The sequence below is a fragment of the Rhinatrema bivittatum genome, chromosome 19 (genome assembly GCF_901001135.1).
Source record: "Rhinatrema bivittatum chromosome 19, aRhiBiv1.1, whole genome shotgun sequence".
NCBI lineage: Eukaryota > Metazoa > Chordata > Amphibia > Gymnophiona > Rhinatrematidae > Rhinatrema > Rhinatrema bivittatum.
Window position 1 is genome coordinate 27,644,318 of NC_042633.1, and position 202,725 is coordinate 27,847,042.

General features: G+C 45.8%; 5 protein-coding genes across 16 annotated transcripts; 1 reads left to right on the plus strand and 4 right to left on the minus strand.

Moving 5' to 3' along the window:
• Window positions 1-10,006: 10,006 nt before the first annotated feature.
• LOC115080628 (zinc finger protein 282-like) lies at window positions 10,007-48,268 on the minus strand. Of its 4 annotated transcripts, XM_029584918.1 has the most exons (15): window positions 48,034-48,268; window positions 46,491-46,617; window positions 43,331-43,444; window positions 40,656-40,784; window positions 39,788-39,895; window positions 39,415-39,494; window positions 37,582-37,708; window positions 32,931-33,044; window positions 32,698-32,799; window positions 31,568-31,681; window positions 29,588-29,701; window positions 23,830-23,931; window positions 21,956-22,057; window positions 21,337-21,444; window positions 10,007-11,318 (listed from the first exon to the last, which is right to left on the minus strand). In XM_029584918.1, the coding sequence occupies exons 1-15, from the start codon at window positions 48,055-48,057 to the stop codon at window positions 10,744-10,746; spliced, it is 2,040 nt and encodes a 679-aa protein (XP_029440778.1). In that variant the 5' UTR covers window positions 48,058-48,268; the 3' UTR covers window positions 10,007-10,743. The 4 variants fall into 4 exon arrangements, with proteins under 4 accessions (XP_029440778.1, XP_029440780.1, XP_029440781.1 ...); XM_029584920.1 differs by lacking the exon at window positions 21,956-22,057; XM_029584921.1 differs by lacking the exons at window positions 21,956-22,057; window positions 23,830-23,931.
• A 3,084-nt stretch (window positions 48,269-51,352) lies between these two features.
• LOC115080627 (oocyte zinc finger protein XlCOF6-like) lies at window positions 51,353-71,167 on the minus strand. Of its 3 annotated transcripts, none has more exons than XM_029584915.1 (8): window positions 70,750-71,167; window positions 67,191-67,317; window positions 66,206-66,319; window positions 65,972-66,073; window positions 63,585-63,713; window positions 60,767-60,868; window positions 60,456-60,563; window positions 51,353-57,289 (listed from the first exon to the last, which is right to left on the minus strand). In XM_029584915.1, the coding sequence occupies exons 1-8, from the start codon at window positions 70,771-70,773 to the stop codon at window positions 55,875-55,877; spliced, it is 2,121 nt and encodes a 706-aa protein (XP_029440775.1). In that variant the 5' UTR covers window positions 70,774-71,167; the 3' UTR covers window positions 51,353-55,874. The 3 variants fall into 3 exon arrangements, with proteins under 3 accessions (XP_029440775.1, XP_029440776.1, XP_029440777.1); XM_029584916.1 differs by lacking the exon at window positions 70,750-71,167 and adding an exon at window positions 70,440-70,573; XM_029584917.1 differs by lacking the exon at window positions 60,767-60,868.
• LOC115080630 (zinc finger protein OZF-like) lies at window positions 60,560-93,425 on the plus strand. 5 transcript variants are annotated; one of them, XM_029584928.1, is made up of 8 exons: window positions 60,560-60,677; window positions 61,042-61,192; window positions 76,310-76,436; window positions 77,785-77,898; window positions 78,031-78,132; window positions 81,016-81,144; window positions 82,260-82,346; window positions 87,904-93,425. In XM_029584928.1, exons 4-8 carry the CDS (start codon window positions 77,880-77,882, stop codon window positions 89,088-89,090), a joined length of 1,524 nt encoding a protein of 507 aa, XP_029440788.1. In that variant the 5' UTR covers window positions 60,560-60,677; window positions 61,042-61,192; window positions 76,310-76,436; window positions 77,785-77,879; the 3' UTR covers window positions 89,091-93,425. The 5 variants fall into 5 exon arrangements, with proteins under 5 accessions (XP_029440788.1, XP_029440789.1, XP_029440790.1 ...); XM_029584929.1 differs by lacking the exon at window positions 76,310-76,436; XM_029584930.1 differs by lacking the exons at window positions 60,560-60,677; window positions 61,042-61,192; window positions 87,904-93,425 and adding exons at window positions 75,261-75,635; window positions 83,329-83,421 and having other exon boundaries at window positions 76,229-76,436.
• A 5,922-nt stretch (window positions 93,426-99,347) lies between these two features.
• LOC115080655 (oocyte zinc finger protein XlCOF6-like) lies at window positions 99,348-117,975 on the minus strand. Of its 2 annotated transcripts, none has more exons than XM_029584985.1 (7): window positions 117,880-117,975; window positions 116,116-116,317; window positions 109,944-110,070; window positions 108,921-109,034; window positions 108,687-108,788; window positions 107,399-107,527; window positions 99,348-101,872 (listed from the first exon to the last, which is right to left on the minus strand). In XM_029584985.1, the coding sequence occupies exons 2-7, from the start codon at window positions 116,137-116,139 to the stop codon at window positions 100,116-100,118; spliced, it is 2,253 nt and encodes a 750-aa protein (XP_029440845.1). In that variant the 5' UTR covers window positions 116,140-116,317; window positions 117,880-117,975; the 3' UTR covers window positions 99,348-100,115. The 2 variants fall into 2 exon arrangements, with proteins under 2 accessions (XP_029440845.1, XP_029440844.1); XM_029584984.1 differs by having other exon boundaries at window positions 116,116-116,373; window positions 117,880-117,965.
• An 8,661-nt stretch (window positions 117,976-126,636) lies between these two features.
• Window positions 126,637-193,166, minus strand: LOC115080656. 2 transcript variants are annotated; one of them, XM_029584987.1, is made up of 10 exons: window positions 193,038-193,166; window positions 163,657-165,712; window positions 149,856-149,955; window positions 142,276-142,359; window positions 133,707-133,811; window positions 131,483-131,624; window positions 130,531-130,645; window positions 130,050-130,174; window positions 128,435-128,521; window positions 126,637-127,373 (listed from the first exon to the last, which is right to left on the minus strand). In XM_029584987.1, exons 2-10 carry the CDS (start codon window positions 165,666-165,668, stop codon window positions 127,273-127,275), a joined length of 2,871 nt encoding a protein of 956 aa, XP_029440847.1. In that variant the 5' UTR covers window positions 165,669-165,712; window positions 193,038-193,166; the 3' UTR covers window positions 126,637-127,272. The 2 variants fall into 2 exon arrangements, with proteins under 2 accessions (XP_029440847.1, XP_029440846.1); XM_029584986.1 differs by lacking the exon at window positions 193,038-193,166 and adding an exon at window positions 170,870-170,990.
• Between the last annotated feature and the right edge of the window lie 9,559 nt (window positions 193,167-202,725).

Sequence of the window (202,725 nt, forward strand, 5' to 3'; positions counted from 1 at the left end):
TCCAAGAACATGCTGTCCTGTTCTCTCTACCCTAGCCTCCCCAAATGGAAAAAAAAGATGAGCTGCTCAAGAAAAGTTGTTTAGGCCCAGTGCAGGGATTAACTGCCTTTTGCAGTAAATGTGAGCTCCAGCTGCGATATGTGTGGAGGGAGATGGCCATGACTCTGGCATGAAACATGATGTCCGTCAGTACTGCAGAAAGGCTTCCGTACCCATGAGGCAGGTGGCCACATTGCGCAGGGCAGGGTGCTGGGCCGGGACCCATCGAGCAGAGACCGTATTTAGCAGCGACTGAGCTGCACAACACACGTCTCTCTAGAGGGCTCCAAGGCTCCAGTTGGACTTGTGAAAAGCAGCTTTGCCTCAGACCGTGAGGGCAGGCCCAAGTCATGTTTTCTGCTATGTACTTGCATCTTTATTCATAAACAGCTTTTGATGGAGGAAGCGGGGAAGGGTTTGTCTGTTGTGTTGGTGTCAAATATTATGAAGTGACTTGAGCTGCTACCCTGTGAGGTATTTTTCATGCTGGAAGGATGCTTAATAATTATCATTTTTATAGCACTACTGGATGGATGCAGTGCTAGGTAGTCGGGTACAATAAGTCCCTCCTCAGAAGAGCTAACAATCTAAGTGGGTATCTGAGGCAGTGGGCAATAAACGAGTTTCTTCCTGGTTCTCCGGCCAGCGTTCTAACCGCTAACCCCCTTTTTTTTTTCTCCCATGAGCCATTTTAGAAGTGTAACTCTTTGGCTTTTGCTGGAATGGTGTCCTGGATTATCTCCCCCCCCCCCGCACACACAGATTCTAGCACCGTGCCTGTTCCCCCTTTGCACGTTCAAGCCTCCTCGGCAACGCCCAGGCCGAAATGGTGGTTCTTTTAATCCTGTATGCAAAAACCTGCAAGCTCTTTGCCTCATGGTTGTGTTACTAAGCACAACAGCGAGTGGGCGTGGCAGCTAAGCATAAGGATGGTGGCAAGAAAGCATTGGCCAGGAGGAGCCAGCCGCAACTTCCTCCGCTCTCCAGCTCCTCCTGCGTTACAGGACTCGCCCGTCGTTTTTCCTCTTCCGCCCCAATCCCCTCTTTTGCAATTTTATTAAGTTTAAACAAAAACAAAAAAAAAAGCCAAGAGAGTATCATCATATAGAAATATTCCAGAATCAAAGGTAGCCCCATACGAAGAGGCGAAAATCCCAACCTTATCAAGCAGCATTTCTCAGGATGCCTTATTATCAAGGGCACCATCCACGGAGGGGGAGGGGAGCAAGAAAGTAGCCCCATCGTTAAGCCAGGCCCCATCCAATCACTGCTGCATTCACAAATCCTCCCCAGAGCAGTCATCCAACTTCATTGAAGGGGTCTCGGACGCACGCACCGGAGGTTTCCCTTACCTGCTCCAGCAAAAAGTGCCAAAGAACACGTATCAAGGACTTGTTTACATGCAGGCACAGTGCCTGGTGGGAAAACATTGATGGGCGCTGAAAACCCCAAGAGTAAGAACAGAGACTCTGTCAGGCAGGCCCTGGCCACCCATGGATGGTCCCAGACCCTGGCTTCAGTTCAGACTGCGGGAGAAGGTAGCATATCTATCCCCCTTTCTCCTGCAGCCGCCAAATGGAGCCCAGGTGTAGAATGCACTCTCAGGCGAAATTTTCAGAGTAGTCAAAAACCAATCTCGAGATGTCATTTGGTTCCACAGTAAGTTCAAAAATCTTAAATTGCAATAGCGAAGCAGGCTTTCTAGCTTCATCCCACTGATTCCTCCTGTTGGTATTTATCTTTAATCAAAACAGATGAGACTTGCTTCAGTTTTGACGCTCTGTGGGAACAGTCAGCTAACTAGATATGACAGTCCCAAATTGCTGGACTGGCTCCTTGGAAAAGTTGCAAAGCTGAGATAAACAGTCCGTCAGGCTTACCTCCATCTTCTGCATTTGATGCCACAACTCCCAAGTTTGAAACCTCCTTGGGCAATCTCACCCCAGCATCAGAGGGTCTAACATGTGAGAAAGAAGTTCATCTAGTTTCAGCAGATCTCCAAAACCTCCCACCGCTTCCGCGCCAGCCGTGCCTGCCTTCAATGGCAACTCCTTCCCCACTCCAGCAGGCTGCTGCTCTCACCATGGCTCCTCTAGCTCCATCTGCCTGCCTTCCCTACTTCAGTGACCCCCGCCCCCCCCCCCCCCCCCTCACCCCAGATGCATTCACAATGGGCGGCTAGCGGCAGCCAGGACTGCTGCTTCCATAAGGCAACCTAGGCGGTTGCCTAGAAGAGCACCAAAGTTTTTGGGACAGCAAACTCCTGCCAGCACGAGGTCCAGAGGGGCACTGTGCCAGAACTAGTACTGCCAAAGAAGGGAGCACAGTTCTGGAGCCACTGCTACCGGTAGGAGGGAGTGCTGTGCATGACTGGAAGGTTCACCTAGATACTTCTTGCGCTTGCCCTAGCGGCGGTGTCATCATCGAAGTCTCTGGCATCTCTGAAGACCCCCCCCCAGGGGGGGAATTTGTACGAAGGCTCAGCATCACGAGGAGCTGCCGACAGCAAATCCGCAACCCCTCATCCCATTTTATTAGCAGAACGTTTCTTTGGATGCTGTTTAAACGTTTCTGTTAATAAGCGTGTCTTGCTTCTCTGGTCGGTCTGGCCTTCTTGAAGCTGGAGCTTAAGACCACTTAAGCCTGACACCAGCGAGGGAAGCAAAGAGCTTTAAGAAATGCCGGAAGGAAGTGGTGAAAATAAATCCCTGGATGTTTATTTCCACTCGTTTCTTTGAGCATTTTCGTTCATTTCTTGGGTCTTTGTGATGAGGTGCCTTCCTGCCACAGGCTTGAATTCAGCTCTACCATTTTCACATGGTTTAGTTTGCACTTTGCAGTCAATGGACCTTTTAAACCTCATCGATGCTGGGTGTACGATAACGAGCACCTTCTGCGGCAACGTAGCTGTCAAAAGCTTGAAACACGTAGCGTGCACGATGGCAGGGGGCCAAAGGGCCCACACGCTTACAAATCCTAACACACATGGGTTATCTCCTTCTGAGGTGGTTTATTATGACCTGGGACAAGAGATTGGAAGTTAATATTTTTGGTGACGAGAGAAGCTAGGGTGTAACTGGGAGAAGTTGAGTTAGCTGGCTAACTTAACCGGCTAATTCTGGTCAGCCCATACACCTGTCCTAAAGTTAGCTGGCTGCATTCGAACTTAAGATCGCCAGCTATATTCCGTAATACGGCTGCACTATTAAATCTACTTCCAAAGTTAGTTGGATAAGTTTATCTGGCTAACTTTGCTATCTGGACAGTGACTGTAGAGAGACATCAATGTTTACGCAGGTTCCAATGAATAAGCTGTGCCACCTTGTTGTGCCTTTCTGGATACAGGCCTCCTGACATCAGCATGTCCCATCCAGCGAGGTTTGGTTGGGTCTAGGCCAAATCACCATGGGAGAGCGGAGACTGGGTCCAATCAGGAGGAGAAGCAAAATTGGTGGCAGTGGCGGTGATGGTAATGGTGGTGCATCTCTTCTCTGACCCTCAATCCCTTTACTCACCATCCTACTCGTGAATACAAGGAGGTGTTAGGGTGCTTTGAAAAGGTTTTCCTATAGATCTATTACTGCACTGTGAAATTCCACTGATTAGACTTGTAGAATTATTGAATGTTGCTGACCGGCCAATATAGGCCAAATGCTACAATGTAGGTCGAGTTTAGTCTTAAATTTCATTCCTGCCTTCTGGGTTCCATTTCCAAGAAATCCCAGCTTCATTAGTATGTATGAGATAGCATTATAATACCATCCTATTAAGAGAACGTTGTGTTAATGTCAGCCAATTGGGAACATGTTATGAAAACTTATGATGTAAATAAGGCTCTCTGAGACTGCTTCTGAATTGCCTTGCTAGTAACCTCACGCCCTCCTGGAATATTCCATATTATATCTAAAACAAAAATCTTTCATAAGCTGCTGGTATGAATTGTTTGTTTTGGTTAAACCACAACAAAAGGACAGCAGCATTGCGGCACCTCAGGCCGCATTTTCCTCCTCTGCTGCTAGGGCTGGCGCGTCGCTCTTTGAACTGTATAGGTCAAAGCTTGGCATTTTGCCCAGATGACTGAGGGAGGATATGGCCTAAAGCCTTGAAATGCTGATTTGTCATGTAACCATCTTGTACTATCCCTATCACCCACCAGGAGTTAAACCCTTACAGGTAGATTTTAAAAGTGTCGCTAGCACAAAAACATAGGGGCTGCACGTGAGCAACGTGAATTGTAAGAAGCCGAGAAGTATGCGCGTACATACTTGTACGCACGTGAAGAATAGGGAGGCAGAAAAGGGGTGGGGAATGGGCATTCCAGGGTGGGGCCAAGACATACATGCGTAACCCCTGAATTTTGCAAGGCTGACCATGGCATGTAACTTTACTACTGGTCTTGCTGAGGTTCAAGTCTGGGGGGAGAGAGCGAGCGACTCTTTTTAAAGGGCCAATCTGACACTATGGGGCAGATTTTTAAAGTTACGTGCGCGGGGTACATTTGTGCACGCTACCCGGCGCGCACAAATGTACACCCGATTTTATAACATGCGTGCGCTGCCACGCGCATGTTATAAAATCCGGGGTCGGCGCGCGCAAGGGGGTGCACACATGTGCACCTTGCGCGCGCCGAGCCCGAGGGGAGCCCCGGTGGCTTTCCCCGTTCCCTCCAAGGCCGCTCTGAAATCAGAGCGGCCTTGGAGGGAACTTTTTTTCCGGCCCCACCCCCCCAGCCTTAACTAAATCCCCCCCCTACCTTTGTTCCAAAACTTACGCCTGCCCATGCTGGCCAGCTGCCGGCGCGCCATGCCCCAGCACAGGCCACTGTGCCGGAGCCCCCGGTCCACCCCTTTTTCGAAGCCCCGGGGCTTGCACGCGCAGGGGTAGCTTTTCTGGGATTACGCGCGTAACCCTTTGAAAATCTACCCCTATATGTATTTCCCACTGTAAGGAAGGCACTTTCAATTCAGAGTAGGTTAAAAAGCCCTTGACGCAGACAACTATTGTGCCAAAACATTGCGATGTTGGGCGTTTATAGAAGCTAGCAAGATCTTCAATATGCTGGCAGAGCTTCTGGATCCAGTAACAGCCGGCGTTAAAGAACCCAGCGTATGCCGAAATGGGCAGATACGCGCGTGGCTGCGGGTGTTTGAAAATCCTCGCGGCGCACGTGTGGCCCAGCCACGTGCGTATCTGCCCGTACGCTCAGAACAGGTTTTGGAAAAGGAGGCAGGGTCTGGGTGGGGCGTGGGCGGGAACCACACGCACATGGATGCCCACATGCGGATTTAAAAATCTACCTTTATATGAACGTTTTGATGCATCCACATCCTGTGCTCTGTAATCTTGATACCTTGAATAATTCTCAGCAATTGAAACATTTTTTAAGTGGTTTTATTTGCATAAAAACTTAAAAAAATATATTTTCAGATGCAGAAATAGTTACACTACCTAGATTCAAATTGGTGGTAGTGGAGGGGCTGGTAGATGATTATATCATGTGGCTAATACGTCAATTTATTGACCAATAGCACTTTTGCTACCAGCTCATATAAGACCTCTTGGTGATCATACTGTTTTTGCTGTTTCTCTGCGTTTAGTATATGCCCTACAGTGTTGCCAACTCCTAGGTGAAGAAAGTCACTAGATTCAAGGTCAAAGTCTCCAGATTGGATAAAAGTAGCTAAAACTATGGTGTTGTGTAGTGGCATCAGCATAGTTGGTGAGCCCAAGATTGGTGGGGAAAGGGGTGGCTCACACATTTTCATGCTCTCAGAAACTGACACACATATATCACCTTCTGTCAGTCACAGACGCTTTCTTAGACATGCTCAGACACTGATGCACTTTCTCAGACACAGGTGCACACACCTTCTCAGATACACAGGTATGCACACATTCTGTCTCAGAATGCTCACTGCAAGTGTCCCCTCCCCGGCGCTGACTAACCAAGGGCACTACAGCATCATCGTGAACATTTCTGTATTTGCTGCCATCTCTTGCCCAGCCTGCAGCAGCCACCTTTACACTTCCTCCTTGCTCTTGCTCTTCAGGACACTCACTGTGCCCATAGCCCACTGCATTGCCCTTCTCTGACATCAGCTTGGACAGCTCCCACAGAGGTCTTACTTGCATGGTAGAGATCTTCCGCTCACTACCAGCAGCACAGCAAAAAAAAAAAAAATTACTGAAGATAAAACGTACCCTCTCCTTGTCTTCTGCTGCTGTCAGTCTGTCATACAGTGATAATAAAGTTTCTACAACTCGCTTTTTTTTTTGCTGCTTTCTCTTAGCAGAGAGAGCTTGGCAGTGATGTAATCAGACTCTCTGGAGGTGGAGATAGGGGAGAGACTGAACCAGCAAAGCCTGTTCTAAGGGGGCAGGACCAGGCAGCCTGACACTCTAACCAACGCAGGTTTCACTCTCTTGTACTTTCCGACCCCATTCTAGCCAGAAGCTCTCACTCTCCTGTGGCACTCTAGCAAGAGGAGGTCTCACTCTCTTGCAAATGCCTGCATCACTCTAACCAGAGGAGGTCTCACGCTCTTGCAACACTCTAGCCAGAGGAGGTCTCACTCTCTTGTAAGTGCCTGCATCACTCTAACCAGAGGAGGTCTCACGCTCTTGCAACACTCTAGCCAGAGGAGGTCTCACTCTCTTGTAAGTGCCTGCATCACTCTAACCAGAGGAGGTCTCACGCTCTTGCAACACTCTAGCCAGAGGAGGTCTCACTCTCTTGTAAGTGCCTGCATCACTCTAGCCAGAGGAGGTCTCACTCTCTTGCACTTTTCATGTGGCACTCTAGCCAGAGGAGGTCTCACTCTCTTGCACTTTTCGTGTGGCACTCTAGCCAGAGGAGGTCTCACTCTCTTGCACTTTTCTGTTTCCAGATGAAGCTCTGTGTGTGGGGAGCCCGATGGAAATTTTAGAACCTAGGAAGCTGCTAGGTTTGTAGCTAAATTTCCAAAAATAACTAAATTAGCGGTCAGTTTTAAAACTGGTTCAAAACATCACCAGATCTAGCGACAGGATCTGTAAACTGGCAACACTTCTGCTCTACAGCGCATGCTGGGGTGGGAAGAAACTGCCTGCTTAAGGTGGAACTGCAGAGATAGCAGATTGTATCAGAGAATCAGGGACCAAAGGAACAAGTTAGGGACCTGCTTTATTCCTGTTGCAACTATGGACTTTGAGTTCTGCTGGTTTTAGGGAAACCATTAAGAATAACAAGTCAACAGCAGTAATTGGGGGGTGCTGCTGTGGCAGATTCACCCCAAGCCCTGCATCTCCCTTGGGTCAGTCCTAATTATTAGAAGATACCACGAGCACTGTGAAGGCTCAGCCTACAGTCTCTATTTTTCCCTGGGTTCCTGCTGCAGCCAGTGTATTCAGTAACTCTATAGGTGCACCACACACCCAGTTCTCGTGCCATTCTGGGGTCCAGAGCCTGGGGCCCATGGTGCCATCTTTCACCATATCTTGGAGGCAGCACAGCACTGGGAATGATGGTGAGAATGTCTTGCATGTAGAACCCATGGTTTCTAAGAGTATGGTACTCCAGTGGCCTCTAGAGAGAAGTTTGGGATGCTATCAAAGGACTTTCTCCAGTTTGTGCTAGGCTACTCCATGAATGTAGGAAGGCAAGCAACAGCAGTTCTTTCAGCATGCTGCTCTAGGAGAACCCAGCTCTCTGTAGAGCAACCCGGGGCTTCAGGAAGGATAATGCCAGCTATTTTTCTGGGACTTCTCCTGCAAGGCTTGGACAGCCCCTCAGACAGTGAGTACCATGGGCTTACATTAGTTCCACTGTTAGTGAATTCTCTAAAATATGAACAGTATTGTCTGATGCGGGACTGAACAAATTGCATCAGGCAGTAATGTCATCTACTGATGTGCTGGCAGTTTTAGGATTCCTTTCAATGTATTCAATTACCTTACGTCTGGAACCTGCATTCTCTTAACTGTGCCAGGAAAGAAACGAGATAGTTGGACTCAAAGCAAGTGAATCCCATAGCTTTATTTGTGGTTGCGTGGAGGGATTAGACGAAGAGTACACCTGTAGCCTACCCCCCTGAAACCCTGGCAGGTTACACATGCATGCAGGTCCGATAGCCAGAAACCCAGTTTAAAATTAAATGGGCCATAGGAGGATCTCAGGAGAGGGAAGGATGCACCACTGATAAAGTTTCTCCCGCTGCCCCAGCATCCAAAGAGTTCCCGTCCCCTTGGGAAAATAGCTGCTCCCTCTTCAGTGCTGTGTCATCAGCACATCAAATGTGTGTGAGGTGGGTGCTAAGGTTTTATATGCTTGGTATATGCAAGATTTGACCAATTGTGTTGTTATGAATTGACATTTGCTGTTTACTAGTTTCTGTATACATCGCTTTGAGCATGCAGAATAATGCAAATGTAAATCTCTGAGAATATTAGGGACTCCAGGCAATCATTTCAGCACAACTGCGCATGCACATGTTGCAATGCATACACGGACTGGCAAATAGTGTGGTAGGGTGGACCCCAGCAGGAGAAACAAATGTTGAGTGGGAAAGACCACTGAGACTGCTGGATGGGTGGTAAGTGCATGCTTCAGCAGTTTTCAACAGGCATCGAGTCAGGAATGGGGCTAGCAGAAACAGCAGATGAGATGCAGGCAAGCAAAACATTTAAACTCCAACTAGGGCTCTACAATATTCCCAGTCATTGATGGTATGGGTGGGGACAGCAGGCAGCGAAGGAGCAGGCCAGCAAATACTGTGAAACTTGAGCCACCAGCAAACAGCTGCTCATGTGATCAAGGGAGTGGAGGGGAGGAGAGGTGGGATGAGTGCAGAGTGTGCAGGAGGGAGGCAGAGAGGGTGAGGAAACAGACACAGTAGAGGAGGAAAAAGTGGAGAGTGAAAGAAGTGTCCACACACTTACACTCTCTCCCACATCCTTCCATGCCCCCATGACACCCCTATCACAAACACACCTCTGCCCCCACTCTACATTATTCACCACCTCACGCTTCCTACTCACCCCCTTTTTGCCATCACACAGCACAGAAACATTTCTTCTGGCGCCTCACTGCACACTCCTGCCCGTACTCAACTCCCGACGCCACTCATACCACACATTTCTTAGCATTCAGACAGGTTAATCCACACCAGTGGGTTATGCACCTCTACCAGCGATGGGGACGGAGCAAAGGTGACATTACAGTATATACACCCCTGCACTGACAGCCCGCCAGTATTGTCTGTCTCCAGCAGATGGTGAACGTGTTTCTCCCTACTGGGGATTGCTTTTTAAAAAATAGAAAATAAAAGGAGAAAAGAAGAAGGAAATTAATTAGCCCCGCTCTCCTGCGGTGATACCTTATGGTCCCTCCCTCAGTCGAGTTTTCCTGAGGTGATGTCTGCGGATTCCTCCCTCAGTCCGGCAGCTGGTTTTCTGACATGGACTTAGCTGTAGAAAGAGAAACAGCTGAGAGGCTAGCAGGTGCAGGAAGCTGAGCGTGGCGGTGAAGGCCTTTGCCCTCTTCCCCCTGCAGCCGGAGACCGACTCTGTATGCGGCCGGGACGGGCTGAGCTCAAGTAAAGAGTAAAAAAAAAAAAAAGAAGTGAGAGTTTCCTTTGAAGCGGACGACTCGTCCTTGGCACAGTTGCACTCTTCGTTTGCTTGGATATTTGCTTCCCTAGGCGCTTTCCTGTGTTGCCTCTGTCTAAATCCGGGCCTGCTCAGGGGCACCGTCTCCAAATGAGTTCGTTTTGTGCCTTACCTAGCTCTAGGGTATGCTGGAAATGATCGCAATCTCTTAATTTTTCTGCTTATGCCTTTTCTAATATTTGCATTGTGACAAAGAGAGCCTCCTTGTGGATCAGCCTGTCCTGAAAATCTGGAGCCAGTTGGCACCCCTACCTGATGGGATTGGAGGAGCTTTTATATCCAATTCAGTCTACTATTCCAAAACTGTATGACAGGGCAGGAATTGCAAGCTGATCAGTAGCTTGTATCCCTTTATTTTGATTGATTTATTTATTTAAAACATTTCTATACCAGCTATACTCCTATCAGCATTTCTAAGCAGTTAACAATTAAACATCCATTAAAGCGTAGTAAAAAAAATCATTATCAACTAATAAAATATCATAAAATACAACTGGAACTCACTAAAACATAAAACATGAACCATAAACACCATAGGATCATTAGAATATTATCTAAAACTTAACTCTGCAAAAAAATGTAATGAAGTACCATCATGTGACCTAATAACAGAATATAAAACTAAAATAAAACACCATGAACAGCTCACGCTCTCATTTGAACAATTGGTCGAATGCCTGCTGAAATAAATACGCCTTTGTTAATTTCCTAAATTTTAGGAGATTAATTTCAACTTAAATGTTTCCTGGCAAAGCATTCCAACTTTCTGGTCCTTGAACATAATTTGTAATTCAGGTGGAGTGCAGTTTGCCACATTTTTACAATGAACTTGATGTACTCAATGCAGGGTTCATTTTATACATTTCAAGTCAATTTATTATCCAAGAGTATGGGATGCTATCAAAGGCTCTGTCTTGGGGCAGTTTCTCAAAATGGGTTTGTTTTGTGCATACCTTGACAGGAATGAACCTCATTAATAAGACAGGATTTGCTGGGAATGATCTAAATCATTTAAATTTATTTCTAATGCCCTTCTCAAAGGCAGCCTCCTTCTGGAGTTCATTTGTTGTAATTCTCTCCAGTGTGAAACTTTTCATGATTTCTTAAGCGAGATTTTTTAACAAAGCTTTTATCACATTGAGAACATTTAAATGGTTTTTGTCCTGTGTGGATCATTTCATGTTGTTTCAGATAGTCTTTCCGACTGAAGCATTTATCACATTCAAAACATTTAAATGTTTTTCTTCCATGGGTCATTTCATGCCGTTGCAGGTTGCCAATCTGACTGAAACATTTATCACATTCAGAACATTTAAATGGTTTCTGTCTCATGTGGGTCATTTCATGCAGTCGTAGGTGTCCTTTCTGACTGCAGGTCTTGCCGCATTTAGAACATTTATATGGTTTCTTGCCCATGTGGATCATTTCATGCTGTTGAAGGTGGCCTATCCGATCAAAAGATTTATCACACGCAGAACATTTAAATGGTTTCTGTCGTGTGTGGATTACTCTATGCTGTTGCAGGCAGGGCTTAATTTGTTGTGGAATGGTATGCAACAGAGTCCCACCACTTCTTTTCAGACTTATCAGGCAGAGCAGCATGGGTGTTCTGCAATTCCTCTCATCCAGGCAGCCTGCAGGGAAGAGGAGAGAAGAGGGTGAACCTGAAGTAGAGAGAAGAGAGAACAGCCACTTTGCTTCCTAATCCTGGAGGGGAGGTGGTGATCCTTAAACACACTGCGGAGCAAAGAAAAGACACAAAAAGAGTTTGAAATTTGTGCTAAATTGATTCAACCCCTTTTTGTGTCTGTTACCTGGGGCTTTTTTTTTTTTTTGGTGGAATGACCCAGAACGATGTTCTGCCACCTTTTTTTCCAGGACCCAAGGAAGCAGAGCAGAACTGGCAGTATAAATCAGTTCTGGTTCCACCTCAGAAACAGAGCAAAGCCAGTAGCAACTGAAATAATTTCTAGCCCCCCCCCCCCCCCCCCCCCCCCGCAGAATCTGTGGAGGAAGCGAAGCAGAGCAGAGAGCTGCATACCCTGGAATAGGTAGAAAATAAGATGATCGTATGTATTTTGAACTGGGGAAACCTCATAAAGTGCCAATAATGGGCTATATGAAGATGCCTCTATGGCTACTTAATCCAACTCCGATATAGTGGTTGTTGGAGAAAGGTTGTAATCATTGGAAAACCCCAGCAGTCCAGTGTAACTTTGGCGGTATACAACACAACTGATGTTATACCACTCACAACTTACAGTTCTGACGCACAGATGCTGTATTCAAAGCTTCATGCAATAAGTCTTTTAATCCCGACACTGCAATGTTTTCGAGGGTCAGTGCCATAGCAGCGAGATGAATGTATCACAATCGCGCATTCCGAGAGAGGAAGAAGCACTTTGACCCAGAAAATCAGCATAGCTACAATTTCAGCGTAAGCACAACATTCAGTTGGTGTTTTTCACAGCCAAGACATATGGATACCATCCATGCTTAAAAGTCATTCCCTGATGAAGAGAATTCACTCGAAACATTGCAGTGTCGGGATTAAAAGACTTATTGCATGAAGCTTTGAATACAGCATCTGTGCGTCAGAACTGTGAGTTGTGAGTGGTATAACATCAGTTGTGTTGTATACCACCAAAGTTACACTGGACTGCTGGGGTTTTCCAATGATTACAACCTTTCTCCAACAACCACTATATCGGAGTTGGATTAAGTAGCCATAGAGGCATCTTCATATAGCCCATTATTGGCACTTTATGAGGTTTCCCCAGTTCAAAATACATACGATCATCTTATTTTCTAGCTAGACTTTTTTATAATTTAGTACTGATCATATGAGTGTCTGGCATCATCTGGATTCATTATTTTGAGTATTGATACCCTGGAATAGGGGCAGGCACACTGCCTTGAATTTTTGTGCAATTTCCCAGCACCATTGAGGAGGCTGAGAGGGAGAATGGCCAAGATTGAAAACACATGGGGTGAGTGCCTCTGAGCCCCACTACTTCGGACACAATTGGAGGGTTGGTTTAGTAGCCCCACTGCTGAATATCATGCTGGCTTCCTGGACTCCACTGTCCCTTGCCCTGGTGACTACATTGAGGAAGGGGATGCAGAAGAGAGCGATCAAAGGAAGGAAAAGAAGGATTAGAGTGGGATGGGGGAAGAGCATGAGTGAGGGATAGGAGGGAGAGAAAAGTGAGTGAGGGGAGGTGGGAGGATGAAAGTGAATGAACATATAAAGAATGTGAGTCGGGAGATCAGAGAGACTGAGGTGTGAGTGAGATGATTAGAGTGGGGGGCAGTTTGTGAGTGAGGTGATGGGATGAGTGAGGACAGCAGGTGGTATTGCTCCTTTTTACTACTAAGGAGGCAAAGAGCAGGCCAGACTGAAGAGAGCCCCCCAAGGCAGAGGAGAGCCAGAGGCGGCCTGTGCTTTATTGGCTAAGGAAGGAAAGGAAGAGAGTTGATGGAAAGGGTGATTTTCCAGTGGGGGGAGCTCAAAGGATTACCAGGAATTAGGTATAAAACTTGGAGACCCTAGGATCACTGTGAGGTAACCAGGATGATTGGGAGATTCATGGGGGGGGCGGGATTGGGTGACCAGGATCCTAAGCAGATAGAGAGGGCCCCATTCTCTGCTCCTCCTCCTGGTCCCAGTGATCCTCCTTCCCCAGTCTCCAGCAGGGCTTAACTCCCAGTTGTCTTCACCCACCAGTGCTCAGCAAGTGAAGAGTGGTTGGAGGTCATGGCTGGCTCTAGGGCAATAATTGTTGATAGTTCCCTCCCTCCATTCTCTCCTCTATCCCAGAATTCCCTCTCCTCCAGGCATTCTCTCCCCCTTTTCCCCTCCCTCCAGGCACTCATTCCCACTTTCGCCACATCCCCTCCCTCTTCCAGACATTCTCGCCCCACTCTCCCCCTTCCAAGTACCCTCCCTACTTTCCCTCCAGGTATTCTCTCCTCCTTCTCCATCCAGGCATTCTCTCACTGTACTCACTGCCTTCAGATCTGTCAAAATCTTTAAAATGCAGTTCCAACTTATTCTTCTCAGCTGCTCTGCAGCTCAGGGGGAAAACATCTACAGTTCTTTTCCGTCCGGTCCCCTGTTCAGAGTTCCAATACACTACTATGAACTTTCAAACGGAAAGGTGGTTCTGCTGTATTGACTTCAGTAACTCTTGCGGGACGAGCCCAATGGCCTTTCAACACAGTCCTGGGCCTCGTATTTCTGTACTCCATTGTTTATATCAAACTTAATTCAGTTTTGTGAAAGTTTCTCCACTGTGCCTGCCCAGTCTGGGTAGCACTGCCCCACCATCCATGTGGCAGCATTACATTACTTCACAGTTGCCAATTTCTTTTACATAGGAGACTTATTTAGTGATTTGCAGTGTTCTTCCACATACTACAGCTCACGTAGCTACTTTGGCCAGTTGACGATTCCGTGGTTCTTGTAGCTATTAACTTGGAGTTCTTTGTAACTCCGCTACTTCAGCTGAAGAAGGACATTTCTGTCAAACAAATCTTTCTCCACAGGCTTACCTCTACATCTGAAAGCTTTTCAAGCTCAAGCTGGTTGAAGGCCCCGCGTTAGCTTTCCTATTGTGGAAGCTCTAAGGGAGGAAATCAGACTCTCTTCCTTCATTTTATTACCCAACCTGTGCTTTTGGAGTTGTGACCCAGACCACCAATCTCCCTGGAGATCCTGCTCCCAGAGCTCCTTTCATCTTCCCAGTCACTAAGCATGATAGGAGTTGTAGTTTTCCCCTCCTTCATTTGTCCTGCACCTTTTGTGACGGTTCCTTCCATGAGTTGCCCCAGGAGCAAGTGTCAGGGGAGTCCTGTCCAGGTCAGCACTGATAGAGAGATTTCTGCCTAGGCCAGCCCTTCAGTGCTAGTTGCCAATGAGGCATGAACAGTAGGGTTAGACCCTGACACGAACAGGGAACGAGAGGTCTGGAACAGAGTAAGGAGCAGGAATGAACCAGAAATCCAGGAGCCCAGATATGAGAACAAATAGGATGATGAGCATTCAGTGTTCTGGAGCCCGTATCTCAAAAAGGATAGAGGCAGGATGGAGGCGCTCCAGAGAAGGGCGACCAAAATGGTGCTATGTCTCTATCGTAAGACTTCTGAGGAGAGGCTGAAAGATCTCAATACGTAGACCCTGGAGGAGAGGAGGTGCAGGGGAGACCTTCAGATACCTGACAGGTATTAATGATGCACAAACTTCAAACCTTTTCTGCTAGAAAGGAAACACTAGAACTAGGAGTCACGAAATGAAACTCCAGGGAGGAAGACTCAGAACCAACGTCAGGAAATATTTCTTCACAGAGAGTGGTGGATGCCTGGAATGCCCTTCCAGAAGAGGTGGTGAAGAAGAAAACAGTCAACGAATTTCAAAGGGACATGGGATAAACACTGTGGATCCCTAAAGGCTAGAGGTTGAAAATAATGAAAAGAGTGCATGGGGGTAACATGCACAGGGTGGCAGTTACCGCCCTTAACAGAAGGCATGGGATTACGAGCCTCAATCAATAGCTTTGATGCAACTGCAACATCATTCCCTGCTTGGGAAGGGGGGAGGGAAGGGGAGCTGGATGTAGACAACAACCAGCATGCGTCCTGACTTTTATGCTCTGGGGTGCTGACACGCAGACATAAGGGAAAAAGCACGGGACGGCTTCTACAGCCAAGTCCCAAAGCAAAGAACGTCAAGCACCACTATTTTAATTATCAAGAAGGCTCCTTACCCAGTAAAAATGTTGCTAGCATTCCTTTTTTGAGATTTGACAGTTGCTTGGGGGTATTCTGCACGGAGCGGCAGATATTACCATAAGCAGCTTGCTGGGCAGACTGGGGGGCCCATCTGGTCCTTTTCTGCCGTCATTACTATATTAGTGTTGGCACGGGAACCATTTTGGTTTTAGGAAAACCCGCAGATCGGAGACCCTCTTGCTATTTCTGCTAGACATGGTTTCCTGAGCATTAGATCCTGGTTGTTCTGGAATTTTGGTGCAATTGGATATTGTGGCTGCTTTTGGTACCTTAAACCTTGGGAAACTGATAGATAGCGTGTCTAACAGAAATAGGAATAATAGGGGGGGCGGGGTGTCATTCGTCAGTGGTTTAAGTCTTTCTTGCTGGATAGGAGACAATGTGTTGAAATTGAGAGGAACCATTCTGACTGGAGGTCCCCAGTATTATTACAGTAGCTATCTGCAGCCATTGTGTACATGTTTAATTCTTTGGGTTTGACATTCTTGATGAATGTACGGTAGATGATATACAGTTTTTTGTATTCCGTGTGAAAAGAATTAATGATTCTCACTAGCACGATTCCAGTCTTACATGAGAGCTATTAATGACTGGTTATCGTCAAATGATTTGATGTTAAATGTGGGGAAGCAACTCACTGCAGGGGGGCATTACAATGTTTAGATTACGCTGGGGTATGTACTCTGGAAGCAAGAAATGTGGGCATTATACTGGATTCAAGTTTAGCATTAAAGCCACAGTTGACAAGAGTGGATTTTATAAATTGAGGCTACTTAAGCAGAGCCTTCTTCCAGAGCTTGCAGGCTGTGTTATTTGGGCAGCTTGATTATTGTAATGGGCTCTACGTTGAACTACCACAGACCCTTGGGGCCCTGCAGGTTTTCCAACATGCGGCGGCAAGGGTTCTGGTGGGAATAGGGAACAGAGAGCAGATTATCCCTGCCGTGAAAGAATTGTATTGCCTTCCGATTAAGCTGAGATGTCAGTTTAACATTCTAGCAATAGTCCACAGACTTGTGTTTGTGGATAAACCTTGTTCGTTAAGGAAGGTAGTAGAAGAGTATGTGCCGACTAGGGCGTTGAGATCAATGGAGAAAGGTCAGCTGGTAGTTCCCTCAATAAGGAATTATAGGCTGCAAATAACTCATTCGCAGGTATTCTCCTATGTGGCTCCCATGTTGTTGATTGCCTTGCCAATAGAATTACCCAGGAAATCAGATGTTAAGGTCTTTAGAAGGAAATTTAAAGGCACTGTATTGTAAGGCACTGCATTTTTGTAACTGGGTTGACTGTTAAAATGTTAGTTTTATACTGTGTTTTAACTGTTGTAAGCATACTTTTGTGATATTATGAATGTTTGTTTTCGTGTACCTCATGCTGGACATGAGGTGAAGTTGCAGATTATTAAACACTTTTAAATAAATCTTTTAAAAAACAGTTAAAAGACAAGGTGCATGGACGTCCACTCAAGATCTTTCTTCAGGGCCATATCCCTTCCAATGGACCAAGTACTATACTTTGTTACAGGATACTTTAGACTCCACCTTGAATTCAGGTTGGCCACCGACCAGAACTGGATCCGGAGGTGTTCCTTGCCTGTTGAAAGGATCTGGCATGGCTGGCTTTAAAAATGAGACGTGAAATGAGGGTGGTATCTTAAGAATGTTGGGAAACTGAAGAGGCAGGATTACTGGATTGATTTTCTCAAAAATAACACATAGCCTTATGTACCTAGAGCTGAGCCTAGCTTAAGGGTGCTTCAGACGTCAATTTCTTGTGGACAGCCAGAATTTGTCACCAGCTTGAAACTGGGTTGCAAGTCTATGATGTCGGTCAGCGAATTTCTTTTGCTGGATCTCAGTTTTCTTCAAATTATTGCGCACCTGTTCCCAGGTCTTCTGTTAATATCGAACCAGGTCATTGGCTGCAGGAATTTCCATGGCTGGAGTGGCAGGGGTGTTGGCCATAAACTGTGAAGAATGGTGAGACCCCTGTAGATTTGCTAACTTGATTGTTGTGAGCAAACTCATTCCATGGGAGCAATCTGACCCAATTATTCTGATGAACAGAGATGAAACATCTAAGGAACTGCTCAAGGTCTTGGTTGGTCTTCTCCGTAAGACCATTTGTCTGAGGATGTTATCATGATGAAAATGACAAATTGATACCCATATCTTTACAAAAGGTGCTCCAGAATCTGGCAATGAATTGGGGACCTCGGTCTGATACAATAGTACTCGGGGCACCATGTAGACGGACCACCTCCCTGATAAAGATGATAGCCAGTTGAGGGGCTGAAGGCAGCTTGGAAATGAGAATGAAATGCATCATTCGGGAAAAGTAGTCCACTACTATCAAGATGGCAGTAAGTTAGTAGAAATCGGAAGGTTTGTGATGAAGTCTGTGGCGAGGTGAGTCCACAATACAGAAGGAATTGGAAGTCGGTGAAATTCACCCAGAGGTTTATTTCAAGGAACTCTGGATCTAGCACATACTGGACAGGCCAAGACAATCCTTGCACAGGAAAGGCCACCAAAAATCCCTGGAAATCATTTCAAAAGTTTTCTTGATCCCTGGTTGTCTGGCGAGTTTTTGGAATCATGCCCCCATTTAAAAACATCTGAGCAGCAAGCGTCTGGAACAAAAGTACGTCCCCTAGGGACCCCTACAGGAGGTTCCTGGACCGATGATTCCAGGTTAACTTTCTCCATCAGATCACTCTTCATTGCAACGATCCTGGAGGTTGGTATGATGGGACCTTTATCATGACAGACCTTTATCTTCAGAGGAAAACTGTCATGACAGTATATTCGACTTAAAATTCTTTGAGCCAAGGTGTTAAGGAGATAATGAATTGAAAATCAAAGAACATGGGGGTTCAACATTTCGCAGCTAAATTATAAAGTAAATTTTTGTGATCTGTGAGAATTGTGATCAGAAAGGTGGCTCCTTCCAACAAGTGTCTCCACACTGCCAAGACCCGCCTATTAACAAGGAGTTCTTGGTTTCCCACATCATAGTTGCATTCTGCAGGAGAAAACTGTAAAAGAGTGTACAGGAAACTCCTTCAAACCACCTTCAGGACCGGCCACAACTATCTAACCTGGTCCTCCTTAAGGATCAGCCCCACAAGGTATTCTGGGTGAAAGGAGGCTCCCCTCACCATACCATAAGGAATCAGGGTCCAGAAGGGTTAGTCAGACCCTGGGAAGCTGGCAGAAAGCCAGCATATGCGAAGATCAGCTACGTTTGAGTTTGTTTGTACTCAGCACTGCAAGGTGAGCGGTTTTCTTTCTGTTTTGTTTTGCACTGTAAATAAATTTGCACCTAAGGAAACAGCCAAAGTCTGCCTCCTTATTCCTCTTGGCTGTGTCCTAAGCCACAACTGGCCATGTTACCACATTTGGTGGCAGCAGTGGGATCTCTTGCCTAAGCGGGATGCACAGGCAGAAGCTCACAGCCATAGCGGGAAAAAAAAAACCTACAGAATTTTTTCTTTTTCCTGGGCCCTCATGCTTCCACTTACCCAGCCCAAGTTACAACAGGCCAAGGGGGCTAGCCCCACCTGTGCAGTTGGGGTTCAAGAAGTAAGGGCCGGACAGGCCAACAGGATTTCTTTGTTTCTCTTCCCCTCTCCTTCCCTCAGAGATACATAGTTTGGAGGCAGCTGGGAAAGCAGGGAAGATGGAACAAGTGATTCAGATCCTCGCTACAGGGCAGCAGCAACTGGAGAACACCCTACAAACTCAAACTGACCAGCAGCAGGTGCTGTGAGAGCATGTTTTTCAGCAAAACACAGTGCTAACTAAGGTAGCACAAGCCGTATAGACCGCTGTAATCCGGCCACCTCCCTTGTCACCGGTATTAAGATGACTCAGGGAGAGGATCCCGATTGATTCCTAAAAACCTTTGAACGCACAGCTCAACTGACAGGCTGGCCAGAAGACAGCTGGGAATCTACTCACCAGGAGTAATCAAGATGCCTTCCAAAAACTGCCAGGCGAGAAGGGAGGGCTTCATATCAGGAAGTCAAGGCTGCTATCTTAGAGAGAGTGGGACTCAACCCAGAAGCCTACTGACAGCGATTTCGGCAGGGAGTTCTTCAACCTAAGGAAAACCCAAGGAACCTATTCCACAAGGATGTCGCTTGGAAGTGGCTGCACCCAGAAGTGAAGACCGGAGTGGAGGTGGCCAAAACAGTTCTGCTGGAACAGTTCCTCGACAGCCTAGAATGGCCTATGAGGCAGTATGTCTGCCAACACCAAACCTTATGCTGGAAAAAGCGTTGAAAGTAGCCGAGACCTATTACCAGGCCATGCTTGAGCTTCCACAATCCCCAGAGTAGATGGAGTAATAAGACCCAGAGGCCCCGACATCCAGTAGCACAGATCTGGCAGGAATTTTCACCTCGACTGCAACCCTCACCCAGGCCGCCATGTTTCAGCTGTGGAGAAAGGGGCCATTTTGCCAGAGACTGTCCCTACAGGGAAGAGCAGCCAACAGATGTTAACTTCATGGCCTCACATTATTATAATTTTGTGGATGTTCCCAACCAGGAAGTCTCTACGTCTGTGATTTCTGTGGAGTGAGAGGGCTCTGCAACCCAGGCATTAGTGGACTTCTGGGAGTGTGAAAGCGAAGAGACTTAGTGAAGCGGATCCAGATAGACTACAGGAAAACCGTGACCCTAGCGTGAACAGAGTCTCTGTAACAGCAAGAATGTCTAAGTCCACCTTCACCATCAGGGCCTGCAGGTCTGGGATTCTATTGCCCAGACTACGAGTATTTACGATCTTAGCTTTCCTTGGTTTGCTGCTCTTCCTCGTCAACGTTTTTGCTTGTTTGAGCTGACTGATGATGTTATTTTTCTCCTCCCATTTCCTGAATTGCTTGGGGGTGACATCTTTATAAATGGCATAGGTAACAGTCAACGTGTGGTCTCTCTCCTTTTTCAGTTTTAGCTTTCACCCTGGGTAAAAATCTCCTAATGTCTCCTTCAGCTAGCTGAAGGACCTGGGCTGTCTCTTTCCAATTCGTCCATCTGCTCTCAATTCTACATTCTCTGCCTCTGAGTATTATTTCTGAATCCATGGATAAAATTGAGACTATGATCATGAATTTAAAAGCTATAGAGAAAACGACAAGTTCCTCTTAGATCAAAGGAACATGAGCTCCTTATTCAGAGAGCCTGAGTGTCCTGGAAGAAGGGGGTTCAAGGCTGTAATAAACTGAACCAGTCCTTTGATGGACTATGTCTCTCCCTGGCAGTAGATCTTGGGTCTTCATGGTTTGGGTTGCCCCATCACTATTGTTAAATCAAAGTAGATCACTTGCTTCAAGCACATTAATATCAATGTATTTATTTTAAATATTGTATTTATATTCCATCTTTCAGACACTTCAAAGCAGGTAGTTCCCTGTTCCCAGAGGGCTCACAATCTAAGTTTGTACCTGAGGCATTGGGAGTTGATATGACTTGCCCAAGGTCACAAGGACATAGCCAAAGACAATTGCTTGGCTAAGGCTGCACGTGTCTGCTAACAGGAAGTAGTGCTGCTTGTAGACAGGTAAAGCTGGGGAAAGGACCATGTCTGATCTCCTCCTGCTGCTTCTACATCTCATCCTCACGCCCAGTCAATTCCCTTTATTCTGATTACAGTCGCTAACCAGGGATTCTTTGGGACCTGGGTCTCTGAACCTCAGACTTGTCAGCTTAAAAAAAACTGAATTCTAATGGCTTAGAAATTAAAAAAAAAAAAAATGTACTGACCACAATTAACAGGCTTGCCTCTCTATGTCTACATTTTGACAAGGTGCACAGCATGCAGCGATTCGTTTATTATAAAGGAATGGTTTGCTCACCGCCGTTGGTAGCAGTAGCTTCCTCTCCTCCCTCCAGCTGGACACCGACAGCTGGCTCTTCTGTTTTAGAGCTTTCTGTTGTGGGGTCAGGGTTGTAACACTGAATGCCTGTTAGGAAAATATATTCAGCTTTTAAATAATGTGGAGTACTGACTTAAGAATAGCCGCACTTGGCTACAGATGAGATACTAGGAATGCTGTGAGCTCTGCCAATGTAAGTCAACGGGTGGAAGGCGTTAAGGACTCTCTGTAGCTTTGAAATGTAACCATGACAGGGAGCGTCGGCAGGTTCCCGCAGAGCCTTAGGAATGAAAACTGCTGCAGAGTATGCAGTTAGCCGTGGCATCCCACTCCCTGCCTCCTGCTCCCAGGTCTTTGCTACCTTTCCTTCATCCTCACCTCCTGGTCTCTGCAGTGAGTCCCTTCTCTCTGATGGCAGTCACTCACCAAAACCTCTGGAGCGCCCTGCTGGAGACCTGCCACTCATTCTGGAGCTGGGTCCCTGATTACGCACTACTTTAGCTTAAAGCCAGTATTAAGCTTTATCCTCTGTGTGTAAGGTTTAAAATTCTCTATAGCACACGGCAATTAGTGGATGACAAGGGAACATTTTGCTCACTGCTTTCCGTATCCTCATCTCCTCCTTGCAGCTGATCACCCGTAGGAAACTCTTCCGTTTTCAGGATTTCAACTGGGGAATCAGACTTGTAACATCTGCTGCCTGTTAGAAAAAAATGGGAAAATATCTTCAGCTCTTAAGAAGTCTGGGACATTGACCCAAGAAAAGAAACATTTGGCTCCCAGTGAGATGACAATCCTGTGAGTTCTGAAAAGTTAAGGATCCCAGTGGAAGGAGTTGTTAACCCTCTGTACCTATGAAGGAGCCACGCACAGGTTCCCACAATACCACAGCAAAGAAACGTCTGCAGACTATGCCATTTGTTGGGGAATCCCACGTCCCTCCAGCCTGCTGCTGCCGCCTGCATGGATCATCCTGCCTTCTTTCCTCCATCCGATTCCTATTGGAGCCATCCTGCCTTCCTCCCTCCAGCTCCCAGCAAACAAAAACCATGCACTGCTGGGAGAGAGGGATGGAGGAAGGCCGAGCACGGAGCAGCAGCAGAACTAGCGAGGGATGGAAGGATGGACGAAAAACTCAGTAGGCTATGGGCGACAGGAGCTGGCGAAAAGATTGCGATAAAGGAGAGAGGCACACGGGCGAAAGCTACAAGAGACTGCAGATGGAAGAAAAGTACAGGACCGGACTGAGGGAGGAGTAAGTGAAATGGTGGGGATGGGTATTTCTTAAAACGTATTGATCGCTTGTACCAAGGCCCTAAGCGATATGCATGAAAAGGGAGCAGGAATGAAAGGCAAAATGAAAAAGAAAAGCAAAAAAATGTAACTAGAAGAACCAGATTATCCCCACAAAGGTTATAGGTCAAGGCCATTGATTTTAATGCCTCATTCTTGCTGTGACTGGTCCAGAGGAGGCATCTTGTCTAAGCAATACTTGGCTCAATCAATACTGGCTTTAATCCAAGCCACGTCACCTGCTTCATGCAGTTCTTCAAATGTGCCTGTGATAGTTAGGTTTCTTCTGTCCTCAGATGTTTAGGCTTAATCCTGAGTCCTTCTTGCTTAAATTGGATTAAACTGTCATGTGTGACATTTAGATTGCCTGTTACAGGAAAAAATGTTGTTCATTCGCTTTCTTGAGCACTGCCAGGCCAGTCCAGACAAGTAGGTTATACTGCCCTACAAGCAGATGGAGACAGAGAGCAACTGATTTGCTGAGGTCACCCTCCACAGGGTCCCATGTTTACCTCAGCCTGCCAATATTTCTGTAATAAGCACATAACTTCTCCCCACAACCTCATCCACCAGGGAGTTTCACAGGGAGAGACAGAATAGCGATCCTCCAGATCCTTAAGAGACTAGACAACAAGAAGCCTAGCATTACAAGCTGGATACATAAGCAAAGGAAGATGCAGCCTTTGGATTGAATGTGCCTAGAGCAGCATCCTCTTCCTCCAGCCCAAGAGAGTAGCAGTATGTGTACTTCCCATAAGTAAGGCCTAGTCTGGCAGGAAGATAAGGAAGGTGAAATTTAATCTCACCTGATAATTTCCTTTCCTTGACTCCAAGGCCCACCCAGAAATTGGTGCTGCCAGTTTTTAATACAGTGCAGAAGTGTCAGGTATTCCCTTCTGTCTCTCTCTCTCTCCCTGCCTCCTGCTCCCAGGTCTTTGCTACCTTTCCTTCATCCTCACCTCCTGGTCTCTGCAGTGAGTCCCTTCTCTCTGATGGCAGTCACTCACCAAAACCTCTGGAGCGCCCTGCTGGAGACCTGCCACTCATTCTGGAGCTGGGTCCCTGATTACGCACTACTTTAGCTTAAAGCCAGTATTAAGCTTCATCCTCTGTGTGTAAGGTTTAAAATTCTCTATAGCACACGGCAATTAGTGGATGACAAGGGAACATTTTGCTCACTGCTTTCCGTATCCTCATCTCCTCCTTGCAGCTGATCGCCCGTAGGAAACTCTTCCGTTTTCAGGATTTCAACTGGGGAATCAGACTTGTAACATCTGCTGCCTGTTAGAAAAAAATGGGAAAATATCTTCAGCTCTTAAGAAGTCTGGGACATTGACCCAAGAAAAGAAACATTTGGCTCCCAGTGAGATGACAATCCTGTGAGTTCTGAAAAGTTAAGGATCCCAGTGGAAGGAGTTGTTAACCCTCTGTACCTATGAAGGAGCCACGCACAGCTTCCCACAATACCACAGCAAAGAAACGTCTGCAGGCTGTGCCATTTGTTGGGGAATCCCACGTCCCTCCAGCCTGCTGCTGCCGCCTGCATGGGTCATCCTGCCTTCTTTCCTCCATCCGATTCCTATTGGAGCCATCCTGCCTTCCTCCCTCCAGCTCCCAGCAAACAAAAACCATGCACTGCTGGGAGAGAGGGATGGAGGAAGGCCGAGCACGGAGCAGCAGCAGCAGCAGAACTAGCGAGGGATGGAAGGATGGACGAAAAACTCAGTAGGCTATGGGCGACAGGAGCTGGCGAAAAGATTGCGATAAAGGAGAGAGGCACACGGGCGAAAGCTACAAGAGACTGCAGATGGAAGAAAAGTCCTAGGATTCATCCCTTGTTCAGATAAAAAAAAAAAAAAATAAAGAAGGAAATGCATCAATTCAACAAGGCGATGACGGAGAATGAGTCACGGGTTCTCTCAGGTGCATGATTTTCTTATTTACCCCTTTTTTTTTGCTGAGTAAGGTAGTTGTCCATTTCTTGTTCTCACAGATGGGCACTGGCAACTGCCTCAGGCCACACCTCCCTTATAGGTGTGATGTCACAAGGGAAAAAAGACAAGGCGTGTCCTAGATGTGTCCTTTGTCTCTGGCAGCTGTGGAGGAGGGGAATTCCCACAAGGACGGGTCTAGCAGGCCTCAAGGAAAGGAAACTATCAGGTAAGATGAAATTTCACCAGTCATCCCTCAGACTGGGAGGACTACTGCTCGATCTGGCTTGAGCATTCACATGGTAATGCTTCATAGAAGAATGCAAAGACGACCCAAAGGAGAAACTAGGTGCAGCCCCACCCACAAAGAGACCCGAGCCCTGGTCAAATGAGCCCTCGGGCCTCTGGGAAGGGGCAAACATTTAGTGATGCATGCAGGCCCGATGGCCTCCTTGATCTACTGAGCAAGCAAAGCTTCAGAAGCAGCTTCTTCCTTTTATTCACTAAACAGGACATTCCTGAGGCAAACCATCGCCTTCACATCACGCCCTGCAAACATTCAGCTGGAGAAAACAGTCACCGCCTTCTGCCGCGCAATCCTTCCTGAAGGATGGGAGAAACACCTCCTAAGGTGAAGACATGAAAAAGGAAGAAACCGTATGTACTGGAGAAGTTTAGAAAGGGCTCCATGCAGGAAGGAACGAGAAGCTGTAAACGCCACCTCACTAAACGTAGCATTACCAGACATGGTTAGATATTTCAGAGCTGCCCTGTTAAGGGGCTCAATGGGAGCACCTACTGAAGTACTCAAAACCAAATTTAGATTCCATGAGGGAACCACTTTCCCTCTGTGGATGCCAAATATGCTTTACCACTTTCAGGAAATGCAAAACATCCGGATGTACTGCCAGTTTACCTCTGTAGCAGGTAATAATTACCTAACTACCACATGCACCTTGAAAGAACAGAGCACCAGCTCTTTTCCCAAACCTTCCTGCAAGAAAATTAAGGCCACAGCCACTGACGCCTTCCATGGCGAAATAGCCCACTCTGAGCACCAGGACTCAAACATTCTCTACATCCTCACATAAGCTAGAGAGGCGAATTCTTGCAGGCCTGTAAAACAAAGGCATTGCTATGTGGTGGCAAGTGGCACTCCAAAAAAAATGGCTTGCCACCCTAGAGGAATGGATCAGGCCCCAGGGTAACCCTTTTCCTGCCCAATGCAATCTGATGCAACATAGTATTTAGGGCTACCAACCAGCTGGCAAAACAGAAAAGAAGCCTGTTTAAAATCCAGTTTTCTGCCGACTGCCGGCCCAAGCGTGGCCAGGATGGGGATTCCCATTTTGATTGCTAGTTCTGGAGCCCACACAATCATGAGTAGAAGGAAACAGCTGGGTCTGCTTCTGGCTCATGGCAGCTGGAAGAACAGGAGAGGAGGAAAAACTTGGCCTGAGCGAATGAGAAAGGGAGGGCAGGCATGTGTGTGCGAGAGAGCATGTGAGTGTGGTTTGCGAGAGTGACAGAGCGCGTGTATGTGTGTGTGCGAGAGAGCATGTGAGTGTGGTTTGCGAGAGAGTGGCAGAGCGTGTGTATGTGTGTGTGCGAGAGAGCATGTGAGTGTGGTTTGCGAGAGAGCGGCAGAGCGCGTGTGTGTGTGTGTGTGTGAGAGAGAGAGTATGGATGTGGGTGAATGTATTTGAGAGAAATCATGAGTATTAGTGTGTGTGCGTGTGAGAGAGAGCATATGTATGTGTGAGCTTGAGAAGCTTAGAAATAAACTTTAGCTTGATCCTCCAGAAATCTGGGCAACTTGGACTCTCCCAGGTCCTTAAAAAAACTTCTCCAAAAAGAAGCTTACCTTTACATGGAAGACTGGCGAGCTAAGCCCAGCTGCTCAGCCAGAATAGACAGTGAGCAGCCACCAGAATGGCCATGTTTCTCACTAATATCTGGACCAGGTCATAAGATGCATCCACCAAGATCACCGTGCCAACTTCAAGGTGTGCTGTTTCCTCTAGCATTGTTCCAACCTCCTAAGCAGCCAAATCCAGTGCAGATGTGCTCTAGCCACATAAAAACCGCAGACCTGGGACTCCTTTAGAGCTGCACCCCCTTGTACTGAGATCGTGGTTATTCAAGTGCCTGCACAAACTAGCACATCCACCAGGGGCACCTTTAGCATCTCTCCTTCTTTCCATTTCCATTCCTTTGGGAGCGATCATCTGCCTTCCTGAAGCAGGAGTAACTTGATCTCAAAATCCTGGGACTGAGGACCCCAGCGCGGGAGAAAAGCTTTCTGCAATGGTCTCATATGAGCAGACACCCAAGGAATCAGGTCCAGCGTAGACACCATGGAACCCAGTACCTGGCGATATTCCCAAATTCTGGGAACCTTCATATACAACAACTGACAGATTTGCTCCTGAAATTTCATTCTTCTGTCCATTGTAAGAAACACTTTGCCTACAGTTGTCTCAAAGCGAGCCCCCAGGTATTCCAAGTACTGCAATAGCACGAGCTTGCTGCTGGCAAAATTTACCACCAGCCTAAGGTCTGCAGCAGAAGAACCTGAGAACAGAATGATGGCAATCGTCCCTCGACTTTACTTGAATTAGCTCATTGTCCAAATAAGGATGCACCAGGATACTCTCCCTGTACCACCATCACCTTGGAGAATGTGTGAGGAGCCATCACCACCCGTGCTTGAAACTGAAAATGCTCCCCACAGAACCACCAACATGAGGAGCCTCTGATGGTCTCTCCAAATAGGAATGTGAAGATAAGTCTCGAACAGCTCCAAGGACGCAAGGAACTTCTCTTTCCTGACTGCACAATTACCGAGCGAAGAGTTTCCATATGAAAGTGGAGCCACCCGCAAGGATGCATGCAACCTCTTTAAAATCAGCTGTGACGTGCCTTCCTTTTCAGGCACCACAAAGTACATGGAGGATCTTCCCAGACCTCGCTCCTTCTCTGGAACTGGAACCACCGCAACCAAAAGGAGAAGTTGCCACAACGTGGATTGCACTGCATCCTTTATCATCCTTGAAGCACACAGAAAGGCCGTAAGAGCCTCCACCACTGGGCGAGAAAATTCTAAGCTGCAGCCGTCTCTTAGAATGGAAAGAACCCATTGGTCTGTGGTTATTTTAGTTAATTCCTCAGAAAGCTGGGCCAACTGCCCTCCTATGAGCTTGTACAGAGAGGATAACTTTCAAAACTGCTCACATGTGCCCGTTTACGTGTGCACCACCATCCCCCCTCCTATCCCCCCCATTCCCCCCTTCAACCCTCCCTGCCAACCTAACCTTAATATATCCTCATCAACAAGTCATTTATGTACATATGTTATATACTACATCAAATGTTCAACGTAATCCTGTTATTCCTGTTATAATTTGTATAATTTGTTATATTTATTACAATGTTACAATTTATTATTTTTATTACAATGTTATAATGTAAAATAGGGCTGTTACTACCCTATTCTTTGAGTTATCTGGAAACCGATGTGATATCTCGATCGAACGTCGGTATATAAAAGAAATAAATAAATAAATAAATAAATAAATATGAGCGCACCCAAAGCTGCTACTATATTTTATAACCTTGATCTGCCTAGCTTTAGACCAGCTGAATAGCAGGGCTAACGTAGCCAGATAAGGCTGAATATTGGCACTTATCTGGCTAAGGGGGTCATTTATCAAGCCCCAATATTTTACCACGAGAGGGGCAAAATATCATGGGGAGGGGGCATTCCTTGGGATATTTTGCCCCTCTGAAAAGCCCCATAGTAAAAAAAACCAAATACAAATACATCCTTTTAATGGTGCGTGATGATGCCTTGCTCCTTCCCAAAACACCTTCACTTTGAATAAAATAACCCCCTCCCCAAGTATCCAACCCCTCCCTTCCTTCCATAGAATAGAATTGCTGGTGTCTAGTGACCTCCCAACCACTTCCCATCCTGCCCCTGTTAGTCTAAGGGCCTCCCTGAATGTCCCCCATGTCCAGTGGTGGCCTGAAGCACCTCCTAGACACCATTTTCCAAAATGGCACCAACTTGGCCTTTGTGTTATTGTATTTGTCTGAACGTATCCAGCTAAGTGGTGATACTTATCAGCTTATCCCTGGAGAGGGTGAGGAGTAAGGGGAAGGAAGTTCTACAGTAATAACGCATAAAATAATCTAATGACCCAACCTGAGTCTAGTGGAAGAGACATTAAAGTCAGTATAAGTCTCCTCCACAGGGAGACATTTAAAATAAGTTTGTATGTCGTTTCCCCCCCCCCCCCCCAGATTTCAAAGCCTGAATCCTGGACAGGAACAGCTCTCCACACATCGCCTAGCGAGATCTTGAGGCTCCAGACTCGCATCTCCGAGAGTGATGAGCAACAGAAAATTACGTAATTAATATTTCCATGCCTTAACGTGGGTGGTCTCAAAAACCCAATTAAAAGTTGGGATCAACACACAAAATCTTGCTCTGTGAAGAAGATACCACAGCATTTATACAAAATGCAGAATCCTTGACATTATTAATGTGTTACCATTAAAGCTTACCAGTTTGTGCTAGTTCTCATTAACATTATCATAAAATGAACGTAGACTAATGCAAAACAAGAGCTAGTGAGCTGTGTCACCCCAAAACCTAACTTACATCTCCCATATGTCTCTGTGGCTAAATAGTAAATGAACGAAATGAGGGTAGATAAAGACCCAAGTGGTCCATCCAGTCTGCCCAGCAATTTACTTGGCTAGTAAGTGCCGCTGTGTGCCAGTTACCTCCCCTGCATGCCTTCTATCCTCACTGGACATGCTCTCCCTGGCAGCACCAACACCTCCCACTCCTGCATCAGGTCAACTTAACCCACCCAAACTTGGGAAACAGACAATGGAGGAAAGAGAGGGGTTGAGAGCCTCGTGCCCTCCCTATGCTGAATCCCTAAACAGCACCGGCTGACTTTAATAAATACAGCCAGGAGGAATCTGATACTCGCCTGTCACAGGAGGGGGAATCTCTTCAGTCCTCTCTGATTCAGGAGGGTCCATGAAGGGCAGATCTTCCTCTTGTTTAACGCTCAGTGAGAACACAGACGTTACGATGGGAAGGCCTGGGATGAGAAAATAGACCTGTGTGATACACTCACCCAGGACCTGCTAATGTTATATTAGGAACGGGATTTTAGGTCTCCAAAGGTTTGAGGTTAGTGCCCCATCTCCTATGATCTGAAAATGCAGAAGATGGCCGGAGATCAACAGCTAAACTGATAGCAGACGCCAGCTGAGCCACTGGACTACTAAAGATGTAATAGTCGGGACTTCCTTATATACTGCAGCTGATTAGGGCCACACCTACTGCTGGATCTCCCTGACTTTACTTCTCCTGAACTTTACCAGGTGGTCTTAGCAGTTTCAGGGTCTCTGTGGCTCTGTTGTCAAATCCTCTCGCTCCTGACAATGTGGGTTCAAATCCCACTGCCCCCCTGACAGACACTAGAATTCCAGAAGTGGCTCGCGGGGCCATAGCCAACAAACTCCTTGAATAGCAAAAAAAAAAAAAATGTTCTGGAGCAGATCTTGGGAACAAACCTCTAATCCAAAGTTAAAGCAATGTGCATGTACCTTATAAATGCTTAAATATGAAGGCCATGCCAAAGAAGAGACTTTCTAACATCAAGGCTGACCCACCCAAGTCCTGCTGCACAGGACAACACAGAGGAAACCCTGACTCCTATCAGGAAGCAGAATCCTATAGGAATGGGTCTGATCTTGGCCCTTTTCCCTCTGCTGTACCGCTGAACACAAAATGTTCAACGGGAGTGAAAGATGGAGGATCCAACTCTCTCTCACTCCCCTGCTATCCCAAAATGGCCGTTACAGCTCCTGCGGTAAACACTTCATCACTTCACAAGTTGGAAAAAAATACTTCTGCCGGCCCTGCTGAAGGAAGCCCCTCCGACCTTGGAACAGCTGTTCCAAAATAGCCCTCCATTCATCTGCACAGACACGGCAAGCCTTTTCTGCATTTCTAAGAACATAAGAAATTGCCATGCTGGGTCAGACCAAGGGTCCATCAAGCCCAGCATCCTGTGCCCAACAGAGGCCAAACCTGGCAATTACCCAAACACTAAGAAGAACCCATGCTACTGATGCAATTAATAGCAGTGGCTGTTCCCTATTTTTATTATTTATTTTATTACCCAGTGCAGACTAAACACAATTTTAACTCCGCTCTTTCTCGAAGAGATAAGATCCCTTCAAGAACTAAAATGTAAATTTAGGAAGGAGGATAGGTGTATCAAGCAGGGTCAAGCGGGGGGGGGAGAAAGAACTGGGTAAAAAAACAAAGTGCAACCCAAGTTCTACCAGCCACGCTGGAAGCCCCCTGGAGGAAGGAGACTATGTCTGTCACTGTGGTAGCTGCCTAAATCTGATTCAAACTGTCCAGGACCACGGTCAACCGAGGGAGTATTTGACTTTCACTTCGGTAGCAGCTCCCCAACATCATCTGTTCAGATTTCATTCCACTGTACAGGATGCTTGTCTACTATCAGCTGGAGACAGAGAATACTGGCTGGCTGAGGTCAGCACAGATACCTAAAGCGACCCTGTTGCTCTCTGTCTCCATCTGCTGGTCGGTGAGCACAACCCATCCATCTGGACTGGTCTGACTAGATGAAGAGGAAAGTTGCACTGACCCACTCAAAAACTTGACTACATCTCCCATATGTCTCTGTGGCTAAATAGTAAATTAATGAAATGAGGGTAGATAAAGACCCAAGTAGTCCATCCAGTCTGCCCAGCAGACTGCTCTCCCTGTTAGCCCTAACACCTCCCACTCCTGCATCAGGTGCCCGCTCCCCAGACAACTTAACCCACCCAAACTTGGAAAACAGACAACAGAGGAAAGAGAGAGGATGATAGCCTCTTGGCCCATGATCTTAATAAATACGTTCAGGTGGAACTTTAATACTCGCCTGTCACAGGAGCGGGAATCTCTTGAGCTGTTTCCAATTCAGGAGGGTCCATGAAGGGCAGATCTTCCTTTTGTTTAACGCTCAGTGAGAACACAGACGTTACGATGGGAAGGCCTGGGATGAGAAAACAAACCTGGCTAGAAGGATTCACCTAGCATCTGCTAATATTATATTCGGAAATAGATAATAAGTCTCCAAATGTTTGATGTTCTCCTGTGAACTGAAATGCAAAGCCAAAACATTTCTCATCTTCCTTTTTAATCTTGAATTTTGCACCAGGATTAATAATTGAATATCCTGCCAATAATATCGCAGCAGATTTAAGTTCTTTTGCTGATGTGGAGGAGATGATTACTAAGTATATAAACTCCACGATTCCCAAGGACAGGAAAAACCGAGGGCGCCCACGGGTGCGTGGCTGCCGGTGCGCGCACATGGATGCGGCAATTTTGTAACCTTTCGTCCAGCAGGAGTCAGTGTGAGTCCTCTGAGTCCATGTAATGGAATTGCTTAGGATGTCGAGGTGAACGCGGAGCTCTCACACAGACGCACATCACGTGATTGTAACTACCGGAGGAATAAGTGGTAAACACGAGGTGCGCAGAATCTCTTGTGAGGGGGTCAGTATTACTAGAAAGGGCTGTGGGCACACTGCATGCATTTCTCATAGTATAGTTTCAGATATACTGCTAGAAAGGGCAGCAAGTGCTGAACGGAAGAGTGAGACGAGCTAGAGCGGGAGAAAGCTCGCTTCCAGGATGTAACAGAGCAGACTGAGCCTTTTCCAATGGAAGACCTTACAGATCCTGTCCCATTATGTCTCTGTGGCTAAATAGTAAATTAATGAAATGACAGTTAAGGACCCAAACGGTTTGTCCTGTCTCTCCAGGAAATTGTTTGGGTAGTAACTGCCACTTCATGCAGGTTACCTCCCCAGTGCCTTCTGGTAAAGATATTAACAGCCGCACCATGCAGGTTACCCCCCCCCCCCCAACTGGACATGCTCCCCCTGGCAGCCCCAACACTTCCCACTCCTGCATCAGGTGCCCGCCCCCCAGCTAGGGAAACAGACGATGGAGTTTTTGACAGCCTCTTCTAGTGAAGGTGTCCAGGAGGAATCTGATACTCGCCTGTTACAGGAGGGGGAATCTCTGATTCAGGAGGGTCCATGAAGGGCAGATCTTCCTCTTGTTTAACGCTCAGTGAGAACACAGACGTTACGATGGGAAGGCCTGGGATGAGAAAATAGACATGTGTGATACACTCACCCAGGACCTGCTAATGTTATATTAGGAAAGGGATTTTAGGTCTCCAAATGTGATGTGAAAATGCAGAGCCCTTTAAATCCAGAACATTTACTTACTAATGGGGGGGTCCTTCATGGTTTCTTTTCCCTCCCGCTCACAGGGTTGAGTGAAATATTTCTCATTTTCCTTTTTAATCTTGAATATTGCACCAGGATTAAGAATTGAATAACCTGCCAATATAAAATAACAAAATCATATTTCAGATTTGTACTTGTTTCATCTGTTTTCTCTTCTGATGGAAAAGTGAGAACGTGTGAGTGTGTGTGTGTGTGAGAGAGTGAGTGTGTGTGTGAGCGTGCTTGTGCGTGTGTGTTAGTGTCACTAATCTTGGTGAGAAGAGATGGCTGCAGCTTGCCACTTGATTAAGATTAAACCTTGGAAACATTCTGGTATAGTCATTTCTAGGTGGCGGCTTTGCAGGTGCCAATCTTCTTTACCTGGGAAGGAGTCCTCCCTGCCTCTTATTAATACAATAAAACATGTAACATAGTAATGATGGCAGAAAAAGACCAAAACGGTCCATCTAGTCTGCCCAGCAAGCTTCCCAAGGTAGTAACTGCTGCTCCGTGCAGGTGACCCCCAAGCTTTTTTATTTATTCCCATCCTCTAGCCTTTTAGGGATCCACAGTGTTTATCCCAGGCCCCTTTGAAATCCTTCACAGTTTTAGTCTTCACCACTTCCTCCAGAAGAGCATTCCAGGCATCCACCACCCTCTCAGTGAAGAAATATTTTCTGACATTGGTTCTAAGTCTTCCTTCCTGGAGTTTCAAATCGTTCTAAATTGTTCTACTAAATTGTTTCCAATGGAAAAGGTTTGTTGACAACCATGGATCATTAAAACCTTTCAAGAATCTGAAGGTCTGTATCATATCACCCCTGCTCCTTCTCTCCTCCAGGGTATACATATTCAGGTTTTTCAACCTCTCCTCATAAGTCATTCAATGGAGAACACCCACCATTTTGGTCACCCTTCTCTGGACCGTCTCCATCCTGTCTCCTTTGAGATACGATCTCCAGAACTGAACACAGTACTCCAGGTGAGGCCTCACCAAGGACCTGTACAAGGGGATTATCACGTCCCTTTTCTTACTAGATAGTCCTCTCTCTATGCAGCTCAGCATTCTTCTGGCTTTAGCTATCGCCTTGTCACACTACTTCGTCGACTTCAGATCATTAGACACTATCACCCCAAGGTCTCTCTCCTGCTCCGTGCACATCAGCCTTTCATCCCTCATCGAATACAGTTCTTTTGGATTACTACACCCCAGATGCATGACTCTGCATTTCTCGGCATTGAATCCCAGCTGCCATATCTTCGACAACTCTTCCAGCTTCCTTAAATCCCGTCTCATTCTCTCCACTCCTTGCGGCGTGTCCACTCTGTTGTAGATCTTAGAGTCATCTGCAAATAGACAAACTTTACTTTCTATCTCTTCCGCAATGTCGCTCATGAAGATATTGAACAGAACCAGTCCCAACACCGATCCCTGTTGCACTCCACTTAACACCATTCTCTCTTCAGAGTAGGTTCCATTTACCATCACCCATTGTCTTCTATCCGTCAACCAGTTTGTAATCCACACCATCACCTTGGAGCTGACTCCCAAGCTTCTCATTTTGTTGATGAGTCTTCTGTGTGGGACCATATCAAAAGCTTTACTAAAATCCAAGTAAATTACATCAAGCATTCTTCCATGATCCATTTCTCTAGTCACCCCATCAAAGAAATCAATTAGATTCGTCTGACAGGACCTTCCCCTGGTGAATCCATGCTGCTTCTGATCGAGCAACTTTCTTGTACTTCTGCCTGGATAACATAATGAAATGAAAACCCAAGTCCTGGGATATAAGTAGAACTATCAAGAGACCAGTGAGACCACTGGAAACTGTTGGTGACCTCCAAACATCACAACAGCACCTGACGCCCATCCAACAAATAAAGCTCCCATACATGCATCGCTGAAGCATCCAAATCTCCACACCCAACCATAAGCCAAAGAAGTTGAAGGGTTCCTAGCCTGCAAAAGGTTATAATGACCTCCTCAGAGCAGCCCTTCAGTCGTAGGTGAGGCCTTACAAAAGCCAAACCGCAAAACAAGAGCGAGCTGCCGGATCCAAAACGTTTGGACCCCGACTGGGCACAGTGAAGTGGAAGGTCTTCTATCCTGTACCAATGGCATAGCAGCTTCTTCCAGCCAGCCTTTCAATCGCAAGCGATGCCTTACAAAAACCAAGCCACAAGACAAAAGCAAGCTGCCCATTCCAAGAAAATTGGTACTTGATGAAGAAACCTGGGCAGAGTCCACTGTCCACTGACAGAGTCGTTAAATCTGCAAGCTACTAGGATCACCTTTCCCAGATGTTCCTAGAGTCGGCTTATAACACTTCCTCTTAGAGGCCATGGGAAAACCCATACGAGAGGAATCTGGGCAGACAAGGAAGGTCTAGAGCAACAAGGTGACCTGCTCCGACCTCCCACCTGTGACTGAAACAGCACTGCACCTTGGTACTCTGTCTTCATACCATCAAGCCCATCTGGGAAACACCCCACCTAGCATGAGTAACAGCCATCACCCGCTCCAACTGTTCCCACGCCTTGGGAGTCCAGAACCTGCATGCTGAGAAAATCTACTTGAACATTGTTCCCTCTGGCCACATGTGAAGCCATCAGCACCGCTAGGTATTGCTACGCCCAGAAAAAAGCTCCTGTGCCTCACGAGACACCATGTGACTCCTTGTCCCACCTTGACAGTTGAAGTAAACCTCTGCTGTTTGCTTGTCCGGTAGGGCCTTTACCACCTGATCACGTAATAGAGAAAGACAACAAAGCCATGCCTTGCGAGCTGCTTGGGTTTCCCCATGAATGACGGATCACAAATTTTCCTTCGTTGAACTGCCCTGCGCCATCTGCCACTGACAGATGGCTCCCCATTCTGTCAGGGTGGCATCTGGGAGCTCCAAGTTCACAGCCAGTTCCAGGTTGGCCCGAGAGAGCCCCCCGAAGGGACCGGACTCTGATTCCCCCTACAGAGACAAATGGAGCTGAGAATCCTCCGACTGAGGGCTCCAGTGGCACAGCAGCGCCTCCTGGAGAGGCTGCATATGTGCAAACGCCCAAGGAACTAAACTGAGCGAAGATGTCATAGAACCCAGGACCTGCTAAGAATTCCAGCCTGTCGGCATAGAAAGCTTGTAACAGTCTCCGACCTGTGCTTCCAACTTGAATATTCTCTGGTCTGTGAGAAACACCTTGCCCAGAATGGTGTCCAATCGGGCCCCAGGTTCTCTAAGGACTGGGCAGGAACCAAATTGCTCTCTGACAGATTCACTACCCAGCCAAGAGACTGCAACTGACGCAGCAACTTGCCCAAGTGAGCCAGCCATCTAGATATGGATATACGAGGATGTCCTCGCTCTGAAGAATGAAGGCCACCACAGCTTTGGTGACTGTACGAGGGGCTGCCCCTAGGAGAAATGCACGGAATTGAAAATGCTCTCCCAACACTGCGAACGGCAGGACCTAGTTTAAACGCCATTTTGAAACAGCAAGAACGGTTTTCAATTTAAAAAAAAAAGGCTTTTTCAGTTGAATTTTCAAAAGGTTTTCGTGTGTAAAACCAGCATATATGCGTGAAAGTAACGTGTACCCGTGTATGTGCTATTTTAGGAGCATCGCCAGCACTCATGTACTTGTGGTTTTGCACGTAAATGTTAAGAGGAGAAAACAAAAGAGGTGGTTTAGGAATGTTCTGAGATAGGGTTCAGAAGGACGATATACCTTGCTGTTTTGTTAAGCGGCATTCCTGCCTACACTCCTGAGCTTGTCTGTAGGCTTTTTGTACCTCCTAATTCAGTCCCACAAGTGAAACTGGACTTGTCTTTTGTCTGCACTTTCTGGGTGGCAGGTCTGTATCAAGTGCTGGGGTGAACGCAAGTATTTTTTCATAAGGCGATTCCATGCATACTTTATAAAATGCCAACCTCCATGTTTAGCTCTGGGCTATTATGTGCACCTGGCAATTATTACATGCATAAAATATCTGCACGTCATTTTACCAAAAAGGGTAGGAAACGTCTGCATTGTCCTGCTTTACAAATATATGCACACACTTCTGGGACAGAAATAGGATCTTTTATAAACTATGCATGCTCGTGCCAGACAGCTTATAAAACACTAGCATAATCTCCATGGGCCCACTAACATGCGTCTTTAATGACGTAGACCTATCGAAAGTTGCCCTCTTTATGCGTAATATGAGATCTGGAACATTATGCACATTTGCCACATAATTTCTGCAGAATTTTGAATAATTTGCCACAGAATTTAACTCTTGCCACAAAAACTTGCCAGAGGAGACCCGAGCTTGTGAGTATAGTCCTTTAGTGCAGAGCTAACATATCAGGCCCCTACACAGAGGCTGTGGTCCTTGGAGGGAATTAGAGAGGTAAATCCTCCCTCCAGTTCTCCCCTGTGCCAGTTTTTGTTGTAGAGGAAAGAGACAGGTTTCAGCTGTTCTTGTATGACGCGTCTAGATTCACATGTAAAAGTTTTACCTTTCAACATAGAGCAGTTGGGTTGCAGCAGTGCTGCCTTTCACTGAACCCTGGAGATCTACAGCAGCTCCTGTTGGATTTGCCCTGATAAAATGGTAGCACCCATCTTGCAACGAGCCTACGGCTGGTAGATTATAGAAAGGCATATTTACCCCGTGACATTAGGACGCCATGAATCTCCTTGATGACCTTCTTGTACAGCTCCTTCTGCCGTTCTCCCAGAAGGTCCCACTCCGCTTCCCAGAAATAAGCAGCGACGTCCCTGAATGTGACCGATGCCTGGAACAGCAAACAGGACACCCTCAGCCCCTCTCCCTCCAGCTTCATTATAATACGTGTGTACTAGATTGTGTTATTATGACCTCTGTCAGCTACATTATTTCTCCAGTAGATCACAGAATGAAAAAAGCTCTTTTCTCTTAAATCTCCAGTATTTTGTAGAGCTTGCCTGGTCTCCAGAGAAACATTGGAAACCTTGCATGCTGGTTGATTCAGCAGTTAAAAGAGAGGAGAAGTTATTGGCACATGTGGGATGTGTTGCGACGGTCGCTCGCAGGACTCGCGACCGGCCCGTCTTACTTCCCCTTCTGCGCCGTTCCGGAGCTAGCCCTGCTCCGGGGTAGGACAGGGGAGGCGTTCCGGAGAGCCTCCAGGCGCGTCCGGCCGGCCCTCCCACTGCAGGCCCTTGCTTCGCGGCAGAGACGCCGCCGATTCTCCAGGGGCAGGACCTTAGGCGCGTACACGCGCTCCTGCCCTCCTTTTAAAGGGCCCGCGGCGCGACAGGACTGCCGGCCCCTCCACATGACTCAGGAGTCGCCTTAGCAACTTCTCCCTTCCTCCGTGGGTGAGTTGCCCCTCGGCTCTATTGTTCGCTGTCCCCAGCTGACCTTCGGTTGGTATCTACCTCTGCCTGTCGTGACCTTATTGTGTACTGTCTGGAACTGACCTCCGCCTGCTTCTTCGACCACGTCTGATTGCTGCCTGCCCTGACCTCAGCCTGTCCACTGACCACGTCTGCACGCTGCCTGGAACTGACCTCTGCCTGTCCACTGACCACGTCTGACCGCCGCCTGGAACCTGAACTTGCCTGATTGACTATCCTCGGACTGACCACTGGTATTGACCCCTGCTTTGGCTGACTACGCTATCCTTGACTCTGGCCTTGATCCTCGCTCTTCATTCAGAGACTCTGTTCTGGCCTTCTCTGGCTCCTGGACTCTTTGACCTGAACATCGACCGCGCACCCTTGTTTGTGGTGGGCACACCCCTGAACTTTATCTCTCGGAGATCCTGCGAGGCCCACCTAAGACCAGGCGGCCCGGGTAACCAAGGGCTCAACCTGAGGGAACCCCGGGTTGCTATTGGTGAAGCTCCAGCCTAGCCTCGGTCTCCTCTTGTGCTCCGCCTCCTGGTGGCAGGCGCTCTCTGGGTCCGACCAGGGAGCCTACCAATCCTGCACCAGGCCAAGGGTCCACCTCCCGGCGCAACAGGCTGGATGAAGGAGAATGCAGCAGCAATTTGCAAAGATGAGAGGGAGAGAGTACAATGAGTGGTTGACTGGTGGAAGGAACGTGGAAAATGCTGGCATCAGGCCTGGGGCAAGGAGAGAGAGGAGTTGGGTCTCTGAGTGAGAGAGAGAACGTGTGCACATCTGTGAGTTGGTGCATGTGTGAGAGAATGTGTGTGTGTGTAGGCAAGGGAAAGTGGGCATCTTTATGTGCGAGATGATGTGTGTGTATGCACAGTGAGTGCGAGTGTGTTTGTGTGTGTGTGCATGTGAGCCAGTCTGCTGAGACAGAGGGACAGTCTGCACGCCCCCCTCCACCCTGCTGATCTCAGGAGGGAGCAGAACTCAAACCTCCTCAGGCATGGAAAGAGCTTTGCACTGTGCCATCAGGAGGGGAGGGTGGAAGAGCTGCACAGGGAAAAGTTTCCCTTTAAGTGCGGCTGCCCTGTACACAGGAGGACAGAGAAGGATCTCTTACCTGATCACAAGCCGGGGCAGACATTTCCCTCTGAGTTCTGCAGCTCTGGGGATGGATAGAAGTTGGAGATCTCCCTTTGCCTGGGCAGATGACAAAAATGAAATAGAGAGAAAGAGGAGGAGGATGGGGTTGATTCCTGAGGGTCTCAAATAAAGCCTTTTTTGTGCAAAGTGGAAGGGCTAGATCTGGCACCAGAGCTTGCAGAGAAGAATTAGCCACAGAAATGGGCAACGTCATCTAACACAATGTTTCCCAACCCGGCTCCTTGTGACTTGGATTGGCCACGGTTGGAAACAGGATCTATATGTAAAGGCTGGAATACTCCAAAGCACCTCGCAAACAAGTCTATTTGAAAGGGATTTTTTTTGCTCACTGTTCTTGGTATCGGTATCCTCCTCTCCTCCCTCCAGCTGGTTGTTGTCGTGAGGCTCTTCCATTTTCAGGACCTCTGCTGTGCATTGAGAACGGTGACCTTGGCTGCCTGCGAGCAAAATATATTCAACTCTGAAATGGATATGGACTGAAGAACAGCAACACTTCAGGAAACGTGAGGTGATGGGAAGCCTGTGAGCTCTGAAAGTGTAAGTATCCTCCGTAGCTATGAGAGAGGAACCCTGATGAAATGTACACAGATTCCCACAATGCCATGGTAATGAAAAGAGCTGCAGAATATGGAATCCCACCTCCCGTTCTCCTGCAGCTGCCAGGATGGCCGCCTTGCTTCCATGCGATACCAATGAGAGCCATCTCTCATCTGCCCAGCACAGCAAGGCTCGCGGAGAACAAAAACCAATGACACAGTGCTAGGAGAGAGGAAGGCAGCCTGACGGGGCCAGAAATAGTGAGGGATGGAGGGAAGGATGACAACCTCACAGGGGATGGGAGACAGGAGTGAGTGAAAAGATGGCAGTAGAAGGAGGGAGGGACATGAGAAGGGAGGGAGAAAGAGAGGAGAAGACTGCAGACAGAAGGAGAATAAGACTGGCGCGGGGAGAAGAGACCTGCTTCAGTGAAATGGCAGTGGAGTATGAGAGATGGAAAAGGCAAAAGCAGAGAACTGAATATGAAAGGAGAAAAGCATAAATAAGGGAAATAGAACAAATTATCCATACAAGAGTGGTTGCCAGTGAAAGGCCTTGATTTAATGCCTCAGTCTTACTCTGCCTGGTCCAGAGGAAGTATCTCAATGCTATGAAATGTTTGGATCAGTCCATTACTATCTTTAATCCAAGCTATCTCACCTGCTCCGTGCAGCTCCTCACGTGCGCCTGGGATCATCGGTTTTCCTCCTTCCTCAGATTCCTGGAGCTCAGTCTTGAGCCCATCTTCCTTAAATCGGATTAAAATATCAGGTTTAACAATGGAGGAGCCTGTTATGGGAAAATATGGGTACAATTCAGTCAATATTGAGAGGCATTTAGCTAGATAAAGCAAGTTTGCTACCAGAAAACAGTGTTTTTCGTAGATAGCAGGATGAATTAGCCATTACATGTGGGATGATGTCATCTGGCAGCACCGAATGGACTCGTCCCTCCAAGCTAGTAGTGCTTTAAGTTCTACTGAGCATGTGCAGGAGTTCACGAGTGTTGCCTTGTGAGCCTCCTCGGTCTATACCAGAGCTTATTTAACTATGTAGTCGAGTCGTCCGGGAAGTGGGTGGTTATTCCATGGCTAATTTATCCTGCTACCTACGGAAAACACTTTTATGGTAAGCAAACTTGCTTTTTCCATCCATTACAATGAGGGGTAATGGGATAAGGGTGAAAGGGGGTTAAACTCAGGAGTAACCGCAGCCTGCAAGGGGACTGGACATAGGCCTCTGAAATAAAGCGGTGGCCAATATGAGGGACTAACCCTGATGAATAATTTCCAGGACCCATTTCTCTGTGGTAATGTGGGTCCATTCTCTATAGAACTGTGCCAAATGGCTACTGACTGGAGGTGAGAAGTGCACCTTCATAGCCTTATTTTGAACTTCTAGTCCCCAAGGCACCCCGAGCTCCTCGTCGGCTCCCTTTTTGGCTCCACCAAATGTAGTAGGCAGAGATCAGTAGCCTAGCTTTCTGAGGGGTGACATATCTCCTGGGTCTGTGCTGTCTGACCTCCCAGTAATGAGCATGAGAGCCTCATACCCGCTCCCCTGCCCTTGTCCTCTAGCAGGCCTTGACTCCCTTTACCAGTTTTTCTAGTTCTTCCCCAGACATTCTCCCTTTGAAGTATAACCTACACAGATAGGCTTTGGAGACCATATCTGTCACCCAGTTCCTCAGCCATAGCAACATCCTAGTGGATACCACCATTGCTACCAGTTTGGCTGATGTCCTGATTAAGCCATACCAAGTGTCCACTAAGAAGGCTACCACTGATTCCAGCTTGGCCATCTCTCTATTCCGGGCATTCTGGGCTTCCTTCATGTCCATTTGCAGTTGCTGGGCCCACCAAATCAATGATCTAACCATCTTCCCTCCCCCCCCCCCCCCCCCCCCCCGTAGGGACAAATTGGCAATTTCAAATGATCTTTTCCGAACCCCTTCAATCTTCCTATCTTGGGGATCCTTCAGGGCCATGTGCCCTTCTCCCAGGCTTGTCTTTCATGTGACTGCAGCCACTGGTGCAGCCACCTTTGGCATATGCAACAGGTGTTCCACTTCTGCCTGTTGGATTGGGGAAAGTGATTCAAATGGAGAGGAGTCTGGGGTCTCCCATCCCACCATAATCATCTCCTCTATGGCTGGGTGAAAAGGGAAAGCTTTAGGAGGTTTCTTAATCCCTTCTTAAATTGGATCTCCTTGTGGGGCTGCTTCCCTTTCCTCTTTATCTGAAAGCATCAGAATTGGATTACTTGGGATAAAAGTCTCCTTAAAGGGTCTCCTGCCATTACGTCACCTCCAAGGGATTTTATCTCTGCTTCTTTGGAGCTTTTCCCTGACTCCTGGGTCTCTCCACGTCCCTCCCATGGGGGTCACTCTGAATGGTGCAAGAGGTCCAGCACTGAGCTGGAGAAGAGCCTTCATCCAGTTCCAGTTCTTTAAACCTGAAGACTCTTCCTCTCCAGGCTCAGGGGTAATCAGCTCTCTGCTGGCCCCCTAATTCCCCTCTCTTCATTGCACAATAAGCCGTGTGCATAACCAGGATAAATTTCATGGAAAGCCCCTGTTCCACCATGGAGTCCTGCTGAGATACCCCTGGGGGAACCCTCCGTGCAGCCCAGTCTGCTGCTGCTGCTTGGCTGCCGGGGGGGGGGCCATGGTGTTCTCTGCCCCCACTGATTCTTGGGCATGCAGATGCTCCTCGCCTCCTCTTACCTCCTCCTGAAGTGCCTGACCAAACGCTGACCCCTGTGGGTCTCGCAGTTGTGATTGTACTTTACTGATGGCTGTGACATAGTAGACACCTCCTCCCCCTCTACATCAGCCATCTGCAGTTGGGGAAAGCATGGGAGAAACTGAGCATTCCACGGGCCCACTGCAGGAATCGGTGGCTGGACCCCTTCTCATTTTTTTCTAGGCTCCCACTACTGGGTGCGGGCCAAAATGGGGAACTGGATATTTTTTTTTTCTTCCAGGGAAGAAAGAGCAGCAAATCCTGGCCATGATTCCCCTATTTCAGCTCGATTTAGGCTGTCCCAGGAAGATCAGTTCACCGGACCATCATCCTAGGAAAGAAAAATCCTTCCTCCTGCACAATTCTTCCTCTGCTGGAAGCAGAGAACAACCGACAGCCTTCCCTGCTAAATAGGAGAACATAGCATCAGAAAAGGCTCGTGTTCTCTGTCTCCACCTGCTGGTGAGCGAGGATAACCCATTTCTCCAGACTGGTCTGGTAAGATGACTTAGTCTCCAATTATTTGATTTTAATGACACATCTTCTGTGATCCGGATTTAAAGGGTTTTGTATTTTCAGAACATTTACTTACTAATGGTGGCATCATTCGAGTTTTCTTTTTCCTCCCACTCACAGTGTTCAGTGAAATATTTTGTATCTTCCTTTTTAATCTTGAATATTACATCAGGATTAACAATTGAATAGCCTGTCAATAAAAATAGCAAAATTAAAATTTCAATTTGTATTGGTTGAACCCCTGGGGGGGGGGGGGGGTATCTGTTTCTTCTTTTTTTAATAACATATTTAATAATCTGATCAGGTAAGTAATTTCTCCATTTTCTAGCGTGTAGCTAGATGGACTCAGGACCAATGGGATGCACAAAAGCTACTCCCGAACAGGGCAGGAGGCTTCCGTGGTCCGGTTAGCAACACCCTAGCAAAGGCTGTGTCCTCTCGGGCCTGGATGTCCAGGCGATAGAACCTGGAGAAGGTGTGTAAAGCGGACCACGTTGCCGCTCAGCAGATATCGACAGGAGACAACAGTCTTAACTTCCGCCCATGAGACCGCCTAAGCCCTAGTGAAATGAGCTTTAACCTGAGAAGGTAATGGCTTTCCTGCCTTCACATACGCTCCTGTGACCACCTTCTTAATCCAGCGAGCTATGGTAGCTCGCGAAGCTGGTTCGCCCTGCTTCCTTCCACCGTGAAGGACAAACAGGCAGTCCGTCTATCAGACCGGTTCTGAAACTTCCAGATAACGCACCAAAAGTCTACCGACATTCAACTGATGGAGGAGGCAGTATTCCCTGTGCTTATCTAGGGAAGGCAAAAAAATGGACTGATTCAAATGAAACTCCAAGACTACCTTGGGCAAGAAGGACGGAATGGTATGAAGCTGTGTAACGCTCCTGGAGTCATCTGGAGGGACGGTTCCTGACCCAACAATGCCTGCAGTTCAGAGATGCGACATGCCGAGCATATAGCCACCAGGAACACCGTTTTCAAGGTAATAAACACAAGGAAAGACCGCACAGCGGCCGAAAGGAGGGCCCTGTCAATAATTCCAATACTAGATTAAGATTCCACAAGGGAACCGGCCACTGTAGGGGTGGCCGAAGGTGCTTCACTCCTTTCAGAAAATGGGCCGCATCGGGATGAGCAGACAGGGAGATTCCGTTCATCTCGCCCCTGAAACAGGAGAGAGACACTACCTGCTCCTTCAAGGAGTTAAAGGCCAAACCTTTATTCAAGCCGTCCTCCAAAAATTCCAGAATAAGTAGGATTTTGACCGCCCAAGGGGGGACACCGCTTTCATTGCACCAGGCCTCAAATACTCTCCAGACCCACACGTACGCTAGGGACATGGAGAATTTCTGTGAGCGGAGTAAGGTAGTAATTACCGCCACAGAATATTCTTGTTTCATCAAGCGAGCCTTCTCAAGGGCCAGACCGTAAGACAGAATCGAGTTGGATCCTCTTGAAGGACCTGTCCCTGCCGTAGCAGGTTCCTGTGTGGTGGGAGGCACAGGGGGGTCTCCGCATGTCCGCATACCACGGACGCCTGGGCCAATCTAGAGCTTCTAGTAGGACTAATCCCCTGTGATGCTCGATTCTGCAAATGATCTCAGAAATCACCTCAGGAATTCTCAACTGGGGGAGGGACCTTTAGGTATCACCGCAGGCGCGTGGGGCTCAATCTTTTCTCCAATTTAAAAGTAGAATTTCTTCTTCCAAAAGGTAAAGCGATCCCCAGCGGGAAAGCATGTGCACAAAAGGCAGAAAAGGGATGTTTCACCTGTGACCTCTGCTTACCACCTGGAGAAGTGTTGTGTCCGGTTCCCGACGCTCTCTCTCCGCCCTCCTTACCTCTTTGGTGACTCCCTCTTTGCCCGCGGGAAGATTGGTTGCCGCGGCGTCCTGCCGAAGTCCTCCGGCGTCCCCGGACCGGCTAGACGCTGCAACCCGCCATGTTTCCTGGAGGCCTAGGGGCGCGCGCGGCGTGGCCCCGACTGAAGTACCAGCGATGGCGCAAACCTCGGGGGCATCCCCCTGAGATGACGTCACCCGTGATGGATATATAAGGTCTTAGAATTTGCTAACAGATTGAGTTAGCAAGAGTTTCACTACCTAAGCTACTCTGCCTCCTCGGACTTACCAGGGGTACCCGCTCCTCGGGGGCCTCGCTCTCTCCTTTGTTTTTCAGGTGACAGTCTGGAACCGGTACTCGCTCCTCGAGGGCCCTCGTTCCCAGACTTGCTCTGTATTCTCTTCTGCCTGGAAGTCATCACTGCCAACTACATCAATGAGTTACCATCGCTCTCTCAGAGCTTTCCCTGGGACCAGGTACTCGCTCCTCGAGGGCCCTCGTTCCCAGACTTGCTCTGTATTCTCTTCTGCCTGGAAGTCATCACTGCTAACTACATCAGTGAGTTACCATCGCTCTCTCAGAGCTTTCCCTGGAACCAGGTACTCGCTCCTCGAGGACCTATACATTCCAGCTCCTGGGCTTCTATGAGACATTGTGTGAGTGTTACCATCTGGTTCAGTACATGAACTCTGCATACCCTGCCTACTCACTATATCTCAGTCTCTCTCCAGCTCAGCCTCCAGGAACCGCTTTTCCAGTATCTGAGGGACTACAGCCCAGCCGGGCATTCCAGCTCACTACTGCCACCTCTGGTGGTTCAGTATACTGTCTAATAAAAGAACTAGTGTGTGTCTGTCTCCATACTCTGAGCCTGACCGGTGGTCCCTCTCGGGATCATCCCCCGGGGGCGTGGTCATCTGCCACTGGTCCAAGGATCCACCCACAACTCTCCTAAATAACAACAGCTTGCTAACTCCCTTGCAGACTGCTAACTCCTACATGTACAGTATAGTTACCAGTGAAGAGTTAACATATCATGCATTTACACAGAGATTGTAGTTCTCAGCTGGAAATCAGAGGTAAATCCTTCCCTGTGCCATCTTCCGACAGGCTCTAGCTGGTTTTATATGAACTATCTAGTTTAACATGTAAGTTTTATCTTACAGCATAGAGCAATAGCTTTTGCTTGGCATGCAGCAGTGGTTTCTCTCACTGGGCCCTGGACCACAACAGCAGCTCCTGTTGGATTTGGGATGATTTCAGGAAGCCAGGAACTAAAGTTTAGGTGTTCTTGGGACCTGGCTTTTTTCCAGCCCTGATGAAATGTCAGCTCCCATCCTGCAATGTGTCTATGGTTGACAGATGATAGAAAAGCCGTATTTACCCTGTGACATGAGGATGCCGTGAATCTCGTTGATGACCTTCTTGTACAGCTCCTTCTGCCATTCTCCCAGAATGTCCCACTCCGCTTCCCAGAAATAAGCAGCGACGTCGCTGAATGTGACCGATGCCTGAAACAGCAAACAGGACACCCTCAGCCCCTCTCCCTCCAGCTTCATTACAATGTGAGTGTAATAAACTGTGTTACATGGCCTCTGTCAGTGAGATAAGCTCTGCAGTAGATCATAGCATGAAGAGAGCTCTGTTCTCTTAAATCTTGGATGCTTGTTGATTCAACAGTTAGGAGGGGAGAGACAGCCTATTGTGCCAGGGCTGGATTTCTATTGCCGGCACCCATTCACACTGGGGGGGGGGGGGAGAGGGCGGGATTAGAGGATGCCCTTCCCATCCCCTCTCCTGAGATGCAGGTGAGGGTTAACTTCTAGCCGCTTACCAAAAGTGGTGCTGTTCTGATCCCACAGCGGCGGCAGCAGCAGCTTAGAAGAAATTAATTGCGGGGCCTGCAGCCCGCGGTCGCATGCTCAAGATCCTGCCCCCTCTTCCCACACGGATTTCCTGTTACTATGGCAACCTGTGCAAGAGACAGGCCCCGCAATGAATTTCTTCTTGGTTGCTGCTGCCGCCGCTGTGGGATCAGAACAGAGACATTTTAGGCAAGAGGCTGGGAGACAGGCAGGCCCCAATGGATGCACAGCAACAGCGGCAACACTCCAGTGTCTTATCAAAATTTGGCACCAGAGGCAGTTGCCTATGCCTAAATCCGGGCCTGGTCAGTGCATGTGCATGAGAGAGCGAGTGTTGATGTGTGTGCGGATATGCATGTGAGAGAGCCTTTTGGGACAAAGAGACAGTCTGCATGCCTCCCTCCACCCTGCTAATTTCTGCTGATTTCAGGGTGACCAGAAAAACCTTCCCAGGGATGGAAAGACTGTGGCACTGTGCTGTGAGGAGGGAAGACTGAAAGAGCTGCATAGGGAAAACTTTTCCTTTATGGGATGGGTGTCCAGGCCCAGATTTAGGCATAGGCAACTGCCTAGGGTGCCAGATTTGGAAGGTGCCAAGTATCCAGGCCAAAGAGGAGCCTGCTTCTGCTTGCGTTAGGGCCAGGTGCCAGCAGAGTTTCAAAGGAGCAATGCTGTGGCACTCTGCCTATGGGCACCAAATTCTCAAATCTGGCCCTGCTGGGGTCCTGCACACAAGAGGACAGAGAGGAATTTCCTACCTGAGCAGGGCAGACATTTCCCTCTGAATTCTGCAGCTGCGGGGAGGGATTCAGGCTGGAGATTTCCCTGTTCCAGCTCAGAGGCTGAGAAAGATGAATAGGAGAGGAGGGGGTGCGGCTGATTCCTGGGGGTCTCAGATAAAGTCTGCTGATCTCAGGGGGGAGCAGAACTCAAACCTTCCCTTGTAGGTAAAGATCTTTGCCCTGAGCTATGAGGAGGGGAGGCTGCAGGAGCTGCACAGGGAAAAGTTTCCCTTTAAGTGCGGGTGTCCTGTATACAGAGGGAGAGAGAAGAATCTCTTACCGGATCAGAGAGCAGGGCAGACATTTCCCTCTGAATTCTGCAGCTGCGGGGAGGGATTCAGGCTGGAGATTTCCCTGTTCCTGCTCAGAGGCTGAGAAAGATGAACAGGAGAGGAGGGGGCGCGGCTGATTCCTGGGGGTCTCAGATAAAGTCCCTCCTCTCCCCCTCTGCAGATCTGGGGCTTGCAGGGATTTCCAGTCCTGGGGAGACAGAAAGTTTCTGCTTTTATTGGGAGTCTAGGAAGAGAAAGCAGAGGAGCATGCGCAGATCTCTAGGTGAGGTCATGCTGGGGGGGGGGGAATGCATCATCTTTAAGGTGGATCTGCAGAGATAGCTTATAGTTCCAGTGAGTATGAGCCAGGAAGATCAAGTCAGGGGGCCTGCTGTAGTACAAACTTGTAATTTTGCTGCTTTGTGGAAATCATCCGAATAACAAATCAGAGTGGGGAAACCAGGACTGGATCAGGTGTCCATGTTGATCTGAATGTGTCCGATACCCTGGGAGCTCTCAGTATGGGATATTCTGTTTATTTCTTCTTAGTGTATTATTTGAGCAGTTGATTGGAATATTTTTATATAAATTGCCTCATGAAGTTACAAATCGCTAAAAAATGTATATGGTAAAGCAATGACAAAAAAAATACAAACCAGTAACCTGATGGCTTCCAGATTAATTGGAACCAGTCCCCGCTGGGTGTTGGCACTGCCCTTCCCATTTTATATTCCCCGCCAGCTCAGGCCAGTCATCACAGTGACCAACCAGGGCTTCCTGCAGAACATGGACTCCGAGTCTGGGCCCCTGCGATAGCTGGGACTCCCTTCCCACAGGGCCTGTCAGAAGGGTCCCCCCAGCATCCCCAGTCAGCCGAGACTGCTAGTCCAGGAGCGGGACCAAGAGCCTGTCCAAGGCAGTGCTAGGGTGGCCACCTCGGAATACCCCGAAGGTTGGACACACCTCCAAACAGGACAAAAATTTGCATTGATTTTTCCTATATAATTGCTAAAAAAACCCCTTCCTTTTTCAGGAAGCGTATTTTAAATAATAGAGCTTTGCTGTGTTGTTTTTTTTTTTTTTTTTAAACATCCTTAAGTTTTTATTAGGAACATTTACATGAGTTAAGGAATCTTGTCATGTTTTTATGAGTTTACTTTAGCAATGGTTTTATATACTGACTTTTTATTATGAATGTCCTTTACGTGAGCCGCTTAGGGATTTTAAGCGGGTTATAAATAAAGAAACCATAACCACAATATGCAAATACCTCTACACAGATCTGATATTACAAATTATTACTCTAATTTGAAATAGAATTACAACACATCTCCTTCTCCCACTACCCCTCTCTCTCTCTCTTCCCCCCCCCTGCACCCAAACTCCTCTCCCCTGCCCAGCACCAGGTCATTCTCCCTCATTTGTACTCCCTATGGTTGCCCTAACATTAGGGTAGGTTGGCAGGGGGTGTTTATCGCGCACTCTCGCTCACTCTCGGACACACACTCACTCTCTAACATGCACACCCATCTAGACGCACACTCATGCAGCTGGGCTCCTGTGCTTGCTTGGTGAATGTCCCCTCCCCCCAGCAGCACCAGGGCCCTCTTCATCTATCTTGCTTTCCCCGCCACTTCTCCACCTCCTTTGAGTTTTCTGGTGTGGATTGATGGGGGTGTCTCCCACACACCTTGGCTTTCTGGCCCATTCCCTCGCAGCCACACACTCTCTCCATGACACACGCATCCACTCCAGCGCTCTCTCTTTGACCAATACCCACACCGTCTGGTTCTCTCTCTGGCCCAGAACCAGGCTGCTCTGCTCTGTGCAGTCTTGTGCTTACTGTCAGCCCTTCCCCAGCCTATAGCAGCCACGATCTCCCTTGGCTCAGCTCCTGCTCACACCAGGACGCATGCCGCTGTCAGTCTGTCCTACTAGTAGGGTCATAACAGCTTTTTTGTGTTTTTGCTGGCTATGTTTGATTCTCCTTCCAGCAGCTCCTGCTATTTTTTTCTTTTGCTGGCAGTAATTGGTTGTCTCCCCTTTTTATTCGTTTTTATTTATTTAAAATCACTTATATCCCGCTCCCCCCTCCAAAGTTTGGGGTGGTAAAAATTGGGTTTTACACGTGTAAATGTACTTTACCCCTGTAAATGGGCTTTTGAAAATTGCTACAATACATGTTATTTAATTGTCCATAGGTTATACAGGGGTAAGCACACTTTACATGCGTAAATGGCTTTTTAAAATTGCTATGATGATGTGGTACGTTTACACGTGTAGACCCTTTTAAATTGACCTCCACTGAAACTCTGAGGTAGGTGTCTTGGTCAATCTCAGAATACATAAATGGTGCACATATAGGGATACATGTTAAAAAGGATGCGCCAATTTCATAACATGCGCACAGTGACACGTGCATGTTATAAAATCGGCAACCCACACACGCATGTGCCTTTGGGTGCTGGCTCATATGTGCAAGGGGGGGGGGATTTTGTAATCAACACGCAGCGACGCGATCGGGCCTTTCCCCAGTTCCCTTACCCCCTAAGTAACCTTCCTTTTCCCCTCTCCACCCCGACCCCTAAACCCACCCTATCCTCATTTTTTTTTTGTTTCTGAATGTACCTGCTCTCCTGAGCAGAAGTAAGTTCAGCGCACCAGCCAGCTGCCGGCACGCGCTGTCCCGGCCGGCCCCCGCCCAGACCCCGCACCCAGCCCGCCCCTTTTCAAGAACTCGGCACTTCCACGCGTACCGGCAGATATGGCCGGGCCACTCTGAAAATATGCGCGTATCTGCCAGTGTTGGCGTGCACTGGGGATTTTAAAATCCCCCGATGATGGTAACGTAATGGAATAATTAAAGAATAAATATATCTAAAAGCAAATTGCAAAAGTCACAGCCAAATATTTATTATACAAAAATGCAGAACATAAAATGCAGTAATTAAAAACAAAAAACCAACATGATCATGTTTTGACGGATTGCCTGCCTCAGAGGACTATACAGTCAACATAAATGGTGCTGATTCACCGAGAATGTGCCTATAAAAGCATGCGAGGCAGCAACCATAAAAAGTGAGGAACTAAAACCAACACAAAAATTACACAAGAGAAAAGACAGATTAAGGAAGAAACATACCCCAAAATAATTTAAAACATTTTTTCAATATTAATATTTTTAATAATATTTTTTATTTTTTTATTTGTGTGTGCCTCTGTATGTATTTTACTTTTATTTTTTACTTTTTATCTATTTTACATATTTAATATTACTTTTAAAATATTTCTTTTATTTTTATTATTTTTTTTAATGTTATTTCTCATATACAGTTTCTTTTCTCCTTCCTCCAGACCTTTAGGTTCTTTACCTGTGTGGTACAGCTGTCCCCTTTGGGAGAGTTCTAGCTGTTGTCACTTGGGCCTCATTTGTTCTGGTAAAGTAGGTCAGTGTTGCCCATGGGTTTTTCTTTTTTATGCATTTATTTTTCTATTTTGTGGTTATTATTTTGGTTTGATTTTGGAACAGCAGGGAACTCCGTACCATTTTCTCAAGGATAAGATACTCCTCTTCATTTGTTTTGAGGTATGTTTCTTCTTTAATCCATTTTGTCGTTTCTCTTGTGTAATTTCTCTTGGGATGCTCCTTTTCTGGTTCATGATTTTTTGATGCTTTGAACCTCTGCTTGCTTTTTTAGGCACATTCACAGTGAATCTGCACCATTTATGAATTGACTGTATATGCACCTGTGGCAGACAGTATGATGGTAACTTTCAAACCGGCACACAGGCGCACATTGCCATGTATATGCACGCATGTTATAAAATAGCCTGGCCATATGCATGTGCACCAAATTTTAAGTGGGCACGCGCATAAGTGCACCATCCTGCTTCTACCACGTAAGTTGGGGAATTTTGCCAGTTTACCAGTATGTCTACCAGTTCATCCAGCTAATAGCTAGGTCCTCCCAACCGCCCTGGTTTAATAGCGTACACGTCCCCTCAGTTACCCCAGACCCTTTAAACCCTTCAGAAATGGCTCGCTCCTTTTATTTTATGGCTTACACATCATCTGTAGCAAACGTAATATTCCGCGGCGCGCACCACGGCGTGTAAGTAGTTCCACGCGCATCTCGTGAGCAGGCCCCGAAACGCCCAGACCATGCCCGCGCCCTACCCTCTTTTGGAAACTTTTCATATCTGCGCACAGCGGGTTGTGCGCGCGTGTCTGGCAGCTTTTTAAAATACGGTCGGCACGCGCGGGCCCGACTTCTTCGCGCATCCCCTAGTTGATGCACGTGTCAGGCTTTTAAAATTCATCTTTATGCAGAAACATGATGTTGGGTTTTGGTTTTTAATTATTGTATATTTACTTGACATTGTTTCTTGTGCCTTTTCTAATTTGCTTTTAGATGTAGTCGTTGTGTTATTCCATTACTTTACCATTATATGTGCACCAACTCTTGTATTCTGTTCCTTGTTTATGGTTACCTACCTCTCTTTGTTTTGTCTTGGTTAATCTCATCGAATTCTATTTCTTTACTCACTATAAGGCGAAAAAAGAGTTGCACACATAAATATGAGCACATGCGTGTTCAAGTAGCGCATATTCACGAGCTGTTTTATAAATCTCAAAGATATACGGCAAAGTAATGGTACGCAAATAAATGTGTTTATATAAAAAGCAGGTGGGCCAGGGACGTTGCAGGTCAGAGCCAACATTTACGCGTATAAATTGCTATTTTAAAACCTGCGAATGCAACGTACAATGTGACTGTTACCTGCGCATATTTACACCTGATAATTAAGTGTGAATCAGAATAAACTTCTTTATAGGCAAATACTGACTGGGTGAAGGAACTGGGTAAACTGGGGGGAAATGCAGGCTGAAGAACCAGGGAGGGTCTTGATGACCTAGAGATAGACTGGGCAAACTGGTGGACTAATTGGTCAGACTGGTAATTTCTTTCACGTGCGCACGTTATAGCATTTGATAATTTACAAACGTAAAAGCCGACAAGTGCTAAAAGGAAAATATGCAAGTTACATTTCCTCATGTAAATGATTAAAATTAGGAGAACAAATACACACACATAGCAGATGTCCACCACTTATCCGGATACATTTTGACTTAGGATAGGTCTTAAAAAGCGCTACATAGGTGGATAAGTAAGATAGCCAGATAAGTCTTCAATTGCTAGTTGCCTCAACATAAGGTAGTGAGCCCTAATATCAGTGTTAAGTTTGTGCAGCCTATCTTGTACAAGCACAAGATGGGCCTTCGGTGGTGGCTGACACACCACGGGAGTAGGCCTTCTGCCTAGCCAACAACCTCCCCCTTGGGTTGAGCCCGCAGGCTCTCGCAGCCTGGTAGGACTTTCCTGGTCGGACACGAAGGTGATGCCAAAAGGCTGAGTTGGTGGCCGAGCTGAGGTCAAGGCAAGGTGAAGTCCAGGTCCAGTCCAAGGTCATGACAGGGTTGAGAGTCGAGCCAGAGGGAAGACACCGACAAGGAGGAAGGCAGGAACAAGGCAGAGCACATGAGGCAAGAGAAGGAACCCAGGAGTAAGACAACGAAGAGGCAAACTAGGACCAGGCAGGGATACGCAGGAAGGAAGCGAGAACAAGGTAGGAATGCCGAAGCAACTACTGCTGGAGCGCAGGAGACCTGTTGTGGAGGTGCCGGCAAGCAGGAATGTAGAGGTTTAAATGGCAGTGATGTAATCGTTTGACGCCACGGTGCAGTGTCAATAAGAGATGAGGAGAGGTGCATGCGCTTAAGAGGCTGCTGCACAGCATCGGCATTGTGGAAATGGCTGCGTCCTGCCACGATGGCCTGGGTAAGTGAGGCCGGCTGCGAGATGGCCCCCATCGTCGCAGTGCTGGTGGAAGTGTGTCCAGCTGCCCTAGGTGGTGACGTTGTCACGTGATCTCTCTCACTCAAATCGCACAGGACAAACGACCTCAGCTCCTCAAAGAAATACAGGCCCAAAACCGGAACACGCCCTCCAGCTCTGTGCCTCACCCACGCCACTTCTCATCTCGCCTGTCCTTTCAAGCCAGCCACCCTTCCCAGATACTACGCCGCCCCACCCACTTCTGGTGCCCTAGGCCACCGCCTACCTCACCTAATGCTTCCACTGGCCCTGCGCGGTTGGCCCAACACAACATATTTATTCACCTATGGAGCACTTTTCTGGCTTATCTTACTTAGCTGGAAAAGTCGCCACTTAGCCAGAGAAGTCAAAACGTATGCGGCTATATTTAACATACATGCATATTTGCTACACAAACATGTTGTTTGGTATACTTTGGCATATTTTCTATATAAAATATGTGTGCATGCACGCAGCGTCCGTATAACTGCGCATATGGGCATGCTCATGAATGCTTTAAAGTTACCCTTTCTATATATATAAAATAGTCTCCATTCAGTTTTCCACTTCTTCTTTGTTAGCAAAGACCTTTTTCTCCCCAATTGGAAAGAACTTTGCAGACAATTGTAGAGAGAATTTAATACCTTTGTGAAATAACTGTGCACTGTGGAGGTTGGCTGTCTGTGGGCCTGATTTTCAAAAGCATTTACAGGCTTAAAAATGGGTTATACACAAGTAAATGCACTTTACCCATGTAAGTGAGCTTTTGAAAAGTGCTACAATATGTGCCATTGAATTGTCCATAGGATTTACCTGTGTAAGTGCACTTTACGTGGCTTTTGAAAATTGCTACAATAGTTGTTACATTTGCACGTGTAAATCCTTTTGAAAATGACCCCCTATGAGTTAGCTAAGACTTTGGCTGAAAAATCCAGAAATAGTAAAAGTTTGCTATTTTCATAGTGCAACTCCTTTTTCATTCAGTAAGCTCAAAATATCTTAGGCTCTTCCACAGAATTGAGTATTTTAGTGATTTTGTTCTTCGGGTTTGCCATTGCCTTCTTGCAATGTCCCCAGTCCCTGTGCTCTCTCAATTACAACTTTCGCACCACACTTGACTATTCCAAGGACCTCCAGCAGCTTAGCTCTCCTTTCACACTCAGGGCATCCAACAATATGATGAATATTATTCCTTTTACTGCCATTTTTCCAGATCTTCTCTTCTGTCTTTCAATTGATTTTTCCTCCGTATTTCTAGCACACTTTCATTTAGAGCTGCCACTCTGTCTTCTTGTGCATCATTCTCTGTTCTATTTCAGTAATGGCATCATTGTTGTTTCCATTTTTCCATTAAGTTTATCCTGCGACGACTGAGGTTTTTGTAGTTTATCCTTCACAGCTGCTGAAACTGCTTTTGTGAGCTCATGCAGCAAAGTTTCTGACATCCCCTCCAGTGCAGTGCTAGACTCTGGCATCATTCTGTCTTCCTGTGTCTTCACTTTTTCACGCACAAGTCTCTTCAAATGTAATCAACATTTCATGATTCTTGTGAATAACAAAGTTGTCCCCAGAAAGTCAGCTCTGCCATGTCCATAAAATTGAATCAAGGAATTCACTTTTATTTAAAAATTTAAATGATTCCACTGGCTCATATGGAGCTCCACCGAAGACATCTACTCACCACTCAGTTATCCCAGGACATCCTACATACATTTCTTCTTATAGATTAGCTGATGGGCATGGAGGAAATTTCTTATTTTTACATCCAACTTTTCAAAATCATTATGGGACTAGTATAGTATTTCAAAGCTGAGTGAGAGTGCCAGGAATGCAAGCTGATTAATAATTTGCATTTTAGTCTGTGCTAAGAAAGCACTTTTCAATATCAGTTTCAGTCTCCTGCAGTATTCTGTACTGATCTTTTTTTTTTCAATGATATATGTATTTATATATAACTTCCTGTTCCAGTTCCTTTATGTTGCAATCCTCAGTCTGGGAGATGTTTTCAGTTTTTCTCTCTTTCCAGTGTGGATTTTTTCATGTCTTCTTAGACCAGATCTCTGACTGAAACACTTATCACATTCAGAACATTTAAATGGCTTCTCCCCAGAGTGGATTCTTACATGTGTTCCTAAGCCAGATTTATGGGTGAAACATTTATCACATTCAGAACATTTAAATGGCCTCTCGTTCCTGTGGGTCATTTCATGCAGTTGTAGTTGACTTTTCCAAATGAAACATTTATTACATTCAGAACATTCAAATGGTCTCTCACCACTATGAATTCTTTCATGTTTCTTTAGAACAGATTTCTGCCTGAAACATTTATGACATTCAGAACATGTATATGGTTTTTCATCCCCATGGGTCATTTCATGCTGTCGCAGATGGCTTTTCCGCTTGAAACATTTATTACACTCTAAACATTTAAATGGTTTCTCACCAGTGTGGATTCTTTTATGCTCACTTAGAACAAATTTCTCTCTGAAACATTTATCGCATTCAGAACATTTAAATGGTTTCTTACCAGTGTGGATTCGTTTATGTTTTCTTAGAACATATTTCTGGCTGAAACATTTATTACATTCAGAACATTTAAATGGTTTCTCTGACATGTGAGTCGTTCCATGCAGCTGCAGGTGGCTTTTCCAATGGAAACATTTATCACATACAGAACATTTAAAAGGCTTCTTCCCTTTGTGACATTTCTGATGGATTATAAGCCATGATTTATATCTAAAACATTTCTCACATTCAGTACATTTAAAAGGTTTGTCTTGTGTGCAAATTATTTTACGTTCTTTCTCTTTTGTCTTCATATCAAACCTTTCTTCATATTCAGTACTTTGAAATGGTCTCCCTCCTGAATGAATTCTTTTATGCTGTCCCAGCTCACCTCTGCAGGAAAAGTATTTTCCACACTCAGTACATTTCAAAGATTTATTTTTCATGGATTCTTTTCTGTGTGCTATACATTTTGTTTTCTTAGTTCTTTCATCACCTTCGGTACCCTTAAATATTTTCTCCCTTTGATATAGTTGGATATATGTGTGACTTGATATGACTGTGTCTCCACATTCAGTATTTGCTTGGTGCTTAACAGAATGTGAGTTTGTGGTGAGGTTTTGCCAAGTATCAGCACTTCGAAATAGTTTCTCTTCTTTGAGTCTCTGAGTTTGTACAGGATTTGGGCAGTGGCTGGAATTTCTCCTTTGTTCCATACACATCTTCAGTCTCTCTTCTTTTGGGGCTTTTTCTTTCACTCTGGGTGGTGTTTCTGTATTCATACCTCCTTCACAGACTCTGGAGGGGTCTCTCTCTTTCCATTCCTCCCCCTGTTGCCCATCATACATTCTCTGCCATATATTATTACGCCTGTAACCATCAGCTGTTGGATAAAAAGGAGCATATGATCATTAATTTTACAGCTATGGAGAACATACATATGCAAACACCTCCATATTATTATTTAAAGACAATTGTTTGGCTAAGGCTCCATCTGATACATGAGAAAATAACTAACTACATAAATCAATATAGGCTGCAAGAAAATAATAATTTAATCTCTGGAATCAATAAATAATGCTGTGACTGTAATGTATTATTTAAAACAAGATTGTTAATGTAGAGATAAGACCTCAGTATTGGCAAGAGATCTGAATTAACAGAAACTTCTAATGGCCAATTGGTCCAATCATCGGTCTTGTAATCTCTAATTGTGATTTGGTGAATTCTAATAAAAATCTTTTAATTATTAACTGTAGTAACGTACTTACATATTAATTTATTAATTTTTGCTTTTTTATAAAATTGGAACAAATGTCTATTGGCACTAGTTAAACAACACTGTGACTTGTGTTCAATTTTGATGTTCTGAATTTGCTTGAAATCAAGCTTAATTCATATTATATTTCTTGAAAAAATTCTTGAACTTGATTTCCTAAGTGATAAGAGTAGAAAATATATTTGTCACTCTTAATTAATGTCCTTCAACTTTTTTTGACTTTTTAATTGATGTCCTATATACTTTGTTGTAATTGATTTTAATGAAGTGACAAATCGTTCACTCAGCTAAATCAACGGCTGTGCTGTGCTGTGCTGTTTGAAGGACTCAAACGTCTCAAAAAAGTAACGTTTTGTTACTATTCAGCAACTTTGTAGCGCTTTGCTGAATCGACGGCTGTGCTGTGCTGTTTGAAAGGACTCAGACGTCTCAAAAAAGTAACGTTTTGTTACTATTCAGCAACTTTGTAGCGCTTTGCTGAATCGACGGCTGTGCTGTGCTGTGCTGTTTGAAAGGACTCAGACGTCTCAAAAAAGTAACAATTGTTACTGTTCAACGACTTTGTAACAATTTGTAGAACTCAAAAGTCTCTGTATAAATAGAACACAGTGTTGACTGATAAAATTATTTAGAACTGGTCCAATGTCATTGTGTCTCAAAGATCAATATAAGCTTCTCTGCAGCCAATTGTGTAATGCAACCAATTGTGTAATGTAGATTAAAGCAATCAAATTTCAGTCTTGCAGTTAAATATAGGACGGGCGGTATAATTCACTCCGTCTCTCATACAATCTTGTGTCCCGACAATATTTGTAAACGGCAGAACACTTATCTTAAATTTTGATGATCACATGCGTTGCAGATTATTTGATGATCACATGCGTTATTTGATGATCACATGCGTTGCAGATTATTCTTTCACTCTGCTCTGCCGTAACTGAGACCCAGAGGGTCTAATAACCGTCTGAAACCCGACTGCAGTAGAAGAAGTTTCTCTCCAAAAATTAGTCTGCCCTGAAGCAGCGTGTTTTGCGAAACGCCGGCTGCGTTTCGCAAAACACGCTGATTGTATGAGAGATGGAGTGAATTATACCGCCCGTCCTATATTTAACTGCAAGACTGAAATTTGATTGCTTTAATCTGCATTACACAATTGGTTGCATTACACAATTGGCTGCAGAGAAGCTTATATTGATCTTTGAGACACAATGACATTGGACCAGTTCTAAATAATTTTATCAGTCAACACTGTGTTCTATTTATACAGAGACTTTTGAGTTCTACAAATTGTTACAAAGTCATTGAACAGTAACAATTGTTACTTTTTTGAGATGTCTGAGTCCTTTCAAACAGCACAGCCGTCGATTCAGCAAAGCGCTACAAAGTTGCTGAATAGTAACAAAACGTTACTTTTTTGAGACGTTTGAGTCCTTCAAACAGCACAGCACAGCACAGCCGTTGATTTAGCTGAGTGAACGATTTGTCACTTCATTAAAATCAATTACAACAAAGTATATAGGACATCAATTAAAAGTCAAAAAAAGTTGAAGGACATTAATTAAGAGTGACAAATATATTTTCTACTCTTATCACTTGGGAAATCAAGTTCAAGAATTTTTTCAAGAAATATAATATGAATTAAGCTTGATTTCAAGCAAATTCAGAACATCAAAATTGAACACAAGTCACAGTGTTGTTTAACTAGTGCCAATAGACATTTGTTCCAATTTTATAAAAAAGCAAAAATTAATAAATTAATATGTAAGTACGTTACTACAGTTAATAATTAAAAGATTTTTATTAAAATTCACCAAATCACAATTAGAGATTACAAGACCGATGATTGGACCAATTGGCCATTAGAAGTTTCTGTTAATTCAGATCTCTTGCCAATACTTAGGTCTTATCTCTACATTAACAATCTTGTTTTAAATAATACATTACAGTCACAGCATTATTTATTGATTCCAGAGATTAAATTATTATTTTCTTGCAGCCTATATTGATTTATGTAGCTAGTTATTTTCTCTTGTTTTGATTGCATACTATATATATCCCTTATATTTTGTTGGTAATTCCATCTGATACATAACAGGAAGTGGGCAACTGCATATGAATAAAGAGTAACAGCCCATCTGGGAGATGCATCAAGCCGAGGTAGTGCTCTAATGCATGTTAAACAATGTATATCGAGCAATATGGACAGTAGGAGATATACGCGATATTATGCATGGCCCCACCCAGGTTGCCTTCCCTATTACAATGACTTGCTTTGCATGCGATTTGCATGCATGAATAATGCACATGCATGCGAAGAAAAAGTCATTCATAGGCAATTTCATGTTGATAATTTATCGCCGCCAACCGAGAACGTGGTCAGCCGTGATAAAATAGCAACACCTCCTGGAAAGTGGAAACTGTGACGCTGGGGCCCCCGGGACCCTACTGCGGATCCCGAGGGTCCCGTATTACAGTTAAAGGGCCCGTAAAAAAAAAAAAAAAAAATAGCTGTGGCAAAAAAAAGGTTGAGCGGGGGTCAGGGCCACCGCTTGAGTTAGCCCCGACTCCTCAAAGTTTAAAAAACGTATAAATGTCACGCATGGTGGAAACAGCACCGCAAAGGGGGGCATTGCTGTGCATGAACGCTACACTTTCTTTTCATTTGGGGACCTGACTGGCCGTTTAAGGCGATGGCGGTGCTTTGAGGTTGAGGCCGCCATCGCCCCTAAAGGGCCGAAATGAGTTTATTAGAAAGAAATTGTTTGCTCACCGTTCTTGGAATCCGTATCCTCCTGTCCTCCCTCTGGCTGGTCGCTGACATGAGGCTCTTCCATCTTCAGGATCTCTGCTGTGGGGTCAGGATTGGAACCGTGGCCGCCTGTTAGCAACATGGGAAGAGACCGTCAGCTTTGAAACGGCCTTGGATAGTGGCTTGAGAAAAGCAACCCTTGGGTGAAAGTGAGATGATGGCAATGCTGGGAGCCCTGAAAATGTAAGTATCCCGGTGGAAGGAGTTAAGGACCCACCATAACGATGAAAAAGGACCAAGACAGGGAGCACACACACAGTTTCCCACAATACCTGGGCCACGAAAACTGCAGCTTGAGGACCCAGGGCTTTCTATCGTGCAATCAAAGGCTGGGGCACGCCAATGGCAGATGGTGACAAATTTGCATCTAATTTCTGGATTGCAGCGGCAAATTAAAAAAAAAAAGAAAAAAAGTTGTGATTTTGAAATGGGATCTTGTACAAACAACTCGGGCATTCCAGAAGGTTTGGACCCTATTGAGTATTTACAATCTTTTCTTACAAAGCTTCTGGACTTAACATTTTCAATGATTTCCCGTTTGTTTCAGACCCAAGGGGCTTCCGTTTTCGATATCTGCATGCACTCAAGATCTTACAGAAAGGCTCGGCGAAGGGCACCGTTTCAATGTTTTCCTTTTACCTGATGGGACTGAAGGGACCATGCAGCATCGGCAGCAGCTTTCGGCTATGTGATCTCAGGTAAGGCTCCAAATGCTCATTACAAATTGTCTTATCCAACCAGTAATGATGTAACAATTCAACAACAAATTTGAATGACCTGAAGAACATAAGACTTGCCATACTGGGCCAGACCGAGTGTCCATGAAGGCCAAGCTTGGAGAAGAGACGGCTGAGGGGGGGATATGATAGAGGTCTCTAAAATCATGAGTGGCATAGAACGGGTAAATGTGAATTGCTTATTTACTCTCTCAGATAATAGAAGGACTAGGGGGCATTCCATGAAGTTAGCAAGTAGCACATTTAAGACTAATCGGAGAAAATTCTTTTTCACTCAACACACAATTAAGCTCTGAAAGTGGTTAAGGCAGTTAGTGTAGCTGGGTTTAAAAAATGTGTGGACAAGTTTCTGGAGGAAAAGTCCATAAACTGCTATTAATGAAGTAGACTTGAGGGAAGCCAATGCTTATCCCTGGGAGTAAGTAGCATGGGATCTATCTACTATTTGGGATCCTGCCAGGAACTTGTGGCCTGGATTGGCCGCTGCTGGAAACAGGATGCTGGGCTTGATGAGCCCATGGTCTGACCCAGTATGGCAGTTCTTATGTCTAGATGGGTGTGGATTGATTAGATGATTATGGATATGCCCTTTTGTTTTCTCACCCGTTTGTGGTTGGGGTATTGTGTGTGCAGAATCGTTCTAATGAAAGTTGAGTCCTCGCAGCACTTCAGTATGTAAAATTGTTGACTGATGGGTTTTTGTTGTGGTACGGGAGTGGAAGAAGGTGGTGACTGGGTCTCCTGTTTTTTGCTGTGTGGCTCTCACTGGGCCCGTGGTGTCCGTTCTTGGGTTCTGTTGTGCGCAGGTTCAGAATGTGGACTGCGGTTGCCAGTTAGATTGCGCACCAGGCGCAAACAAAAGTATGCTGGATTTTATAAGACACGCGCATAGCCTGCTACTTAGCTGGCTAAGTCTTCAAACGCCACTGATCGGGCTGAGGCAGATAGCCGGATAAGTAGTGCTTTTTAGACTTATCTGGCTATCTGACTTAGCCGGATCAGTGGCGTTTGAAGACTTAGCCAGATAAGTTGCAACTATGCTGCTACGTAGCCGGATAAATCAGAACTTGCCCGGATAAGTGCTGCTTTCAAGATCTAGCCGGATAAATAGGAATTTTCCCAGATGAGTAGTGCGCAACTGCTCTACTTGCATACTTTTACGTCTAATGTTAAAAATATATGCATGGAGATTTTTACACACATTTATCCCCCCCCCCCCCCATAAGTCAGTTCTTATGAGCATAAGTCGGGAGATTTTCTAACATGCCAGCTCTCCGAATTAGTCTACCAGTTCCTGCAATTGATCTGCAGGCGCAAATGTACTCCCATACCCTTCCTGCATGTGCATTTTGAGGTGCAAGTAGAGGCTATTTACATGTGTATGTTCTGATTTGTATGCACACGGTTCTGTGAAAATTCACCTTAAAATGTTTAATATATTTTATGGGGGCGGGATTTTCAAATGTAAATGTAGTTTTACCGGTGTCGGGGGGCTTTTGAAAATTGCTCGTTGGCTATCTGCTCCCGTAACTCCAGTTTTGCACACTCTCTGCACTGGCTCCCTGTAAAAGGGAGAGTCCAGTGATTGCGAGTTTGGTAATGCCGAGCACGTCAGCCACGAGGCGCCCCGATGTGTCCGTGCACCGCTCAGATCAGCGGATCGCATTCTACCGGACATTCCCTCGCTGCGCCTTGCTTGTTTCCATGACACTCGGGAGAGATCATCCTCTGTAGCGGGACCGGCTTACCCGATGGACTTCAGATTTCCTGTTCCTGCACTTTTAGAGGGCAGCTGACAGCGTTTTATTTTTCACAGGCATTTCGCTGTTCTCCCGCTTGCCATTTCCAATGTTGACCTCTCTGTCTCCTCCCCTCCTGCTGCTCCCAGTGGGGGACCACCCTATCTCCCTTCCTCCGCCTCTCCCAGCAGGGCCACCCTGCCCGCCTCTCTCTGGCTGCCAGCACCGCCCGGCCCACACAAGCTGCAGGGAGGGAGGGAGGAAGGAAAGGTGGGCACTGAGAGAGGTCAGAATGAGGGAAGGAAGAATGAAAGGGGGCGAGAAGAAAACGCAGATTTCAGAGGGGAGAGGAGTTGCCACCTATGGGAAGAGAGACAGGCTCTGGGAAAATGGTGAAGGGAGAATGAAGGGAACAAAACAAGGTGAGTCCCGAAAATGAAAGGAAAAAATATCTGAAATAATGGAAACAGAACACATCGTCCAGCCAGCAAAGGTTAGAAGGCCAAGTTCTTGATTCTAACACCGCCTCACTGTGTCTCGTCCAGAGAATGCATCTTTCTTGTAATAAGTATTTGGGTCAGCCCATCACTCGCTTTTATTCCAGGCTGCATCACCTGCTTCGTGCAGTTCCTCACGTGCGCACGTGATCACTAGGTTGTCTTTTTCCTCACATCCCCGGGGCTCCGTCCTGAAGCCCTCTTCCTTAAATCGGATTAAAATGTCTGGTTTGACATTGGGGGAATCTGTTATGGGGGAAAAAAGGGTTACAATATATTTAGAAAAATAACCCCACAGCCTTTATTATCGGTGCAAGTGAGCTCAGAATTATGCTGTGTTCCCAGGTGCTGCCACAAGTATAGAGCTAAGGACAGAGGGGTACTGCTGTGCTGATCATCAGCAGAAATCAAGCCTGGTGGTAAGCCATAGAAGGGGGGCTGGGTGCTGGATTAAGTATGAGATAACTAATGGCCATACTGGGACAGACCGAGGGTCCATCAAGCCCTGCATCCTGTCTCCAACAGTGGCCAATCCAGGATACAAGTATCTGGCAAATACCCAAACAATAAATAAATCCCATGGTACTAATGCTGGTAATAAGCAGTGGCTATTCCCTAGGTCAACTTGATTAATAGCAGTTTATGGACAGGAACTTATCCAAACCTTTTATAAACCCACCTACACTAACTGCCTTAACCACATCCTCTGGCAATGAATTCCAGAGCTTAATTGTGCGTTGAATGAAAAATAATTTTCTCTGATTAGTTTTAAATGTGCTACTTTCTAACTTCATGGAGTGCCACCTAGTCCTTCTGTTATCTGAAAGAGTAAATAAAGAGGGTGCCCAGGAGAGGTGGTTCGGCGCGCATTAAGGGAAGGAGTGCTCAGTTATGATCGCCTGTTTAACCCACGCCGATATTACATCGGCCTGTTAAACTTTGCTTCTGCACCTTTCAGGTTTTTTTTTCTAATTATTTTCCTCATTTCATCAGTTTCCCTTTTGAACTTTTAGTGCTAGAACTGTAGATTTACTTATCATCCCTTTTCCAGTTATTAACTCAAATTTGATCATGTTGTGATCACTGTTGCCAAGTGGCCCCACCACCGTTACCTCTCTCACCAAATCCTGTGCTCCACCAAGAATTAAATCTAAAATAGCTCCCTCTCTCGTCAGTTACTGAACAAATAGCTCCATAAAGCGGTCATTTATTCCAGCCAGGAACTTTGTCTCTACCATGTCCTGATGTAACATTTACCCAGTCAATATTGGGGTAATTGAAGTCTCTCCTTATTACTGCACTACCAGTTTGGTTAGCTTTCCTAGTTTCTCTTAGCATTTCACTGTCCATCTCACTATTTTGGCCAGGTGGATGGTAGTATACTCCTAGCACTATACTCTTCCCCAACACACAAGGGATTTCTACCCATAAAGATTCAATTGTACATTTAGTCTCATGCAGGATGTTTATCCTGTTGGACTCTATGCCATCCCAGACATAAAGCGCCACCCCGCCTCCAAAATGCTCCTCTCTGTCATTGCGATATAATTTGTACCCCGGTATAGCACTGTCCCATCGGTTGTCCTCCTTCCACCATGTCTCTGAGCTGCCAATTATATCTACCTCTTTATTCAGTGCTGTACACTCTACATCTTCCTTCTTAGACTTCTGGCATTGGCATACAGACATTTCAAAGGGTGGTTTTTGTTTGTATTAACAGCCTGCTTTTCAGTTGTCAGGGATAATTTGGATGCCCAAGGCCACTCCAAGGGCCACTGCTTGCTCATTCCTAAGATGAAGCCTGACATCCCTAGGTTGTCTCTTCTTCAGCCCAAATGCAGGGTTTGCACTTCTACCGATTCCTGCTGGAGACAGAGAATACAGAGGACTGCATCCAGCATATACCGTACAGCAAAAGCTTTACTTCTCTGTCTCCATCTGCTGGTAGGGGTGGGGGAAACACCCATGCAGCTGGACTGCTCTAGGGCATGATAAGGAACCCCTCTTCTCACCTCACTATGAGGTCTCCCTATCCATTTCCACAGGCAGCTCAGCCTCCTCTCTTATCTCTTCCCCTCCTGAACGCTGATCATCAGGCAGGTCACTCCTCTGCATGCCAACTCCCAACTCCAAGCTTTCCACTGTATACTAGGGCTTCCTGAGTGGGTGCGTCACACTCTCTCTCTTGTCTTATTCAATTCCAGTCTAAAACCCCACCTTTTTGAGGCTGCGTTTAAATCTTAACCCCTGATTATCTCCCTTACAGCCCTTATTGATTTTAACCATTTTCTTATTAAATGACATTCCCCAAATCTCTTTTGCCATGTATGTTTGTAAGTGCTACTGACCAGGGACTGTCTCTTATACGGTTTGGTACAGCACTGCACATGTTGAGTAGCGCTGTTTAAGTGATAGGATGATGGACTCTTACCCTCCCTGTGCTGAATTCCTAAATGGCACCGGCTGACCTTAGTGAAGGCGTCCAGGAGGAATCGGATACTCGCCTGTTACAGGAGGGGGAATCTCTGATTCAGGAGGGTCCATGAAGGGCAGATCTTCCTCTTGTTTAACGCTCAGTGAGAACACAGACGTTACGATGGGAAGGCCTGGGATGAGAAAACAAACCTGGCTAGAAGGAGTCACACAGGACCTGCTAATGTTATATTAGGAAAGGGATTTTAGGTCTCCAAATGTGATCTGAAAATGCAGAGCCCTTTAAATGCAGAACATTTACTTACTAATGGGGGGGTCCTTCATGGGTTCTTTTCCCTCCCGCTCACAGCGTTGAGTGAAATATTTCTCCTCTTCCTTTTTAATCTTGAATATTACATCAGGATTAAGAATTGAATAACCTGTCAACAAAAATAGCAAATGTACGTTTTAAACTATACTTGTAGAGCTCCTGGGGGGGGGTTCATCTGTTTCCACTTCTGATGGAGGTTTGTGTGTGTCGTTAGCTATGTCTGTGTGTGCGTCATTGGCTATGAATCTTCATGTGTGTATTTGCCCACCAAAGCTTGTTGAAAAGAGACAGTCACCGGCTGCCACTTGTTTAAGATTAAATTCTGGAGGACTTTTGTTGTAGTCACTTCTCTTTGTGACTCTCCTAGGTGGAGATATTGCAGGTGTCAGGTCTTCGCTGCAAGCATGTGCCCTCCTGGAGAGGAGGCGGCCAGGTTTCACATTAGGAGCATTTGAGAAGGAAAATCCAAGCCCTGGGTCATAAAGATTCCTCAAGCTAGGGACCAGTGAGAAGGAGAGAAGGGATGTTTGACCTTTGCCACCTGGTTACCATCTGGAGGGGTTACAAGCTGTACAGTATAGCTGTCTATCGTAGAGCTAACATATCAGGCCCTTTCGCAGAAGTTGTGGTTCTCAGGTGGGAGACAGAGAGGTAAATCCTCCTTTCTGTTCTCCTGGGCCAGCTTTGGTTATAGAGACAAATGCAAGCTAGAGGCTTCATTCAAGCCCAGCTGAACATAGAGGTTTTATCACACAGCCCAGAGCAGCATCTTTTGTCAGGCTTGCGGTAGTGGTGTTTGTCACTGGACCCTGGAGAGCGACAGCAGCTCCTGTTGGACTTCAGATGAGATCAGAAGCCAGGTCCTAAATTTTAGGTGCTCATAGGACCTAGGACCTGGCATTTTCCCAACCCTGATAAAATGGCAGCAGCCATCCTGCAATGTGTCTGTGGGAAGTAGATGATAGAAAAGACAGATTTACCCCGTGACGTGAGGATGCCGTGAATCTCCTTGATGACCTTCTTGTACAGCTCCTTCTGCCATTCTCCCAGAATGCCCCACTCCACTTCCCAGAAATAAGCAGCGACGTCACTGAATGTGACAGATGCCTGGAACAGCAAACAGGACACGCTCAGTTTCTCTCCCTCCAAATTCATTATAATGTGCATATAATAATCTTTGATACATGGCCTCTGTCAGTGAGATCAGCTCGCCAGGAGATTATAGCAAAGGTTCTTAACCTTTCATGATTACTGTACCTCCTATTAAGCATTTGAGATGGATTGGGTATTCCTTGGGACATAAAACTACATAATATATAGCAAATACTTTATGGTCCTCTACCAGCAGATGGAGACAGAAAACAGATTTGCTATTTAGGATCCTATGCCGTCTCAGCTTGCCTGTATTCTCTGTCTCCAGCAGACGGTTCAGATGTATCCCATGCTGTGAGTTCAAATAGGCCTGGTCAGGTGATTTGGAAGAGGAGAGGCTGCTCCTGAGGCAGCAGGTCAGTTTGGTCTGAGCCTCCCTTGGTTGGAACTACTCTTATAGCTGAGGGGCTTCCAGGGGGCTGTGAAATGTTCCTGCTTAGGGGGATTACCAGTGCGTCAGCCCTTCTGACTCTCTCTTACTCTCCTAATTAGGATGGCTGTCTTTTCCTCCTCCATGCCAGCTAAGAAAGTTGAGAGATTTTGAAGCGACCGGAGGGAGCACTGAGCAGAGCAGTCTCTCAGCAGTCAGCCATCTTGAGGAGAGGAGTGAATGCTGTTTCATTTGGGGGACATGGCAGGGTCTGCTGAGTGTGCTAAGCGGGGCGGGTCCTGTGCTTCCTGAGTGCCAGCATTGGCACTTTCTCTGGACAGTGACAAGAGGTATGATGCACTGCAAGGGAACTGATTGTGAGGAAAACGTCTGTGCTACCCATCTTGGCCTTTTTGCAGGATGGCTTTGATGGTTAATTCCCCAAAGACATAGGTAGTGGCTATCACCTGTTCTACACGTAACCTAATCTGGCACAATACTACGAGAGATATCCCAGATCCCCCCAATAATTACAGCATCACCACACAATGGGAATCAATAATTGTCGCTGTCATAAATTTCTAAAACAAATTCATTGCATACAACAACATATGTATAATTCCATACAAAAAACATAATTTATTTAATTTGTATTATGTTTTATATTGCACTTATTCCTCTTAACACAATATATATATAATATACAATTTAATCAAACATAATGAACATCCTCATCCTTCTTATGTTTGTGGAAATATCATATTCAAATTACACAGTTCATATATGTTATAATACAAACATCTCCTAACCCTATCCCTTTAATATCCCATATCCACATTCACACTTACTCATAAAAACCTAATTACCCCCCCCCATAAAATACAAAATGTATTTCAATACTCACTCGCTGTTTAGACATTTAATACACTAACCATTTCACTATTGCCAAAATATTTTTCAACATTCACCCCGTTCCAATGATGTTCACCCCAACAAGGTGCCTTGTTTCACCCTACCAGGGCTTCTTCAGGGGAAACCTTTAACACACTTAATCTCCTCGGGGGAAGATATTCCTATTCACGACTGAGTACCTAAAATATACACATATATTAATAACTTCCTTACTCATTTCCAAAACCACCCCTCTCCCAATATACCCTTTAGGATCATACTTACTAACTTCAAAACATCCCGTCTATATCCACAAATCCCCGTCAAATCAGTCTCTCGTAATTTCACAAATAACAAATCCACATTACATCTTAATATATACCTAATACTTCTTAACTTTTCAAACCACTACTCGCAGATATAATAAAGGGGCATGCTACCCACCTATTCAAACCACTTCACCCAGCTCCATTCCAGCTTTACCACCAATTTTTTGAAATACTTCTGTATCCTTATCCTAAAACATAGAGCCATAGTATTCTTAAATATACTCTCAAATTCCCAACAGTCCAACACTTCCAAAGATTCTCTACTCACAACACGCAGACAAAGCTTGAACCCGATGTTTCCCAGACCTCAAAATCTTCACCAGATAACCATGTACGAACAGCTTCACTTGTAGGGAGTTTCTCCAATCCGTCTCTCCTCACGAGCTAATCCAACCAGGAGCACTCTAACCATACTCCAGCTGCCTTCTCAAAAGATCTCAACACCAATCACCACTCACCATTCATACCACGCCCAGACACGCATCCATACAACTCACCTGATATTAATCATTCACCACTCTACACGCAGCACCATTGCCTGTGCATCCCCACGCTCTCAGCGCATAAAGGGCTACCCAGCAATGTACGACGTACGTCATCACGGCCCCCTACTTAGTACCTCTGATGCATCATAACCACTTCATCTATTGTCCGTATGTTTTTCCCTTTCTTGAATACAAAAACTGGTTTCTCAATGCAACCAGGGACCCCCTTCAACATAGGCCAATACTTCAAAATGATATCTCTAATATTCATACTCCTGGATGAGTAGGGAATGCAACATACTGTTCTGTCAAGTCTTGAACGCTCAGATTTAATCAACAAATTTTCCCGATCAGCATATAGACCTCGTTTAAAGGCTTTACAAATACATCCTTTAGGATATCCACGATGTCTAAATTTTACCATAAGTTCCTGGGCTTTATGTCTATATTCCGACATCGTGGAACATACTCTTCGATAACGTAAAAACTGGCTGATGGGGATACTTTCACGTAATCTTTTAGGATGGAAACTATCAAAATGCAATATCGAATTTCTGTTTCCAAACCATTCCCCACCCATCCCTATGGGGTTCCCGGTTGCCCCCTCTGTCGCCTGTCTTTATATGGTGGCTTTTGAAGAGTCTTATATTTATCCTGCCCTGACTTTCCAGTATGTGATTTTGTGGAAGAGGTTCATCGATGACCTTTTTTTGGATTTGGTGTGGGAATGAGCAGCAACTTACTGTATTTAGTCATTGGATAAATTTATTGGATGGGAATTTGAAGTTTACAATACATAGTAGTAGACGTATAACATTTCTGGACATGGTTGTCCAATGGGTGGGGAATGGTTTGGAAACATCTGTTTTTGTCAAGCCTACAGGGGTGGAAAGATCTTTGCCCTGTGCTGTGAGGAGGGGAGGCTGCAGGAGCTGCACAGGGAAAGGTTTCCCTTTAAGTGCGGGTGTCCTGTATACAAGGGGAGAGAGAAGAATCTCTTACCGGATCAGAGAGCAGGGCAGACATTTCCCTCTGAATTCTGCAGCTGCGGGAGGGATTCAGGCTGGAGATTTCCCTGTTCCAGCTCAGAGGCTGAGAAAGATGAATAGGAGAGGAGGGGGTGCGGCTGATTCCTGGGGGTCTCAGATAAAGTCTGCTGATCTCAGGGGGGAGCAGAACTCAAACCTTCCCTTGTAGGTAAAGATCTTTGCCCTGTGCTGTGAGGAAGGGAGGCTGCAGGAGCTGCACAGGGAAAAGTTTCCCTTTAAGTGCGTGTGTCCTGTATACAGAGGGAGAGAGAAGAATCTCTTACCGGATCAGAGAGCAGGGCAGACATTTCCCTCTGAATTCTGCAGCTGCGGGGAGGGATTCAGGCTGGAGAGTTCCCCGTTCCTGCTCAGAGGCTGAGAATGGTGAACAGGAGAGGAGGATGCGCAGCTGATTCCTGGGGATCTCAGATAATCTCCCTCCTCTCCCCCTCTGCAGATCTGAGGCTTGCAGGAATTTCCAGTCCTAGGCAGGCAAAAAGTTTCCCTTTGATTCAGAGACTTTCCTGCTCCTTCCAGTCCTGCAAGCATAAGAGAAAGAGCCCTTGGGTTCTTTTGGTCGCGCTTAAGTTTTCTCTAATTACTTGGAGCTGGAGTGCTTGGTGCACCCCCTGTTTCCCCTCTGAATTCTGCAGCGGGAAATTCCCCTGTTCCTGGTCAGATAAGGCATCTCCAGTCCTCTCTGACACAGAAACACAAGCCCCCCCCCCCCCCCCGTACTGCGCATGTGCACAGCCCACCAGCTGAGGTCAGGCTGGGGAAAAGGGGGAGAATCCCTCCGCCTTAAGGTGGATCTCTAGAGATAGTGCAATGAGAGGGAAGTAAAGTTAGCAGCCCTGAGGATGTCCTGCAATGCCAGAAAGAAATCTGGTTTTCAGGACATCCACAATGCATATGCATTTGGTATAGTGTGTGTGGGTATATATATATATATATATATATATATTTATATAAAATATTTTTTATTTTTTTTGGATATCCTGAAAACCAGACAGACATGTTTGTACTGTGAGAGGAAGATTTTCTGGGGAAGAGGACTTGTGTCATTGTTTTCTGAGGGGAGCTGAGCTGCAGGGATGATATTCTATTAGGGGAGGGGGTTGTGTGTACATTTTCTAGGGGGAATTGAGTTGTGGGGATGAGGTTTTGAGGGGAGGATGTTTGGGGGAGTAGAGAGCTGGAAATTAGAAATATAAATAAAATAACCACTCTCTGACATGTCTGGGGTAGATATTTAAAGGCAAGCTGGCTAAGTAACTTAGCCAGATATAGCTTATCCATTGTACGGAAACTCCACCCTCCTTATATCCAGAGGCCATGCCCCCGGAGCTCCATTGGATGTTCCAATCCTGATCTGTAATGGGAGTTGTAGTTCCTATGCTCTGTTTTCTTGCTCTGGGGAATTCTTGGTGCTCTCCAACAGATCCGCATCTGCCTATGGGCTGAAGCGTCCGGTTCCCTAGTGTCCAGGCAATCTTGATACGGTAAGCAAGGGGCCCCCCTCCTCACACTGTACACTTCCACACTACAGCACTCATTGAGTATTTAGGTCTGTTGATGCTGTTAAGTAAGCATTTGATCCATGCCCGTTTCTTGTGGCAGATTTTCCAAGATTCTGTGATAATTTTGTGACAAACTTGCATAATTTAGCATAAAAATTCACACCTCTGATTATGCAAAAAAAAAAAAGTCAATTTTTAACTGAAAACCATTCACATTGTTTATTTTTAATCAATATTTAAACTATATTCAAATAAAAATGTACCAAGCACAAAAGTCAACAGTTTATCAAGTTACGACATATACGTTACAAACTTTTAACTGTGAAATCTCACTTTTGTTTTGAATTTGTTGCATTTCCCGGCCGCGGCAGGCCCGCGGCCGGCTCCACTCACCCCTAATGCCCAGGTCCCGGACCTGGTCCTTCCTCCTTGGCAGCAGTAGGCAGTCGCCTACGTGCCCGCACTCCTGCTACGCTCCCAGGCTCCTCCAGCAGCTCCGCGACCTCCTCCGGTCCCAGTCGGGTCTTCCCACGTGTGTCGAGGGGAGACGCCAACATCTCCTAGTTCCTGCCTGCTCGCCTTAGGTGCGCGCGCACCTTTGCTGACTTTAAAGGGGCCGTGGCGGGATTATCTTAAAGACAAAGCTGACAATCTTCTAACTAATCATTGTTCCTCGAACTCTGTCAGTAATATATCTTGTGTATATCTCATATAGACCAAAATAATTTAGAACAACTTATACAACAGCTGATGACAATATCATCAATGATTGCCTCAAGATATCTCTCTGCAGCCTCTCGCCACTCAATGGGCCGCAAGCCGTAATCGGTCAATGAAGCAATAAGTTATTTGTAATCATTTACTGTCATCATGCTGTAAAAACTATACAAAAAAATTTTTATAAAGAAAATTATAAAAAAAAATTTGTATAATTTTTTGTATAGTTTTTTGTATAGTTTTTACAGCATGATGACAGTAAATGATTACAAATAACTTATTGCTTCATTGACCGATTACGGCTTGCGGCCCATTGAGTGGCGAGAGGCTGCAGAGAGATATCTTGAGGCAATCATTGATGATATTGTCATCAGCTGTTGTATAAGTTGTTCTAAATTATTTTGGTCTATATGAGATATACATTGGATTTATATCCTTTTTCCTCTTCTTTTTCGTATTGAGTATTAATTGGAGAGGGTTTTTGCTTCTTTATTGTTGATTAGTAATATATCTTGTTCCAGATCTTACAACACCATGGAATATCTTTGAGTACGTCTCTAGCACAGAAATGAAAGACATGTTATCACAGCAAAAGAAATTCCTGTTGTGCTCTAAATCCATGTCCAACTAGACTCTTTGATAAGCTAAAAAATGAGCTTGTAGCCCTATTAACCACATTGCTCAACTTATCCCTATCTGAAAGGATCATGCCACAAGTTTTGAAACAATCCGTAATTCACCCAGTTGAAAAGAAAGGCAAACTGTCTATTGACAAACCAACCAGCTTTAGACCAATCTCCAATTTACTTTCTCTGGGGAAACTATTAGAAAAAGCAGTTTACTCACAACTAAGCAGCTTTCTTCAAACCGAGAATATATATTATACGGTAAGCAATGTGGTTTCAGACACTACCATAGTACTGAGGCCCTTCTAGTCTCAATAAACAACCTTTTATTACATATTATGGACTTTGGCAATGCTTCCATCGCAATCTATTTGGATGTATCATCTGCCTTTGATTCAGTTAATCATTCCAGTCTCATTACCAGATTGAAAGAATTAAATATCGGTGGTGTTGTATTGTAGCGGTTTCAATTCTACGTATGCTTGTGTTAACAAGTCAAAATTGGTCTCTCTCGTTCAGCATGGTTTTCCCTGAAGGCTGGAGTGCCCCAGGGTCCTCTGCTCTGTTTAATATTTATCTTTTGCCTTTGTGTGATTTGTTAGATTCATTTCATGTTAACTTTCAATGCTATGCAGATGATATTCAATTGTATTTCCCTGTCTCATCTGATGTAGCAACAACTATTTCTCAAATGAATTCATGCTTAGACGCAATAGTCAAATAGACGGCTGCCAATGGTTTGACTTGACTATAATCAAATCTGAAGCCCTTTTGATATCCAGAAGAATAGACCAAACAATTTAATTAATTTAAATCTTAATGGCGAGCACATTAAATTTTCAGAATATGTTTGCAATCTTGGTTTTCTGTTTGATTCTAAATTAACTTACTCCCAGCAATTACGTCTGGTCCTATCGACAGGGTACTTTAAGGTAAAATTAATTCAGCACTTAAAGTCTTTCTTGGATATTGTCGACTTCCGAAATCGTATACAAGGTTTCATCCTTGTGTAACCCCTGGGTGAGACGGATCCTTTACTCGGCATCCAGGGGCACATAGGAAGAAGATAGTAGAGACGGATCCTTTCTGCACAACTCCTCTCGGTCTGTATTCAACGCCTTCTCCCTACTGGATAGCTTTCATCTGAGTCCAAGAGTTCCAGTATGTGGGGATGAACAATAGCTCTTATACCCTGCTTCTTTGCATCCCTATCTGTGAAGAAATATTTCCTGATGTTGGTTCTGGGTCGTCCCATCCGAAGTTTCATATCGTGACCCCTAGTTCTAGTCTTTGCTTTCCAACGGAAAAGGTTCGACGTTCACGCATCATTCAAACCTTTCAGGTATCTGAAGGGCTGTATCCTATCTCCCCTGCACCTCCTCTTCTCCAGGCTGTCCATATTCAGATTCTTCAGCCTCTCCTTCTAGGTCTTTCCAGTCAAATTCTTTTCCGCCTTCACTGCATGTCTGGGCAAAAACCAGGAATAGCATGCAAATAATTAAAATAACATGCACAAAATTTACTTAACGTATTTTAAAAGACAATAAAGCTTACACGGGCAAAATAGTGCATGTTAAAGGCAAACAACATCTGTGTGAGTGAGCCAGGGAGAAACAATGTGTGCCACAGAGAGAGAGAGAGAGACTGGGTGTGTGTAGGAGAGAGTGTAGAAAACAGAGCGAGACAGAAACTGAGTGCATGACTTTGTGATCCTATCCATAAGCGTCTCCATGACAGACAGGAAGTGCACCTGGCAGAGACTGAGGCAGACTCTCTCCCACTGCTCTTTGTTAGCCTCATTTTGGAGTAGGTCTCTCTGCTACTTCAAAATGATTTCCCTAAATCCAGGAAAATTAGAGGTTCCTGATACAATCAAATTAAACCGGGTCCCTGACTTGTTGCTCCTGTCTCGGACACTCTGCAGCTATTTGTCATCTCCCCACATCCACCTTAAGGAGGCAGGATCCCTCAGCAGGGCAGCTTTGCGCATGCTTAGTTGTGTCTCTTCCTCTAGAGGCCTGCGAGGACAGCCCCTGCCCCCACGTCCCCACCGGCTTATTTATATCTGAAGGGCCGGAATAGAAAATATTCAGGAAAAAAAAGCAGAAACCTGAAAATCCCTGCAAGCCCCAGATCTGCAGACGGGCAGAGGAGGGAGTTTATCTGAGACCCTCAGGAATCAGCCCCGCCCCCTCCTCTCCTATTCATCTTTCTCAGCCTCTGAGCAGGAACAGGGAAATCTCCAGCCTGAATCCCACCCGCAGCTGCAGAATTCAGTGGGAAATGTCTGCCCTGGCTTGTGATCAGGTAAGAGATTCTTCTCTCTCCCCCTGTATACAGGACACCCGCACTTAAAGGGAAACTTTTCCCTGTGCAGCTCTTCCACCCTCCCCTCCTGACGACACAGGGCAGAGATCTTTCCATCCCTGGGGAGGTTTGAGTTCTGCTCCCCCTGAGATCAGCAGGACAGAGACGGACCTGCAGACTGCCTTTCTGTCCCAGCAGACTCTGATATGCACACTCTCTCTCACAAGCATACACGCACTCTCACAGTCTGTGTATGTTCTTCTCACATAGACTTACACACATAAGCCCACTCTCTCTTTCTCTCCAAACCCCAGCACTCTCTCTTTTCTTGCCTTCAGCCACCAACCCATCAGTCTCTGTCCTTACTATCTCTGCCCAAATGCTGCTGCTTTTTCCTCCTCTCTCCACTAGTTTGAGCTGAAGCTTCCTTCTCCTGCTGAACCAGTCAGCACCCAGTCAGAGACTTCCAGTTTTGTTCTGGTGATTGGTAATCTATGCAAAATACCGGCTATGTAAGAGAACAGGCTATAATCAGCTGATTTCACTGACAGAAGCCATATACCAAGGTGTATTATTTATCTATTCATTTATAGACATTTGATATTCTGTCTTCTAACAAGAATGGCCTCATGCTGGAGGGAGAGGGGCTGAGGGTGTCCTGTTTGCTGTTCCAGGCATCGATCACATTCAGTGACGTCGCTGCTTATTTCTGGGAAGCGGAGTGGGGCATTCTGGGAGAACGGCAGAAGGAGCTGTACAAGAAGGTCATCAAGGAGATTCACGGCTTCCTCATATCATGGGGTAAATCTTCCTGTTCTGTTATCACCCGCACATAAGCCCGTTGAGTTCTGTTTTGAGAGTCACCATCCAAGAAAAGGACCTTGGAGTCCTTGTGGACAATACGTTAAAATCCTCAGCTCGGTGCACAGCGACGATCGTAAAAGCAAATAGAATGTTAGGACTGATACGAAAGGGGATGGAGAATAAAACGGAAAATATCATATTCCCTCTGGATCGAGCCAAGGTGTGACCACACCTTGAGTATGGTGGGCAGTTCTGGTCGCCCCATCTCAAGAAAGGCAGAGCGGCACTAGAAATGGTGCAGAGGAGGGAGCTAAAAATGATACAGGGGATGGAACATCTCTCCTATGATGAGAGGCTACACAGCCAGGGCTCTTCAGCCTGGAAAAGCGACGGCTGAGAGGGGACGTGATAGAAGTTTATAAAACCATGAGTGGGGTGCAACGGGTAAATAAAAGACTGTCTTAGTATTTCAGAGGGTAAATAAGAGGACACTCCATGAATCTAACAACCAGCAGATTAAAAACTCATCGTAGACACTACTTGTTCACTCGGCGCATTCTCAAGCTGTGGAATCCGTAGCCGGAGGACGTGATCAAGGCTAAAGAAAGCTAATGTGATCCTGGGGGAGAGTAAGAGGAATTAGATTTATTTTTTGGAATCGGTGGGAAACGTGCAGGGACAAAGCCCTGCTGGAGGTGAGGAAGGGGTGAGAGTTTTGGAGGGGTCAAGTAGGGAGAGGAGTGGCTGAGACGGGATAAGGGTTGGAAAGGAGGAGCTGGGGAGGAAGTGGAGTTAATGTAGGAGGGGCAGGGGTGAATTGTTGGAAGGGGTGAGAGAGAAAGCGTGGGGTGGGGGAGGGGGTGAGTGATCTAATGCCTTAGAGTGAGGTCGTCTGGATTTGAGGGATTTTCATTTGGCTATCAGCGCAGGTAGGATCACTGCTTTCACCGAAGGCACCGCCAGTGCTGTTTGGTTTGCTAAAGTTAAGATCCCCCAGACCCCTAGGTCTGGAGCCCTATTGCTGTCCTCTCGGGAGACTTCTGCACCAAAAGCCTTCAGAAGTTTACATCTTTGACTAAGAACCTTTTTCTGCTTTGAAGGTTACATTAAGTACTACTCAAAGGCAGTGATTCTTTTGAGAAGTATAGTATTCAGATTTTTGAAATGTGATGCAGAAAATGTTTCTTCTTTTGCACAGACTTGTAAACTGTTGTGTTCAGAATTCCCCCCGGAGTAAGGACGTTCACGCACTCGCACTGCTCCTTCATAACAGCCAAGAGATGGAACACCTTGAAGGGTTTCTACACGTGCAAGTTTAATGTAATTCTTCTGTCCTTATTGACAGGTTATTCAATTCTGAATCCTGATGTAATATTCAAGATTAAAAAGGAAGAGGAGAAATATTTCCCTCAACGCTGTGAGCGGGAGGGAAAAGAAACCATGAAGGACCCCCCCATTAGTAAGTAAATGTTCTGCATTTAAAGGGCTCTGCATTTTCACATCACATTTGGAGACCTAAAATCCCTTTCCTAATATAACATTAGCAGGTCCTGGGTGACTCCTTCTAGCCAGGTTTGTTTTCTCATCCCAGGCCTTCCCATCGTAACGTCTGTGTTTTCACTGAGCGTTAAACAAGAGGAAGATCTGCCCTTCATGGACCCTCCTGAATCAGAGATTCCCCCTCCTGTGACAGGTGAGTATCCGATTCCTTCTGGACGCCTTCACTATGGTCAGCCATTGTCATATAGGCGTTCGTTCAGCTTCCACACCATGGGACTGAGAGATGGCCTTCCAGCTCCTTCTCAGCCCCGGCACATCCAAAATGGCCACTGTCCCCAAACCAGAGCCTTTCCCAGTGGGGAACCGCAGACCACAGGGCCCCACATCGCTGGATCCTCCCCCCCAGAACCCACTACACCGGTTCTGAATAGTTTTCAAGCAAGCTATTCCTTCAGTGGGCCTCAGCCCTGCAGAGCACATTCCTTTATCCATACTTTGCTGTGGTAGATAGAGAAATCCCTGGTTATTTCATATCCACCCGGAATTAGATCAGAGCAGGAGGAGGGGCGGGAGCAATCCCTCAAAAAATAGGCAAGACTGGAATCCCTGGCCCAGGCCATGCTCAGGCTGAGGGAGGGAGAAAATTCTGTCACTTATAGCCAAGCCTGTCCCCCAGCGACACTCAACTGGGTGAGGGAGCACTGGTCTTTGACCACAGGAGCTGCCCCAGCAATCGCGCCACTTCGTTCAGCCTTCTTCAACAGCACGGGGTGCTCGTTTATCGCCTGTTGGAGACAGAGGATACTGGCAGGCTGAGGTCAGCACAAATGCATATAAGGGGGTGACGACAGCGAACCTGTTGATTTATCTCCATTTGCTGGTCGGTGTGCATAACACATTCATCTGGATTGGTCTGACTGGATGAAGAGTAATAAAAATGTTTTTGAATATATCGAAAGCAGGAAGCCTGTGAGGGAGTCGGTTGAATCATTAGATGATCAAGGGCTTAAAAGGGAAGATAAGGCCATCGCAGAAAGTCTAAATGAATTCTTTGCTTTGGTGTTTAGTGAAGAGGATGTTGGGGAGATACCCATGTCGGAAATGTATTTAATGGTGATGATTCGGAAGAATTCAGACAAATCATGATGAAGCTGGATGATGTTATAGGACAGATTGACAAACTAAAGAGTAACAAATTGCCTGGACCAGATGGTTTACAAGCCAAAGTTCTGAAAGAACACAAAAATGAAATAGCAGATTTTTTTTTTACTAGTAATTTGTAACCTATTGTTAAGATCATCTGTTGTACCTGAAGTTTGGAAAGTGGCAAATGTGATGCTGATTTTTAAAAAGGGCTCCAGTGGTGATCCGGGAAACTATAGACTGATGAGCCTGACTTCAGTGCTGGGAAAAATCTTAGAAACTATTCTCAAGAACAAAATCATAGAAGTAGAAAGGCATGGCTTAATGGGACACAGCCAGTATGGATTTACACAAGGGAAGTCTTGCCTTACAAATCTGCTACATTTTTTTGAAGGGGCTAATAAACATGTATAATAGTGAGCTGGGGGGGGGGGAATGATAGAGGTCTATAAAGTCATGAGTGGAATAGAGTGGGTAAATGTGAATCGGTTATTTACTCTTTCATAAAAATACAAAAACTAGGGGACACCATGAAGCTGGCAAGTAGCACATTTAAAACAAATCAGAGAAAATTATTTTTCACTCAACACATAATTAGCTGTGGAATTCATTGCCGGATGATGTTGTAAAGGCAGCTAGCGTAGCTGGCTTTAAAAAAAGGTATTTGTGACCTGGACTGGAAACAGGTTACTGGATTTGATGAACCCTTAGACTGACCCAGTATGGTAGTTCTTATTTCTGCAGTTCCTTTTTCCTCACTCACTTCAGTCATTATTCATGTATGATGTGTTTATTAGTATTTCATGTATCTTAATCTAGGGGATGTGATGGTGTTTAATTCATTGTGTGTGTGAGCAGCTAATAACGACCAGCTCCACAATGGAGGGGTGGACCTTATTGAGTTCCTTATTACTTAGGTCTAAGGGGTATTAGGTGTAGCTGATTTGTTATTGGCCCCCATCTTCCAACTGGTTATTAACACTCGGGATGTCTGTTACTGCGTTAACTTTCTCTTGAGATCGGGAGCCATTGTAGGCCATTGTAGGCCTCTCCTGTTTCTGTGGATCATAGTCTGGGGACGTTTTAGGAGGTCCACAAAACAATATCTCCAATGGAAGGGGAGAGTTACAGGTCTTAAGCTCACTGGTGTAGCTTTCTTTCCATGAAGACTGGGTCTAAATCAGAGACGGGCAGAACCCTTGGAGCTTTTCGAAGGAAAGGCAGGTTAAAAATACATTTTAATTTGATGGATTTGTTGGGTCTGTCCAAGGTGCCTAGGAGACTGTCTTTACTCCCGCTAAGTGGGTGGTTTCCTTATTGCTTTTCATTTGCAGTTTGGTGCCTCCTCCTTGTCCTTTGTTACCTATGCATTGTTTGGGCCACTGATTGTTTTTTTCCCCCCAATTCTGGGCTGGGCATGGGATTGGCTAAGGAGCTCTGGCAGAGTACATCTTCCCTTCTCAGCTTCATGATTAAAAGTTCTCTTCCCTCCCAAGAAAACTGAAAAGTAAAACCACATGCCCTGTGGCGATTGGGGCTGGTTATAACCAGAGCCATTCCTTGTAGTTTATGCCAGTTTTCTTGGAAGTCTGATGCAGCCACACTGCTGATATTCAGGTTGTAGCTACAGTCATTCCTAAAACGCCATATGAGAGAGCAAACATGTGGGTCCCCTCTCTCATTTCCTGTAGCTCATCAGAATACCTGTTTGTGGCTCTCGGGGGGAATGGAGTAGTCCTCCTCAGTGTTAAAATGGTCAGGATATGGCTACAAGGGATTTCTGATGACGATCAGCAAAGCAGCACCAATTTATTATTCGCTCTGAACTGGTGGCAGTGCCTATGAAAACGGCATAAATCTGATCTCCCATGCATTAATAAAGGCCGTGTGGTAACTTTTCTAAACATACTGTAATCATCTTTTCCCATAACAGGCTCCCCGGAAATCAAACCTGATATTTTAATCCGATTTAAGCAAGAAGGACTCGGGATTGAGCCCCAAGAGTGTGAAGAAAGAGGAAACAGGACCATCACGGGCACATGCAAGGCACTGCGTGAAGCAGGTGACGTAGCTTGGATTAAAGAAAGACACCTCCTCGGGAGCAGGCACAGGGAGAGTGAGGCGTTAGAATCCAGGCCCCTGACGTCTTTACCTTGGTGTGGAGAATGTTTGTGTTCTCTTGTTTCATTTTCAGCTTTCCTTGTTTTTGCTTTACTGTTCATTCCTTTCTTCCCTCTTCTGTCCTCCCCCCACCATTTCACTACTGCCTGTCTCTTTTCCCAGTCACACCTCCATATCGCCAGCGTTTTTACTCTCATCTCTTTCTTCCCCTTTTGTCTCTGTCCCTTTTACCTCTGCCTTTTCATCCACTCTCATCTCTCCTCCTCTGAGGTTTTCATCCCTCGCTATTTCTGACCTCCCTGGCTGCTACCCCACCATATTCTCCCTTCCTCCCTCCCAGTGGGTTGGTTTTGATTTTCTGGGAGCCCTGCGGTGCCGGCAGCTGGAGGCAGGAAGACAGGAGGCGGCTGACCACTGATATCAGAAGGAGCTGGGCTGAACTCGGGTACCTTTCCTGTCATGGTGCCTTAACTCCTTGCGTAGTGACACGGTAATTGACGGCAGCAAGTTGTTTAGGGTTGTCGCTCCGTGCAGGTTCCCAGGTTCCCCCGTTTCTTCATGTCCATCCTCTTGCCAATAGGGCTTCTCTGTATTTATCCCATGTCTTCTTGAATGCCATCACATGCCATGCGTCCACCACCCTTTGCATGAAGAGAGATTTCCTGACTTTGTTCCTGAGTCTTCCCCCTTGGAGTTTCCTATCATGACCCCTAGTTTTACATCTTTCTTCCCATCAGAAAAGATTCAATTCTTGTGCATCATTAATTCCTTTCAGGTATTTAAAAGTCTGTATCCTACCTCTCCTGTCTCTGAGCTGCTCCATGGTCTACATATTTAGGTCCTTCAGTCTCATATGGCTTTCGATGCAGACCCCCCACACCATTTTGGTTGCCTTCTCTCTGGATCGCTTCCATCCTGTCTCTATCTAGGATATTTAAGTATCCACTAGGATACTTACATTTTCAGAGCTCACATCTCGTTTATAGCCAAATGTGCTTTGCTTGTGTCCATATCTAGGGCTATTTCAATGCTGAAGGTATTTTCCTCTTTTTCTAGGCAGCCAACATGACAGTCCTGATCCCACAGTAGAGATCCTGAAAGTGGAAGGGCTGGAAGGAAAAGAGGACACTGATACCAAGCATGGTGAGCACCCAATTCCTTTAGAATAAACTCATTGCTGTGATTGTGGAGCATTTACAGATAAGAGAGTGAATCTTATTACTGACTTCCTGTTCAATTTTAGTACTAAAGTCATTAGTTGCTTTAAGCTGACCAGTCTGAGGTTCAGCGACCCAGACTCCGAATGAATCCCAGAGTTTCTGGTCAGCGACTGGAGTCAGAGGGAAGGGAAACACACGGGAGGTGAGGATGAGATCAGCTATAGTAACATAGTAAATGACAGCATTGTGGGAAAGAAGCTGGGCATTTACAGAACTGTGTGATGCCCACTTGGAAACAGGACAAAGGTCAGTGTGTACCTACCACCGGGCAGGGCACACACTCTGGCACATATTTGAAGACACTGATATTGCTCAAGATAAATGGATTAGTGATTTATAATCTTCTCAGACTATTCAGTGTTCCCCATGCTTTTATATGAATACACTTTAAGCCTGTCTAATGCCCTTAGGAGTTAACTCCACTGTAGCCAGGGATGGTGTACCTCAGAGATGCCTCTCTTCTGGGCTTCACGTTGGGGCTGGACTGCCAAAGCTTGCTGTGAAATCTCTCTTTTTTTTATGAAGGTTTTACTCCATAGGCTTGACTGTCTCTCCATTCATTGGTGGCTCTTTGGGTAGCCTATGAGCAGTGCTTCCTCCTTTCCTTTGCCGTTGGTTGGATCTAGGTTTGGTCTTTCATCTTTCTGTCATTGGCTACAGGACGTGGGGGTCCCCATGTCAATTGGCAGAATGGCTTTGGGCATGCGTCAAGGCCTTGACTGCTTGGTGTGCCCAATGTATCGTGCCTCGCTAGGCCAGCCCTTTCTGAAATTCCCTGCAATGCAGGTGCGTCTGTTATACAGCTGAAGTTCAGAGTCTTTTGGCTCCACTATTGATGCAAACCTTTGTAGTTTTGTAAGGTGCTGGCTTATTCTACTGACGTCCATATTGGTCCTTATCAAAAGGTCCCAGCTTCCTGAATCGTGTTCACTGCTTCCTATGAAAAGTCTGAGCGCGGCCTACCCCTTTTAGGCCTTACCTGCAAGGGACGCAACCCAGGTACTTTGGCCTAGCTTATCCTATTCCTAATCTAAATCTCTTATCATAACAGCAGATAAAGACAAAAATGGTCCATCAAGTCTGAGTTTGTCCACTTTGGGTGGATGCAAGCGGCTTAAAAATTCCCACATGGAACCTGACCTTCACCCCCACACCCATCCCCTCATGCCTATTCTAGGGTTGTAGCTTTGTCTCCGTTGCAGGTTACCTCATGCCCACCCCCCTACCCAAATCTCTCCCCTTCAGAAAAGATTTCCCCCCAAACCCCCAGGATCTGCCCGCCACCCCTCTGGTCCCCCCCGTCCCCCTTAACATTAATTCAAATCCAAAGATGGGTCCCGGCCCTAGGGGGCGCACCAGGCCCATCCTGGACCACCAATGATTCTTTGTAAGGACTGGGGGGTGTCGGGGGGGGGGGGGGAGTGGTCCCAGATCACTAGGCTCTATTTTCAGGTAAGGAGGGGGGGAGCACCCTAGACTTACCAGGGATTTGATTTAATGTCAGGTGGAATGGGGGGGCGGATAACCTACTGTTGGGGGCTTGTGTTGGGCCAGGGGGAATCTTTTCTAAAGGGGGGAAGGGTTTGAGTAGGGGGCAGGGCATTGCCATATGATTTCAAATTTTTTTTTTTTTTAACATTTTTATTGCGGGGCTGCCCAGTGATTTTGGGTTCCTACCTGCTTTGTCCCCAGGGGACATTTAGGCACTTGGGGGGAGGGGAGATAATGACTTTAACAGACCTCCCGGGGACATTGGATTGCGTGGTAGCAGCCTGATGTGCCTGGGAGAAAATAACACCACCTCCCTGAAAGGTGCTACAATAATGAGGCTGACGTATTTCTAAGACATCCAGGTTGTTTTATTTTCATCGAATTGCCTATGCATTTGCTGTTTTGCATGCATTAGGCAATTGTATTCATGCAGAGCAGCTAATTTCCACAGAGGGTGCAATTTTGTTTAGAAAACGCTGTTTATTGCATGTTTTCTAAACACGCATTAAATGCTATGTATTTTGTCTTATCGCGGCTCAGGAAATCGAGACCTAAGTTAGTATCCGAGGCAATGGAGGGTGTCGTGACCTGCCCAAGGTCACGAGGCGCAGTGAAAAACTTTCTGAAATTGTATTACCTCTCCCAAGAAGCAGTCCAGTGTTTATTTGAAGTAGACACTTCCCAGCAGTACCAGGGAGTGGCACTTTGAGATAGGAAGGTCGAGCTGCCCTTAAAGCAGGTGATTACTTTCCCAGCCCGTTCTGCTCCAGCTTCTATTAGCGGCAGTTTGGGAGCATGGGTGCTCCTACCATAGATTCGGCAGCTTCCGGAAAGCAAAGAAGAGATGCCAATGGAATCGGCTGCTGCCTTTTCAGCTGATGCCGCTTGCATTCTTCTCAGAATTTCTTCTAGATTGGTGGCTTCATCATAGCAGCTGGACAACTGCTCTGGCTCCGCGACTGGGCAGTGGACTTATGGTCTAAGTCTTGGTGGGGCAAACTTCCCTTTAAGAGAAAATTATTTGGAGGAGATTTGGAGCATTTTGTTATGCGTCCATTGTCATCCCTTTTGTTCACCTTCACTATGGAACCTTACGCTGAACGAATTAGAAGTAACCCAGATGTTAGGGGTTTAAAGAATGTCGAGCAGCGTTTAAGATTTCCCTTTTTGCCGACAGTATTACGTTTGCTGTAGATTATCCCAGGTTAACCCTGCCTGTGTTGCTAAGGGAATTTATTAGGGTTTGGGGTTTAAAATGAATTTGAATACATCGGAAATGTTGATGTTAATGTAATAACCCTTTGGGATTCGTTATGAATAAGGCCCTAGTTCTAAGTCCCTTTGAGCAGGGAGAGTAGAGCTTAGCTAGCAGAGGGGAGCGTGCACCATTATGGAGGTTGCTGTAATGTCGCCTCCTATGGGTGCACCCCATAGGAGACGACAGGAGCAGGGAGCAGGTGGTACTGGGTGGCGTCAATATCTCCACTGGGATAGAGCCTCAGCTGTATAAAGAGAGAGGCGTTGGACAGCTGAGCTGAGAGCCTTCTGGCTATGGAAGAGGACTCTGAGGAAGACCCAGAGGCAGGATTGTTCAAACACCCAAGAGACTAAGCTAAGTGAACTCGTCGGCGTAATTACCAGAGAGAGTAGAAAGGAGATTGCTGAGCTCCGAATGGGTTTTTATTTTCCTCTTCTGCCTTCTTTTGGTGTTGGTAGCTTTGGGGGAAAAACCAGACAACGTTTGCACCAGTGGCAGCCCCATTTCACAAGCAAGTGGAGGAATTGCCTGGGACCTGTGCAGGAGAACAGTTTTGGTTTCTCCTTGATTGACAAGTAATACCTTTTTAGGTTTCAGAGACATCGGATCCTTACCAACTGGCAAATGGAGCAAGTCGTTTGCCCAGGAGTAAGACTCTCATGAACCAGTAAAGCCTCGACTTAAACTGCAGGAGAATGAATCTGTAATTGATTGACAAATTCTGCAAGTGTTGCAGTGTTGAAACTGCCTGAGAGGGAGGGAGGAATCTCGAAGCTCACAAGGAATAGGCTGCACGGTGCGGAAGGGGAAATTAACCCTTATTGAAGACTAGCTGGCAAGCCGCATCGGCATTGTTATAGCTGGCTTGGAAGACATGTTCTACATACCGAAGCCCTTAATTGGGACACTGCACTTGTGAGGAGATGCTAAGAGGAGTTAGAGCTGCCGAACGGAGCTCTTGTACAGGTAGCTGGAGGCTGCACCATGATTTGTTCCTGAAAAGATGGTTTCTGCCTGAAGAATGCAGTGGTTCTGTAAATAAATAGAAAATATACATTTGAAAGTTTCAATTAAAATAAGTCCTCTGGTTGGACTGTTAAGGAAATGCGGCTTAATGCGGATGATTTCAAAGCAGTAATCGAGAGCCTAAATTCAAACCACCTAGTCGTTCTTGAAATCTCAGTGAATTCAATCCCCTACGCGCATCCAGGCAGGTTTTGGTATCTAGCATCTGGGTAATGTCCGTGGGGAGGAAGAATAAAGGGGAGGCAATGTCGAACCCGCTTTGCAGCTTGTGCAGGCCGCCTCCTGCAGCTTTCCACTCACCATCCTTGAATGGGCTACAGGCAGGAAGGTTTCCCAGTCTAAGAACCTTGAAAAGAGCATCAAGGAAGCCCCAAGCAGTTCTAGAAATGCTGAGCCAGAGGCCTGAACAGGAGAATGACTCCTTGCAAGAGTATAGTTGGATCACAGGGGTGCTGACACCCCAAAGCGACATGTGTCCTATTCCCAAGAGTGGAGAGCGTGAAGGGGGCTGGACTTCCCTCTTTGTATTGGAATAGGGGTGACCTCCATCCATGTTGAAAGAAGCCCGCTAGTGGACCAGAAAGCATGATGAGGCGCCTGCCCGGTTGCAGAAACCCCCATGGGCAGCATAAGGAAAAACATAGGGTGGCTCCCTGGCAGGAAACGGAGGTGGGATGGCATGTACTGGCAGTAGCAGGAAGAAGGGAGCAGGAAGAGGGTTATGATTCATACTGGCAGCCGCAGAAAGGAGGGCGCCAGGAAGCTCCCACTGGCAACAACAGGCAAAAGAGAGAGTCGGTTTCCACAGGAAAGGGCTTGTTCTGCAGCCGTTTTCAGGGCCGCTGTCATTCTCGAAGTCCGTGATACTTGTTTCACAGTCAAAGGGCTGCAAACAGGGTTTCAGGATCTCCCCCATGAATAGGCATGGGATAGATTTGCATCGAGTTGAAGCAGTTTGCAGCCTTCGAGGATGGGAAGTGTCCTTCCACCAGCATATTTACATTCTTTGGGCTGACAGAATTCCCATCATCTTGATTTATGTAAAGGAACATGTAGATAAAATGAACATCCCAAACTGTTTAAAAGCTGAAGATGTTTGCATTTTTTAAGACAGGCAGCGAAGGTTACAGTTCTGACCCCATTGTAGAAATCCTGAAAATGGAAGAGCTTTATGTCAGTGACTGGCTGGATGGAGGAGAGGGGTTTATTGAGACCAACAGAGGTGAAAAATAATTTCTATGTGCTATGGGGTATTCCAAATTCTACAAATGATGGTGACCCCTAGGATTTGCATTCAGTTAAATTTGTATTACTGAGTAATTAGGATTCTGTTTCTTTAAGCTGGCAAGACTGAGGTTCAAGGACCAGGTCCAGAATTAATCGCAGATCTCCAGCAGGGCTCTCTAGATGTTTTTGATCTGTGACTGCAATCAGAGTTAAACTATGAATGAGAAAACACTGCAGAGATGGGAGGTTAGGATGAGATGCACAGAACCAACAGGATGGGATCAGACATGGACTGTGTTTCTTTGTTCATGAGCTATTGCCCACCTGTATCTGTCTGCAAGCAATACCTCTATATGTTAAATGCAGCCTTAACCAAGCAAAAACCTTTCTGGAATTATATGAGATATTTCCGTATCTATATCTATATCTCCTACATAGTTATAAAATTAATAAGCGTACTCTAATTTTTATCCAACAGATGCTGGATTGAGCAGCAGTAGTGAGGGGCAGAGAATGTGTGATGGACAGCAGAGAGAAGGATGGAAACAGAGACACCCCTCCAGAGGCAGCCCAGATTATTCAGCTGATTGTGAAGAAGGTGTCAGTAGAGTAACACCACCCAGCGAGAAAGAGAGAGCCCAAAAAGAAAAGAGACCAAACACATGTACTGAATATGTGAAAAATTCCAAACATTGCCCCAATTTTGTACAAACTCAGAGACTCAAGGAAGAACAGAATCCATCTACAATTGTTGATGCATGGGATAACTTCTTCCCAAACTCTCATTCTATTAAGCACCAAGAAGAGACTGAATGTGGAAAAAGGTTCACTGAGAAGTCAAGTCAAATACATATCCAACAATATTATAGGAGAGAGAAGAAATTTACATACAGTGAAGGAGCGAAAAGAGCCCCTAAAAATGCAAAACCTATAGCACATGGAAAAGTTCATGTACAGAAGAAACCATTCAAATGTACTCAGTGTGAAAAATGCTTTGCACACAGAACTGACTTGCAAGGTCATGAAATAATTCACTTAGAAGGAAGACCATGCCAAAATACTAACTGTGATAAAAGGCTTATTTGCCAATCAAACATGAGAGAACAAAAAACAATTAATGAAAAAGGCAGGCGCTTTAAGTGTACTGAATGTGAAAAATGTTTTTCATACTTATCACAGCTTATAATTCATCAGCAATTACACACAGGACAGAAACCATTTAAATGTTCAGAATGTGATAAAAGCTTCAGCCAAAAAGCTAACCTGAGTCGACATGAAAGAAGTCACACAGGAGAGAAACCATTTCAATGTTCTGAGTGTGGTAGACGTTTCAGGCAAAACTCAGACTTAAAGAACCATCAAAGAATTCACAGTGGAGAAAAACAATTTAAATGTTTGGAATGTGATAAAAGGTTTACTCACAGGTTTTCCCTGAGACGACATAAAATGACCCATACAGAAAATAAACCATTTAAATGTTCAGAGTGTAATAAAGGTTTCATTCAGAGAAGCCGCCTGCAAGTACACGAAATGATTCACACAGGAGAGCAACCATTTCAATGTTCTGAGTGTAGTAAATGTTTCAGGCAAAAATCCAACTTAAGAAAACATGAAATAATCCACACTAGAGAGAGAGACAAACATCAGAACTATGGAATGGCCTGAAATTGCAATGATTGAGCTGGAAGCCAGGTTAAATTGAGTCCTAAATTGAAAGTGCCCTGGCGCTGATGAGGGTGTCCAACATTTGTCTCAGATATTTGACCTCTCTTCATCAATATCTTGCTAACTGCAAAAACCTATTGATCAGAAAGCCAGAATTAATCCACAATGGCTAATAACAGAATACTTCTCCTGCCCAAGGAAGAAGCAAATGTTGCCAAAAACTATCGACCAATAACCTGCTTGCCTACAATCTATAAGCTGTTCACTTCAATCAGTACAGATAGAATATATGACCACATCGAGTCTAATAAAATCTTGGCAATAGAACAGCAAGGCAGAAAAAGAAGAGTCTATGATGATGAATAAAGCCATTGGTCAAAACCTTAATATAAGCATGGATTGACTATGAGGAAGCCTTTGATAGCATCCTACACTCTCGAACAATAAATTGCCATGAAATATACAAAGTGAATTCTGTATTTACAGAGTACATCAAGTTCATCATGAAAATGTGGCAGACTACACTCCACTAGAATTATGAGGATGGACTATATGTCCTCTCTAATATTAAGGTCCAGCGAGGAATATTTCAGGGAGATTCCCTGTCACCACTTTTGTTTTGTCTGGCATTAAACTGGCGATCTCAGCTCCTCAGGTTATGGAAATAGCCTTAATCCAAGAGCGACAAGTTCCCTCCCAAAGATATCTCACTTACTATTTGTTGGTGATTTGAAACTCTACAATTCTTGTGATGCTCATTTAGCAGAACAATTTTGTGTGGTGAAGAGTTTCTCAGATGACATCAGGGTGACATTTGGCTTAGGACCAATATGCTAAATCAACTTTCCTTAAAGGAAAATTAAGTAAAACTGAAAACATCTCCTTGGCTGGAGATTGCAATACAAAGGAACTGGAGCAGGAAGGTGAATTTAAATTTCTAGGAGCAGAGGTTGGTGGAAACATTCAGCATAATACTATAGGAGAGTAAAGTTGATATTGAAGAGTACCTTAACAGTGCCAGCTTGCAATCCCCGCATTATCATACAGTTTTGGATTAGTAGACTAACCTAATATATATCTTGAAGAATTGGATGTAAAAGCGAGAAAGCTCCTCCATGCCCATCAGGAAACTTATAAGAACCAGTGTATGCTGAGATTGTTCATATCTAGGGCTGAAGGTGTTATGGGTCTTATTGAAATTGATTACACCTATAGAGCTACATAATATCATCCATGGACCCAAATACTAAAATAGTTCAGAAGTACAAAAACTAGCAACCATCCTCAGTCTCAGTCTTTAAGCTAGGACAATCATTCTGGGGTATAGAGGGAATGACTAAAGATCCACAGTACACAAAGGTAAAGAAGCTACAGAATTGGCAAGACAAGAAACTCTTTTTAAAGAATTGGACCAGCAAACAAGAAAGGATAGTTGGCAGAAGCATAAGTACAGTGGGAAGTACAGAGACCTACTTCAGTAATCCCATGTGAATCAAGATTTGACACAGCAATGGTCGAGAAGAGGTGAATTGAAACCTATGGATGAGAGACTGGTAACTATAGCACAGGATAGTAGACTGCAGATGAGATGGTTTAGCCAGCATCGAAAAGAATGATAAAATGGACAAATGCAGATTCTGCAGAGCAGACTACACATCTCGTTGCCGGATGTGATGTCAGAAGGCCTGTATACAGAGAGGCACAACAAAGTAGCATGGCTTATTCATTGGAAGCTGTGTAAACTTAAGACTTGGCTTTTCCTTCAAGCCTCCCCCTAATTTTTCTAAACCGTCAATATACCTCCGAATCAGACTATGCTTACCTGACTAGACGCCCCGCCTAGTCTCAGCGTTACGTTTTTCACACTTAGTTATGCTGTCCTTTGTTTTCCGGCTTCCCTAGCCCCCCAAGTTCTTTCTCCTTGTTATATGTAATTTTTGCTTCTTGTTAAATGGTTTACCCCATGTTCCATGTAAACCGATTTGATATGAATCTATTCATGAATGTCGGTATAGAAAAGTGTTAAATAAATAAACAAACAAATAAACAAACATAACATTAATGTACCAAACAAACAATGGCAGCACAGCCCTAATAGAATAGAATAGAAGAGAACAAAGAATTGGTGATCACCTGGGACATTCCTATTCCCACCAACAGGAAGATCAATGCATGCAAACTAGATATTCTGGTGAAGGAGAAGAACATAAGAACAGCATTGCTGAAAGAGGTGTCAGTACCCAGTGACTATGCTATAGATTATATGGAGAATGCAAAGATCCTTAAGTACCAAGAGATGCAATCAGAGACCAAGAAAATGTGGCAGAAAGATACTGAAATAGTCCCATTTATATTGGGTGCCACTGATCTGAAGAAGAATTTTCAAGCGCACCTTGATATGTTGCCTGTTAAGATTACACCTTATAAACTCCGGAAGGAGGCTTTCATTGGTACAATGCAAGTAGTAAGAAGGGCATTAGTAAAGCCTAAGACATTGAGATCAATCCCAACATGCCCTGACTTATGAATAAGGCTCATTCCTGTCAAAGTATGCTCAAAACAAATCCATTCAGAGAAACTGCCTTAAGAGAATACATCTCATTGTTGTATGTGACATGCTGATGTCAGAAAGACACAATAAGGTGGCATGGCTTATACATTGGAAACTATGTAAATATTATAACACTGATGTACCAAACAAATACAGGGCGCACGACCCTAAAAGAATAGAAGAGAATAAAGAAGTTGTGATCACCTGGGACATTCCCATTCCCACTGACAGGCAGATTGAAGCTAGAAACCTAGATATTGTGGTGAAGGAGAAAAACACAAGAATGGCATTGCTGATAGAGGTGTGCTGCAGATTAATGTCTGCTCTCAGTGTGGGTGGCCTGCCACCTATGATGCCCACACCACACTCATTAACTCTGGCAGTTTGTATGAAAGTGCCCCATTGATGCACCTCAGGCCTCATTGCCTGCCAGTGTCAGCACCGACTGTTGTACCTCATGCTTGGTTACATGCCAGTGTTACATCACAGTCTCAGACACTACTCCAGAGATCACAGCTAATTCCTGATAATAGCTATCATTACTGAACATAGCTATCATTACTGAACATTCAGCACACTGTAAATGATTATTATGATCATTGAGTTACTTTCTGCTTTGTCTTCTTCTTCCCCCAGTTCCATTACCCCTGTTTCATTGTAACTTTTTTTTTTTTTGCCTCTCCTCATTATGTTAATGTTTAAGGTTTTTGTGCCCCGGTTCCTTGTAAACCGACATGATATGATTGTATCATGAATGCCGGTATAAAAAAGCACTAAATAAATAAATAGCAGCTGGTTTATTTTGAGCTTAGATATACTTCAGACTGCAGTGCAATAATACAAACAAAATAATATAATAATAGGCAATGATTACAATAATTCATGTAGTGAAATAAACAAAAGATTGCTTTCCTTAGTGATGAAGAGGGATCCAATCTGCATAGTTATTCTCACTTCTGAAAGTTCAAATGAAAATGACCTGATCTGAATTACAGGACCTCTGACATGACATATACTGTTTCCCCTGCACATTTGAAAATATGAGTTGGGAGGGTCTCTCAGATGAAAAACAATTTACTTATCATTGTGGCTTTGAACTGCCCAGGATGCTTCAGTTGGTTATCCTCTCCAAAGTTCTGCTTTATGTCTTTTGCAGGTAACAGCAGTTAACCTTGTGATCTAGGTTTACTTTGAGGGCTTTGATGCCTGCTTCTACTTAGCATATTCAATTGGCCTAAATTCATCAGGCTTTGGTCAAGCAATCCCATTTCATTCCACCCCTAGGGCTCAGAGGACTCTGAGACTCAGTGAAATCCATAGATAAAGGGTTCCTGATGAATACTTACATGAGTTGAGATAGTATTTAAAGCCTTATGAGTAATATGACTAACACATGTAAGTTCACCACATTCCTTGCTCATCCTGTGCAACTGCTCAGATAACTGTACAGGAAAATCCAACCTCCATCTAAGATCTAGGATCGCCTGAAGTTTTGTTGCTTCAGAAGTCTGGCCAAACTGAAGTCTTTAGCAGGGCATGTCTCCATGCATCCAGAGTGCTGTGTATTTTGGCTCAGCATTTCCTGTCATCCGTTATGATATTCCTGGTTTGAGCTGCTGTGCTAGTGGTTCTCATTGTGGGTGGAGCTTAGCCTTTCCCTTTGTTGTTGCTAAGCAGCGTTGACATTTATTTATTTATTGTTTTTGTTATACCGAGTTTCATGACATGCATCACATCAACCCGGTTTACAATTAACAGAGTGTGTAAAGCATAACGTAACGTAAACAATGTTCTCAATAAACGTAAACAATGTTCTAAATAAGAACCTTGAACTTTAGATATAGTGGATCAGATAGAGGATGTGAGAAAGTTACAATAAAATAGGGAAATTAACTTGGAGCTGGAAGAGGGGAGAGATAGAACCGAGCAATATTTACATTTCAGCCTATTAATGTAATAGAGTAGCAGAGTGAGTAAATAAAATATGTGAGTAACTGAGGCAGTACATCACTATGAAACGGTACTTAAATAATCAAATGTATAAATACATTTCAGCCTATTAATGTAATAGAGTAGCAGAGTGAGTAAATAAAATATGTGAGTAACTGAGGCAGTACATCACTATGAAGTGGTACATAAATAATCAAATGCATAAATACGACAATGGTATGATAAAAGCACCGCAGGTATTGATGAGTGTCAATTTAAAGTTGGTTAATTCGTATTTAGGTCCAGTTATTGGATAATGGTTTGTGCTATTGAGTGGAGGTTTTATTCAAAGCTTGGAAATGCTTTTCTGAAAAGCCAAGTTTTTAGTCTTTTCCTAAATGTTAGAGAGCATGGCTCCTGTCTCAAATCTGGTGGGATAGAATTCCAGAGAGTTGGACCTGCTGAAGAGAAGGCTCTGAGACTCAATGATTTATGTTGGTAGGTTTTGGCCTTTGGAATTTGGAGTGACTCTTTGTAGTATTCCCTGATGGGCCTGGCGGAAGTGTGTTTTTTAAGCGGTATTTGTAGGTCGAGGTGCGTGTGTTGGTTAATAGTTTTGTATATGATGTTGATGGTTTTGTACATGATTCTGTAGTGGATCGGTAGCCAATGGAGGTTTTTGAGGATAGGTGAAATGTGGTCCATTTTCCTGGAGTTTGTAAGGACTCTGGCTGCAGAGTTCTGAACCATTTGTAGAGGTTTGGTGTAAGAAGCTGGGAGGCCTAGTAGTAATGAGTTGCAATAATCTAATTTGGAAAAGATTATTGCTTGCAGTATTGTTCTAAAGTCCTGGGCATGGAAAAGTGGTTTAATTCTTTTCAGAATATGTAATTTGTAGAAGCAGTCCCTGGTGGTTTGGTTAATGAATGGTTTGAGGTTGAGTCGATTGTCCAGTATGGCTCCTAAATCTCTTACGTGGGCTGTTTGAAGGAGTGTGGGTGGTTTTGGGAGTGTGTTATTGTTTTCCGGTGATATGATCAGGAATTCTGTTTTAGAAGCATTAAGTACAAGGTTTAGACTGTTAAGGAGAAGTTTAATTTCTAATAAGCAACTGTCCCAGAATTCCATTGTTTTTGATATTGATTCTTCTATGGGGATCACGATCTGTACGTCGTCTGCGAATAGGAAGTGTTTCAGGCTTAATTTTGTGAGAAGTTGACATAGTGGTAGGAGGTAGACATTGAATAACGTGGGTGAAAGTGATGAACCCTGCGGCACCCCTCTATTGGAATGGTGGTATTGGGATTCTTTATTGTGAACTTTGACTCTATATCCTCTATTTTCTAGAAATGTTTTGAACCAGTTTAGTGTGGCACCTGTTAAACCAATGTTTGCCAGCTGTTGTAGAAGTAGGGCGTGGTTGACGGTGTCGAAGGCCGCCAAAAAGTCAAGGAGGATTAGTAAATATGCTTGACCTTTATCAATTCCAGAGAGGAGGAAGTCCGTGAGTGAGAGTAGTAGCGTTTCAGTGCTTGCGGATTTGCGAAAACCATATTGGTTTGGGGACAGAATACTGTGGTCCTCCAGGTAGTTGGATAGTTGGGTGTTTACCAATTTTTCCATGATTTTCGCTATGAATGGGAGGTTGGAAATAGGGCGGAAGTTGTTGGGATCACATGCATTTAGATTTGGTTTTTTTAACAGTGGCTTGATTGAGGCAGTTTTTAGGTCATCAGGGTAGATACCATGTGATAGAGAGCAGTTTATGATATCTGCTAGGGTTTTTGCTATTGTGTCCGGGATGAGAAGGAGCATTTTGGATGGGATTTGATCAAATGGGTGAGATGATGGTTTCATTCTTTTTAACACCGTTAGTATCTCTGTGATTGTGATGGGTTTGAAGGCAATAAGCTGGATCTCTTTGTTTTGGGGGAAGTATGTGTTATCTGGAGAAGTAGTGTTTGGAGACAACTGATTAAGGAGATCCGATATTTTTTTGTTGAAATGAAGAGCCAGTTCGTCTGCTTTAGTCTGGGCTTGTTCTGGTGGGATATCTGGAGTGATCGGTTTAGTGAGGCTGGAAACGAAAGCGAATAGAGCTTTTGAGTCAAAGCTGAGATGATGAACCTTCCGGGCATAATAGTCTCTTTTGGTTTTCAAAGTGGTACTTTTGTATAGATGAAGTGATCGTTTGTAGTCAGAGAGTGAGGCCGGTGAAGGGGCTTTGCGCCATTTTCTTTCTTTTTGGCGAAGTATTTGTTTGAGCTTTCGTAGTTCATCGTTAAACCAGGGTTGTCGTTTGGATGCATTGGAAGACCTTATTTTGGTTGTCAGTGGGCAGAGAGTGTTTGCAATAGATTTTGTTAATTTGGACCAGGATTGGAGGGCAGAGTTAGGTGTAGAGACATCAATGAGTGGTAGATCAGAGGTTAGAAGTTTGCTGAGGTGTTCTGAGGAGCAAGGTTTTCTGTATTGGAAAGAGGGTCTTGAGTTGAGGTTGGAGTCTGATCGAGGTATAGAAAAGCTGGTGGAGATTAGAGAGTGATCTGACCATGGGACTTTTTTACAATTTGGTTGTTTTGTAAGAGAAATACTGGCATTTGTAAAGAGGAGATCGAGCGTGTGACCTGCTTTGTGAGTAGGTTTGTTGATTTGTTGATTAAAACCCATTGCTGACAGTGCGGTGAGGAAAGCTTCACAGTTTGTTGAGAGACATGTTATGTTATAGCTATACCTTCCAGATACTTGCATCATCTAACTTTCAGGGGACGCCCTAGCACAGTGGTTCTCAATCCTGTCCTTTATTATTCTATGTTTTGTTGCAAATTTTAATATTAGGTTTTATATATGTTTTATTTTTAATTTTATGTATGTTTTATGTAAACTGCACTGAACATGAAATTGTATGGTATTTTTGCAGTATACAAGTTTTTAAATAAATAAATAAGCTTCTTATGTTCTTAACTTAAATATCTGCATTACTACATTACAAGCACAAAAGATATCTCTTTTTTAGGACTAACTAAGACAACAGACCAATGCAAGCAAAGACTAAATTAAAAAAGAGTCTAGAAGTATTAATTTCTGTTTTCTTATCTGAATTTTTCATTCATAAATACAATTTTACCTTTGCTACTACATATTCTCTGATGTCTTCTCCAAAAAATTATAGGATTTAGCAAAGTTGCCAGGTAAGACATTAACAGTATGCACACAGACCATAAATTGTACTTTAAAAGAAACTAGACCAAATAAACAAAACATTTACATGTTGTCCAGCAGTAGGTACTTATCTTATGAATAACTTTTTCCTATTTATCCACATCTCTAGCTCTTTTCCTGTTTAACTACTCCAGGCAACCTCACTGAAGACAGTCTAAAACATTATTCCTTATTTTTCACTGAGAAAAAGTCACAAGCCATAATGTCCTCCATGTTCTCTTCCAGTACACTTACCAATTAAAAGGTGAATTTTCAAAAGTTGTGCATGTAAAATAAATTGCACTTATGCATGTAAAATAGCAGATATGCAAGTATTAGCTATTTTAGAAACCTCAACCTACACACACAAATCAGGGTTCATGAGTAAATTTGCATATGTAAAAAAGGGGCAGGCCAACATTTACGCAAGTAAGTTGCTATTTTATAAGCAATTTATGCATGTAAATTTGGCAGCTTACGCGCGTAAATTTATTCCTCGATATCTGGAGTAAGTGTTTAACATCTTTAAAGTGAAGAAATGACCGGGTGAGGAGTCTGGGTGAAATGGGAAGACTTCAGGCTACAGTGCCAGGAGGATTTTCAGGAACTGCAGATGGACTGGGGGAACTGGTAGACTAATTGATAAAACAGGTTACATCATTGCCACGTCCATGTTAGAAAATTCACTGACTTATGCATGTAAAAGCATCTAAATAACACGTGTAAAATCTACTTGTGCATCTCTTTAAAATGTGAAGTTAAAATATGTGGGTCTATCATTTCAGCACATTTATCCGGCCAAATTCTGACTTATCGGGCTAAGTAGCACCTTTGCCACTGCTTAGATGGACAAATTCGAACTTATCCGGATAAGTAGCGACACTTCCCCGGACAGGTTCTGACTTATCCAGCTAAGTAGCAGCAGGCTACATCAAGCATCAAGACGGCATCAAGCTAGGTAGAGAGAACCTTGCACAAATCAACTCTTCTTTTACCTTTCATCACTCCAAATGACATCAAATCTTTCACCCCGAGGTAAGAGTGCCCCCTCTTTGCACTATTACATCTTCTAGGGTCCCTGAGATTTTGGCTTTTTGAGGCTAGATAATTTGGGAACGAGATCTCATTTCTTATCCCTTTTTCTCATGATTACATCACAGAACCACCTCATACTGCTAAAAGAGACAGTCACATATGGACACACAGACTCCCTGATCACACCTCCTCCCCCCCCCCCCCCTCTCTTTTAATATCACAGCTGCAAGTTCTTTGCAGTTTAAAATTGTAACAAGCTTATGTAAAATAATCTTATTACATGAATACCTGCCTTTGTATATCTTATTCTACTACCCATTGCCCCTGGAACAGAGAACTTGGGACCTGCATTTCTGTTAATAATATAACAATAATTTTGGTACTTATGTGCTATTATTTATGTTGTGCTTTTGTGGGCACTTCAAAGGAGATTACATTCAGAGGGCTTACAATCTAATAGGGAGATTTTCTAACGTGTGATAGTTTATCACGGGGGACCATCCCTGTGATATTGGACCCCTCCCCACCAAGCTGTCATAGTAGTACCGTGGCGCAATTTTGTTTTTTATCACGGCACAAATGTGTGACAAAAAAATCACGTGGCGGTATGGGGCCTTTCCACGCAATAGTAGCCCACCTCGGCCAGGTTGCCATTGCTTAAAGGGCCTGAGGGCCCCCAAAATTAGTACAAAAAATGACCCTGGGGGTCTTTGGAGACCTCCGCCAGCTACCAAGGTACTCTGGCCCCCAAAAGACCAAAAACAATTAAGGGAAAATGCGCTGTAATGGCAAGTTCAGTCCCCCTCCCCCTAAGGCCACAAGAGCCCCCTTTAGTTTTGGCCCCCTTCTTAATTTCCATCCCTTCCCCCCCCCCCCCCATCCAAATATTGTTATATCCCTGTGGGGCTAGTGATTCCTCCAGCACTCAAAAAGTGACCCTCTGGTCTGGGGGGGACAGGCAGACCCCCACCCCTGAGCCACCCCATACCTCTAAAAGATATCATTGGTGCCCGAAGCACCCCCTAGCTCCAGGCCCATCGAGCCGTTTTGCAAAATGGCGTTGACCTGATCTTACCCCATCACATGATATGGCAAGGGCCGGGGATAGGACCAAGGTCACCAGGGTCATTTTCTTTAGGGGGGGGGGGGGAAACCACTATACCCCAGGGATGTAACTATTTGGATGGAGAGGTGGAGAACGGATAAGGGGGGGAGGGGGTGTCTATGCCAAAGGGATTTTTTTGTGGCTTTAATGGGAGGGCAAGGGGGCAAGCGGTTGCTGTGCATTTTCCCTTAGTCTTTTGGAGGCCAGAGCCGCCTTGGTAGGCAGAGTCACCAAAGACCCCTGGGGTGATTTTGTACTAATTTGGGGGTGGGGCTGATTTTCAGGCACACTGGCCCTTTAATTTTCCTGCGGGCCCATCCGGGACCCACGTTAGAATCACAAAGCTCCCTTGGGAAAATATCTACAATTCCCTCAAACGCGCTAAAATAAAGGCGCTGACTTTTTTCCACATTATTTTATTGTCTGTGCATAAACTGTGTAGGCAAATTTTATGCATGCAGAGCACCTTATTTCCATAGGGGGAGGAAATCTTCAAGTCTGTTGGGTGATAGTGCCATGACATGGCGATCTTGTGCAGTAAACAGCTTGCTGTTTAACACCTGATATTGCAACGTAGTAAATCTAGGCCTAAATTTGTACCTGGAGCAGTGGATTGTGAAGTGAAATGACGAGGAGTGGCAGCAAAATTTGAACTCTGGTTTCCCTGATTCCAGAGCTCTGTGCTCTAACCACTAGGCTACTCCTTTATTTAAAGCACTTCAATTTCCATCAATGGTCTTTGAAACTTTTTCTTTATTTTCCCTCTTTCACTTTTGAAAGGCATTCTGTGCATCTCTTACAATTTTAATACATGGTTTTTGGCATAAAAATAGCAGTACATTATTTCCTTTTTATCTTCAGGGTTCTACTTAACTGTATGCAATCTCCTTAATATTTTCATTAGCTTCTGTGGTCTGCAGTGGGTCCATGAGCAGTTTCACCATGGCCAATAGCTGCACCAGAGTTCTTATCTTCAACTGAAGATTCAGCACTTTCACAACCACCATCAGTAGCCTTAGTGCAAAGGCTAAGCGTGGGCACTTTTTATCAAGGATTCCGTGGCCAATATGACTTTTTCTGTTTGATTCCTATCACACTTCAGTAATAATAGACGTCTAGGTATTAAGCAATACGATCATCATGTGAAAGTACTCAGCAAGACTTGGTAAGACATATTTTATGCCATACAATTATTTTCTCACCCCTAGACCCCCTTCTCTCTGGTGTGGATGTTTTCATGTTTTCTTAGGACAGATTGTCGAAAAAAGCTTTTCTCACATTCTGAACATTTAAATTGTTTCCCGTGTGTGTGTAATATTTCATGCTGTTGCAGGCTGCCTTTCCGACTGAAGAATTTATCACATTCAGAGCATTTAAATGGTTTATTTCCCATGTGGGTCATTTCATGTCGTCTCAGGGAAGACTTGTGACTGAAGGCTTTATCACATTCTGAACATTTAAATGGTTTCTGTCCCAAGTGGGTCATTTCATGCAGGTGTAGGCTGCCTTGACGGCTGAAGCATTTATCACATTCTGAACATTTAAATGGTTTCTCGTGCATGTGGATGATTTTATGCTTTTGCATGTTGCTTTTCTGCGTAAAGACTTTATCACATTCTGAACATTTAAATGGTTTCTCTCCAGTGTGGATCATGTTGTGTATTCTTAGGGCCGATTTTTGACTGAAGCTTTTATCACATTCTGAACATTTAAATAGTTTCTCTTGCATGTGGATCATTTCATGCATTTGTAGGTTGCTTTTTCGAAAGAAACTTTTATCACATTCAGAACACTTAAAAGGTTTTGCGCCAATGTGCATCATTTCATGCTGTCTTAAGTGGCCTTTCTGGCTGAAAAATTTATCGCATTCAGAACATTTAAATGGCTTCTCTCCCATGTGGATCTTTTCATGCTTTCTTAGGCTGGATTTTTGATTGAAGCTTTTATCACATTCAGAACATTTAAATGGTTTTTGCCCCAAGTGGGACATTTCATGTAGTTTCAGGCTGCGTTTCCGACTGAAACATTTATCACATACAGAACATTTAAATGGTTTCTCTCCGGTATGGATCATTTCATGTTTACTTAGGGCAGATTTTTGACTAAAGCTTTTATCACATTCAGAACATTTAAATGGCTTTTCTCCAGTATGAGTCATTTCATGCTGCTGTAAGTGGCCTTTCCGACTGAAACACTTATCACATTCAGAACATTCAAAAGGCTTCTTTCCAGTATGGATCATTTCATGCTGTTGCAAGTGGCCTTTCTGACTGAAACATTTATCACATTCAGAACATTTAAATGGCCTCTCTTGGGGCAGTGTCTGCACATTGGTTTGTTTTGGATATACCTTCACAGTTATTTTATGTTTTTTTATGACAGATTTATCACATTCTGAACATTTAAATTGTTTCTTTTCTTTGTGAAACAACTGATAAATTGTAGGTTCTGCTCTAAAATATTTTTTACAGTCAGTACACTTTAAACAGTTGTCTTGTCTATGCATTTTTTTATATGCTGTCATATTTGACTTCCTAGTAAATGTTCTCTCACCTTCAGTACATTTGCATTTTTCTCCCTTTATATGATATTGTTGGATACATCTGTGGCTTGACTTCTCATTGAACTTTTCCCCACATTCAATCAATTCTTGGTGCTCAATAGATTGTGAGTTTGTGGTGAAGTTTTCCCAAGTATCAGCACTTTCAAATGGTCTCTCCCATTCATTGAACCTCTGAATTTGTATAAGATTTGGACATTGGCTGGAGGTTTTCTCTTGTTCTGTACATGTGTTAGGTCTCTCTCCTTTTTGTGGTTTCTCTTTCACCCAGGGTTGTCTTACTCTACTTCTATCTACTTCACAGTCAGCTGAAGGATCTGGGCTGTTTCTCTGTTTCCATTCCTCCCTCTGTTGTCCATTGCTGATTCTCTGCCTCTTGCCATGATTCCTGAATCCATCATCTGTTGGATAAAATGGAGACGATAATCAATAATTTTACAGCTATGGAAAGGGACATACAAGCAAGTCTAGAAGGAGTGTTGATAGCAGAACCTTCATTTGCTGATGGTAAGTTTGGACTTCCTGGGAAAAAGAGCTTAAATCTTGAGAAAAAATTTTTGGAGGATTAAAATATTACTGACTATTTATATTGTGTGCTAGTTTTAAGGTTAGAATTGACTGTGTAATGGAAAAATAGTCTTTGATTCTTTGAGCTAGTAAAAGAGTATTTGTTTGCCTGTGTCACAATTGTTTGTGTAGTGAGGAAACAGACTGATTCTCTGAGCTGGTAAACAATAGTATTCATTTGCTTGTGTTAGAATTGTGAATTTGCAAAGGTCATGACCTTGATCTGAGAAGGTGAAAGTACTGGTTCCTGACTTAGAAGTCACTATTTGATTGGAAAAGGTGTTAAGGACAAGTATTGTTAAAAATAAAAAGGGATATTAGCTGAAAGGGCTAATCTCATACACTTGCTGTGTGCATCACTCACAGGAAATTGATTTTGAAATATTTTTTGTTTGAAGTTATTGCCTTTTAAGCAAATGTATATATGGGAAAGCAAAAATTGAGTGAAACTCAGTCCAGAGGGAGTGCTGACAGCAGAACTTTCATCTGTGGGTGGTAAGTTTGGACTTGCTGAGAAAAAGCTCTTAAATCTTGTAAAAAAAAAAAAAAAATCTGCTTTCCCATTACCACACAAACAAAGGCCTACGAAACGGAAAGGGCAAACAGAAAAACTTTGATCCTGACGCGCATGTTATAAAATCCGATGGTCGCGCGCGCATGTGCAGGTGGCCCATGGCTCACGCATGCGGGGGGTGGGGGTGGGGGGGTGAAGATTTTAGCAAAATACGTGCGGCAACGCAATCGGGGCCTCCCCCAGTTCCCTCCCGGGAGGGAAATTTCCTGTTCCTAACCTAACCCTTCCTATCCCTAATTTTTTTATTTTAATACTTACTGCTGCCCGGGAGCAGAAGTAATCTCGCTTCTCTGGGACAGCAGCTAATGGCGCTGTCCTGGCCCACCACCCTGCCCATAAAAAATTACTGCTAGCAACATTTTTACTGGTGGGCCGATACAGTAAAAAACGTGGGAGAGCGGGCAAGCACACAGGCCACTCTCCTGTGCGCACGATTCAGTAAATACATTTATTTAAATTAGGCCCGGCGGTAAAAAGAGGCGCTAGGGACACTAGCGCGTCCCTAGCACCTCTTTTCGGACAGGAGTGGCGGCTGTCAGCGAGTTTGACAGCTGACGCTCAAGTTTGCCGGCGTCGGTTCTCGAGCCCGCTGACAGCCACGGGCTCGGAAACCGGACGCCAGCAAAATTGAGCGTCCAGTTTTCAACCTGCGAGCTGCGGGCCCATTTCAAATTTTTTTTTTTTTTTTTTTACTTTTTTAAACTTTCGGGACCTCTGACTTAATATCGCCATGATATTAAGTCGGAGGGTGCACAGAAAAGCTGCACATTTTGCTTTCTGAATCGCACGGGCATAACTAATAGGGCCATCAACATGCATTTGCATGTTTTATTTATTTATTTATTTAAATTTTTACTATACCGATACTCCAGACGAGGTCTTATCATACCAGTTTACAATGGAACTGGGGGAAACCAATTTAACAACTATGTAGAAGGTAAAGTTACATTAAACAGGGAGCAAAAACATGGGAGATGGAAGACAGGAAAGATTTTTTTTGTGGGCTTTATTAGGTTCAGGGGGGTTGGACGCGCGTTTTGGACGCGCTATTACCCCTTACTGAATAAGGGGTAAAGCTAGTGCGCCTGAAAGTGAGGAGCCTTCCTGAAAATTCTGACAATGCTGACATGCTTTGCTTTTGTACTTTGCCGTAGAAGCCGTCCTGGGCTTTTCCCCTTATGTCTGTGAATCAGTACCCCAGACCGTGAAAGTCGGGGCCTGTGTTGGTTGCCGTCCAAATCCAATTCCCCCCTCCCTCCACCGTCAAAGCGAAGAGTGATGTTGCAGTTCTGTCAAAAGTATCAAGGCTTATTGGTTGAGGGCAGTAATCCCCGTGCGTCTGCTAAGGGTAGGAACTGTCGCACTGAGCCAGTTACCCCCATGCACTCTTTTCCTCATTTCTGTCCTCTCGCCTTTAGGGGCCCACAGTGTTCGTCCCATGCCCCTTTGAATTCTTTGACGATTTTTGTCTTCACCCCCTGCTCCGGAAGGGCATTCCAGGCGTCCACCACCCTCTCCGTGAAGAAATATTTCCTGACATTGGTTCAGATTCAACACCATTAAAATTTCATTTCGTGACCCCTAGTTCTACTGTTTTCTTTCCAGTGGAAAAGGTTTGAAGTTTGTGCATCATTAAAGCCTCATTGAGCTGAGTCACAGGCCCTCTGGGACCTTCAAACTCTTTTCTCCTGACATCAATGCCTTAGCAACCACTATTCTTTAAAAGAGCTAACCAGGAAGAAACTGGTCACCTACAAACAACTCTAAGGTAATCTACAATGGACTTGCTAATGGCGGACTCTCTCCTGGCCTACATCTCCCAAGTTTCTTTCTCTCATAAAGTCTGCTTCTGACAGAAGTGAAACACTTCACTTAGAAGAGGGAGATTATTTGGAGCAGAAACACCCTTTCCTTTCAAAGGCCCCCAAGGATACTGACTTCAACAGCATGACTCCAAGAAACAGTACCCGCCAAGGTTTGAGAGGAAGAGAGGCCAGGTCCCTTTAAAAAAAAAAAAAAAAAAAAGCTCAGGTTCAAAGTTGAGGAGATCTCCCACATTGGAGGACTTGTGTTCTTGGTTCCAAGAAGAAAGCAAACCCATCTGAGAGAATAGCAAGAGAGCTGCTGTGACTGTGCCACTTTCAGCAAACCAAAGCCAGTATTGGACGTCTGCCGGATTTGTGGATCTTGCCTTCGTCCCAATCTCCTGTGGCAGAAAGAAACGAGTGAAGGAATGGATCCTTGAAATGGAAATATTGTCTCCTCCATAAACTGACCTCACAGAGGTTCCAAACAGTAAGTTAGGCCTGCTACATGGTCGTCTTTTGTGCCGCTGAAAGCTGTAAGTATCCTCACGATACAGTCTGGTTCTCCCCACAGCCAAGAAAGAAAATGGAAGGGATCATCTAGAGAAGAATTCTCTGACTTGGCATTGTAGACCTGAAGTGATCTCCTGGGCATCTAAGAAGTACTCAGGTGTGGCTTGGGAGTTCTGAGCTTTCAGAGCTCTACAAATTTCTAAAGGTGGGGCCCCAAGGCTCTCATCTATGTACTGCCTCCTTTTCTACGTGGAGCAGTGCCACTCAAAGACACAAATATGGCAGAATAAGACCGAATGGCTATCTGGTCTGCCCATCTGCCCATCTACCCAACTAATTTAGCTTTGCAATTACATCACTCTTCAGAGATCCCCTGTGTTTATTGCATGTTTTCTTGAATTCAGAAACTGTTTTGTCCCTATCACCTCCATTGGGAGGCTGTTCCACACATCCACCACCCTCTCTGTAAAGAAATATTTCCTATGATTACTCCTGAATCTACCTCCTTTCACCCTCATCCCATGACCCCTCCTCGTTCTAGAGCCTCCTTTCCAGTGAAAAAGGCTCAGCTCCTGTGCATGAAACCTGTGAGATCTGAATCTCTCTCATATCTCCCCTTTCCTCTAGGGTGTACATTTTACATCTTTAAGTCTATCCCCATGTGCTTTAGAAAGAAGCCCACTGACCATTTTAGTAGCCCCCTGTGCACCGACCCCATCCTGTTTCTATCCTGAAGGTGCGGTCTCCAGCATTGTACTCAGTGAGGTCTCACCAGGGCCCTATACAGGGGCAATGTCACCTCCCTTTTCCTGCTGCCCATTCCTCTCCCCATGCAGCCAGGCATCTTTCTGGCTTTTGCCATCGCTTTATCCACCTGCTTGGCCACCTTAAGATCCCACTCTTCCTTTGTGCTTAGAAACATTTCACCCCCCAATACTGCGTCTCTCCCTCGGGTTTTTGCAACCTTAAAAGGTGGTTTTTCAGAAGTTGTGTGTGGAAAAATCAATAGATACGCACACACAATAGCATAAACTCGCATATATGCTATTTTATAAACTTCAGAATACACGTGTAGTTAAGGGTGCCTGAGTAAATCTGCGCTTCTAAAAAAAAAAAGGGGTGGGCTGCGGCCGTTTATCGAAGTTGCTATTTTATAAGCAGTTTATGTATGAACATTTGGAAGCTTCCTCGTGAACATTTACACCTGCTCTCTATCTGGAGTAGGTGATGGGAAACGTCGTAAATGTGAAATACTGACTGGGTGAGGGGTCTGGGTGACATGGGGGGAGTTGAGGCTGGTCTCGGTGACCTGCAGATGGACTGGGCAAATGGGTAGACTAATTGGTAAAACTGGTAAGTTCACTGCCGTGTGCATGTTAAGGAAATCTCCCCACTTACACGTGTGAAAGCCGTCTTACCGGGGGTACATGCGTGTTAATCAGACAGGTAACATCTCCATGCATACGTCTTTAAATTTAGACATAAAAATACCCAAGTATAGCAGTTGCATTCTACTTATCCAAACGAATGCCGGTCTTTCTGGCTTAATAAGGGCTTTGCTTCGACTTAGCTGGTGAAATCGTGAAAGCAGCTTTAGTGATGTAGAAAGACCTTCATAGTAGCCACTATCGGTCTAGTGGACCTTCTCTTGCCTTATCTAGAATAATTGGTCTTAATCTTGTGAAATATTGTTTGGGTTTTTTTTTAATCACATTTTTGTTATGCAGTTAAAACACTAAAATGTTTTAGTTTCTCCTTTGAAGTCCTTTACTATCTCTCCAGTGAGGACCTATGAGAGGAAGTTTCCCCAGTGACTTAGTTCAAAATTCTTGAAAACCAACAGCAGCCCCAGCAAGGGCGTCGTCGTCGTCATTTTCTGTGTGCAATCTTCTTTTCTTTCACAACTTATCCAGCTGAAGTAGCGGCATTTGTCCGGACAACATCTGACTGACCTGGCTAAGTAGCAGCCAAGCTGCTTTTCTCTCGCTCCCCTAATCTCCCAATTTGTTAACCCTGCGTATGCCCCCGGCGTGTAACACTAATCAGGTTCAATACGTAATGGCTTTTTATACGCCTTTCTCCGAGCAACTACCAGGCTGAGCATCTGAAAGTCCTTTAGGCAGGTGGCTGGCACAGTTTTAAGAGTTCAGTCTAGCCCAGCAGAACAGAAGCTCAGGGGGCAGGGACGCAAGTTGGAAGGTTGAAAGTATTCATAGGCGAGGACAAACAGGGGCTGAAAGAAAATGAAGGGGAGGGAGGGACAGACATGGGAGAGGAGAGAAGAAGAGGAGCCTTTGAGAAGCGAGACGGGATGTAGTAGAATAGAGGGGGAACAGACCTGAAAATGAAAGGAGGAAAGCAGAAATAACGACACAGAACAAACAAATGCTCCCCCCCAGCAGAGGTGAGAAGACCTCACTGCGTCTCTCCCTGTAAGGAATGTTAGGACCTAAGCTGAGCTCCGTCACCTGCTCCGTGCAGCTCCTCACGGGCGCCCGTGAGCGCCAGGTTTCCTCCTGCCTCACATTCCTGGGGCTCAGTCTTCAACTCCTTTTGTTTAAATCGGACTAAAATGTCAGGCTGGACATTGGGGAAGCCTGTCATGGGGAAAGATGGATACAGTGAGAGAGAGAGATATATCAACATTCCCCTCCCCCCCCCGGTGACATCATCATGGGAACAGGGAGAGTTCTGGGAGTCAGTGCGAAAGATTTCACTGCCAGTCACCAGGGCCGTGAGCACTGAGAGACCTACCACAGCAAATAACCAGCTGCTGTGCTGGGTGTGCTCACTGTTAAATTCCCATCGACCTCCAGGAGAGCAGAACTGAGCTGGACATCCCCCCCTATCTGTGTGCACTCGCCTTTTAAAAGTTACCCTCCCAGGGGATTGAAAATACATTTAGTGCATTTTGAAACATACACATGTGAAGGACTAATTAGTCCAGACGTTCGCCCAGCCCGAACTCTCCTCAGTTCACCCAGACCACCTCCGTTTAATATCACTTGCGCCAGATCATGATCAGATGTCAAAATACGCCAAGTAAGTTGTTTTAAAATAGCAATGTACACGTGTAACTGTTGGATCCGCCCAGGAAAGCCTCTAGCCTGCACCTCTTGTAAGTGCAAAAGTGAAAATACACATTTATTTTGGACTTTTATAAAAGACGTAAAATGGGAATGGCAGCCACTTCATGCGCATACATGATCATTTTTATGCGTGTAACGTTTTGAAAATTCACCTTTAAAGCACCATATGACCCATAACAGGAAGGGGTGATGCTTGCAACAGCACAGGCAGAGAGGGACACAGACCATGCCGGATCTCCGCCTGCTGGTCCGGTGCATCTCCTCCTCACCTCCTGCCTCTGCAGGGGTTCCCTTCACTCTGATTACAGTCACCGACCAAGAGCTCAACAGCAAAGCAAAAATGTAATTAAACCTCCCGTAAGTTTAGTAACGTTCTTGTGCTAGGCCTCTATGGCTAAAGAATGCACTCTGCCCTCATCGGGTATGTCCCCCCCACCTCCAATGACGCCGAGGTCTCTCCACACCCACCATCCCTGACAACAAGAGAGGACTCAATCCCGTGACACTACAGGACGAGGAGCTTTGCTTGCCTGATGCTCTCCTCCCCGCCAGGAAGCAAACACTGGGAGCAAGAGAGGGGTTGACAGCTTTTTATCCCACAGCACCAAAATACAAAATGGCACCGGCTGACCTTAGTGAAGGCGTCCAGGAGGAATCGGATACTCGCCTGTTACAGGAGGGGGAATCTCTGATTCAGGAGGGTCCAGGGAGGGCAGATCTTCCTCTTGTTTAACGCTCAGTGAGAACACAGACGTTACGATGGGAAGGCCTGGGATGAGAAAACAAACCTGGCTAGAAGGAGTCACCCAGGACCTGCTAATGTTATGTTAGGAAAGGGATTTTAGGTCTCCAAATGTGATGTGAAAATGCAGAGCCCTTTAAATGCAGAACATTTACTTACTAATGGGGGGGTCCTTCATGGTTTCTTTTCCCTCCCGCTCCCAGCGTTGAGGGAAATATTTCTCCTCTTCCTTTTTAATCTTGAATATGACATCAGGATTAAGAAGTGAATAACCTGTCAGGAAAGCAAACTTACATCTAAATGGTACCTTTCTCTGTTTCCTGTTCCGATGATCTGAGTGTGTATTTGTGAGACAAAGGAGACCGTTTCAGGCTGCCATTTGATTGATATTAAACCTTGGAGGATTTTTGGTACGGTCACTTCTATTTCTGCCCTCCACCTAGATGGAGGCAGGACAGGTCCCAATCTTCTCTGCCTCCTGGAGCCGAAGTCATTTCATCATCTTATTAGGGGCATTTGAGAAGGAAAACCCAAGTCCTGGGATATAAAAATAACTCTGTCTAGGGGCCAGTGAGAGGGAGAAAGGGAAGATTTTACCTCCTGGAGATGATACAAGCTGGGCAGGAGAGTTATCTAGTGCAGAGCTCTCATATCGGGCCCTTACACAGAGGCTGGGGTTCTCAGGAGGGAACCAGAGAGGTAAATCCCTCCCTCCTGTTCCAGTTTTACCAGAGAGAAAGCGAGATTTAGACCCCAGCTGGGCTTGTGGAAACCCTCTAGTTTCTCTTATAACGTAGAGCAGCATCCTTTGCCTGGCCTGCACTGGGCTCTGGAGAACCACAGACGCTCCTGTTGGGCTTGGGGATGGGAGCAGGAGCCAGAACCTACTTTTGAGGTGCCCTTGGGACCTGGCACCTGAGGTTTTTCCAGCCCTGAAACAAATGGCAGCACTCATCCTGCAATGTGTCTGTGATGGGTAGATAGTAACGTGGTATAGATGGCAGAAAAGGACCAGATGGCCCATCCAGTCTGCCCAGCAAGCTTCTTATGATAGCATCTGCCGTTCCGTGCAGATGACCCCCCTGTTTCTCTCAAAGGTAGTAATGGCTGCTCTATGCAGTTACCTCCAAGCCTTATAATAAGAGTAGTAAAAGTAGTAGATAATAGGAAAAGCAGATTTACCCCGTGACATGAGGACACCGTGAATCTCCTTGATGACCTTCCTGTACAGCTCCTTCTGCCATTCTCCCAGAAGGTCCCACTCCGCTTCCAAGAAATAAGCAGCGACGTCCCTGAATGTGACCGATGCCTGGAACAGCAAACAGGACACCCTCAGCCCCTCTCCCGCCAGCTTCTTTATATTCATGTATCTTATTTATTTCTAAACATTTGATATGCTACCTTTCCCACGCTGGTAAGGTGAATATGAATTTATTTACATGGTATGCTCAATGTGAGGAATAATGCATTAAATGAAATGAGTGCTTCCTTGGCTGCTCTCTTTTTCGGGATGGGGAAGATCTGGTGCCTTCGATTGTCCAATTCTGGCAGTCCTTTGCAGCGATATCCTGTCCCAGCTGATGCTGCCTTCAGAGGGCACAGAAGCTTGGGGGGCAGTGGAAACTCAGTGGAGCTGCAGGAGGGGCCTGCAGGTCTCGGAGTCAACTGAGAAGATGGCTGGCAGCTGTGGTGGGCCTTTCCGCCTCAGCCACCTGTTCCCTCAGAGAGGTGGGAGCATCTCTCGGTGACAGTGCTGGTGGTGCAGGCTGCATGGGCAGAGAGAACTGCAGCCTGGGGAAGGCCCCAACCAACCTGCTGATGCTGGAAGAGGGCTGCATCCAGGGAGTCCTAACATAGTATGTGGCTGGCAAGGGGGGGCAATCCTCTGCAGCATCTCCCTCCACACTGCAGTCTGGGCTTCAATTGCATGAGGAATGCCCCCTAGCTCCTGCCAACCATCCTGCATTTCCTACCCACATGCCCCGCATCTCTGTCCTCAGTCCTTCCGTCTCCTCCACCAGTCTGTCACTCAGGTCTATTAAGTGCCTCTTGGATGGTGGGGCCTGCACCTCCTCTTCTTGAAGAGAGACAAGGGTCCTCCGGGCTACCTGCAAGCTGCGGGAGATCTGGTGCCCATGAAAGTGTAGCAGTATCTGGGTCTCAGCTGCGTCCTCCTCCTCCTCCATCGCCTAAGGAGCATGGAGGTTACTTAGTATACTGTTCAGCTGCAGCCTGCTTCAGCTAAATGCAGTTCATATATGATACCTCTTCAAAGTTTACAAATTCAGAAAGGGCCACCTCATGTGTGCTCCTTATCTCCCTATGCTGTGATTTTTGGTAAGGGGATACATAGTTGTTACTTTATACACTAAACCCCTGTTTGTGACTTGGCAGCTTCACATCTGGTCATGGGGTTGGTGAGTGAGTAGAAGGGGAAAAAGTGAGTAAGATTGAATGGATGGGGTGAGTGAGAGGGAAGATGTAAGTAAGAGGGAAGAGGGTGTGAGTGAGGTGGGGAAGGATGGGAAGTAGAGAGGGAGTGACTGTTTGGGGGGGTGAGGTAAGTGGGAGAACATGCAGAGTCAGTGGAAGCACTAGGCTGCCGCCTGGAGCACCAAGTTTGGGGTTGGCACAACAGAGGCAAAGCTGCAATGATTGTGACTCCTGTTCTTCCCTCCCATATGGTCCTAGAAGAGGATGTTGTGTCATGTGGGCCTGTGCGGGTAGGAAGGAAGAGGTACAACCACCATGGCTGGAAGGAACAGGAGCAGTGTTGGCCCAGGCCCTGGAAGGGAGGAGGCATCCAGTCAGCTCCACGAGCTGAAGATGGAGGCTGCTGCCACTTGTGCATTCAGGAAGGGGAGAAGAGTGTGTGTGTGTGTGTGTGTGTGTGTGTGTATGTATGTGAGTGAGAGAATGAACGTACGTGTGTCCGTATGTGTGTGAGAGAATGGCCAAAGTTTTTGTGCAGCCCCCTCCCCCCACTAATCCTGAACAATTTCAGGGTGATTGGAAATCAAAGGTTTCCAGGTATGGGGAGCGAGGAATTTTTTTTAGCCTTATTAGTTTGAATTATTGTTGGGTGTTTTGAGATTTTTAATTGATTTTTGGGAACTCTTTAAAAATGTGTATATGACTTTAATTATTGAATATTATTCTATTTGTCAGGAAGCTGATATTCAAAGAACTTAGCTGGATAAGTTCTACTTATCTGAATTCTGGCATTGCTGAATATCTGGCTACAATCAGTGGACGCCACTTATCCGGATATGTGACTTATCTGGCTACATAACTCAGGGGTGGGGAATGGACAGATCAGGGAGGAGTAAAGTTGGCTAGATAAGATAACTGAATTATCCAGCCAACTCTGGTTGGGCCATAGGTTTGTCCTAAGGTTAGCGAGTTTAACTTATCTGGCTGACTTTCAGATATCTGGGTAGACTCAGTGGCACAGTGCTTCACTGAATATACAGCATTAGTCAGATACGTTTATCCGGTTAACTAGCACAGCCGCATGGCGGCTGAATATAGACTTCCAGCTATTTTGAAATATTTATTCTTTATATAAGTATGATTTTGCTACTATGATTGATTTTTTATATTTCTTGATTGTATTGTTTGATGTTTGAGGAATGGTGATGTTTTTCCTTTGTTGCACTGGAAACATAATCTGGGTTGTTGAGCTTTCCAGTTTAGTTTTTGTCTGCACATTTCTATTTATTCTGTATTTGGTGAGGGTCTCTCTGTGTCTGCATGTGTGACCGAGGTGAGGTATTCTGCTACTGGGTAGTGTCTGTGTATAGCAGCCTGTTCTGTTTTTCTAATAGGATGTGTTTTAAGGCCTGGAATAATATCTGCAGTTTGCATTTTCATAGGTAGAATTCTTACTGTTTGAATGCTGGCAGTTAGTGCTGTTTTCGTATGGGAGGTTTGCTGTATTGTAATTGTAGTTCAGTTTACTTATGGCTTTCTGAGGGCCACGCCCAAACCCAACACACTTCTACAATAGGCCTGATACCATAGGAGTTCCAAGTGTCTTTTTTTGCAGGTTTTCCTTGTTGGCACCACAGCAGTGGATGTAAACATAATATACATGTTTTGTAAGCAATAATTTTACCTCAGAAGACTGTACTTTGAATGTCCTTTTTCATGTAAAATCTGTTATAGCACAATTATTGTGTGTTGAGAGTGGAAGGTGCCCAAGATTCATTTAGGGCACCTAATAGCCTTGCACCAACCTTGAGAGAGTTCACCATGCACAAGCCCTCATCATTCCCCCAGGGAACAAACATGGGGATGACATATCGAGGTAAGCTTGGATGTTCTTTTTAATCCGATTATATCTTTTGGTATTTAATGATCTCTCTCATGGTCCTGCACAGGAGGCTGGTGAATAAAATGAGAAGCTTAGTAGTGAGTGTCAAGGTGGTGGCCTGGATTGCAAACTGGTTGACGGACAAAAGACAATGTGTGATGGTAAATGGAACTTACTCTGAAGAGAGAGCGGCGTGCTGCAAGGATCGGTGTTGGGACCGGTCCTGTTCAATATCTTTGTGAGCGACGTTGCGGACGGGATTGAAGGTAAGGTTTGTCTTTTTGCGGATGACACTAAGATCTGCAACAGAGTGGACACGCCGGAAGGAGTGGAGAGAATGAGACGAGATCTAAGGAAACTGGAAGATTGGTCGAAGATATGGCAGCTGAGATTCAATGCCAAGAAGTGCAGAGTCGTGCATATGGGGTGTGGAAATCCAAAAGAACTGTATTCGATGGGAGGTGAAGGGCTGGTGTGCACGGAGCAGGAGAGAAGCCTTGGGATGATAGTGTCTAACGATCTGAAGTTGGTGAAACAATGTGACAAGGCGATAGCTAAAGCCAGAAGAATACTGGGCTGCATAAAGAGAGGAATATAGAGTAAGAAAAGGGAATTGATTATCCCCTTGTATAGGTCCTTGTGAGGCCTCACCTGGAGTACTGTGCTCAGTTCTGGAGACATTATCTCTGAAGAGACAGGATGGAGGCGGTCGGGAGAAGGGCGACCAAAAAGGTGGAGGGTCTTCATTGAATGACTTATGAGGAGAGATTGAAGAATCTAAATATGTACACCCTGGAGGAAAGGAGGAGCAGGGGTGATGATACAGACTTTCAGATACTTGAAAGGTTTTAATGATCTAAAGACAATGACAAACCTTTTCCATTGGAAAAAAAATCAGCAGAACCAGGGAGGAAGACTCAGAACCAATGTCAAGAAGTATTTCTTCATGGAGAGGGTGGTGGATGCCTGGAACGCCCTTCCGGAGGAAGTGGTGAAGACCAAAACTGTGAAGGACTTAAAGGGGCGTGGGCTAAGTACTATGGATCTATAAAGTCTAGAGGATGTGAATGAAGAGAAGAGGCATGGGTATAGCTTGCGGGAATGACAGCTACCACCTGGAGATTAATACCCTTATTCAATAAACATACTCAATGCGACTCCAGCATTGCTCTATGCTTCAACTGCAAGAGGAAATGTGGTAAAAAGGATTGGCATTCACAAAAAACTGGGGAGTAGATTGCTTGTTGTGGCAGTTACTACCCCAAACCAAATAAGTCTGATACTTCACTTTCAATGCATATCCAGGCAGGGGGGAAAGAGGATTTATATTCAGGCAACAACCAACAAGGACTGAATTACATAGTCTGGGTAAACAAATAATTATGGGTGTAGCTTGCTTGTTACAGCGGCTACTACCCCGAATCAATTAAGCCTGATACTTCACTTGGAATACATATCCAGCGCAACTCACTGCTTCAACGGCAGGGGGGAATAAAGAAAAGAGGAATTATATTCAGACAACCACCAACAAGGACTGAATGGCACAGGCTGGGTAAACAAATAAGCGTGGGAGTAGCTTGCTTATTGCAGCAGTTATTACCCCTAACCAATTAAGCTAGATACTTCACTTAGATGCAGCTCCAGCACTGCTCTCTACATCAATAGCGGGGGTGGAAGGTAACTAGAACCAAAAAGTTACTAATAAGGGCCAAGAGTATCAGATAAGTATGAGAAAAAAAAAGTGTGAAAGCTTGCTGGGCAGACTGGATGGTCCGTTTGGTCTTCTTCTGCCGTCATTTCTATGTTTCTATGAATAGTCGCTTAGTACTGACGCTTCTATTAGTAATGCATGGGTCCATATTCAGTCACTATCCGGATAGCAAAGTAGCTGGATAAACTTATCCAGCTAACTTTGGAGGTATATTCAATAGTGCAACCACATTATTGAATATACCTGGCTATCTTAAAGTTAATTGGCTAACTTTAGGATATCTCTTTGGCCCGGCCAGACTTAGCTGGATAAGTTTTCCAGCTAACTCTGAATATTGGAGTTAGCCGGATAACCTACAGGCTAGCGTAACTCCTCCCCAAAATGCTCCCAGAACGCTTCTAAGATATTCAGCTACATTTTAGCTGGAGAACAAGATAGCCAGCTAAAATATAGCCGGCCAGGTGCCCAAATATTTATTTAGCTGGATAACATCTGTCTAAATATGTCTGAAAATGGACTTTGCTGTTTTTCTCAGGGGCAGGCAGAAAGAAGTCCCCAGCGGTTTTGCAGCATCAAGCATTTTATTGTTTAATGACTATTCTCTCTAACGTATGTGAAGAATATACATAAGAAAAAAGGACATTAACTGTAAACAAAGTATGGGAGTGGAGGTGGAGGTGGAGCTGGGGGCGGAGTTTGGTTGCCCCACCCAAAAGACATTCCCCTGCCCCTGATGGAAAATGTTGTCCTCTTCTGGGAAGTTCTAGACCACCTCTTCTACTATTTTATGCAGAAGGGGCAGGCTGGAAACTGGATGATAGTTATTGATTACTTTTGATGTCAGTCAGGTACTTTCAAGATAGGTTTGATTATGGTGTCTTTTAGTGGTAGAGCCAGGGAGTCTTGAGTTAGCATTGGCTTTTATGATGGTGGTTGGCCATAATACTGAATATGCATGTGTAATAAACTGGTTTATGGCCACTGCCAGTGAGCTCAGCATTAAAAAAAGCTCTGTTCTGGTAAAGCTCCAGTATCTTGTAGAGATTGCTTGGCCTCCAAAGAGAAACCCTGCACATCTCTGTGTGCTGGCTGATTCCACATCTGGAAAGAGGAGAATACCCACTGTCTGAAGGAGGAGGCGGCAGCAGCAGCAGCAGTTGAATAAGGGGAAAGAATAGGCTTAGTGGGTTTGTGTTTGAAGGCAGGAAAGTGAAGAGTGCTGGGTTAGACCTGGGGAAGGGGGGCAGCGTGTGTATGTGTGTGAGAAGTGAAGAGTGGGAATGTATACATGTGTGTGCACAAGTATGTACAGAAAAAAAAAATCTTACTTGATGAGAAGTCAGGACAGACATTTTCCTCCTGTTTTCCCTCAGATCTGCAGCTGTGGGGATGGATCCAGGCTGGAGATTTCCCTGTCCCTGCTCAGAGGCAGAGAAAGATGAACAGGCGAGGAGGGGGGCGTGGCTGATTCCTCAGGGTCTCAAAGTCCCTCCGCACATCTGGAGCTGAAGTTTGCAGGGATTTGCAGACCTGGGGAGGCAGAAAGTTTCTGCTTTCATTCCGAGTTGAATCTGCTCTCTGCAGCCCTGCAGCCACCAGAGGAAGAGAAAGAAGATCCCCTGTGAGCATGTGCAGCTGAGATCAAGCAGGAGGGAGGCCACTCTCCTCCTTAAGGTGGATCTGTAGAGACAGCGCATAGCTGCAGGAAATCTGAGCCAGAAGGACCAAGTCAGAGCCTTGGTATTTTCCTGTTGCTTTGATAGATTTGTAATTTTCTTAGGGAAATCATTAAGAATAATACATTTCTTTAGGACTTTAACACTAACACGTGTTCTGTTCTTATGATCGTTTCAGCTAAAGTCAAACAATTAATTCCTGATCTGGAGAAACTTGTAGCTCATTTTTCTTCTTTTAGTGCCATCATTTCACTGCTTCTGCCTTTCATATTCTCTGCTATGCCTGGAAGTTATTTATATGCTTAGATTATTTTTAGCAAGATTTTCTGATAATTATATAAAATGACTCCAATGATTACAATCATAGCAGCAGTGGCTTTACTACAAATATTTTCTAGTTTCTTGATGGGAGGGAGTTTCTATAAGATAATGTCTGCGTTTAAGGATCTTAGTGTTTTCATGGTCTATAAGATCTTCACATAGGTGCTCTACAGATTGTGTTTTTATGATCTGGAATGAGTATGTGGTCTTAGTGGCCTTCTTCCTAATCTGAGATGCTCCCTGGCCCCTGATTCTTCTTCAGTTCCATTCTAGGTATCTTTATTAGCAAATCCCATTGGACTTTTTCACTACTCTGTGTAATGAGGCTGCTGTTGACAGGCTAGGGTTATTGCTAAGATTTCCCCTGAAACGAACGGGCGCCACAGAACGGAATATCAAGCTCTTCTCTTTTCACAAGAGTAAGTGAAAACACCTCCATGCTGTAGTGTTACAAATTACACTGCACAAGGTTTCCCTGGAAGTCAGGAGAGAGGTTGGGGGGCAAAATTTAAAATAACATATTTACAAATAACTTTGGAGATTAATAATCACCAAAAAAGACTTGAGGAAAGAAATGTTGTTTATTTAATTTAAGCTGGAGGAAAGCAATTTATGGAACAAATCTACTAGAAAATAAGGCAAGAAAACAAGATGGTAGACAGGACAATGTTGCCAGCTTGTCTTCTGTGTACCACTGTGACACATTGCACCGGTCTGCAGGCATCTGTTCCTGGAATCAAATCCCTGGTCGAGCATCTCTGGATACTCCACAATTCCAAATAACAGTTTATTAGCATTTATCCAGTAAGTCCTCAGGTGGGATTTGAACCCTGTTCCACCTGGCTAGAAGGCAGATGCCTTCTCTATGGAGCCACCGCTCAGTTCCTGAAGTTTGGTATAAAAGTTCAGCTTTAACCAATATCCAGTTCAATATTCAACGTTCCAGAGTCTGGCCCTGTTGGGCCTAACTGCCACCACCCACCGTATCCTTCGGGTCAGGTATTTCTCTCCCCAAGGATACAACCACCCACTGGCAGTTCTCGCAGCAAACATGTCTATTTTGTAAGTCCAGACCAACAAAGTCCCCTTGCTCACCTTCCTTGTGATGGGGTTGGTCATCTTCCACACGGTCAGGATGTCTGGTATCAAAGCATCCTTAGAGCAGCCTGGTAGTCCAACCTTCCTCCCTCAGTCCCCAGCTGGAGACTGAGACTGCTCTCCTAGGGAGTCCTTTTTATCCTGTGGCTAACTCCGCCTCTTCCGCCAGCTGATTGACTCCTTTAGCCACACCCTCAACTTCCCACACCTGTGGTTCCTCTGGTCTTATAACATCCGGGGGGGGGGGGGGGGGGGGGGGGGAAAGGAACCAAGGGACGTCTCTTGCCTGGTGTTGCTATATTTTCCTTCCCTTGAATCTTTGGTTCCTGGGTCTTTATCTGACGGTTCTGGTCTAGCATAGTGACCCCGTCACAACCACAAACCTTTAGTGCAGAAGTATCTAAAGCTGTTGTAGTAGTACTGGAAGCAAATTTTGATTCGGTGAATACAAAATTGGAAAAGATGAATGAAAGCTTAATGGAAACTGGTATTTATTTATTTATTTTACTTATTAAATGATTTTCTATACCGCTTATAATAGAAAAATCAAGCTAAGTGGTTTACATATGTAAAGAGGGCTTCGCCTCTTTACTACATCGTCTTCCCTCTGGCCTGCTGTGGGCAGATGTTTGCCTTTTTCATCCCTTCCTAGTGGAAGGCCTGCCCATGCCCCTTTTGGGATGGGGTCTTGCTCCATACACATTCGGGGGTGAGCGTGCTCAGATTCAGAGGGGAGGCGACACTGCTGGGCTTCCCAGTCCGCCAAGGGTTGGGAGGGTGGAGGGATCCCCTTGCTGGCAGGGCTGGGATTAGCTCCCATGACCAGTTAATAGTGGGCAGTGACTGCTGCTGGAGCTGTCTCTTCCATCACCAGAAACCAGCGGAAGTGGCTTTGCGGCTCTTTTGTGGCGAAGCATTGGTTTGAGCCGTTTGGAGGAAGGACTGAGATCTATGGCGAGGGCTTTGGCATGGACACCGAGTCAGTGGGAACCTCACGAATCGGACCGAGAGACTCTGGATTTTGTTATACTGATTTTTATTATGCTCTTTGTGAGTTTTGCTGTGCTATCATAGCAATTTAAAAAAGCCATTTACGCATGAAAAAGTGCACTTACATTTGAAATTCCTAGGTGCTTTTGCAGCTGAAAGGACCAGTGCAGGCCCAACAGCTCTTGTACAGCATTGCCATCGTTGGCTAATTGTTAACTTGGTGCAAGGAAAGGTAAACAGCTCGGCTGAGTGTGTTTTCTATGTAGACCCTGCATATAGACTTTACTTATGAGCATTTTTTCCTAGAAAGTACTAAAAGGAATCGGAATCCTTTTGCCTTCTACCAAATGATGACTCACACCAGGAGAAGCAGCGTCTAATTCTTCAAAACGGTTTTCCATTGGTACGGAGGCCTAGGTAAGAAAGCAGGAGGGGTTTTCAGGCTTTTTTTCTTTAAATGGCTGTGTAAATAGACCCCACTGAGTTATTTAGTTCCATTTTAAAATATTGCACATATAACAAATTAGTTGTTGTGAACGTGGACCTTTGGACCGAGGTGGGGTTGACACAACCTGCAGCTCCTCACTGGCTTTGGCAGAAGCCCAACTGGAGCTTCACCTATACCAGCTCTTGTTCCCCTTAGGTTGAGCCCTTGGGCGCGGGCCTCTGCAATGGCAGTGAAGATCCGTCGTCGTCGTCGAGCACCAGGCCAATGTCTGGGGCAGGCTGAAGACAGGCGGAGCCAGAGACAGGCAGCGGTCAGGGCAGGTGACGTTCAGCAGAGTCTAGGTCCAGGCAATGGTCAGTGGCAGGCAAAGTTCAACAAGGTCAAGGTCTAGGCAGTGGTCAGTGGCGGGCAGAATTCAGTCAAGGTTGAGAGGCGAGCCGAAGTCCAAACTAGGAATCCAACTGAAGGGAGCCAGGCCAGAGAGACACAGGAAGGAGACCAGGACCAATGAAGATGAAAGGCTGAGGAACAGGACTGAATACTGACCATGAGGAAGGAGACAAAGACAGGAAACAAGAACTGAAGACTGACCACAAAGAGGCGAAGAGAATCCATGAACCAGACATGAACGCAGGAACAGAACAGAGACTCAGGAACAAGGATCAGGACCGCTGGAGCATGCTGAGGCAATTAGCTCTACCTGGAGGTAGCCGACCTATTGCCGAGGCGTGGAGTTTGGCGAGCGAGGGTCTTATATAAAGAGAAGCCTCTGATGACATCAGAAGGTGCCGTGGGGAAGTTCCCACTGTGGGCCCTTAAATTGCAGGAGGTCGGCACGCGCCTAGGGGCAGCCCAGAGTCAGCGACTCCCTGTGCGGTGGTCTTCCAGACGCGGTGCACCGCCGCGTGTTCTGTTGGGGGGAGCTGCCCCGGCATCTGAGGCGTCTTTTGAGGGCTCAGGGCTGGAGGTAAGAGTGGCGGTCCATGGCCCTATCCCGGGACCGCCGAGCGTAACATTAGTCTCCATTTCACTGTGGCAAAGGTGCACTTTGTAAACTGATGGTGAAAGTTAATGACAACCAGGGACTCGGACTGCTGCTGGGAGACAGTGGGGACTTGGAAGAGAAGAGCATGATGGCCCTTGATGGGGTGGGAAGACGGGGAGTGCTGCTGACTGGGAGAAGAGGACAGAGTATCAGGGATTTGAGGGGTGGGCAATGCAACCTGTAAAAAAAAAAACCAAACCAACAGGACCCAAGTGATTTGAAAAATGTTCATGCAGCAAAAGTAGAAAAACATCCTTTTATTTCCTTGTAGTTACTAGAATATGTAACTTTGGGAATGTGCATCTCGTATGTGTATGCCCATTATACAGTGCAATAGACAATGCTATTCTTCATACAGTATTGTTACATTTTACACACTTTATATTACAACGATGCAGTATAAATCACTGAAGAATTGAATAAAAAGTTATCAGTCATAGATGCAGAATTTGCAATAGTTTTGTGCTGAATTCCTCAGACGTTCTGTAAGAACACCGTGTTAGGCCACTGTCTCCCCACGCCTCTGGCTTAGACAACCGTTCTTTTGCACTGGGTGCCAGCTGCTCTTATTCTGCATTTGGGGAGGCTCTTCCTCCGTGGGATGCATGTGGGGCCAAGGTTAGGGATTCTGCAACCCTGTAATTTCTGTGAAGCAATCCAAGATAGTCTTGTTGGATCTATTTTCTAATTGGAGATGTTCTAGTGCTACAGGTACTATTTTTCATAGGTAGAGCAGTGCTATTATGATATGGCAGTGTTTTCAGTTATGTCACAGAGTGCCTAGTAGTGGAGGGATTTTGTGTTACTGTTACTGAGGTGACACCAGAATGTGACTATCCTTTTATGCATGGTGAGGGTTGGTGTCTCCAAATGGGTTTGGTTTGCACACACTGTGACAAGAATGCACTTCACTCATAAGTTCCAGAGTGTGTTGTAAATCATCTCCAGTTCTCAAATGTACTGCTCGTGCTCACCCAAAAGAGCTTCCTTCTGGAAATCCTAAAGTGCCCACCCCCCCCTTTTGATCTGGACTATGAACTACCCCGTGCTTGGGATGGGGAGTACCACATGAGAAATTATACTTACTAATATGATTTATTTTGGGGTTTGTAGCCTGAGTGGGGGACGAGACAGGGTCCTGGTCACCCTGTTACCACAATTCTGTACCCTCCCCAAACAACCTCTCACGTGTGGCACCACAGACCAGATAAAATCATCACGCCTGAATAAAACAGTAGTTAACCCTTTTACTAGTATTGTGTAACTAGACAGTAAATCCACCCAGAACATTAAATAGGACAAGGCCATCCCTAAGAGACAAAATGGATTCGGTCTTCACTGAGGAAGATGTAAGAGAGATACCCATGCCAGAAATGATATTCAAAGGTGATGATTCAGAGGAACTGAAACAAATCTCAGTTACCTGGAAGATGTACTAGGGCAAATTGATAAACTAAAGAATAGCAAATCACCTGGTCCAGATGGTATACATCCCAGAGTGCTGAAAGAACTGAGAAATGAAACTGCGGACCTACTATTGGTAATTAAAATAGTCTTATAGTACCTAAAGAGTGGAGGAGGAGCCTAGTGGTGAGAGCAGCAGGCTATGAACCAGGAGACTAGGGTTTGAGTCCCACTGTAGTAAGTCCCTTTACCTTCTATTGCCTCAGGTACAAACTTAGACCTTGAACCCTCTGGGAATAGGGAAATACCTATGGTACTTGCATGTAATCCAGTTTGAAATGCAAAAAGCAGAATATAAAAAAATATGATGCCAATTTTTAAAACAGGATCCAAGAAACTACAGACCATTGAGTTTGCTGTCTATGTCAGGTAAAATGGTAGAAACTGTCATAAAGAACAAAATTGCTGAACATATAGATAAGCATAGTTTAATGGAAGAAAGTCAACATGGAGTTAGCCAAGGGAAGTCTTGTCTCACCAATCTGCTACTTTTTTTGAGGGCATAAATAAACCTGTGGATAAAAGTGAACCAGCTGAGATTGTCAAATGTTTTCTGGAAATCCAGATACACTAAGTCCCTCATGAGAGACTTCTTAGGAAATAAAAAAAAGTCTTGGGATAGGGGGCCGTGTCCTATTGTGGATTGGGAATTGGTTAAAATATTGAAAACAAAGTAGGGCTAAATGGTAAATTTTCTCAGTGAATAGTGGAGTGCACCAGTTCTCTCTTCTAGGACCACTGCTTTTAAACATTTTTAAATGACCTGGAAATGGAAACAAGTGAAGTGATTAAATTTGCCAATGACACAAAATTATTCAAAGTTGTTAAATCACAAGAGGATTGTGAGAAATTGCAAGAGGGCATCCAAATTATTGCTACACAATGCAAGGTTCCACATTAGGAGTCACCGTTCAGGAAAAGAATCTAAAGGGGCACACAATGAAGTTACAAGTTGTACATTTAAAACTTAGAAGAGAACATTTTTTTACTCAACCCATAATTAAGCTCTGGAATTCATTGCCAGAGGATGTGATGAAAGCTGTTAGCGTGGCTGTGTTTAAAAAGGTTTGGACAAGTTCCTGGAGGAAATGTCCATAAACCATTATTAGGGTGGAGTTGCAGCATAGAATCTATCTCCCCTTTGGGATCCTGCCAGGTATGGGTCCTGGATTGGCCATTGTTGGAAACAGGATGCTGGGCTTGATGGACCCGGTTTGGCAAATCTTAGTCTAGTACAGAGAAATATTGACACAGCACACAAACCTCAGACACTCTACAAAACCAAATTCCAGGGACTAGGCTAAGAAAGCATGTTTAAAAAGAATCCACTCTGTTGCTGGATTCACGTAGTGGGCAGAAGCAGTTATTCTTAACTCACCAGGCATAAGGAACAGTGGGGCTTTGAACCCCTGACCTCCTGTGTGTGTGTATATATGTAGGGGCCAGAAACCCTGCCTGAAGAGCTATTCTGGCTTGTTGGGAAGTGAGGGTTTTAGGCTTCCCAGGTAATGCAGGCAGGGCTAGGCCCAGCCAGATTCCCGTTGGCTGTGAGTAAACCCACACCGATTACACAGCTGTGCTAAAATAGTAGTCTCAGAGTGCTGCTGCTGGCACAGTGGCTCCTGGGCATTTGTAGCAGGTTTTGGATGAAAGTAGCACCTGAAGCGTTGTTAGCTGGTCTGATCTCTCCCTCTGCTAACAGGTAAGGGAAACAGTACCTTTTTACTACAATGGGAGATTTCTCCAACCTGCAGTCAGAAGGCAGGAAATAATTGTTTGTTTTTGCCTTGGTTTCCAGCATTAAAGAACCCTTCTGAGCATTGCTATAAGGACTGTCTTGGTTTTGATTTTCTTCTCTGCCAAAAAGATTCCTGAAGCCACTCCTGTGGGGCTTTTCTGGATTCAGCATGTTGTCACAGCCATGCCAGGTCAGTTTTAGGTAATCCCCAGGACAGGAACAGGACCTAGTGGTGCAGCATCTCCTACCTGACCATCCACCTCCCCCTTGCAGGTTCCAGTGGCTGGCAGGACTTAGCTGGAGGTGCACATGAAGCAGGGGTGGTGCTAGCTTTTTTGCTGCCCTGTGTGAACAATTACTGTACTACCCCCCTCCCTCCTCCCAGCCTCTGCATCATCCAGTCTCTGTCCCATGCCCAGGGCCGGCGCGTCCATTAGGCGAACTTCCGCTGTCGCCTAGGGCGCCGAGCCGTAGGGGGCACTGAAGAGCAGTCACATGGTGCCGCAAGCAGGGCCTATCCTGCTCGCGGCAAAGAGAAATAGGGGGGGGGGGGCAGGGCAAGGGTCGCCTAGGGCACCCAGTAGCCCTGCCCATGCCCATCAAAAAAAAAAGCCCAGCTCCCTCCAGCAATCTATATTTTTAAAAACTGGCACCCTCCCCCCCCTCCCCCCAAATGGAATCCATGGTCAATGGAAGGGTATTAGGTACCCTTAGCAAACCTTCCAGACTTGTATATGCACACTCCCAGTTCAATTATGCATTTATAAAAGATTTTACATGAAAAAGGAACATTCAAATGTACAGTCTTCTGAGGCCAAAATATCACTTACAACATGCATATTGGGCCAGATTTTATAACATGCACGCGGGCGTAGGTTTGTTTGCGTGACCCAGTGCGAACAAATCTACGCCCGATTTTATAACATGCATGCACAGCTCCGCGCATGTTATAAAATCCAGGGTCGGCGGGCACAAGGGTGTGCACAATTGTGCAACTTGTGCGTGCTGAGCAGCCTTCCTCCGTTCCCCCCAGCCCTAACTAACCCCCCCCCCCGACCTTTGTCGAAGAAGTTACGCCTGCCTCTGGGCAGGCGTAACTTGCGCGCGCCGGCTCTCCATCCCCCGGCCCGGTGGCTGTTCTGGAGGCCTCTGTCCCGCTCCCGGAATGCCCCCGGGCCGCCCATTTTTTTAAGCCCTGGGACTTACGCGGGTCCCGGGGCTTGCGTGTGCCGCTGAGCCTATGCAAGATAGGCTTGGTGCGCGCAGGGGGAGGCAGGGGTAGGTTTTCGGGGGTTGCGCAACCCTTTGAAAATCTACCCCATAATATTTATATGCACAGCTGTGGTGCCAACCAGAAAACCCTGGCCACAGTGCATGGCTTGTGTTTTGGATGCGTGTTTGTAACCCTTGATGCAAATTGGGGGTTTCATGTCCAAAACACGCACCAATAGAGCACGTAGCTACTAGCCTCATCTGAATGAATTTATGTGGGAGGAGAGCTATTAGCTATTTCCCCCCATGCAAAAGGAAATGTGTGCATGACGCACACATTTTTACCCTAAAAAATGAACGCCTGCCCCAGAGCAGGTGTTCATTTTTGAGGAGCCTAAAAAGTGCACAGAGAAAACAGAAAATTCTGCTTTTCTATACTTCCTCCAACTTAATTTCGTGGTGATATTAAGATAGAAGAACACAAAAAGGAGAACTGTCAAAAAAAAAAGTGTGCCAGTGGTCAGGGATGCTCAGTTAACTTGTGTCCATTTTCCTAACCCGTAGCTGTGCACAGGTTTGGGAAAACAAGACACTTGTAAAATTGAGCATCCGTTTTCCTAACCCCCTGACCACCACCACCTCTCCTGGGCGCCCACTGCCGAGGAGGTGCTAGGGGCGCACAATTTCCCCTAGCGCCTCCTTTTTACCATGGCAGCCTAGTTGCATATTGCATCTGCCGCCCTGGAGAGGTCGATTGGCACACCATTAGAGCGGGTGCTCGATCATGAGCATCCGTTTTCCAAGCCCTGATATTGCATCGGTCTGATTGTGCATGCTTCTTTACTCTTGAGGATTTGTCTGCTAAAAGAAACTTTGTTTGGTTCATTAACACTGCTCCAGACTGGTTGCATCTGTCTGCTAAGAGAACTTCCGGTTTAGTCCAAGAATATTGCTTAAATGTGGTTGCAGTTAACAGAGCATGCTTAGTTCATTGTTTGCTCTCTGTAAATTCTGGTTTTGTGGCTCTTGCCGTGTGAAAGGTTGCGCCCCCCTCCCCTGCTTTATTGAATATTAGTAAAAAGTGGGCTACTTGCTTTTTTACTTTCACTTCATTAAAATAAACCTTCCTCTTCTGGGTTTCCCTGAATTTCCATGGCAGGAGAACTGAGTGAACAGCTTCAGTGAACCAATGCTCTCAGTGTTTGATCGACACCTTGCTGTGTTATTGCTAGTTGCCTCTTGTCCTGCTGCTATCTTGCCCACACCTGGTGCCTTGCCTTTCTCTTGGTTTAGTGTCTTTATGTTTTGTCATTCCATTCTTGTGGCCTGATCCTCCCACCCTGCTTCTTTCTTGGTTATACTGGGGTGTTTTATCCCCAAGAGAAAAACATTAAAAAAAAATAAATAAATACTCTCCTCCCACCTGCCTCATTCCTATTTCTGAGCTTTGCTATTGTTCTGCCCAGTGCTTTTTTTTTTCTTCTGGGGAAAAAAAAGTTGCTGGTACTCACATGCAAGGCCCTCCTTGGGAGTGGGATGGGTGATGCCCCCTGCTACTGACTGTAGAGCCTATGAAATGACATTGCAAAGATCACACCCAACCCTAGAATGCTAATGCACCTCCTATTGGGAAATCAGAACAAGTCGGATGGCTATGGATTACCACACAGCAAAATCTCTCACCTTGGTCTCACAGGCACAACGTGGATAAACCCTCGGCCAATACAGAATAAGTCTAGGAGAAGCTGTATTTTTGTCTTGATGAACTAAACAGAGTGATCTATTATTGTAATATGGGAAACTTCTGCCCTTCGTAAAAGCTATGTTTGATTTGAAACAACATCCAGCATATGTGGCTGTTTTTATTGATATTTATTTATTTTAAATTCTGCCTTGCAGGCATTACACTGTGGATTACAGTCAGACACTGTATGCATTTCTCTGTCTCTATAGAAGGCTTATGCTCTAAGCTTGTACCTGAAGTGACTTGTCCAAGGTCACAAGGAACAGCAGTGGGATTTGAACCATGAGCTTCCCTGGTTCATAGCTCACTGTCCTAACCACTAGACTACTCCATAGAGAAAGAGAGAATGAATGGGGGGGGGGGGGGGGGGGATCTTGCAACTTCTGTGCCTTCTACCACCCCACCCAAGAATCCAGATCCGGAGTTTCAGCCAGTTTCTCTACTCTGCAACATCTTAAGCTGTCTCTTTGCCTCCTTAATGGAGTGCCCTGAGAAAAGGGGGTTATTTATGAATATAAATTTTACTTTACGATTAGTTGGGCCCCCTTGGCCTTTTATCTCTGTTAGAGATGTAGCTCAGACCATGATCTTTTGAAACACTGGGAGTCATTTCTCAGAAGTTTCAGCACAAAGAGTTTAGAATAAGTTGGACAAAAATGTAAGAGAGATCTTAAAAGACAAACATGTAGACTGAATGACAGAGTAACAATAAGCAACTGTCAAAGGTAGCCACAAAAGTCGAGTCAAGTCTACTGCTGCAATCCTGAGAAGAGGATAAACCCAAGCAGTATCCAGAGGCAGAGCAGCTTGGAGGGCATAACTGTCGGGGCCATTCCAGGCACAACAGGATCTGTAAAAGAAGCAACCTATGTCAGAAGGCTGGAGTACAATACTACCCCATAAAGAACAATAAATAGTTTAAAAACGGAATCGCTGACACTGAGCATTAATGCTGCAGGCAGAGAGGGATTATGGGTAGCGTGAGTTTTGCATCAGTGGAAATACTTTGGTGTGCTGAAAAGACAGCACTTGGTTTGCCTAAATGTACTTGAGCAAAGAATAAGTTATTGCGGTTTGAGTATGTTATAACTGATTCACAAAATTCCTTTGGCACTAGAGGTTCATACACCTTGCTAATGAAAAGCTTAGTAAATAGGGTTGCCAAATGGCTCCAGACTTTCAGGACAGGTTGATCCAGTCCTGGTTTTACTCCCCTGCATGCAAGTTTTTATAGTCTTGCTTTTCTTAGGGCATGCAATAGGGAAATCAGAATAAGCCCCAGCATGCAATGGGGTAAAACCAGGACTGGATCAACCTGTCCTGAAAATCTGGACAGGTTGGCAACAGGTTGGAAACCACACACAGGTAATTTATAAAGCAAGTGTTTCAGTTCCTAGGCTGAAACCCTTTATCAGGGAACCAAATGTCAACATGGTCTATTTTTTTCTATTTTTCTGCACATTTTTGGTTGTTCTGTGAGTTTCCACTGATCAGCTATGTACTTTTTTTAGTTTTATTACATACCCTTCTATACTTTAATGATTCTTAGCCATATACACATAGTTGGCCTGATATGGGGATATCTGGTAACCCTACCCTAGAAGAGTGATAGTGGGTACTTCTGTTATAGGGAAATCTCTCTCTAGCAAATCTGGTTAATGTTCTAAAGGGGAGCTTAGAAGGCCATAGTATGAGAAGGGTTTATGCATTGAGGAAACGAACTAGAAAATTAAATTTCTCCGTGCATTCTATTTATAGGAACGGACTGGGATTTGCCTACCAAGTGTAAGGCCCATACGATCGATCATGCCCGTCTCAGAAGCAATCTGCACCAAACAAATGGATATATCTAGCCGTTCGAATTGATCCATATGTAACGACACAAAAAGAGGACACAATCTCATCACTTGCCTGAAGAGCCTGAAGAGCAGAGACGCGATGAGGTAAAACTCTCAAGCTTGTCTTTTATCAGGTCCAGTTTCTGTTTATTGTTGTATCCTGTAAAAGAGAGAGGCTGCTCACTGACCAGCTTGCAAGAGGTAATATCAATGATCAAGATAAAGGGATGTGATTTAGATCCTTGGGATCATAAAAGCGCTATTGGCATCTGCTGATATGATACTAATTAATATTATTAATCAATCTCTTAATTCTGGAGAGGTACCAGAAATTTGAAAGCAAGCGACAGTGCGACCAGTCCGCAAAGATAAGACTAAAGATAGTTTGGACACTGGGCGATAGTTTGTTATATCTAATCTTTGCCCCATTAGTAAGATTATGGAAAAATGGGTTTTGATGCAATTAGAAGAGTATTTGGATGAAAACTAGATATTGCACAAAGAACAATTTGGTTTTCGGAAGCAATTTGGAACAGAGACCTGGTTAGTCTCTCTTATGGATGATGTTTACAAAGAATTAGACAGAAGTTATAGATATTAAATCGGCTTTTGACTGTGTTCGTCGTGGTGGGTTGCTTTGATAAAATTACAAGAGATGGGAGTGGGTGGGGTTGCCGTATACCGTAAGTGCTTTCAGTCCTATCGTACTGGGCGTGTTCATGAGTTAGTAATATGGAGCTGTTTCAGAATGGTATCAGATTAATAGAGGGGTCCCTCGGGGGTCCCGTCTATCAGCTGCACTTTTCACCATTTACATTAGCTCATTAGCAAATGTATTACAGTCATTAGGTATTTTGCTTAAAATCTATGCAGATGATGTCCAAATCTTTATTTCAAGGGGACAAAGGGGTGAAGTACCTATGGCTGACCTTAGACAGATACTGAAGGAGGTAGATACTTGGATGGAACTACATGGGATGCTATTAAATCATGAGAAAACAGTTGTTACTTGGCTAGGGAGATCAGCTCCTCTAGCATTGACTGACTGACAAAGAAATGTTTGGTATCCCTTAATTTCATAATGAGGTTAGGAGATTTGGTGATAATTTTAGATTCAGAGCTTTCATTTAAACTTCAAATAGCCAAGGTAGCATTTTTGTTGTTGTTTTTTTAAATTGAAGACGATACGTCCACTAAAAAGTATACTGGCAGAGGAAGATTTTAGGATTGTGGGTGCAAGCAGTGGTTTTAAACCAATTGGATTATTGTAATCTTGGGATTACTGAAAAAGCCTCTAAACATTTTTAGAGCTAGTACAAAATGCTGCTATACAGGCTATATTTGGGTTACCATATGGTTCAGTTTTGGCACCCGATAAGGGACCGTGTGTCTTAAAGCTTTGACTGCAGCACATAAAACTATGTATTGGGAGACTGTTTGTTTGTTTAGCAGACAGACTACAGTGATATAACCTGAAACTCTTCATCGCTGCCTCCATGGTGAATGCTTTGGCCTTAGCTGTGACCCTCACCCCCTATTTATGTGTCCCCTCTCTGCTATGCAAATCTTCCATGGAAAGAACACCCATGGGTCATTTTCCAAGACTGTTCTTCTCTGTTGGAGCTATACAATGAGGGTAGCCCATCCCTCATAAGCTGTATTTGGAGGAATAGGAATGTAGGCATTACCTATAACAAAGAAGCTTATTTTCTGGCAGGGCTCATTCTGAGAGTCAGCAGGTGCTTGAGGTAAGAGATTTACTTTCCATATGGGAATCTCAAGTGCTTGTGAGACAGCACTACGGAGCTTATACCTAGAAAATAACAAAAAAAAGCAGAGTTGATAAATGCAGTACTTCAAGAGACATCCTGGAAACAGGCAGGGACTCGGAGATGCAAAGCATCTCGATTATATAATATGCTTGCTTCTGGAAGCCGTCCGTCCCCGGCTGGGCTACATATGTGCACCTTGCCAGTCACAGAGGGCCAGACCCAACCACCACAGCAAGTAGCAGCTTCAAAGGCAGGGAGAGCTGCTGTGGGGATGCACATCCCTCCAGCCATTAACCAATTCGGTCCAAAAGAAAAGTCTTCCCCGGTGACCCAGTCCACTTCCCGCTGACTGTTCAACGCCATGAGCTCAACGCAGCTGTTCAAGTGCCGTGCTGACCTGCTGAAAGTCTTCAGACTGGGGAACTTCAGCTCGGTAACAGGAGCATCTGGTAAGATGGGGGCACAGTCCAGAACATCAGAGCCATTTCTAAGCAGGAGGACCCTGCCAGCAACTAAACAAATCCAAAACATAAACAGTTAGACAGAAGCAAAAAATGTAGACAGTAAGCCGAAGACTACGAGTTCAATTCTATGGTAAGTCAGGAACATGAACCGAACGCTGCAGGAGGAGGATTGTGCTCCATGAGAGACGACGTACACAGAGGCAATCTTCAAAGTGCCCTTTGGCAAGTCACTTCACCCTCCATTGTCTCAGGTCCAAAGTTAGCTTGTGAGCCCTTGGAGATAGGGAAAGACCTCCAGTACCCGAATGTAATCTGCTGTGAATGCCAGAAAGCAGAATATACAAGAAAACATCCCTAGTGGAACGTTATCTGACCACACAAGGCTGGACGTCTTTAAAAAAAAAAGTAGCCAGATAACTTAAAAACCTATCTGGCTATATGTATCCTGATAACTTTAGGCAAGCACATTTATCCCACTGAATATCCACTCACCCGCTTACTAAATATGCTTCCTTTGGTGTTTAATATGGAGACAGGTTTACCAGCAAATTGCAAGCCATTTAGGCTGATCTAATCCTGGCTTTCCCTTATTGCAGGCACGGAGATGTACTTCTCTAGGAAGTACGTGAACGGGGGGGTGGGGGGGTGAAATCTGGACTGGTAACCCTTCATGCATGACTATCACTATTCTATGTGCAAATACAATATCTGCGTCACTGAACAAAATCTGGAATACTTTTCAGCCCGTTCCAGTGCCCTTCCTAAAGGCTGGTCTGAAATGTTTGCCTGCCCAGAGAGAGGGAGCACTGCTAATTTGGGCCCTGGCTCCGCCCCGCAGATTCAGAAGCCTGAAAGGCCCTTTGAGTAGTGAACATCGGCTTTCACCTGTAAAGTCTCCGGCCAGTGGCAGGTTGCTGTCTGTGAACAGCTGTCGCTGCCCCAGGGGGACAGCTCCATGCTTCCCCAGCAGGTCTCCAACGGCACAGTGCAAGGGGTATCCTGGCGAGCAGCTGGAGCCATACCCAGGCTGAAAGACACAAGCAAAAGGATAACTGGATGGGAATCTTTCCAAAAAAGAGTGGGCTAGAAGGAAACTAGGGGCTTTATGCAGGGTCAGAGAGCAGCAGGCAAACGAGACGAAGCAGTCTAAGGGTTTGTGGTAGGGTTAGGTTTCTTTCTCAATAAGAAGCAGCCTCCTTTGGGCTATGGTATCCTGACTTGTCCCTCAGACATCCAGAGTGTTTCGCTTATTTTATACCTTTCTTCCAGCTCAATCTCAGGGAGGGACTCTGTGGCAGGGCTCTGCATAAGACGTGGCTTGCTGGGTCAGACCAGTGGTCTATCAAGCCCAGCATCCTGTCTCGAACATTGGAAGTACCTGGCAGATCTTAATGGGAAGATCTTTACCAGAAGTAAGAGGTGGCAATCCCCACGTCTGCCTGGCTAATAAAGTGTTGATGGAGCTAGCTGCCAGAAACGTATCCAAACTGTTAGTAAACGCAGTTATATGTAAGGTGTCCCAGCGAGTGTCACTTTCTAATAGTATTATCTGTTTTTAAAAAAATCGTATCTATGAGCTCAGAGTGCAGGCCCGTGTTAGAGTGCAGAAACGTCTGGCCAGCAAAGGAGCCCGGAAGGTTCCCCGTTCTTTCCTTCCAGCTCTCCAGCAGGGAAGCTGCCAGAACGTCGAACTTAGTCCAGGAAGACTGAGTGACAGAATCAAGAGGTGGTAGCATCTTTTATAGAGGGTGGGTCTCTTCTATGGAGTTTGGATGAGTATGGGGGCGTGTGGTGATGGGGACTGAATATGCTGGACTTTGTTTTTATTTCTGTGGTTTTGTTTTGTGCTGCAGTGTTGATTACGCTGGGTTTGTATTTAAGTATTAAGTTTTCTTGGTTTGTTTTATGTCTGATTTTATATACTGCTGGTATGGCCATGAACACTGCTTTGGCCATACTGGGTCAGGCCAAGGGTCCATCAAGCCCTGTATCCTGTTTCCAGTGGCCAATCCAGGATACAAGTACCTGACTGGATCCCAAACAGTAGAAACTTCCCATGCTGCTAATGTCCAGAGATAAGTAGTGGCTTTCCCCAATTTCTATTTGGTTAAAAACAGTTTATGGACTTCCCCATCAGGAATTTGCCAAACCTTTTCTAAACCCAGCTATACTACCTGCCTTTACCACATCCTCTGGCAATGAATTCCAGAGCTTAATTGTGCACTGAGTGAAATAATTTTCTCTGATTTGTTTTAAATGTACTACTTACTAACTTCATGGAGTGACCCCCTAGTCTTTGTGGTTTTTTTTTTTTTTTTTTTTTTGAAAGAGTAAATAACTGATTCACATTTACCTGTTCTATTCTACTCATGATTTTATAGACCTCTACCCTGTCCCCTTCTCAGCTGTCTCTTCTCCAAGCTGAACACCCTAACCTATTTAGCCTTTCCTTAAAAGGGCTGGAACAGCTCCCCTTTATCATTTTGGGGGCTGATCCCCCAATTATCAGACCTTGTATATGGCTAGAGAGTGCACATCTACCCACTGCTGCATGTGCAAGAGTTTGAACGTTAAGCCCTTTAGCCACCTTGTTGTGGATTTAGGGAGATCTCACTAGGAGGTTGAATGAATGGGGCTGGTTTAATATCTTTTGGGGGGGTTTTGGAGCATCAAGCTTTTAGCTACTACTTAATTCAGTGAGCACTCACCCTGTCATTAGATCTGCTTAGTGAGCAACAATCATATTTCCAGTGGTAATTTACCAAAAAAAAAAAAAAAAATATATCGCATCTGGGCCAGTGGTGACCTTCCACTGTGGGGCAAACCAAGCAAGCTCGAAAGGCTCCAGGATGGCAACTTGGCCTGGCTCGGGCAGAAAATCACCACTGCATATTTTCTTACAGTGGTCAGTTTGAGAGATACACTTGGAATTTGGAACGTACCACGATGGGTATAATCGTCCCGATTCCCCCGCCAAAGTGAGAGGTTCCTCTGTACCAGGAAGCATCTCCAGTGTCTGAGTCTGCTGCTCATGTGAAGGTCTAGCGTTAGAGGACTGCAACTCTACACAGTTCCTAGCTCGGATCTAGACAAAGTCAAGATTTCTTACGCCTCTGAAGATTTCATAAGGGTTGTACGGCCCGTCATCTCCAGCACAATGTGGACTGTTTTCCGGAAGAGGCCTTTCCTGAATGTTCCACTGGAGCTTTGAGACCTAGGCAAGATATATATAGAGAGTACATTTTATAAGGTTACCATTTGCACGCAGGTTATAAAATACCATAGCAGCCGCTTGGAAAGTTATCCTCTCTGAGAGCAGGGATTGACTGAATAATTCGGGATACTACAGAGACAAAAAAATAGAATCTCTTACTGTTATTTAAACAAAGAACTGTGAGACACAGACAAGAAGTTTAGGAATGTTTGAACTTCTGTATGAAATGGCTATAAATGTGCACGTTATAAAATACTTGCCTCCACGTTTAATTCTGGGCTATTACATGTGCATCATCACAGATATTTTGCACCCAATATACACATGTATGTTTATAAAACGAGTAGAGAAAATATGCACTTCCTTGCATTGGAAATATTTGTGCGTACTGAAATCCATGTACTTTTGGAGCATAATGATTCAGTATTTTATAAACTGTGCGGCTCCCGCCATGCAGTTTCTAAAATGCTAGCAGTCACTTCCACATGCATTCTGTATTACCTATAGGTTTGAAAGTTGGGCTCTTTGTGTATACGTTGTTCGGTTCTGTGCAATGACTGCTAATTAATACCGTGCATTCTAAGGCGATGGCTTTAGTGTTTGATATCAGCAGTTAAACTGGATGCAGTTTGCTTCTCTGTTCAGCAGTAGCATTCCTTCTCCGGTGAGAGAGTTCACATTCCAGTGCAATCTCTGCCCATTGTTTGAATATTGTAAACCACCTCCAGCTTTTTGGAGTGGGCGGTCTCTAAACGATAACCGAAGTAAAGGGAAATCAATTAATTTCCCAAAGAAATTAGGGGGGAAGTGTCAAGGATGAGGGGTTATGATATGAAGTTGGGAGGACATTATTCCGAGGGCAGACGAAGTGTGGAGTAACCTAACCAGCAGAAGCGGTGCTAGCCAGGACTGAGACAGCATTGGAGTCTGGGGGTATGGAGAGAGCAAAGGGAAAGGCAGGCTAAAGAGACCTAGGGGTCAGGGGGTCCAGACCAATCTACCCAGAATGCTTGAAGGCCAAAAGGGGGAAGCGAATGACAGCTTGCATGAACCAGTAGTCAGGGCTGAGGATTGACCTCTGGCTGTCTAAGTGGAGCCACTCGGCCCTGGTCCTAGCTGCCAAACCCCCTGCCCTTTCTTCTTAGATTCTTCGTTTAATAATGATTTATAAGCCTGAGGTCAAAGGCTTGCTTCTGCCATTATTTAACAGTATTTAATAAACAGTGAATACTATCAAAGACTATTCTTCCTCTGCATCTTTGCCCCTCGTGCTCCATGAGTGGAACCTCATCTGATTCTTATCATGGCTTGATGAGGGAACACATTTAATGAATAGTTTTGATATTCTATAAGAAAATGAAAAATAAGAGTTTTTAAGAGAAAAGTCCCCAAAACACAAGGATAGCACAACCCAGGCACAGCAGTGAACAGTTCCAGCAGGCTTTAAACAGCTTTACCCAGTTTCACAACAAAGCCAAGGGCAGGAACCTTTGTAGCCTGGCTATCAGGTTTAGCAGCGTGTCTGTGGGATCTGCCGTAATCCTGCCTTCCGAGCCCTGAGGGAGTGGAAGGAGTGCCAAGGGCCTAGCCCTGCCAGAGCCACCCTTGCAGCCTGCACACACCACCTCCGGTTTATGCAAGCTTGCAATCAGAGGGTTAGGAAGACCCCCGCCTGGAATCCGCCACCCAAATGGGCATTCGGTCCCGCCACCCTTTTACACAGGAGCTAGGTGAGAGCACACAGTACATGAAGGATTTTGCTAACAGAGGGGTGAAGGTAGGAACAGTTGGTAAGCGGGAAGGAAGAGGAAGAAAACAAGAAGTGTGAGAGGAGAGAACGAGGGACCAAACAAATATCTTACTGGATCAGACCAAAGGTCCATGAAACCCAGCAACCTGCCTCCAACAGCAGCCGATCCAGATCAGAAGTACCTGGTAGGATCTCAAAGAACAGGTCCAATCCCTCTTGCTTGTAACCAGGGATAAGCAGTGGCTCTCTCAAGTCTACTCTGCTAATAATGCTTTATGGAATCTTGTCTCCATGAACTTGTCTAAAATCTTTATAAAACCAGCTCTGCTAACTGCTTGCATCACACCATCAAATTCCTCAGTTTAATTGTGCGCTGCATGAAAAAAAAAAAAACAAAAAACAACCTGTCTGATTTGTTTTAAATGTGCTGGCTATTAGCTTCATGGAATAGAACTTAGGCCTAGAACAATTGGAAAGGGTAAAATAACCATTCCCTACTTAACTATTCCACCCCACTTATGATTTTACAGATCTCTACCATATCTTCTCTGCTGTCTCTTCTCCACACTGAAGAGCCCTAGCCTCTTTAGCCTTTTATCACATGGGAGCTGCTCTATCCCCTTTAAAATTTTGGTTGTCCTTCTCTCCATCTTTTCTAGTACCACTATATCATTTTGGTGACCAGAACTATAGTCAAACCATGGATCAGTTCAGAGACATTATAAGGTCTGTATTCATCTGAGCAAATTAGCCCAATAAACATATCTAACGTCTATGATATTCAGCAGCATATCTGCACCACTATCTAACAGTTAGTCAAGATAAGTTTATCCAGATAGCTTCTCACTGTCTCTACTCAAAGTTATGGGAGGAGGAACAAGACTGCTGGGGTGTGGGGAGTCTGGAAGACAAGTGGGGCTGAGGAGCAAAAACTGCTGGGGAGTGAGGGTCAGGGAGGGTAGAGGGGGGCCTGGGAGGGGAGAAGGGGCTGGAGAGCAAGAGTGCTGGGGAGAGGTGGGGGGGGGTGGGAACAAAACTCCTGGAGGCGAGAAACAAGACTGGGGATGGATGTAGGAGAGTCAAAGAGCATGTGCGTGTGTGTGTGAGAGCCTGTATGTGTGTGAGGGAGAGAGGTTACGTATATGACACAGAGCTTGTATGTTTGTGTGAGAGTGAGCTGGGTATGTAGGAGAGAGAGAGAGAGAGTGTTAGTGTGCGTGTGAGAGCCAGAGAAGCCTGTATGTGTGTGAGGGAGAGAGAGGTTACGTATATGACACAGAGCTTGTGTGTTTGTGTGAGAGTGAGCTGGGTATGTAGGAGAGAGAGAGAGTGTTAGTGTGCGTGTGAGAGCCAGAGAAGCCTGTATGTGTGTGAGGGAGAGAGAGGTTACGTATATGACACAGAGCTTGTGTGTTTGTGTGAGAGTGAGCTGGGTATGTAGGAGAGAGAGAGAGAGAGAGAGAGTTAGTGTGCGTGTGAGAGCCAGAGAAGCCTGTATGTGTGTGAGGGAGAGAGAGGTTATGTATGTGACAGAGCTTGTGTGTTTGTGTGAGAGAGAGCTGGGTATGTAGGAGAGAGAGTGTATGTGAGAGAGGATAAAGTCTGTGTTGCCCCCTTCTCCCAATTCATGACAATTTCAGGGTGACTGGAATTCAAAAAATTCCAGATATGGAGAGAGAGATTTTTAAAAAAATCCTAATTAGTTTCATTATTGGATGTTATTTGCCCTGTCTGCAGTTTTGAAATATTATAGTTGTGTTTTGGAAAATTTGTAAATATTTTTGAGGTTTTAATTATTGCATGTTCTATTCATCAGCTGTTTTAAATATGTATTCTTGTTAGTATGGTTTTACTATTTTCCTTGCTTTACTTGTTTGTTGGACTTTGTGTTCTATATGTATAACCGAGGTGAGGGATTCTGCTAGTGTAGAGTTTCTGTATAGGGCTCTAGAGTTCTGTTTTCAATAGGAGGTGTATTGGTCTTCTAGGGCCTGATTGTAATTGCAATGCTGCTCTCTCCTGGGTAGGGTCATTGCTGTTCGAGTCCTAGGAGTTAGTGTTTTATTTGTCTTGGGGTAAACTGTATGCTTGGCAAGCTGTGATAGCTTTTATTACACTGTGTAAGTATTATCTAAAAATACCGTACGTGAGCTATTGAGACGATGTAGGACCCATCTTCTTAGATATGAATGTCTGATCTGACATCTAAAGAAGTTTTAAAAGCTTCTGTACAGTATTTTAGGTACACGTGCAGTAATACCTGTTCATTGAATATCAATGTATTGCATTTTTCTTATTGTCAATTTTCTTACTTAACGTACTATTTAAAAATCTACTTGCAAACATAATATATTTTTTCTGTGAGTTTAAATGTTAAAATGTTTATATATGGGGGAAGTATCCACCCTGGGTGCCAAATACTTTAGCCCTTCTCCCCTCCATCTTGCCCTTGCCCCTTGTTCCATCCCCCTTCCTCTCCCTGCTCCCACCCCCCTCCTCGCTCTCTCTCCTTCCTGCCCCCAGGCTCAGCGGCCCCAGCATACTACCATAACATGTGGGTGCTGCCGGGACTGTCGTTTTTCTTACTCCCCATAAGAACAATGACGGCCCGGTTTCTGGTGCTCCAGTGTTGCATTGCGTGCAGTGTCTGGCTTCTTGAGCTCAGCATTGTAGTTTTCGTATTGTGTTGGGGAGTCATTTGCATGTGTGACTAAGTGAGGTATGCTGTGAGTGTGTAGTTTCTGAGTAGGGATCTGTAGCAGTCTTGTTCATTGTGGGTTCCCACCCTCTGTACTCACCCCTGCCGCTCATCTCCTTCCCTGTTACTCATAAAGTTCCTTTGTCCTGTCTCTTACCCCTATTCTATTCTCTCACCCATCCCTTTCCACTGCCTCTCATCTGCTCCCCAGTATTTCAGCTCCTTCCTACCTTCTCTTGCCCGTTTCTTACCATCTCACACTCAACCATGAACACCTGCCCCTAGCTGAATATTATATCCCCCCTGGCAGGCTGCTTCCACCCTGCCCCAAACATTCTCACTCAGAAATCCCAGCTGACTCCAGTCCCTATTCACCCAATCTCCCAGCCACCACTGACCTCCACTAAGTACCCCATCACTCATGCTTCAGTGGCCACTCTTCATTCCCAGTCTCTCTCTCCTTGCTCACCTAATCCTCCAGTCACCACCCACCCCCACACCAAGTTCTCCTCCATCCATTGTTCATTCCCTCCCACTGCTGATCTCCCAGTGCCTATGCTCCCCACAGCCCAAATTTCCTGGTGCTTCTCATCCCTCTCCTAACCCCTGATACCCTGGGTACTGCTCTTCCCCACAGCCCCAGCTGACAGAACAGCAGAGTTGGTGCCTTTCCCTGCCTCTCACACAATGCAGTCTGAGCCCTAAGATTGCTAGGGAGAGCTCCATGTGGTTCAAATGGTGTCCAGCTCTGCACTGGCCTGTGCTGGGCCATAGGGAGGAGAGAGCCCCAGCAGCTGACTCACATCTTTGCCTCTGGTGGTGGCTGCAGATTCATCAGCCCCGTCATGAGCTGGATCAGGAGGGTAGAGTGGAGGCTGAGCAGTTTGCTTTTGGCCTCATGGGCAGCATCACAGTTGCCCACAGAGGCCTGATGCCGCGGGGCTGGTGCTCCTCTCCTTCCCCCCGCCTCCCCCTCATCCTGATAATTTCTGGGCCCATGGGGTAGCACAACATTATGGTGCCCTTAGGGTAGAAGCCCCTATGACCATCGGCTTGCTTACAGCTTTGATTTTAATCTCAGATAAATCCTAACCAATAAACTAGTCTGCCCAGCAATAAACTGCATCAACAACTGAAAGCCATATTGAATAGCCATGTCTTGACTGGTTTTTTTTTTTTTTGAAACTTAGGTAGCTGGTCGTCAGCACTACCCTAGCATCATTCCAAAGTGTTCGAACAAAACAACGAACAACTATGATGCATAGTAGGCAGCCGAGCAGATTTCAGTGGTGGTGTACTTTAAAAGAGCTTGCTGAGATGACCCCGGGACTCTCTTCAGCTCAACACCACACGAAGTCTGCCAAGTACACAGGCAAACCAATCTGTAGACACTTGAAACTAGAATATCTCATCAATTTAGCTCCTTCCAAACTGGCACAGTGTGGTCAAATCTCTTTACCCCGTCAACAGCCTAACCGCTGTATTTTGAAGAAGTCGTTTTATACCAGTGGCCATGCAATAAGCCAAGCAGCTTTGAATTAATGCATGGATAAGACTTTACTGTAGATAAAGGCATCAAGTTGACAAAGCTGGTACAAACTCAAAATGCATTTTGAACCACTGAAGTCTGCAATAATGACCACTAAAGAATGCAACATTAACAGCATCTATGTTCTCATTGCATGACTTATATTTGGTTGATGCTAGACAAGGAAGAAACACTGCATTGTAATAACTGTAATTGTCAGAGTGATAGTGGGCCAAAGGCCAACAGGGACTTGGCTTTCGGTACCACTGCGGGAAGGGTGTTGTCAGGAGCGTGAGCCTCTGTCTGCATGCCACTGGTCCCCACTCACCACCGCTGCTGCTGCCATGTCTAGCAGCCCTGCCTCCTGTGCTACCAGGACCATCCTTAGGAGAGGAGGGGAAAAGGTTGCCAGAGGCCCCACACTGTTGGCAGCCCTGTGCATGCCTGCAGGAAGAGGCTGCGATGATGTCATCAGGATGCGGCGCGAGGCTTCCAGTGGCCTCATCAAGCGGGCAGTGCAGTCTGAAGGCTGCACGTGTCGATCGTTTAGAGGGAAGGGGGGGTCCTGGTAGTGTCCTTGGGGCAGAAGGTGCAGGAAGCACAGCGTAGTCTCAGCTAAACAGGCTCCTAGGGTTGGAGGGCTGGCTGTAGGAAGGAGGAAGGTGCTGGCTGAGATCTTGGGAAGGGAAGGGAGAGAATCCTGACCTCATCTATGCATTTACTTTTAGTCTTTATTTTTCTGTGACTGCCTCGGTGGCAATTGTACTACTACTAGTTAATACCCGTTGAGCACTCAGTGGAGACTTTGCCCTTTTCCTCTCCTGAACCAGGTGTACTCATCCCTTTCCCCCTCCCCTCCCCCGGGCTGACCCATCAGTTTTTGCCTTTTCCCCCTACTATCCAACGAGCTCTGGGCATCTTCTGTTTTCCAATGTGCCTGTCCCTCTGCCCTCCTCCAGGCCTGTGCTAGCAGGCTCTTTGTGAAATGCATGCACTTGATGGCACAGTGCCCCCTCATGGCCAGAGCTGCACACTCCCCGAAAGACAAAGACTAAGCATACTGGGGTCGATATTCAACTGGCAGATAGCTGGCTAAGTCCTACTTATCCGGCTAGCTAGCACCCACTGAATATCTGCTCGAGTTCAGCAGCTGCTAGTTAGCCAGATAAAAGGTGGGCGGCGCTACTTAGCTGGATAACTTATCCAGCTAAGTAGCAATATTGTGACTTAACCGCATACGTTATTGCAGCTCTGACCCATATGTACGCAGATATTCAGTGGCATGGCCCTGGTAACTTAGCCGGATAGGTATTTATGTGGCCTTAGCCGCCTGGCCTCTCATATGTAGATGTGAGTTTAGCGCATATCATAAACTGTTCAAGAAGCCAGCTGATACCAGTTATTGTCACTGCTTACAAAATATCTGATAGATGACAGAACTTACAAGCACTGTTACGCATATATGGAACTTATCGAAACACACAGCCCAGCTCTACATATGCACAAATGCCAATCATACACAAGTGAACCAGAGATGCAAAGCACAATCATTTCCATACATTGTCTCCTGCATACTTCAGTATTCTCAAAGCCCAGATACTTGCAAACGCTTAGACAAACATACATTATTATGATATACCCAGCCAGACGTACTCTCCTTGCTAATTTCCAATCGCCAGCACACGCTGACACCAATTGAAGACAGCAGGGATGTCTTGGGCCACATCCTTCTCGTCTGCTGCCCAGAGCTGGTTGTGCGTCGCACCACGTGGCACAGTGGTGGGAATAGAGGGAGTGAAGCGAGACTGAGGGAATAAGCAGAGCCGGAGCAGGTGTGTGAGATGGAATCTCTTCTAGCATTAAATGTGCACTAGAGGGCATGCAGGATTGAGGGTACGAATCTTCCAGCAGGGCAGGTAGATTTGTGTTGTATTTAGGACTCCAAATATTTGAAAAAGTTGGCCCCTAGACAGTCGCACAGAAAACCACAGTTCACCTCTACACACATTGTCAAATGGAAGTGCTCCGACAACCCATGCACGTACTCAAGACGCAGCCCACCCAAATGTCCATTGTTCCCTAGACCCACTACCTTAAGATTGCTTTGTTTGCCATATACAAGTCTCGGTTTCTCTGCAGGGGGAAGATGGCAGGAAAGAATGAATGCAGGATGGAAGGTTACACTGGGAAATGGATAAGAAGAAACAGGAAGACAGCTCAGTGGCAAAGCAGAAGATAAGGGGCTAGGCAAGGAAACCACTTTCAAGGCAAGAACAGATTGGGTTTTATTGCCGTGGCACTGTCTGCAGATGCACAGTATGGGGTTTTGTCCTCCTTTAAATCACCACGTCAAGAGAGAGCTGAAGACTGAACGTGCTAGGTCACCTTTTACTATAGCCTGCTGTGTTGTGTCGTATGTTCCCAAACTATGGACATCCATGAACAAGCACTAAGGCCTATCCAACAGTTGCTCTAGTTTCTCACTTACATTTGGTAAGGTCATGTCTGCTGACTGTAAGTCCACATCTATGGTTGCATCACTGGCGCTTCCATTGGCGAAGATCTGCTGAACCTAGAACACAAGAGGGGATGAACAAAGCCTTTATAAATCTTTCCATCTTCTTCTTGCAACAGGAAACCCAAGCAACTTCTGTCCAAACTCTGTCTACCTTCAGACTCTAAATCTCATGTCCGGGGGGGGGGGGGGGGGGGGGTGTCAAAAAGTGGACCTTTTTAAGAGCTGAACTGAGAACAGAAACGTGTCTTGACAGCCTAAGTCCTAATGTGATTCCACAGCCTGGAGGAAGAGCCCTATATTTATTTATTTATTTATTTTGAATTTTTATATACCGAAATTCTTGTTGGGAAACAAATCAATCCGGTTTACAGGTAACAACAATAATGCCTCGGGACGGGCAACAGTGCCCCTGGCTTTACATGAAACATATTTAACAGAACGATTCAAAAAGAATAAAAATTGAGGTAACTTCTCTGGGTTAGGGACCTGGGGTTTTAGATAAAGATGAACTAAGACTAACTAAATTATAACTTGGTAAGATATCCCTGAAGTGTACATAATAAATACAATATAGAAATAAGATAAAAATTGGAATTGAAATTAACTACTTAAATGAAGTAAAAATAAAATAAAATGTACAAAAATAAATTAAAAATAGCAAAGACAGTTTGTATGACGTAGTCTTTTGGATGGTAAAGTCCGGAAACATCAAGTGATCCAGCTGTCATAGGGTGACCTAAGTCATAAAGTAGCATAAGGCATAAACAAAAAAGATATGAAGTGACATAAGGTATGAAGTAACGTAAGGCATATATGGATCCCAGATATTCATGTTCATCAACCCATCTGGCTTATCCTTACGTCTGTCCACTAAAAGGTAATGGAATGCCTGCTTCCTGATCCAGGGCGTGTAATCTGGGCAAACTCCAGTCCTTGTGGGGCTGCAGTTTTGTCCTTTTGCAGAAACCCTATCACCCCAGCTCCCTTGTTGAGCACCCGTAAGCTTTTACTGGACTCTCTATATTGGGGGTGTTACGAGCGCACGCGGGCGTCTCAAGCGGGTGGTGAGCCCTTGGGCCACGGCAGGACTCAAGGAGGAGCCCCAAGCCACACCGTGGGAGGTGAGCTGGGCAGGCATGGTGAGCCAGGCGGGTACAGAAGCAGGGGAGCAGGCACAGAGTCTGACCCTCAGCCGGACCTGCACGCCCATGGCAACCAACACTGGGAAGTTGATTGATGAACGGTCCTCCAACTGTTCCCGGCCCTTTCGGACCTGCCGCTGGGAACGGCAATGGGCAGCAGGCCGGACAGAGGCGAGGGCAGACAGAGTCCTTTACACTGAAGACATCGTAGACAAGGCAGGTGCAGACACCGTAGAGGAGGGCTGGAAGGAGACACGGGCACTGTCCCAGAGGGCACCCTACTCAGCCCACCCACAGGACTGAGTCGCAGACTACCCCGTCCCATACGCACCCTACACAGCCCAGGAAGGCTGGTCGCGGACCACGTTGAGAACAGGAGAGCGCAGGGAAGATCCAGGCGAGCAGGAACTCCGATGCTGGGATACTGACATCCGAAGCCCCTTCGGCTGGCAGGCAGGGAAGCTCCAGAGCGCAGGGAAGAATCCCACCTGTTGGCCACTCCAGGGCCCAACAGGCCAGAAGGCTCAGGAGCCAGACAGGACGTAGGGCAGAACAAGCGGAACTGGATCAGGACATCAGGAACACATCAAGGCAGACGTCAATAACATCAGGAAGCAAACATCCGGACAGAGACAGGACAAGGAGCCATCAATACAAGGCAGACCACGGTGGACCTGGATCGGGAGAGGTTACAGGCAACTGTAGAGCCCGATCCGAAGGCAAGTTGCAAGTGACAAGAAAGTCCTTATATACTGGAGGTTGTAGGCAACTCCCTGGGAGGAGTTAGTCTGGACCGCCCCTCGCTGGTCCTATAAGTAAGATGGAGAGCTGCGAGCCAGCCCCTAGGGAAACGGGCGTGGCTGGAAACCAGGAAGTCCACAATAGAGCCAAGCAAGCCACAGGAACAGCTAGGCCTCTCAGGCCCTGGAGCAAGTCCCGGATGGAACACAGGCGAGGCCCTGGCTTCGGAACGGCCTCCGGTGGAAGGTGAGAGACCACCTGTAGCGCAGCAACAGGGGGGATCGTAACAGGGGGGGGGGTCTGCTGTTCACTGAAATTGAAGCCTGGGTATTGTGGCGTCCTTGTCGCTAAGACAATGGGTGGCAGAAATGACTCTTAGCTAAGAGCAGAAGGTTAGGTGCACGGCGGTCCAAGTGGAACAGCTGCAGTAGAGATGGAATATAATCCTCTCTCAAATCCTATAACCTGACATGTCTTATCCGCACACTGGAATGCAGCCAGTTTTTGGAGTCTCATTCTGCGTGCAGCGCACTGTTGTTGGAATTCATTGTGTGGGCACCTGATCACGGCAGTAGAAAGGAAAAGTGACCCTGAACTGAGAGCCGCACTTCAAGATCATGGGCGATTTAAGAACACCATTCCCATCTTTAATGCCTTTGTGCTTTCATTAGATTGGCTAATAACGTGCTAGCCTTGTTCCCATGCTTACGTAGTTGGAATCTGAAGGAGGTTAGAGGTTTGTGGACTCTCTGCAACAGAAGTTGATTTAGGGAGGCACATATTTGGCCCATCGACTGTCTGTGGGCCTTAGAGTAGCCTGATGAGTGTGTTGGGCCAATTGTAGTGCCTTTTGTTAATTTCGAAATGTCAGCATCCCTGCTTTTATTCTGTTTTGCTACATAAACAATAATATGCCCTCTCGTCATGGCTTTCCCCGCTGCCCACAAAAGTATATTGGACATCCGCGGGTCTTGATTTAAGGCCAAATAATCTTTCCATTTCTCTTGTGGATATTGATGGAAATGAAGGTCTCTATATAAGCTAGAACTCATCTTCCAACTGAAGGCCTTAGACTTTGCCTGTCCCAATTCAAATTGGGTCATTATCAGTGCATGGTCAGCGATATAGGGCAGAGCATATCGGCGCCATTTTTTTCCCCCTTTGCTCGACCATGTGCGCGGAATAGTCTTGCAATAGTAGCTGCCTGGGACTGTGGTAATCCAGTGCTTTTGCCTTGCGGCATGCGGTTACAATTTGTGTTTTATGCACCTTATTTAAGATCTGGGCCCCCACTGCACATGGTCTATTAGTATTTTCTCTATATACCCCAATTCTGTGTACCTGCTCGCAACTGGGCCTCTCATTGGGCGCTGTGATTCCCAATTTCTCTGGGAGCCAGTTTTCTATGATGTTATCATCCAACAGCTCCAAGGCCGTTTTTTTTCTTTACCCTCTGCGGCTGCCACTGATGTCTCTCCCATTTTGCCTTTGTCACGTGTCATGCTCATTCCTCCTTGATGCTTTGCAGTTAGATTACAACTCGTGTACCGTCCAGCGCCACAGAATGTTAACCTGGCTGCCATGAGAAACCCCGGCTCGTGCGATGTGCCTCGGGGAGCTTCTATCCCCTGCGTCTGATCTCTGAGATGCCAGAATCGGAAGCGGGCAGCAACTTCGTGACACTCTCTCCCCAGCGTTGCTGTTTTTAACCACAGATTGAGCTGCTTTTAAACTAGGACCTCAACAGACTAGCGCTGCCAGGCTGAAGTCCACTGAGGAAAAAGAAACAGTGGATCAAGGCAGGACTGCCTTGAACCCCATAGGCAGACTAAGCAAATGCCTAGCAGGCCAACTCCTGGTGCTGGTGGGTGGATAGGCGGGGGACACAGAACAGCAGCAGTAAGTGACAGCCAAACAATAGGTCCTGACAGCCACAAACTCGCAGAGCCATCCGCACTTTTAACCATTTTGTCCTATGCACAGATAAACAGCTCCACAAATATTGCATTTCATCCTGGCTTTCTTTTGATGGGTTAAAGGCATGTGTAACCCCGTCTCCAAGTGCTGATTAAGCACCAGTGGGGCCATAAAAGAATCTTGGGCCTGTTCAGACTCTCTCACTCAGTCTTTGACCTCCAGGGCCCTGGGTAGCAGGGGGTGAAACTGCCTCTCTCACCTGGACGTGAGTGCCAATAAACAATGCAGGAGCCTCTGAGGTGCCCAAAAATAAACTTTCAGGAATTATTCTCTGATGATTGAATGGCACGGGTCACATCAGTTCTTACCACCACAGGGAAAGGGACGCCCTCGCCCTCCAGGACTCGGCTAAGCAAGGTTCCCAAGTGGGCAGGCGTATTCTTGTTTGGGCATAATCCCCCTGCCCCAGACTGGCAAGAAAAAGGGTAAAACGGTCTTTGCATAGAGTTCAAGCTACCCTCCTTCCCCAGGGTGAAGACTCCAAGTGGGGGTCTTCAGAATATTTCAAAATGGTCTTATTCACAGTTCTCCAGCAGTTCGTTCTCACGTACTCGCACTCCAGACCAGAGTACCCCACAGCTCTTTCAATTTTCCACCTTCAGGCCAGGAAGGGGGCAGCCTAACCTTCCTCCCAGGCCTTCTAACCCAAAATATTCTTCCCAAAAATGCCTTTCAAACACCGGAAGTAGTTTGCAGCAGGTCACCACCATGCCTCTGTCTTCCCTATCCTGGCTCCCTATGTAATCTCTCTCCAGGCCAAAACCCAGGGGGAGTCTTGAAACAAAAGAACTGGACAATCCCAAAGCAATCGGGAAGAGAGACCCAACCAGCCAAGGAGTGGACTGGAAAGGCAGCTTCCTGACCCTTTTTCCCCAAGACTGCAAGCAGATGGTGCCTGAGTCCAAGGTAGGCCCGAAATCCAAACAAGGCCAAAGCTCCTGTACGTCCTCTAATTCCAAAAATCAAGCTGCACTGCTCCACCCTTTAAGGGAGAGAGCTGCTTTTCTAACACCGAGGGGATGGCCATCCCAGCGCCCTCACTGAATGGTGCCTGTCTTTCCTATTTTCTGGAGGTAACTAGGGCCTTTCTGGTAATGAACCCATATGACTCTGTCTACACCTCTGATAGGACATGAACTTTCACTCTGTTTCCAGGATCTACCTTGTGGTGCAGGGAATAGGAGGGGAGGGGGTGAAGCTGGAGCAGCTAATGTAGAGAAGAGCTACATTCCCCTCCCAGGCAGCTGCAAGGGAGGAGTAAGGTTGGAATATATGGCGGAGAAAAGAGTTCAGTTTTTGGATGTAGATTTCTACTTCTAATTTGTGGTCCAGTAGTCTGTATTTGCTGTCTGTGTTCTGCATGGGTGGCTATTCCCTAAGTCTACTTGATTAATAGCAGTTTATGGACTTCTGCTCCAGGAACTTGTCCAAACCTTTTTTAAACCCTGCTAAGCTAACTGCCTTAACTACATCCTCTAGCAATGAATTTCAGAGGTTAATTATGCACCGAGTGAAAGAAATTTCTCCCAATTTTGTTTTAAATGTGCCCCATGCTAACTTCATGGAGTGCCCCCTAGTCCTTCTATTATCCGAAAGTGTAAATAACCAATTCACATCTACTCGTTCTAGACCTCTCATGATTTTAAACATCTCTATCATATCCCCCCTCAGCCGTCTCTTCTCCAAGCTGAACAGCCCTAACCTCTTTAGCCTTTCCTCATAGGGGAGCCGTTCCATCCCCTTTTTTTTTGGGCTGGAGAGATGAGGGAAAAAGCAGGACCAGAAATCGTGACGCAGTAACACACACTACACACGAGGATGCAGGAGGCCCATTGAGGCACTGGAGCACAGTCTGAGGTGCCCTTAAATAGTGAGGGCAGCACGACGACATCAAGGGGTGCCGCGGAGGCTTCCTCGCCACTGGCCCTTTAAGAGGAGGAGTTGTGCGTGTGCCTTTGGACGTCCAGGGCAGGAGCAGGCTGGCAGCATGTGGAACCACGTTTGGAAGCGCAGAGGGAGACGGTGGGGTCCATGGCGGAGACGGCGTCCTGAGCTATGCTGGGTGGCATCGGGGTGAGTACCGCGGCTCACGGGGCCCTGCAATGGAAAATGCACGGCTACGTGTTTCACCCCTGCTAGCCCACAGAGTCTTCAGTAACATGCGGCCATGGTACTGCGGCTCCCCTGGAACAGCTTCATGTGACAGGGACCGCCGCTGAAGCAGAGAATGTGCCGGAGCAGCCGGACTGAGGGGAACAGGTTTCTCTGACAGCAGCTGCTCGGCTTCAGTTCAGCCGCATCCTTACAAGTGCTCCTTGTAAGGCTCTTACGTTGTTAGGGCCAGATTTCTAAACTTAAGCAATACAAAAAGCACTGTCAGATGTTGGACTGATCTTCACATTTATCCCTGGGGCAAACATGTGACAGCCTGTTCAGAACAGTTTTTTCCTTTGGTCAATTGTTTTTCTGAAGAATTTTTTTCCCTTTCTGAAGCTGTAGGAAATTAAAGCTTGCAGCAAAGGATGCACTATTTTAAAATTGAGCAGGCAAACTGGAAGACGTCTTGTGCCTGATCCTTAAAGCTGACACTATGTATCCTTTCGAAACTGAGCTGACAGATATGGGACATTGAGAAAGTGCTCGTAGCACCACTACTGCTGCTTTGTATGCTGTCATCTTGCAATATTTATATCGCCCATAAACTGTCACCACAAGGCTTTCTTCCAAAAGAAAGTCACATTAATATACATAGTAACAGTAATGACGGCATAAGAAGACCAAATGGTCCATCCAGTCTGCCCAGCAAGCTTATGGTAGTAACTGCCACGCCGTGCAGGTCACCCCCCATGTTTCTCTTAAGGGCAGTAACTGCCGCTCCGTGCGGTTATCCCCAAGCCTTATAACCCATTAAAAAGTTAATTTACTGCTAGCAACATTTGTACTGGGCCAGGAGCCTTTTTGAAACTTCAGACAGAGCTGCTCGACGTGCTTTGCTTATGGACTCTGCCCTGGAATCAGTCCTGTGCTTTTTCCCTTATGTCTGCATATCTATACCCAGACGGTAGAAGTCGGGTCCTCGTTGGTAGCTGCCCGAATCCAATTCCCCTCCTCCCCCTGCCGTTGAAGCTGAGAGCAACGTTGCAGTTGCCTCAAAAGCATCGAGGCTTTACTGGTTAAGGGGAGTGTCTACCGCACTAGCAAGTTACCCCCATGCACTCTTTTTCTTCATGTTCATCCTCAAACCCCCTTTGAAATCTTTCACCGTCTTGGTCTTCCGGAAGGGCCCCTACCAGGCAAATGATGCATTGCTCTTTTTCCAATCTCCCAGCCCAAAACCAAAACGGGTTCCTGCTAAGTATCCAAAAGCCTCCAAGTCAATTTATCCTGGGACATGGTTCCGAGACCGTCTCCGCTTCATCAGTCAGCAGCACCTATGCTTTGCAGTTTCTCTTCAATAAAGTTTTGAAGTTTAAGAATCGGTTTGACTTTGTACGAGAAGTTGTACGAGAGTTTCTGGGTAGCTGTGCGATGTGACGTGCACGGAGGACAGACTGGCTCTAGTGCTTCTCATGCCGGGATGTCAATAGATCTAATTCTGAGAGAATGTAAGGTCACTTTTTTTTTTTTTTTAAAACTTTCAGGTGCTGACACCAGTCAGTCCGTAAATGTGAAGGAAATAGTTTTACTCACCACAGATACCCTTCCTCTCAGTCTGCCTGCGAAGACTGCTTTGGCACGAAGCAACTCTCCATCTTTTGCTTGCTGCAATTCAATGGTAGCACACTGCATCCTTCCCAGTCAAACAAGAGGGAAAAAAATATATCCGATAAGTATGAGTCGAAAGCAGCTTCCAGACTTGGGGATACACCCCAACATTCACGGAAATCACACACAGCAATTCTAAAGATTTCCAGACATGTATACAAAACAACCTACATGATGATTTTATTGAACTTACTAGGTAATACAGTTAAGACAAATGGGAGAAAATTATTTTTTTACTCAACGCATAATTAAATGCTGGAATTTGTTCTTGGAGGATGTGGTAAAAGCTGGTTGTGTGGCTGGGTTTAAAAAAAAAGAGTTGGCTCCTGGAGGAAAAGTCCATAAACCATTATTAAGGTGGACTTGGGGAAATCCACTCTCTATCCCTGGGATAAGCAGCTTGGACTCTATTGACCTTTTGGGATCCTGCCAGGTACTTGTGACCTGGCTTGGCCACTGTTGGAAACAGGATGATACTGGGCTTGATGGACCTTTGGTCTGGCCCAGCATAGCAAGTCTAGTGCTCTTATTGCCACCAAATCCTACTCTGGAAACAGATGGGGTACAAATACAAACAGAAATAGAAAATAGATTCATACCCACCATCATGTGCACACAGTGATACAACTGCAAAGATTTGTCACACATGTACCTCATGTTATATAAGTGATGTAACAAACACACATTCACACACAAAGTAGTTTGACTGCTATATTAGTCCATTTGAATAAAGGATTGCTTTCAAGATCAAAATTCAACTGAGCAAAAGAAGACACTAGCAGGAAATATAAAGTAATGTGGCTGCCATAAGTGAATCGTGAAAGGCATTCCAGTGATCGGAGGAAGGGGAAGGGGTGATCAGAAAGTGACAATCCAGGAATGCAAGACTTTTGAAATCAAAATGATCAGATACTTTGCAACCTACAAAAAAAGGACTCAAGACTTAGGTTTCCAATCACATTATGAGTCATTATGCCTGTCACCTTCTGATCACCTATCAAACTTCCCTCCCCCTTTCCCCTGCCCCCTATCACTGGAAAGCCTTTCACGATTCACTTATGGCAGCCACACTACTCTCTATTTCCTGCTAATGTCTTCTTTCACTCATTTGAATGCTGACTGCTTGTGTGGTAGTCCTGATTTAAAGCAGTTTTATCTGTATAAAATGTTTGTAAAAGATAAAATGTGTGCTAGCTCTATACTTTGTGACCCCCCACTTACAGAATAAGGTTCAGTAAAGCTGAGGTAACTAATTAGATAGGCCAGAGGAGGGCATGCCACGTGGTGAGGTCAAGATGTCGCTTCTTGGAACGGGGCCATGCTGTGCCGATAGGCTCTTGCTTCCTGTAGAACAGTACTGGAGGCACACCTAACCCATTTGGTTTTCAGGATATCTATAAGGAAGATGCATAAAATATATTTGCATGCACAAGGTTTCCAGTGTATGCAAATATCTCATGCATGTTCATAAGAACATTAGAACATGCCATACTGGGTCAGACCAAGGGTCCATCAAGCCCAGCATCCTGTTTCCAACAGTGGCCAATCCAGGCCACAAGAACCTGGCAAGTACCCAAAAGGTCAATAGATTCCAAGCTACTTATCCCTTGCAGTGGATTTCCCCAAGTCCACCTTAATAATGGCTTATGGACTCTTCCTCCAGGAACTTGTTAACACAGCTGCACCAATAGCTGTCACCACATCCTCTGGCAATGAATTCCAGAGCTTAATTATGTTTTGAGTAAAAACATTTTCTCTTATTAGTTTTAAATGTATTACTCAATAACTTCATTGTGTGTCCTCTTGTCTTTGTACTTTTCAAAAGAGTAAACTGACTACCGTTTACTCGTTCCACTCCACTCATGATTTTATAGACCTCTATCCTATCTCCCCTCAGCCGTCTCTTCTCCAAGCTGCAGAGTCCTAACCTCTTTAGCCTTTCCTCATAGGGGAATCGTTCCATCCCCTTTCTCATTTTGGTTGCCCTTCTCTGTACCTTTTCTGATTCTGCTATATCTTTGAGATGTGGTGACCAGAACTGCACGCAGTACTCAACCATGGATTGATAGAGACATTATGATATTCTCTGTTTTATTCTCCATTCCCTTCCTAATAATCCCTAGCATTCTATTTGCTTTCCTTAGGGATAACCTGAAGACCAGACTGGTTCGGTGTAGAGAGGTAAAGTTTCTGGAAATTTTGAATTCAGGGGGAAAAAACCCTAGAGGAAGAATGGGAAGAAACTGGGAGATAATGAAGATTTCTACCTGCAAAGCACTATAGCGCATGGCGTGTACATACAGTTAGTTATTACATATTTTTACTGAAATTAGGAAGACATTTGCACAAAATGACTTGTATCATATGCAATTTTACAAAAGGGAACTGACAAAGGCATGAAAAATGAATCATGGGCTATGACGATGTTAAACACACGGAGATCCATATGCTTAAAGGAAATCATACCATATACTTTGTGCCTTCAAAATCTTTGCACAAACGTAAAATTCAACTTCAGTTTATCATTCATTTCAAAATGGCAACAAGGTAATCAAAACAGAACTGCCATTTATTGTTTTGTTCTTGATGTCTGCTTTTTGTAATGCATTAGATTTAAGGTATGTCATATCGTTAGGCGTAGAGTCTCATTGCATAGGCCGTGCTGTAAATGAGCAGAAATGGAAGCGGAAGAGACAGATGGAGCTTGGCTTCCCGGTGGTAGCTGCAAAGGAGCTCCACTATCCTCCACTGAAACATGCAGACCTCGTGTTCTGAAGCTGTACTACTGGTTTTCAGAAACTGGAGAAATACAGTCTATACACTGAGCGTTTTGAGATTTAAGAACACAGAGCCTAACTTTCCAACCTAACAGTACAGCATTTGCGTGCATAAACGGATGCATGAGATTAATGCTAATATTTTAGAAACTGTGTGTACGAATATTTCCCAAGCATACTTTCTCTTACCTATTTTAAAAACATATGCACGCGTAATTTAGGGGGTTTTTTTGCACCTAATGTATGCATAATAACGCTAATTTATACACAGAGGCAGGTGTTTTATAAAGTCTGCATGAATACCATTTTTGAAAATGCTTCTTTGTGCTCGTACTTGGAATCACCAGTTCGCCGATACCTGCGCCAGTTCACGTAGGCCTTCTAGCACATCACCCTGAAACCCCCCCCCCCCCCAGCAGTTCACCCATGCCTCCCACCCAAAATCTGCAAGCAGATGTCCGCTTCCGCGAGTCGGGGGGAGCAGGAGTAAAGGTGCTCTAACAAGCTTGGTGGTGAATACGTGAATCCCTTAACCAACGGCCACTACCGCGTGTACTTCGGAACGCTGCCCCCCTCCCCCGTAAAATATACGTGCAAAACTGAATCTACGCGCATACCCTTGACAGTTCTACAATAGCGCAGCGAGGAGTTTTTTTGCACACGAAATGATGCGTGTGCAAAATGGTGCATGCTGTTTAGCGCCCGTGCATGGAAATCCCATGCAAATGAAGGCAATAACTCTTACTGCCTCGAAGTGCAACCTTTCTTTTCTTTTCTGAACCTGTGCGCTGAGTTTTAACTCACCTTGCTGCTCTCAGTCAGCAGAAGGGACTGGCTAGAAACAAGATACTCGGGGCCTGGTGTAAAAGTGTGCGTTTCAGGAGGTTCAACGTTTCGTTTAGCTCCCGATGCCGTAAGCAAATGGCGTGCCAATGCATCGGGAGTTAGCGCCCGTGCCTGCAGACCCAAGTTACAAGGTGCACTCGGCACCCCTTCCCACCCTCGTGGCAGTTGCTTTTCTTGCCTACCACTTGCAATGGCCCAGACCACTCTATTTCAGTTTGCAAGAGTTCTGTTTCTTCATTGCTCTGGAATTTTCTACAGCTGTATTTTGTTTTTTTCTTTCATTAAATTACTAAACAAAGAACGGTTAGAACAGGTAAGCAGCAAAAGGCATCCCCCAATGAACCTCTGCTCTATTTTTGGCCTAATCAACCATGCAACTATGTCATTTATTAGAAGGCATGCATTGCAAAACAGCTGTAAATGTTTCTTGGTAGATCATTTGCATAGTTACATAATCGGTGATGTTATAAGGCCAAATCAGATCCAGCCTTCTCAACCTGCCTAACAGCTCTCTCCACCCAGTAACCTAGAGGAGAAAGGTGACCAAAAAAAAAAAGAAAATCCATAACGAAACAAGTTCTGGATCAGAGTGAGAGAAATCCTTACCAACATGAAGTATTGGCAATCAGCTCCAGTTCCTTGCTTCAAGCAGCTTAGACGAATGACTGTGGCAGTGCTGCCCGTCACCATGAGGGGAAATCTACTTTCTGCTTCTCAGGGGCTGGGGATACTGCCCAGACAAAGGTGGCGAGGTGGGGGAAAAGGGGGAATCTCGGCTGTTGCTCAGGGTTGACCCCTACTGGCCAGACTGAGGAGTTTTGTGCATCAGGCTCCAGAGGGAGCTGTGTGGCACCGCCATTACTAGATGATATGGGGAAGGGTAAAGGATGGAGGGGACCACGTAAATGGCATCTCTGGGTTCTCTTGCAAATGATTTTGTCTCTTTCTTGCATTGGCTCTTCTACCAACATGGAGGACTTTTATTCCTGAGACGTTTTCTGACATGTTTTTGGCTTTTTTTTTTTCTTCAAGATGTATGAATCAGTTCATTGCTATAATTGTTTTCTTGTACTAAGTTGCATAGAGATGTCATTTACAAAATGTAAAAAAAACAAGGCTGGGGGGGAATAAATCCAGTACAGTAGTTGCAATTGAAGGCTCGTGGTGCCATAACCCTGGCTGAGACCCTGAAGTCCAAAAGCAGTAGATGGAAACTTCTGGATCCTCCCCCATAAAGAACCCCAAACACGACAGTCCCTGAACGTACGTGCACGCTGTCCCGGAGTCCGGCTACACCTGAATACATTGTCAGTCCAATCTGGGGGCAGGGCTCAAACTGTCCGACCCGGCACAGAGTCTAGAGGTCCGTTTGGTTTGCCTGCAGAGTTGGGAGCAGGTTTCTGAAGAGCTCACGAGATTTTGCAAATAGCGTACCCTAAAAACAAGAGAATATCAAGCGCACAACTATTGTTTTGATGTAAAAAGCGCATGAAATGAAAGCTCATGGTTTTTAGTTTCCTCCTGAGCAGTTTTTGCCTTTCGGCTATGATTCTGGACCTGAATGCTGCTTGAACGTTTCTTTTACATAGGGGTGTGTGTGTGGGGGTTATTTTCTCACCCTCCTGTTCACTGAGCTCCCAGGTTTTGCTACACAATGTTTGTGGAAACTCCTGGCTCTTACTAGTATGATGCTTAGAGTTTTTCAGCACTGTACCATGGTGTTAAGTATTCAGGTGTGACAAGTCCCTGTCCCAAAGAGCTTACAATCTAAGTGGGGACCAGAGGCCAAGGTCACCAGGAGTGGCAGCAGCAGGACTGGGATTTGAAGCCTGGCTTCTCAGCTCATTGCTGTGACCACTCGGCTATTTTGCTCCACGGCTTCGCTTTTATTCTTCAAACAACAAAGTCCAGTCAGTCCTGTTAAATGCATAACTTTACTCCAGGCCAGACCTCAAAGCATTCAAGTAATTGCATCAACCCAGCACGCTTCCTGGTCTCTGATCTTCTCTTTCCCCTGTGGTTTCTTCTGAGCCTTTTAAAGGTACAGCAATCAATTTAGGAAACACTTTAACAAGGGCTATTTTAATTAGCTGGAGGAGCTATTGCAGAAATCTAGAAAGGTTTCCGTATAGAAGGCATATTATTCCATATGATCAAGCTTTGCACACTGCTGCGAGAAGCAATAAAAGTAGCCTACGAAAGAATCATTAAGAGAGTGCCAGAATGCGTAGTGAAAAGGCCTACAGAAGTAACTAAGCGAAAAACAGCAATTTCCACCGTAAAGGAATCTTTTCCTTGCAAGGTGTTCTGATAGAAACAGATTTATTCACACAGCCAAGATCTCGGCACCAAATGTTGTTAAGTTTGGGGGTGAATACCTTGATGGGGCATCCATATAAACGTTTATAACATCGCTATTACGTTTTCTCAGCAGGAAGACTGTTTCGTTGATGCTGTTTTATCCGACTGCATTTTTGTGACTATTTGTTCTGCTGGGCCTTGGTTTCTCCCCATCTGTGTCCATGGGAAACTGCTCAGCACATGAGGCCCTAAGGCGCGATCTGTCACGGCGCCTTTTCCACATAATTTTCTTGATAAAATGCTTTCAAAGTCACGTCTGTAAGCCCTGAAGCCTTCAAAGAATTGGAAGAAAGGCCGTTGCATTCTTTGGAGACGCAAGCTACCATGTTCTTGAGACAGAACTAAAGATTTTCACAGCTCTTCTTCGGTTTCTTTAAAAGGGGACAATTCAAGATTGACTTCCTTAAAATTGATTTGCACACTGAAGGTCTGCAGGCCAAAAACAGTGGATTCATTTTGGTTAGGGGAGATATCTGGCTGAATTTCATTTTGTTGTGGAGCTTTACCTATTTTTTTTATTTCTTGCAATGAAAGAAGTGAAAAAAATCTGAGTTTTGGCAGGATTTTTTAAAAAATCATTCTGTCATTCTCTCTGCCACCAATACCGCCGCTGCTTTTCCGCATGGCTGGTCCCCGCCTCTGTGCCAGTGCAACCCTGCAACGCTGTAGGCAATCCCCGCCGTGGCGCGTTGTCTTCCTAGGTGGGCATGCGCACCTCTGGCTGGAATTTAAGGGGGACCGTGTGGAAAAAGCTCCGCAACCCATCCTGAGGACGTCACTGCCTCGGCCCTTTAAAAGGGCCACTTCTTCTATTGTTCCAGGGCCTTTGCAAGGTCTTCAGGTCCCTCCATGGTATTCCTGGCCTTCAAGGTCCTCTGTGTTCCTGTTGGTCTCGTTGTTTTGTTCCAGTCTTCAGAGTACTGCCCAAGTCTTTGCTGCTGGTTCAAGTCTTCAGAGCCTTTTCCTTGGTTTTAGAGTCCGAGTTCCTGAGTGAGTTCCCGATTTGTGTGCCTGGTCTCCAGCATTCTTGTTCCAGCCTCTTGCCTCTTCCAAGTCCTGTGCCCTCGTCTTGTCCCAAGTCTTCAGCGCCTTCGTCTTGTCATGAGTGCCCAGAGTCCTCAGCCTTCGTCTGTCCTCCGCTCAAGCCATTCCTAAGCAGTTAGTCCAAAACGGCTTAGCGTGGCCGGCCGGCTGCCCCAGAAAGCAGAATAGCTTGCTGGTTCTCATCTGTGCCAAGTCTGCAGCTCTGCTGAAGCCTTCGGCTTGTCCCAAGGTCCCAGTCTTCAGCTTCGGCCCAGCCTGTGCCTGGACATGCTTGCTGGCAGCTCATGCTCATGTACGCTGTGTTCTCAATGGTAGTTTTCAAAGGAGTTACGCGCATAAATATAACCCTATTGTAGCATTTTGAAAAAGCCACTTGTGTGCATAAAACCCAACTTTAAGCTTGTAAATGTTTTCTAAATCAGGGCCTTCATTTTTTTTTTAATTGCCCCAATTTCACTGTAAGTTAAATCCACAGATTGTTTTGCATGGGAGAGCAATCGTATGAAAAACAGTTGATGAAACATGTTAATCGGTTGATCTTTCTCTCCTCCCACCTCCCCTTAGTGGCAGCGCGTGCTTTATCAGGACAAGCAGAACCCCCAAGTGGAAGCTGACTGCACCGTCGAAAATTAGCTGCCACCCAAGGGTTGCTAGCCATTGGGCTAGGCCTGGCACTATGCTGGGAAAGAGGGGGGGGGGGGAGAGTGGGTATAAGCCAACCACCCTAAAAAATATGGGCAACTGAACCAAAAGTCTGGAGGCCCGAACAGGACTGAGCACCACACAATGGAGCTGCAAGGCACGGGATGCCCTCTGCAGTTTCATATGAGACTGAGATCGCCACGGAACAGAAGAAGCTGCTGTATTGGTCTTCAGAGCAGACCTCTGGCTGCACCTTACAATTTAACACGAACCGCTAAGCCCATGGCCGTGGAAAATCTTTGGCTCTAGCTACGCTTTGAGAATTGGGTTCAAAGCTTGGCCCAGCCCTGCTCCATGAACTCTGGAGTGCTTGCCTGTCTTGCACCAGCCTAAGCCCTGACAAGCTATCTTCATGTGTCCGTCTGAATAGCTTGCAGATGCGTCTAAGTTCTGGGGCTGCCCTGAGAACTGTGGCATTAGCCTGCCATTTGCCACCGGAGGTACAACTGGATACCCTCCCTGCTGAGATAGGATCCCTGCTTCTCCAGGAGTGCGACCCTACTACAGCAGTGAAGGGTAAGATCACTGCCTTAATTACTGCTCTATCTGGGGGTAACCGTTTGACAAGTGCAAGTTAACGTTGATGTGAACGCAGGTTTCTTTGCATTAACTTGTGCCATCAGAGTGCTTTGCTCTGTTAAGCCAGAAACTTATGTCTGCATTAAAAACCATTGTCTGCTTATGCTACCATAAAAAAATCATTATTAACCTCACGAAACATGTAAGCTTCTGATACCTTAAACAAACTTTACAGGTTATCTGGTAATATCAGATCATCTATCACTGTAGCCATTACCCTACAAGAGAAGGCTGTACACCTCATACTAAGGTCATTGCAATATTGGTGCTTTTAATGTAGCAAGTTCAGAGCTAACTTACACAAGTTGTGATAGATTTGACCTCTTTTTTTTTTTTTTTAACCTGACAAGTTGAGCAATCCAAACTTGTGCTCTGAAACTCACTTTAGTAGCGATGAATAGTCTGGGAGGAAGCGACTGCAAACCAAACTGGTTTCTCAGGGCTTGGCACTTCCTTGTGCCACCCTGGTGTCTCGGTAGCTTTTTGGTTGCTGCAATACCATCTTTACGGTATGAGCTATGAGAGGTGGGGGATCCACTGCTCATCCGCATTCCTTCCTGGTCCCGCAACTCGCAAGGGTGTCTCCGGCACCATCTGAGTTTATTTATAGAGCTCATCGTACTTGGTAAGGTGCCACGGGGCAGGAACTAAGGAGAAACAAAGGCCAAATGGAAGCTTAATTACAGCATAATTTTGGCAGGTTCGACGAGGCCCTATAGTCCTTATCTGTTGTCATTTTCTATACAACCAAGTTTGTTTTAAAAAAAAAAAAAGAAAATTAGCAAGGGTAATTTTTCCAATGGACATCTGTGGGTAAAGTCGTGCTTTATGCACGGATGTGGCGGGCCCTTTAGAAAATTGTGTGATTGATACATGCGCCAAACTTTGCACTGTGGATATAATTTTCAGAGTTCTGTGGGGGCTCCATGTATAAAGTTAGCATTCCCATAGCAATAGAGGAAGTAGCCTCTGTGTAGATAGATCTTATGTTCTAAATCTCAAGAGTACACGTGGACTTGCAGTGTTGTGTGGGCAGGGCTTGAGTTGCAGCTGTAGAGGAGCTGGAACTCTGGGAGGGGCTTTGGGTCAGGTGTGACCTGCGCCATGGGATGGAGCCAAGGCTAGCTGTGAACGCTCTCTCCCAAGCACACGCTTCCTCCTCCTTACCCCAGTGATTCTCCATCTTCACCCACCAGAGCTCATTTACCCCATCAGCCCTGCACCACTTCCTCAGGTCCTGCAAAAAAACGTTAGCCGCACGCCATTCTAGATTGTTCTTTCAGAGCAGTAGCGACGTAGCTAGGGTTGAACTTGTTTGTAGCTCTACTTGAGGCCTGCAGTTTCGCCCCCCCCCCCCTCCCCTCCTGTTCTTTGCTCTGTCTGCTCCAGGGCTCACCTGCCTCTTCCCTGTAGACTGCCCGGAATCCCTATTCTGCTGTTTAAATCCGAAAAGAAGCGGTGAAGCTCGATTCCAGGCCATTCCCCCACAAATTAAGCCCTGGGTATAGGGGGCATGCCGGAACAGGGTTTAGAAATATGTGCGCAAGTTGCTAGTCCGTGTGTGGTGGCCATGCATACATTAGTGAACGTGTCCGTATGCTCTCAGACCTGCTAATTGACTTGCACTAGCCCACTTGTCGTTTGTAGTTTTGGGGGTGGGATGTTTGGGTGTCCAGTTTAAATCTCTGGGTGCCTACTTATGCATGCAAATGGTGTACCTCCCTGTGTGAGCCCTGTGAAGACGTATACAGGTGAAAACCCCCAAACACTGGATCCAGATCTGACCTGCTCCACCTTAAGCCTAAGACCGCAGGGAATCCAGGCCTTGAGCGGAGGAGCTTGGGAAGGTGTATAACTAGCCAGGCCTGGCAGGGATCAGGAGGCCCAAGGGAGAGAAGGAAGCCCAGAGAAAGAAAACACTACTGAACTGTAAGTTGTAAAACTACCTTTGTGGTGTTGAACGGCAAAGAATAGCAGAACTGCTTTTTGTTTTCTTGTCAGTAATAAAGAGGTTTATGCAAGATTTCTCCCAGACACCAGCCTGAATCTGTCCTCTGGTTGCTCTAAGACCTCTCGCAGTGTCACAGTGCACAAATGACTTTGAAAATTTAGCCCTAAATGATTTTCTTTTTGTTATTAACCTTAAAACTCCCAGGAAAACTAAAATCAAAACTGACAACGAAGGTCCCTAAAAATGACACACCAGTTAGGAAATACAATCCACGCCTCTCGTGCCCCAATACTCTCCCCCTTGGAAAATATCCTCCAAATGCAGCTAGAAATGGTGGCTCGGAGGAGAGGCCTGTTTCAGACCACACAAGCAGATCACTCCTACTCCCCCACCCCGAATGATTCTGAAAATTCGCCTCGCCAGGATGACCTCTTCACACGCGCCTGTTTGGGTTGATCTGGGTGAGGCGGGCACCCTCTCTGACTCAGAAGGTGCAGCCTGAGCAGGGCGGACAGGATGGAATGTATCCCTAGCTTGCCAATCCAGGCCATTCCTGCGTGCAAGGCGCCTCGTGCATTGCTTTTGAGGAGCAGAAGCTGCTGCTCTGATTCTCAGCCAAGGAGCGTTGCCCCAGTCATAGGCATACAGCTTCCTTTAGATGTAACAGGATATGTTTTGCTAAGCTGCCATACAAAGAAAAAAAACCCACATATTCTGAAGTGGAACCTGTTGGAACAGAAGGAAAGGGAATTTAATCACGCCTTCGTGCAAGACCTGTGGACAGTAATTAATCAGCAGCTATTTAGCAATTATACCACGGAGCAATTTCATCTCTTTAATATCTGCTTTGTGCCTGGACTCATTCTAGTTGAAGAATATTTATAAAGCAACTTAATTCCCGGGCAAGCATTCTGCTCTTTGAGGGGGTTTCTTCTTTACATTATGTAATACCGTGAGAGCTTACTAAACACTGCCCGAGTTTTTACATTCACAAACTTATGCTTATCTGGTTACAATGGATGGGCTCCATGCACCTAAATTATTGCTAGCCTGAAAGGAGCAGATAGTTTTTTGATAACTCTCTAGGGCAATGAAAAAGCTGTGAACCTGAAAGTTTGAAGATATTCAATGAGCAGTTTCCTTAGGGCACAGAGGGGCCATGCAGATGGCATTCACAGATGCCCTGGGCTCCATCCCCTGACTTTCCTTCTGGGAGGGTTTCACCCACGCTGTCCCTGTACACGTTACCATAGTCCGAGACACAGAGAGATGCCTGCAATAGATGAGGTGACTCGATTTCCCCAATCCCTCCATGATTCTAGTACGGGATGAAAAAGACAAAATACTCAAGGTGAATTGCAAGTACTGTTTATGGAAAGGGATCGAAACCTTCTGGGTATCTGGTTGCCCTGATGGCTAAAAATATTGCACCTTGCGCTGGACTGGGAAGGGATGCCACTGCTGGCCGGGGCTCTGGACCAGAGAGAGACACAGCTTCTGCTGCTACTGGTGGGCGAGAAACTGCTTCTGCGGCTGATCGCAGAGCCTGGGCCTAGGAAAGATATGGCCGCAGCCTGGGGAGAGACCTGATTGCTGTGGCTGGCCAGGGCCAGAACTGCTGCTGCTGCTCCCTACTTTGCCCAGACAGTGGTGCCATAGCCCGAGTCTGCCCTATGCTGATGGGCAACGTGAAAGGAAAGATCCTGATGAAAGGAGGAGCTGGAAGAGTAGATCACTTGCAGGGAGAGGAAGTGGGGAGGGGGAGGAGTAAGTGCCTGGAGGAGGGCAAAGAAAAATCTGATCCCTTTCCGCACTGAACAGTCTCTTTGGATGTTGCGGAATATGGGACATTGTAAATAAATGTCTCCCCCTTATCCTTTCCAGACCCATCCCCACTACTAGGCCAGTCCCTTGCAGCAGCAGGATCTTTTGTTTGACCTCCTGCCAGCTCCAGCATGGTGACATGACGCACCATGACCCATATTGGTACTCAACGCCTCCAAGACAGAACTTCTCCACATCTCCTCAAACGAAAACAATATCTCCCCTCCATCACCACTCAATTCTCTCATTGCCTGTAAGCAGGTTAGAGACCTTGGGGCAATTCTAGACAATCGATTAAACCTAAAGAAAATGGTCAATACAACCTCCAAAGACTGCTTCTACAGACTTCAGGTTCTAAAACGACTGAAACCACTCTTATTCTTCCACGACTTCAGGACAGTTCTCCAAGCGCTTCTATTCGCCAAAATAGACTACTGTAGTGCCCTTTTCCTAGGCCTCCCCAAATCCACGACCAAACCACTGCAGATACAAAATGCGGCAGCGAGATTGTTGACCAGTACAAGCCGCGGCGAACACATCTCACCCATCCTCAAGAACTTACATTGGCTACCAGTGAATTTCAGGATTCTATACAAATCAATCACCTTAATCCACAAAACCATCCATCATAAACTTCAACTCAACCTGGAAATCCCATTCAAACTCCACTCCTCTAACAGACCTACTAGAGATATTCACAAAGGCACTCTGAAATATCCCCCCACTAAAGCCTCACGCCTCTCTACGACCAAAGACAGAGCTTTTTCAATAGCAGGCCCATCTATCTGGAATAGCATCCCATCAAATCTCAGATTAGAGCCATGCCTTTTAACTTTCAGAAAAAGACTTAAAACCTGGCTCTTTCACCAAGCCTTCACCGATCCACCAGTCTTTCACTAGTTGTCCTTCAATCTAACCCAGCCTGGCATTTATACTCATGAACAATGGACTCTGAAACTTCTAGGTTAAACTTCCAGGTTAAAGCACCTTTTAAGCTTTAACCTGTACGCTCTTTGGTAATACGTTGTAATACGTTATAATTTCTTCCTGCCTTATCTTCCTTCCAGCTTGTTGCAAGCTTCCAAGTTCTCCTCCCCTGTTGATTGTAACTGACTTATTCCTACCTATTGTTATCTTCGTTCACTTGAATTGTTACTCCAGTTATACCCCTTGTTAAATGTAAACCGATCCGATATGGTTATTTACTATGAAGGTCGGTATATAAAACTGTTAAATAAATAAATATAGTGCATACATAGCGCTGCTTACCAGCTCCAGCACGGTGACATGATGCACCATGACCCATATAGTGCATACATAGCGCTGCTCACCAGCTCCATATGGCAGTTATTGATGAGAAGGTCCAGGTCATGGCCTCATAAAATGGTATCATGCTGCTCTGGTGCTAGCAGTTTACTGCAGCCCAGGGAAAGCTGTACAAGGTAATGATATGCAGAGCACTTACACCTTGTACAACTTATCTACAATTCCCTTTCGGTGGAGAAATATAGAAACATAGAAGATGCTGGCAAAAAAAAAAAGGACCATTTGGTCTACTTCATCTGCCCATTTGTACCTGCTGACTGTGCTGTCATGGGTCTTACTTTGTCTCTTCCTTAGGAAACAAAAATATGAAACTCACCTGGAGCCATTAGCATAATGAATCACCAGTGACCGGCCCAGTATGCTGTACGGTCCTGAGAGTGGTAATTCTGCATCGACGTAGTCTTCAGATAAAGAGTTTTTCTCTGTCAGCATGCCATGCTTCCCACTTATGTCCCCAACTTCATATTGATCTGCTGTACCGTTGCTGGGGGCTGGCGATGTTGTTATGTTGACTTGGAATGGGTTGAAATGGCCCTGAGTGTCAGTGCAGGCAGTTGTAGAGTTCTGGTTGACGGGCAGTACATGAACATGGTAACCCCCACTCAAGCTATTCAAGTTAGTGAAAGAGACTTGTATTGAAGTGGGGTCCAGATCCAAATTTTGAGAGACTTGGAACTCTCCTTTGACCTGCCCAAGACCAAACCACTGTTCGGTTTTCCCAACAGCTGGATTCAGAATGGTTATATTGGCACAACCTATTCTTCCGAGTGCCTTTTCTGCTCCATGGATCACCAAGGACCTTCCAATAATTGAAGCAAACCCAGACAAGGCAGCTGTAGTGTCTGTGAAAAAGCTTTTGGCTTGAGCTAGTCTTGTGTGGTTGGGGAGAAGGATAGGCATGTGTTTTCCTGTAAAATCCCCTACTTCACAACGAAAAGGCCTGAAAGGGTGACACTGCAGGCTATAGTTGCTGCTGCTGACATTGGAAGGGTTGAAATGTGCCTGGGTGCTGGCGCATGCCTCCTTGCTGGAGTCCATTTCTGTACTCAGTGGGAACTCGTGGATATGCCAGTTATGGTTTGCGGTTGTTGGCGCTGATGAGTTGCTGTACGAGAGTTGGCTGAAAATGGACAGTTCTGCATACGGATTATTTTTCATCTGCCGAAAGACAACCCTGCCAACTATAGTCTTTGTAAACGTAGCAACCGCTGTGGTTATTTCACCCTCATAGCCAATATTTCCACAAAGAATTCTTGAATTGTCTGACCTATGGATGACTACAGAGCGCCCAAGGACACTATTTATGCCAAAAAGTGGCAAGTTCCAATCTGTATATGTGGCTTCAAAATTCGTGTGACCCGCTAAAGACCCATGCCGCCCACTGAGATCTCCCAGTTCATACTGGTCATGAGTCCCCTGAAGTACTTTGGGGTATTCTGGTGCACTGATGTTAATACCAAAGGGATTCCAGTGACCACCTGTGTTGCTTTCGCTGCACCGATTTTCTTCTGCAGACTCTCTCGGGGGGACAGGGTAGTGGTGAACATGATACTGACTGATGTTGCTGTTGAGGTTCTTCAGCTTCACTGTGAGCTGTGTAGGCTCAAACGGGGATGTTTGCTGGAAGTGGAATGAGCCCTTACTCCCTTTCATGTTAATAATGGCAGTGGCGTTTATGGGCAGCAGCTCCCTTACTTCAGCGCATATCCACTGATCTCTGTAACGCAAAAGAGCAAAACGCTGGATTATAGTGATAGGCACTTCCATGTGGGACTTCAGCTTTTCCTGAGGTGAGCCCACCTTTACCTCACCAAGTGGAGTCAGGTCCTGCTCATTTCGGTTACTTGTTTGTGGATCGCACTTTGATGTGAAATACATAGTGACGTTGAGCTCTTTGTGATATTCCTCGTCAAGCGCAATGAAATCTGTTAAAATTATCAAAGAGTCTCCACCATTATGCTGTCGAAAATGCACCTCACCAGCAACAGAAGTGTAAAATTTAGCATGCCAAGTCTGTGCTGTGCCTATTTTGGTCCTTATTGTGGCACAGGCTTTAAGGCCGCAGGATTCTACCAGAACGGAGAAATCTGCCAGGCTCCTGTGCTTCTGAAACAGATCTTGTATCTTCACAGGGTGACTGGTATCATTGACGGCAAACTGGAACAGCTGATTGCCGATGTTCTCCTGGTGGCAGGGGTGTGGGAAATGGCCATACATGACAGGGTATTCATGCAGAGAGAAGACTGTTTGCTCACACAAGCCAGTCAGGTTTAGCACCGCTGTTTCCTGGACGGAGTCCAACTCCAGGCTCCCTTTCATCCCCCCCATGTTCACATCCACCGTAAAGTTGTCGGCTCGTGCCACCACTGCAACTAAATGAAAAAGATAATCATAAAGGTAGAAAGACCTTAAAGTAGTGGTGACCGTAAAACGGTCTTAAATTCATCTGGCGGTTTGAAAACATCAACGGAGGTGCACTAAACGTCAATAAAAAAACCCCCCCAACCTCCAGGGAATGGTATCAGATTTTGAACGTGCTTGCAATTCTTAAGAGACAGGCTCTTGCCTACAATGGACTATGGCCTCTCATTAGAGAAGCGCTTCAGATAGCATCATTTACCTTTCCCCCACCTACAATTTGTATTTATTAATTATGTTTTTAAATGCGACTTTTAATCTTTGCCCATAAAAACAAATACTCGTGAGCGTTCATGAGATTGTGTATATCAACTTCCTTTTGCAGAAGTGGAGTCTAAAAAAAAATCTAGCGATGACAGATAAGTAATAACATTTCTTCAAACAAGTATTTTTATTCAATTGGATATTTGGCAAAGCTGGGGGATTAAGACTTGCCAGCCCGTTCAAAAGCTGATCCCATTCCCTGCTGCTTTTTTATTGGAGGTTGGAGCACCTCTGTTGATGCCTTTTGCAGGTTTCTGTAAAATTATATAAGGTAGCTTGCTCTTTGTTGGATTGAGTTTAAGAACGTCAAAATCGAAGACCCCCCTGTTTATTTTTCCTTCCTTCCTTCATTCTAGTGAAGCTATCAGCATTTATACAGCTTTAGGTCTTCTTTACAGTAAAGTACTATAGGGCGAAGGTTTAGGAATGTGTAGGCCAAAAAGATTTGGTTGCAATTTTTTAGTATTTTGTTTTTTAATCTTAAAATCTTTTTGCTTAATGTTTATAATGTTTCAATACCTTTGACCGAAATAAAAACAAACATTTAAAAAGTGCAAAGCAAGAAAAAAAAAACTACCCCAAAATACTAAGGAGCTTCTGGGAGCACCTGGTACCCTGCCCCCCAGAAATGATGCCAGGGTCAGACGCCACCCTGGCCCCCACTTACCCCTCCCGTTGGGGTCAACTGCCAAGTAAAAGGGGTCAGAAGGAAGCTCACTCGCCTCTTACCCCCTTAGTGTGTTCAAAATGGCCCAGGGTCTCAGTGCTGAGTGGCGCCATTTTGACGAGAACACGGATACAGCAGGAGGCAAGTAGTCATCCCCCCACAGGAGGAGGTTCCCGTCCCCAGAAGCTTTCGGGAAAGGGGGAGGGAGGGATTGGCAGAGGCCCTGGGGAAGATTCCAGGGCAGGCCCTGGCCCAAGGAGGTTTTTTATTCAAAATGAAACAAAGAAAACCAACAAAACTTTTGTTGGCTTTTCTATCATTCCCTCCCTCCTTTCAAGACCTCTCTGTATCTCTCCTCTCCCATGCCCCCTACCTTTGATTCAACTTTTAAATAAACTGCTTGCGTGGGAAATGATCTAGTACCTTTAGTTTGCTTGCTTATCATGTATTGAACGCTATATTTTTTATTGTGCATGTTTCTTTGTAATCCGTTCGTCATAAACTACTGGAAGTAGGTGGCCAAGAAATTGATTTTAAATAAATAAATGAGAAAGGGTAGTGGTAAACTGAGTTCACGCTAAGGAAAGGGGAGTTACTAGTGGCGTACAGTAGGGATTGGGTCTTGGACCGGCTCTTTTCAACATTTTGGTACGTGATATTGCAGAAGAACTATCAGTAAATGTTTGTCTTTTAGTGGATGATGCCAAAATCTGCAACAGCGTAGCCACCCAGCAAGGTGTGGAAAACATGGAGGACCTAGTGAAGCTGGAGGAATGGTCTCATGTGCATACTTTTAGATTTAAACAAACAAGTTACCTTACAAGTAAGCTCAAGTTACACCCTGCTTTTGGAGCAGGTGGAACTTTGTGTGGTGTAATGTTTCTATATCTGAATTCCAGAAAGCCCAGACTAAATGCAGGGGCTCTAAGGAAGTGATGGGAATTATGATGCTAAATGAATTGGACGGATGGGCAGACTGGCTGGGCCCTATGGCCTCTTTCTGCCGTCATGTTTCTATGTAATTGGTGTGTGTGTACTTGGCCAATTACTAAAGAATTTCCAAAGCAAACTTATAAGGTGAATTTTAAAAGCCTGATGCATGCTGAAAATTCTTTCACTCGGTGCATAGTTAAGCTCTGGAATTCATTGCCAGAGGATGTGGTTAGAGCAGTTAGTGTAACTGGGTTTAAAAAAGGTTTGGATAAGTTCCTAGAAGATAAATCCATAAAGTGCTATTATGGTAATTAATAAGCAATAGTAGCTTGTGATCTGTTTAATATTTGGGTACTTGCCAGGTACTTGTGACTTGGATTGGCCGCTGTTGGAAACAGGATGCTGGGCTTGATGGACCCTTGGTCTGACCCAGTATGGCATGTTCTTATGTTTTCACAAGAATGGTAGCAGAGAGGAGGCTGGAATCTATGGGCCGGTTAGCCTCACCTTGGTAGTGGCAAAAATAATGAAAACATTGCTGAAGGAAAGGTTTGTAAACTATCTACAATCCAATGGTTTGCTGAACTGAGAAACATGGGCTCGAGAAGGGGGGGGGGGAAGATCCTGTCAGACAAATCTGGTTGAGTTTTTGATTGGGATTGGATGAAGGACAAGTGCTTGATGCGATCTACCAGTACTTGGATTTCAGCAAAGCTTTTGATACGGTCCCACTTAGGAGGCTCATGAATAAATGAGAAGCTTGGGAGTGAGCTCCAAGGTGGTGGAGTGGATTACTAAACGGTTGACTAAGACTGTGTAATGGTAAATGGGACCTATTCTGAAGAGAGAACAGTGTTAAGTGGAGTGCCACAGGGTTCAGTTTTGGGACTGGTTCTGCTCAATATCTTTGTGAGCAACATTGCGGAAGGGATAGAAGGCAAAGTTTGTCTATTTGCAGATGATACCAAGATCTGCAACAGAATGGACACGCCTGAAGGAGTAGAGAGAATGAGACAGGATTTAAGGAAGCTTGAACAGTGGTCAAAGATTTGGCAGCTGGGATTCAATGCCAAGAAGGTCAGAATCCTGCATCTGGAGTGTGGTTATCCAAAAGAGCTGCATGTGATGGGGGGTGAAAGACTGATGTGCACGGAACAAGAGAGAGACCTTGGGGTGATAGTGACTGGAGATCTGAAGACGGCGAAGCAATGTGACAAGACAATAGCTAAAGCCAGAAGAATGCTGGGCTGCATAGAGAGAGGAATAACCAGTAAGGAAAAGGAGGTAGCGATCCCCTTGTACAGGTCCTTGTGAGGCCTCACCTTAACGGAAGGCGTAGGGGTCACCTGCAAGGAGCGGCAGTTGCTGTCACAAGAAACTTGCAGGGCAGACTGGATGGACCATTTGGTCTTTCTGCTGTCATTACTAACTGATCTGGCTAATAATTGACTACTTTTTTCTCCAGGAGCTTCTCAAAACCCTTTTAAATGCAGCTATGTAACCACATTCTCCAGCAACAAATTCCACAGCTTAATTGTGTGTTGAGTAAAAAAAATACTCTGCAATTTATCTGCTAGTTTAATGAAGTTTCTTCTAGTCCTGCTGCTATATGAAAGGGCAAATAAAAATTCCCTATTTACCTGCTCCACTCCACTCATGACTTTGTAGACCTCTATCATATCCCCCCTCATCCGTCTCTTCTCCAAGCTGAACAGCCCTAACCTCTTCAGCCTTTCCTCATAGGGGAGCTGTTCCATTCCCCCTTTATCATTTTGGTTGCCCTTCTCTGTACCTTCTCCATCACAATTATATCTTTTTTGAGATGCGGCGACCAGAATTGTACACAGTATTCCAGGTGCGGTCTCACCATGGAGTGATACAGAGGCATTATGACATTTTCCATTTTATTCACCATTCCCTTCCTAATAATTCCCCACATTCTGTTTGCTTTTCTGACTGCTGCAGCACCCTGAGCCGATTTCAACGTATGGTCCCCAAAATGACTCTGAAGTCCTTTTGCTGGGTGGTGACCTCTAATCTGGAAGCCAGCATTGTGTACGTAAGGTCGGGATTGGGCTTCCCTATCTGCATCACTTTGCACTTGGTCACATAAATGGCAGCAAGGTCTTTCTGTAGTGCCTCCCAGGCTGCTTGCATTTTAACCATTAGAAACTTTTTTTTTGTCATCTGCAAAACTCCTCACTTCACTTTACATTAAACCCCAGTCCTAGTACAGATCTCCCCTTCCTCCTGTTCAATGAATATGTTCATTGTGTTTCTAGGATAAGCCTCCCCACCCCCATTTGACTCTTGGATCCTATTTTCTTCACCTTTTCCTTTGTTTCTCTCTCTCCTCCTTCCATGAGCCCCCTCCCTAGCTCTTTCCGGGGCTTAATTTCAAATTCTTAGGATCTCTTTCTGGAATCGCTTCTGACAGTGTCTCCAGGTCTGCCTCCGACCTGTGTCCCTAGCCCTTGTGACTTCTCGGATTACTGACCCTGGTTATTCCATCGCTAATCCTGGCAACAGGTCCATTTCTCAAAGAGCTGATCCTGGTTGCCTGCCAAGTCTCTGCAAAGCTGCTCTCCCACAATGAACATCAATTAAAGGAACACCTGCAATTGACTTTGCTCTCCATGTGGCCTGCATACATTGCCTGCTGCCCACGTGGCCCCTCCTCTCTTCCTCTGTTCTATATCCAGTACATGTTCTCTGGCTCTCTTTTCATCTGCTCTCTCCCATGGGTCTCCCCTTTTCCTGCAGATGAATTTCCATCTCAGATTTCCCTCCAGTGCACAGAGTAATCTGAATTTTTACAGCTTATCTATTCATGTGGGGGAGGGAGGAACACTTGTCCAAAACTATGCAGATTGTTGCTAAGTCCTTGGGCACATACTTTGCCCCAACTCTGCCTTTGAAAATTGCCTGGATTTGCAGCTGATTTTTTTCCCCCTGAAAAACCATGCGGACAATTTTCTAAGTGGAAACCTATGCACATTGTTCCCTCCCCCTACCTGACCTCACCTACTTTTCCCCTCTGGGCTAAAGGATGCACATAGTCAAGCCCCCCTCCCCTCCCCCCCCCCCCTTTATCTGCAATTTTCAGACACACTTGCACAGCTTCTGAAAATTGCGCCTCCCATGTCCTGCTTCACTCTGCCAGCTAATTCTGCTGTCCTGCTTCCTGAATGCTGACAGCCACGTGAACCGAAACCCCATCGTGCTGCTGCAACAGGCAAGTACCTACCTCGCAGAGCAAGGAGCAAGGCCCCCAGGGAAGGACGCATGCCGGTGGCTTCTCTGATCGGGACACCTTCAGCCGTCCCCCTACAAGCGGTGCCTCAGAACAGAATGCCCTTGCCAGGGAAGTTTGACGCCTTTTGAATGAATTGCACAACCCACACCTTAACCAGCAGCGCGGGATGGGGCTGGCTGTGATTCGCTAGAGAAAGATTGGCAGGGCCTCCTGCTTTTAACTCTTCCACGGCTGGAAAGCTCTTGCAGGGACAATGCACAGATTCATACAAAGACCGGACTGTGAGCCAGCTCTTAAAAAAGGACAAACCAAAAAACCCAAACCTGCTATTTTCATGTAGGTCACCATCAACACAGCAGTCCATAGCAGTGAGGTTAAGGGACAGGCTCACAGTCACCTAGAGGGGAGAGGACATGAAAGCAGAGTCTCCCAGTTAACGACCCTGAGCTCTGACCAATGCACCACACTGAGGCAACGGCCCCAGACCTCATCACAAGCAAAGCCATCGCTGGGAAGTCTTCAATAAAGGCAAAACGACCACCCAGAATCTGATGGCAGATCAGAACTGGAGAGTTCAGCTGCTCACCTCGTTCTCCCCCTGCACAATTGAGCATCCTCTATACTTGAGCCAGGCTTTTCTTGTATTTTACTATGGTTTTTCTCACCACTCCCTCCCCCAGGAGGCTGTTGAATGCATCCCCTACCTTCTCCAAGATGAAACATTTGCCAGGGTTCCCCTTTAGTCTACCCTCTTTGAGCTTTATATCATCACCTGTTCTCAAATTTCCTCTCCACTGCAAAATGTTGGCTGCTTCTACATTATTTATACCTTGTTGCTCTTTGAAATACTGCACTAAAATACTGTAGTAAAAGTGAAGTAGAACAGGAAATGCAGGAGTAATCCATAGTAGCACAGAAAGCTGCTTGTAAAGATGCTGGAGCAGGCACAGGCATCTCTTCATATCTGGCTCATTACCACCTTCCAGCTGTGCACCAACCTGAACCCCTGGCATCCAAATAGCCCCCTGCATTCCTGCCGGTTCTCAGTCTACGCCAGCATGAATCTCTGGCTGTTCTTCATCTCTACACCACCCTGCATCCCAGGGGGCTCCCAGGGGGCCCATGCTCCAAATTGCGTTAGCAGTGCGCACTCCCTCCCCCCCTCCCCTGACGTTAAAGTCTATGTCTGAGGCTACCCTGCCTGTCTTTCTCCTTCACCTCCCTCATCCATGCCTGGCCTGCTAACAGTCCTTTAGCAGCACTGATCTGCCGGAAAATGAGATGTTGTTTGAACCACTTGGGGCTCCAGACACCAGACCAGGGCCTGGAGGAGGAAGGTGAGGGTCAACCTCAGAAACTGACAACAGATCCTGAGGAGGTGAGATGGAGGGTCAACCTCAGAAACTAACATCAGATCATCCTGAGGAGGTGAGATGGAGGGAATGGCTTCGAGGAAGGGGAGAAGGAGCGAGGAGTCTCATAATTGGCGAAGACTTCTGGGTTGGATGGCAAGAGGGGAAAAAGCAGAGACTCAGGGAAGAGAGGGAGCACAATACATATACATAAAATGTAGCTAAATATAAATAAAAACACTCCCCAATTTGGTGGGTGGGTAGGAAGGAAAATGGGGATTTGGGGCTACGTGAGGAGAGTGAGCACTCGGATTGGGTGGGCTAGTGAGGGAGAGTGAGTGGGAAAGCAGGGACTCCAAGATTGGGTGGAGGAGTGCAGAGTGGGTAGGGAGGATAGGGACTCAGCAGTGGGGTGGGGTGGTAGGAGTGGGGGTGTAAGATGGACTGGGAGGTGTGAGATGTGGTGGAGGAGAAGGCCCTAGTGGGCTGGGAAGGGGATGAAGCAGAAGAAAGAGGCTGGGTGAGTGGGGAAGATGGAAAGCTGCTAGATAGGGGAGGACTGAAGAATGCGAGGGGGAGAGGAAGGGGGAATCTAACTATGAGTGGCTAGAGATGTAGGGGAGGAAGTGAAGAGAGATAAAATGGCAAATGGACCAGAGTCTAGAAAAGGGACTGGGACCCACATGATGAGAAAACTGAAGGGGTCCATTTTCAGCCGTTGTGCGGCTCGGCTAGTTAGCTGGTTATGTCTAACCGGCTAACTCCACTCCTCAGAACGCTTCCTGCCTGTCCGCGGAATGGTTAAATAGAGCCGGCTAAGCCCTTTAGACGATAACTATGACATTATCCATCTAAATGGCTTTTTGAATATGGACCTCGAAAGGTACAGACAAAGGCAGAAAAACCTCCTCTCATTGCGTTTTGTAGCTGGAATATGTCAGCTCTGGGATGCACATCTCGGATATCTTTATACCTTTCTGTTAGGCTGGCTTCGTGGGGTTTGTCAGTCCATTTTGAATTTGTGGTCTTAGTCAGTATTTGGTGATTGTCTGTGTGACACAAGTGAGGGGTTCTGGGTAGGAGACTCTAGCAGTCCGGCTTATTTGGCTTTTCCCCTAGGAGGTGTACTGCTGTTCTAGGGCTTGGTGGAATAATTGTAGTGCTGCCTTTTCCTGGCTAGGGTTTTTCCTGCTGGAGTCTGGCAATTAGTGTTATGGTATGTAGGTTCGAGGACCTTTTGGGCTGGGCTTCGTATTTCACAATGTTCCTAGTAGCGGGAAGCATTTGCCACTGTCACTGGGATAGCACCTGAATTTCATTACTGCTGGGTAAGAGGCGGGTGTGTGTAGGGAGCCATGGGATCTCTGCCGGGATTGCACTAACCGGGTAATTCCCCATCACGGGTCAAGTAGGATGACTTCCTGATGAGAACTGCATGGAAAAGTGGAACAGAGCTCCACATCTAAAAAAAAAAATGACCCAACCCACAGTAAAAGGAGATATAATCAGTCAGTAAAACAGAGATGTCTCAGTATGTGCTTTTACAGGATTGTTCTTGGGGGAGGCTGCTGATCATGATTGTCGAGTTGTTTATCAGGGGGGAGCGGAGAGCTTATGGGCCTGTGTTCTGTCCATGGTCCCCCCTGAGTCTCTTGCACTTCTGTACACCTGCATAGATCCCTAGCAGTGCTGTCTGTACACCAGCCTGCATCCTAACGCATTTCCGTACACCAACCGTCGGCGTGCGGTCCCAGCCTGAAGACCAGTCAAAGCGCTGTTCATCCACAAAATCCAATCCAATAAGCGGAAGTAGGACAAGACGCTTTAATCCTACCCAACAAGCCCTCGTCGCACATCAATCACAAGGCTGCTACCCCTCAGCCTCCTGCATATCCACGGCTCCGTAGACATTCTTCACCAATACACCAGACTGGAGTTCTTGTGGCCTCCCACGAGGCCGAGTGTGAACATGTTCGGCCAGAGCTGGTCACGTATGCCCCTAGACCCCTTACAAGAATGCCACTTGCACGTGTACTTCATCTGAACCCTGCTCATTATCTTCCTGGGTGCACTGTATGCGCCACACTGCAAGTACATGTGTGCTCGTGAGGTTTATAAAACGTTCCCACTCAAAACCTCTTTGAAAATTCACTCCTGAATGAATGATGACCAATTTGCCATACAATCACTGATTGCTCTGATCCCATCTGGTCCCAAACTCTTATTCCTGCTCTCCAGGGACCCACTCACACAGCTACGTGTTTCTCTAGCTTTTAAGGTGGACCAGGCTAGATGCCTGGCCCAGCCCTGGTTAAGGAGGGTTTTCAGGGACCCTTCTCCACAGCCCCTCCCCCTTAGCTCAGACCTGTTGGGTCGAGTGTCCTTTACTCTCCCTGGATATCTCCCGGGGACGTGACTTCTCTCCCCTGAATTTGGGCTGACTGTTCTCACCCCCCTTACATCAATTTTACATGGTTTCTATCACATTCCCTGGAGCCCTTGCCAATTAACTTCAGGGTAAAGGCGACAGTGTTACTATTCCTCATTCTCACTAGGGTTACCCTTAAACATGTCCAGTGTCCTCCTCTAACATACATCAGGTCACTTAAGCTTAATAACAATGAGAAAGTCGGATGTTTAACAGCCCGTCTAACCCATTCTATTTTCCATGAGTCCATGAGAAGCTCTGAGTTCCAGTCCTACTCCTTGAGGCACATTTCTTTCTGGAACCCCTTCTGCCAGGACTTCAGGGTGTTGCTACTTCCCTTGGGTAAATTCTGTTTCTCTTCAGAACTTCCAGAGCACGCTTGCTCTATTTGTTCTTTATTAAATATGTTCTTTTGCAGGCTGTGATTCTGCCCTGCCATGACAATTTTTCTCTTTTGCATCTGCCTCATTACCAACAATTTTCTCCATTTCTTTCTGTGTCTTTATCATCTCCTCTTCAGGCCTCTCTGCCACCGCCAATATTTCTGCTTCTGTTTTATCTTCACCCTGAAGCAGCTGTTTTTCCTGGTTACCAGGGCTAATCTGGCTAGCAGGGAAGGGGATGCCCAGTGTCTGTTCCAAATCTTGATCCAGCTCTGTAGGGCCTAGCCCATGTTTGGTTGTTGGCACCTCCATGCCTTGGGGTTGTGCCTCTTCAGGGGTGGCCTTAGGTTCATGCCCCTGGCTTCCGCCCTCTTCTCCCGGTTTTACTTCTGCTGTCTGTTCCAGTGGTGTGTTCCACAGTGTTCTTGCGGAAGATCCTCTCAGTAGTGCTGGGTCTGGCACAACCCACATCTTCCAAACTCTGATCTTCACGTTCTGCTAGAACACGGGGATGGCCCCGCGAGCCGCTGTACTCGCCCCAATGTCGCCGCAAGCAGTCCAGGACATGGTCGTCACGTTCCTGCAGCCGGGACGCCACAGTCTCCTCAGCGCTGCCGGGCATGGCCCCACACGCCACCATGCTGCTCCTGCCCCAGATCCTCCTCAGGTGCACATGCGGTAGGAAATGCTGAGCAATGCCTTCCAATGACGTCAGGCCGACTGGCCTATTTAAGCCAGGACCTCACAGTAGTACCTTGCCTCAGCAACGGGTCTTCTACCTTGCAGTGCGTGTTGCCTAGTGTTCCTGTTACTCATCCAGCCTTGTCTTCTCTAGCTTTCCACGTCCAGCCCAGCTTATCTTATCTGTTTTGTCCAGTGTCCTCATCCACTCTTGGCCTAACTCTGGATCTTGACCTCCTGCTTGGACCTGACCTCGATTGCCTGCCACCTGGACCTGACCACTCTTACTCGCTGCCTGCCCTGAACTTGGCCTGTTTCTGAATCTGCTAGTTTGCTGCCTGCCCTGACCCACCCAGGGTGCTTCTGGATTTTAGTTATCTTCACCACCCTAGGGACCCACCGAAGTCCTGCTGGCTGCCAGACCCCAACCTGTGAGGGAGGTGGCTGGTAAAGGTGAAGCTCCAGACTGTTCCGCTACAGGACGCATTCGCCAGCTGCTGGTGTAGGCCTCATGGGTTCACCCTGGAGGCTGCCCAAACTACACCGCAGCAAAAAAGGCTCGCACACCCACTGCCCTTCACACATTCCTCTGCTTCAGAGGCCCAAAGCCTCACTCTGGTTTCATTATTTCCTCCTGCCTCTCCTTTCTCTCAGTGAATTCCCGTTGCTTCTGTAACTGCGATGATTGCTGTTCTTGGAGTAAATCTTGCAGCAGCACCCTCTGGCTCTGCATCAGTAGTTGGAACTGATCTGGCTTAGTCTTTGCTTCTGCTGGGCCTTAAAGTTTGTTCCAGCTGCTTCCAGGAGGGTCTGGAGCAAAGCTGCCATGCTTGTTCACGTGTGCTTTGTTGTAAATGAGGTGGCTGCTCTCGAGGGACCATGCCCTGCTCAGCTTCCTTTTTTTCTCTTTGGGGAAAAAAAAAGGACAAAACCCTTGCTGAGGAACCCAAACTGTCCACTTCCTTCTCTTTTTCTCTTGGAAAAAAAGAAACAAAAATCCTGCTTATCCAGCTCTGACTCACTTTTTTTTCCTCTTTCAGGTGGAGCTAGTCTCCTTGGCCTGCTATTTTTAACTCTCATAGCTGTTTTGTGGGTCCCTTTAGTAAACCTTCCTTTATTACCTGCTCTTGTGCTGTACACAATGTTTAGCCACAGTCTTTCTTCATCATCGGCCTTCTGCTCTGTGCAAGAATTAAAACAGATTTCTCAAATTGCTATTCTTACTGCTTTTCCTTTAGTGTGCATCCCTGGTCTGTGCTGCTGACTGTACCAGAACTCTCAGCACAGGTTCCTACCAGGATTCCTAGGGGAAAAAAAGTCTCTCCTTTTTATTCTAGTATGAGTTTCTTAAGGTGACCAAACAGGTGGACAGTAAAAGCCAGAAAGATGCTTGGCTGCATAGGGAGAGGAATGGGCAGCAGGAAAAGGGAGGTGACATTGCCCCTGTACAGGTCCCTGGTGAGACCTCACTGTGTACAATGCTGGAGATCGCACCTTCAGGATAGAAACAGGATGGAGTCGGTGCAGAGGGGGCTACTAAAATGGTCAGTGGTCTTCTTTCTAAAGCACATGGGGATAGACTTATAGATCTAAATATGTACACCCTGGAGGAAAGGGGAAATATGATAGAGAGATTCAAATATCTCAAAGGTTTCCATGCACAGGAGCTGAGCCTCTATCAATGGAAAGGAGATTCTATAGTGAGGGGTCATGGGATGAGGGTGAAAGGGGGCAGACTCAGGAGTCATCTTAGGAAATATTTCTTTACAGAGAGGGTGGTGGATGTGTGGAATGGCCTCCCTGTGGAGATAAAAACAGTATCTGAATTCAAGAAAGCATGGGATAAATACAGGGGATCCCTAAGGAAGTGATGGGAATTATAATGCTAAATGAATTGGAAGGATGGGCCATAGGGTGTTTCTGCTGTCATGTTTTGCAGATACTTTCAACCAGACTTCTCTGTTCAGAGGCATGGGTCTCTGGCTATTCCCCAAACTGACCCCATATGTGAGACTGTGCAAGCGGTCTATAACTTCCCAGAGGACAAGCACACTCTGGACTCTGACTCTTCTTACATAAACTTTATTTCCCACAAGCACATTAACCAACGTCAATGGATTACTTTCAGCCAAATTGCCTTCAATGTGTTTATCTTCGGTATTCACATCTCAGCATTTACCTTCAGTCTTCATTATCCTTACTGGAGCTGCCTTCTCCTGGAGACCCAAGAGCTATCTGTTCCCACCTGGGCCCAAACTCTTATTCCTGCTCTCCGGGGACCCACCCACAGAGCCACCTGTGTCTAGATTTTAAGGTGGACCAGGCTAGATTCTGCATCCAGCACTGGTTAAGGAGGGTTTCCAGGGACCGTTCTTCACAGGGCCATTTTGGTCTCAGCCATTATTTATATTACTGTATTACTCTCACAATGGATCCTGAGCTACGAAGGGGGTTAAGTCAGAGCAATAGCCAGGCAAATTGGCACCTATGGCCAGGTAAAAAGTGCACCCTCACTCTGTACACAACATATATATAACATGATAAATAAAACTCACTCATTGCTAGATTTCACCCCTTCTTCTCTGTCCTGTTTTCACTGCTCTGGCTAGTCACGTTCACAATTCTATCCTTCATTGCCCTCTCTCAGGGCGCCGCCACTCCCATTGATCTCCAGTTCTCAATCCCAAGTCCTTAACCACACTGGGAAGGTGCCCAGTGGGAGCAAGAAGGTCAAGCTCATTTCCCTGGTTCCACCAACTCCAGCGCTCCCCAGTCCCCATTCACCCAGCCACCACCACCGCTCCCTCCACACACCTACCCAATCTCCTCATCCCCTCAATGCCCCAAGCGCTGCTCTTCTTGTATCCATACCCACCCACTCTCCATTTCCAAGCTCCCTGCCCTTGTCACCACTCCTCCACTCATACCAACCCCTAGTTACTGCTCTCCCCCTCCACTAGCCTCCCAGTCCCCCTGCGTGCTTCTCTTCCCCCTCTTCACCTCTAGTCTTTGCTGTGTCCCTTCCTCCCACATGGACCCAAGGTGCATCTTAGATTTGGAGGGAGCTCCACGTGGTTCTCTCCTCCATGGTATCTTACACTCTGAATCACGGGGGGAGAAAGGTGCTAGCCCCACTCTTCTGACTTGTGCCCCAGCAGCCGACTCACATTTTTTGGCTCTGGTGGTGGCTGCAGATTTATTTATTATTTTTCTATACCAACATTCGATCTGAGAGATCACACCGGTTTACATTCAGGTACTGTAGGTATTTTCCCTCTCCCCAGAGGACTTACAATCTAAGTTTTGTACCTGAGGCAATGGAGGGTAAAGTGACTTGCCCAAGGTCACAAGGAGTGACAGCAGGACTTGAGCCCTGGTCTCCTGGTTCATAGCCCTCTGCTCTAACCACTAGGTTATTCCTCCTCCCCAGATTCATCAGCCCTACATGAGCTGGATCAGCAGAGCATTTTGTTGCTGGCCCCACAGGCCACCTCAGAGTTAGGGTTGGTGAGGCAGCAGCAGCAGCAGCCTGCTAATACCCCTAGAGGCACGATGCCCAGGCAGGTGCCCCTCTCGCCTTCACTACCCCTTAGAGGCACGATGCCCAGGCAGGTGCCCCTCTCGCCTTCACTACCCCTTAGAGGCACGATGCCCAGGCAGGTGCCCCTCTCGCCTTCACTACCCCTTAGAGGCACGATGCCCAGGCAGGTGCCCCTCTCGCCTTCACTACCTGTCCCATCATCCTGAAAATGTTTGAGCCATTGTGGTGCTCTTAGGACACATTAGCCATAGGCTAGTTAAGGCTCTGGGTTCCGTGTTTGTTCAAGGTTCTGATGTTAGCAGCAGAAGATGGACAGGAAGTGGTTAAGAATTTTCTGAAGGTAGCGTACTGGACATTGGTGTTAGGAGGGAGTCAAGGGACTTGCTAAGGATCCCACAATAATTTGTTTAGCGGAGAAGGGGAGGTGAAGGTTGAAAGGGACTAAAGGTCTCTAGAGATGAAAGGTTTTTTATTCTTAATTGAACATTGACATAGCACAAATGATTTCTTTCAAGGGAAAGCCTTTGCAAGATAGCGTCCTACTGCCACCTAGTGAGAGAAAGGAGGATTGCATGGCAGCATTTTCACATGGTCCTGCTTTGGATCCAGGCAGACAAACAAGACTCTGTGCTCATATCTGCCTTATAATTCCATGTCCTCTTCCCAGAGCAAGGGCCTAGTTGCATTTAACATATTCAGTGTTTAAGGATAGCAGCTGTGTGGGGGGACTGTGCAAAGAATTTGATAAACCTTTAAACAATAGATTTCCTATCCATTGACAGATGACTGCATCCCAGGACAGCCGCTGCAGGCTAGACAAGACCTTTTTTTCACTTTGACTCTACTTGATACGCTCACTTAAGAACTGCTATACTGGGTCATACCAAGGGTCCAGTATCCTGTTTCTAACAGTGGTTAATCAAAGTCCAATGTACCAAGTAGGATCCCAAATAGTAGATTCTATGCTGCTTACACACCGGGTTAAGCAGTGGCTTTCCCCAGGTCTGCCTGGTTAATAAGTCACTGGAGTTTGCCTCCAGGAAGTTGTCCAAACCTGTTTTTAAATGCAGCAATGTGAACTGCCTTTCCCATGGCCTCTTGCTGTCATTGCAGAGCTAAACTGTACATTAGGTGAAAGAAATATTTTCTCTGATTTGTCCTAAATGTGTTACATAAAGGTGAATTTTCAAAAGTTGCGTGCGCATAAGATGGCGCTTCTGCGTATAAAACAGCGTGCGCGTGAGAAGGACTGAGGTGTCAGGAGCCACACCGATGGACGTGATCAGGTGGGCCAGGTGTAAGCACCTGGGGAGAGCTGAGCCGGGAAGTCCAGGAAAAGAGAGTTCCTCTGTACAACGGTGGGGGGTAGAAGAGAAGGAAAGGGTGAACCTCCTGCATATTCATGGCGGATCTTCTGAACCTTGGCTGCCTCGGTGTGTCCCGAGGACCGGGTTGAGAACCCCTGGATTATATCCTTCCCCACTTTGAACTTAGGGGCATGCAATGATTGCTTAGGAAGCATTTTTGAATGAAGCTTTCTGCCCTTTACAGTTTACAGTGAATAAGCCATGCCATCTTGTTGTGCCTTTCTGTATCTAGGCCGCCTGACATCAGCACGTGCCATCCAGCAATGAGATGTGGAGCTGTTTCCAGTTCTGTTTTATCCATTGCACCCTTTCTTTCTATGCTGGCCGTGAACCATCTTGTCCGTAGTCCGCTATCCTGTGCTGCACTTACCGATCTCTCATCCTCTCCTTAACCACTATTCTTGTGAGTGGGGTTTCTGAAGTAGCTCTCTGTACGTCCCACTGTATTTGTGCTTCTCCCATTGATCTTTCCTTGCTTGCTGGTCTGAGTTGAGTTTTTTTTCCTCTTGTTTTTTTCATTTTGTACTTTCTTCTCCTTTGTTTCCTTCCAGAGGTCCTGCACGCTTTGCAACAGAAGAGGAAAGGGGGAGGCCTTTTCTGAAAGGATGGGCTCTACCTCAAAGTGCAACCAGGCTGCAGGCACTAAACCTTTAAAAAGGAGATAGCGCAGCTTTTAAACGAGATGGGGGAAAGCCGACAGTCGCTCAGAAGCCCATGGTTCATAATGATCTCTCTTTGAAGGCTACCAACAGAACAGGGACGTCAGGGCGTCTCAATAGAGAGGCTGCAATAAATGTTACGTTTGGCCGGCCACACTTATCAACGGGCTTGGTTGTCCATGCAGGTTAATGCTGCCCTCACGTCCCTGCTGGCATCCACGTGTGCACGCATGATATAGGCCCGGCAGCAGGAAACTAGTTGCGGCGTGTGCAGATGACGTCAGCCTCCTCAGACTATTTAAACCCACCGAGCCCTGCCCGCCTCGCCCCAGCAACGGATCTCCTGCCTAATGCAATACATGTTGCTCTTCATTTATTTCTTTATTTTATTTATTTAGACGCTTTAGATACAGTCGTTCCATGTAAAGATCCCAATGGTTTACATTGAGGTATAAATCAGCAAATAATGACGGGTTACTTAGATGCTAATGCCTGTTTATGATTGCTTCCTATTGATTGAATTGTTCAAATACATATTAAAGATAAAGTACATAAGATGTGAAGTACAATATTAAAATAAAATAAATTTCCCATATTATTCTGTATGTTGCATTGAGATTCTTAAATCTCTTGTTAATTTGTTCCTCATGCATCAATTAGTATCTCTTGTCCTTATTGTAGATTTCTACATTCTGATGTTTTAAGCTAAGTTGCATGCATTTTTGAAGAGCCATGGTTTTAGTTCACATTTAAATCGTTCTGGTATCAAACGCAGCATTTCAGGTAAAGAATTCCAAAGTTTTGGGCCTATGGAAACACATGATCTTCTGTTCAGTTGGAACAGTCAGTAGTCCTTTTATTTTGGGATCTTAGTGTTCTCTGCGGCGTGTATGGTTGTAATGTCACACCTATCATACCGGTGTTACTAGAATGAATGATTTTGAATATTAGTGTTAATACTTTAAAATAGATTTGGGATTGTACTGACATCAGCGAGGGTGTTATGTGATCACATTTCCTGGATCCTAGCAAGAGCCTTGCTGAGGCACTTGGTAATCTTTGTAATGCTTTTAAGAGGCAGGCGGGAAGACCGAGAAATAAGCAGTTACAGTAGTCTAGGTTTGAGAACATTCGTGTTTGCAGTACAGTTCTGAAGTCTTCAAAAGGTAATAAAGGTTTCAACTGATTATAATATACGCAACTTGGCGTAACCTGTATTAATTTGTGTGCTTTTTCATAGTAAGGTTCTCATCTAGCTGGATTCCTAAATCCTGTACTTGATCTGAGGGAGTCATTTGGAAATGACCTAGGTCTAGAGCCAGTGGTTTAGCTATTGAAGAGTTTCTATTACCCCCTAGGTTTTAAAATTCTCCAATCGTGCGCAAGCATGCTCCTAATTTTAAGAGGTTACTTGACCAAAGCTAGTGCATGTATCCAATAGGAATAGAATATATAATTGAGCGTGCATTAGAGAGCATATGAGCATGTGTGAATGATCATGTGAAAGAATGTATGAGCATGTGTGTGTATGACTGAGCATGTGAAAGAGCATATGAGCGTGTATATGACTGAGCAAGCGCATGAGTGTGTGTGATGTGACTGAGCACAAGAGAGTGACTGAACGAGCGAGTAAGTGTGTGTATATGATTGAGCACGAGAGACAGGGAGTGAACAAATGCGTGTGTGTGTATTATTGAGCATGTGAGAGCGAAACAAGTATGTGTATGTGTATGATTGAGCAAGTATACAACCACCTCCAGCCCTCTCCCTGCTAATCCATGACAATCTCAGGTCATCTGGAAATCAACATTTCCCAGGTGTAAGGTATGGAAAATCCTTATTTGTTTTAATTATTGGGTGTTATTTGATGTATCTGTTTTTAAATATTTCATTGACATTTGGAAATGGATAGAGATGGTTATTTAATTATTGGATGTTCTATTTGTCAGTTTTTTGAAAATGATCTAATTTTTGTTAGTATGGTTTTACTATTATGATTTATATTTCTTGATTTTATTGTTTGATGTAGTATGAGGAATGGTAATATTTCTGTTTTTCCATAGTTGCACTGCACACAGAATCTCGCTTGTTGTGATTTCCGGTTCAGTTTTTGTCTTCATGTTTCTATTTATACTATATGGTCTCTATTCAGTGTTTGGTGAGAATGTGTCTGGGTTCAGCATGTGTGAACAAGGTGAGGAGGTGTTCTGCTGGCGTGTAGTGTTAGTGTGCCTATAAAAAAGCACTAACCATGTTAACCAAATGACAAAATTGTAAACCGTCGTGATGGCAATACCGAATGATGGTATATAAAACTCTATAAATAAACAAAACAGCCTGGCTTGTTTTCCTAATAGGAGGTGTATTGTTTTAGGGCCTGGTGTAATATTTGGAGAGTTGCCCTTTCATAGGTAGCGTCTTACTTTGAGTGCTGGCAGTTAGCGTTGTTTTGGTCTGGGACACTTAGTATACTGTAATTATAATTCAGTGTACTCATGGCTTTCTGAGGGCCAAGCCTACCAGTGATGCAGAGTAAAGAAAGCTGGGAGGGGAGGAAAAAGGTCCCCCGTAATTTGTGATTGAAAGCTCCTGGCACCAGGATCTCTGTGCTGGTCCCAACTGAGCTGGAAGCCCAGAGGAGTAGGAGGAAACTTCTGGGTCACAGTAAAAGTAAAAATCAAAGCCCTGTAAATGCAACCTTGTCTCCCAGCTCATGGTGTGGTATGGTGAGTCCAGGGTGAGGGCACACTTGTTCATTTGGCCATAGGTGTTGAATGGCCTGGCTATGGTGCTGGCAAATAAATGGTCAGTGGTCTTCATTCTGCAGCATTTAGGGACAGACTTAAAAATCTAAAACAGGAAGACCCTAGAGGAAAGGTGGGATAGAGGAGATAGGATAGAGGCTTTCAAATATCTCCAAGGTTTCCATGCACAGGAGCTGGGCCTTTTTCAATGGAAAGGAGGCTCTGGAACCAGGGTCACGGGATGAGGGTGAAAGGGGGCAGACTCGGGAGTAATCTTAGGAAATATTTCTTTACAGAGAGGGTGGATGCATGGAACGTCCTCCCCGTGGAAGTAGTGGAGACAAAAACAGGATCTGAGTTCAAGAAAGCATGGGATGAATACAGGGGATTTATGAGGAAGTGATGGGGAATTATGATGCTAAATTGGATGAGCAGACTGGATAGACCATCACGTTTCTATTTTTCTATGGATCTGAGAAGGCTCTGTGCAGAGAGGGAGTGAGATGGAGAAGATGGGAGACAGATGGATAGAAAGCTAAGAGCACTAGCAGACAGATAGACAGAGAGAGGGAGGGAGGGAGGGAGGGAGGTGTACTAGGAGAGAAATGGGTATGGGGAGCACAAGGGCCTGGATTTATTGAAATCCAACAGGACTGATAACACTCACCCTCCTTTGCCTCTTTAATCATCTCCTGCCTCTCTCTCCTCCTCCCTTCTGAGGTAGTCACTCTGTGAAGATTGTTCCTCTCCTCTGTCACCTCTCCTTTCTCCTCTCCCCTCAGCAGGCTTTCACTCATCCCAGCCCAGGGGAGAAGGTAGCGAGAGGCACGGACAGAGGGACAGCCTGGGGAGAGGGGACATGGAGGGAGGGAAAGGGTCACAGGATCTCACACTCAGTCCAGCCCTCAACTGCAGATGTCTGAGAAGTTGCAGAGAACCCAAGAGAGACAGATCCCGACCCAGGGGAGAAGCTGGGGAGAGACCACTGACAGAGGGGACATGGAGGGAGGGACAGGGTCCCAGGATCACCCTCAGTCTGGCCAGGAGCTGCAAAGAGCCCTACAGAGAGAGAGATCCCGGCCCAGGGACAAGGTAGAGAGAGTCGTGGGCAGAGGTTGGAGAGGAAGGCACTGGGGGACGTGTGTGATGCTGTTATGTGGGGATCGCTCCCTTATGCAGAGCCATTCAGCAGCTCATAAAGACTGTGAGGAGCTCTGCTTTCCTATGGGAATCTAACTTTTTGCTGTTTAATGCGGCAATCGAGGAGGCTCCTGCACAGGTCAAGCAGTTCATGTCTCAGGTTCTTAAGGCTGCGAGATGCTCGGTTCCGGCCGAATGGAAGAAGATCGCCGCTCCGGCAATGTCACGGGCCTGCAGCCGTCCGGATGAGATGCACAGGGGATGGAGCAGTTCAGGGCAATACGGAGAAACGGGCTGGATCCTTTACAACTATAGGGAAGCCCTAGGAGAAGTGGAAATCCTAATATTCTGCGGGGCGGGGGAATAAAAGAGAGGCTGAGGATATTGTTCTATACTTTGTATTGGCTGTTGCTGATTGAATTATGATGGATAGAGGTGTTGTGGACTTGCTGTTTTCCTGATAAAAAAGTTTATTGTAATAAAAATTACATTGAAGTGGGTTTAAATAAAGCAGAGGCTGAACGTGAACCCTGAGACTTGTGATTTATATGTAGTGCCCTCTGAGCCCGGAGCCACCAGTGGATCCTGGGAGGGTGTAGTGCTCCTGGTAAAGATATCTTTTCCCATGTGGTTGGGGGAGGCGTTTCTGCTCCTTGAAAAGGTCAAATATAAGTTCCGAAAAGCGCTTAGTGTGAAAGCCTCGCTGGCTCCAGGGTTGAGCGCCGGGTTCCTATCCGGGAGGTTGTGGAATCGAAACCCCACCAGCTCAGTATCACCGCGGAATGGAACATCCTCTGTGCGCGACAGAGGATGTTACTGATCAGAAGCAGCAAGAAGCGGAAGTTTTGGTGAAATTTTGGCCATTTTTCCTAGTAGAAAGTAGTAAAACCCCCAGTCTGCTGGTGGCTCTTTCTTGTTATTAATTAAGGCTCTTTCGCATTAGAGGTATTCACCGGAATATGCTTGGAACACAGGTCTAACTGACCCCCTCCTCCCCATCCACCCGCACCGCTTCCCTACACTGGCCCCCACCTAGCTTCTGGCTAAGCTAGACTCGAACCCGCGCCCTCCTATATTCGAGTAAATCCCTGTAACGGAGCCATCGGACAAAGCTGCTGAGCCACCAGTCAGCTGGGTACAAACGCTCCCGGGTTTTTACCCCTTATTCTTCTCCTAGCACAGGACTCCAGCCTAAGGAAAAGTGCTTGGTGTGAAAGCTTCGCTGGCCCAAAGGTTGGGACCCGCGTTAGTATTATGGAGGCTGTGGGTTCGAAGCCCCCTCAGCTCTATGATACCCAACAGAAGATGTTATTCATCAGAAATTTCTTGGTGAAATTTTGGCCATTTTGCCTAGTAGAAAGTAGTAAAACACAGTGCACCAGACCTGACCAGTCACCTCTGCATGAATTCAGGTTTCTGAAAGAAAATTTTAGAGTGAGTATATGTCCTCCTCACAGAACTGCTGCATCTATTCCTGTATAATGTTACCTATAAGAAAGCAAGAGAACTGCTGCCAACACAGCCTGACAGGAGAGACCCTGCATCTATTCCTGTATAATGTTACCTATAAGAAAGGAAGACAGCCTGCTGCATCTATTCCTGTATAATGTTACCTATAAGAAAGGAATAGAACTGCTGCATCTATTCCTGTATAATGTTACCTATAAGAAAGGAATAGAACTGCTGCATCTATTCCTGTATAATGTTACCTGTAGGAAAGGAATAGAACTGCTGCATCTATTCCTGTATAATGTTACCTATAAGAAAGGAATAGAACTGCTGCATCTATTCCTGTATAATGTTACCTATAAGAAAGGAATAGAACTGCTGCATCTATTCCTGTATAATGTTACCTATAAGAAACGGAAGAGAGCCTGCATCTATTCCTGTATAATGTTACCTATAAGAAACGAAGAGAGCCTGCATCTATTCCTGTATAATGTTACCTATAAGAAAGGAAGAGACCCTGCATCTATTCCTGCATAATGTTACCTATAAGAAAGGAAGAGACCCTGCATCTATTCCTGCATAATGTTACCTATAATAATGGAAGAGACCCTGCATCTATTCCTGTATAATGTTACCTATAAGAAACGAAGAGAGCGTGCATCTATTCCTGTATGATACCTAAAAGAATGGAAGAGACCCTGCATCTATTCCTGTATAATGTTACCTATAAGAAATGAAGAGAGCCTGCATCTATTCCTGTATAATGTTACCTATAAGAAAGGAAGAGAACTGCTGCCAACACAGCCTAACAGGAGAGACCCTGCATCTATTCCTGTATAATGTTACCTGTAAGAATGGAAGACACCCTGCATCTATTCCTGTATAATGTTACCTATAAGAAAGGAAGAGACCCTGCATCTATTATTGTAAAATGTTGCCTATAAGGGGTGAAAGTGCTGCCAAAACAGTGGAGACTCCTCCGCCTCGATTCAGTCTCCTCAGGAATTACAAAGCACTATGTAAAGGGGAGAAAAATAACCAGAGAGCATATAAGTCAGTCAATACAATAAAATGGCAGCTAATTTGGTTAAATTGAACTATTAACCAGTCTTTCCAGGAGCATAGAAAGTATATACATGGGTGAGTTTTATTTATATGCAAGTGTGTGTTGTAAGTTCATATTTATGGTGTGTGCATGTGTGACTGGTGCCTATATGTATATATATGTAGTATATATGTGTGCTTTGTATCTTTATGTATACATATTTACACTGTGGTTGTGTATATATCTATATATATTTGTGTGCATGCTTCCCTTCTATCTTGTCAATGATTGTCCTCACTCCAAACTTTTTGTAGACCTTGGGTGGGGCATCAGCCTTTTCCCACTTTATAAAACTGGTGAATGAAATGGGGGTGGGGGGTGCAAGAAAGCAGTAAAGTTGGCCTATCTTGTCCCCTAAATATGGTGGGGTTAAAGATGCTTGGGTGTTTGGTTCTCTTTTGCCTTTTAGCATCTGTGTTTGGATTCTTTGCTGATTCCTTGTATCTGTATCAGGGTTTTTATGATATTTGTATCCTCATCTGCTTTAGGATGGTTTTCTGGGAAATGGGCTCTCAGATCTGACAGTTAGTAGTGTAAGCAGAGGCCGTGTAGGACATTACACTTTTTTTTACTGGTTCTTGCATGTACAACCGACTGCAAACACAAACCCCCAGGATCAGATTCCCCCCCACTTCTCTTTACTGAACCTGAGGCCGGTTAACATGGACGTGCAACAGAATCTGGGGCCATCCATTGCCTCGTCTGCTTTCAGCCAGGGCTTGAAGTTCATTAAACCTATTTTGAATCATTTTTATTTCCAGCCCAACACCATTTACAGGCTTAAAACTAGGTTTTACATGGGTAAATCTGCTTTACCCTCATTGTCAATAGGTTTTATCTACATTAAGTGCACTTCACAGGTAAAAAGCTTTAGAAAACTGCTCCTATAGCATCTTACACTGACACGCTCAATTCACCTGTAAATGTTGATTTTAGAGCTTGAATGGTGATCTTTGCAGCAGTGATGGGGTATTTTAGTGCAGATGAACATGTGTAATGCAATCTGGTCAGGCCTCACATAGCTAATCCTCGCTCCTTTTACCCCAGTACTGTATGAGCTTTCCAGACCAATCAGCTCCCTTCTTCTAAAGACGAGACCAGGATGCTCTCCAAAGCTCATGTAGAATGATAATTCCTGTGTTGGTCCAAGAAAAGGTGTCACAGCTTAGGGAAAAGGCTATTATTCAGGACTATTTATTTATTTAGCATTTTTTATATACCGAGGTATAGCAGAGTTGCCTTCACTCCGGTTTACATACAGAAACAACATGTTACATAGAACGATGTATGAAGATTACAATTTAAAATTAATGATAGTAAATGCAAAAAACAGGAGAATGTATAACAAGATAACACAGGATAGAACCCTGAATAGATGTACATATATCTCATGAAGCATTAAAGGGCATCTGTATCATTGTAACAGGGAGAATTGAATGGCAGAATATATAAGAGAGTTTTAAAGTCATTGAGTGCTATCTTTAAAAGATTGGCTGAGAAGCCAGGGTTTTAAGTCTTTTTTGAAGGATTTTAAGTTATCTTGCTTGGTGAGGCAATGAGGAAGCGAGTTCCAGAGCTTAGGGCCGATGATGGAAAAGGCTCTGTTTCTGGTGGAGGATAATTTAGCCTGTGGAAGTGAGGGAATCACTAGATTAATTTTGCTGGCGGTTCGTGTAGTACGTTGGGAGCAATGGATGTGAATAATGTCAAAGGCGGAGAAGTCTGCATTGTATATTGCTTTGTGGAGTATGGTGAGGACTTTGAATTCTGCTCTTTTTTCAATAGGGAGCCACTGTAATTGGTTGAGAACAGGTGTAATGTGATCAGCTAGAACACTACTTGTTCAAATATGTATTTATATAATTCTGAAATAACTCAAATGTTTAGTAATATATATGTTTGTATCCCTTTTATCTAATAAAATAGACAATATATAGTGATATGTGTGTATGTGCATCAAAACTATGTCTTTGGCACAAGCACTTCCCACAGGACCTATCACTAAAGCATGAACATTGAAGACTGCCATCCACTGTTGCACCTGCAGATACTGGGGCCCCTCAGATCCAGCTATCTTCAGGTCAATATCCATTCTCCACTTCTTAGCTTAAACTACTCAAAAAAGTAGTAAGCACCCAACATACCAAACACTTTACAAAAACACATTCTATATCCATCCCAATTCGGATTTTGCAAGTTCATCAGCACCAAAACAGTAATCTCCCTCACCGCCAGTTCAGAGGCATAGATAATGGCCAGTCCTATATCTAGCAATGTTGGACATCTCCGCAGCATTTGATACCACTCACAAGATCCTCATAGACTAACCGAAATTGGTCTAACTGGCACAGCCCTACGCTGGTTTGTCTCATATCTAGACAGATATCAAAGTCAAAATAGGCAACAGCAAATCAGAACCTATCAAACTCACTCAAGGAGTGCCCCAAGGTTCATCTCTTCAACATCTACATGCTTCCCATATGTAAACTTATCCAACCTAGGGCTCACACTTCCATCTATGCAGATAACATCCAAATTCTAATCCCTATCACTGAATCTATCCCCAAATCTCTCCATGGGAAACCCACCTCAATACTATCAACCAATTACTCACCCAAATGAACCTTGCCCTCAATACTTCCAAAACCAAACTCCTAACCATATCCCACAAACTAAGTCAAATGACCCTTACTGACTTAAACTCCACTGGCTACTCATAAGCTTTAGAATCTTACACAAGACTCTCACCATCATTCACAAAAGCATTCACAAACAGATCCCTATCAATCTTCCATGCCCACTCACTATCCACACCGAGATCTATCAGAGAAGCCTACAGGGATCACTATGCACCCTCCCAAACAAATCCACCTTTCATGCAGCCACCAGAGAACGAGCCCTCTGATAGCAGGGCCAAACATCTGGAATGCCATGCCCCCCTGATCTAAGACAAGAACCCTGTCTATTGATGTTCAGAAAAAAACTCTACTTGGCTGTTTCACCAAGCCTTCCCTTAATTCAGGGCCATCTCAATTATAAGATATTGCCATGCTGGGTCAGACCAAGGGTCCATCAAGTTCAGCATCCTGGGCTTGGACCCTTTATCCAGTGCTCTCCTTCAGATATTGTAAATGGATTAGTTTTTGCTATAATTATAGAGTTATCTTCTGCTATTGGCTCCTCTTCCCCCCAGTTCCAGTACCCCTGTTTTATTGTAACTTTTGCCTTCCTCTATGTTTTGGTTAACCTTATTATCCTTTGTTTCTTGTAAACAGATATCTGTATCATGAATGTTGGTATAAAAAAGCACTAATATAAATAAATCCTAAACTACCCATAGCTCAAGAGACAAGAGACCTAGGTGTAATCTTGGACAGCAAACTAAATCTAAAAAATTCATTAATTTGACATTAAAAGACTGCTACTTTAAACTACATGTACTAAAAAAATTAACACCCCTCCTACAGCAATGATTTCCTAACCATCCTTCAAGCATTTGTCTTATCCAATATAGACTACTGCAACCTTATACTACTGGGACTCCCAAGCACACTCATACCCCTCCAAATGCTACAAGTTTCCATTGCCAGAGTCCTCACAAACATCACTCCCATGGCGCCCAACGCAATTCAGAATCCTCTTCAAGAGTCTTACCACAATACACAAGATCATACATAATCCAAACACACTGGACAAACCCCTCCTTCAACTTTCAAAAACCAAAAAGCCACAAGACCCGCAGACACTGAGACCCTACCAACACCCTCACCCAAGCTAACTCACCTGAACTCTACCAGGGAACGAGCACTATCAATTGCAGCACCCAACTGGAATTCCATGCACCAAGAGCTACATCTAGAACCCAACACCCAAAACGTCAACAAAAAAAACTCCAAAAAACCCCAAACTGAAAACCTGACTGTTCGAACAGGCCTTTTCATATCCCCCCCTTCACTACCAAGCCCTGAAATTAGAGCAGCCTACAATACATGCCCTTGTATACAGTTCTCTGCCCCCTCACCAACCTACTTTACTGTACTTTGTTATAATAGTTATCTGCCTTCCTTCTACTCATATTTAAGCATCACCCAACTTTCTGTAATTCAAACCTGAAATACTGTAATTTAGCCTTTTAATGTTGAGATGTAGTCTCTCATGCTAATTTTCCATGTGTTTATACCTGTTCAATGTAAACCTATGTGATATGCAAACAAATGTCTGTATAAAAAAGCTATTAAATATAATCTTTCCATGGCTTGCCCAACCTGAGCACTCTGGAGCTTTTTGATAACCACTTGACCACTGTTCCCACTCAAGCTTTTGAATACCCCTCAAAGTTTTTGGAGCTGTGGCTGAAAAACCCTATTGAAAGTATCCCCTCTTATGCTTTCAACCAACTTGGGGGAACTTAAGAAGCTGGAGTATATTTCAGAAGCTGCCTTTGAAGGCCTTATCAGTTTGAGGTATCTTAACTTGGGCACGTGCAACTTGAAAGATTACCCACCCTGACTGCATTGGTGAGGTTGGAAGAATTGGAATTATCAGGGAACCACCTAGAAATGATCCAGCCTGGCTTGTTCCAGGGCCTAACCAGCCTTCATAGGCTTGCAAGACCTGGCACACAAGCTAAAGAATAGCATCAGAGCCCTGCCAAATGCTTATAACCTTCTTTAGCTTGCAAGACCTGGCACACAACTTAACAATGCTAGAGGACAAACCAGGCCCTGCCACACACTGGCTGCAGGAGTCTAACACTCTGCCAAAGGTCCCAGGTCCACCAGCAGAGATTAAGCATTTTAAGCAGGGCTCTGTCAGGTCTGATTTGTTCTCTAACACTATATTAAGTTTCCTCTCAACTCTCATCAGCCCTAGTCCATCTGATTGACTCCACTGCTCCCATTTTCCAAACTGGCTCCCTGGCTACGAACACTCCCAGGAACATCAAAAGTCCAAAGGCACTCAGTTATAAAATTTCTTCACTGGTGCCCCTTATGGGATTCAAACCCTCATTGGGCTGGCAGGGAGGCACCAAGCCCAACCAGTGAGTGCTGAGCCTGGCTTCTCCCCTTGAAGCTTAGTCTTTATTTCACAGACCTCTTCTCTCCCTGCCACAAGTCCAAACCAAAAAAAAAGTGTCCCAAAACAGGCCAGCAAAGAATTTAAGTGCAGCCCTGCTGACCTCTCTGCCTCCTCCCTCCTATCTCTGCTCTCTACCACATTCCCCAGAAATACCTCCACCCAATTGGCAGTCTCAGAAATAGTTCATTAGCAATAAAAAAAAAAAGGAAAGTTTTGAATCTGCACACTCACCTTCTCTGGTACTAGGGTTTCAGTCCTTTCTCCCACAGTAAAGCAGTCCTCAGCAGCAGCATCAGGCAGTCTGGTCCCACTCCCTCCTCTCCAGTACCTGGAAAGAGACTTGAAATACTTTGCCTTGGCTCCTTTTTTTATAGGGTGGAGACTCCTCCCCTGCTGGCCAGGGATTGGTTCCCGGGGCCCCACCCTCTTCCTTCCCCTCCCCTGCTGGCCAGGGATTGGTTCCCAAGGCCCCACCCTCTCCCTCCCACACCTGTGTCTCAGGTTTCTCCGATGCTTCAGGGGGAAGGAACCAGCCCCACTGACTCTGTGTCACCTGGTATTTCTTCCCCCTTTCCCTGCAGATTTTTGGTTCCGGGGATTTTTTGTTTCTGGGGTTTTGACCTACCTCCCTGCACTGTATACTGACCCCGTCACACACCTCCCCACTTTTTCAGGAGTCTTGCCCTACCCCCTCCCTGAACAGGAAGTCAGCATTTCCATGTTTCCCATAAACTTTTTCCTTTCAAAATCCCATCAGCCCCTTCCTGATGGGATTTTGCCTCCCCCCCCCCCCCCCCCACCTCCGTAAAGATATCTTTACCAGGAGCACCACAGCCTCCCAGGATCCACCGGTGGGGGATCCTCAGAAGGAGCCATTTATAAGCCACACGGTTCACATTCAGCCTCTGTTTTATTTAAACACACTTCTGTGTGATTTTTATTACAATAAACTTTTTTTTATCAGGAAAACAGCAAGTGCACAACGCCTCTATCCATCATAATTCAGTCATCAGCCGATACAAAGTACAGAGCAATATCCCCAGCCCTTCCTTTATTCCCCCGCCCCAGAGAATGCTCGGATTTCCACTTCTCCCAGGGCTTCCCTATAGTTGTAAAGGATCCAGCCCGTTTCTCCATATTGCAGCTGGGGACAGAGGCTCCGGGGTTTTTAACCCTCTTTCCACGACTCTCTTGTATTACACCATCCAGGGATTAACAGCTCCTCGCCCGCAATCACAAGAATGAAATGTTCTCTCTTAAAATAAAAGAATCTTTCTAACGCAGAGCTGTGTGTGAGGGTCTCAGTACTGGAATAGCAGGAGGTGCTGCAGGGTAGGAGTGCGGTGCATTGGTAGAGCTGTATGTGAGGGTCTCAGTACTGGAATAGCAGGGGGTGCTGCAGGGCAGGAGTGAACTTCTCCAAGAGCTCCCTCATGCCCACCTTCGACACCCTACTGGGCAAAGTTTTTCTGCGCCAGGACAAAGCTCAATCCTTGCGGGATCACACACGACGGTTCGCTGCGTTACCAGAGCCCACCCCCTGGGACTACCTGCAACTCCTGGGAGTGATGGGGTCCACCATCGACCTTTTACCTTGGGCTTTCGCGCACCTCAGGACCTTACAGTGGGCGCTCCTCTCCCGTTGGAAACCAGTATCGCAGGACTACCAGATGATTCTCCCGCTCCCGCAGAATGCCAGGGACAGTCTGGGCTGGTGGTTGGATCCGCCGAACCTGGCCCGTGGCGTGTCCCTCGATCTGCCAAATTGGGTGGTGGTGACCACCGATGCCAGTCTAGCAGGCTGGGGTGCAGTCTGCGATCGAAACTCCACGCAGGGGACGTGGTCCACGGTGGAGGCGAAGTGGTCAATCAACCATCTGGAAACCAGAGCGGTCCGGCTAGCTCTGCGACATTTCCTCCCGCTTCTTCGGAACCGGGAAGTCAGAATCCTATCGGACAATGCTACCACCGTGGCCTACATCAACCGACAAGGAGGCACGCGCAGCCCGCAGGTCGTGCTCGAGGCGGCGCTGCTGATGCAATGGGCGGAGCGTCATCTCGTCCGGCTAGCGGCCTCGCACATCGCCGGTGTGGACAACGTCCAGGCGGACTTCCTCAGTCGTCAACTGCTGGACCCCGGAGAGTGGTCTCTCTCCGACAAAGCGATGCAACTTCTCGTCCATCGGCGGGGGGCCCCCCACTTGGATCTGATGGCGTCCGCTCTCAATGCCAAGGCTCCACGCTTCTTCAGTCGCTGGAGAGAGCACGGCGCGGAGGGAGTGGATGCCCTGGTCCTCCCGTGGCCGCCACATCTTCTGCTCTACGCTTTTCCACCATGGCCCCTGGTGGGCAGGATGCTCCGCAGAATAGAAAGCCATCAGGGGACCGTGGTTTTCGTCGCCCCAGAATGGCCCAGGCGACCCTGGTTTGCGGACCTGCTACAGCTGGTGATCGACAGGCCAATCAGGCTGGGGCACCTCCCCCAGCTCCTACATCAGGGCCCGGTATTTTTCGAGCAGGCAGAATTCTTCTGTCTTGCGGCCTGGCTTTTGAGAGGCGCCGCCTCCGGCGTCGGGGCTACCCGGAGGCAGTAGTATCCACGCTATTGCGGGCACGAAAGACATCGACGTCGGCGGCCTATGTTCGAGTCTGGAAGGTGTTCGAGCTGTGGTGTACCAGCCAGGCCACGAGACCCGCTAAAGCATCTGTACCTCAGATCCTTCAGTTTCTACAGGCGGGGGTGGAAAAAGGGCTCGCCTATAATTCACTACGGGTTCAGGTGGCCGCCCTTGGTTCGCTGTTGAGCGATGGGGGCTCTCTTCTACAGTATCCTGACATTGCTCGTTTTCTCAAGGGTGTCAAGCATATGCGTCCTCCGTTACGGGACCCTTGTCCCTCCTGGAGTCTTAACCTTGTGCTTCGCTCCCTGTCGGGACCACCGTTCGAGCCGCTGCGCAGCGCAACGATAAAGGATCTCACTCTCAAGACTGTATTTCTTGTGACCATCTGTTCCGCTCGACGCATCTCGGAGCTGCAGGCTCTGTCGTGTAGAGAGCCCTATCTCCGTTTCTCCGACTCTGGAGTTTCGCTTCGCACCGTTCCCCCCCTTCCTTCCGAAGGTGGTTTCTGCATTCCATGTGAACCAGACGGTGGAGTTGCCGTCCTTCTCTTCCTCAGAGCCGAAGTCTCTCCGTCTCTTGAATGTCAAGCGCACTCTGCGCCTCTATCTGGAGGCTACAAATGAGTTCCGGACCTCTGACCATCTCTTCGTACTCTGGGCCGGTCCTAAGAAGGGGTCTCAGGCCTCGAAGACTACCATTGCCAGATGGCTGAAGGCCGGCATTGCTGCTTCCTACATTGGGGTGGGTCGGACTCCCCCACCCGGAATCGTAGCGCATTCTACACGTTCTCAGGCGGCGTCCTGGGCGGAGTCGCGCTCGGTATCCTCGCAAGAAATTTGTAGAGCAGCCACCTGGAAATCGTTACACACGTTCTCGAGGCACTATCGTCTGCACCTCGCCTCTTCGGTCTCTGGACACTTTGGCGAGCAGGTTCTCCGAGCAGGCCTCGCAGGACCCCACCCTATTTAGGGAAGCTTGGGTACATCCCACTGTCTGGACTGATCCAGGTACGTACAGGGAAAAGAAAATTATTACTTACCTGCTAATTTTCGTTCCTGTAGTACCATGGATCAGTCCAGACGCCCACCGCGTTTGGGTTCTTGATCCTGCTCAGCTCTGCGCTACTTCTTGCTCGCAGTGGTCTGTGTCTTCACAGTCGTTTCTTTTCGCTGTTTTTCACAGCTCCCTACAAGTTGGTAGGATGTTTGCAGTTACTTGTTGCGGTTACAATTGTTTTCATTATCTGTTTCCACAAACTTGATCCTTCGGGGGTTTCTACTCTGGCTTTGATATACTCGATACTGAACTCCTGCAGAGGGGGTAGTAGTATATATGGATACGCCCCCTCAAAGCTTGTGCTGACTCCATCTGCTGGATTGGGGACATAACCCACTGTCTGGACTGATCCATGGTACTACAGGAACGAAAATTAGCAGGTAAGTAATAATTTTCTTGTCGCAGCCGTCTGCGACCGACGGACGCAACAGTAACCCCCTTTAAAGGGCCCCCTCCAGGACATCTTCCTGGTGGTCTGGGTTTTCGTGGGTGTGCAAGATGGAATTGACGTACCATGTCCTTATCCATGATGTTGGCCAGAGGCTCCCATGAGTTTTCTTCTGGTCCATAGCCTTCCCAGGAGATGAGGTACCCCATTGTCTTGCCTCTCTTACGAACATCGAAGATGTCATCTACGGCCTATTCGATATCGTCCTCACTGTCCAGATTAGTTGGTTCTGGGGTCTTTTTAGAGAACTCGGATAGCATCAAGGGTTTTAACAGAGAGACATGGAAGGCGTTGTGTATTTTCATGGATGGAGATAGTTTCCAACTGTACGTCAGATTTCCCAATTGCCGAAGGATAGCAAAGGGTCCTACGTAGCGAGGTGCAAAACGTGCTGAAGGTAGTTTAAGATGGAGAAACTTGGTACTCAACCAGACTTTGTCCCCAGGCTGAAACTGTGGTGCCTCTCGATGGTGAGCATCGTAAATCTTTTTTGCTTTCTGTCCTGCTCTAAGGAGTAGCTCCTTCGTTTGCTTCCAAAGCTGAGATAACTCTGCTGCAGTAGCCTGTGCGGCAGGAGAAGCCACTGATAATGGAATTGGCAGAGGAGGAAGCGGTTGTCGTCCATAGATGAGTTGGAAGGGAGAAGACCCCGGGGAAGTAGCAGGATGCGAGTTGATAGCAAATTCTTCCCAAGGCAGTAGTTCAGCCCAATCGCTCTGCCTTGAATTGACATAGGATCGCAGAAATTGTTTCAGCGTTCTGTTCATTATTTCAGTCTGTCCATTAGACTGAGGGTGGTAAGCGGGGGTTAAGTCCAAGGCGATGTCAAATTTTTTACATAAAGCTCTCCAAAATTTAGCAGTGAATTGTACTCCTCTGTCGGATAGTATATGCTTAGGCATCCCATGAAGGCGGAAGATATGTCTAATAAAGAGTTTAGCTAACTCCACAGCGGAGGGTAACCCTGGTAATGCTACAAAATGTGCCATTTTGGAGAAGCGGTCAACTGTGACCCAAATGGTGTTTCCGTTGGATGGTGGCAAGTCTACCACAAACAGGCCGATACAGTACCGATGCGTAAAAAAAAGTGCGGCAGTGTCCGGTGCCCGCTCATTTGACGCGCGCACATTTTGGTTCGTAATCCGCTCGATTCAGTATTCAAATTAGACGCAAATCCAAGCGGCGCCAAAGGAATGCCAAAAGTGCGCCTATCAAGCAGTAGGCGTTGGCAATCGATTTTACTATATAGGACTTTATAGACCACCTATACAGTATCCAGGGTGCGCTGCTTCCATACATGTCATTTCTATGGAACGGGAAATGTCATTTTTTGAAAATGTAATGAAATGTTACATTCCAAACTTTTCATCGATCTGGAAACTTATCCCGTTGTTCCCCCTTTGTGACATCATCTCCACGTCATAATCCTACCTTGGACGTGTATATAAGTCGCATCGCCAAGTAAAAAAGTCCCTTTGTATTTGGTTCGGGACAGGTCAGAGCGGTTACAGCGGTACCTTAAGATATCTTTCGGAAGATCGGCAACACTTTCAGCAGGTAAGGGCATACTATTGGATGGTTCTTTCCAACACACCCCGCATGGACACCGAATGGACACCGGGACCGCTGCCCTGAGCACCCAGATGTCCATGATCGGAGGCCCCGCTACATTCCACGTCCGGGCGCTCAAGGGAGCGGCCATGGACGTTGGAAGGCAGCGGGGCCTCCGATCATGGACGTCCGGAAAGAGGCGCCAAAGCCAATAGATACATGTAGTCCATGACGCTGTCCGATGCTGTCCGTTGGATATTCACAACTGCCAAGAGCACAGCACCACACTAACGCCAGGGTAGGCAGTAAAAATAGAGGGTAAAGACACGGAAAATGTGCACGTTAAAGACGCGCTATTTTGGCCGCGTGTTACTCTATTGAGGGGAATAGCTAATCCGGTCATTAAACACCATTAACATACCATCTACATGTGGCGGGCGCTAATTGCAACACGTCATTTTCAGCACGCGCTAAGGACGCGTTAGAGCATATACTGAATCACACGTTCGTCTTACGCGTCTAAAACGCGCGTCCAATTCGCGTTCAAAAGCGCGCAAGCCGGGCCGCTCTTTACTGAATCGGCCTGAAAGTTGGTTGCTGTATGTGTCCAGGGTTCATCCAGTGCTGGTAGAGGTTGTAACAAACCCCAAGGATGTCCGCCTGGTGGCTTTTGCTTTGCGCAAACAGCACAGGAACCCACATAAGCTTGTATGTCCTTTTTCATGGTTGGCCACCAGTAGTACCGCTGTAACATGGCCAGCCAGGTGGTAATTGTGCATCCACTTCAACAGCTTCTTCCTTTGATTTCTGGCCACAACCATTTTCCCAGCGGGTACCGCATGAGTAGCTGCAAGAACCACTTTCCCGGGGTCAATGATGTGACGGGGGTTCATCTGGCACATCCTGAGGGGAGAAGGATCGTGACAAGGCATCAGCCCGAGTGTTCTTCTCTCCCGGACAATACTTCAAAAGGAAGTCAAATCTGTTAAAGAACAGGGACCATCTTGCTTGACGTGATTGAGTCGTTGAGCATGTCTGAGGTACTCCAAATTCTTGTGATCGGTGTCCACTACTATTTGGTGTTGTGCACCTTCTAGCCAAGAATTCCACTCCTCAAAGGCCAGCTTGATTGCGAGTAACTCTTTGTCTCCGATTCCATAATTCCTTTCGGCAGGCGAGAACTGCCTTGAGAAGGAGGAACAAGGATGGAGCACATTAGATTCACTATACTGGTTTAAAACCGCTCCCACGCCAACGTCTGATGCATCGACCTCGACGATGAATGGACTATGTGGGTCAGGATGGCAGAGGCACGGCTTCTTTTGAACCGCCTCTTTGAGTGTCAGAAAGGCTGATATGGCGTCTGGAGACCAGTTGGTGGGATGGCTCCCTTTCTGGTCATAGCAGTTAGAGGGACTGTCAATGAAGAGTAGTTTTTGATGAAGGAACGATAGTAATTGATGAAGCCCAAAAAGCGGCGCAGTGCCTTCAGGCCTGTAGGTTGGGGCCAATCCTGGATACTTTCTAATTTCTTGGGGTCCATCTAAAACCCGTTCTTAGAAAGAATGTAACCCAGGAAGGGTACAGACTCCTTGTGGAATTCGCACTTTTCAAATTTTGCGAATAGGTGGTACTCACGCAGGCATCTTAAAACTTTCTTGACATCCTCTTGATAAGTTTGCAGATCTTGAGAGAAGATCAGTATATCATCGACATATACTACTACACCTTGATATAGTAAGACCCGTAAAATGTCGTTCATCATATTTTGAAAGACTGCAGTTGCGTTACTCAAACCGAAGGGCATGACGAGATATTCGAAGTGTCCATCGCAGGTGTTAAAAACGGTCTTCCATTCGTCTCCTTCGCGAATACGCACCAAGTTGTAGGCTCCTGTAAGGTCAAGTTTGGAGAATATCTTAGCTCCTTGGAGCCTGTCAAACAGTTCAGAAATTACGGGCAGGGGATACCGGTCCTTGATGGTAATCTCATTCAGACCCCTGTAGTTGATGCAGGGGCATAAGGTGCCATCTTTCTTTCCTACAAAAAAGAAGCCTGCACCTGCAGGAGATTTGGAAGGTCTGATGAATCTCTTTTGAAGGTTCTCTTGTATGTAGACGGGCATGGCCTTAGTCTCAGCTACAGAAAGAGGATAAACTGCTGCTTGTTTTGAGAAAACATCCTGGAAAGAAGCGTATTGTGAGGTAAGCCAGGTAACGAGGGTGTGGTGTGCATGCAAATGAGCGGTGAAACTTCCGCGGGGCACCGACCATGGCAGTCAGGCCCCCACCGGGGCAATTCCAATGTGGCCCAATTAAATTGTGGCAAATGATCTTGTAGCGAAGGCAGTCCAAGTACCACCGGCTGTCATCTGGTAAAATTAAGCGTCTGCTGTCAAACCCGCTGACAGCCGCCACTTCCGCCAATAAGGAGGTGCTAGGGACGTGCTAGTGTCTAATCCCCGGCTCTGTCAGTGACTGTGTATTCTAGTCCTGAATCACTTTATATGTCCCTGCCTCAACTCTAATCCCTGGCTCTGTCAGTGACTGTGTATTCTAGTCCTGAATCACTTTATATGTCCCTGCCTCAACTCTAATCCCCGGCTCTGTCAGTGACTGACTTAAAACATGAATTAACATGGGGGAAGGATCTGCAAGTTGAACTGGAGGAGGACGAATGGGAAGATATACGTATGCTTGTAGCTAAATTGTCTTTATCAGTGCATTTACAGAAAACTCCCTTAGGTTGTCCTCTGGCATGCATGGGTACACCTGTTAGATTGCAGACTGCGTATGGGTCTGAAAGATGTTGGAGAGGGCGCGGGGAGGAAGGCACCGGGGGACGTGTGTGATGCTGTTGTGTGGGGATCGCTCCCTTATGCAGAGTCCTTCAGCAGCTCATAAAGACTGTGAGGAGCTCTGCTTTCCTATGGGAATCTAACTTTTTGCTGTTTAATGCGGCAATCGAGGAGGCTCCTGCACACGTCAAGCAGTTCATGTCTCAAGTTCCTAAGGCTGCGAGACGCTCGGTTCCGGCCGAATGGAAGAAGATCGCCGCTCCAGCAATGTCACGGGCCTGCAGCCGTCCGGATGAGATGCACAGGGGATGGAGCAGGTCAGGGCAATACGGAGAAACGGGCTGGATCCTTTACAATATAGGGAAGCCCTAGGAGAAGTGGAAATCCTAGCATTCTCCAGGGCAGGGGAATAAAAGAATGGCTGGGGATATTGTTCTATACTTTGTATTGGCTGTTGACTGAATTATGATGGATAGAGGTGTTATGGACTTCCTGTTTTCCTGATTAAAAAAAAAAGTTTATTGTAATAAAAAACACATCGAAGTGTGTTTAAATAAAACAGAGGCTGAATGTGAACCAGGAGACTTGTGGTTTATAAGTGTCTCCCTCTGAGCCCTGAGCTACTGATGGAGTTTGTGAGGATGTAGTTCTCCTGGTAAAGATATCTTTTCTGAGGTGGGTGGGGAAGACGTTTTTACTCCCTGAAAAGGTCAAATATAAGTTCCGAAAAGTACTTAGTGTGACAGCATCGCTGACCCACGGGTTGGGAGCCGGGTTAATAACAGTGAGGTTGTGGGTTCGAAGCTCCACCAGCTCAATAACACCGTGGAGTATAACATCCTCTCCTCGACAGAGGATGTTACTAATCACAAGGACTAGAAAGGGGTAGTTTTGGGGAAATTTGGGCCATTTTTCCTAGTAGAAAGTAGTAAAACCCCCACTGCTGGTGGCTCCTTGTTATTATTATATTATATGGTTGTGAGACAGGCAGGGTCGGAGCCTATCACAGGAGAGACAGGAAGGGTCGGAGCCTATCACAGGAGAGCCCTGCTGCAGCACCGCCCCTGCCTGCTGCAGCCCCGCCCCTTCCTGCTCCTGCGATTGGACGGTAGGGGCGAGTAGGCGGGGCACAGCCCAGTCCCAGCCGTTCCTTCGAGCGAGCAGGACCTTCAGAGAACCCCAGAGAGACGGATCCAGGCCCGGGGGAGAAGGTGGGGAGAGGCGCGGGCAGAGGTTGGAGAGGGTGCGGGGAGGAAGGCACCGGGGGACGTGTGTGATGCTGTTGTGTGGGGATCGCTCCCTTATGCAGAGCCCTTCAGCAGCTCATAAAGACTGTGAGGAGCTCTGCTTTCCTATGAGAATCTAACGTTTTGCTGTTTAATGCGGCGATCGAGGAGGCTCCTGCACAGGTCATGCAGTTCATGTCTCAGGTTCTTAAGGCTGCGA

Coding starts and splice junctions, on each gene's coding strand:
- LOC115080628 (XM_029584918.1), bottom strand. CDS start 48,057: ATGTCTGCCCTGCTCTCTGATCCG. Junction 32,800..32,930: donor CATGAAGGACCCCCCCATTA/GTAAGTAAATGT, acceptor TTCTCATCCCAG/GCCTTCCCATCGTAACGTCT. Junction 11,319..21,336: donor AGCTACTGCTACCAACGGCG/GTGAGCAAACCA, acceptor TCTTCCCTGCAG/GCTGCCTGGATGAGAGGAAT.
- LOC115080627 (XM_029584915.1), bottom strand. CDS start 70,773: ATGTCTGCCCTGCTCTCTGATCCG. Junction 66,320..67,190: donor CGGCATCCTCACGTCACGGG/GTAAATCTGTCT, acceptor TTTTGTTGACAG/GTTATTCAATTCTTAATCCT. Junction 60,869..63,584: donor TGAGGAACTGCACGAAGCAG/GTGATGCAGCCT, acceptor GCTGCAATCCAG/AAATTAGATGCAAATTTGTC.
- LOC115080630 (XM_029584926.1), top strand. CDS start 75,612: ATGTCTGCCCTGGCTTGTGATCAG. Junction 75,636..76,228: donor CTGCCCTGGCTTGTGATCAG/GTAAGAGATTCT, acceptor ATTCATTTATAG/ACATTTGATATTCTGTCTTC. Junction 81,145..82,259: donor CAAGGCACTGCGTGAAGCAG/GTGACGTAGCTT, acceptor CTCTTTTTCTAG/GCAGCCAACATGACAGTCCT.
- LOC115080655 (XM_029584985.1), bottom strand. CDS start 116,139: ATGTCTGTCCTGACTTCTCATCAA. Junction 109,035..109,943: donor CGGTGTCCTCATGTCACGGG/GTAAATCTGCTT, acceptor CTTTCCTGACAG/GTTATTCACTTCTTAATCCT. Junction 101,873..107,398: donor TGAGGAGCTGCACGGAGCAG/GTGACGGAGCTC, acceptor TTTATCCAACAG/ATGATGGATTCAGGAATCAT.
- LOC115080656 (XM_029584986.1), bottom strand. CDS start 170,909: ATGCGTCCTTCCCTGGGGGCCTTGCTCCTTGCTCTGCGAG. Junction 149,956..163,656: donor CATTATGCTAATGGCTCCAG/GTGAGTTTCATA, acceptor TTGACTGGGAAG/GATGCAGTGTGCTACCATTG. Junction 142,360..149,855: donor TGAGAGGAAGGGTATCTGTG/GTGAGTAAAACT, acceptor CTTGTGTTCTAG/GTTCAGCAGATCTTCGCCAA.